This window comes from Elephas maximus, chromosome 3 (genome assembly GCF_024166365.1).
Source record: "Elephas maximus indicus isolate mEleMax1 chromosome 3, mEleMax1 primary haplotype, whole genome shotgun sequence".
In the NCBI taxonomy this organism is placed as follows: Eukaryota; Metazoa; Chordata; class Mammalia; order Proboscidea; family Elephantidae; genus Elephas; species Elephas maximus.
This window is the reverse complement of record NC_064821.1, coordinates 27,680,127-27,968,484: the sequence shown is the minus strand read 5'-3', so window position 1 is coordinate 27,968,484 and position 288,358 is coordinate 27,680,127. Positions and strand designations below refer to the sequence as shown.

General features: G+C 40.9%; 5 protein-coding genes and 2 pseudogenes across 20 annotated transcripts; 3 read left to right on the top strand and 4 right to left on the bottom strand.

The window, feature by feature from the left end:
- The first annotated feature begins 34,782 nt into the window (after positions 1 to 34,782).
- Positions 34,783 to 57,081, top strand: LOC126072110 (zinc finger protein 846-like). Of its 9 annotated transcripts, none has more exons than XM_049876785.1 (8): positions 34,783 to 34,849; positions 35,262 to 35,333; positions 37,878 to 38,107; positions 38,566 to 38,654; positions 39,280 to 39,406; positions 39,863 to 39,943; positions 49,735 to 49,820; positions 50,322 to 53,176. In XM_049876785.1, exons 3-8 carry the CDS (start codon positions 38,077 to 38,079, stop codon positions 51,513 to 51,515), a joined length of 1,608 nt encoding a protein of 535 aa, XP_049732742.1. In that variant the 5' UTR covers positions 34,783 to 34,849; positions 35,262 to 35,333; positions 37,878 to 38,076; the 3' UTR covers positions 51,516 to 53,176. The 9 variants fall into 9 exon arrangements, with proteins under 9 accessions (XP_049732742.1, XP_049732740.1, XP_049732739.1 ...); XM_049876787.1 differs by lacking the exon at positions 34,783 to 34,849 and adding an exon at positions 34,888 to 34,915 and having other exon boundaries at positions 38,020 to 38,107; XM_049876783.1 differs by having other exon boundaries at positions 35,262 to 38,107.
- A 13,033-nt stretch (positions 57,082 to 70,114) lies between these two features.
- LOC126072112 (zinc finger protein 846-like) lies at positions 70,115 to 92,454 on the top strand. The gene is given in 7 exon segments (XM_049876798.1): positions 70,115 to 70,522; positions 84,828 to 85,550; positions 86,215 to 86,299; positions 87,290 to 87,373; positions 88,269 to 88,351; positions 89,403 to 90,337; positions 90,339 to 92,454. Coding segments are annotated over 6 exon segments (1,473 nt in total). The 5' UTR covers positions 70,115 to 70,522; positions 84,828 to 85,370; the 3' UTR covers positions 90,445 to 92,454.
- Positions 74,884 to 162,264, bottom strand: LOC126072111 (zinc finger protein 14-like). Of its 7 annotated transcripts, none has more exons than XM_049876796.1 (7): positions 161,946 to 162,264; positions 159,019 to 159,485; positions 140,868 to 140,994; positions 139,748 to 139,877; positions 139,179 to 139,240; positions 124,427 to 124,492; positions 74,884 to 75,332 (listed from the first exon to the last, which is right to left on the bottom strand). In XM_049876796.1, exons 2-6 carry the CDS (start codon positions 159,019 to 159,021, stop codon positions 124,437 to 124,439), a joined length of 378 nt encoding a protein of 125 aa, XP_049732753.1. In that variant the 5' UTR covers positions 159,022 to 159,485; positions 161,946 to 162,264; the 3' UTR covers positions 74,884 to 75,332; positions 124,427 to 124,436. The 7 variants fall into 7 exon arrangements, with proteins under 7 accessions (XP_049732753.1, XP_049732752.1, XP_049732754.1 ...); XM_049876797.1 differs by lacking the exon at positions 74,884 to 75,332 and adding an exon at positions 122,299 to 122,317; XM_049876795.1 differs by lacking the exon at positions 74,884 to 75,332 and having other exon boundaries at positions 122,147 to 124,492.
- Positions 162,265 to 174,665: 12,401 nt separating this feature from the next.
- On the bottom strand, positions 174,666 to 194,360 carry LOC126072109 (zinc finger protein 177-like). The gene is given in 7 exon segments (XM_049876780.1): positions 174,666 to 175,047; positions 175,049 to 176,134; positions 176,651 to 176,733; positions 177,403 to 177,529; positions 178,156 to 178,232; positions 193,333 to 193,364; positions 193,988 to 194,360. Coding segments are annotated over 7 exon segments (1,683 nt in total). The 5' UTR covers positions 194,137 to 194,360; the 3' UTR covers positions 174,666 to 174,918.
- A 23,863-nt stretch (positions 194,361 to 218,223) lies between these two features.
- Positions 218,224 to 225,314, bottom strand: LOC126071202 (zinc finger protein 559-like; annotated as a pseudogene).
- Positions 225,315 to 246,004: 20,690 nt separating this feature from the next.
- LOC126072113 (craniofacial development protein 2-like) lies at positions 246,005 to 261,201 on the bottom strand. Of its 2 annotated transcripts, XR_007516459.1 has the most exons (4): positions 260,869 to 261,201; positions 260,192 to 260,255; positions 249,021 to 253,159; positions 246,005 to 248,447 (listed from the first exon to the last, which is right to left on the bottom strand). XR_007516459.1 is itself a non-coding variant. In XM_049876800.1 (3 exons), exons 1-3 carry the CDS (start codon positions 261,029 to 261,031, stop codon positions 252,220 to 252,222), a joined length of 1,167 nt encoding a protein of 388 aa, XP_049732757.1. In that variant the 5' UTR covers positions 261,032 to 261,201; the 3' UTR covers positions 248,484 to 252,219. The 2 variants fall into 2 exon arrangements, 1 of the variants encoding a protein (XP_049732757.1); XM_049876800.1 differs by lacking the exon at positions 246,005 to 248,447 and having other exon boundaries at positions 248,484 to 253,159.
- Positions 261,042 to 273,662, top strand: LOC126071201 (claudin-19-like; annotated as a pseudogene).
- Positions 273,663 to 288,358: the final 14,696 nt, after the last annotated feature.

Sequence of the window (288,358 nt, the reverse complement as noted above, 5' to 3'; positions counted from 1 at the left end):
GACTTACTTATGACCTATTACCAGCTGGTTTGGGCTGTTGCCAGATATATATGCCTGAGTCTATTCACTATTCTTGAGTAGAATCTGATTTTGGGTCATCAAGTGTGTGATGCACCCTAACACCTATCCACCTTGAGAAGTAGTGGTGATAGTTGTGTGCACCAGATTCTATTAGCAGCTGGGGTTCACACTCCGGGGGGGCAGGATGCTGACAGGCTTCCCCCAAGTGTCAGTGAGGTAGGTGTGTCTGTATTCCTAAAGCACCTTGGTGGGAGGGCTCTGCAGCTGTACCTTAGGCTCCCAATGCAAGTACCTCTACAGATGGGTAGGTGTCACCCTCTTAGACCCCTAAGGCAAGAGGCTAGGTGGTCTGGGGGGAGCTTCAGCCCTCAGTTCCCTGTTGTGGGTCAGTTAGGGCTCTGTTGAATAAGCAGAGATATCAGACCTGGGAAACTTGTTTTTCCAGTAAATCCGCTAAAAAAAAATGCAGTCAGATCCCTATCAGAAATGCCTTTGCATTATAATAGCCACCTTGTTCCCTGTGGGGATGAAAGCCCGAGATATGGATCATATATGCTTGGCTGGAGCTGGTTCTGTGTTTTTAGTCCAATTAGGGAAGGATTTTTGGTCCCTGGGTTTTTTGCGGTTGCTTCTCTCAGGCCGGAAGAATGGGTTAGGAAAAGACCAAAAGAAAAAAAAGGGAAAAGAAAAGCCGCGGAGCTGGAGCCGTTCTCCCTCTGGCTCAGGAAATTCCAATGTTAATGAAGCCGCCTGGGAAGGGGAGGGGAGGGTTCAGAAAAACAGGAGAGAGTAGCACCCCGGATTATAGCCAAAGTTGCTTATCTTGCTTGGGATGACTATTTTATCTGAGATTGCCAAGGGGCGTGTCGCCTACTTGTGCTGGCTGTGTAGAGATTGCCCCCAAGGGTCTGGCCCGCAGAAGCCGCGGTCAGTTCCTCCACTGCCTGTCCAAAGCCCCGCGTCAAGGTTCCCCGGCTGGGACGCTGCACTTCTGGCTCCAAAATCAGTCGCTGCCTCCCGGGGACTTGTCCTCCCGCCAGCCACGTTGCCACGCCCTCACGGACCGGCTGGGCCCCCTCCCGGGGTCAGTTCAGGGGGGTAGGGCTGCGCCCCGTGTTTGCGCCATCACAAGATGTTGTGTTCAGCTCCCCTGGGCCTAGTCCTAAGCCCGGCGCCAAGGTTACCTGACTGGGACGCTGGCTCCAGGCTCCGAAAACAGTCGCTGCTTCCCCGTAGTTGTTCATTCTCCATCTCTGTCACTCAGGTCAACTCTTTAAATCTGTGTTTGTTGTTCAGGGTTCATAGATTGTCATGTATGTGATCGATTTACTTGTTTTTCCGAGGCTTTGTTGCAAGAGGGATCCGAGGTAGCATCTAGCTAGTCAGCCATCTTGGCCCCTTTCCCCTTTAGTATTTCTTGTAGTTTTGGTTTGGTTTTTATGAATTCCATAAACTTCTGTTTATCTGGAATGTCCTAATTTCACCTTCATATTTGAGAGACCGTTTCGCTGGATATAAGATTCTTAGCTGGCAATTTTTTTCCTTCAGTTTTTTATATCAGCCATCCCATTGCCTTCTTGCCTGCATGGTTTCTGCTGAGTAGTCTGAGTTTATTCTTATTGACTCTCCGTTGTAGGTGACTTTTCGTTTATCCCTAGCTGCTCTGAAAATTCTCTCTTTATCTTTGGTTTTGGCAAGTTTGATTGTAATATGTTTTGGTGACTTTCTTCTAAAATCTACCTTATGACCAGTTTGATGAGTATCTTCTCATCTTTCATGATATCAGGGAAGTTTTTTGCCAACAAATCTTCCACAATTCTCTCTGTACTTTCTGTTATCCCTCCACATTCTGGTACTCCAATCACTCGTAGGTTATTTCTCTTGATAGAGTCCCACATGATTCTTAAGGTTTCTTTTTTTTTTTTTTTTAATTCTTTTATCTGATTTTTCTTCAAATATATTAGTGCCAAGTGCTTTAGCTTCAAGTTCAGAAATTCTGCCTTCTACTTGCTCAATTCTGCTTCTGTGACTTCCTATTCAGTTGTCTACTTCTGTAATTTTATTGTTAATCTTCTGAATTTCTGATTGCCATCTGTCTATGGATTTTTCCAATTTGTTAAATTTTTCATTATGTTCCTGAATAATCTTTTTAATTTCTTCAGTTGCTTTATCTGTGTGTTCCTTGGTTTGTTCTGTGTATTGCCTCATTTCCTTCCTGATGTCTTGAAGGATTCTGTATATTAATCTTTTGTATTTTGCCTCTGGTAATTCCAGGAAGGCACTTTCCTCTAGAAGATCCCTTGACTCTTTGTTTTGAGAGCTTGTTGAGGTGATCATGGTCTACTTATTTATTTGACTTGATGTTGACTGTTGTCTCTGAGCCATCTCTAAGTTATTTTATTAGTTTATTTTAGGTTTGCTGTGTCCTAGCTTCTTGCTTTGTTTTGTTTTGATATGCCTAAATGGTTTGCTTGAGTGAGCTCGCTTATTTTCATCTTTGGAGCTCTGACGTCCTGTCCCCAGATGGCTAGAGCTGTTATCAGGTATATCAGTGTAGGAGACCATTCACTTTTCTTGTATGAATTCAGCTCAGGTTTCCAGGTAGCTGATCATCAAGCGTGTGGTACAGGCTCTGTCCTACAGACTGAAAGGGGCAGGGGTGATTGGTGTAGGTACCGGTATCTCGTTGCAGTAGGGGGTCATGCTCTGAACAAGGCAGGGGGCTGAGAATCATCCCCCACGTGTCTCTGAGGAAAGCGTGTCCCTGTTCCCTAGAGCATACAGGTGGGTGGGTTCTGCAGATGGACCATGGGCACCCAAAGTTTTTGGTTGTAAGGACTTGGAGATACCAGTTATCCTTGGACTCCTGTTGCGGGTAGCTGGGTGACCTGAGTGGAGCCACCAGTCCTTAGGTCCCTGATGTGGGTAGGTGAAGACCCTGTTTAATAGGCAAAGCAATGTCAAAGATCAAACACTGAACTCTCAACCACACAGCTGAAACGGTTGGAGTCTGCTAACAAGGGCCTATTCTCCTGAAATGGGTCCAAACAGGTCCGTGCAGAGGGGAAAGGTATTCAAAGTCCATGGACCATTTATGCCTGGACAGGAGCTGCTTCTGTCCTGAGCTCCCTCAATTAGTGGAACTGGCAAATTATCTTTTTCCCCAATTGCAAATTTATTCCTTCTCCAAGGCTGGGAGGATGGCTCTAGGTGCTCAATAGGGCCTATATCAGGCTCAAGGAATACAGCTGCTGAAGCCAGCTTGGCGGGGGTGGCAGTAAACTATACGCAAGTACTTAGCTTTTGTCGAGAGCACTGTTATTCTCTGGTTCTGGAGGTGTGAGTAGGCTGTGTGGCTGGGTGCTTCTCCCTGAGGAAACTGCGACCGAACACTAGTACCAGCCCGCAGCCACTGCTCCCGGGCATAGTGCCTGAGGGCTCCCCACAATTCAGGTCCGGTAACTCCTCTCCGCTTCTGAACCATCTCTTCCTCCCCCTGCCCCTCAGTTCACTTTCTAAGCTTGCCTTTGATGTTCAGGGCTTCTAGCTTGTCATAAATATACTCGTTTCACTTGTTTTTTCGGGTCTTTGTTGTAAGAGGGCTCGCCAGAAGTGTCTGTCTATTCTGCCATCTTGGCTCTGCCTGCAGCAAAGAGATTTTTACTGTGACGTATCAGAAAGCAAAGATGGGAAATCAGCTGCAAGCACTCGGGCTATAAACAGACCAAAATCCAAAGTAAAGTACATTCTACAGGTTCTTGTTACACAGTTTTGACAGATAGTAATTCATTGTGAGTAAGGGTCTTTCAACATGCTCTTTACAATCATTGGAGCCTGTACCTATGAGGAAATTACAGACTATGATTGGTTAAAGTAAAGACAATGAACTAAGATCATGATTGGGTGACCTCATTTTTTCTTTTGTAACAGTTTGGTCTCCTGGCTCAGGGGTCCTGGGTCTGTCATATGTTCCTTTTTTTTTTGGTTATGTGGGCTATGTGTGCTATTGGGTAGATCTTTAACTTGCTTCCTAGGGGTGAACTGTTATTTAGTTTTTTGTATGCATGTCCACCATCCATTGAATGGGTTCGAGCACTTTGTTCTACCCTTTGATGTAGTTTCTTATTGTTTGAAGTCCTTTAGATTCTGGCAAAGAGGTTAGCCTTTTGTAGTGATAGCCTGCCGTGGTTAGGTTAACCTTCTTCAGGGTTAAGGTTAATTTCACATGAGGAGTCCCTGTGTTACACAAACAGTTAAGTGGTTGACTACTAACTGAAAGCTTGGTAGTTCCAAACCATCCAGAGGTGCCTTGGAAGACGGGCCTGGCGATCTGCTTCTGAAAAGTCACAGCCACGAAAACCCTATGGAGCAGTTCTTCTGTGCATGCATAGGGTCACCCAGAGTCAGAGCTGACTTGATGGCAACTAACAACAAAGTGTCACATGCTCAAGTCCCAAGTCCTGGGAACAGGTGGACAACAACCCCTGCCGCTGGGTACAGGTGTAGGGAGTGATCCTAGTGATGGGGTCCCCCCGCCACACACCTTCTTGAGTTGAGGGACAGCATAGTTCATGTGTTCAAGCCTGTTTTTTCCCTTAATTTATCCTCCTGGATCCTAACCAGTAAGAGCGGCATCCCCACCTCTGGGAAGTCAGGGTGCCTCGTAAGAGTCAATACAGAGGTCTGTGACCCCTCTGTTGCTACATACCTTGCTTGTGTTGCTTTTGGTTCCCTGGCCTCAAGGGATATTGCAGGTCTGATCCCTGAAATTTGGTGGCAAGGGGCCTCATGAGTCAATTTAAGGGCCAAGAACACTTAGTGTCATCCCCCTAAAAGTCCTGAGGAAGTCAGTAAATTGCTAGAAGAATGCAAAACCCCTGTATGATGTGCCTGAGTGCTTCTGTGTGCCTGCTACCTATTAGCTTGCAAAAGCGCTAGTCCTTGGTCCTCCAGGGCTGGGCGCCTTGTCCAAAGACGACCCCCTACCGTTGCATTAGTGGAGGCTGACACCATCCTAATAAGATCGATTGGGACACCCCAGAGGGAAAAAACAAGCAGCCGCCTACAAACAGGGCCATGAGGGACCACCAGGAATTTATCTGGTAAACACCTAGAGGGAAAAACAGTGGGGGACAAAAAAGATTAAAACCAAGATTAAAATTTTACTAGGCTGAAAATACAGACGATTTTAAACAGTTTTATTAAAAAATGGGTAATGAAAAGGAGAGCCTCCAGCTTAAACAGGCTGCCCCGGAAAAGAAAGGGTTACAAAGCCCATACTGGGGAAGAGGAAGAGCCACGACAAGAACCCAATCAGGACGGGAAAAAATTTAAAAAGCTCAGCCACACCAGGCTAATGAGGGAGCGTTTCTATCTTGATCTACCCTCTTTAGCCTTGCCACGCAGCTAATTATAGCTCTGTTACAACAAGAAAGCTTACTTCCCTGGGTTGTAGAGGAAAACACCCTGTGGCACAACAAATAATTAATTCAAACCCAACTTAAGCCCAGGGTCCTTAAACCATAAACCACTGCCATGGGAGCGATCCCAGCCATATATATATAGGGTAAAGAGAGAGGACCCCTCTATAGTACATCCAGTAACAAACGAATAAAAAAGAAAAGTCAAACAAACAAGGATACAGGGGAGGAAATAAAAATAAAATTTTAAAAATATTATTACATTAAAACAAAGGTTCATAAATTGGTCCAATTGGAAATCCAAAATTGATCAAAATAATTTTATTATTAAATTATTATTGTTAAAATAATTTATACGGCAAAAGATAAAAGGGCGCTGTTTGGCTTTTGTGCCTCTGTAATAGAAGTTGTAAATTAACTTTACCGTCTGCTAAAATACACCAATTGGCAGCCTTCATGAGATTAATCAATACTGGGACTCAAATTACACTTACTGTGGGGACCCCACTAGGTTACACATGGTACCCCTATAATTTTAGGGGAGTTATAAAAAACTTAAACCAAAGCCATTGCTATCAAGTCAGTTTCTGTTCATTGTGACCCCATGTGTTCCAGAGTAGAGCTGCTCCTTAAGGTTGTTGGTTTGTTTGTTTTTCCCCATAGGGTTTTCCTGATTGTAATTTTCACAGAAGCAGTTCACTAGGCCTGTCTTCCTGGAAGCCGATGGGTGGGTTTGAACTACCAACCTTTAGGTTAGCAGCTGATCACAAACCATTTGTGTCACCCAGGCACCTTACTGAATATAAAATGGAGAACAAATATGCCTCATCTTAACCATCAAAATTATTGCCTTGCCTAAATTTTCTATGATCATAGTACCCATTGCCCTAAAATATCCCATAGTTGGCATGATACTCTGACACAATGGATAATAAATTGACATTAAATTAAGTCCTTGGCACTTAACAAACTGGCCTGACAAGTTGGGATCCCACAGACCCCCAGTTAAAATAATACAGCCCAATATTACAACATAAGTTAAAACAGGGACTTCAAAGATTGTTGTTCTTGTTAGGTGCTACAGAGTCAGTTCCAACTCATAGCGACCCTATATACAACAGAACAAAATGCTGCCCAGTCCTGTGCCACCCTCACAGTCGTTGCTTATGCTTGAGCCCACTGTTGCAGCCACTGTGTTAATCCATCTCATTGAGGGTCTTCTCTTTTTCGCTGATGCTCTACTTTACCAAGCATGATGTCCTTCCCCAGAGACCGGTTCCTCCTGATAACGTGTCCAAAGTAAGTGAGGCAAAGTCTTGCCATCCTTGCTTCTGAAGAGAATTCTGGCTGTACTTCTTCCAAGACAGATTTGTTCATTCTTCTGACAGTCCGTGGTATATTCAATATTCTTTACTAACACCATAATTCAAAGGCATCAACTCTTCTATCTTACTTATTCATTGTCCAGCTTTCTCATGCACATGAGGCGATTTGAAAATGCCATGGCTCGAGTCAGGTGACCTTACTCCTTAAAGCGACATCTTTCTTTTAACCTTTAAAAGGTCTTTTGCAGCAGATTCGCCCAATGCAGTACGTCATTTGATTTCTTGACTGCTGCTTCCATGGGCATTGTGGATCCAAGTCAAATGAGATCCTTGACAACTTCAGTATTTTCTCTGTTTATCATGATGTTGCTTATTGGTCCAGTTGTGAAGATTTTTGTTTTCTGTATGTTGAGGTATAATCCATATTGAAGGCTGTAGTCTTTGGTCTTCATCAGTAAGTGCTCCAAGTCCTCTTCACTTTCAGCAAGCAAGGTTGTGTCACCTGCATATCACAGATCGTTAATTATTCTTCTTCCAATCCTGATGTCTTGTTATTCTTCATACAGTTCAGCTTCTTGGATTATTTGCTCAGCATACAGATTGAATAAATAGGATGAAAAGATACAACCCTGATGCATGCCTTTCCTAATTTTAAACTACACAGTATCTCCTTGTTCGGTTCAAACAACTTCTTCTTGGTCTATGTACAGGTTCCACATGAGCACAACTTAGTGTTCTGGAATTCCCATTCTTCTCAATGTTATCCATAATTTGTTATGATCCACACAGTCTAATGCTTTGCATAGTCAATAACACACAGGTAAACATCTTTATGGTATTCTCTGACAAGATCCATCTGACATCAGCCATGATGTCCCTCATTCCCCATCCTCTTCTGAATCCAGCTTGAATTTCCTGCAGTTGCCTGTGGATGTACTGCTGCAAACTATTTGAATTATCTTCAGTAAAATTTTACTTGTGTGTGATATTAATGATATCGTTTGAGAATTTCCGCATTCTGTTGGATCACCCTTCTTTGGAGTCAGCACATATATGGATCTTTTCCATTTGGTTGTCCAGGTAGTTGTTTTCCAAATTTTTTGGCATACCTGAGTGAGCGCTTCCAGGGTTACGTGTTTGTTGAAACATCTTAATTGGCATTCCAGCGATTCCTGTAGCCTTGTTTTTTGCCAGTGCTTTCAGTGTAGCTTAGACCTTTTCTTCAGTACCATTGGTTCTTGATCATATGCTACCTCCTGAAATTTTGGTATAGTGACTCTGTGAATTCCCTGCATGTTCTTTGCCTTTCGATATTTTGCCCATAAAATCCTCTAGTATTGCGACTTGAAGCTTAAATTTTTTTCTTCAGTTCTTTCAGCTTTTGAGAAATGCTGGGCATGTTCTTCCCTTTTGGTTTTTAAATTCCAGGTCTTTGTGCTTTTCATTACAATACTTTGTCTTCTGGAGCTGCCTTTTGAAATCTTCTGTTCAGCTCTTTTACTTAACGTTTCTTCCTTTTGCTTTAGCTACTTGACCTTCAAGAGCAAGTTTCAGAGTCTTCTGACATCCATTTTGGTCCTTTTTTTTCTTTCCTGTCTTTTTAATGACCTTTTGCTTTCTTCATGTGTGCCCTTGATTTCATCCCACAGATTAAGCCTTTTAAGACCTAGCTAGTGAACAGGTGATTTTCCTTACTGGTTCCCCATTTAACGACCCAAATTTTGCCTATTTAAACCTGCCAGAGATAAGTGACACCTCATGGTAGATTACTAAAACGTTAATGCTGTGGCCTCATACCCAACACCCAATAGATATTTTGCTATGATAAATTTGACTAACATATTCTATTCAGTGCCTATTCCAACAGCCTTTGCCTTCACCTTTGTGTGCTGCACCTGACACACCATCCAAAATGCCCACAGACCCTTTTCGGTCAAATTTAAGACAATCTGGTCATAAAATTAACATGTATTTGTACGGAGGTTTTTCTGTGTGGTATTTACCATGCAGAATATTTTGCACCTATCATCACATTTAATCGTCATAACCTTCTGAGGGATGCTATGTTGATTTGCCCCTAGGTAGTCTCCTCTCACTACTTTACATATCATTTCTGTACTCATGCCTACCAAATCTATATTTCTAGTTCCAGTTTCTCCTTTGAACCCCAGTTTCCACATCCAACAGCTTACTCCATATCTCCATTTGGGTGCCTAACAGTCATCTCAAACTTAATTTGGGCCAAACTCAACCCTTGACTCCCAACTTCCCAACTTTGTTCCAATCCTGTCCTTCTGCAGTGCTTTTCATTTCAGCAAATAGCATCTCCCACTGTTATGGATTGAATTATGCGCCCCCAAAATATGTGTCAACTTGCCTAGGTCATGATCCCTAGTATTGTGTAATTGTCCTCCAGTTTGTGATTTGATGTAATTATCCTCCATTTTGTGGTATTGTGTAATTATGCTCCATTTTATGTGTTCTGAATCCTAACCTCTGCCTGTGGTTATAATCCCATTGGCGAATGGATAATAAGGCAGGATTAGGTTATGTTAATGAAGATTAGGTTATGTTAATGAGGCAAGATTAGGCTTTGTTAATGAGGATTAGGTTATATTGGTTATGTTAACGAGGAAGTATTAGAGTGGTTCTTAAGTCAATCTCTTTCAAGATATTAAAGAGATTAAACAAGGAAGCAGAGACAGGGAACCTCACTACCACCAAGAAAGAAGAGCCGGGAGCAGAGTATGTCCTTTGGACCTGGGATCCCTGTGCTTAGAACCTCCTAGGCCCAGGAGACAGAGAGCTGGAACACTGGAGATGGTATGAGACAGCCAGAAGCAGTGGCAGAAAACCAGCAGCAACAGAAACAGGAAACCGGCAGGAGATGGTGTAGTGGGTGTGCTGACCTACAGACCAGGAGAGCTGAATGCCTTTGAGCAGGACGCTTGTTAGCAGAGCGGGGTGCCTCCAGGCACTTGTCTGTGGAGCTAGGCTTCCCAACTCATGGAGCTACAGAGCTGAGCACCTTTAGGCTGAAGCTTACTGGTGGAGTGAGGTGCCCTTGGGCACTTGTCACTGTTGCTGACAAGCTTTGTAGCCCTTGCCTGAGCAGGGCAGAGATGTGCCAAGGGGCCAAGGGCTGAAGGCTGAGACTTAGAGAGCAGGAGAGCAAAAGAGAGAGAGAGAGTGAGAGAAAAGCCTGCCTGCACACAGGGCTGAGAAGCTGTCCTGACCACAGAACTGTATCTTGAGTCATTTCTGATCCTGTTATGCCAACACAAATGGAGATCTCCAAGGAATGCTGGCCTACAGATGTTGAAAAGAGACAAAAACCTTCCTCCAGAGACAACAGAGAGAGAGATACTCACCCTAGAGCTAGTGCCCAGAACTCAGACTCCTAGCCTCCTAAACTGTGAGAGAATAAATTCCTGTTTGTTAAAGCCATCCACTTGTGGTATTTCTGTTATAGAAGCACTAGATAACTAAGATACCAATCAATCAGATTTTAAGGCTGAAATCATTAATCCCCAACCCCACTGCTGTCGAGTCGGTTCCGACTCATAGCGACCCTATATCATTGAAGTCATATAAAAAACAGGTTAATAGAGGAAGATGGTGATGGCAGCATAGTTTTTCAATCTCTCCAAGTCCCTCATAACAATAGATAGAGCAACTAGAATTAAAACCCACATTCAGAGACAGCACTTACAACAACACTAGGTGACAAGCTATTCCTGTAAGCCCCCAAATACAAGAAGATGGGGACAAATCCTCAACAGCCACAAAACTTGCAGGACATTGGTGTCTGTGCAAGAAGAAGAAGGAAGCCACAATGTGGTTTCTGCTGAACTTGATAACTAAAGAATCCCAAAATAGCCAACAGGCATTGGCCATTGTGGGCCAATTTGAGAACAGCAGCAGAAACCTGGAGAAGCCAGAAAATCCACAATAATAAGAACTGAAGAGGATGGAGCAGTTTACCTACTGTGAATTCTCAAAATGGAGCTGCCAGGATACCCTTCTGTGACAGGGTCCCACCCTGAGTAGAAACCCCTGCGATGGAATAAAAATTGAGCAGGGTAGGCAAGAGAAAGGAAAGAAGTCTAGATCCAACAGAATTTTCTACAATGATGGAAATCTTCTCTATCTGTGCTGTCCAATACAGTAGCAAGTAAGGAGCTAATTTTAAATTTTTATTTAATTAATTAAATACATAAGCACATGTGGCTAGTGGCTACCTACTGGATACGCAGAAGACCAATGTGTGAGAAGGGAATAGAGCCAGGAAAGTTCAGAAAGGAAATCACCAAATTTCTAAACACTATACATAAACCACAGGAGTTAGAAAAGCTACCATGAACCCTGTTTTATTCTAAAAGTTTAGGATAACTAATTTCATATAAAAATGAGTAATAGAAAACTACCAACACCAAATCCCATACGAGGTTAATAAAAAACAGAATAAGGGACAGAATAATGTCCCTATTAACAATGAAAGCATACTCCAAAGAAATACCCACAAAACAGTTCATAACTGTAATCTACTATTTCAAAGTTAGCTAAAAGACCTTAAGAAAATGATACAAGACATGAAATTATAACATAAATCAGAATTGGAAAAACTCAGAAATGAAATGACAACTCAGAAAAGATTTAGAAAATAAAATGAAAAATTCAGCTATGAAGCCTCAAGTAAGAGCGCAAGAGCAAGTAACCATAACAGATATAACCTTAAGAGAAATAGAAGGTGCAAAAGAAGAAAAATTTAGACATAAAAAACAAAAGAGACATTAAAATAATTTTAGAGACAGTGACAAACATCGAAGATAGGCAAAGAATACTGAACATACGGATACTAACAGTTCTTGAAGAAGAAAACCAAAGCAAGGGAACAACAACAACAAAAACCCAAAAATAATCCAAGTAAATTTTCCTGCAGTAAAACAATTTGAAACTACATTTTGAAGAGCATGTAGCATACCTGAGAACATCAACCCAGAACATCCAATATCAAGGTACCAAGACATATTCTAGAAAAATGCTGGACTTTAAAGAAAAAGAAACATCCTTTGAGCATCTAGAAAAAAACAGCACGTGAATTGTAAGGGAATGAAAATTAGATTATCAACAGACTGTAAAAATGCGTGGGGGTGTCTGACCTCCTCTAGCTTCATGAAGGGGAAGAATCACCAGGATAAACAGCCCAATGCCGATTCCTATGAGGTGGAGGTCAAACATACCTCCTCTCTCCAACCTTTTTACCAATTCTGACACCAGCCATCTTTCACACTGCACTCTCTGCTTCTCTACTGGGATAATTTGTTGCAGTGGCCACATAGAACTCACTGACCATACTCACAGTTATGGGGGTTATTAGGGAAGTAATAGCTTACAATTCAGGATCAGGAATGGCTCAGAATACAGTTCTTCAATCAGGACAACTTCTTGGACATGGCTGCAGGCATGCCTCTCTCTGGCCTTTGGTCCCTCCACCCAGTCTCTGCCCTGCTCAAGCAAGTGTTCCAAAGCTCTTCAGATCTGCTAATAAGTATCTGGGGGCACTCCACCCCACTAAGAAGCCTCCTGCCTGAAGATACTCAGCTCTCTCGCTCCATAGGTTGGCACACCCACTGTAGCTGTCTCTATACATGAGCCAGGAAGCCCACCACACCATCTCACACTAGTCTCCTGGTTCTGCTGCTGCCATTTCTCTGCTGCCACTTCTCATTGTCTCATGCCGTCTCTGATGTTACAGCTCTCTCTCTCTGCTCCTTCCTGGGTCTCATGGTTCTCAGTGCAGTGACCAGGAGTCTAAAGGATGTGCTCCACTCCTAGCTTTTCTTCTTGGTGGTAGTAAGGCCCCTCCTTTTCTGCTCCTGGGATGGTTCATTTTAAGCCTAGTGGGATGGTAAAACTGATCAATCCCATCGTTAGAGTTCCATACACCTTATTTGTATACTCCCACCCCCACAAGGAGTGGGATGCATTTGAATTATGCATTTGAATTATGGTATTGGCAAAGAATATTGAATATACCATGGACTGCCAGAAGAACGAACAAGTCTGTCTTGAAATAAGTACAGCCAGAAAGTACCTTAGAAGCGAGGATGGGGAGACTTTGTCTCGCGTACTTTGGACATGTTAACAAGAGCGACCAGTCCCTGGAGAAGGACATCATGCTTGGTAGAGGGTCAGTGAAAAAGAGAAAGACCCTTGACAAGATGGATTGACACAGGGGCTGCAACAATGGGCTCGAGCATAACAACGATTGTGAGTATGGTGCAGGACCGGGCAGTGTTTTGTTCTGCGGTACCTAGGGTCGCTGTGAGTCAGAACCAACTCGCTGGCACCTAACAACAACAACAACATGGTTTTGCCCATTTTAAAAACATTTGATGTCTCTTAAGTTCTTTACTTTTGTTTGTTTGTTTGTTTTGACATACTTTCAGATTTAAGCTGTATATATCTATATACTAGGAATACACATTTGGGTGATCAAACTCTAAAGCAATGCAAGGAAGTGCTTATTGTAAAACTCAGGATAGTGCTTACTTTTGGGGTGAAGAGGGAGGCTGTGACTGAGCCACAGGCCACGGAGGGGTTTCAGGAGTGGATGGCAAAGTTTTATTTCTTGACCCGGGTGATATTTGCTTTATAATAATCTATTAAGTCATACATTTGATTTGTGTGGCCTTCTGTATCTTGTGTCTTCTTTTACAAATAAAGATTCAAAACACCTAAGTTAACAAATATGCCCAAAGGTAAGAATATTTTTTTCTCTACAACCATTTGTGATAGATTTTTGTCCTTAAGAAATAATTGCATGAATTTTAAAAAATAATCTTAAAAAATGATCACATACAACTCTTATATTCTTAAACTTTTAAAAATTTGTAATGTTGTAGAGTTGAAAACACTGAATGAGAAATGTGATGTTTTGGTCATGAGTTTCTCTTGTTAGGTGTTAACACATAATGTCACGTTGACATGTAGAAAATACACAGAGACTAGCCAGCAAGTTAGAAGAGCTTCTCGATATAATTGAAAATGGCAGTTTTTAAACTAGGAATTAAATTGTATTTGTGAAAAACTCACCATAAAATGATCAGTTGTGTGCTGGCAATGTTTAACTTTACCTGAGTGCTGTGATCTTGGAAGACAGGGCCAGTTAAAGAAACCCTCCACCCTTTGTGTTCTGGGAAAGAGCTTGCTGCAAAAAAAAAAAAAAAAAAAGCCCTTCAGATTGAAATAAGACTTGTGGCTAACCCTCTTATTTCACTTGACATCACCATTTGCTACACATGCCAGTTTCACCAGTTGGCGTTTCAGTGTTGACTCATGGTGGCTCCACGTGTGTCAGAGTAGAACTGTGCTCCACAGGGTTTTCCATGGCTGATTTTTCAGCAGTAGATCACCAGGTCTGTCCTCTGAAGTGCTTCTGGGTGGATTCAAGCCTCCAACGTTTTGGTTGGCAGCCGAGCGCATTAAGCATTTGCACCACCCAGGGACTTGGTACACACAGTTCATCCTAAATTCATCTGGTAGTTGGGGTGGCCATCTGTATCAGCTAATTGCCTTTATCCAAAGGAAAAATTAAGCTTCTGATGTTTCCATAACTTGGAGCCAGGCACCTGGGCTGAGTCAGGGAGATAGGAGTGCTATCTTCCTTTATGTACATTTCAAAGAGATGACTCCTAGGGCTCTTAAGAAAGACACTCCACATTGGAAAACTGATAGGAGGCTTATTTAGCTTTTAAAATATTTACATATTTGTTAGCTGACTTGAGCAAACTTCCGTTAAACTTAACTTTAATATATCCTCAGCAGGAGCCAAGTCAACGTTCAGAACAGCCCTGCGTTAAACACAAAGACATTCCCTGAGCTTTGCTTACTCTTCCTACAAAGTACGTATTTCCTGCCTGAACTTTGAGATGCTTGCAGATCTTACAGTTGCTTGGAGCATTCTTCCTCTTGCCCCTCTTGCAAAAATCATTTTCAGTAAAGTCTCTCCTTATTAATGTATGGAGTTTGTTTTTATTTGACAGTGCAAAATAAACAAACAAAAATGCCACCCTGGTCCAAGCCACCTTTATGTCTTATCAGGATTATTGCTTCAGCTCTCTAATTGTCTTCCCTAATCCTACCCTGGTGGCATAGTGGTTAAGTGCTACAGCTGCTAACCAAAAGGTTGGCAGTTCGAATCCACAAGGCACTCCTTGGAAACTCCATGGGGCAGTTCTACTCTGTCCTATAGGGTCACTATGAGTTGGAATCAACTCGACAGCAACGTTTTTTTTTCCTTTTAATCTGACCCTTGGCTCCTAGAGTCACTCAAAAGACAGATACTTAAAAAAATGTACATCACATAATGTCACTCACATAGCTCAAAACTGTTCAGTGGCTCCCCATCACACTCCAGTAAAATCCAAAATTCTTTGAGTGTCCAGGTGGCTCTGTATGATCTGGCTTCTTACTTCTCCAAATTCACTTCCTGCTATTCTCCACTGGCCTTCTGCTGCTGGTCAAATTCTCCTGCCTCGTGACCTTTGAACTGGCTGTTCATTCTTCCTCCAGAAATTCAGACACTCCCTGAATTCCTTCTGCCCGTTTTGCTGGGGGTAGGGGTGAAGCTGAAATACTGTGTGTACATGACTGGGCCTCAATTTTCTCATCTGTAGTCCAACTGTCGGCCCGCCCACTCTCAGTCCGAACGTTATATAGATGTTAGAAACCAAAGGTATAGTGTGACGAGAAAATGCTTTTTAAATGCAGAACTTTCCAGTAGGGAAGGAAGATTTTATGGTTAAGAGCAGCTTCTTAGCATGGATTGTAATTCTCGTGGTTCCCAGCAGGTGGCAGCATGTTATCTGCTTTACCGTGCAAAGTACTACCTCCTCCTAACACCAGAATGAAGAGAGTTAACATTTTTCCTTTTTTTTTTTTTTAATGGGAAAGCTAAAGGAACTCATATTTGGTGGGCATCTACAGTATCAGCTGGATATTCTGATTTACATCCGTGATTGGATTCTCAGCCGAGCTGCCCAAATGATCCTATTAATACCTAAGTCAGATCATGTCCCTCATTGCTCAGAATTCTCCAATAATAATCAATTGTGAAACTAAAGGAAAAACTACAAGTATGTACATATGGTTTCTAGGAGTTAACCTAACTAAAAGGTGCAACCCATTTTAGCAGAAATTTTAAACTCTCCTCAAAAGCCTGAAGAAGCAATGGGATGAATGGAGGTGTAATCCATTTTGTGGACTGACAGATACTTTTGTAAACCTGGTGCCCTCGGCCGTGAAAAGGCAGAGAAAGGGAGCAGGAAAAGCTTCCATTGTGCCGCCTGAGACTGGCCATATATGAGACTAGGAGCAAGGCCCCACCCAAGCTCTGCCCCCACACCTAGTCCTCATCCCTAACTGTGCCCTCTTGGCCTGGAGCCTGACTTCATCCTGCCCTCCACCAGGTCTTGTCTTCACTCCCAGCCTCACTGTCCAGACAGGTCCCCAAACCCAGCCACACCCTCTTCCGGGCCCCAAGCACTGCCCACTAATCCTGGGACCTGCCCTAGACAAGACCGATTTCAGGACACCTGCCTGCCCCTGGCAGTTCCTGGGTGGTGCTCGGCTTACTAATGTCGGTTCTAGTCCACCCAGAGGTACCTGGAAGCATCTTGGAAGAAAGGCCTGCTTCTGAAAAATTAGCTACTGAAAAATCTATTTGTGGTTGTCGTTAGGTGCTGTTGAGTTGGTACAACAGAATGAAACACTGCCTGGTCCTGTGCCATCCTCACAGTTGTTGCTGTGCTTGAGCCCATTGCTGTAGCCACTGTGTCAATCCATCTTGTCGAGGGTCTTCCTCTTTTTTGCTGACCCTCTACCTTACCAAGCATGATGTCCTTCTCCAGGGACTGGTCCCTCCTGACAACATGTCTAAAGCATGTGAGACAAAGCCTTGCCATCTTTGCTTATGAGGAGCATTCTGGCTGACCTCTTCCTAATTAGATTTGTTTGTTCTTCTGATAGTCTATGGTATACTCTATATTTTTCACCAACACCACAATTCAAAGGAGTCAATCCTTCTTTGATCTTTCTTATTCATTGTCCAGCTTTCGCATGCATATGAGGTGATTGAAAATACATGGCTTGGGTCAGGCACGCCTTAGTCCCCCAAGTGACATCTTTGCTTCTTTAACACGTTAAAGAGGTCTTTTTTCAGAAGATTTGCCAATTCAATACATGCAATTGACTTCCTGACTGCTCCTTCCACCGGCCTTGATTGTGGATCTAAGTAAAATGAGATCCTTGACAACTTCAGTCTTTTTTCTGTTTATCATTATGTTGCTTATTAGCCCAGTTGTGAGGATTTTTTGTTTTCTTTATGTTGAGGCGTAATCCATATGGAAGGGTGGAGTCTTTGATCTTCATCAGTAAGTGCTCCAAGTCTTCTTCACTTTCAGCAAGCAAGGTTGTGTCATCTGCATATCACAGATTGTTAATTATTCTTCTTCCAATCCTGATGTCTTGTTCTTCTTCATACAGTTCAGCTTCTCGGATTATTTGCTCAGCATACAGATTGAATAACTAGGATGAAAGGATACAACCCTGATGCACGCCTTTCCTAATTTTAAACTACATAGTATCCCCTTGTTCTGTTCAAACGACTTCTTCTTGGTCTATGTACAGGTTCCACATGAGCACAACTTAGTGTTCTGGAATTCCCATTCTTCTCAATGTTATCCATTAATTTGTTATGATCCACACAGTCTAATGCTTTGCATAATCAATAAAACACAGGTAAACCTCTTTCTGGTATTCTCTGACAAGATCCATCAGATATCGGGAATGATATCTCTCGTTCTACATCCTCTTCTGAACCCAGTTTGAATTTCTGGCAGTTCCCTGTTGATGTACTGCTGCAACCGTTTTTGAATGATCTTCAGCAAAATTTTACTTGTGTGTGATATTAATGATATTGTTTGATAATTCCTGCATTCTGTTGGATCACCTTTCTTTGGAATGGGCACAAATATAGATCTATCCCATTTGGTTGGCCAGGTAGCTGTCTTCCAATTTCTTGACACATACGAGTGAGCACCTCCAGCTCTGCATTCATTTGTCGAAACATTTCACTGGTATTCTGTCAGTCCTGGAACCTTGTTTTTCACCAATGCCTTCAGTGCAGCTTGGACTTCTTCCTTCGGTACCATTGGTTCTTGATCATATGCTACCTCCTGAAATGGTTGAATGTTGACTGATTTTTTTTTGTTTTAGTGCAGTGAGTCTGTATAATCCTCCTTCTTCTTCCTGTGTCATTTAATATTCCCCCACAGAATCCTTCAATACTTCAGCTTGAGGCTTGAATTTTTTTTTTTTTTGTACATCAGATGAAGGTTTACAGAGCAAACTAGTTTCTCATTAAACAGTTAATACACATATCGTTTTGTGACATCAGTTGCCAATCCCATGACATGCCAACTCTCTCCCCTTCTTGACCTGGGGTTCCCCATTACCAGTTTTCCTGTCCACTCCTGCCTTCTGGTCCTTGCCCCTAGGCTGGTGTGCCCATTTAGTCTTGTTTTGTTTTACGGGCCTGTCTCATCTCTGTCTGAAGGGTGAACCTCAGGAGTGACTTCGTGACTGAGTTGTAAGGGTCTGTGGGCCATACTCTCAGGGTTTCTCCAGTTGTTGCCAGACCAGTAAATCTGGTCTTTTTTGAGTTATAATTTTGCTCTACATTTTTCTCCAGGTCTGCCCAGGAGCCTCTATTGTGATCCCTGTCAGAGCAGTTGTTGGTGGTAGCCGGGCACCATCTAGTTATGCTGGACTCAGTCTGGTGGAGGCTGTGACGTTGTGGTCCATTAGTTCGAGGTTTGAATTTTTTCTTCAGTTCTTTCAGCTTGAGAAGTGCCAAGTGTGTTCTACCCTTTTGGTTTTCTATCTCCAGGTCTTTGCACATTTCATTACCATACTTTACTTTGTCTTCTAGAGCTGCCCTTTGAAATCTTCTGTTCAGCTCTTTTACTTCATCATTTCTTCTATTCGCTTTACTTACTCAATGTTCCAAAGCAAGTTTCAGAGTCTCTTCTGACATCCATTTTGATCTTTTCTTCATTTCTTGTCTTTTTAATGACCTTTTACTTTCTTCATGTTTGATGTCATTCCACAGCTAGTCTTGTCTTTAGTCATTAGTCATTAGTGTGCAATCTGTCAAATCGATTCTTGAGATGGTCTCTAAATTCAGGTGGGATATACTCAAGGTTGTATTTTGGCTCTAGTGGACTTTCTCTAGTTTTCTTCATTTTTGATGACTTCCAATTTTCCTAGATTCATACTTCGCACATTCCATGTTTCGATTATTAATGAATGTTCTCAGCTGTTTCTTCTCATTTTGAGTTGTGCCACATCAAGAAATGAAGGTCTCGAAAGCTTTACTCCGTCAATGTCATTAAGTTCAACTCTACTTTGAGGAGGCAGCTCCTTCCAGTGGTATTCTGAGTGACTTCCAACCTGAGGGCTCATCTTCTGGCACTATACCAGACAATGGTCTACTGCTATTCGTAAAGTTTTTACTGGCTGGTTTTTTCAGAAGTAGGCTGCCAGGTCCTTCTTCCTAGTCTGTCTTAGTCTGGAAGCTTTGCTTAAACCTGTCCACCACGGGTGACCCTGCTGATATTTGAAATACCAGTGGCATAGCTTCCAGCATCACAGCAACTGGCAGAAGGCATGGAGGAAACTGGTTTTATCTATTTTTGCTGCTGCCCTTCTTGCTGCTTATGCCTCCTTCACCATGGCCCCTCTCCCAGCCTCATTCAGACCTGAAGTGAAAGTGGGCGTCAGAGGGATGGTGGCTGTTTTACTTCTGCAGGTGTCCTAGGGCACTTTTGCAATAAGTCACCTCCAGCAGGGTTTAGCCCTGGAGCAGCCACATGTCAGCATGGTCTGGCAGGGGAGTGGCAGAATCAAGGGGCAGGTTGCACCTGCAGCTGTGTTTCCTCCTCCTGGAATCCAGGCCATGCACCGCAGGTCCCTTGCTTCTCCCAGCAAGGTGGTGGGGGGGCCTGCTTCGGGTGTCTGTTGCCTGGGAGGACCTTTTCTCTCTATGCTGTGCTCCCTTCTTCTAAAGCCTCCAAAGCAACATTTATGTCCTTTCCCCAGAAAAGTATCTCTGCTGTTGGGGTCATCCAGACTCTGCTGCCAGCATCCCCATGTCTTTACAGACCTGGAAATTCCAGCGCGTTCCGGTGATATCTCAGTGATCAGCTGCTTCAAGAGGGCTGCTTCTTTTGCTATGCAAGATCATTTTTAACAAACAGGTTTATTGAGACGTAATTTACGTTCTTCACCTTCAAACTGACCTTGCATATGAGCAATTGATGGTCTGTTCTGCAGTCAGCCTCTGGCCTTGTTCTGACTGGTGATATTGAACTTCTCTGTAGTCTCTTTTCATAAATGTCATTGATTTGATTCCTGTGTAGCCAAACTGGTGAGGTCCATGTGTATAGTTGCCATTTATGTTGCTGAAAAAAGGTATTTCCAATGAATATGTTGTTGGTCTTGCAAAATTCTATTATGTGATCTCCAATGTCATTTCTATCACCAAGGCCATATTTTCCAACTACAGATCCTTCTGCTTTGTTTCCAACTTTTGCATTCTAATCACTAGTAATTACTAGTGCATCTCAATTGCATCTTTTATAAATTTCAGACTGCAGAAATTGGTAAAACTCTTCAGTTTCTTCATCTTTGACATTAGGATTGGTGTGTAAATTTGAGTAATAGTTGTATTAATTGGTTTTTGTAGGGCTATGAATATTATCCTATCACTGACAGCATTGTACGTCAGGATAGGTCTGGAAATGTTCTTTTTGATGAGGAATGCAATGCCATCCCTCTTCAGTTTGTCACTCCCAGCATAGCAGACCATATGATTGTTTGATTCAAAATGGCCGATACCTGTCTATTTCAGTTCACTAATGCCTAGGATATTGATCTTCAAGCATTCCATTTCATTTTTGATGAATTTCAAATTTCCTAGATTCGTACTTTGTACATCCCATGTTCTGATTATTAATTGGTGTTTGCAGCTGTCTCTTCCCATTTTGAGTCGTGCCACACCAGCAAATGAAGGTCCTGAAAGCTTTACTCCATTGATGTCATTAAAGTTGACTCTACTGTGAGGAGGCAACTCTTCCCCAGCCCTATTTTGAGTGTCTTCCAACCTGAGGGGCTCATTTTCCAGCACTATACCAGACAATTGTTGTTTTTGTTAGGTGCTGTCAAGTCGGTTCTGACTCATAGTGACCCTATGCACAACAGAACATAACAGTGCCTGGAACTGTGCCATCCTCATGCTTGTTGTTATGCTTGAGCCCGTTGTTGCAGCCACTGTGTCAACCCATCTCAATGAGGGTCTTCCCTTCCTTCGCTGACCCTCCACTTCAGCAAGCATGGTGTCCTTCTCCAGACAATATTCTGTTATTATTCATAAGGTTTTCACTGGTCAGCTTTTTTAGAAGTAGATTGCCAGGGTCTTCTTCCTAGTCTGCCTTAGTCTGGAAGCTCTGCTGAAACCTGTCCACCATGGGTGACTCTGCTGGTATTTGAAATACCAGTAGCATAGCCTCCAGCATCATAGCAACATGCAAACAACCACAGTATGAAAAACTGACACACAAGTGGTGAAAATTAAAACAAGTCCACAAGAGCCAAAGTACAATCATGAGTATATCCCACCTGAATTTAGAGACCACCTCAAGAATAGATTTGATGTATTGAACACTAATGACTGAAGACCGGACAAGCTGTGGAATGACATCAAAAACACCATGAAGACTAAGATGTCCCTGACCCAAGCCATGATATTTTCAATTACCTGATATACATGCGAAAGGGGAACAATGAATAAGGAAGACCGAAAAAGAATTGATGCCTTTGAATTATGGTGTTGGTGAAGAATATTGAATGTATCATTGTCATCTAGTGCTGCTAGAACAGAAATACCACAAGTGGATGACCTTAACAAAGAGAAGTTTATTGTCTCACAGTCCAGTAGGCTAGAAGTCCAAATTCAGTGCACTGGTTCCGGGAGAAATCTTTCTCTCTCTGTCGGCTCTGGAGGGAGGTCTTTGTCATCAGTTTTCCTTTGGTCTGGGAGTATCTCAGCACAGGAACCTCAGGTCCAAATGATGCGCTCTTCTCCCGGTGCTGCTTTCTTGGTAGTATGAAGTTCCCAACTCTCTGCTTGCTTCCCTTTCCTTTTTATCTCTCGAGAGATAAAAGGTGATGCAGGACACACTCCAGGGAAACTGCCTTTACATTGGATCAGGGATGTAGCCTGAGCAAGGGTGTTACATCCCACCCTAACCCTCTGTAACATAAAATTACAATCACAAAACGAAGGACAACCATACAATACTGGGAATCATGGCCTAACCAAGTTAATACACATATTTTTAGGGGGACATAACTCAATCCATCACAATCATGGACTGCCAGAAGAACAAACAAATCTGTTTTGGAAGAAGTACAGCCAGAATGCTTCTTATAAGCAAGGACGGTGAGACTTCGTCTCATGTACTTTGGACATGTTGTCAGGAGTGACCGACCAGTCCCTGGAGAAGGACATCATGCTTGGTAAGATAGAGGGTCAGTGAAAAAAAGAAAGTCCCTCAATAAGATGGATTGACACAGTGGCTGCAACAATGGGCTCAAACACAACAATGATTGTGAGGATGGCGTAGGACTACGCAGTGTTTAGTTCTGTTGTACATTGCGTCACTATGAGTTGGAACTAACTCAACAGCACCTAACAATAACAACAACAGCATGCAAATGTTTGACAAATGAGTCCAGAGTCATTGACACTTCTTCCTTACTAGGTCCAGTCAGCATAATGTCATTAATATATTGGGCCAGTATTACATTTTATAGAAGAGAAAAGCAATCAAGGTCCTGCAGACTAAATTATGACATAGGGCTGGAGAGTTTATATCCCCTTGAAGTAGGATAGTGAAGGTGTATTGCTGGCCTTGCCAGCTGAAGGCAAACTGCTTCCGATGTTCCCTTGAAACTGGAATCGAGAAAAAGGGATTGGCCAGATCAATAGCTGTATGCCAGGAGATGTGTTAATATGCTCAAGCAATGAAACCATGTCTGGAACAGCAAATGCAATTGGTGTCACTACCTCGTTATGTTTATGATAATCCACTGTCATTCTCCAAGATCCATGTGTTTTTTGCACAAGCCGAATAGGCTAATTGAATGGCAATGTGATGGGAATCAGCAACCTTGCATCCTTCAAGCCCTGATGGTTGTGGTAATCTCTGCAATCCCTTCAGAAATGTGGTATTGCTTTTAGTTTACTACTTCCCTAGGTAGTGGTAGTTCTAATGCCTTCCACTTGGCTTTCCCTAATGTAATAGCGCTTGCTCCATTGGTCAGGAATCCAATATGGGAGTTCTGCTCCCCTGAGTATATCAATTCGAATCATGCATTTTGGAACTGGGGAAATCACTACAGGATGGGTTTGGGGATCCACTGGACCAACCGTGAGATGTAACTGAGGTAAGACTCCATTAATAACCTGACCTCCATATGCCCCTACTTTGACTGTTGGGCCACAGTGACATTTTGGGTCTCCTGGAATTAGTGTCAATCCAGAGCCAGTATCCAGTAATACCCTCAAAATGTGATTATTTCCTTTTCCCCAATGAACAGTCACTCTTGTAAAAGGCTATAGATCCCTTTGCAGAAGGTTGGGAGAAAGATTAACAGTATAAATTTTTGGCAGTGTAATGAGATCCTTCCTGACAGGAGTTGTGGGTCTGTAAACCAGCTCAAGTCTGGGGATTGTTTGAAGGGCCATGATTCTCTATTCTGGTGATTTGAGTTAGATTGCTGTTCACTTGACCTAGAATTTTTCTGCTTGTACAGATCAAGTAAATATTTAGTAGATTTCCTATCTGTTTCACTCCTGGGGACACTATGTCTAAATAGACAATGCCATAAGTCTATAGGAGTCAGATTATTCTGATTACTGCATTTAGTCTGCTGTCCGTTACGGTAACCATCCCAACCTTGTTTTTGTTGATTGAGTGCCACCAGTTGGCCCCTACCACCACAGGGTCTAGTCAGCCCCATTGTAGTTAGGTGTCTTAATTCAGTTAGGGCACTTGCCACCGTTAAATTTGGCTTACCTAAAATAGCAATCACAGCAGTCTTCAAAGATGCTGAGACTGCCTTCACAAAATTGTTCCTCACCATTGTGGTAAAAGTTGTGTCCTTTGTGCACTTCATGTGTGGCTCTGTGGGTCTAACCTGATAAATCCATGCTAACATGCCCTTTTCCTTAAGCCTTTGGATACCTTCTTCTACAGTATACCAAGACAGGTCTGGTACTTCAACTTGATTTAATGTAGGCCACAGCATAATCCATGCTTCAGTGAACCAACCAAATAAACTATTAGATCCTTTTCTAACCTCTTGAGCTGAAACACTGAATGAAAAATCTGTGCTTAGTGGGCCCATATCAATAAACTCAGACCAATCCAGCTTTATTTTCCTTGCACCATTATCCCACATCCCTAGTAACCATTCCCACACATATTCCCCAGGTTTCTGTTTGTACGTATTAAAAAAGTAAAGTAGTTCTTTTGGAGTGTAGCGTACTTCCTTCTGGGTCACACTTTGTACTTTACCTTTTGGGACTTACTAGGATTTAAGTCTAGTTATAGGTCCAGAAGCAAAAATGAGTGGTGGGGGTGAGTCCTGGGAACATTCAGCAATGTCTTGTAAGTTATCTATTGCACTGTCCCAGGCAATGACTCAGTTGCTGCCCCGGGCGATATCTCAGACAAAGACTTTTCAGACACAGCTGGGTTAATCTCATCAGATGGTGGTGGAGGGGATGATGGTTTTACTGGGGAGGGTGGATCAGCAGACAAAGGTGGAGTAATCTCTTCAGATGGGAAGTAAGGGGGCTGGTTCTGTTGACAGGAATGGTTCAATGGAATTTTGGGGCTCAATGTCCCCAGCTTTCTGATTACCTGCCCATATGTCATCATCCAAGTTTCAGGGTCCCATTTCTTCCCAATCCATGCCCTCACTTTAACTTCAGACACCATTCGAGGTTGGAAATTCAGATGGCATTGTAATTCAGCCACTCTTATGATAAGACTCTGGGTTTGGTTTTCAGCAATATCAGCTCTGTTACTATAAGGAATAAGGCTTTCTTTCAGGCACAAGTGGCAACTTGGGGTATTTTATGTGGCACTTGAACTGTGATTCTGAAGCCCCAAGCTCATTTGTTTCTTTCACCACTTTGTCCTGTGAAAGTAGGACCAACCAAACAGCTTCCCTACACTTCTTATCTAAAAAAATTGTAGAAAAGTATCAAACATGTGATCACCCAGAGATTTTCTTCTCACCAATACTTGATCTATTGGTGATATTTTGCGTATTAATACTGTCAATCCATGCCATGGATTAGCAGCACCCTCTTTACTACTGGAGGCAGAGTCATCATTGCCTTCAAGACTAGTCAGACTTGAAAACCAATTTGGAAATCTCATTCTTACAATTGTTTCTCTAGAGCTATTCTTGGTGCCAAATGTCTTAGGCTGGGTTCCCTAGAGAATAAAAACCAGCATACAAATATATACATACATACATATGTATATACATATATACATACCCACACCCCATCCAGTAATACATACATATGTGTATACATACATACATACACATATGGAAACCCTGGTGGCATACTGGTTAAGTGCTATGGCTGCTAACCAAAAGGTTGGCAGTTTGAATCCACCAAGAGCCCCTGGAAGCTCTATGGGGCAGTTCTACTCTGTCCTATAGGGTCACTATGAGCCAAAATCAACTCGACAGCAATGGGTTTGGGTTATACATACACATATATGGAAACCCTGGTTGCATAGTGGTTAAGAGTTACAGCTGCTAACTAAAAGGTCGGCAGTCTGAATCTACCAGGTGCTCCTTGGAAACCCTGTGGGGCAGCTCTACTCTGTGCTATAGGGTCGCTATGATTTGGAATCAACTCGATGGCAATGGATTATATATATATATCCATATATATATCTCCATATAAAGAGAGACACAGAGAGAAAGATCTCAAAGAAATGGCTTATGCAGTTGTAGAGGCTGGAAGTCCCAAGCTCATGAGTCAGGTGTCAGGCTGAAGGCTTCTCCTGTCTCATATAGCTGCAGTGGCTGATGAATCCAAGATCATCAGGTTAGACAGCAGGCTGCTGGCTCAAGGGCTGCAGAGGTTGATGAATCCTAAGGTCACAGGCAATATGGCAGGCCACTGGCTCAAGTCCCAAGAACTGGAGGTCAGATGATGACAAGCTGGATGCAGGATCCAGAGCAAGCAACCGAGTTTTGCCATAACATGCGTATACATATTGGATGCAGGCCACACCCCCAAAGAAACTCCCCTTACAGTTGATTGGCTGATCATATCATATCACATCGTGGAGAATTACTACATCATTACATAACTGCCAAATGACATCATTAGATAACTGCCAAACTATATAACTGACAAATCACTGAGAATCATGGTCCAGCCAAGTTGACACACAACTTTAATCATCACAGCCAGAAGTTCCTGTACATGTTTTTGTTAATTTTCCTATTTATATTTGTCATTTCCCCATCAGTTTTTAGGAGTGTGTTGTCTTTGATACCAAATATTTTTTGGTTATAAGTGTTCCTTTCTCTTTATGTTGTCTTGTGAGCAAAGATTCTTAATTTTCATATAGTCAGATTCATTAGTTTTTCCCTTTATGGTGTGAGTTTTTGCAGTGCAATGGGTTTCTCTTACTTATGGCTCTTCTATCCTTGGGTTTATAATTCTTCTAAAAATAATTGGTTGGACTGCAGTCTGTCCTGTGATTGGCCTATTTTATGCACCATACAGGGATTGGTTGGTTTGCTATGCAAATTGAAAAAACTAAACTCATTGCCATCGAGTTGATTCTGACTCATAGCGATCCTATAGGACAGGGTAGAACTACCCCATAGAGTCTCCAAGGAGCACCTGCTGGATTTGAACTGCCAACCTTTTGGCTAGCAGCCATAGCACTTAACCACTGCGTCACCAGGGTTTCCAAATATGCAAATAAAAAATGGAAATAGTGGTGCTTAAATCCACCCAATAGTATTGACTGAGTTGTGGTCCATCTTGTAGTTTGGTCGGTTTTGCCATCCTGCTGGGCTTATATGAGGGACAGTCCTACAGAGGTTTGCAGGGGCAGGGGGACCACACTATCATCAAGAACAGCCTGGAGCAGAGTGTGTCCTTTGGACCTGGGATCCCGCACCAAGAACCTCCCAGACCCAGAAGAGTGAGCTGTAACACAGAAGACAGCATGAGACAGAGAGAAACAATGTTAAGCACAGCAGAGCCCAGTGGCAGTGAAATGGCAGCAGCAGAATGGAGTGGGAGGAACCAGGAGACCAGCATGAAATGGCTGTGGCTGTCTTGCCAGCTCTTAGAGAGAGAGCTGAGTGCCTTTGGGCAGGAGGCTTGCTGGAGCAGCAGGGTGCCTCTGGGCACTTGTTGGTGGAGTTAAAAGAGCTGTGATGCTTGCCCAAGCAGGACAGAGGCCAATAGGGGCCTGGCAGAGGAGTCCAAGATGAGGGATTGTCCTATGGGCTTGGCTGAGAGGATGGCCCAGCCTATGGCCTGGCTTAGAGGGAGCTGAATGCTGTCCTGGTTGGAAGCTGTCCTGATTGATGAAGTTGATTCTGTCTCCTGAGTTGTATCCTGTTACTTCCAAGTTGATCTTGGTCCCAAGTTGTAGCCTGTTACCTCCCTAATAAACTACATAACTCTGAGTATGGTCTGTCAGTTCTGTGTGGCCATTTCAATGAATTATCGAACCCAGCAGAGAAGTAGAGAGTGCTGGGGTGGCGGGGGGGGGGGGGGCGGGGAGCGGGGCAGCTGGTGTCAGAAATGGTGAGGAAATTGAAGAGTGGAGGCATGTATTACCTCCACCTGAGAGGAATCAGCTTTGTGCTTGTTATGGACTGAATTGCGTCCCCCCCAAAATATGTGTCAACTTGGTTAGGCCACGATTCCCAGTATTGTGTGGTTGTCCTCCATTTTGTGATTGTAATTTTATCTTAAGAGCATTAGGGTGGTATTGTTACATCACCCTTACTCAGGTCATCTCCCTGATCCAGTGTAAAAGGAGTTTCCCTGGGGTGTGGCCTGTACCACCTTTTATCTCTGAAGAGATAAAAGGAAGGGGAAGCAAGAAGAGAGTTGGGGACCTCACACCACCAAGAAAGAAGCACCGGGAGCAGAGCGCGTCCTTTAGACCTCAGGTTCCTGTGCAGAGAAGCTCCTAGTCCAGGGGAAGATTGATGAGAAAGACCTTTCTTCAGAGCTGACAGAGAGAGAAAGCCTTCCCCTGGAGCCGATGCCCTGAATTTGGACTTCTAGCCTACTAGACTAAGAAAGTAAATTTCTCTTTGTTAAAGCCATCCACTTCTGGTATTTCTGTTATAGCAGCACTAGGTAACTAAGACAGTGCTGATCTTGATTCTCATCTCTCTTGAATGTAGATGAGTTCAGAGAATGCTATATTAAAGTTTTTGCGTCTTGTTTAAGAAATTTTTCCCTAACCTCAGATTATAAATGTGCTTTGCTACATTGTCTTCTTAATATTTTGAAGTTTGGTTTCACATTTAAATTCTCAGTTGACCTGAAATTGATTTTTTGTTTGTGACAGAGTATGAAAGGTTCATTAATATGATTTCAGGAACACTGAAGTACTATTTTCATCCCATCAGAATGGCAGATAATTTACAATTTAATAAGAGGCAAGTACATGGGAAACTTATACTTTATTACACAGATACAAGTATACCCTGTGACTTAGCAATTCTACTTATTGATTTCTAGTCTAGAAATACATATACCACAAGTATCACAAAGATGTATAAACAAATTGATCAATCGATTGATCCACCTATGTATCGAATTAGTCAAGTGAATGCTAGCTGCTGTAAAAGCTAAGTCCTAGTAGCAGTGAAGGTGGTGATACATGGATGAATAATAGATGTATTTTATGTACTCTATATATATTACAAAAATAGAACTTATAAGATTTTTTTGTAGATTACATGTGGGCTGTGAAAGAAGTAAAAAATGAAAGATGACTCCAAGGATTTCAGTTTCAGTAGCTGCAATAATGGAATTGTCATTTATTGAGATGGGATAAGACTTTAACATAAAATTACAATAACAAAATGGAGGACAACCACACAATTCTGGGAATCATGGCCTAGCCAAGTAGACACATATTTTGGGGGGGACACAATTCAATCTATGACAGTTTCCAAGGCTATAATCTTTATGGAAGCAGACTGTCACATCTTTCTACTGCAGAGCAGCTGGTGGGTTTGAACCGTCAACCCTTTGGTTAGCAGCTGAGTGATTAACCACTGTGCCACCAGGGTTCCTTGAGTTCAGTCTTATGCATCTCAAATTTAACATGACTGTCACACATGGAGATGTCAAGTAGGCATTTGGACACATGCCAAGGGCTGGACACTATTTTGAAAAAATTTTAGACTCAGTAGAGACCACAAAATTAATACAAAGAATTTTCATATACCCTTTCCCAAGCTTCATCTAATGATAATATCTTACAAAACTATAGTACACTTACCAAAACCAAGAAACTGACATTGGTATAACGCTGTTATTAAATTACAGACCTTCTTTGGATTTCAATGGTAGAATTACTTTTATTTAATAATTTTGTTAAATAATTCATTTGATTCACGGTAGAGGGCCAAAATAATTTCTACTTTCCCAAGAACATTGCAGGATTGCCCATATAGTCCACACTCTTCCACACTGCTTTCTAGATTCTGTTGTCTAGAAGTAATCTGTACTAATAGTGGAATAGAAGAGACAAAATTATCTCTATCTTTTTATATGGTTATATGTATAGAAAGAAACTCAAGAGATTCTGATTAAAAGCTATGAGTCTTAATTTAATTTTCTAAAGTACACGAGACGTGATATACAAGCACATACAAACAAGCTTCATGTAGAAATGGAAATGGGAAAAACTTCCACTCTTAATAGGGAGAGCAGATTTCAAAAAATAAGAAATAAATACAAGAAATGTGCAAGATCTACCTGAAGAAAGTGTATTTAAAAGCAATGGAACAAGATCTGAACAAATGGAAAAAAATTACATTACTGGATAACCCAGAACCCAGTGCTGTCGAGTCAATATAAAGAAAAAAAAAATTACGTTACTGGATGTAAAGAAATAAAAACCAGTTCTCCCAAGATTAACATAAAAATATAAAACAATAAATAAATGAATTGATTTTAAAGCCTATATGAGGTATAAATGTCAGCAGACAGACGAGAATTTTGAAACAAAAGAAAATGGAGACTTGCCTTGCTGGTACCCTACAGCCCGACAGTAAAGCAAGATGACTCTGAAACCAGGCTGTCTGAGATTGAATCTCAGTTTAAACTCTCTGTGCATAACATTTCTTCATTTGTAAAATGAGGATGAGAATAGTACCTACCTTGTAGAGTAGCTCTGAGGGTAAGCGATTTAACAGAGTAATAAACTCTCAGAAAACATTAGCTATCCTTATTGTTACAAACAGATATTAAAACTATCAGTTCATTGCAATTGCAACAGTACTATATTAGCTATCCATCTGGAGAACCATCAAGTTGTACTTCCATGTCATGCCACGTAGCAAAATGCATACTATAAAGATCTAAAAGTTAAAAAGTAAATATTTTAGAAGAAAATCAGGAAAATATTGTTATTATTCAGAGTTTGGTGAGACTTTCAAAAGAACAATAGATCATCTAGAAGCTATAAAGGAAAGGACGACAAATTTGACTATAAAAAAAACTTTAAATATTTTATAGGGCTAAAGATCCCATAAACAAGGTTAAAGGAGAAAAAAATTATAAATTCAACGGAAACATTAAAAAACACGTGATATGGAAACAACTACACTGTCCATCAACAGATGAATGGATAAACAAAATGTGGTACATATACACACAATGAAATGTTATTTAGCCATAAAGAGAAATGAAATACTGAAATATGCTCTGGTATGGATAAGCCTTGAAAACTTCATGCTGAGTGAAATAAACCAGACACGAAAGGACAAACGTTGTATAATCCCACTTATGTGAAATACCAAGAACAGGCAAATGCAGAGAGACAAAAGTTTATTAGTGGTTACCAGCGGTGGGAGAGAGGAGAGAATGGGAGTCATTGCTGAAGGAGTTCTGAATTTCCGTTTGGGGTGGTAAGAAACTTTGGAAAATGGATAGTGGTACTGGTAGCACAACATAGTGAGTGCAATGCCACTAAATTGTACACTTAAAAATGATTAAAATGCACTCCTTGGAATATATCCTAGAGAAATAAGAGCCTTTACATGAACAGATATATGCAGATCCATGTTTACTGCAGCACTGTCTACAATAGCAAAAAGACAGAAGCAACCAAGTTGCCCATCAACAGATGAATGGATAAATAAATTATGGTATATTCACACAATGGAATACTATGCACGGATAAAGAACAGTGATGAATCTGTGAAACATGTCATAACATGGAGGAATCTGGAAGGCATTATGCTGAGTGAAATTAGTCAGTTGCAAAAGGACCAACAGTGTATAAGACCACTATTATAAGAACTCGAGAAATAGTTTAAAGAGAAAAAAATATTCTTTGATGGTTAGGAGGTGGGGAGGGAGGGAGGATGGGAGAGGGGTATTTACTAATTAGATAGTAGATAAGAACTACTTTAGGTGATGGGAAAGACAACACTCAATACAGGCGAGGTCAGTACAACTGGACTAAACCAAAAGCAAAGCAGTTTCTGGAATAAACTGAATGCTTCGAAAGCCAGCGTAACAGGGGCAGGGGTTTGGGGACCATGGTTTCAGGGGACATCTAAGTCAATTGGTGTAATAAAATCTATTAAGAAAACATACTGCACCCTACTTTGGAGAGTGGTGTCTAGCATCTTAAACGCTAGCAAGCGGCCATCTAAGACGCATCAATAGGTCTCGACCCACCTGGATCAAAGGAGACTGAAGAACATCAAGGACACAAGGTAATTATGAGACCAAGAGACAGAAAGGGCCACATAAATCAGAGACTACATCATCCTGAGACCACAACTAGATACTGCCTAGCTACAACCGATAACTGCCCTGACAGGAAACACAACAGAGAACCCCTGAGGGAGCAGGAGAGCAGTGGGATGCAGATTCCAAATTCTCGTAACAAGATCAGACTTAATGGTCTGACTGAGACTAGAAGGACCCCAGAGGTCATGGCCCCCAGACCTTCCGTTGGCCCAGGACAGGAACTTCGCAGTGTCTGGAGTGATATCTAACAACGCAAATTGTGCTGGGTTGGACAACAATAACCTGAGAATTTTGTTTAGCAAAACACACCATTAAGAGAATGCAAAGTAAAGTAAGACATGGGGAGAGGTTATTTGCTTCACATGTAACTGACGAAAGGGCTCGTATCCAGAATAGAACATACAACTCCTATAAATTAACACAAAAATTAAAAATAATCCAATAAAATAAACAAGAGTTTTGGATAGGTTCTTCAATAAGAGAATATCCAACTGGACAACAATTATGTGTGAAAAGGTGCTCAGTATCATTAGGAATGGGGAAATGTAAATTAAAACCACAAAGGGATATCACTATACACACAGTTGAATGGTTAAAATTTAAAAGACTAACAATACCAAGTGTTGGTTAGGATGTGCATGCTCTGATGGTGGAGGGACAAATTGGAAAAACATTAAAAAAAAACCTAGCAGCATCGACTGAATTTGAGCTGTTGATTCTCATCTTAATTGACACAGCAAAGGGAGGGAGTACCGTACAGGAGGATGAAGGCTAAATGGGGCTGGGCTTCTTTTGTAGTTATGAAAATGTTTTAAAATTGATTGTGATGGTGGATGCAAAGCTCTGTGCATATACTAAAAAACATTGAATTGTACACTTTAAATGGACGAATTTTTAAACAAGTAATTTCTTTTATAAGGATCAGCACAAAACTGGTTCCTATGAGGTGGAGGTTAAAGATGTCCCAGATATCCAACGTTTCCAAACTGCTGTACCACTCCATCATCTCTCACATCAGCTACTCCTTCTCCTCTCAGTGGTCTTCCTCCTGCCTTTGGGTTCCTTAATTTGTTGCAGTGACTCACACACAACTCACGAACCATATAAAGAAAATGGCTCATGAGGTTGTGGAGGCTGGCAAGTCCCAAATTCGTGGGTCAGGCGTAGGCTTCTCCTGACCCCTGTGGCTGTAGGGGCTGACAAACTCAAACCAGCAGTTCAGACCACAGGCTGCTGGCTTGAACATGTCAGATGATGGAGGCCTGCAAATTCCAGAATCGGCAGGTCAGACAGCAGGTCTCTGGCTGAAGTCCCAAGAACTGGACGTCAATTGATCATGAGCCAGATGCAGGATCCAGATGCAGAGAGAGAGAGCCTCACCAGAAAACACACATGTATCTTAGCTGCAGGCTACACCTCAGGGAAGGGCATAACTTGAGCAAGGGTGGGATTGAATTCCTCCAGCCTGCAAGGCTGCAAACCAAGACATACCCTACACCAATCCTGCCTCATCAACATGTAGAGGTCAGGATCATAAAATGGAGGACAACCATACAATATTTGGAATCATGGCCCAGCCAAAATGGACACATAACTCCCCAGCCATCACAGGTTCCAAATACCACTATTTGCATAGTCCCACTCAATCATTGTGTGTGGATCACAAAGACCACGGCTACAAGGGCCATATTAAGTAATTCACTGCACCACAATTGTATGGTGTATGAATTACATCTCCAAACAACCAAAAACTAAAGGCCTAAAGAGATTGAATGGGTTAAGGGGATAGACCATTTCATGGCTTGACTTTTTTTTTTTTTTTTCCAAATATGTGCATATCATTGCAAAGGACTGCAGAACCATGGAGGTAGGCAGGTAGAAACGAATTTGGAGGGAATTCTGTTGCCTGTCTAAAGAAGCCTTGGGTCTGATATTCACCGGAACCCCATCTTTCTGGGACAGGCCCCACACAAGGCACGCCCTCTGCGTCGGTCCCTGGGCCTTTGGGTCCGGTCGATATTCTTGAAACCGAGGCCTTGGCCTCAATCACCCCACTGTATTTCAGTTTCTTGTCTAACCTCCCCTATGCCCCTTTCTTAACCACCTTGTTAGCTTGCTTCGCAGAAAAATACCAGTTGTTTCAAGAAACCAAGGCCAGAGTGGTAAACAAGAACCAGCCCGAACCAGATCTGGCTCGCAGACCATGCGCACCCTGGACATGCGAGGTATGACCGTGCGCACACATTTTCTCTGCCTGGAATTACCTATGTGTGAGATTTCCCAGAAAACTGATGAATATGTATAGCTTCCTAGATTAAAATGCCAATAAAGGTTGCAGCCTGGCCCCTGCTCAGGGAGCCAGAGCTGGGCAATCCCCTGGCTCCTTGCATTGGTGCTCTGCAATCAAGTGATTTCTCTTTCCTCAAAGCTCCACGTGTCTCCTCTCTTGGTTTTACAGCGGACCAGGCAGGGACCAACTTGGTCTGGCAACATTCTCAATCAAGTGGGATGCGGATTTCCACAGTCTCTCAACGGAAAGAAGCTGGGAATTTTCTGCTCGTGTCTGAAAAAAGGAAAGCCTAAATTTTTTTTTTTTTTTTTAGTGGCGTAGTGGTTAAATGCTACGGCTGCCAACCAAACGGTCAGCAGTTCAAAACCGCCCGGCGCTCCTTGGAAACTCTACGGGACAGTTCTATTCTTTCCTATAAGGTCGCTATGAGTCGGAATCGACTCCACGGCAACGGGTTTGGTTTTTTTTTTTTTTTTTGGTCAGAAAAAAGCGACTGCTGCCACCTCCTCCCTACCTCACGTAACCTTAATCCCGGTGCTCCAGGGGCCCTGCCCCTTATGCTGTTCGCCTTGCGGTGACCGGAAGCGGCAGTGTAAGTCCGCAAGCCCTAGCGCTTCCGCAGGCGTCAGGGGTCGGTTTCCGCCTCCGTCCGCCTCAGGTGGGATCTGGAGGGAGGGAAGGAGGAAGGGAGGGAGGAGGGTGGGGGAGCGCCCTGGCTCGGAGTTGCTTTCCGGCCGCGCTGGGCGCCGGCGCCTGCGCCTGCTTGGGAGTCGCGGCGCTTCTTCTCGCCGGCCGCGCGCTGGGGGCCTCCCGGCGCAGCTAACGCGTTTCCGCCGAGCGGCCGGGCCTACGCCTATCGCGTCCGCCGAGGCTGGGCTCCGGGCGTCTGTTCCCGGGAGGAGGCAGGTGGGGAAATGCGGCAGGTGCGTTCGCGGGGCCTTTTTCCCCGCTGTAACTCCTTTTTCAAGAACATTTCAAGCACCTTTCTGACTTTTCTCCTGAAGGAATAGCATCCCCACCGTCACCCACGGCCCCAGCGTCCTCTTCTCACCGACGTGGCGATTAAGGCGGATCCGGTGAGTATGGGCAGAGTCCATCTGGCTGTGGGCGTCGGTTATTGAAGTTTGATCAATTATTCTGGTGTTAAAATGCTTTCCTACGTTTGTAGGCTTTGTCGGTTTCTAGAAATAAAACCACGTGTTGCCACAAGCTTTTTTACTAAAGCAGAGCAGGATTACTGAGCTGTTTTCGAGGTCAGTAGCAGCTGAACGTCCCCCCAAGAACTTCACAATGAAGGGATGTCCAAGAAGAAGGAGGGTGCAAACGTCATTGTGCTACTAACAGGAATTAAAATTGTCTTGACTGTAAGATGTGCTTGGACCAAGTGTCCCCCCCCTTACATTTTTAGTTTCAAAATTTCTAAATCAAAGAAAGTTCGAAAGTCCAGTACGGTAAACACCCACATGCCCTTGTTGGTAGCTTGACCATTTGTTAGCATTTGAACTATTGAGAACACAACGATAATGCATGCATGGGACCCTGCTGAAGTGGCCAGGGTTTGAAATGTATGTTGAGTTTTTCCTAAAATTATGATGTTCAAATTGTGTTTGGATCAAAAGTGTACATGAGGGATTAATTTCCGGAGTCCTCTGAAGTGGTTATTTCCCTCTTCTGCTATTTTCCTACCTCAAACCAGCCTTGTGTTTATAACAAATATATTCGTGTATGTAGTACTCCTTATACTTTCATGGAGTTGATTATTTTTTAACTATACTGCTGTGGTGAAATGAGTTCCTTTATGTGGCCTTTCACCTTGGTTCTCGGAAAGACAGCTTGAGTGATTTTTTTCCCCCTAAGTCCTGAGGAGTTACCTTTGCCCTAGTTTACTACTCCTGAGGGTTTGTTACTCTTGTCCAGGTTGATTGACGTTTCCTAGGCAAGCTGTAAACAACTTGGTTTGATACTTTTTGTCTGGTCCTGGGCGGCAGCCTGCCCTGTGATTGGTATGCACCTTGCAAGGATTGGTCAATAGACCATGAAGATGAAGTGAGTTGTAGCCTACTGTGCAAATGAAATATCTGTGGCCTACTGAGAGGGAGTTGGTCAGTTTGTGGCCCTGGTGGGAGTGCCATGCCTTGAAATTGACAAGGATTTTGTGTATTTAAGCAGTTAGCCCCACAGAGGTTTTTCAGACAGAGAAGCAACAAGAAACAGCAGCAGAAAGAGAGAGGGGAGGCAAGGAATCCCCTGAAATAGCTATAACATGGCTTAAGGGGTTGTAACACTGGTGGCAGAGACAGGCCCAGAAGGGACCCAGTGGCAGAGCCAGTGGTGACAGATGGCAGGGCCAAGGGGAGCCTTCCTGAGGGGGCAAAGAAGAGAGGGAGAGAGAGAGGGAGGGAGAGGGATGGGAGCGGGAGAGGGACAGAGGGAGGAGAGACAGACCTGCACGGCCACGAGGGGCTGAGAGAGCTGTCTTTCATTGAAGAAGGGAGGCTTTGCCTTCATGCTTCCTAATCCTGGTCCTGAGTCGTAGCCTGTTGATCCTGATCCCAAGCTGTACTCCGTTACTTCCTTAATAAGCCACTTAACGATAAGTACAGTTTGTGAGTTCTGTGAGATGTTGCATCAAATGCCAAACTCAAACAGGAGAGGAAAGAGTGCTGAGGGGAGGGTGAGTGGGCACTGTCAGGTGGAGTGGTACAGCACCTTGAAGTATGGAAATCTGGGATATATTTGATCTCTGCCTCATGGAATTTGACTTTCTGCTGATTCTTATATTTAAAGTTACTCATACAAGTGCTGATCACCAGCTGATAAATCAGTTATTTGTTGATTACTTCTAATTCCCCCATTAAAATGTGAGATCCTTAAAAGCTGGGACATTTTCTGTGTAGGTCACTGTTCCCTCCATATGACAAGTACATGGCCTGACACAGGGAAGGCCCTTAATAAATACTTGCTGTATGAATGAAGGAATAGGGCATAGTTAAATGACAAAAGGGAGACAAAGCTTCCAAACCCACGCAAACTCCTGGAGCAGGCACCTGGGGCAGTCTGAACTGGGTAAAATTTTCTGTTTTTCTTCTCTCCATTATGCCTAGCAGTGGCCTGGACTGAATTCTGTTCATGTCAGAAACAGCAACTGCTGTAAGAGGTCAAGCTTTTGACAGAGCATTCTGTTTTTACTCCTGAGTCCCACCAAAAAAAAACCGAACCCCCTGCTGTCGAGTTGATTCCGACTTTTAGTGACCCTATAGGACAGAGCAGAACTGCCTGATAGAGATACTAAGGAGTGCCTGGCGGATTCGAACTGCTGACCTCTTGGTTAGCAGCTGTAGCACTTAACCACTACGCCACCACAGTTTCCGCTCCCGACTTGCCACTTCCTAATTGGGTGACTTTGGGCCAGTTACTAATCCAGTCTGAACTCAGTTTTCTCAGCTATTGAATGACAGCATTAATACCCAATTTGGAAGGTTATTAGGACAATTAAAGGGGACTACATATGTAGAGCTCCTAATAGGTGCTCCATAAGTGACAATTGTTATTGATACTTGCATGGTGTAATAGTCAACAGTTTTTAATGGCTGGTCATATGTTTTTATCTATATGGTGAGAGGATAAATGTATGATGTTTGATGACTGAGAAGAAACATTTGTTGCTTAACAATTGATGTTGTGAGCCGGTTGCCCAGACACCAGTGTACTAAGAGAAATCAAGATCAACCTATCAGTTTAAATTTACCATCTTCTCTGAAGTGATCTTCTGAGCAAGAAGTAGAAGATTCAGGAAAATTTCACTACCAGTTTTACAGGATGGCAGCCGTTGATCTGACTCCTGTGTGTGGTAAGTCCTCGTTGGTGGTTCTTTTCAAATACTCTGTTTAGTTCCTTCACTGATAGTGGATCCATTGCTCAGGGGCTGAGCAGTCTTGCTGTGGGCCATTTAAGCTACTGAAATGGGCCAGAGTGTTTATGAGTCAGGTTCTTGGGATTTGTAATGCAAGGAGTGTGTGTGGAGGAGGATAAAATATTCATGAGTTTTACCATGTCTGTCAAATATACCACTACCTCTGTGTGCTTTAATTTCTGTAATTATAACATTTCTGTAGCTATAACCTCTTCGTCATAGCTAGCAAGATCCAGAGAACCCTATTCTGACTTCAGGTAAATCAGAGCTGCTTTGGCTCATTATGGAAGTAGTGTGTGTATGTTATATGCATGGTGTGGAACAGCTTCTAGGCATATAATTGTTGGTATTGTGGATTAGGCTTGGAATTTTATGTTATCATTCTTATTCTTGAGGTCTTCTTTCTTGGGACCCTTTCTGTCTTCATGAGAGGAAAACAGAGGAGAGAAGGATGGTGACTGGGTTGCTAACCGATTCTTATCAGGCAAGTGGAAAGTTGACTTTTCTGCACAACGTCATGCTTGTTTCCATCAGGTAGCCATGTCCCCTTGTAATGTCCCTGAGCTTCTCAAAGCAAATACTACCCTGCTCAGGGAATGAGTCACCTGTTGAAATTCCCCAGGGTCTGTGTTATCTCAGATTGTAGAGTTTACACTGGAAGTGATAATATTATCACAGTATTTGCTAATTCTTTCTGATACTCACTTTGCTTGTTGGCTTATTTTGTCAGATCAGAAGGAAGGAGATGAAGGTGTCTAATCTCAAATTTTTGTGTCACTTGAAATAATTCATCTGTCTTCAGATTTTAGAGTTCTGCAGTGTGCTCAGGACTAACTGCAGCCTGTAAATAGAGGAGGGATAAGATGAGAAGAGCCCACAGTAAAGTTGTGGTAAGATAAGTTCAGTCACGTGTGTGATGCTGGCAAAACCATGTGGCTGCATGAGATCACCAGGCAGTGTGGGTAGCTCGAGAGAAGAAGAAGTTTGAGGATTCAGCCCAGGAGTACTGTCTAGGCTCAGGTCTTCTTTTCTCAATCTGCCATTCATCTTCCTGAGAACAGTGAAGAAAATGGTACTTAGCTGAAGCCTGCCTGTGTGTGATGATTTAGGACTTAGTGACCTTTGAAGATGTGGCTATAGACTTTACCCAAGAGGAGTGGACCTTGCTGGGTGAAATGCAGAGAGATCTCTACAGAGATGTGATGCTGGAGAACTATAGGAACCTGGTCACAGTAGGTAAGGCTGGCATCATTTTTTCCTCTAAGTCTTTTATGGAATATTTCTTATAACTATGTTGTCAAATGGGAATGCAGTGGTAAACAAGATAGACATGGTCTCTGACCTCATTAGTCTTATAGTCCAGTGGCTTCCACGTGAAAATGAAGATTAGTCTAAATAAATAACTTTATGTCCTTTATGGGCTAAAAACCTTAAGTCTTTTTCAGTGTGCATGAGGTTGGGCATGGGTTTCAGGGCTTAGAAATCTCTAACCATTTTAGGGTAAAGAAAATGTGCTTGAAATTTTGCTCCTTTTAAAATAGTTTTACTATTTAATTTTTATAAAAATTTTGCATGACTATTTTGCTGTTCTTAAAGTGAGACTTGACAGACTTCAGAATCTCTGATTGGAAAAGGAAATGTTTGTTATGTATAGCACAATCCTCTTCTTTCACATATCTTTCCCTTGAGCAGGGTACAAATTATGCAAACCTAATCTGATCTCTCGATTGGAACAAGAAGAACTGAGGACCGGGGAGAGAGGAGTCCTGAAGGGTGAGTTTACATGCAGCTACGGTATTATGAAGAGCAGCTCTCGTGTGGGAGAGAGCAGTATGTTTGGAAATGTTACTGAGCAGTCAGTCTTTTTAAGACGTACTCATTTCTTAGAAGGCTGAGGCCATTCATATTCTGAGGTTCTTCAGGTGGTTTTACCTTGCCTTCATCTTGAAATTTCTATTCATCCTCTCAACCTTCTACTGGTCTCTCGGAAAGATCTGTCCAGTTTCCTTGAAAATTTCATTAATTTGCATGTAGCTCTTCTCCCAATACCTTCCTATCTTGTTTTCTTGATTCAGTCTTCTTTTTCTGTACTCTCAGCCTCAATTTTTCAGAATATTATTTTTTGGTAATTACCTATGGTTTTTTTTTTTTTTTTTGGTGGTAAAATATATAAAACAGAAGGTTGAAATTTCAACCATTTTTGCATACAATTTAATAACATTAATTACACTTACCTTGTTGTTCCCCACATTTGTTTTTGTTTGCTGCTGTTGAGTTGGCCCCAGACCAGGGCACCCCATAGTTTCAGAGTAAGAATTGCGCCATAAGATTTTCTTGGGTCCCTGTGAGTCAGAATCTACCCGATGGCGAAGGGTTAATCTTTATAGAAGCAGATCATCAGGTCTTTTCATCCATGGAGCTGCTGGGTGGGTTCAAACCACCAACCTTTGGGTTAGTACCCAATCTCAAACTGCTTGTGCCACCCGGGTTTGTTGCCCACATTTACTACTGTCCGTTTCCAAAGGCTTTACATCTCCTCCAAACAGAAACTCAGTACCCCTTCAGCAATAATTTCCACTGCCTTCGCCTCACTGACTCCTAATAAAGCATTTGTTTTTATGCATGTGTTTATTCTAGGTATTTCATATAAGTGGATCATAGAATAGTTGTCCTTTGTATCTGATAATGTTTCAGCATAATGTTTTCAAGGTTCATCCATATTGTAGTGTGTATCAGAATTTCATTTCTCTTTATGACTGAGTAATATTACATTGTGTATGTATTTTGTTTATCCATTCATTTGTTGATGGACACGCGAGTTTCCACCTTTTGGCTATTGCGAATAATGCTGCAATGAGCATTAGTATACAAGTATCTGTTTGGGTCTCTGCCTTTAGGTCTTTCATACCTAGGAATGGAATTGCTGGGTCATATGGTAATTCTGTTAACTTTCTGAGGAACCGTTAAACTGTTTTTTGTGGTGTGTGAGTCATTTTACAGTTCTGCAATTCGGGAGGGTTTCAATATCTCCATATCCTCACCAACACTTGTTATTTTCCATTTTCCTGAAAATAGCCATCCTAGTGTGAGGTGGTTTCTCATTGTAGTTTTGATTTTCATTTACCTAATGAATTATGCCCCCATGTGCCTGTCAGTTTGTCGTACAGTGGGGGATTGTGTGTTGCTGTGATGCTGAAGCTATGTCACTGGCATTCAGATACCAGCAGGGTCACCTGTGGAAGACAGGTTTCCACTGAGCTTCCAGGCTAAGACAGACTAGGAAGAAGAACCTGGCAGTCTACTTCTGAAAAGAATTAGCCAGTGAAAACCTTATGAATAGCAGTACAACGTTGCCAGAAGGTAAGCCCCTCAGGTTGCAAGGCACTCAAAATATGACTGGGGAAGAGCTGCCTCCTCGAAGTAGAGTTGACCTTAATGACTTGGATGGAATTAAGCTTTTGGGACTTTGATTTGCTGATGTGGTATGACTCAGAATGGGAAATAACAGCTGCAAACATTAATAATTGGAATGTGGAATGTACGAAGTATGAATCTAGGAAAAATGGAAATCGTCCGAAATGGAGCACAAAACATCGATATTCTAGGCATTAGTGAGCTGAAATGGACAGGTATTGGCCATTTTGAATCAGACGGTCATATGGTCTATTATGCCAGGAACAGCAACTTGAAAAGGAATGGTGTTGCATTCATTGTTACAAAGAACATTTCAAGATTTATCCTGAAGTGTAGTGCTGCCAGTGATAGGCCTACACATGCCTATAAGGAAGACCAGTTAATACGACTGGTATTCAAATTTATACATCAATCAATAAGGCCAAAGATGAAGAAATTGAAGGTTTTTACCAACTTCTACAGTCTGAAATTGATCGAACATGCAATCGATATGCATTGATAATTACTGATGATTGGAATGCGAAAGTTGGAAACAGAAAAATGATCGGTAATTGGAAGATACAGCCTTGATGATAGAAACAGTGCTGGAGATCACATGATAGGATTTTGCAAGACAGATGACTTTTTCATTGCAAATACCTTTTTCACCAACATAAATGGCAACTGTACACGTAGACCTTGCCAGATGGAAGAAAGGAATCAAATCAGCTACATCTGTGGAAAGAGATGATGGAAAAGCTCAGTATTATCCGTCAGAACAAGGCCAGAGGCTGACTATGGAACAGACCATCAATTGCTCATGGCAAGTTCAAGTTGAAACTGAAGAAAATTAGAACAGTTCTACGAGAGCCAAAGTATAACCTTGAGTATATCATACCTGAATTTAGAGACCATCTCAAGAATAGATTTGACACATTGAACACCAGTGACCAAAGACCAGATGAGTTGTGAAATGACATCAAAGGCATCATACATGAAAGAAAGCAAGAGATAGTTAAAAAGGTAAGACCAAAATGGATGTCAGAAGAGACTCTGAAACTTGCTCTTGAACGTCGAGTAGCTAAAGCAAAAGGAAGAAATGATGAAATGAAAGAGCTGAACAGAAGATTTCAAAGGGTGGTTCAAGAAGGCAAAGTATTATAATGACAAGTGCAAAGACCTGGCGATAGAAAACCAAAAGGGAAGAACACCCTTGGCATTTCTCAAGCTGAAAGAACGAAGAAAAATTCAAGCCTTGAGTTACAATATTGAAGGATTCTACAGAGAAGATATTAAATGACACGGAAGCATCAAAAGAAGGTGGAAGATACACACAGAGTCACTATACCAAAAGGAACTGGGTGACGTTCAACCATTTCAGGAGGTATCGTATAACCCGGAATTGATGGTACTGAAGGAAGAAGTCTAAGCTGCAGTGAAGGCATTGGCAAAAGGCAAGGATCTGGGAATTGACGGAATACCAGAGTTGTTCAACAAATGGGTGCACTGCTGGAAGTGCTCACTTGTCTATGCCAAGAAACTTGGAAGACAGCTATGTGGCCAAATGACTGGAAGAGATTCATATTTATGCCTATTCCCAAGAAAGGTGATTAAACTGAACGTGGAATTTATGGAACAGTGTCATTAATACCACATGCAAGTAAAATTTTGCTCTAGATCATTCAAAAGTGGTCAGCAGGGAACTGCCAGAAATTCAAGCTGGATTCAGAAGAGGATGTGGAACCAGGGATATCATTGCTGATGTCAGATGGATTCTGGCTGAAAGCAGAGAATACCTGAAAGATGTTTTACTGACCTTTGTTTTACTGACTATGCAAAGGCATATGACTCTGGATCATATCAAATTATGGATAACATTGTGAAGAGTGGGATTCCAGAACACTTAATTGGGTCCGTGAGGAACGTGTACATAGATCAAGAGGCAGTCATTGGATTAGAACGAGGGGATGCTGTGTCGTTTAAAGTCAGGAAAGGTGTGTGTTAGGGTTGTATTCTTTCACCATACTTACTCAGTATGTATGTTGAGCAAATAATCTGAGAGGCTGGTCTATATGAAGAAGAATGGGGCATCAGGATTCGAGGAAGACTCTTTAACAACCTGTGTTATGCAGATGACACAATGGTTGCTGGAGGTGAAGAGGATTTGAAGCGCTTACTGATGGAGATCAAAGACCACAGCCTTTAGTACGGGTTACACATCAGCATAAAGAAAACAAAAATCTTCACAGCTGGACCAATTAGCAACATCGTGATAAATGGAGAAAAGATTGAAGTTGGCTAGGATTTCATTTTACTTGGATCCGCAGTCAACACCCAGGAGCAGCCATCAAGAAATTAAATGGTGCCTTGCATTGGGCAAATATGCTGCAAAAGACCTCTTTCAAGTGTTGAAAAGCAAAGATGTCACCTTGAAGACTAAGGTGCACCTGACCCAAGCCGTGGTGTTTTCAGTTGCTTCATACGCATTCGGAAGCTGGCTATGATGAATAAGGAAGGCAGAAGAAGAACTGATGCCTTTGAATTGTGGTGTTGGCAAAGAATATTGAATATACCAATGACTGCCAAAAGAACGAACAAATCTGTCTTGGAAGAAGTACAACCAGGATACTTTTTAGAAGGAACATAATGAGACCCCGTCTCGCTTTGGACATGTCATCAGTAGGGATCAGTCACTGGAGAAGGACATCATGCCTGGTAAAGTAGAGGCTCAGCAAAAAAGAAAACCCTTAATGAGATGGATTGACACAGTGGCTGCAACAGTGGGCTCAAGCATAACAGGCATTGTGGGGATGGTGTGGCACTGGGCAGTGTTTCATTGTTTGTCCTAGGGTCTCTGTGAGTCAGAACTGACTCAACGGCACCTAATAACAGTGACTAATGACGTTGAGTATCAGTTCATGTGCTTATTGTCCATTTGTGTAAGTTCTTTGGAGAAATGTTCAAGTCTTTTGTTCATTTTTTAATTGGGTTGTCTTTTTGTTCAGTTGTAGAAGTTCATTATATATCTTGGATATTAAACCCTTAACAGGTATATGGCCCCTAAATATTTTCTGCCGTTCTGTAGGTTGTAGCTTCATTTTTTTTGATAATGTCCTTTAATGCACATTTTTCATTTTAATGAAGCCCAATTTGTATATATTTTTTTCCTTTGTTGCTCATGCTTTTGATGTGGCATCTAAGAATGCATTGTCAAAAACAGGATTTTGAAGTTTTACTTTATGATCTTTTGTAAGAGTTTTATGGTTTAGTTTTCTTATTTACTTTGTTGATTCAAACCCTGGTGGCGTAGTGATTAAGTACTACAGCTGCTAACCCAAGGGTTGGCAGTTCAGATCCGCCAGGCACTCCTTGGAAACTCTACGGGGCAGTTCTGCGCTGTCCTATAGGGTTGCTATGAGTCGGAATCGACTCGACGGCACTGGGTTTGGTTTTCGTTTGTTGATTCATTTTGAGTTAATTTTTGTATATCCTGTGAGGCATGGGTCCAGCTTCATTCTTTTGCATTTGGAGATCTCGTTGTCACAGCACCATTATTGAGGAGCCTGTTCTTTGCCCAGTGAATGGACTTAACATCTTTGTTGAAAATCAACTGAACAAGAATGTATAGGTTTATTTCTGGACTCTCAATTCTATTGGTCTGTATGTCTGTTGTTACACCAATTTCAGACTGTTTATTACTGTAGCTTTATAGTACGTTTCGAAATCAGAAAGTATGAGTCCTACTTTGTTCTTCATTTTCAAGACTGTTTAGGCTATTCAGGATTCTTTGCCTTTCCATATGAATTGAGGATTGAATTTTCCATTTATGCAAAAAAGACGGAATTTTATAGGGATTGCATTGAATCTGTAGATTCCATGGTATTGACATTTTAACAGGATTAAGCCTTCGAATCCATCAGGACAGAATGTCTTTCCATTTATTTTTGTGTTCTTTCATTCAGCAATGTTTTATACTTTACAGTGAGTAAGTCTTTCACCTCCCTGGTTGAATTTATTCCCAGGTATTTTATTCTTTTAGATGTTATTGTAAATGGGATTGTTTTCTTAATTTCTTTCTTCACATTGTTCATTGCTGGTGTATAGCAGCACAACTAATTTTTGTTTTGACCTTGTATCCTACCACTTTTCTAAATTTGTTTATTCTACTTGCTTTCTTGTGCATTCTTTGGGATTTTTTTCTATGTAGGATCATGTCTCCAAATAGCAATAGTTTTACTTCTTCTTTAACAATTTGGGTATTGGTCTGTAGTTTTTTAATTCTTGTGATATCTTTATTTGGCTTTCATATCGCATAATGCAGGGCTCATAGCATATATTAGGAAGTATTTCCTTCTGTTTTTTTTTTTTTCCAGAAGAATTTGTGTTAATTCTTTTAAGTGTCTTGTAGAATTTTTCAGTGAAATTTCCTGACCTTGGCCTTTTCTTTATTGGGAGGTTTCTGATAACTGGTTCAGTCTTTTTACTTGTTTTAGATCTATTCAGATTATTTCTTCTTGATGCAGTTTCAGTAGTTGGTGTCTGTATAGGAATGTGCCTAGTCCATCTAGGTTTTCTGGATTCTTGGCGTATAATTATTCATAGTATTCTCTTGTGATTCTTTTTATTTTTGTAAGTCCTGTTGTAATATTTGCACTTGCATTTATGATTTTAGTAATTTGCATATTTTTTTTCTTGGTCAATCTAGGTAAAAGTTTATCAATTTTTTTTAAAGAACCAACTTTTAGTTTCATTGATCCTGTTGTTTTTGTACTCTGTTTCATTTATCTTCACTGTAATATTTATTGTTTCCTCCCTTCTAGCTTTGGGCTTAGCTTGCTCTTGTTCAGTTTCTTAAGGTATAAAGTTAGGTTACTGATTTGGGATCTTTCTTACTTTGAATGTAGGCATTTACAGTTAGAAATTTCCCTCCGAGCACTGCATTTTCTTCATCCCATAAATTTTCATGTTATATACTCATTTGTGTTTACTGCAGTGTGTTTTATAATTTCACTTGTAATTTCCTTTTTCATCCTTTGGTTTTTTAAAGAATGTGTGTTGTTTAATTTCCACGTATTTGTGCATTTTCCAGTTTTTCTTCTCTTCCTGATTTCTTATTCCATTGTGGTAGAAGAAGATACTTTGTATGACTTCAGCCTTTTAAAATTTTTAGTCGCTTTTTGTGGCCTAACGTGTGGCCTATTCTAAAGAATGTTCCATGTGTGTTTAAGAAAAATGTGTATTCTGCTGTCTTTGGGTGGAATGTTCTATGTATGTACTTTAAGTTTAGTTTATAGTGTTGTTCAAGTGTTCAATTTCTTACTGATTTTCTTTCTAGTTCTGTCCATTATTGGAAGTGGGATATTGAGGTCTTCAACAAATACTGTAGAACTGCCTTCTCCCTTCAATAATGTCAATAATTAATATATTTTAGGGCTCTGTTAGGTGCACATGTATTTATAATCGTATATTTTTGATGGGTTGACACTTTTATCAATATATGTTATTTCTTGTAGCAATTTTTGACTTAAAATCTGTTTTGTCTGATATTAGTCTAGCCACTTACCTCTCTTATGCATGGTTTATCTTTTCCATCCTCTTACTTTCAGTACGTATGTGTTTTTGAAGCTAACATGAGTCTCTTGTAGACAGCATGTAGTTGGATCATTTTTTAAAAAATTTTATTCAGCCGATCTCTGCCTTTTGATTGGGGAGTCTGTTGTGTTTACATTTAATTGATGATAAGAGAGAACTTCGGACATTTTGATGATTTTCTTCTATGTGTTATATATCATGTTTGTTCCTCAATTTTTCCATTATATTCTTTTGCAATGATTTTCCTTAGAATACTGTTTTGATTCCCTTTCCTTTCTTTTTTTTTGTATATTTTTAAGCTTTTTTTCTTAGTGGTTATCTTGGGTACTATTAATTAACAACTTCATGACAATCAATTGTGAATTAATTCCATCTTAGTAGTATTCAAAAATTCTGCTTGTATAGCTCCATTCCGCCTTTCTGTTGTTGTCTCAGATTACTTCTTTCTACATTGTATGTCAATTAACATAGGCGTACAACTTTTGTTTTATGCCTTTGTCTTTTAAATCATATAGGAAATAAAAAGTTACAAACAAAAAATACAACTATACCGACCTTTATATTTATTTATGTAGTTATTTTTATTGATGTTTTTTAATTCTAGTGTCATTTCATTCTGAAAGGCTCCCTTTAGCATTTCTTGTAGGGCAGGTCTGTGAGCATCATACTTCCTCAGCATTTGTTTATCTGAGAATATTTTAATTTCGCCTTGTGTTTTTGAAGGATAATTTTGTCTAATACAGGTTTTTTAATTGACAGGTCTTTTCTTTCAGCAGTTTAAATAACGTTCCACTGCCCTCTGGCTTCTGTTGTTTCTGATGAGAAATCCACCATCACTACTACTGAGTATCCCTTGTACGTGATGAGTCACTTCTCTCTGGCTGCTTTCAGGATTGCCTTCTTGGTTTTGGCTTTTGACTAACTATGTCTCAGTATGGATCTCTTTGAGTTTATCCTGCTTGGATTTTGTTGCACTCTTGGATATGTAGATTTATGTGTTTTATGAAATTTGGAAAGTTTTTGGCTATTATTTCTTCAAATATTCTTTCTACCCCTTTCTGTCTCTATCTGGGACTCTATTATGCATATGTTAGTACACTTGATGGTAGGTAGCTCATAATTCTCTTAGGATCTGTTCATTTTTGTGCATTCTTCTACCTTTCTGCTGCCGAGACTGGATAAACTCAGTTGATCTCTCTTCAAGTTTACTGATTCCTTCTATTTTTCTATTGCCTGCTCAAATCTGCTTTTGAACCCTGTAGTGAATATTTCATTTCACTTGTTTTTAGCTCCAGAATTTCTATTTCGTTTCTTTTTGTAATTTCTATTTCTTTGTTTTGATGAGATGTCATTTTCCTGGGTTTTTTTTTTTTTTTAGTTCTTTGTCCTTATTTTCCTTTAGCTCTTTCATCATATTTAAGGAACTTGATTTCAAGTGTTGGTCTGCTAAGTCCAGTACCTTGACTTAACTCAGGGACAGTTTCTGTTAGTAATTTTTATGTGTTTATTTACACGACTCAACTTTTTTTTGAAAACTAGACATCTTGAATAATACAATATGGCAGTTCTTGAAATCTGTCTCTCCCTTCTCCCCAGGATTTGCGGTTGCTGGTTGAGTGGGTTGGTGTTTGTTTAGTGAATTTTCTATGCTGTTTTTGTAAAGTCTTTGTTCTTTGTGTGTGGCCTCTAAAACACGTGTTCCATTAGCTTAGTTTTCATGAATGCCTGGTGCCAAGAAAATAAAAATACTCTCAGTCTTTGCTCATTGGCTCTGTGTTGGAGCTCTGAGGCAGGCTGTTTACAACTTTCTCTTTAGTGTTCACTTCCTGCTTGCGTAGACCTTGAATGTCTACCAGACTGGAAAGCTTTAGATCTTAAAGGTCTTTTCTGATCATGAATATATCTTTGGGCATGCGTGTAATCTTGATCCCCTGGTATATGTTGGAGCTTTTAAAAGCCCTACTTCCTCACATATCAACATTCTCAACCTCTTGCTTCCCAGGCCTTTAGGTCTGTTGATTGTCCTGTTTTCCATTTCCCTGACTGCTTTTGCTAGTGTTTGCCTTTTAAATGCTTGGAAAAGCCACACGGGAAGCTGCCTCAGTCCTGGAATTCTTTGAGGTGGGTGAATCAAAGGCAGATCTTTGCACTGGTCCATGAGGAAGTTGCCAGTAGGGTTGCACCACACAACCCAATTCTTTGAGAACGAGGTTCATATTTCTCCTCCTGGCACTAACAGCCTGCACCAGGAACACAGTTTAGTATCTTTACAGCCACATTTGATACAGGAAGTGATGATAAACGGTCAATTTAAAATGCAACAGCACTCTCTTACCACAGTGTGCCCTTCTTTCTTCCTTTTGTGTTCCCTTGGTTGTTATAACTATTTTACTGGAGTCCAGAGTTACACAAAAGTTGACTCTGACAGCTTTTCCCACCTTGTTAGTTGTTTTATGGAAGGAGAGCATCCAGGAGTTTGCTACTCCACCATTTTTGATGACATTCCCTATGCCATATGTTTTTAAACAACTGCATCCCACAGTTTTTCTCTAAAGCTAAATTTTTCTATTTTGTTTCAGAATTGTATTTGCAGTTCAAAAGCAGGAAAGCATCCATACTTCATCGAGGTATTTCTGTGCAAAACACATCAAATGGGATAGAATTGGTAAGATTTACAAGGGATCATTCCTTTCTTCTGTATTAGGAATAGAAGCACAAAATCCATGAGAATTTTATGAGGCAAATGGCATTTATCCAGAAAAAAAGCAGAGCCTCTAGAAAGAGATTCTGAGTATCATATATTTGGGAAGTATGCTAAACTTACTTGAACCCTATTTTTTCTCAGAGATTCCAGAAGTACACCTCTCCATATATGTAACTCCAGTATTCAGATTTTGATACCTAATTTAATCAAAACAATTATCAGACATTCTAAGGAGCTCTGTGGAAATAAAAATACAACGCACACTCCCGCCCTTATAGTCAGCTTATTCAATGTAAAATAACCAAAAACGAAGATAGGAGGAACTCTGTACATACGGTGAAATGGTAAAAACTTCAATCATTATAATGTTTCATTTATATAACAGTTGTGATGGGGGAGAAATTTTATTACCATAGTGAACTTGAGAAAGTCTTTAGTCATCATTTTTCTCTTAATCAACAGGAGAGCAGCAGTGCTGGAGAGAAACTGTATGACTCTAACCAATGTGGAAAAGCCTTTAGTGAACACTCAGGTCTTAGGACTCATATGAAAACCCGTGTTAGAGAGAAAATATCTCTGGATAATCGGAGTGGAAAAGACTTCAGAAAGAATTTTATTCATATTCTGCACAAGAAAATCCATGTTGGGGAGAAACTTGAGTTTTTTCAACATGAAAAAGTCTTCACTCAGCTTCCAAATCTTACTGGGCACAAGAAAACTCATACACAAGAGGAAATGTGTGAAGGCAAAGACCGTGGGAGAACCTTTGCTAATCAGTCATACCTTAAGGTACTTCTGAAATCTCACATTGGAGAAAAAGTTTATGCATGTAAGGAATGTGGGAAAACCTTCACTAATTCCTCTGACCTTATAGAACATATAAGAATTCACAGTGGAAAGAAGCCCTACATATGTATGGAATGTGGGAAAGCCTTTACTCGTTCTACAGGACTTACCTTACACATACAAATTCACAATGGAGAAAAACCATTTCAGTGTAAGGAATGTGGGAAAGCTTTCATTCATTCTTCGTACCTTACAAAACACATAAGAATTCACAGTGGAGAGAAGCCTTATGTCTGTAGGAAATGTGGGAAAGCCTTTGCTCGGTCCTCAGGACTTAAGTTACACATCAGAACTCACACTGGAGAAAAACCATATGAATGTAAGGAATGTGGGAGAGCCTTCACTAGTTCCTCACACCTTACAGAACATACAAGAATTCACAGTGGAAAGAAGCCCTACATATGTCTGGAATGTGGGAAAGCCTTTACTCGATCCACAGGACTTATTTCACACATACAAATTCACAATGGAGAAAAACAATTTGAATGTAAAGAATGTGGGAAAACTTTCCTTCATTCCTCATACCTTACAAAACATATAAGAATTCACAGTGGAGAGAAGCCCTATTTATGTAAGGTATGTGGGAAGGCCTTCAATCGTTCCTCAGGACTTGTTTTACACACGCGAACACACACTGGAGAAAAACACTATGAATGTAAGGAATGTGGGAAAACCTTTAATAATTATTCAATGCTTAATGAACATGTAAGAACTCACACTGGAGAGAAGGCCTATGAATGTGAAGAACATGGGAAAGCATTTACTTGTTCCACACATCTTAACATGTACATGCGAACTCACACTGGGTAAAAGCATTGTAAGTGTAAGGAATGTTGAAAGCATTTAGATATTCCACATGTCTTAATATTTATATGTAAACCGAGATTGGAGAGAAACCCTATTAATGTAAGGAACGTGGGAAAACCACTCGATCTTCCACACTTGCTAAACATCTTAAGAACTAAGCCATGTGAAAAATTCTTGTAAGTATTCCTGAGACCTTAGTATACACATCTAAACTCATCTGAAAAAAGACCTTATGAAAGTAAAGGATGGCAGAAATCTTCACTCAGTTTTCACTTGTACATAATATGTAGGAACTTACCATGAACAGAAATGTTATTAATTCAAAGAATGTGGGAGAGCAGTACAGATGTGTAAGAACTTGAGAGAAACCTGGTTTTAAGACATGGGAAAGTCTGTTTTAAACATTTTACACCTAAAATTACAGCAAAAGCCTTACGAAGTTAAGAATGAGATAAAACCTTTATTTCATATACATTAATAGCACATGAGAACTAACACTAGAGAAATACCTCTGTACGTTACAAAAACAGTAAATCCTTTACGTAGTGCTCAGGATTAATATGCACATAAGGATACATACTGGTATAAAATTCTGTGAATGTGTGAAGGATAAAGGAAGACCTTTTTTAAGTATTCAACATTTAAGAACTCAAAATGTAAAGATGTCATATAAATGTAAGCAATTTAGGAAAACTTTCAGAAATTCCTTACAACTTAATGTACTTCAGAAAATGTATGAATGTAAAAAATACGAAAAATCCTTCAGGTGTTAGTGGATGAGAACTTGAAGTTGAGAGAATCTGTATGAAAGTAAGATATGGAAAAACTTTAGTTCTGCTTTATGTTGATATTCTTAGATGATCTCATGGAGAAAAATATTATGAATGTTAGCAATATGGAAATGCCCTTTTTTATCTTTAGTAATTTGCACTGGAGAGAAACTGGTTGTAGGGAATGTGGGAAATACTTCATCCATTGTTTAAATCTTAATGTACATGTGAAAGCCAATACTGGAAAGAAGCTGTATGAGTGTAATAATGTAGGAATGTTTTTAGTTAATTCACAGCCCTAAAAGGATGTGGACAGGGATGGATCATCCAATAGGCAAGGTAAGCACGGTGCTTACCTTACTTACCAGGTCATCTGTAGTGAACAATTTCACATTTTTTACCACGCCAGATACTCTGCTTTCTAGGTATAGCTGGCATCTCTCTCCCTCCCAACCCCACCGCACCTTCCTACAGAATCAAAGCCTCTCTTCAGATTTATGGTTCCTAACAGGGATGGATTACCTGGGAAGCAAAGTAAGCATGGGCTGACTGTATTTACTTATCTGTAGTGAACAACTTCGCATGGTTTTTACCATATGTGAAGTTGTTCACTACAGATTAGTAAGTAAGCACAAGTCAAGCCTGTGCTTACCCTGCTTATTGGATAATCCAGCCCTGAATGTGGAAAATACTCATTAGAAGGATGAACTATGAATGTTCAGGAATTTGGGGGAAGCTTTCAGGTACTGTTCTTTACTTACTGTACACAGAGAACTTGTATTGGAGGAGAAATCAAAAATAAATGACATGAAAATGAGAATGTCTTTCTGTGTGTCTTATCCTTAAGGGAAATATCTGGACTCTTAATTTCCTGTGGTAATTTTATGAAGTTTAATTGCTTTTAAAAGGCTTGAAGTAAACTTTTTAGTAAATTACATTTCATATAATGGTGTTTTCATTTTGGCTCAGCTCTAAACACTTTCTCATTTACATAATGTCTTAGATGAACTCTGGGTTATTAGGGAGTGTTTTATTTGGCAGTATGGTATCTTGTAAATGCTTTTTAGTACTGCTTTCTGATTTCTTTGTTAACAGGTCATGGAATGGTATGGTATTTTTTTGTTAACGGAAAAAATTTCTTTGGCCTTGTATGGAAAATAGTATACATAGAATCCAAGTTCATAGTTCTAAAAAATCCTGTGTGTCAGCTTTGCTTGGGTTTATGGGAGGTTATAGCCCAACGTACTGACTAGCGAGAAGTAGAGAGAAATCATTGCTGTGAGTTCCTGGAAAGCTGTTGGACGTGGGACAGCCTCATCAGGCAGTTATACTTGACACTTCCCTCTTCTCTCCTGGAAATCAGAAATAGTTCATGGAGTTGGGATGGTAAGTTTTGTGCTCTGAGGACAAAAGCCACAGACAATTACAGTTGAGCTTAAAAAAACAGTGATACTTCCGCCCGTGGTGTCTTTGCATCAGCCATTGGATTGTTTGTTTCTGAACTTTTTGCTGCTTGAGAAAAATGGTCTTTATTGGGCTGAGGATATACATTTGTTGTGAGTAATCAGTGTATAAATGGCACTTAAATCTGTGCGATCAGATGCTTTTCCCTGAAGATTAATTCTAGGACACATAACTTTGGTGGTTGGGGACATGGGAGGAGTAGCAAATAAATTGAGAAGTAACGAGTGGCTCATGAGATAGGAAGAGAATTATGATTGGTATGTATGAATGTAAGGAAAGGAGCAGACAGTGATCAAGTGTACCAAATGGTGATTTGGTGAGTTAAATGAGAATTTGTGATTTGGTCATGAAAGTCATTGGGGACTCTTTTTAAAGCTGATTCTGTGCAGCAGGGTGGGAAAAGTTCTCCAATTGTTATAGATTCTGGAGGAAAGAGGATAGGATTTGGAGATAATAAAGATAGCCACTCTTGTTTGACATTAAAGTCTATTCAACTTTGCATTGGTATTAGTTTTCTATTGCTGTTGTAACAAATTACCAGAAATATAATGGTGTAAAACAATAAACATATCTTAATGGTTCTTGAAGTCATAAATCTGAAATGGATTTCACTGGGCTAAAATCAAGGTGTTGGTAGAACTGCATTCCTTTCTGGAGGTTTTAGAGGAGAATCCATTTCCTTTTCCACCTTTTAGAAGTAGCCTACATTCCTTGGCTCATGGCCCCCTTCCTCCATACAACATCAATCCAAATCCTTGCCACCATCTCTTACTGTCTCCCTCTTTTAAGGATCCTTTTGATTTTGTTGGGCCCACCTGCATAATCCAGGTTAATCTCTCTATATTAAGGTCAGCTGATTATTGTTAGTGTGTGTTGCTGAGTTGATTTTGACTCACAGCAACCCCACAGGACAGAGTAGAGCTGCCCCGTACCGTTTTCTAGGCTGTAATCTTTACAAAAGCAGATTGCCATGTCTTTTTTCCTGTGGAGCAGCATGTGGGTTTGAACCGTGGATCTTTCCGTTAGCAGCCTAACCGTTATGTCAGCAGTGCTCCTTGGTCAGCTGATGAGCAATTTTAATCCCTTTTACAACCTTAATTCTTGGTGGTCATGTAATCTCACGTATTTGTGGGTTCCGGGTATTAGTATGTGGATATCTTTGGGGAGCTGCTATTCTGCCTACCATAATCATTCATATGTTTATGTACTTTTAAAATACTGTTATTTTCAACCTTTCTGGTTTTAGTTATTTTGAGTATGGACATTTAATAAGATTTTGAAGTCTAATTTGAAGTGTCAGTTTACATGTTAAATCACATGTGCTCTGATACTAATGAAGTGTTATTTCTGCCACCTTATTCTGCTCATTCTATGTTTTTTTCCTATGCTTAAGAAATTCGGTAATTATAGCATACATACAGGGATAGGGTCACTGTGAGACAATCAATTTGATGGCATTGGGATTTTTTTTTTTTGTATACAGGAAATTATATGAAAATACATGGAAAAAAAAAACCCCAAACCCATTGCTGTCGAATCTTTTTGGAAGCAGATCACAAGGGCTTCTGCAGCGATGTTCATTGGGTTTGAACTGCCAACCTTTAGATTAGTTGAGGGCAAACTGTATGTGCCACCCAGGGACCTTTATGAAAATGCGTAAGTACTGTTAACAAAGAACAAAATACTGAGCCCCTAGATAAACTTTGCAGACCAAGAAATAGATTACTTGATCCATGAGTTTCTGTCCCATTGCATCACATTTTTCTATCTAAAAGGAATCTCTTTTGAACTTTGTTAGCTGTTTACCTTTCTACATAGCTTTTATATGTATATATCCCATTTTATCTGTATCCCGTAATGAGGTATTACTCCTTATGTGATTTTAAAAACTATGAAAGTTACTGTTACTTACGTCTGCCTCTGTAATTTGTTTCATCTGTACATGTTCAACCTTATTATGTCATGACTATGTTTTTCCAAAGTGGTTGTGAGATAGTATCTCATGGTGGTTTTAATTTGCCTTTCCCTGATCAGTGATGTTTGTGAACACTTGGAAATGCTTTCGCTGTTTTTTTTTTTTTTTAAAAGAAATACCTGGTCATGTCTTTTTAACCTTTTTTTTAGGCTTTTTGTTAGATAATGTGATAGACATCATTTGTGAATTACATGATTGCAGTATTTTCCATTTTGTGTTTTTACTTTGGTTATGGTATTTTAAGGAAAAGGATTTCATTTTGGCATAGATGATGTGATGGTTCAGATTGTCCACTTGGTGGGGCCATGATTCTAGGTGTTTATATGTGATACTGCCATGATAGAGTGTGCTTTGAGTAGCCAATCAGTTTGAAGGGTGTTTCCTTGGAGGTGTGGCCTGCATCCAAATATAAGCAGATGTTCTGGCTTTTTTGCTCACTCTGGATCCTGCAGCTGCTTCCTCTTTGTCTGACCTCCAGCTCTTGGGACTTGAGCTACCAGCTTATCTGTAGACCTTAGGATTCGTCCATCTTCACAGCCTAAGGGCGGGAGCCCTGCTCACCGACCTGCTGATCTTGGGTTCGCCAGCCCTTGGCTAAGCAAATTGAGAGAAGCCTCTATCCCGATCCATGGACTTGGGACATCCCAGCCTCTACCATTGCATGAGCCGTTTTCTTGATATAAATCTCTCTATATATTTACATGCTTTACTGGTTTTGCTTCTCTGGAGAACCCAGCCTAAGACATTTCTGGTGTAGTAAGTAGAGGAGAGATACACCAAATCTTAACAGGGAAGATATTATTAGATCAATATGCTAAAGGTATTATACTAAAAGAAATAAATTGGTGTTACGGAAATATCAATCCTTTACCCTCATCCACTGTCATGTATTGAATTGTGTCCCCCCAAAATATCTGTCAGCTTGGCATGATTCCCTTGTATGGTTCTATGTCTACCATTTTACCATCTGATATGATTTCCCTGTGTGTTGCAAATCCTATAATAAGGTGGATTAGTGGCAGTTATACTGATGAGATCTACAAGATTAGATAGTGTCTTAAACCAATCTCTTTTCAGATGTAAAGGAGAGAAGTAAGCAGAGAGACAAAGGAACCTCATACCATAAAGAAAGCAGTGCCATGAGCAGAGCACATCCTTTGGACCTGAGGTTGAGATGCTCCCAGACCATGGGAAGACTGAAGATGAGGACTTTCCTCCAGAGCCAACAAAGACAGCCTTCCCCTGGAGCTGGTGCCCTGAATTAGGACTTCTAGCTTACTGGACTGTGAGAATAAACTTCTCTTTGTTAAAGCCATCCACTTGTGGTATTTCTGTTATAGCAGCACAGGATGACTAAAACACCTGGGTAGAGGTTACATTATGATTACTACTTTTTGCTGTTTGTTGTAATTTAATAAAGGAAGTTTATAAAAATGAACTTTATCAAGTTAAAAGAGAACAGCAAAATGAACATAATGAATAAAAATATAAGCAGAACTAATTAGAAAAAGAGAACTCAATACCAAAAGGTAGTTGTTACAGATTGAATTTTGTCGCCTCAAAAGATACACTCAAGTCCTAACCTTTACATCTGTGAATGTGAACTTGTTTGAAATAGAGTTTTTCTTTTGTTACCACTTTAGTTAATGAGGTCATACTGGAGTAGGGCAGGTCCTAATCCCTCCTGAGTGGTGGTTTATTAAGAGAAAGAACAGACATGGAGACAGTCCCACATAGGGAGAAGGTGTCTTGTGAACATACATCTACAAGCAGCAAAGGAATGCTATGGACTGAAGGCAACTCCTAGAAGCTAGGAGAGAGGCATGGAACCATGTCTTTTCACACCCCTCAGAAGGAATCAACATAGCGATACCCTGATTTGGACTTATAACCTCCAGAACTGAGAATAAATTTCTGTTCTTTAAAGCCACCCACTTTGTAGTATGTTGTTACTGCAGCCATAAGAAACCAAGACAATGGTTCTCTCGAGACCCATTACCATCGAGTCCATTCCAATTCATAGTGACCCTACAGAACAAAGTAGAACTGCCCCCACAGGGTTTCCAAGGCTGTAGTCTTTACAGAAGCAGACTGCCACATCTTTCTCCTGTTGGGTGGTTGGTGGGTTAGCAACCAAGCTGTTAACTACTGTGCCACCAGGGCTCTTTGGTTCTCTGAGAAAACCCACAAAATAATTAAATATTGGGCAGAGTCATACTTGGCACTGCCTCCTCCACTTTCTCTGCCCTTTACTAGGAGCAAGGAGCAGAGGCCCAGAACAATTAGTATTTCCAAACTGAGATCCTTTTGAGGATAACCAGTGTTTGAAATGTATTTTGAGTTTTTTTTGGTAAAACTATGACATTCTGGTTCTCATGCTTTGCAGTCAAAAGTAAAATATATTTTAAGCAAGCCAGTTATTTCTTAAGTTCTATGATATATATATATAATTTTTGCCATTATCCTGTCCCAGAATAAGTGTATCAGTCTGTCTGGCACTCATCTTTTCACCTGCCTAATGTTTTCTTTCCCCATAAAACTTACTTGGAACTGATATATCAATGTGGAATTCCTAATTCTGCTGCTCTGTCCTCAGCATATATCTCATTTCCTGACACGAAGCTCCTTCCTATTTGATAAATGAGTGAATGAAAGAGTCAGAGGTAAGCTCTGACTGGAGGCAAGCTTGCCTACATGGCTTCACAGCATAGAGAGCTCAAGGACACCTGAAATTAATAAAATATTTCATTTTTCTCACCTCCATAATGCCCAGCATAGCTCTACACTGGCTTCTGATCATGTTGGGGAATAACCATTGGCGACTGAGCTTTTGAGCCAGGCTGACATGCCTTCAGATCCTGGCTTATCACTTCCTAGCTAGTTAACTTTGGGTCATTTACTAATCCTATCAGAATCTAGGTTTCTTCAGCTACTAAATGATGGTAATAACATCCAAATTTAGAGGGTTACTAGGATAATTAAATGAACTTCTATGTGTAGAATTCCTAACTGATGCTCTAAATAACCACTGTTAATAATATTCATGTGGTGCAGTGCTATAGGTTTTAACGATCTTTGCATGTGTAACTTCTGCAATTCTTCAAAGGTGCCATCCTGTGGGTTCTGACTCATACCCCATGTATAACAGAATGAAATGTTGCTGGGTCCTACGCCATCCTCACAGTTGTTGCTATTTTTGAGCCCATTGTTGGAGCCACTGTGTCAATCCATCTTGTTGAGGGTCTTCCTCTATTTTGCTGACCCTCTACTTTGCCAAGCTTGATTTCCTTCTCTAAAGATTGGTCTCTCTTGACAACATGTTCAAAGTACAAAGTACAAAGACATCCTCATTTCTAAGGATCATTCTGGCTGTAATTCCTCCAAGACAAGTGTGTTCATTGTTCTTGCAGACCATGGTATATTCAGTATTTGTCAACACCATAATTCAAATGTTTCAATTCTCCTTAGGTCTTTTTTTTTTTCATTGTCCAGCTTTTGCTTGCATATGAGGTGATTGAGAATACCATAGCTTGGGTCAAGCACACTTAATCCTCAAAATGATATCTTTGTTTTTTAAGATTTTAAAGAGATCTTTTGCAGCAGATTTGCCCTATGTAGTATGTCATTTGATTTTTTAACTGCTGCTTCCATGGCCATTGATTGTTGATCTAAGTAAAATGAAATCCTTGACAACTTCAAGGTCTTCTGCAGAGACATGGGCAGTGAAGGATATCTGATGACTAAGGAGAAATGACTGCTGCTTAATGACTGCTGTTAGAAGACAGGATTCCAGACACCACGGTACCAAGAAAAATCAAGATCAACCTATCCACCTGTGTTTAGAAATTTCCCTGAAGGAGCCTTGAAAGCAAGAAAAGGACTGTTCAGGAAAATTTTCCTATCAGTCTCACAGGATTACACCCATATATTTGTCCCATGTGTGTGGCAGTTTCCTGCTCCTTTTCAGACTCTGCTTTAGGTAGCTCCTGAACAACAGGAAGGTCTAGTAGGACTGAGCAGTTATGCTGCTGGGCATTTAGGAGGGGCTGAAGTGGGCCAGAACATGCTGTGGTCAAAGTCAGTTTCCTAGGAGTTGGGTCAGAGCGGGAGTGTGCATGTTCAAGGGGTTAGATGCTGCATAATCATAATTAATGGGCATTATCATCTAAACAGCTACCAGTCTCTGGACTTTCATTTTCTTGTAAATAATCAGAGGTTTTTAATCTCTTCATTGTGTGTAGGAAAGCCTGTAGTTCCCTTTCCTAACTCCATTTAGAATGAGCTGCTGTAATAGTTTGTGGCAGCAGAGTTTGTGTGTGTTCCATGTATGTAAGTGTGGGAATTGTACATAAGCCTGGATTCTCATTCCTTCTTTCTTCTCCCTGTGGTCTTTCTTTTTGGGATTCCCAACTGTCCTCATGAATGGAAAGTGGGAGAAAAGAATCATGGCTAAGTTGTTGACAAATTGTGTTTTGGAAATCTTCGAATCGAAGCACACACTGGTTTCAACCAGGTAGACATGAGAGTAACGATCTTTGCATTTCACTACTTTGTTTTCTCTGTGGAAAAAAAGCTTTTGCATTTCTTAAATGTGGAATAATGTTTAGCATAGTTTCAGGGGTGAGACATCTCCAAAGCATTTTTGGGTACACCTGGAGACAGTCTGTATTTTTGACCCTTCAGAAAAAAAACCGTGTTTATTAGAAAGCAGGAATGATTATTTTGTTGTTTCTAGAGTTACATTCGCTCATCTTCAGCATCCCTGAAGACCAAAGTGCAGGTCCCTGTTTCATAGTTTGTTGTACCTTGCACATCCTCTTACATCATGTATCTTTCCCTCTGAGCAGGGCATCAAATACATCAAATATACAGACCCAGTTGGAATGAGAAGAACTGAACACGTTGGAGAGAGGCAGGTAGCAAACGTAAGAATGTATGAAAGGGTCAGTATGTTGGGAAATGTAAGTGAGAAAACTTTTAAAGCTCTACTACTGGTCACAGAGCATAGTGATTCAGGGTACAGATTCTGGGGCCATACTGCAAGAGTACAAGTCTTATTAGTTCTGCCACTTGCTGGCTGTGTAATATTCAACAAGTTGCATTGCCTCTCTATGCCTCCGTTTTTCCTTCTGTAAACTGGGGGTAATTTTTAGAACAGTAACAATAACCTATCTGATTTGAAATTGAAAGAATGAAATTAGTGCATGACAGAGCACTTAGAATATTCAGTGACATTTAGTAAGACTAAATACGTCCTAGCTAATGCTATTTTAAAAGAAAACTTATTTGGATGCAAATATTCTAAATAAAATATTACTAAAATTAGTCCAGCTATGAAGCAAAAGTACACTAGGATCAGGTTTATTCCATGATTACAAAGGTGGTTTATTATCAGGAACTCTCTAAAATCAATTGATTACATCAATAAATTAAGGGAGAAAGAAAAAAGGAAGCCAAAAAGGTATCTGATAAAATCCTGTTCATTCCTAATTTTATAAAGTAAATGAGCAAGAAAAACAAATAAAAGGCATCCAGATTGCCAGAGAAGAAATTAAACTGTCGCTATTAGCAGATGACATGATCTGGTACAGAAAATCCTAAGGAATCCACTAAAAAAACTATTAGAACTAATCAGTGAGTTCAGCAAGATTACAGATGCAAGATCAATATACGAAAATCAGTTGTATGTGTATACTAGCAATGAACAATCCAAAATGAAGTTAAGAAAGCAATTCTGTTTTCAGTAGTATCAAAAAGAATAAAATACTTGGGAATAAATTTAACAAAAGTGCAAGACTTAAACCTGAAAAATACAAAACACTAACCCAAATGAATGGTAAGACTTTCCTGGAAGACAATATTGTTAAGATGTCAATATCATCAAACTGAACTACAGCTTAAACACAATCCATATAAAATCTCACCCGGTTTCTTGGCAGAAATTGACAAGGTAATCATACAATTCATATAGAAGTGCCGGAGACATAGAATAACAAAAACAATCATAAAAAAGAAGAATAAAATTGGAGGACTTGCACTTTCCTATTTCAGAACTTACTGCAGAATTCTAGTGATAAAGACAATGTGATACTGGCTTACAGACAGATATACAGATCAATGGAATGGCACTGAAAGTCTAGAAATAAGCCGTCACATACATGGTCAAGCATTTCTAACAAGGGTGCCAGGAGAACTCACTGGGGAAAGAAAACAGTCTTTTCAACTAATGGGGCCAATCAGTTTGATCTCCAAATGTAAAAGAATGAAGGTGGACCCCTATCTCATGCCATATACGAAAATTAAATGGATCAAAGACCTAAATATAAGAGCTAAAATTATAAAACTCTTGGAAAAAAATATAGGGGTAAATCTTCATGACATTGGATTTGACATTGGTTTCTTATATATGGTAACTAAAGACAAACAACCAAAGGAAAAATAGTTAATTGGATGTTATCAATATTAAAAACTTTTATGCTTTGAAGGACACTGTCAAGAAAGTGAAAAGACAAACCAAAGAATGGGAAAAAGAATTTGCAAATTATGTATCTGATAAGCGACTTGTATCCAGAACATATAGAGGACACTTAAACCTCAATAACAAAAAAACAAAAGCCTAATTTAAAAATGAGCAAAGGATTTGAACAAACATTTCTCCAAAGAAGACATATACATGGCCAGTAAGCACATGAAAAGATGGTCAACATCATTAGTCTTTAAAACTACGAGATACTGCTTTCTCCCAAGAGCTGGTGGGTTCAAACCACTGACCTTCCGGTTAGCAGCTGAGTACTTAACCACTGGGGCACCAGGGCTCCTTTCACACCCACTAGGATAGCTAAAATCAAGAAGTCAGATAATAACAAGTGTTGACAAGGATGTGGAGAAACTGGAATCCGCATACATTGCCAATGGGATTATAAAATGTTGCAGCCACTTTGGAAAAACAGTCTTTTAGCTCCTTAAACGGTTGAATATATGGTTACCATGTAACTCAGCAATTCTATGCATATATATATACACACACACAAACACAAAAGGAGACATACGTCTTCACAAAAGCCTGTACATGTCTGTTCATAACAGCACTATTCAGAATACCCAGAAAGTTTGGAATCAACCCCAAATGTCCATCAACTGATAGATAAACAAAATGTAGTATACCCATACAACGGAATATCATTCGTCAATGAAAATCAGTGTTATATGCTATAACATGGATGAACCTTGAAAAACTTTACGCTAAGTGAAATAAGCCATTCACTAAAGGCCACATATTGTATAATTCCATTTTATACACAATGTCCAGAATAGGCAAATCTATAGAGACAGAAAGTAGATTTGTGGTAATGCAGTGTTTAAGGGAGGGGTGGGGAATGAGGGGGCTGACAGCTAAAGAGTTCTTTTGGGTGTGATGAAAATGTTATAAAATTGATTGTAGTGAAGGTCGCACAACTCTGGGAATGCACTAAAAACCACTGATTTATAAACTTTAAATGGATGAATTGTGTCATATGTGAATTATGTCTCAATATAACTCTTACCCCCCAAAAAAGAAAATGATGATGGCATGTACATCATTTGGTGGTTGTGACCATAAAAAATTTGTCTATGAAGTACTTAATAGTAAGATGCAACAAATATTAGCTGTCATTATATTTTTACTACTAGACAGAATATGAAACTGTCCTACAATAACTATTTGTATTACGATTAATGTAAAACTGAGAGATTGGAAGAAAAGAGACAACTTGAGCTGGGAATAGACTGAATGACATGTGGTCGAATCTAGTAATCCAATATGGCGACTAAGCAGTGATGTTTTATAAGGGGGAAACAAAGGACCTGAAGTACTTGATTGGTATTTATAAACTTAAATCATTGAAACACATCACTTGACTGGTAATTACAGGCTCAGATCATTGAAAGACATTAATTGATAGTAGATCTTTTTAAGGTGGGACTTCCTATGACAGGAACTCGTAAGGCAGGACTTCCTGTATTGCATCCTTTGAAGCTTAAGGGGATTGGCTTAAAAGAATATATATATCTTTCTTAGACTGGTTACAGTGTGGTAATTACAAGGGTGTGTGTGTGGGGGGGGTGTCCTCAGTGTAGTCACATCATCATTACCAGCATTCTTAGAAACAGCATGGAAAATTGTTGCTAGGGTGGAAACGGAACTAGTCACAGAAGAGTTGCACTCAAACCTCAAGTCGGCTACTTCAGATCTCAGGTACCTCAAGTTTTACAATTCCCTTACAGGAAGCCATCATAGTCAAAACAGTATGATACTGATATTGGCATAGGTAAACATATTTCTGGCACACAAGAGTCTAGAAACTGATAGGCGTATACGTAGGAGTTTATAATTTAATAAAGGTAGAATTTCAAATCAGTAGGTAAATCATAGTTTATGAATAAGTGGTGCTAAAACAATGGGCCATCTTTTTGGAGAAAAAAAAATTAGACCCACAACTCCACACCACATGCCAAAATACATTCCTGAGGATTAAAGATTTAAATGTTTTTAGAAAGTAATTTTAGAATAATATTAAATATTTATATAACTTAGAGCTTGAGGAGACTTTTAAAAGCAAGGTAGGAAACCCAGAAGCTATTTTTTAAAAAAAACTCATTTGCCTACATAAAAATTAAGGATTTTGTACAGGAAAAGACAAGTTAATGTGTTGTTTTTAGATGCCGTCAAGTTGGTTTTCCCTCGTAGCTACCCTATGTATTACAGAACGAAACACTGCCCAGTCCTGCGCCATCCTCATAATCTTTGTCATGCTTAAGCCCACTGTTGCAGCCACTGTTGTCAGTCCATCTCACTGAGGGTCTTCCTCTTTTTCACTGACCCTGAAGTTTACCAAGCATGATGTCCTTCTCCAGAGGCTGATCCCTCCTGACATGTCCAAATTATTTAAGACTTGTCTTACCATCCTTGCTTCTAAGGAGCATTCCGGTTGTGCTTGTTCCAAGACAGATTTGCTCATTCTTTTGGCAGTCCATGGCACATTCAATATTCTTCACCAACACTACAATTCAAAGGCATCAATTCTTCTTCAGTCTTCCTTATTCACTGTCCAGCTTTCGCACGCATAAGATACGACTGAAAACACCACGGCTTGAGTCAAGTGCACCTTAGTCTTCAGGGTGACATCTTTGCTTTTCAACGCTTTAAAGAGGTCTTTCGCAGGAGATTTCCCAATGCAATGCGTCTCTTGGTTTCTTGACTGCTGCTTTCAGGGGTGTTGACTGTGGATCCAAGTAGAATGAAATTCTTGACAACTTCAATCTTTTCTCAGTTTATCATGATGTTGGTAATTGGTCCAGTTGTGAGGATTTTTGTTTTATGTTGAGGTGTAATCCATACAGAAGGCTGTGGTCTTTGCTCTTCATCAGTAAGTGCTTCAAGACCTCTTCACTTTCAGCAAGCAAGGTCGTGTCACCTGCATAACACAGTTTGTTGATGAATCTTCCTCCAGTCCTGATGCCCCATTCTTTTTCATATAGTCCAGCCTCTCAGATTATCTGCTCAGCATACAGACTGAACAGGAATGGTGAATGAATACAACCCAGACACACATCTTTCCTGACTTTAAATCACTCAGTATCCCCATGTTCTGTCCAAATGACTGCTTCTTGATATATGTACAGGTTCCTCATGAGCACAATTAAGTGTTCTGGAATTTACATTTTTTGCAATGTTATCCATAATTTGTTATGATCCACACAGTTGAATGGCTTTGCACAGTCAATAAAACACAGGTAAACATCTTTCTAGTATTCTCTGCTTTCAGCCAGGATTGAACTGACATCAGCAACGATATCCCTGGTTCCACGTCCTCTTCTGAATCTGGCTTGAGTTTCTGGCAGTTCCCTGTCAATATACTGCTGCAGCCCCTTTTGAATGATCTTCAACAAAATTTTACTTGCATGTGATATTAATGATATTGTCTGATCATTTCCATATTCGGTTGGATCACCTTTCTTGGGAATAGGCATAAAGATGAACCTCTTCCAGTCAGCTCGCCAGGTAGCTGTCTTCCCAATCTCCTGGCATAGGCGAGTGAGCGCTTCTAGCGCTGCATCCCTTTGTTGAAATATCTCAATTGATATTCTGATATTGGTTTTTGCTAATGCCTTCAGTGCGGCTTGGACCTCTTCCTTCAATAACACTGATTCCTGATCCCATCCTACCTCCTGAAATGGCTGAACGTCGCCCAGTTCTTTTTGGTATAATGACTCTGTGTATTCCTTCCATGTTCTTTTGATGCTTCCTGCATCTTTTAATATTTCCCCCGTGGAATCCTTCACTATTGCAACTCGAGGCTTGAATTTTTTCTTCAGTTCTTTCAGCTTGAGAAATGCTGAGTGTGTTCTTGCCTTTTGGTTTTCTATCTCCAGCTCTTTGCACATGTCATTATAATACTTTACTTTGTCTTCTCAAGCTGCCCTTTGAAATCTTCTGTTCAGCTCTTTTACTTCATCATTTCTTTTTGTTTTAGCTGTTCAACGTTCAAGAGCAAGTTTCAGCATCTCTTCTGACAGCCATTTTGGTCTTTTCTGTCTTTCCTGTCTTGTCTTCTTGCTTTCTTTATGTATGATGTCCTGGATGTCATTACCCAACTCGTCTGGTATTCAGTCATTAGTGTTCAATGCATCAAATTTATTCCTGAGATAGTTTCTAAATTCAGGTGGGATATACTCATGGTCATACTTTGGCCCTCCTGGAATTGTTCTAATTTTGTTAAGCTTCAATTTGAACTTCCATATGAGCAATTGATGGTCTGTTCCGCGGTTGGCCCCTGGCCTTGTACAGACTGATGATATCAAGCCTTTCCATCATCTCTTTCCACAGATGTAGTCTATTTGATTCCTGTGTATTCCATCTTGCGAGGTCCACGTGAATAGTCACTATTTTTTGTTGGTGAAAAATGGTATTTGCAATGGAGAAGTCATTGGTCTTGCAAAATTCCCTCATGTGATCTCCATCATTGTGTCTATCACCAAGTCCATATTTTCCAACTACAGATCCTTCTTCTTTGTTGCTAACTTTTGCATTCCAATCACCAGTAATTATGAATGCATCTTGATTGCACGTTTGATCAATTTCAACTGTAGAAGTTGGTAAAAACTTCAATTTCATCATCTTTGGCCTTAGTGGTTGGTGTGTAAATTTGAAACATAGTTGTATTAGCTGGTCTTCCTTGTAGACATATGGATATTATTGTATCATTGACAGCGCTGTATTTCAGGAAAGATCTTGAAATGTTCTTTTTGACGATGAATACAATGCCATTCTTCTTCAAGTTGTTGTTTCTGTAGGCCATATGATTATCTAATTCAAAATGGCCAATACCAGTGCATTTCAGCTCACTAGGATATCGATGTTTATGTGTTCCATTTCATTTTTGATGATTTCCAATTTTCCAGATTCATACTTCATACATTCCATGTTCTGATAATTAGTGGATGTTTGCCCCGGTTTCTTCTCATTTTGGGTTGTGCCACCTCAGCAAATGAAGGTGCCGAAAGCTTGAGTCTGTCCACATCATCAAGGTTGACTCCACTTTGAGGAGGCAGCTTTTCCCCAGTTGTCTTTTGAGTGTCTTCCAATTTGAGGGGCTCAACTTTCTACACTATATCAGACAGTGTTCTGCTGCTATTCATAAAGTTTTCACTGGCTCATTCTTTTCAGACGTAGACTGCCAGGTCCTTCTTCGTAGTCTTAGTCTGGAAGCTCAGCCAAAACCTGTCCACCGTGGTGACTCTGCTGGTACTTGAATATATTGATGGCATTGCTTCCAGCATCATAGCAACAGGCAAGCCCCCACAGTATGACAAACTGATAGATGAGATCAATTCAGCAGATTCATAAAAAAAAATTGATTATATAAACAATTATTGAAATAATGTCTTAGTAAATCAGGACTAAAAATGAACTTTATTAACTCCATAAGGTCACCTGGTGAAACTACAGCAAACATGATTTCCTGGGAAACTTTAGAACCATTACTAAATAAATGAAGAATTCCTGGTATCACTGCTGTTTTACAATTGTACTAGCAAACTTCTAAAACTGAGGCACTTGTCATAATAAAACGGCTGGCATAAGGTCTGAATTAAAACTCCATTTTGTTATAAGCTTCTGCTTCTACATTCCTGAGAATGTAACTTTGACTTCTTCCCATTCATATGCATATGGCCTTGGGCTTGTGGCTGGGTGGAACTAGGGGACCCTGTCCCCTGATCGATCATCTGGCTTAAGGAGCTTGGCTTTTGTCCCATGCCACTCTTAGCAAATAAGTGTAGGGACCAGGAAGGCGGTTTAGCCAATCTTAGTAAATGAGGGTTGGGGTCAGGAATGTGACTCTAGGAGGAGATGTTTACTCAAGATGTTCCAGTAAGAAGGTAGATGAAAATAGGATTGTTGGTGATGTGCCTACCTTATGGGTACCACCACGAACTCCCCTTAGCCATCTGAGCTCTAAAAGCACACCTCTCCCTCCATACTTTGGAGCAACTTTGTATTATTTTCAGGGTTGCTGCCCAATTTGCAAATTGTTTTATTCCTCAATAAATCTCTTTACTCTTACTGTCTTAGTTTTAGTACTGCTATAACAGAAATACCACAAGTGGATGCCTTCAAGAAACAGAAGTTTATTCTCTCACAGTCTAGTAGGTTAGAAGCCTAAATTCAGGGCGTCAGCCCAGGGGAAGGCTTTCATTCTCTTTCAGCTCTGGAGGAAGGTCCTCATCATCAATCTTCCCCTGGACTAGGATATTCTCAGTATAGGGACCCCAGGTCCAAAGGACACACTCTGCTCCTCGCACTACTTTCTTGGTGGTATGAGGTCCCCCGTCTCTCTGCTTGTTCCTCTCTATATCTCAAAAGAGACTGACTTAAGGTATAATCTAATCCTGTAGATTGAGTTCTGCCTCATTAACATAACTGCATCTAATCCTGCCTCATTAACATGATAGAGATAGGATTTACAACACATAGGAAAATCACATCAGAGGACAAAATGGTGGACAGTTACACAATACTGGGAATCATGGCCTCGCCAAGTTGACACACCTTTTGGGGGGACACATTCAATCCATAATGCTTATTTTAACAGAGTATGTGTTCTTACTCTTCAACAGAATCTAGTATGGGAGGTCCTGGCCTATATAGTAAGATCAGTAATGAGGAATACATATTTGAAGGAAAAAAAATTCAACGAAGAAAATATTATTACATTGAAAACCCAAAGGGATCAGCTATTAAGAATTCAGCATGACTTCCAGATAAGTTTTAAATAGCAAAAAGCGATAAGAAAATAAAAAGGGAAACTAAAGGCCTAAAAATGTGATTGAAAGAATGGAGGTGTCACATCTTGCTGGGATTGGTAGGCTTGTCAACATTGGAGAATCTTTTTAAGGGCTCTGGGCAGGTGGAGGAGAGGTACGTTAAGAGAAACATTTGATGAGCATCTTCTGGGGCTGAACTCAAGTCTCCACCCTCAGCCTAGCCCATCATGTCCGTTCTGCCATCCGATTTAGAAAATAATATTGGAATCATTATTCCCTGTCCTTGAGTATAGCGGATGTGACCCAGCTGGAGCTGGGCCCACAAGGGCTCACAAGGACACATCAAACTGGGCCCTGAGGTATAAAGACAATAGCTAACATAATCTTGGAAATATCTTTTAGTGAACTTTTCACATAAATCATCAAACAGAGCACAAAAGACTTCCCACTCTTATCTCTATTAGCATTTAGTGAACAGAAAATTTTTTGGACCAGTGAAGGCCCTCTTGATTGTTGTTACTGAAAACTGTACCAGTGATTGTTAAGAAAGACGATTCAAAATGCAGGATCACTGTTTCTAGCCAATCTGTGAAAACGTGAAGCTTTCAGTGGTTTTGCCCATTTTATAATGTTGATATATACTTACGATTCTGTAACCTTCCTCTGCTGTGGCAGACATGGCTGTGGCAGCACGCTTGTCCACTTCCTACTTTTGCCTCTTTGAATATATATCAAATAAAACTTTATTTTTGCTTTACTAAACTTTGTGACATTTTTACTCTACAACACATCCATGGCATGCGCTGGACCACGTCACACCTCTAATCACCTCCCAAGGCTCATCCCGTTCTGCCCATAGTCGCACCTTTGCCTTACTCAGCCAAGGCCGGCTCTCAGCCACGTCCGGGTTTTTTCTACCACCAGCTCTGGCGCTGAGCTGACTCTAGGGCCCACCTCCGCTCCTGCGCGTGGGTAGAAGAGTTTCTCTGCCGGAGGCGGTTTAACGCCGCTGACTCACTGGCAGAGCCCCGCAGGTCTGCCCAACCCAGCCCGAAGTTGGAGGCGGAAGTGCGCGTTGGTGGTTGGGAGCCGTCTTCCGGTAGAGCCTCTTCGGATATGAGCGCCGTCGCTATTCCGTCATCGTCCAGCGAGGCCTGGCTCCGGAGAAGTCCGCGTGATGAGGAGGGCCAGTATGTGGAAGGGGCGGTGACGAAGGGCGGGTCCGGCCTCGGCCGCCGGGGGGTTTCCTTGGAGAGTCCCGCCTCAGTCTGCAGTTCCTACAGTCACCGCAAGCTCCCCGAGAGGAGGTGGCTCGGGAAATGCAGGCAGGGCGCGTTGGTCAGGGTTTTTCATTTATTGTCCTCCCTTCAAAAGCCTCTAAGGCAACTTTTGTGGCCTTTCTTGTAAAGGAAAAGCTGCTCCGCCGTTTGAGTCACGGTGACTCCGGCCCCAGCGTCCTCCTATCCCCAGGAACCTACCGATTCCGGCGTGTTCCGGTGAGCACTGGGTGAAAATTGTTTCAAGGGGCCTCTTTCATTTCTTATGCAGAAAGAATCTGAAAATTTGGCTTTGGGCATCATCATTCGTTCAGGTAGAAAAGATTTTTCAAAACGTGTTTAGAGAGTATATATTTTTGCGTATAAACATAGGTAGACCACAAGTCTTTCTACTAAAGGACGAAAGCCATCGGCTCTTCTCTTCATCTGAACGTCTTAGATCTGTACATCCCTACAGAGCCTCAAAACGGGGGCCTCCAAGAAGAAAGGATGGAGGCTTTATTATTCTAGTAGTAGAAATTAGAATTGAATTTACCATAAACAGGATATTTTGACTAAGTGTATTTTCTCTCACATTTTTCTTTTGGAAAAGTTCTGTCTCAAAGAAAATTTGACATCCATAGGGAGAACACCCATTGTAGTAGATTCATCAAATGTTAACATTTTGCACATTTTGTTCTTTCTCCCCAGATATATAAATACATTTTATGGTGAACAATTTCATAGTAAGTTGAAAATAAATTGCAGATGTAACACTTGACCTTTAAATGTTCCTCCTAAGGATTAGGACATTGACCGATTAAAGCAAAATACCATTATTTCACCCAAGAAAATAAAAAATAATTCAGTTATGCCATCTAATACCTAGTCCATCTAATAATTAAAATTCTCCCAAAAGAAGCCTTTTGAATGTTTTTGGATCCAGGATCCAATCAAGGTTCATATATTGCAATTGGTTATGTTTTTTAGTCTCTTTTAACCAAGAGCAATGTATATTATTCCTGTCAGTTATAATGGCTTTCTGAAAAGTCACATATTCTTTTCGGTTACATATCTGGTATTTCTGATCATATTCTCATTTGTGTTTACGTTGTTTCTCCATTTCTTGTGTTTCCTGTACACTGGTAATTGGGTCCCGAGGAGGGAGTTAGTAAACTTTTTTTTTCTGAAAAGGGCCAGATAGTAAATTCATAGACAAAAGTAAATAAATGGGCGTGGATGTGTTCCAATAAACTTTATTTACACAAACAGGTTCGGGAGCCAGAATTTGCCAACTCCTCGTTTAGAGAGTTCAAAAGATCTTTTGCAGAATATTTTGTAGGTGATGTTGTGTACTTCAAATTGCGTCCCACCAGGGGGGCATAAATTATATTGTCCCTCTATTGGTCACGCTAAGTTTGATTACTTGGTAAAGATAGTGGTTACCAGAACACTCTTTCTTAAAGATAGGCCATTCCTTTTGAGTTGGAAAGTAATTTGTGGGATGATATTTTGACACTCAGAATATCTTGTTTTCCAACAATCTTTTTACCAGTGGTTTTAACATTCATGAGTAGCCTGCAGTGAATAAACTTAGTACAGTAGTCCCCTCTTATCCACGGTTTCTCTTTCTGCAGTAGCAGTTACTTATGGTCCACAAATATTAAATGGAAAATTTTAGAAATAAACAATTCATAAATTTTAATTTGTACCCCGTTCTAAGTAGCATGATGAAATTTTCCGCTGTCCCACACCATACCTCCCAGGATGTGAGTTATTGGTACTATCCATGGTTACAAGGCATCTGCTGGGGGTCCTGGAACCCCTGTGGGTAAGGGGGCACTACTGTACATGTTTCACATTTGTGGAGGAAATTTTATGTGGAATTTCTAGTTCAAAGGGCAAATGTGTATGTAATTTTGCTGGATACTATACATCTCCTTTCATAGGTCTTGTACCAGTTATCACTTTCTGACTCTACTTTTTCTAAGCATATTTAAAAATTATTCTGGAGAAAAATAAGGAAGAAATTTTAGTTTTAACTGTAAGGCACTTGTGCTCAAAAAGAGTATCTTCTTCACTTTCATCCTGAGTAAGAATATTTGAATACATTTTCCGAAGTAGAGTGTTTTGATTTTCATTGTATAGTGGGCAGACATTTTATGCAAGTTTTATATTTAACTTTTATATTGTAATTCTATTTGTGTGCAGCTATACTGTAAAATTTTTGCAAGGAATGGTGATTGTCTGACAGTCCACAAATGATTATCAAAATCCTTCAATGAGCTAGGCTCCGTGCCAGGCGCAGAGAAACAATGGCCATCAAAAGAAATGTAATATTTCCATCATGGAGTTTACAGTTCATCTGTGAAGATATGTTTTAAAAGAATAATGGCAAAGTTTGGGGACACAAGAATTGCTTAATATGAGGGGGCAGGGAAGACCTCTTGAGAGGGGTTGATATTTTAAGTTGACAACGAAAGCATGAATAGGATTTAACCAGTCGGGATTGAGCCAGGGTGAGGAGTGTAAAGGAGCCCTGCCGATGCAGTGGCTAAGTGCTCAGCTGCTAACTGCAAGGTTGGTAGTTTGAACCTACCAGCTGCTCCATGGGAGAAAGATGTGACAGCCTGTTTCCGTAAAGGTTTCAGCCTTGGAAACCCTATGGGGCACTTCTGCTCTGCCCTATAGGGTCACTATGAGTCGGAATCAATTCGATTTCAGGTGAAGGAAACTTCATGAGCAAAATACCAGAGCAGTTCAGAACTTAATGTATTCTTGAACTGCGAAAAGTCAGGGTTGGCTGAAACAGAGCAGATAAAGAGAGAGTTGACTGGAATACAAGGCAGGACCAGGGAAACGACTTACTCTGGACCATATTCTAAGGCCATGGGAAACCTCTGAAATGTTTTAAGCAGGAGAGTGACTTAATCTATTTACAACTTAAAAAAAAAACCATTGCTGTCGAGTCGATTCTGGCTCATAGTGACCCTGTAGGACAGAGTAGACTAACTTAAGTAGAATCCACTAACTAACTTCTAGTTTGAGAATAGGCTTCAGGAAAGAAGAGTGAAGGCATGAAGTGAAGATCGAAGTTTATAGTAAGTAAGTTTCCACCATGATGGTGGTAGCCTACACTGGGATAATTGTTACAGAAAATAAAATAAGTGAAATGATTTGAGAGTTTTGTGGAAGGCAAAATTGAGAGAATTCAGTCATTCTTTCATCTTTTCATTAAAACCCAAACCTAACCCATTGCTGTTGAGTCAATTCCGACTCACAGCGATCCCATAGGATGGAGTAGAACTGCCCCAAGGGGTGCCTGGTCAATTCGAACTGCTGACCTTTTGGTTAGCAGCTGAACTCTTAACCACTGTGCCGCCAGGGTTTCCATCTTTTCATTTCCTAGAGTGTTAAATGACAGATTCTTGAGTTATAAAATGTTAACAAAGATTTTATTTGAGAGTACCTAATTGCTGCATCAAAGAAGCCTGGCACTCAAGAGGAATATCAAAGACTTCAATCTGAGAAAGATAGCAGTTTCTTTAAGAAGTTTTGAGGAAGTTGGGAAAAAAAGGAATAGGTTCTAGAAAGCTGTCATTTAAGCAAAGGTAGGTCCCTTTGGAAGTGGGGACAAAATTGTGATTGGGCCACATGTCCCTTCTTCCATTTGCAATAGGTGCAAATGTTCTTGGCTTTACTATGATGAAGTCTCAAGATAATGTGGGTTTGGGAAATACTAGTGAAGTAAGTGTTATATGTGGAAGCACCTGGGGCTGCCGTAAACTGGCTAGGGTGTTTTCTCCTTGACAAGAAGATAAAACCAGTTGTTGTCTAGTCGGTTCCGACTCATGCTGTCTCTCTGCATGTCAGAGTAGAATTGTGTTCCATAGGGTTTTTAGCGGCTGATTTTTCGAAAGTAGATCGCCTGGACTTTCTTCCAAGCTGCCTCTGGGTGGGCTTGAACCTCTAACTTCAGTTAGCAGCTGAGCATGTTAACCATTAACCCAGGGACTCCATTACTAGAGGATATATAGCACTTAATTAGTGCTTGAATGGTTGATTAGGGCCCAGTGAAAATGCAACCCGGGGCTGTCCTTATGGAATTTGTAAACTAGCAGAAGAGGCAAACATGTAACCAAATAAATAAATGTATTATTACAAATTGATGGGGGTTTTGAAGGTAGAGGACAGTGTTAGTGTTTCACAGTTATTTTCTCGATATGGAAGTAGGTGAAGCTGAGAAAAGGGCTTTCTAACAGAGTGACATTTAAGCTGAAATCAGAAAGACGAGGTGTAGGAGTTAGTCATGTTGGAAAATGAGGGAGTAGGAGGTGGCAAAGTGTTCTACGAATTGGTTGATTGCATTTCTGTGGTGAGAGAGGGGAGTTAATCTAGAGTTCCTCCCAGATATGACACTGGAGTCATTTTTCATGATTGGGGAAAAAGCTGAGGGAGGAATCTAATCTTCATTGTCAAACTGATGGGAAAAAAATAAGTGATATCTGTATGAGAGGATGTAAATCAAAAGAGATTAGGAGAAAGTATGAATATAATGTTTGAATTTTATTAGTTTGAAATCAGTTTAAAGAATTTAACCAAAGCCAGTGGCTGAGCTTTGAAACATAAATTATTCATGAAAATTTCCTTGTATTAATATCAATCTTAGCAAATGTTTGTGTTCATAAACAGAGGGTCAAAACTTCTTTGAGTGGTTCCACACTCCACCTCAGTGTTCCTCCTTAGTACCCAAACTGGGCCTCCAGTTTCCTGAAGAAATGTCCAGAGTGACAAGTTCTTTGTGACTCCCTACAAACACTGGTACGTCTAGGGGTGGGATCACTCCATAGGTAAATGACCAGGGGACACCCCTCTGAATGTAGGCTGCCAGATAGCTCTGAAGGGGCCATGAAGCCTGAAAATGTCCATGCTTCCCTCTCTATTTGCTGCTTAGAGTTCCAGTGAGCTGGCTGGACATAGCGAAACAATTGACGAGGGTTCTGAAAGTAGAGTTGTCAAGAATGTGCATATACTGGTGGTTGGGGGTTCACTGGAAAAACAATTTTAAAAATTACATAAATTTGTACATGTGCTGTAACATAACAGTAATGCATCACATGTATGTTAAGATAAATAATAATATAATTAAGATAGTCTTTAGTATTCATGCCATTATTATTTAAATAGCTCTAAATTGGAAACAACCCAAATGTGAATCAACAGAAGAATGGATATGTTGTGGTATATTTATTCTATTTATACTATTGCAGCAAAAAGGAAGAATAAATCAAGGGTAGATGCAACAGTATGGATGAACTTCAGAAATACAATGTTGAGTGAAAGAATCCAGACACAAAAGATTGCACATCCCTCCCCAAGGCTGGGTCAGGTCTCATTAGAGAAGGTGTGTGTATTAGGTATCTATTATTGACTCACAAATTACCACAAAGAACACACATTGATTGTCTCATAGTTTCTGGAGGTCAGGAGTCCAGACATGGCTTAACTGGGTCCTCTGCTCGGTGTCTCAGCAGGCTGCAGTCACTGGATAGCCACTGTGAGGGGTAAGCTGAGGGCAGCAAGAACTATGCTGTCAGAGACCACGAGGCATTCTGCATTCTTCTGTCACAGCTTTGTCATCCAGCTATTTAGTCTCCCCAGATAGTAGGAGAAAAAGTGAACCGACCATCAAATACACAGACCCCCAGGCAGGTGGTGGGTACTTACCTTCAGGTACCTTTCTGGAAGAACCCTGGCTGACGTCACCTATTAGCCCTCATGCCAAGCAGGCTGGGATTAGTTGTTGCAGCCTGGTGAGACACTAAGCCATGTTTGGACTCCTGACCCACAGAAACTATGCAGGTCTCTCTGCACAGTGTGGTTTCAGCCTACTGGATGGCAGAGAAGCTGGGTGACCTCGGCCAGAGCTGCTCCACCAGACAAGCAGAAAGCAATCCTCCAAGGTACTGCTGAGCTGTAGTTGGTAGGCCAATGTGAAGAGGGAGTTGGGGCACCACTGGGCACGAGGTCTGGGATGCATGGAGTCTGCATCAGGAGAGCTGTTACCTCTGGCGAGCATGTCAACTGATGTTGGTGGGCAGGTGTGCAGAGGAATTTGGGTGCCACTCCAGGCACAAGGCCTGGGACTCTCAGTGTCCTTATCTGAAGGGCTGTGGGAAACAAGCCGCTGGGGGTATAGGTTAATTGTGGGTGGTACACAGAAGAATTTGGGGTGGCCCTGCACCATGTAGCCTGGAATGTGCAGTGTCTGTGTCCTAAGGGCCATGGGAAACAAGCCTGTGAGATGCAAGTGCAGCTGGTCAGCGGGTATACAGAGGGACTCCCTCTGCAGGTGGGAGTCTTCTGAGTGTACAGTGTCCATGTTGGGAGGGCCATGGGAAGGTGGTAGCTGGGCTGAGGCTTCAAGATCATCACAGGACTGTGTGTTCTGGGCACGTGACTGGGGTGGACCACCACCAAATGTCCTCACTCCCACAGTGCTGTCCCCCCCAGGGAGCAGAGGGATCCAGAAATAGAAGTCCCCTTCCTTCTGCAGTGTCCCTCCAGTGCCCTCTGCTGATGAAGCTTAACACCATGCTCCGTGTAAAAGAGAAATACTTGAAGAATCCAGTCCTTTATCACATGGAAGGTATTGAAAATGAATTTTTAGCTCAGATGAATAAATTGATAACTGGCACAGTCCACTGTCTACTCAGCTTCCATATATGCACTCTACACACAAATCTGAATACCCTTACCGTAATGAAACAGTTATATTTCCACCTAAAAGGGTAAAAGTAAAATTCTAGCCTTTCCCAAAATGAGAAGATTCACAGTCGCAATAGTCATTGTGTTCCCATCACAGGCTATATTAATTACTCCTCAAACTTAGTCACAGTCTCACTAAATAGTCTGTTACCTAAAGACTACATCATGAAGTTCTAATAACATATATAAAACAATTGGAAGTAGGAGATGGAAGAAATGAATGGTTAGTTTCTATGAATAAACATATAAAGAAATACATGCATATAATGAGCAAAGAGAAAACGTAAAACTGTTACAGTTTTTGCTTCTGTAATTGGTTGCAAGCTTGTAGTTGGCTTCCGTCTTCAGTGACCAATTCCATATTTCCTTTGCCTTTAGCCTGGGTTCTGCACCTGATGGAGTGACCTAATCGTTCATCTCCAAAGGGTCAAAGTCCTCCATTGTCCTGCCTTTTAGGTATTGTCAGAGTACTCGGAGATTCTAAAGTTACTCTTTCTTCATTTGTGCAGCAACCCAGTTTCCCTTTGGTGATTAGGATCACTCACACCACCAGTAGATTAAGAACTCTCACCTCCCCCCCTCCTTTTTTTCTTTGCTTCTTGGTTGAATGGCATAAGAAGCCCAGAATAGCCAGGTGGCAATCTCGTCGTCCAATTTATTGGAACTATAATTGTGCCTCTTGGGGGAAACACCATCATTAGGGACAAACAACTCCAAACCTGCAGAACTCAAAGTTGGTGGAATTGGAAGCAAAAATTTTGGTCAGTCAGGCTATTCCCATGCTTACTCACTGATTCCTGGACCCATGTATTCTATTAGGAGACAACACCAGATAAGGGTCTTTGATTCAAATCACATACTGTGTCTTATAAGATGGAACCCCATCTCTTCATAGGGTTGTCTCCCAATTTGCACTGTAACTGAATTTGCAGTAAGCCATTCCACTTCTCAGTTAGGCCATCTACTTCTGGGTTTTGAGTATATGATAAGATCAGTTGATTCCATGGGCATTTTCCCATTGTTGCACGCCTTTGAAATGAAATGTGTTTCTTGATCAGAAATAATTCTGTGCAGAATGCCATGACTTCAGATAAATGATTTTGTGAGTTCATGGATGGTGGTACCAGCAGAAGCATTACAAGTAGGATAGGCAAATCCATATCCTGCAGGTGTGTCTATTCTAGTCAGGATGAATCTTTGCTACCTCCATGATAGAAGGGGCCCCATGTAATCAGCTTGACACCAGGTGGCTGGCTGATCCCCTCCGGGAAATGGTGCCATATTGGGAACTCAGTGTTGGGTTTAGCTTTTAACAGATTAGGCACACAATAGTAGAACCAGCTGGGTCAGACTTGGTAAGGGGAAACCCATACTGTTGAGCCTATGCATAGCCTTTTTGCTTGTCACCATGGCCATTTTATTCATGGCCCATTGAGCAAACCCTGCAGTGGCTAGGAAAAATAACTGACATCTAAAGAGTGCATCATTTCGTCCACCTGATTATTAACAGTCTCCTGTCCAGTGGGTCACCTTTGGTGGGCATTCACATGGGACACAAATATCTTCATCGTCTATGCCTTTTCAGAGAGGTTCATTCACAGACTTCCTTGTCACAAATCTTTCATTCTGTTCCTTTCACATCTTTGCCCATCCAGCCAAACCATTGGCAACTGCCCATAAGTGAATGTGGATCCATACTTCTGGCCATCTCTCACTCCAGACCCATTGGACAGCCAAATATACCTTTTGAACTTCTGCTACTGATGGTTTTCCTTTGCCAGTGTTCTTCAGGGTTACTCCTCAATGGGGTTATAGTGTTGTAGCTTCCCACTTTCCGATGATACTGGCATGTTGTGCAGAGTCATCTCTAAACCAGGCTTGGTCTCAGTCAGCTGGACATAAGAAATACCCCAGGAAACTATAGGCATGAAATTGAGGGAGAGGAGGCAGTGCAACCAGAATTGATGTTGAGACTTTGCCACCTGTTCATACAACTTGCACTTACTGGAACTTCCTGAGTTTGATCTCTTATACCGTATACCATTTCCATTTGATGATAGATTGCTGCCGTATGCCAAACTTATGGCTGCGTGGATCAGATAAAACCCAGTTCATTATTGGAAACTCAGGGCACATGGTCACCTGATCCTCCATGGTTAGTCTGCCAAGGCTCAGCACAAACCAGAAGCTGTTTCTTAAAAGAGGGCATAGGTTTGCTCCAAACTACTAGACGTCTGTGCTATTATTATCCAATTGGTGCTTGCCAGAGGCTTCCAGCAGGGACTAACAGCTCCAAACCTGCAGAGCTTAAAGTTGCTAGGATTGGATACTTCAGGTATCATTGAGTTTGCTGGATCATATGGACCAAATGCTCGAGCAGCTTGTACTGAAACCTGAACTTACTGCAGAGCCCTTTCTTTCTCTGGTACCCACTTGAGACTGGAAGACTTTCAGGTGACTAGATAGGTTAAAGCACACTCAAACGTGGTATATTTTGCCTTCAAAAATCCAAAAGGCCTACCAAGTGTGCTTTTTTTTTTTTTTTTTTTTTTTGGAAGCAGGTGTGTGAGGTTTAGTAACTTCTCTTCCATCTTGGAGGGAATATCTTGACATGATCCAGGCCACTGAACCCCCATAGACTTCTTTGAGTTGGCTGGCCTCTGAATCTCCTGCCTGCAATTTTGCATGTCTTATAAAAGTATCTAAAATATTTGCTACTTCCTGCTTGTCTAGTCATCTAGTGCTGCTATAACAGAAATACCATGAGTGGATAGCTTTAACAAAGAGAAATTTATTCTCTCACTGTCTAGTAGGCTACAAGTCCAAATTCAGGGTGTCAGCTCCAGGGGAAGGCTTTCGTTCTGTCAGCTCTGGAGGAAAGTCCTTGTCATCAATCTTCCCTTTGCCTGGGAGTATCTCAGTGCAGGAACCTCAGGTCCAAAGGACACATCTGCTTCCGGCACTGCTTTCTTGGCAGCATGAGGTCCCCCTGTCTCTCTGCTTCTCTCTTTTATATATCAAAAGAGATTGGCCTAAGACATTATCTAATCTTGTAGATCTCATCAATATAACTGCCGCCAATCCATCTTATTACATCATAGTGATAGGATTTACAACACATAGGGAAATCACATCAGGTGATACAATGGTAGACAATCATACAATACTGAGAATCATGATCTAGCCAAGTTGACAGATCTTTTTTGGGGACACAGTTAAATCCATAACACTGCTCATCAGATCCCACTGGCATAATGTCAACACAGTGGAACATGTGATGTTTTGTAGAATGTCAAGACCTCTGTAGAGAAATTATGGCAGAGAGCAGGATTATTGATATAACCCTGAGGCAATGCTGTGAAGGTACGCCGTTGGTTCTGCCAGGTTAAAGCAAACTGTTTCTGGTTGTGCCTTCAAATTAGTATGGAGAAAAAGGCATTAGCTAGGTCAGTAGCAGCACACCAAGTGCCAGGAACTGTGTTGATTTGCTCTAGTAAAAATACTAGGCCTTGGACAACAACTACAATTGGAGTGACCATGTGATTAAATTTGTCTTAGGCTGGATTCTCTAGAGAAGCAAAACCAGTAAAGCATATATATATATATATTACACAGAGAGAGAGAGATTTATATTAAGGAAATGGCTTATGTGGTTGTAGAGGCTGGAACGTCCCAAGTCCATGGATCAGGGTAGAGGGTTCTCCTGATTCATGTAGACGCAGGGACTGACAACCCAAGACTGGCAGGTCAGAGAGCAGGGCTCTTGCTCACAGGCTGTAAAGACCGATGAATCCCAAGATCATCAGGCAAGACCGCAAGGCTTCTCCTGATTCACATAGCCACAGGGGCTGGTGAGCCCAAGATCAGCAGGTAAGCTGCTAGCTCAAGTCCCAAGAACTGGAGGTCAGATGAACAGGAGCCAGCTGCAGGATCCAGCGCAGGCAAAAGTCAGAATGTTCGCTTATATTCAGATACAGGTGACATGCCTAAGGAAACTCCCTTTCAACTGATTGGCTGCTTACAGAAGATCCCATCACGGGGATGATCACATATCACATCTCAACAGGGAAGTCATCACAACATTATATGACTGCCAGAACACTGAGAATCATGGCCCAGCCAATGACACACAATCTTAACCGTCACAAAGTTTATGATAGTTCATAGTCTGAGATTCATGTGACTTCTCTTAGGCAAAAGTGGTGAGTTAAATGGAGATGTGATAAGTATCATGACCCCTGCTTTTTTCAAGTCTTTGATGGTGGCATTAATTTCTGCAGTTTCCTCAGGAATACGTTATTACTTCAGTTTATTACCCCTTTTTATCTTGATGGGTAAGGAGTTCCAGGAACTTCCATTTAGCTCTTCCTATGGATCAGAGAGCCATTTTTGGAATCCTGCCAATTGCCAAGAATATCTATTGTTTTTGTTGTTAGCTCCTGTTGACTTCGCCCCTAACTTATGGCAACCCGTGCACAACGGAACAAAGAGCTGCCTAGTCCTGCGCCATCCCCATGATTGGTTGCAGATCACACCATTGTGACCCATAGGATTTTCATAGGCTCATTTTCATAAGTAGCATTTCCTCCTAGTCCATCTTTGTCTGAAAGCTCTGCTGAAACCTGTTCAGCAGCACAGCAACACACAAGCCTCACTGACAGGTGGTGGCCATGCATGAGGTTCACTGGCTGGTAACTGAACCTAGGTCTCCCGCATAGAAGGTGAGAATTCTACCACTGAAACACCAACACCTCAATTATATATTTAGGAGTGGAAAAATTACCTCAGGGTGGGTACATGGTCCGACTGGACTCACCATGAAATTGTAATTAAAGTTAAGACTCTCTCACCTGATCACTTTAAGACTCCACTTTCACTGTGGGCCACAGTTGTATTTTAAGTTTCCAGGAATTAGTGTACCCAGTGTATAGTTACTCTAATAAAGGATTACAGGTTCCTTTAGGGGAAGGCTTGGAGAAATATTTATAGGGTGGACTTGTGGTAATGGTACAGTGTCCTTACTTCAATGAAGGTGATCTGGATCTGTGAATTAGGTTTGAAAATCGGGTAAGAAGCTGTGATTCTGCACCGTGGTGACTCAAGTCAGGTGTTTGGCTACCAGACTTTAGCCTTTCTTGTTATACAGATCAAACAGTATTAAAGCGCCGAGATTGGTAAACTATGGCCCATGGGCCAAATCTGGCCCTCTTTTTTTTCTTTTTTAAATAAAGTTTTTTTGGAATACACTCATTTGTTTACGTACTGTCTATGGCTTCTTTCATACTGCAGTGGCAGAAGTTGCAACAGAGACTATATGATTCACAATGCCTAACATATTTTCTGTGTGACCCTTTACAGAAAAAGTTTGCTGATCCTTGCTATAGTAAGCTGCCCAAGTATTTCATCTCTAGAGACACCATGATCAGATGGCCATCACTAAAGATCTGCCGCAGGCAAGGAATTCAGATTACTGGCACATTCTCAGTATTGTTGTCGGTGGTTAAATATCACCACTTGGTCTTTGCTACTCTGGGCTCCCATCATCCCCGCTAAAATCAGGGAACTCATCTCAATGGTAGTATCCCCCACAGTCATACCTGACCTGTAAAGGAGAGTAACCACAGAGCTCTTCAAGGATGCAGCTACTCCCCTCATGAAATTCATGAAGAGTGTCTTCTGGGTCCTCTCTTGGAATATACGTGCAGATCACACATGCTAAATCTAGTGCAACACTCCTCTCTAAGCCTTTGGATTCTCTCCTCCACATTATGTCAGGGAAGCATACTTAACTGTAGGCCACCGTTGAGTCTCAGTTTCAGTCATCCAACCAAGCAAATGGTTAGATCCAGCCCCAGCTGTATGAGATAATATATTAAATCTAAAACGTCTAGTAAGTGTTCCTATGTCAATGAATTTGGTTCAATCTACTGTTATTCCACCCTTCTTGACCTAACACCCTTACAGCCCACTCCCATACATGTTCCCCAGGTTATTAGCCAGATTTTATCACTAGCAAAGTCTTAGAATTATTTTGGTGTGTAAACTATTTCCTCCTGCATTATATTGTATACCTGTCCCCCTTCCCCTCCACGGAGCATGCTGATATTTTACACTAGTGGTAATGGGGTGGTTGTGATGGGTCTTGAGGAGAAAGAGCATTCCCTTTGAGGGCATCTGCCCCAAGTGAGATTATCACATAGTTGTCAAGTACAGAAAGGCTAGTCTCCTCAGGAACTAAAGGGAAAGGTACTTCCGCTGGTAAGGGAGGCTCAGAGTGACTTGGAAGTTCAAGATTGTGAGTTTCATCTGGGTTCAACTAGATATCCCCATCCCAAGTTTCAGGCTCTCGTTCTTTCACGTGAAAAACTTGATGAGATTGAATTTAACTGGTTGTAACTCAACATGTACAATTAAAATTTGCATTTGATTTTCAGCAGTATCAGCTTGCAGCTACAAGAAATAGTTTCTTAAGGGTTGTCATGGAAGCTCTTTGGTTCTCAGGCCTTGACTTGAGCTGCAAGTTAGCAGATCTGAGCTTGTAATTTTCTGTGCAAGTGCACTCAAAAGAATCCATCCCTCACCACAAACGTTATAGTCATTATTACTGCTATAATGGTCAAGTGCAGTAGCCACTTGGACTCCCAAAGGAAGTGCTTTAGTTAGCACTTCATCACAGTCAACCATAGGTGATAACTTGATTAATGTGATGCTGCTGAATACCTTTCCCATTGGCAAGGAGCTCAACATTTTGCTCAAGCCTAGAGGTGTGACCATCCAATCCTAAAATCTCATTTTTACAGATCTATCTCCTGGAATCACTCTGTTCCAATTCTACCTAAGACTGGGCCCAGTCAGGAGACAGAAGCCACACCTTGATTTAGACAGGAGAAATGTAATATGAGGATGTAAGGAGACCTCTAAAGGATACCTTCGGATTGATGGAGAGTACCCAAGGAAGGTCAAATTTGGAGGGGGTTTCCTTCACAAATTGTGATTTAGGCTTTGTCAGAAAAGATGTCATTACAGTCTACTGGGTGGTGAAGAAGCTCAGTGGGTTGTCTGGTCCAGAGTTAGCCCACATTTGCTGGGCAAGCAGGAAGCAATCCTCTGGGATGCAGACAAGCCACGGCTGGTGGGCAGATGTGCAGAGGGAATCAGGATGCCACTAAGGTACAAGACCTAGAGCATTAGGTGTCCACATCAAGAGGCCATGGGAAATAAGTCCCTAGGGTCCAGGCAAGTTGTGGCTGGTAGGTAGGTGTACAGAGGTAGTCAGTGTCCTGTTTTTGGGTGGAAATATTTTCTGAAGGAATAGCTAAAGGTAAGAACGTAGAGAGGCCAGTGTGCCAGATCCCTCCAAGTTCCAACAAAGGACATCAGGAATGTCTTAATTGAATATTTTTCTCATCTCTATAACGCCCAATAAAAGTTTAGACTTATGAGACAAGCTAACTAACATTCAAGTCTGAGTCAGCACTTCATAACTGGGTGACATTTTGCCAGTTTTTAGCTCTTTGAACCTGGGTTTCCTTGGCTATTAAGTGATGGATAGAATCATATCCAAGTCGGAGGATTAAGATAATTGAAAGAGATTATATATGTAAAACTTCTAACAGAATCTCTGGCACATACGAATGCTAATTTTTACTTTCAATATTCATATTGTATATAGTATTCTACATTTTTAAATGACCTTTACATATGTAACTATCTTCCGCAGTGAGACGGCCAAAGAATTATGTTTGCCTGTTGCTTACTGATTGATGTTTTGAGACAGGACTCCAGACACAACTGTAACAAGAGGAATTAAGACCAGTTTATCCATTTAAATTCATGAGCTGCTGAGAAAGAACCTTGGAAGCAAGAGAAGGTGTGTTTAGGCAAATTTCACTATCAGCCTCCCAGGATGGCAGCCATAGATATGTCACCTGCATGTGGTAAGTCCTTGTTGATGCTTCTTTTCAGGTATTCTACTTTAGGTTACTCCCACACAACACAGTAGGTTCATTGCTCAGTCATGCTGTGGGCCACCTGAGAGGTGCTAAAGTGGGCCACAAGGTGAATACATCAGGTTCCTGCTATTTGAGATGGAAGGAGTGGTTGTGTATGCTTTGGGAGGAAATGGTGTATATTCACATTCATGAGTTTTATCATCTTGGTTGAATTAACAGTTATCTCTCTTTGGATTTCAAATTCTGTACCTATAAAATGGAATTATTAACCCCTTCATGGGTCACAAGACCCAGAGTCCCCTTTTCTGGCTCTGGGTAAACCAGGCTGCTTTGGCATTTTAAGAAGTGGTGTGTTTGTGATATGTTATATGCATGGCATGGAACAGCTTCTAGACAAGCGAATGTCAGTATTGTGGACCAGCATAGAATCTCATATTATCTTTCTTCTCCCTGAGGTCATCTATCTCAGGACTCTTTCTGTCTTCATGAGGGGAAATCAGAGGAGGCAAGGATGGTGGCTGGGTTGCTGTCAGATTTTTCTCAGGCAAGTGAGAAGTTGACTTTGTTTCCGGAAGCTAGCCATGTCCCCTCGTAATGACCCCAAGCTTCTTAAGGAAATATGACCCTGCTCAGGGACTGAGTCTCAAGATGCATTTCCCCAAGACCAAGGGCATCTCATAGTTTCACAGGGATTACACTGGAAATGATCCTGTTTCCTCTGTATTTACTAATTCTTTCTGACCCTCAGTCATACTGGCGTGCATTTTGTTTTGCTGATTGCTCTGTCAGACATTAAGGAAGAAGATGAAGTGTCTCATCTCAAGGAATTTGTTCTGCCAATATGGAAAGAATTCATCCATTTTGCAGATTTTATAGAGTGCGCAATGTGCTCAGGACTGGCTGCAACTTATGGAAAGAGGGAACAGTCTAGTTGTGGAGATAAGTTCAGTTATGTGCTAGTGGTGCTGTAAAAACAAATGACTGCATGAGATTACCAGGCAGTGTCTATACATAGAAGAGGTCTGAGTACTCATTCCTGGAGTAGATAACGGGAGACAATAGAACCCCATCTAGGCGTCATATCTCCCTTCCTCAATCCCTCATCCATCTTCCTGTGGACACTAAAGGAGATGGTACTTGGCTGAAGTCTGCATGTGTGTGATGGTTTAGGGCTTGGTGACCTTTGAGGATGTGGCTGTGGACTTTACACAGGAGGAGTGGACTTTGCTGGATCAAACTCAGAGAAATCTCTACAGAGATGTGATGCTGGAGAACTACAGGAACCTGGTCACACTAGGTAAGGCTGGCATCATTAATACATTTAACCTATTATAGAATGGATATTTTTAAAAACCTGTGTGAGCAGATGGGAATATAATGGTGAATGAGACAGAAGTGGTTCCTGTCCTAAACAGGCATTTCCATCTCGTGGCTTCCCTGTGAAAATGAAGATCTCTCTAAATAAATGACTTTATTTCCCCAATGGATTGCAAATCTTTGGGCTTCCTAGATGTATAAAATTTCAAGTATGTGTTTCAATTTTTTTTTAATTGTGGTAAACACATATGTAACAAATTGTTTGCCATTTCCACATTCTTCATGTGTACAATTTAGTGACATTAGTTGTGTTTATCATGTTGTTGAACCATTACCATTATTCATTTCCAAATTTTCCCATCACCTTTAACAGAAGCTCAGTATCCCCTTAGTAGTGAGTTCTCCTTTTCCCCTCCCTCCCACTAGCCCCTGGTTAACCACTAATAAATTTTGTTCTCCATAATCCTAGACATTTCATATAAGTGGAATCATCCAATATTTGTCCATTTGTGGCTGAGTTATTTCACTCAGCATAATATTTTCAGGATTTATCCATCTTTTAGCATGTACCAGGACTTCATTTTTCTTTAAGGCTGAGTAATATTCCATTCCATGTATATACCACTTTTTGTTCATTCATTCATCTGCTGGTTGACATTTAGGTTGTTTCCACCTTTTGGCTATTGTGAATAATGCCACAATGAATGTTGGTGTACAAGTATCTGTTTGCACTCCTGCTTTCAATTCTTTGATCCCTAATCCTTTTAAGGCACAGAGAGAAAGTATGTTTGCATTTTTGATCCTTTCAAAAGAACTTATTAAAAATTTGGTGTTGTTATTTTGCTGTTTCTGAAGTTAGACTTTACCATCTTCAGAATCCCCGAAGACTAAAGTTTTGGTTCCTGATTTATGGAAAGTTTTGTTATTTATTGAACAGCTTTTTTTTTTTTCATGTATCTTTCCCCTTTAGCAAGGTACCACTTACGCAAACCTGGTCTGATCTCTCAACTAGAAGACGAAGAGCTGAGAACAGTGGAGAAAGGAGTTATCCAGAGTAAGTAAACAGACAGATATAAGTTATTATGAAGAGCAATCCTAGTCTGGAAGAGGGCAGTACATGTGGAAATGTCCATTGGGAAACATTTTAAGGTGTACTCTTTTCTAGAATGTTGAGTCCATTTTGTTTCCGAGATTCCTTATGTAGATTCAACTTCCTGTCATTTTGTCAGACTGTGGTGACTTACATGTTGGTAAGATGCTGGAAGCATGCCATTGGTATTCCAAATACCAGCAGGGTCACCTGTGGTGATCAGGCTTCGGCAGAACTTCCAAATTAAGACAAAGTAGGAAGAAAGGCATGGTGTTTTATTTCCAAAAATTAGCCCGTGAATACCCTATGAATCACAACAGAATATTGCCCAATATAATGCTGGCAAGATGACCCCACTAAGTTGAAAGGAACTCAAAATACAGTGGCTGCAACAATGGACTTGAGCATATCAACAATCGTGAAGTTGGTGCAGGACTGGGCAATGTTTCATTCTGTTGTACATGGGGTTGCCATGAGTCAGAGCCAACTTGTCAGCAACTAACACCATCCATCTTAAACATTTTCTTGGTCTCACAGAAAAATCTGTTGCATTTTTTCTTAATTTTTTTTATGCATGTGCTTGTCCAATTTTTTCCCACTATGATTATTGTCAGTGTTATTACTTAGTAAATGATCTTGAAACCATGTAAATAATTACCTCTGTTTTTTGACACCTTGTCCTTATCACTGCGAAACTTTTGACATAGCCAAACACTTCAAAGTCTATTTTTACTTTTTAACAATTTAAACTATGTTTCAGATTAGTACTTTAAATATATTTTAAATACATGATCTCTTAACACCTTTATCCTCCACAATTTATTTCTTCAAAACTTTTTTTTTTTCCATTTTATTTCAGAATTGGACTTGCAACTTAAAGCCATAGTGTCAGCACCTCAGCAAGATATTTCTGGGAAAAAAGTTTCCAGTGGAATACAGCTGGTAAGATTTTCAAGTTGTTATTTTTTTCCCTCACATTAGTAATAGATGGAATGCCATTACGATAGAACCAAAACAAAACCAAACCCATTGCCATCGAGTCAATTCTGACTCATAGCAACCCTGTGGGACAGAATAGAACTGTTCCCTAGGGTTTCAAAGGAGTGGCTGGTGAATTCGAACTGTCAACCCTTTTGGTTAGCAGCTGTAGCACGTCATAGCTCTTAACCACTGTGCCAGCAGGACTCCATAAGATAGAACCCAAAAAACAACTCATTGCTGTTGAGTCAATTCCAACTCATAGCGACCCTACAGTACAGAGTAGAACTGCCCCATAGGCTTTCCAAGGAGTGGCTGGTGGATTTGAACTGCCGACCTTTTGGTTAGCAACGAAGCTTTTAACCACTGCACCACCAGGGGTCCCTAAGATAGAACAGTAACCCTAGAACAGCAGCCCCAAAATAATGAAAAACATATGAAGCAAATGGCATTTGCCCAAGAGAAAAGAGAATCTTTAAAGAGATTCTTTGAATATTATGAATTTGGAGAACACACTACACTTAGCTCAAAACCTGTTTCTTCACAGTTACCACAAGTAAGCATCCTCATATATTTAACGTATTTGATATATAAATTAGTCTAAACAATTATTAGAGAAACTCTCTCTAAGAAGCCCTGTGGCAGTAGAGACTATAATACAGTCTCTTGGCTGTACAATCACATAATTCAACTTGAAATAACTAAAAACAGGATCGAAGCCCAAGCCCGTTGCCATAGAGTCGATTTTGACTCATAGTGACCCTATAGGTCAGAGTAGAACTGCCCCATAGAGTTTCCAAGGAGCGCCTGGTAGATTTGAACTGCTGACCTTTTGGTTAGCAGCTGTAGCACTTAACCACTATGCCACCAGCGTTTCCAACTATATATATGAAGGGAAAACAGTAAAATCTTCATTCATAGTAGTATTTCCTATACATAACGAGAATCGTGATGAGAATGTAACTGTAATGCATATGAAAAAGCTTTTAGTCATCATTTGTCTCTTCATTAACAGGAAAGAATCCACACTGGGGTGGAACATTATGACTGTAAACAGTGTCAAAAAGCCTTCAGTGAACATTCATGCCTTGAGACTCACATGAGAACTCATATTAGAGAGAAAGCACATAAGGGTAATCGACATGGAAAAGCCTTCAGTAAGAACTCTAGCCGTACTGTGATCAAAAGAACCCACGCTGGGCAGAAACCTTCTGAGGATTATCAACATGAAAAAGCTTTCAGTCAACCTCCAAATATTGTGCACAAAAAAACTCAACCACGAGAAAAATTATATAAGTGCAAAGACTGTGGGAGAGCCTTTGCTAATCAGTCATACCTTAAGGTACATGTGAGATCTCACATTGGAGAAAAACCCTATATATGTAAGGAATGTGGGAAAGCCTTCACTAATTCATCACACCTTACAGAACATGTAAGAATTCACAGTGGAGAAAAGCCTTATGTGTGTAAGGAATGTGGGAAAGCCTTCACTCAATCCTCAGGACTTATGTTACACATCAGAACTCATACTGGAGAAAAACCATATGAATGTAAGGAATGTGGGAAAGCTTTCACTGATTCCTCAAGTCTTAATCAGCATGTAAGAATTCACAGTGGAGAGAAGCCATATCAATGTAAGGAATGTGGGAAAGCCTTTACCCAATCCTCGGGCCTTACTGTACATTTAAGAACTCACACTGGAGAGAAGGCCTATGAATGTAAGGAATGTGGGAAAGCTTTTACTCGTTCCACAAGCCTTAATATGCACATGCGTACTCACACTGGAGAAAAACCCTATGAATGTAAGGAATGTGGGAAAGCCTTTACATATTCCACATGCCTTAATATTCACATGCGAACCCACACTGGAGAGAAACCCTACAAATGTAAGGAATGTGGAAAAGCCTTCATTCAGTCTTCAGCACTTTTAAAACATGTAAGAAATCACACGAGAGAAGCTCTATAAATGTAAAGTATGTGAAAAAGCCTTTAAATGTAAGTCAGACTTTAATAGTCATATCCAAACTCATCTGGTGAAAGACCAGTGCCGTCTATAACTTGGAAAAACTTAGAGTGGACAAAAACCCCATTAATATAAGGAATGTGGAAGAACCTTTATTAATTTTTCATATCTTAGAGAACAATTAAGAGCTGTCATTGGAGAGAAGCCTTTGGCTTGTAAGGCATGAAGGAAAGCATTTACTCATTCCACAATGCTTATTTTACACATCTAGAATTATGGCAAAACCCCTATGAAAGTAAGGAAAGTGGCACAACCTTAAACTATTTCACATACCATAATACTCACATAGGATCTCATATTGATGAAAGACTCTATGTATGGAACTCATGTGCTAAAGCCTTAATAGCCATATGAGAATTCACACTGGATTAAAACTCTGTGAATGTACAGGTTACAGGAAGACCTTCACTTGTTCCTTATATCTTACCATTTAAGAACTCAGTTGAGAAATATCCTGTGAATTTAAGGAATATGAAAAAGCCTTTGGAATCTCCTCACAACCTAGTATGTAAGAATTCACACTGAAGCTGTACAAGTGTAAGAAATGTGGAAAACCCTTCACTGATTCCTCAGGTCTTACTGAATTAATAAGATCTTGCAGTGGAGAGAAACCCTGTGAATGTAAGATATGTGGGAAAATAGTAGTTCTGCCAACTGCTTTAATATTCAACTGTGATCTCCTGTAATAGTGAAGAAAAACTTTGATTGTAAGAAATTTAGGAAAATCATCATTTTTTCATTGGATTGTCCATCATCCTTTCGTAAACATGGAGAAACTCGCACTCAATAGAAACTGTGAATATAGGGAATGTAGGAATGCTTCCCTGAGTCCTGAAATCTTATGGTCTGCTGACAAAGACATGACTTTCTTTCTAGGTGGTTACGCAGATCTATTTTGAACATTCTCAATTCTTCCTGATCATTCTTGTGCACAATGTGTCTTTTTTTCTCCTAAGTGCAACACTAGGCTAGTCTCCTAACTGACCTAACTCCACGGCAGGCTCCTGACAGCATCATCAAGTGGCAGCCTGGCCAAAAAGGGGCCTGTGAGAGTCACACTTAATCCTGTTTCAGCCACCTGGATTCGCTTGTTGGATTCACATGGTCTTAGGGGAGGGAGGGATGAGTTGTGCAAACAGTTAATATGCTTAGCTGTTAACCAAAAGGTTGGAGATTAGAGTCCATCCAAAGGCACCTCAGAAGAAAGGCCTGGTAATCTACTTCCAAAAATTCAGCCATAGAAAACCCTGTGGAGCACAGTTTTCCTCTGACACAAATGGGGTTGCCATGAGGGTGAATTCAGCAGGAACCAGTGGTGATATATAGTGAACACAATGATCACTTGATTGAGTACACTTCTCTCCAAGTCTTATCTGCAGTGGCTCTCACTGGATAAAGTGTGGAATATAGTATATCTCTGTAAATACACCTCTGTCTCCCTCTTGCACCTGATCCTTTTGAATGAAAGGTCCGAATGTGAGCAGGGAATGAGTGGAGAAAAGTTGAGGTTATAGCTACTAATGTGAGACTGATTTTTGTGGCCATGGAGGGATAGCAACAACCCCAGCACCTAAGGAGGCAACACCTTTGACCGTTGGAAAGTACAGGGAGGGGTGGTTACAATGAATGCTGCCTTTGACCACTACGTCCAGCTCCATAGCCTGGAAAAGCAATCATTTTTCTGCTAAGTCAAGCAACAGTTGTGTCTGGCAATCTGATCCTCTATTGGATTTGTCATTCCTGTCTATGTGCTATGAAAACAAAAATTCATGGACACGATTGCTTCTGATACTCAGTTGTGATTGATGCCATCACTGACAGCTCCTGATGCTATCACTGGCCCCTGGGTACTGACATGCTGACCAGCACAACCTTGTTTCAGTCTGAATGATGCAAATTCATAACTTCTGATGCCTAAGCAGGCTTGAGTTATGTATGGTGATAAAGGCTGCAACTGCTTGGTGACACTGTCTTTGGGACCTAATCAAACCAGTGTAATGGTGAGCCAAATCAAGTTTAACACCAACTTCTGAACGAGAGTGACCTGTGCCCTTTTGTCTTACATGTTTGTATGCATGAGGACAGCAGATCATAGAATGGCTCTCTCTTGGGGATGAGAGTTATTATATAGCCTATCTGTTGCACTCTTGGGAACCCTGGTGGCATAGTGGTTAAGTGCTATGGCTGCTAACCAAAAGGTAGGCAGTTCGAATCCACCAGGCGCTCCTTGGAAACTCTATGGGCAGTTCTACTCTGTCCTATTGGGTCACTAGGAGTTGGAATTGACTCGATGGCAGTGGGTTTGGTTTCTTTTGGTTTCGGTTGCACCCTTTAGTTATTGGTAATGACACCAAAGATCAGCAGATTAGTTTCACTCCCTTATATGGATTGCCACAGATAACAGATTGGCCTTAGATTATATCCTGACTGTATGAAATAAGACCTACTAGACCCTGCTAGGACTTACTCACATTTGAAGGGGGATGGTTGAGGTCAACACTACAGGTTGGTCTCATTTTGCTGCTTGGAGTCCTAGTCTTGTTAAGTGCCATCAAGTTGGTTCTGACTCATAGTGACCCTGTGTACAATGGAATGAAACACTGCCTGGTCCTCTGACATCCTCACAATAGTTATGCCTGAGCCCATTGTTGTAGCCACTGTGTCAGTCCATCTTGACAAGGGTTTTCCCCTTTTTCTCTGACCCTCTACCAAGCATGATGTCCTTCTCCAGGGACTGACCCCTCCTGGTATTATGTCCAAAGTACGTGAAACGAACTGTCACCATCCTCACTTCCAGGGAGCATTCTGGCTGTACTTCTTCCAAGACATTTGTTCGTTCTTTTAGCAGTGCATGGTATATTCAACATTCTTCACCAACACCATAATTCAAAGGGTCACTTTTTCTTCAGTCTTCCTTATTTTACATGCTTTCACATGCATATGAGGCGATTGAAAATACCATCCTTTGGGTCAGGTGCACCTTGGTCTTCAAGGTGACATCTTTGCTTTTTAACATTTGAAAGAGGTCTTTTGCAGCAGATTTGCGCAATGCAACGCAAGTTTTGATTTCTTGACTGCTGCTTCCCATGGGCATTGATTGCGGATGCGAGTAAAATGAAATCTTTGACAACTTCAATATTTTCTCCGTTCTTCATGAGGTTGCTTATTGGTCCAGTTGTGAGGATTTTTGTTTTCTTTATGTTGAGGTGTAATCCATGCTGAGGGCTGTGGTATTTTGATCTTCATCAGTAAGTGCTTCAAGTCATCTTCCACTTTCAGCAAGCAGGGTTATATCATCTGCATATCGTCGGTTGTTAATGAGTTTTCCTCCAATTCTGATGCCACATTCTTCATATAGTCCAGCTTCTCGGATTTGCTCAGCATACAGATTGAATAAATATGGTGAAAGGATACAGCCCTGATGCACACCTTTCCTTACTTTAAACTATGTATTATCCCTTTGTTCAGTTTGAACAACTGCCTCTTGGTCTATGCATAGGTCCTTTATGAGCACAATTAAGTGTTCTGGAATTCCCATTCTTCGCAATGTTATCCATAATTTGTTATGATTCACACAGTTGAATGCCTTTGCATAGTCAAAAAAACACAGGTGAATATCTTTCTGGTATTCTCTGCTTTCAGCAACGATCCATCTGACATCAGCAATGATATACCTTGTTCCACATCCTCTTCTGAATCCGGCTTGAATTTCTGGCAGTTCCCTGTCAATGCCCTGCTGCAACCAACTTTTTGAATGGTTTTCAGCATAGTTTTACTTGTGTATGATATTAATGATATTGTTGCATAACTTTTGCATTCCATGGATCACCTTTCTTCAAATGGGCTCCAATATGGATCTCTTCCAGTCTGTTGGCTGGGCAGCTGTCCTCCAAATTTCTTGGCACAGACGAGTGAGCACCTCTAGCATTGCATCTGTTTGTTGAAACATCTCATTGATACTCTGTCAGTTCCTGGAGCCTTGCTTTTTGCCATTTTCTTCAGTGCAGCTTGGACTTCTTCCTTCAGTATCAACAATTCTTGATCATATGCTACCTTCCTAAAATGACTGAAGGTCCATCAATTCTTTTTGGTACAGTGACTGTATATTCCTTCCATCTTCTTTTGATGCTTTCTGCATTCAATATTTTCCCCATAGAATCCTTCCTTATTCAAACTTGAGGCTTAAATTTTTTCTTCAGTTCTTTCAGCTTGAGGAATGCCAAATGTGTTCTTCTATTTTGGGTTTCTATCTCCAGGTCTTTCCATATTTCATTATAATACTTGACTTTGTCTTCTTGAGATGCGCTTTGAAATCTTCTGTTCAGCTCTTTTACTTCATCTTTTCTTCCTTTTGTTTTAGGTACTTGACATTCAAGAGCAAGTTTCAGAGTCTCTTCTGACGTCCATTTCGGTCTTTTCTGTCTTTTTTTAAAAAAATTGTCCTTTAAGTGAAAGTTTACAAATTAAGTCAGTCTCATACAAAAACTTATACATACCTTGCTGTGTTCTCCTAGGTGCTCGCCCCCTAATAAGACAGCACACTCCTCCTCTCCACCTGGTATTCCACATGTTCATTCAGCCACTTTCTGTCCCCCTCTGGCTTTTTATCTCCCCTCCAGACAGGAGCTGCCCACATAGTCTTATGTGTCTACTTGAGCCAAGAAGCTCACTCCTCACCAATATCATTTTCTGTCTTATAGTCCAGTCCAGTCCCTTTCTGAAGAGTTGGCTTCAGAAATGTTTCCAGTCTTGGGCTAACGGAGGGTCCAGGGACTGTGATCTCCTGGGTCCCTCCAGTCTCATTCAGACCTTTAAGTCTGGTCTTTTCACGAGAATTTGAGATCTGCACCCCACTGTTCTCCTCCATCAGGGATTCACTGTTGTGTTCCCTTTCAGGACAGTCATTGGTGGTAGCGAGGCACCATCTAGTTCTTCTGGTCTAAGTTTGATGTGGTCTCTGGTTTATTTTGCCCTTTCTGTCACTGGGGGTCATCTTTACCTTATGTCTTTGATATTTGTCATTCTCCTTTGCTCCAGGTGAGTTGAGACAAATTGAAGCATCTTAGATGGCCGCTTGCTAGTATTGAAGACCCTAGACGCCACTCACCAAACTGGGATGCAGAACATTTTCTTAATATATTTTCTTATGCCAGTTAACCTAGGTGTCCCCTGAAACCATGGTCCCCAGAGCCCCATCTCTACTACTTTGGTCTTCAAAGCATTCGATTGTATTCAGGACACTGCTTTTGATTTAGTCCAGTTCTGACCTCTCCTGTATTGTGTGTTGTTTTTCCCTTCGCCTAAAATAGTTCTTGTCTACTATCTAATTAATGAATACCCTTCTCCCTCCTTCCCCACCCTCGTAACCATCAAAGAATATTTTGTTCTGTGTTTAAACTTTTTCTTGGGTTCTTATAATAGTGGTCTCATACATTTGTCCTTTTGCAACTAATTTCACTCAGCATAATGCCTTCCAGATTCCTCCATGTTATATTTCACGGATTCATTGTTATTCTTAATTGTTGTGTAGTATTCCATTATGTGAACATACCATAATTTATCCATTCATCTGTTGATGGGCACCTTGGTTGCTTCCATCTTTTTGCTGTTATAAACAGTGCTGCAGTGAGCATATATCTGTTCAATGTAAAGGCTCTTATTTCCCTAGGATATATTCCAAGGAGTGGGATTGCTGGATCATATGGTAGTTCTATATCTGGCTTTTTAAGAAAGTGCCAAATCAATTTCCAAAGTGGTTACACCATTTTACATTCCCGCCAGCAGTGTATAAGTGTTCCAATCTCTCCACAACCTCTCCAATATTTATTATTTTGTGTTTTTTGGATTAATGCCAGCCTTGTTGGGGTGAGATGGTATCTCATTGTAGTTTTGATTTGCATTTCTCTAATGGCTAATGATAATGAGAATTCCCTCATGTATCTATTAGCCACCTGAAGGTCTTCTTTGATGAAGTCCCTGTTCATATCATTTGCCCATTTTTTAATTGGGTTATTTGTCTTTTTGTTGAGTTTTTGCAGTATCATGTAGAGTTTAGAGATCAGATGCTGATCAAGTTTGTTATAGCCAAAAACTTTTTCCCAGTCTGCAGGTAATTTTTTTCCTTTTTTGGTGAAGTCTTTGAATGAACATACATGTTTGATTTTTAGGAGCTCCCAGTTCTCTAGTTTCTCTTCTGGTGTTTCTGCATTGTTAGTAATGTTTTGTATACTGTTTATGCCATGTATTAGGGCTCCTAACATTGTCCCTATTTTTTCTTCCATGATCTTTATTGTTTTGTATTTTATATTTCAGTCTTTGATCCATTTTAAGTTAGTTTTTGTGCATGGTGTGAGGTATGTGTCTTGTTTCATTTTTTTTTTTTTTTGTAGATGGATATCCACTTACGCCATCACCATTTGTTAAAGAGACTGTCTTTTCCCCATTCAACAGACTTGGGCCCTTGTCAAATATCAGCTGCTCATATGTGGATGGATTTATGTCTGGATTCTCAATTCTGTTCCATTGGTCTATGTATCTGTTGTACCACTACCAGGCTGTTTTGACTACTGTGGTGGTATAATAGGTTCTAAAATCAGGTAGAGTGAGGCCTCCCACTTTGTTCTTTTTCAGTAATGCTTTACTTATCCGGGGCCTCTGTCCCTTCCTTATGAAGTTGATTTATTTCTTCATCACATTAAAAAATGTCATTGGTAGTTGGATCAGAATTGCATTGTATCTATAGATTGCTTTGGTTAAAACAGACATTTTTATAATGTTGAGTCTTCCTATCCATGAGCAAGGCATGTGTTTCCACTTCTGTAAGTCTCTTTTGGTTTCTTGCAGTAGTGTTTTGTAGTTTTCTTTGTATAGGTTTTTTGTTTTTTACCTCTCTGGTTAGATTTATTCCTAAGTATTTTAACTTCTTGGGGGCTATTGTAAATGGTATTGATTTGGTGATTTCGTCTTCGATGTTCTCTTTGTTGGTGTAGAGGAATCCAACTGATTTTTATATGTTTATCTTGTATCCTGATACTCTGCTGAACTCTTCTATTAGTTTCAATAGTTTTCTTGTGGATTCTGTAGGGTTTTCTGTGTATAAGATCATGTCATCTGCAAATAGATATTTTTACTTCTTCTTTGCCAATTTGGATGCCCTGTATTGCTTTATCTAGCCTAATTGCTCTGACTAGGACCTCCAACACAATGTTGATTAAGAGTGGTGGTAAAGGGTATCCTTGTCTGGCTCCCATGCTCAAGGGGAATGCTTTCAGACTCCATTTAGATGATGTTGGCCGTTGGCTTTGTATAAATGCCCTTTACTATGTTGAGGAATATTCCTTCTATTCCCATTTTGCTGAGAGTTTTTATCATGAATGAGTGTTGGACTTTGTCAAATGCCTTTCCTGCATCAATTGATAAGATCATGTAGTTCTTGTGTTTTATTTATACGACGGATTACATTGATTGGCTTTCTAATGTTGAACCATCCCTGCATACCTGGTATGAATCTCACTTGGTCTTGGTGAATTATTTTTTCGATGTGTTGTTGAACTCTCTTGGCTCGAACTTTGTTGAGGATTTTGGCATCTAAGTTCGTGAGGGATATTGGTCTCTAATTTTCTTTTTTTGTGGTATCTTTACCTGATTTTGGTATCATGGAAATGCTGGCTTCATAGAATGAGTTTGGGAGTATTCCATCCTTTTCTATGATCTGAAATAGCTTTAGTAGTAGTGGTGTTAAGTCTTCTCTGAAAGTTTGGTAGAATTCTCCATTGAAGCTGTCAGGGCCAGAGCTTTTTTTGTTTGGGAGTTTTTAAATCACCTTTTCAATCTCTTCTTTTGTTATGGGTGTATTTAGTTGTTCTACCTCTATTTGTGCTAGTTTAGGTAAGTAGTGTGTTTCTAGAAATTTGTCCATTTCTAGGTTTTCAAACTTGTTAGAGTACAATTTTTCATAGTAATCTGATATGATTCTTTTAATTTCAGTTGGTTCTGTTGTGATATCACCCGTCTCATTTCTTATTCAAGTTATTTGCTTCATCTCCTGTTTTTCTTTTGTCAGTCTGGCCAGTGTTTTATCATTTTTGTTAATCTTTTCAAAGAACCAGCTTTTGGGCTTGTTAACCCTTTAAATTGTTTTTCTGTTCTCTATTTCATTTAATTCTGGTGTAATTTTTATTATTTGCTTTCTTCTGTGCCTGAAGGTTTCTTTTGTTGCTCTCTTTCTATATGTTCAGGTTGTGGGGATAATTCTTTGATTTTGGCCCTTTCTTCTTCTTGGATGTGTGCATTTATTGCTATAAATTGACCTCTGAGGACTGCTTTAGCTGTGTCCCAAAGGTTCTGATAGGAAGTGTTTTCATTATCATTTGACTGTATGAATTTCTTTATTCCATCCTCAATTTCTTCTATTACCTGGTCGTTTTTGAGCAAGGGGTTCTGTTTGATTTTTTTCCCTGCATTTTCTGTTGTTGATTTCTACTTTTATGGCTTTATGGTCAGAGAGGATGTTTGTAATATTTCAGTGTTTTGTATTCTGTTAAGGGTTGGTTTATGACCTAATATGTGGTCTATTCTAGAGAATGTTCCATGTGAGTTGGAAAGGAAAGTATACCTGTCTGGTGTTGGATGGAGTGTTCTGTATATGTCTATGAGGTCAAGTTGGTTGACTGCGGCAGTTAGCTCTTCTGTGTCTTTACTGAGCTCTTTCTGGATGTTCTGTACTTCACTGAAAGTGGTGTGTTGAAGTCTCCTACTATTATTGTGGAGCTATCTCACTTTTCAGTGCTGTTAGAGTTTGTTTTCTGTATCTCGAAGCCCTGTCATTGGGTGTGTAAATATTTAATATGGTTATATCCTCCTGGTATATTGTCCCTTTAATCATTATATAGTGTCTTTTCTTATCCTCTGTGGTGGATTTAACTTTAATGTCTATTTTGTCAGAAATTAATGTTGTCACTCCTGTTCTTTTTTGGTTGTTGTTTGCTCGATATATTTTTTTCAATGCTTTGAGTTTTAGCTTTTTTGTATGTTTAAGTCTAAGGTGTGTCTCTTGTAGGCAGCATATAGACAGATATTTTTTAAATCCATTCTGCCGCTCTGTCTCTTTATTGGTGCATTTAGTCCATTTGCATTCAGTGTAATCATGGATAGGTGTGAATTTAGTGCTGTCATTTTATGTCTTTTTTTGTGTATTGTTGACAGTTTCTTTTTTCCACTTAATTTTTTGTGCTGAGTAGTTTTTATATATCGTCTTTTCCTCTTTTTCATTGTTGATTTTGTCTTGGCTGACTCTTTATGTTTTTCTTGTATTTTATTTTGTTGTATAGGATTGTTAGTCTTCTTTGTGGTTACCTTATTATCTACCCGTACTTTTCTAAGTTTAAACCAAACTTTTCTCTCTCTCTATCGCCTTGACTTCCTCTCCATATGAAATATCTATGACTACATTTTTAGTCCTTCTTTATTGATTTAATTTTGTCATCTTTTACATAATGTTATCACTGTTTCCCTGTTTTGAACATTTTTTAAAATCTTGATTTATTTTTGTGATTTCCCTATCTGGGTTGATACTCGGTTGCTCTGCCCTGTGTTCTAGTCTTGGGTTGTTATCTGGTGTTATTGATTTTGTAACCAGAGGATTCCTTTTAGTATTTCTTGTAGTTTTGGTTTAGTTTTTGCAAATTCCCTAAACTTCTGTTTATCTGGAAATGTCCTAATTTCGCCTTTGTATTTGAGAGACAGTTTTGCTGGATATATAATTCTTGGCTGGCAATTTTTTTTTCCTTCAAGGCTTTATATATGTCATCCCATTGCCTTCTTGCCTGCATGGTTTCAGCTGAGTAGTCCAAGCTTATTCTTATTGACTCTCCTTTGTAGGTGACTTTCTGTTTATCCCTAGCTGCTCTTTAAATTCTCTCTTTATGTTTGGTTTTGGCAAGTTTGATTATAATATGTCTTGGTGACTTTCTTTTGGGATCTACCTTGTGTGGGGTCTGATGAGCATCTTGGATAGATACCTTCTCCCCTTTCATGATATCAGGGAAGTTTTTGCCAACAAATCTTCAGCAATTCTCTCTGTATTTTCTGTTTTTTCTCCCTGTTCTGGTACTCCAATCACTCGTAGGTTATTTCTCTTGATAAAGTCTTGCATGATTCTTAGGGTTTCTTCATTTTCTTAAATTCTTTCATCTATTTTTTCTTTGAATATATTGGTACAAATTGTTTTACTTCTGTCTCACTAATTCTGACTTCCATTTCCTCAATTCTCCTCCTCTAACTTTCTATTGAGTTGGCTAATTCTGAAATTTTATTGTTAATTGTCTGGATTTTTGATTGCTGTCTCTCTGCAGATTCTTGCAGCCTACTACATTTTTCATTATGCTTTTGAATAACCTTCTTAATTTCCTTAACTCCTTTATCTGTGTGTTCCTTGGTTTGTTCTGCATTTTGCATGGTCTCCTTCTCTATCTCTTGAAGAGTTCTGTATATTAATCTTCTGTATTCTACCTCTGGTAAATCCTGGAATATCTCTTCATCTGGAAGATTCCTTGATTATTTGTTTTGGAACCCTGTTGAAGTGATCATGGTCTGCTTCTTTATGTGATTTGATATTGACCATTGTCTCCAATCCATCTATAATTTATTGTATTAGTTTATTTTATGTTTGCTTACTATGTCCTAGCTTCTTGTTTTATTTTGATATACCCAATTAGGCTGCTTGAGTGATCTAGCTTGATTATTAGCACCTCTGAAGCTCTAAAGTCCTGTCTCCAGATGGCTAGAGGTGTTACCAGGTATATGAGCCTAGGAGTCCATTCACTTCCCTTGTATGGATTCAGTTCATGTGTCCAGGTATTTGGTCACCAAGTGTGTGGTGCAGGCTCTCACCTACAGTCTTAGAGGAGCAGTAGTGATTGGTTCACTTACAGGTATCTGGTTGCAGCAGGGCGTCACACTCTGAGCCAGCAGGGGGCTGACAACTGACCCCTGAGTGTCTGTGAGGAACATGTGCCCCTGTTCCCTACAGCACACAGGTAGGTGAGCTCTGCAGCTGGGCCATGGACACCCAATGCTTTTAGCTGTAAGGACTGGGAGGCACCACTTATCCTTGGACCTCTTTCATGGGTGGCTACGTGGCATGGGTGGAGCCACGAGTCCTCAGGCCCCTGATGTGGATAGGTGAGGACCCTGCTTAATAGGCAGAGTGGTGTCAACTGTCAAAAACCTGCCTCTCCACTGCACAGCTGAGACAGTTAAAGTCAGACCTCAGGTGCATACACCCTTCCACTGTGCCAACAAGGGCCTAGCTGCTGAAATGGGTGCACAGAGGTCCATGCAGGGGTGAACGGCATTTAAAGTCCGTGGACTGTCTGTGCCTGGACAGGAGCTGCTTGTGCCCTGAGTTCTCAGCATAAGGGAAGTGGCAGATAGTTTTTCCCCCATTTGTTAATTTGTTCCTTCTCCAAGGCCAGAAGAATGGCTCAGGGCAAGCAGCAGGACTTATCTCGGGCCCAGGGAAATCAACTGCCACTGACGCTGGCTTGGGGCCTGGGGCAGAGGGAGGAGGGATCATATAAATTGGACAGAGTTCTTTCAAAAGCGGTGCTTTTAGATCCGTGTGGTAAATTAGATGCCAACACTTAACTTTTGCTGAAAGTGCTGTTCTTCGCTGATTCTGGAGGCGTGAGTAGACTCTGCTTCTTGCTCTCTGTTCTGAGAAAACCGTGTCCAGAGTGCTACCACCAGTCCTGCCACGGTTGCACCAGGGGATCAGTGCTGAGGGGCGCTGTTCTCACCGAGTTAGGTCTGGCAACTCCTTGCTGCTTCTGAACTGTCTCTCCCTTCCCCTACCACTTAGTCCAATGTCGTTAACTTTGCCTTTTCTGTTCAGGGCTCCTAACTTGTCATATATATAATAGATTCACTTGTTTTTTTTGGTCTTTGTTGTAAAAGGTACCACCAGAAGTGTCTGACTACTCTGCCATCTTGGCCCCACCTCCTTTCTTGTCTTTTTACCAACTTCTTGTTTCTTCATGTATAATATCCTTGAAGTCATTCCACAACTTAGATGGTCTTCAGTCATTAGTATTCAGTGCATCAAATCTATTCTTGAGATGGTCTCTAAATTCAGATGGGATATAGTCAACATCATATTTTAGCTTTTGTGGACCTGCTCTAGTTTTCTTCAGCTGGAGCCTGAGCTTGCATATATGAGTGGTTGACGGTCTGTCCCACAGTTGGCCCCCGGCCTTGTTCTGACTGATGATATTGAGCTTCCCCATCATCTTTTTTCCACAGATATAGTTGATTTGATTTCTTTGTATTTCATCAGGCGAGGTCCGTGTATATATCTGCAATTTACGTTGTTGAAAAAAGGTATTTGCAATAAATGAGTCATTGGTCTTGCAAAATTCTATCATCCGATCTTTGGCGTCATTTCTATCACCAAGGCCATATTTTCCAATTAGTGATCCTAGTTCTTTGTTTCCAACCTCGGCATTACAATCACCAATAATTATCAATTCATCTTAATTGCATATTTTGGTGGACTTCAGACTGCAGAAGTTGGTAAAAATCTTTTCTTTCTTCATCTTTGGCCTTAGAGGTGGGTGCATAAATTTGAATAACAGTCGTATTATCTGGTCTTCCCTGTAGGCATATGGATATTATCCTATCATGTATAGCATTGTACTTCAGGATAGATGTTGAAATGTTCTTTTTGACAAAGAATGTAGTGCCATTCCTCTTCAATTTGTCATTCCTGGCATAGTAGACCGTATGATCTTCTGATTCAGAATTGGCAACACCAGTCCATTTCAGCTCACTAATGTCTTGGATATTGATACTCATGTGTTCCATTTCATTTTTGATGACTTCCAGTTTTCCTAGATTCATACTTTGTACATCCCACGTTTGATTATTAATGGGTGTTTGTAGCTATTTGATTATTAATGGGTGTTTGTAGCTATTCTCATAGGTACATCAGCCATATCAGCAAACGAAGTTCCCTAAAGCTTGACTTTCTGTCATTAAGTTTGACTCCACTTTGAGGAGGCAGTTCTTCCCCACAGTACCTTTAATAAATGCTGTATGAGATTAGTTGAACTGATTTGGTCTGAGCCTCTGTCAGTCTGGTCAGATTAATCATTGACTGACAAAGTGACATATTCATGTGAAAATTCATCAGAAACCAAATAATATAGGACCCAGTGGTGGATCGTTGAGATACATTCCTCCATGGGTCTCATGCTCCTACACATCTTGCTGAGCATACAAAGAATGCAAGGCCCTTACCTCTCCTTACTCATGCCATTTCTCAGGGCTGTCTTTTCAGCGAGCAACCTGGAAAGATGAGATTCATTCTGTCTTTGGGATAAAGAGTAGGCTTGCCTACTGTCTGCTATAAAACAGTGAGTTTCCTAACCTCAGTGTCTCTCTCCTGTAACACAATCCAGTGCATATGAAAGCATCATCTAGGGATTGCCTCTGAGGAGCTGGGAGGCAAGGGAAATCAATGTAAAAATGCTGATACATGCTGCCGTAAAGTCCTACTGTTGTGGTAAAGTCCATGCTATAGTAATGTCTTTTGTCTCTGAATCCAGAGTTTCAGATCTTCTGCCAGCTTCCATTAAAGACTAACAGGCTAACTTACTAGCTTTCAAATAACTACAATCAAATCTCAGGTCCAACATTTTTGGCAATGAAGATGGCATGCTGACAGAAACATGGCTTTCTGGAAGAGGAAGGGCAAAGTTTACCTGTGCCAGGTTCAGAGATGTAGAAGACCGTGATAATCAGTAATGAACTCTTCCCACAAGAGGAGGGGAGTATGTGTCCTCTAGTTTCCTACCTATTCATGAGGCTGAGTACCAAAAGGTAAGATTGAAACAAGTCATCCAAATGACCCCTTGGTCATTGTTCAGTCCCTTCTGAGTGGGTATAGGAAGGAATGTTATCCTTATAATGGAGCTAAAAGTTCTGCAGCCCCAACCAAAAACAGTCAGAGGATCCCTGAAGCTGAAACAAATTGTGTTAACAATGAGAATCTTTCCATTTGATAGTTTTGTGGTTTTAGTTGCCACTGGGTTGGCTCCGACTCATGGTAACTGCCTTAGTTATCTAGTGCTGCTGTAACAGAAATACCACAAGAGGATGGCTTTAATAAAAAAAATTATTTTCTCACATTTTAGGAGGCTAGAGTTCCAAATTTAGGATGCCAGCTCCAGGGGAAAGCTTTCTCTCTGTTGGCTCAGGAGGAAGGTCCTTGTGTCTTTGAGCTTCTGCTCCTAGGAGATCTTCATGTGGCTTAGTATATCTCTTCCTCCCCCTCTACTTCTCTCCCTTGCTTGTTTTAATCTCTTCTATATCTCAAAAGAGATGGACTCATGACATACCCTACACTATTCCTGTCTCATTAACATAACAAAGACGACCCACTCCTAAATGGGATTATAACCACAGGTATAAAGGTTAGGATTTATGACACATTTTTGGGGGACACAATTCAACCTTAATAGTGACCTTATGTATAACAGAATAAAATACTGCCCAGCTCTGCTCCATTCTCATAATTATTAGTGTACTGGAGTCCTTTGTTGTGGCTACTGTGTCAGTCCATATCATTGAGGGTTTCCCACCTTTTTGCTTCAGGTGAACTGAAAGCATTAGACATTTGGTTGAGCTGTGAGTGAGCAGCATGTCAAAAATGAAAGTGAATGTGATCATTGGCCCAGGGCTACTCTCTCCTTCCATGCCTCTGATCCCTCTCTCTGTGTCTTTATGTGGGACCAAAAGGCATATGTACTTTCGGGTATTCTAGGAAACTTCAGGGAGAGGAGGGACCCAAACATTTGTGGTTCTGTTGAAGAATGAGAATTCCAGAACACTTAATTGTGCTTATGAACCTGTACATGGATCAAGAAGCAGTAGTCCATATGGCAAGGAGGTTACTACAAGATTTTAAACTAGAAAAGGTGTGTGGCAGGGTTGTGTCCTTTCACCTTACTTATTCAATCTATATGCCGAAGAAATAATTCAAGAAGCTGGGCTACATGAAGAAGTATGTGGCATCAGGATTAAAGGAAGACTCATTAACAACCTGAGATATGTAAATGACACAACCTTGCTTGCTGAAGTGAAAATGACTTGAAAGTCTTACTGATGAAGGTAAAAGACTACAGCCTTCAGTATAGATAATATCTGAACATAAATTAAAATCTTTACAAATGGACCAATAAACAACATTATGATAAATGGCAAAGTAATTGAAGTTCTCAAGGATTTCATTCTACTTGGATGCACAATCAATTCCTGTGGAAGGAGCAGTCAAGAAATCAAATGATTTTCTTACTCAGGGAAGCAACCGGGTCAGTTATGTTTAGTTCACCTGCTTTCCCAGGTGTTATTTCCACCTTGCTTTGAACAAAGGCTGAAGTTGATACAAAGAGTTGAAAGAGGTGGCTCTGGAAGATTCTTATTTTCCCTCCTCCTCTTCGTTATCATTCCTCCCACTGAAGGACACACTTTTGTGGCCATGGTATTTTGCAAAACATCAAGGAATCCTTACCATAATCCCTCCACCAAGCCAAGTGTCAACATTTCAAGATGGTTTAGACAGACCATTGTTTGACCCTTTGCCACAAATACAAGAAATACAAGGAAACAGAAGTTGGCTTTGAGGGACTCTGAATCAGGGAGCAGAGGAAAGCAGCGGGGAACCACAGACAGGCAAGAATCAATGAATTGAGTCACATATGGTAGAAAATCACTTCTCTCAATGTCCCTATCCCTCCTGCCAGCCACATGGGTCACCAGCTGCTGTGAACTGGCAAAGTGGCCCCAGAAAAAGAGCCTGTTTCCCCAATGACCACACCCCCTGCCCGTACAAAAAGACAGGTCTCCAAGCTTCTGCTCTAAAATCAACAAGGCAGACTTTCCTGGGGATCCGTTTGGAGTGTGCCAGCACCTCCCCCACATGGACACTTGTCAGCTGCAAGCCTACTGGGAATTGCTAGAGAAATGCCCCTGCAGTGGAGTCTGCTCCCATAGTCAACACTCTACCTGCCTCCCTGTGCACCCCATAGCTCAGGCCTCTGAAATCAACAGGACAGACCTCCCAGGGAGCCAGTTTGGGTCTGCCTGCTCACCCTTCTGGTCAGCACTGAGGACTACTGACCAATGCAGCTGTGTACTAAGAAAGAGGCATCTTGAGTGGAGGCTACACCCACAGCGAACATACCACAGATGGTCTTTGATAGCACCAAGACAGACCTCCCTGGGGGTCTATTTGGAGCATGACAACTCCTTCCCCACCTGGACACTGTCACCTACAAGCCTGCAGTGAATTGCTACAGAACATCCTGGAGTGGAGTCTACTCCCACAGTCAGCATTCTGCCTGCCTCTCTGGGCACCCCATAGCTTAGGCCTCTGAAACAAAAAAGACAAACCTCCCTGAGGGTCAGTTTGAGTTAGTCTTCCCCCAGTTCTGGTTGGCATTGAGAATTGGCATCTGAGGCTGTTCTGTGGTAGGAAGCAGGCATCTTGAGTGGAGGCTGCATTTACAGCCAACAATCTACTGGGGGGTTGGAGGTGGGTAATGATAGCAACAAGGCAGACCTATGTGGGGATCTAAGCAGAGCATGACACTCCCTCCCCACCTGGTAACTGTTGGTTGCCAGGGTGTTGCAAACTGCTACCGAAGGCCCCTAGAATGGAGTCTACTCCCATACTCAGCACTCTGCCTGCCTCCCTGTGCACCCCATAGCTCAGGTCTCTGAAACTAAAAGGACGGACCTCCTTGGGGTTCAGCTTGGATCTGTCTGCTTCCCCTTCCATTCGGCTCTGAGGGCTGAGGCTGCTGTGTGCTAGGAAGCAGGCATTGTGAGTGGAGGCTACACCCACAACCAACATAGTATGGGATGGGCTCTGGTGGCAGTAAGGCAGGCTTCCCTGGGGATCCATTTGGAGTGTGACTACCCGTTCCCCAGCCAGTAACTGTCATCTGCTGGACTAAGAACTCCTACATAGGGTTCCCTACAGTGAAGTCAGAAGGTGGGTCACCTAAGTGGAGAATGCACCCCAACCACCACACAGCCACTGAGGCTCTGAAACCAAGAAGACAGATCTCTCAGAGGTCCTCTAGGGAGTGCCAGCCCCTCCTCCTGAAAGGGAGGAAAGTCTGCCTGGGCTCCCCTGAATGCCTGCTCAGATATAAGCATCTCCAGAAGGAGATGAGAGAGAGAAAGGGACGGAAAGAATATTTGTAAAATAATAACAGAAAATGTCCCCAGTCTAACAAAGGACATGATGCGTATATTAGGCCCCTTGTTCTTGTCTTATAATTCCATTAAACTATGCTCAGCCTTCTTGAGCCTCCATTTTTGTTGCTCTTCAGCATCTGTAATTTTAACTATCCTACCCTTTAACTTGCTCTTTCTTCTGCCTGATTAAATCTGTTGGTAAGTCTTCCTATTGTGTTTTCGTTTTGGTTACGTTCAGTTGCAATATCTTTTTTTAGATCCTCGTTTTGTTCTTGCATTGTTTTCTTTATTTCTTTGATATCTTTGTGACTTCCCTTAGCTCTTTAATTATGGTTAATGTTGTTGTATTATACTCTGTCATTTTTCTTTGTTAAAGCCATCCACTTGTGATATTTCTGTTACAGCAGCACTAGATAACTAAGACACTAGCCACTGGCTTCTCTTCTCTAGCTATGAGACTTAGATGGCATTATGAGGCTGTTTCGCCTGTACTGAAACTCCATTGTGTAGCGTGGCCCCTTCATCAGTCATCCTCGCTAGATCTTCTGGATAGCTTGCTGTGGCTTCTACATCAGCACTTGCTGCTTCGTCTTACACTTTTACGTTATGGAGATGGCTACTTTCCTTAAACCTATGAACCAACTTCCACTAGCTTCAAACTTTCCTTCTGCAGCTTCCTCACTCTCCTCTTTTAGCCTTCATAGAATTGAAGAGAGTGAGGGCCTTGCTCTGAATTAGGCTTTGACTTAAGGGAACGAACATTGTACCTAGTTTGATTTTCTATCCGGCCCACTAAAGCTTTCTCCACATCAGCAATAAGGCTGTTTTGCTTTATCATTCGTGTGTTCACTGGAGTGTTGTTAGGTGCCACCGAGTCGGTTCTGACTCATAGCAACCCTGTGTACCACAGAACAAAACACTGCCTGGCCCTGCGCCATCCTTACAGTCCTTAGTATGCTTGAGCCCATTGTTGCAGCCACTGTGTCAATCCATCTCTTCGAGGGTCTTCTTCATTTTCACTGATCCTCTACTCTACCAAGCATGATGTCCTTCTCCAGGGACTGATCCTTTCTGACAACATGTCCAAAGTATGTAAGACGCAGTCTCACGCTCACTGTCCTTGTTTCTAAGGAGCATTCTGGTTGTACTTCTTGTAAGACAGATTTGTTCATTCTTTTGGCAGTACATGGTATATTCAATATTCTTTGCCAACACCACAATTCAAAGACATCAATTCTTTGATCTTCCTTATTCCTTGTCCAGCTTTCACATGCAAAAGAGGCAACTGAAAACACCACGGCTTGGGTCAGGTGCACCTTAGTCTTCAAGGTGACATCTTTGCTTTTCAATGCTTTAAAGAGGTCCTTTGCTGCAGATTTCCCCAATGCAATGTGTCTTTTGATTTCTTGAATGCTGCTTGCATGGTTGTTGCTTGTGGATCCAAGTAAAATGAAATCCTTGACAACTTCAGTCTTTTCTCCATTTATCTTGATGTGGCTTATTGGTCCAGTTATGAGGATTTTTGTTTTCTTTACGTTGAGGTATAATCCATACTGAAGGCTGTGGTCTTTGATCTTCATTAGTAAGTGCTTCAAGTTCTCTTCACTTTCAGCAAGCAAGGTTGTGTCATCTGCATAACGCAGGTTGTTAATGAGTCTTCCTCCAATCTTGATGCCCTGTTCTTCTTCATACAGTCCAGGCTTTTTGTATTATTTGCTCAGCATGCAGATTGAATAGGTATGGTCAAAGGATACAATCTTGATGCACACCTTTCCTGACTTTAAACCACTCAGTATCCCCTTGTTCTGTCCAAACAACTGCCTCTTGATTTGTATACAGTTTCCTCATGAGCACAATTAAGTGTTCTGGAATTCCCATTCTTTGCAATGTTATTCATAATTTGTTATGATCCACACAGTCGAATGCATTTGGATAGTTAAAAAAACACAAGTAAACATCCTTCTGGTATTCTCTGCTTTCAGCCAGGATCCATCTGACATCAGCAACGATATCCCCGGCTCCACGTCCTCTTCTGAATCCAGCCTGAAATTCTCTGTAGTAGTACTTTTAATTTCCTTTAAAAACTTTTCCTTTGCATTCACAACTGGGCCAACTGTTGGTGCAAGAGGCCTAGCTTTCAGCCTGTCTTGGCTTTTGACGTGACTTCCTCACTGGGCTTAATCATTTTCGCTTCTGATTTAAAGTGAGAGATGTGCAAATTTTCCTTTCAGTTGAACACTTAAGACACAAGTAGGGTTATTAATCAGTCTAATTTCAATATTGTTGTGTCTCAAGGAATAGGGAGGCTCAAGGAGAGGGGGAGAGAAGGGGAAACAGCTGGTTAGTGGAGCATTCAGAATACACGCAACATATATTATTAAGTTCTCCATCTAATACGGGTGTGGTTCATGGCACCCCGAAACAATTGCTATAGTAACATCAAAGATCTCTGATCACAGATCACCATAACAGATATAATAATAATGAAAAAGTCTGAAATAGTGTGAGAATTACCAAAATGTGACACAGAGACACGAAGTGAACATGTGCTGTTGGAAAAACGGCCCTGATAGGCTTGCTCGATGTAGAGTTGCCACAAACCTTTAATTTGTAAAAAATGCAATATTTGCAAAGCACAATAAAGTGAAGTGCAATAAAACGAGGTATACCTGTATCCAAGAAGAGTCTAATAGCCAAAATATATATAAAACTTTAACATGTTAACAACAAAGACAGCCCAATCGTAAAGGACTTGAATAAATATTTCACCAAAGAGGATATTCAAATGGCCACCAAACAAATGAAAAGATGTTCAGCATCATTAGCCATCAGAGAGATGCAAATCAAAAACACAATGACATATCATTTCACTCCCACTAGGAGGGCTAAGATCTAAAGCAAAACAAAACAGAAAATAACAAATGTTGGCGAGGATGTGGGGGAAATGGAACCCTTTTCCATTGCTGGTGGGAATGCAAAAGCCAAAAAGCCATTGTGGAAAACAGTGTGGTGGTCCCTCCAAAAACTAAAAATAGAACTACCATGTGACACAGGACTCCCACTTCTAGGTATATACCCAAAAGACTTGAAAACAGAGACTCAGAAAGAGACCTGTACACTAAAGTTCACTGCAGCACTATTCACAATAGCAAAACGGTTGAAATGACCTAAATGCCCATTAACAGATGAATGGATAAATAAAATGTGGTACATACATACAATGGAATACTATTCAACCAGTATGAAAAATAAAGTCTTGATACATGCTACAGTATGGATGAGACTTGAAGACATTATGCTGGGCAAAATAAGCCAATCACAAAAGGACAAATATTGTATGACCTCATTTATACAAAAAGACAACAAAAGGCACATATATAGAGAACAAAGTTTATTAGTGTTTACCAGGGGCAGGAGGGAGGAGGAAAAGGGGGGTTAACAGCGATGAAAAATTGCACTGATTAAGGGTAGGGTTGCACAGCCAATTATTGTAATTGCTGTCAATAAGTAGTACACCTGTAAAAAGTTGAATTGGCAAAAGCTGGGTGATAGGCACATTTACAACAATGACAAAGAAAACGAATAGTTGCTGAGGCTGCTTATGTACAACCAAACACCTCGTGGGATTGGGTTCCTTGGTTTGGAGGTTTGGGGTCATGGTTTTGTGGGATATTCCAGTTAATCGGCCTAATAACATGTTTGATACTTCTGTTCTACCTTCTAGTTTGTGGTGTAGTGCCTGGGGTCTTTAAAGCTTGCAAATGGCCATCCAAGGTACAACAATTTGTCTCAATTCACCTGGAGCAATAGAGGAAGTGGGAGAATCAGGAATAAGAAGAGGATATGGGATGTGTGGCTGATTGCCTCCATGAACAACTGCCTCCTTTGCCATGAGACTACTTCCATTACTGAACATTTTATCCAAGATTCCATAAAAGAATCCTGATCAAAAAGGGGGAAAATGCAGAACAGAATTTCATATTCTCATGGACTCTAGAGTTTCTGGAGCCATGGAGGGTGAATGAATCCCTGAAACTTGCCCTGAGATAATCTTAAACCTTAAACCAAAAATATCCCCTAAAGTCATCTTAAAGCCAAACAATAGTTTATCATAACTAGTCTAAAAGGTCTGCCTTGAGCATTGTCTTAGTTATCTAGTACTGCTATTAACAGAAATGCCACAAGTGGATGGCTTTAACAAAGAGAAATTTATTATCTTACAGTCTAGGAGATTAGAAGTCCAAATTCACGGAACCAGATCCAGGGGAATGCATTCTCTCTCTGTCAGCGTTGGAGGAAGGTCCTTGTCATCAATCTTCCGCTGGTCTGGGAACTTTTCAGCACAGAGACTCGAGTCCAAAAGATGCACTCTGTTCCTACTTTCTTGGTGGTATGAAGTCCTGTGGTGCGGTTGATTACTTTTGTGTGTGACCTTTCTAGCCATGGTCTTGTAACTCCCACCCAGGTGGTTGCGTGGGACTGTATGATAAGGTGATTGTGACCCACAAAGGGAATTGATCAGTTTTGCTTTAAAAGAGAGTCAATTCCAGAGCAGAGAGAAGGGTCCTACCACCACCAAGGAAGAACAGCCAGGGGCAGAGAGCGCATCCTTTGGGTCCGGGATCCCTGCTCTGAGAAGCTCCTGGAAGCAGGAGACCAAGAAAGAGCAAGTTGTAGCCCTGAAGATGGTGAGAAGCAGTGGCAGGAGAGCCATGGCAGCAGGAGACGGCTCAGTGGGTTTCCCAGCCCAGGGAGAGAGAAAGCTGAGTGCCTTTGGGGAGAAGCCAAAGGCCAGGAAGAAGCATGCTTGTGCTCATGGCTGGGAAGAGGCTGTCCTGATGGAAGAACTGTATCTTGAGTGTCCCTGAGCCTGAATTGTAACTGTTACTTCCCTAATAAACCCCCTAATTGTGAGTATGGTCTGTGAGTTCTGTGTGGCCATTGCAGTGAATTATCAGACTCAGCAGAGAAGTAGAGAGTGCTGTGCCAGGGACAGCTGGTGTCAGAATTAGTAAAGATGGTGGAGAGAAGAGGCTTATCTGACCTCCACTTCTTGGGAGTCAGCTATTGTGCTGTTGATCTTGGTTCTCCTTCCCCTGGTGGGGTTGGAGGAGGTCAGACACTGCCACCATTCCATTTTTACAGGTCCTCATTTCTGTCTGCTTGCTTCCCTCTTTTATATCTCAGAAGAGACTGACTGTACACACAATCTAATCTTGTAGTTTAAGTCGTGCTTCCTTAACATAGGCTATAACATAGCTGCCGTTAATCCTACCTCATTAACATCATGGAGGTAGGATTTACAACACATAGGAAAATCTCATGAGATCATAAAATGGTGGACAATCACACAATACTGGGAATCACGACCTAGCCAAGTTGACACACATTTTTGGGGGACACAATTCAATGTATAACAAGCATAATGCTTTTTAAAGAACTATATAAGAACAAACTGACGACAGCAACTCAAAAAATTAGATAGGAACTTTAGGGGGCAGTGAGTTTATGTTAATGAGGGAGAAACAACTCAGAAAAGGAGGGTGAGAATGGTTGCACAAATTGAAGAATGTTATCGATTTCACTAAATTGTACACGTAAAAACTGTTGAATTGGTGTATGTCTTGAGTGGATATTATCCATAACAACAACAACAAAGTAAATTTAGGAAAAAAAAATCAAATGATGTATTGCTTTGGGCAAATCTGTTGCAAAATACCTCTTTAAAGTGTTAAAAAGGAAAGACGTCACGTTGTTGACTGAGCTGTACCTAACCCAAGCCATGGTATTTTCTATCGACTCATGCACATGAAAGCTGGACAATGAAAAAGGAAGACTGAAGTACTGAGGCATTCAGATTGTGTTGGCGAGGAATATTGAATATACCATGGACTGCCAGAAGAATGAACAAATCAGTCTTGGAAGAAGTATAACCAGAATGCTCCTTAGAAGCGAGGATGGGAAGACTTCATTTCCCTTACTTTAGACACGTGATCAGGAGGGACCAATCTCTGGAGAAACACATCATGCTTAGTAGAGGGCTAGTGAAAAAGAGGAATCCTCATGAGATGGTTTGACACAGTGGCTGCAACAATGGTCTCAAACAGCAATAATTATGAGGATGGCACAGGACCAGGCAATATTTTGTTCTGTTATACATAAGATCGCTATGAGTCAGAGCTGACCGAGGGCACCAAACAACAAATGTTTGGAGTAGCTTTGGTTTGTGAATATACTTTTTCAACAGTAAATTTTATGAAATCTAAATACTAATCAAGAATTTCCAATGAAAATTTTGTATTCCATTGAGATGTGCTGTTTGAGTATTCTGGAAGACTCAGAACAAAGGGAAGGAAATAGAAAATGTCCCGTAAATAAATTTATATCGATTGCTTTATTCATTAATTTAATCAATACTTTTTATATTGGTAATAACTGTATATATTGGGTTCAATAAGATTTTCCATTAAAAATAAATTTAAATTTAACATTCTAATATGGCTACTAAAATATTTAAAATTACATCTACATAAATATTTTAAATTACATTTAAACTTACATTTTGCAGTACAACTCACTTTGATATATGTGTGTGTGTGCATGTATAAAGTGCAGGCAAATGTTCTATGTATAACAGATTAAAGAGATCTAAAAATAAAAAGGCAACACGCAAATCTTGTTTGCATGCTAGTTTCAAAAATCTTCCAACTATAATAGATACCTTTGAACAACCAGAGAAACTTTATTTTCTTGGGTCAGACAAGCAGATTTGTTGTTTTGTAGGAGACTGTCGTTATGCTTAGGAGGAGCATGCTAAAGATTAAAGGGTAAAGTCAAAGTCTGCAATTAAACATTATATGTTTCATTGTATTAATGGATATATATGGACAAATGAGGCAAAATCGTTACAATTGGTGAATCTAGGTCAAGGGTTTATGGGTGCTTGTAACTACAGACTTTCTTTAATAACCAGCACCCAAAGCCAGAGAAATTACATCCAGTGTTCACAGGAATGTGCCAGAATCATGTGGAGACGATAAGAACAGAGAGGTGGGAAGGTGAGGACTGGATCAATTTCCACAACTCCAGGACTGGGTTCATGCTGATCCTTACCAGCAATTGCCAACGAAGGTGGGGTACAACACCTACCTAACAGAAGGCTCCATCTGTATTAGTCACCAGGCCCTGCTGGATCTGGGTACAATCCCTTTCCCGGTGCTGAGTCCTAGTATTACTCAGCATTACTTACTGAGACTGCTCTAAGCTCAAGCAGCTCTAAAGCCTGATCATCTTTGCAGGCCGACTCCCATTCGTTGCCTTCCTCCTGGAAAAGAATTCCCTCTAATCTACTTATTCTAGTTAGTAATTCTTTTTCCTCTGAATGGAGCTCCTCATTAAAAGTGAGTTCAGTCTGTCCTGCGACGCCTAGACTAGCACCTGTCTCCGCTACAGCCCCTTTCTGTTTTGTGGGCCAGTGTTGTTGAATCCACCATGCATGTTGTTGCCGTCATATATTAATGATTTGAATGTAGCAAGGACGGTTTAAGCCTCAGCGTTTCTAGAGAAGAGAGAAGCCCTTTTAAGTATTGATATGATTATAAAAGGATTCAGTTAAATTGGACACAGGGAAAGGCTTCAGTCCCAAGCTCATCAGCCTGCCAAACATAAATTCAAAGAGAGATGCTGTCCTTGCTTGCAGGGGCTGCTCTAAATTTTAACAATGGTAGTGGTAAACCTCTAGGTCAATTTAACCCAGCAGATTGCTGAATTTTAGCCAATGAGGGTTTTAAAATCTGGTTCATCTACACTACTTCTGTGAAGGACTGAGGATATTAGGGTACAGTACAGATTACAGGAATCTGCCAATGCCAGCATAATTCCTCTATAACAGAAGAAATAAAACAACTTCCTGTCTGACTCAATATATTCTGGTATCCCAAAAGTCGGTATTATGTATATTGAGAGAGCCTTTACCTGTTCGTTGCAGCACTTTTTCACGATAGCTAAAAGGATGAATGGATAAACAAAATGTGGTATATACATGCAATATTAAGCAACCGTGAAGAGAAATGAAGTTTTGATGCATGCCACAACATGGATGAAGCTTGAAAACATTATGCTGACTGAAATAAGTCAGTTGCATAAGGGCAAATACTGTATGATCTCACGTATATAAACTAAGCAAATATACAGAAACCAGATTATTAATGGTTACTAGGGCTGGAGGGAGTGAGAAAGGAGGGAGTTTTATTTGGCGGCATTCAAGTTATGCTCATAGTGGTGGAATATTTTCAAATAGTATAGTGATAATGGCGGCACAACGTGAAAAAATGTAATCAATGTCAGTAAATTGTAAATGCGGAAGTGTTGTCAAAAACTTGGTGTGTATATTTGCACCATAATTTAAAAAAAGGAAGCGCCTTTACCACTGCCTGAGCATCAGCTTTTGAAGAACGAAAGACGTTAGGTCATTAAGTCATCATATACATGATAACTACCCAAAATCTCTTATCTTCTTCCAGCATTAATTCTGTGAAATCTAACTGCTACGAGGTTTCTGGCAGAGGTAGCTGGAGTAAACTTCCTGCACTTACATCGGAAGTAATATGTAAAAAAAATCTATTGAAAATAGCACATCTTTTTAACATGGTTTGAAAAATTTTCATCTTTCTGTTACGTGGAGTAAGCGTTCAACAACCCAAACTCAAACCTGCTGTTGTTGATTCTGACTCACGGCAACTCCATCGGTTACAGAATAGAAATGAGCTCCATTGGATTTTCTTGGTTGTCACCTTCATGATAGATCTCTAGGACTTTCTTCTGTGGCAATGCTGGGTGGGTTTGAGCCCCAGACCTTTTGAGTAGTATAGTAGCCAAGAGTAAACTGCTTATGCCACCCAGGGACCAAGTAAGAGTCTACTGACTTTAAAATTCCTCTTTTGCAAATGATTTCGTTGATGATAGAATAACACAAACCAAATATGGATTGCAATACAGGAGTTACTTTGTTACATAACTCCCATAGTTCAGTAGAATTTGTCTTTGTTTAAAAATCCAGTTGTTCGTTGCTTTTTGTGAAGCACACTTTTAGACATAAACAAAAGTTTCCTGTTGTACTGGAAGTGGGGCTTCTAAGTCTGGGATCTGCCATACTTACTGGTGGCCTTTGCAGCTCTGTCAGTAATTGTTTTTAGAAATTTTATAATTTTCAGATATGAGTAGTCAGTTGTAAAACCTCTAGCAATGCATCTATCAATATTCCAGGAGATATTCTAGAAGTCAAGAATCTTTTATGTTTTTCCAAAATTCCCCTGTTGCATGACAGATACCAAACACGTATTTACTATTAGTATATGTATATTCCCTTTAAGTTCAGTACCACAAATTCCAGCTGCAGTAACTGCTAGTAAGTTGTCTGCTCTTGAGGACTTAATTCCAGAAAAATTAACAAAATTTCATGTAACCACAGAATAGGAAGTCTTAAGTGGGCCACTTTTATCCTGAGTACATGAACCATCAATAAATATTGTCAAATCTACATTATGAACAAGAATAGGCCCATTTAATCTGCAAAATGGACTGACTCCTAGACCGTAACATTTTGCAATCTTCAGTTGATAACAGATGCCCTCAATATTTTATATCAATTTGGCAATATTGCAACTTGTTGAATAAGGCCTTATAGGCCTTCGAAGCAAGAACTAGTAATAAAACCAATGAGTTTTATATTGCTCTTTAGTCTGAGGCTACCAGCAATCATTTACATATCTAGTAATTAGACATCAATCTGGTGAGCCAAATTTCTCTAGGTTTTCCTGTAAGTAACCAGAGAAAATAGTAGGAGCTCTCAAAACCCTGCTAGTCACAAAACTAGACTTCTTAATCAAACATAAACAAGACTTTGGGCTCATCAGCTAGAAGGACAAAAAGAAAGAGAAAAACAGATCAAATACAGAGGAGAAAATGGCAGATGATGGTACTGAGGTCAGAAGCAGAGTAGTTGAGGGTTAGGAACTACAGGGGTTAATGGGACAATGAATTTATTTACTCCCCTAAGATCATGTACAAATCTACATATTGGATGACTATTAAATTTACCTCCCTTACTTACTGGATCCCACATGTGTCTGTCAGTTTGCTGTACTTTGCAGGCCTGTATGTTGCTGTGATGCTGAAAGCTATGCCACCAGTATTCAAACACCAGCAGGGTCACCCATGACGGACAGATTTCAGCTGAGCTTCCAGATTAAGACAGACTAGGAAGAAGGACCTGGTGGCCTACTTCTGAAAAGAATTAGCCAGTGAAAACCTGATGAATAGGAGTGGAACACTGACGATATAGTGCCGGAAGATGAGCCTCTCGGGTTGGAAGGCACTCCAAAAACGACTGAGGAAGAGCTGCTTCCTCAAAGTAGAGTTGACCTTAATGATGTGGATGGAATCAAGCATGTGAGACCTTCATTGGCTGGTATGGCATGACTCAAAATGAAAAGAAACAGCTGCAAACATCTATTAATAATTGGAACATGGAATGTATGAAGTATGAATCTAGGAAAATTGGAAATTGTCAAAAATGAAATGGAATGCATAAACATCAATATCCTAGCATTAGTGAGCTGAAATGGACTGGTATTGGCCATTTTGAATCAAACAATCATATGGTCTACTATGTCAGGAATGACAACTTGAAGAGGAATGGTGTTGCATTCACTGTCAAAAAGAACATTTCAAGATCTATCCTGAAGTACAACACTGTCATTGATAGGATAACATCCATACATCTACAAGGAAGACCAGTGAATATGACTATTCAAATTTACACACCAACCACTAAGACCAAAGATGAAAAAATTGAAGATTTTTACCAACTTCTGCAGTCTGAAATTCATCAAACATGCAACCGGGATTCATTGATAATTACTGGTGATTGGAATGGGAAAGTTGGAAACAAAGAAGAAGGATCAGTAGTTGGAAAATACAGCCTTGATGGCAGAAACGATGCTGGAGATTGCATGATAGAACTATGCAAGACCAACAACTTCTTCATTGCAAATATCTTTTTTCAACCACATAAATGGCAACTATACACATAAAAAAACAACTATACACATGGAGCTCGCCAAATGGAATACACATGGAATCAAATCGACTATATCTGTGGAAAGTGACAATGGAAAAGCTCAATATCACCAGTCAGGACGAGGCCAGGGGCCGACTGTGGAACAGACCATGAATTGCTCACATGCAAGTTCAAGCTGAAATGGAAGAAGATTGGAACAAGTCTACAAGAGCCAAAGTAAGACCTTAAGTATATCCCATCTGAATTCAGAAACCATCTCAAGAATACATTTGATACATTGAACACTAATGGCAGAACAGCAGAGAAGTTGTGGAATGACATCATACATGAAGAAAGCAAGAGGTCTTTAAAAAGACAGGAAAGAAAGAAAAGGCCAAATGAACGTCAGAAGAGACTCTGAAACTAGTTCTTGAATGTCGAGGAGCTAAAGGAAAAGGAAGAAATGATGAAGTGAAAGAGCTGAGCAGAAGATTTCAGAGGCTGGACTGAGAAGACAAAGTATTATAATGACACGTGCAAAGACTTGGGGATAGAAAACCACTTGGCATTTCTCAAGCTGAAAGAACTGAAGAAAAAATTTAAGCCTCGAACTGTGAAAGATTCTATTGGCAAAATACTGACTGACACAGGAAGCATCAAAAGAAGATGGAAGGAATACCAAAGAGAACTATACCAAAGAGAATTGGCTGACGTTCAACCATTTCAGGTGCTGGCATATGATCAAGAACTGATGGTACTGAAAGAAGAAGTCCAACCTGCACTGAAAAAAGACGCTGGTAAAAAATAAGGGTCCAGGAATTGAGGTAATACCAATTGAGATGTCTCAGCAAATGGATTCAACCCTGGAAGTGCTCATTTGTCTATGCCAAGAAATTTGGAAGATTGCTACCCGGCCAACTGACCACAAGAGATCCATACTTATGCCTATTACAAAAATAGGTGATCCAACAGAATGCAGAAATTATCTAACAATATCAGTAATATCACACATAAGTAAAATTTTGTGAACATCAATCAAGAGCTGTTACAGCAGTACATCAACAGGGAACTGCCAGAAATTCCAGGGATATCATTGCTAATGTCAGATGGATCTTGTCAGAGAATGCCAGAAGGATGTTTACCTGTGTTTTATTGACTATTTAAAGGCATTTGACTATGTGGATTCTAACAAGTTATGGTTAAAACTGCAAAGGATGGAAATTCCAGAATACTTAATTGTGCTCTTCAGAAACCTGTGCACAGATCAAGAGGCTGTCGTTTGAATAAAAGGAGGTCAGAAATGGTGCACATCAGGGTTATATCCTTTCAGTATATATATTCAATCTGTAAACTGAGCAAATAATCCATGAAGCTGGAGTATAAGAAGAATGGGGCATCAGGAGTGGAAGAAGACTCAACAACCTGTGTTATGCAGATGGCACAATCTTGCTTATTGTAAGTGAAGAGGGCTTGAAGCACTTAGTGAAGAAGATCAAAGGCTACAGCCTCGAGTATGGATTACACCTCAACAGAAAGAAAAAAAAAATCCTCACAACTGGACCAATAAGTAACATCATGATGAACAGAGAAAAGACTGAAGTTGTCAAGGACTTAATTTTACTCATATTCACAGCCAGTACCCGTGGAAGGAGCAGTCAAGCAATCAAACGATGCGTTGCATTGGGCAAATCTGCTGCAAGAGACTTCTTTATAGTGTTAAAAAGCAATGATATCACCTTGAAGACTAAGGTTTGCCTGACCCAAGCCATAATGTTAGTAATTGCCTCATGTGCATGTGAAAGCTGGGCAATGAATATGGAAGACCTAAGAAGAATTGATGCCTTTGAATTGTGGTGTTGACAAAGAAAATAGACTACACCGTGGACTGCCAAAAGAATGAACAAATCCGTGTTGCTCCTTCGAAGCAAGGATGGCCAGACTTCGTCTCACATACTTTGGACATGTTTTCAGGAGGGATCAGTAAAGTAGAGGGTCAGTGAAAAAGTGGAAGATCCTCAATGAGATTATTGACACGGTGGCCACAACAATGGGCTCAAGCATAACAATGACTGTGAGGATGGCACAGGACTTGACAGTGCTTTGTTCTGTTGTGTATAGGGTTGCTATGAGTCAGAACAGACTCAACGGCACCTAACAACAACATATTTGTCTAAACTCATACTACTGTACATTCGAAAAGAAAATATTTTTAAATTAAAAAAATTAAGGTAATGAATGATGACCGCGGAAAAGTTTTAATTCAGGTAGAAGCAAAAAGAGTAAAGAAATTACTTCATCTCACATTTGGGAGATCTCTGTGAATGTTCCAAGATGGAACTTCTCTAAATGGTTGTCCGCATCATATAAATTTTAAAAAATCTGCCATCATCATGTACATACTATTTTATACCCTATCACACATTAAGCTATGATTCCTTCTGGTGGACTAAATTTTCCTGAAGAAATTCATTTAGTAGCAGTACAATATTATGACATGTAATCAGGCATTTATCTAAAAACTCCCTTCTTGATGGACACTGACACTGTTTCCCCTCTTTCACTATTTCCACAATCTAGCACTATTATCAGTTTTTTTTCGTTTTTTTTTAGCACTATTATCAAGGTAGATCCCTATGCCTTCCAGGGATTTACATAGGATGATCCTGAAAGTGGAATTGCTAGTCCAATGGGAGGCCTAATTTGAAGAGTTTTGCTAACCATGGTCACCATTTCCCAAGCCCCTTATATAAGAAGTCACAGAAGAAGGTTCCAGTGCACCATGGGGCAGAGCAGCTCTGTATAAACCTGTAGGCCCTGTGGCAGGTGTGCACCCCAGGTGGAGCAGCAGCTACCAGTGCAGCCCAGTCCAGCAATTGCAGCCTCAATTCCTGACCCACTGTACTCTCTTTGAGCCACAAAATTACCAAAAGCAGGAATGCTTCAAAACACAGGTTCTGTGCCTGTTCTGGACATAAATCCCATTGCATACAGGTCAGGTTGTGGCTCTGTGGGGGCCCACTATCTCTTTTATCCCCAATGTGGGCCCTACTTCAGCAAAAGCCTACTTCTCATAGCACCATTTAAGAGGGAAATTTTTGTGAAATGGTGGGATGTGGGTTAAAATTTTCTGTGTAGTTTCTGCATTAGCAGCCCGGGGATCATAATAGTTGTGGAGGATAAACAAGTAAAAAAGCTATGAAAAAAATGTTCAGTACAACACTACAAACACTGTATATTTTAGATTCTTGAACAAAACACTGCTTTGCATACAAAGAAGGCTAAAAGGAAATACAATAATGAGAGTGGTGGAAATCTGAGTGATTTTTTGTTGAAATGCAATTTTTCTACAATAAAGCCATACTGCTTTATAATGTGGAAAAATATAAAAACTTAAAAAATATAGCTGATAAAAAAAAAAGACAGTTTAAGACACCAAAAGGTGATGAGATTTTGTAATAAAAGCAATTTTTATATAATGAAACCAAAATAACATTTTGGCACTTATTCAAAATCATGTGCTACAATTGAAAGGGTACTTTGCTTGCAGTCACAGAGTCTCTCCAGTGTGTGAGGTATCATAGAGGACCTAAGGAATGATGGATACTGAAGGCTTCTCATGTCTTTTACATTCATCAGATCTCTCTACAGTATAATGTGTCTCACATTGTCTGAGAATACAAAAAGACTTGGAAATATTTCCATGTTCCTTATATTTACACTCTTTCTGTAAAGTGTGAATTCTCATACATCCAACAGGCTTAAATCTTCACATCTTAGCTAATGGGGGGTGGGGTTAGAGAGGAAGTAAAAACTTCCTCACATTACATGTCCTTAGACTTACATGGTTTCCTCCCAAGTGTCCTCCTTCACGTGTTTGAAAAGACAAGGGATGACCGAGAGCTTCCCAACATTATGTCGTTTCCCTCCAGTGTACCTTCATTATATTGTCTCTCCAGTGTACCTTCTTAGATGCCTTCAAAAGGCTGAGAGAGAACAATACTTTCTCTCATTGCTTACATTGATAAGGACTCTCTCCACTGTGAGTTCTTACGTTTTCTGAGGGATTTTGGCCAACTAAATTGTTTCCCACATTCTTTACATCTATAAGGAATCTCTCCACTATGGGTTCTTGTATGTGTAGTGATCCTTGAGAAATCGCAAAAAGATTTCACGCATTCCTTACATTCATAAAGCCGCTCTCCACTGTGAGTTCTTCTTATATGGTTGATCAGATGTGAGGACTGGTTAAGGGCTTTCCCAAATTCCTTACATTTGTAATGCCTCTCTCCACTGTGAGTTCTTACATATGTAGTAAGGGATGAAGACCAAGTATAGACTTGCCCACATTCCTTACATTTATAAGGAAACTCTCCACTATGGATTCTCACATGTGTAGTGAGGCTTGAGAACTCGTGAAAAGATTTCCCACATTCTACTTTTGGAAAAATCAGCCACTGAACACCCTCTGGAGCCCAGCTCCACTCTGACACACGTCGGTTGGAATCAACTCCATGGCAACTGGTTTTTAGCAAGATAATTAGGAATTGATGGGTTCTTAGTATTTATTACCTTTGCTTTCCATATGGTTTATTTAATTGTAAGCTTATGTTATTTAGTTTTTAACAATGCTCATATTTAACAACTGGCTTGAAAATTTCTTGAAAATTTAACAGTCATTTCCTGTGAGCTGCTGCTAGCCGGTTCCACAACACTGCTGGGTGAGTGGCATTTAGATGTTGGTCTTTTATTTTTCAGTTGCTGTCAACTTGATTCTGACTCCGGTAAATTTATCTGTGTCAGAGTAGAACTGTGCCACATAGGGCTTTCAATGCCTGATTTTTCAGAAGCAGATTGCCAGGCCTTCCTTCCGAGGCATCTCTGGGTGGACTTGAGCCTCCAGTCTTTTAGTTAGCAGTTGAGCTGGCATTAACTATTTGCACCATCGAGGCATACTTACCTACATCTGTTGTGGGGTGCCATTGAGTCAATTCTGACTCATAGCGACCCCATGTAACAGAGTAAAACTGCCCTGTAGGCTTTCTTAGAAACAGATCTTTCTTCTGCCTAGCATACATTTCCCCAGAGAGTTGGTGCACTCACCTCTTTCTCAGGAACAGAAAAATACTCCCAATCACAACACTGACGAGAAAGACAAAGATGAGGGGGCCAATGGTGATTTTTGCAATATTTGATGGGATGTATGAAAGGGGCAGGATGAGACAGAGATTGTAGGGGGCTAACATCCTGGGTACTGTAGCATTGTTTCTCCATGGCTTGCATAGTTAGCTTTTGCATACCCCAGTGATTTTGTGATTTGTGGTTTGTTTCCTCCCTTCTCTCCCATTCTCCATGATTCTATAAAATTTAAAATTAAACCTATGTTCCTCTTGAACAAGCAGAGCAACGATCAATAAGATCTGGGACCAGACAACAAGACAATGGGGGCCCATCTTGTGACCAAAACCAGGGTGGCACTGGAGGACCTCTCAAGAATACCCAGAGAAGGTCAACATGTTTGAAATGTGGTCATCATGCCCCGCCCCCCAAAGGGGAGCTGCCATCCTCCAGATTCTTCAAGCCTAAGGCCTAACCCTATAAAACCCTCCGGTCGGTCTCCAGCAGACAGACTTTGGAGGAGCCCATTCCCCTCTGTCTCTTGTATACCAGTATACAACAAAGCCCTCTTGCTGCTTACCTCACCCTTCTCAGTATTGGCTTTGCATCAGGCAGCGTGAATCTGTGTTTTGTGGTAACACATCCACTGAAATAGAATAAGAAAAATAAAGGTTTCACTTCAATGTGTTCACGCTAGGAATCTCCAGCGCTAAAGTGTCTTGATGTCTGTAATGGTGGGTTATGCTTGTCCTTCCTCTCTTGTCCCTGGTCTTGTCTCTTCTGGTCTCCCAGACGCTTATTTTCTGGCAACCCTGAAATGGCTCACTGGGGCTGGCTGGCAGGCTGGGAGGTCTGTATTCCAGAGATGCCTACTCCTGCCGGACCACGGCCCATCACCAGCCTTCTTCCCACCTCCTCCCAGGGCCCGTGTTATGGACAGGTGACCTGGACAGTCACACAGGACCCCTCGTTTAGCTCAGCACTCCACTGCTGCCACCTGGAAATTCTTAATACTGTTTGAACAAGGAACCTCATGATTTTCTTCTGTGCTGGGCCCTGCAAATTCTGTGGCTGGTCCAATCCTAACCCAGCCCTGTCAATTCCCCAGTAAGTGCCCTGTGGGTGCCAGGATGTCCTGCCCATCCTCACTGGGCAACTGGCCCATTAACAGCTTTGTTCCAGGCACAAAAGGCCACATATCATACGATACCATTTATATGAAATGTCCAGAGTAAAAGACAGAAAGCACATTGGTAGTTGCCAGGGGCTGGGGCAAAGGGGGAATGGGGAGTGACTGCTTAATGAGTAAACCAAAACCAGACCCGCTCCGAGTTGTGCCGATTCTGACTCATGGCGACCCCATGTGTTACAGAGTAGAACTGTGCTTCATCGGGTTTTCTTGGGTGTAATCTTCATGGAAGCAGATCCTAGGCCTTTCTTCTGTGGCACCACTGGATGGATTCAAACTAGTAACCTTTTGATTAGTAGCCAAGTGCAAAGGGGCCTTGGCTTAATGGTTACTAGGTTTAATTAAAAAAAAATTTTTTTTGCCATGGAGTCAATTCTGAATCCGGGTGACCCCAAAGGTGTCAGAGTAGAACTGTGCTCCAGAGGGTTTTCAATGGCTGATTTTTCAGAAGTGGATAGCCAGGCCCATTTTCCAAGGCACCTCTGGGTGGACTCAAACTGCCAATCTTTTTTTGCTGAGTCTGCCTGAAGCTCAAGAAGCTGTAAAGCCTGATTATCTTTCCAGGCTGACTCTCATCTCTCGACATCCTCCTAGAAAAGAAATCCCTCTAATCTACAGATGTTGGACCACATCAGCAAATGAAAGTCCCTAAAGCTTGACTCTACCATGTCATTAAGGTCCACTCTACTTTGAGGAGGAAGCTCTTCCCCAGTTGTATTTTGAATGCTTTCCAACCTGAGGGGCTCATCTTCCGGCACTATATCAATGTTCTGCTGCTATTCATGAGGTTTTCACTGGTTATTTTTTTCAGAAGTAAACCACCAGGTCCTTCGTCCTAGTCTGTCTTTGTCTGGAAGCTCTGCTGAAACCTGTCCACCAAGGGTGAGCTGCTGATATTTGAAATACCGGTGGCAAAGCTTCCAGTATCACAGCAACATGCAAGCTACCACAGTACGACAAACTGACAGACACGTGGTGGAGGCATCTCATGGCGGATCCAAATTCCACTAGGAAACTGCCTCACGCTGAGATGAATTGTATGGTAGACCTTACGGCATACTCAGACTTAAATCACGTCTAGATGGTTCTAGCACCCACCTAACAGTAATATGGGGGACCCTAGTTTTTTGGGTACAAAGGCGGTGTCCTAACTCTAATCAGGTCATTCATACATACTAGCAAAACCTGCAAGATAGATTCAACAACCCTGGCCCAGAAGACAGAAGAGGGTTATGGAGGAGCTATAGGAAAAATAATTATTAGAGGCGAGACTGTGTCTTACATACTTTTGACATGTTGTCAGGAGGGATCAGTCCCTGGAGAAGGAGGACATCATGCTTGGTAAAGTAGAGGGTCAGTGAAAAAGAAGAAGACCCTCAACGAGATGGATTCACACAGTGGCTGCAACAATGGGCTCAAGCGTAACAATTGTGAGCATGGTGCAGGACCAGCGGTGTTTCGTTCCATGGTAAATAGGATCACTGAGTCAGAACCAACTCGATGGCACCTAACAACAACAACAGCACATGCGTCTAAAATCTTGTTTGTTTTTGATTGAGTCCACTATTTGTGCTAAAGGATTCCTCAAGGATTTTGAGTCCTGGTTGCACAATGGTTAAGCGCTCAGCTGCTAACCCAAAGCTTGGCAATTTGAACACATCAGCCGCTCCACAGGATAAAGATGTGGCACTCTGCTTCCATAAGGGTTTACAGCCTTGGAAACCCTATGAGGGTAATTCTCCTCTGTCCTATAGGGTCACTATGAGGTGGAATCGACTGAACGACAATGGGGTTGGTTTTTTTGGTACTATTTTCTCTGGTCATTTAGAGGAAAACCTAGAGGAAACTGTCTCAGTAGAGTGATGTCTAATTATTAAACATGTAAATGATTGCTGGTAGCCTCCCAAACTAAAGGTGAATGTAAAATTTATGCTTTGGCTTTATTACAATTCCTTGCTTCACAGGGTCATAAAGCAGAATCATAATCAAATTGCAATTGTCAAACTGAGGTAAAATATTGAGGGCATCTGTTAACTGAAGGTTACAGAATATTATTCTAGGAGTCTGACTTAGTCATTGAGTGCTGCTGTAACAGAAATACCACAAGTGGATGGCTTTAACAAAGAGAAATTTATTTTTTCAGTCTGTAGGCTAGAAGTCCAAATTCAAGACATCAGCTCCAGGGGAAGTCTTTCTCTGTCAGCTCTGGAGGAAGGTTCTTGTCATCAATCTTCCCTTGGTCTGGGAATTTCTCAGCACGGGAACCTCCAGTCGAAAGGACTCGCTCTGCTCCGGGCACTGCTTTCTTAACGGTATGAGGTCCCCCTGTCTTTCTGCTCGCTTCTTTTATATCTCAGAAGAGATTGGCTCAAGACACAATCCAATCTTGTAGATTGAGGCTTGCCTCATTAACATAACTGCCGCCTATCGCACCTCATTAACATCATAGAGGTAGGATTTACAACTCATAGGAAAATCACATCAGATGACAAAATGGTGGACAATCACACAAAGCTGGGAATCATGGCCTAGCCAAATTGATATACATATTTTGGGGGGATACAATTCAATCCATGACAGAGTCAGCCTATTTTGCAGATGAAAGGTTCTATTCCTGTTCATACTGCAGATTTAACATTTATTGACGGGTCATGTATTCAGGATAAAAGTGGCCACTTAAGGCTTCCTACGCTGTGTGACATGAAATTTTGGAAGCTTGTTTTGTCTAGAATTGTGTCTGCTGCAGTAGACAAATTACCAGCAGTTACTACAGTTTCAATTCTTGGTTCTGGACTTAAAGGAAATGTATATGGTTATATATATGGTTGTTAACCAAAAGGTCAGCAGTTCAAATCCACCAGGTGCTCCTTGGAAACCCTATCGGGCAGTTCTACTCTGTCCTATAGGGTTGCTATGAGTCTAAATCGACTCAAGGGCAAGAAGTTTGGGTTTTTTGGGTTATATATATGTATGTATTTGTTGAATGAATGAGAGAAAAAAAAAAAACTCCAATTGTCCATTTCCTTTTGAGAAGAACATGTTTGGGAATGAACAAAACTTTCCTGTTGTACTGAAAGTAGGCTTCTAAGTTTGCAGTCTGACATGACTTGACAGTGGCCTTTGCAGCTCTGTCAGCAATATCATTGTCTTTAGAAGATTTGTCATTCTGCCTTGTGTGAGCTGTACAAGGAATTACTGATGTCTGAGCAGGCACTCGTAGCCTCTGGCAAAGCAGCTATCAATATTCCAGGAGATATTCTAGTTCCCAATGAAGTCAAAAATCCCCCATTTTTTCCAAAATTGCCCTGTTGTATGACAGATACCAAACACATATTTAATGTCCCAAAACTAAGTAGCTGCTGCTAAGGTTTGACTAATAGTCTGTGTATTATGGACTGAAATGTGTCCCCCCAAAATATGCACAGGATTCCTAACCCCTATACCTGTGGATCTAATCCTATTTGGAAATAGGGTTTTCACTGTTATGTTAATGATGCAATACCAGTGTAGAGTGTCTTATTTCTAATCACTTTTGAGATATAAAAGGGGCAGATTAAGCACAGAGGCAAGCTAGCACAAATGGGGGAATGATAAGATGCCACAAGGAGATCTCCAAAGAAGTGAGGAATGCCGGGCCTGGAGAAGCTGAGAGAAGGATTTTCCTGCAGAGTGGACAGGGAGCCTTCCCCTAAGGCTGGTGCCCTGAATTGGGACTTCTAGCCTCCTAAACTCTGAGAAAATAAATTTCAGTTTTTTGAAACCACCCACTTCCGGTATTTCAGTTACAGCAGCATGAGGAAACTAAGACATTGTCCTTGCCATCCTGCCACCTTTTCCTGGAGTTTGGATTGTTGGCAAGAGAGCCAAGGCAAAGTGCCTAGGGCCAGAGGGGGATTTTGATCTGCTCTGATCCATGATAATAAATTGAGAAAGCCTGATCAAGCCACTGATGGAAATCAGTACGGGCCACACCCATTTTCCAGTAGTTCTGAGTAGAACTGCGCTCCATAGGGTTTTCGAGGCTGTGAACTTTCAGAAGCAGATCGCCAGGCCTTACTTCTGAGGCACCTGTGAGTGGATCTGAACTGCCAGTCTTTTGTAGTCCAGAGTTTAGCTATTTGCACCACTAATTTGTCATATTTGTTCACCATCTCTAGTCATGAGGGCAAGGACTTGACTTCTGGCACTTTTACACCGAGGGACTAGAGCTCCAGGCACTTGGGGCGGGGGTGGGGATGTTCAAAAATTAGCGCTAAGAAAGCTTGGTTCACTCTAGGTCTTGGTTTGAATCTTGATCTAGTTGTCACTCACTTTGGAAACCTCTCAGACTTAATTTCCTTATAAAATGAGACAACAGAAGTATTACGTATACTTCTCTAATGCTCTCAAACCGCTCTCAAAGTCACTCAATGTGTATGTCATGGATTGAATTACGTCCCCCCAAAAATGTGTGTATCAACGTGATTAGGCCATGAATCCCAGTATTGTGTGGTTGTCCTCCATTTTGTGATTATAATTTTATGTTAAGAGGATTAGGGTGGGATTGTAACACCACCCTTACTTAGGTCACCTCCCTGACTCAAGGTCAAGGGAGTTTCCCTGGGGTGTGGCCTGCACCACCTTTTATCTCTTATGAGATAAAAGAGAAGCAAGCAGAAAGTTGGGGACTTCATACCACTAAGAAAGCTGTGCCGGGAGCAGAGTGTGTTCTTTTGGACCCGGGGTCCCAGAATGAAGGAGCTCCTAGTCCAGGGGAACATTGATGAGAAGGCCGACAGAGAGAACTCCATTCCCTCGAGCTGACACCTTGAATTTGGATTTTTAGCCTACTTTACTGTGAGGAAATGAATTTCTCTTTGTTAAAACCATCCACTTGTGGTGTTTCTGTTATAGCAGCACTAGGTAACTAAGACAGTACATTTGGATAGACTAAGAAATAGATTATCAATGCATCTTGATTGCATGTTCTATCAATTTCAGATGGCAGCAGCTGATAAAAATCTTCTATTTCTTCATCTTTGGTGGTTGCTGCATAAATTTGAATAATAATCTTATTAACTGGTTTTCCTTGTAGATGTATGGATGTTATCCTATCACTGACAGCGTTGTACTTCAGGATAGATCTTGAAATGTTCTTTTTCACGATGAATGCAACACCATTCCTCTTCAAGTTGTCATTCTCAGCATAGCAGACTATATGATTGTCCAATTCAAAATGGCCAATACCAGTCCATTTCAGCTCACTAATGCCTAGGATACCGATGTTTATGCGTTCCATTTAATTTTTGACGATTTCCAATTTTCCTAGATTCATACTTCATACTTTCCAGGTTCCGATTATTAATTGATGTTTGCAGCTGTTTCTTCTCATTTTGAGTTGTGCCACATCAGCAAATGAAGGTCCCGAAAGCTTTACTCCATCCACGTTGTTAAGGTCAACTCTACTTTAAGGAGGCAGCTCTTCCCCAGTCATCTTTTGAGTGCCTTCCAACCCTCGGGGGCTCATCTTCCGGCACTATATCAGACAGTATTCCGCTGCTATTCATAAGGTTTTCACTGGATAATGCTTTTCAGAAGTAGACTGCCGGGTCCTTCTTCCTAGTCTGTCTCAATCTGGAAGTTCAGCTGAAATCTGTCCTGCATGGGTGACCCTGCTGGTATCTGAATACTGGTGGCATAGCTTCCAGCATCAGAGCAACACGCAAGCCCCCACAGTATGACAAACTGACAGACACGTGGGGCCTTGGTGATAGAAACAATGATGGATATTGAATGATAGAATTTTGCAAGACCAACGACTTCTTCATTGTGAATACCTTCTTTCACCAACATAAACGGCGGCTATACACGTGGACCTCACCAGATGGAACACACAGAAATCAAATTGACTACATCTGTGGGAAGAGACAATGGAAAAGCTCCATATCATCCGTCAGAACAAGGCCAGGGGCCAACTGTGGAACAGACCATCAATCACTCATATGCAAGTTCAAGCTGAAACTGAAGAAAATCAGAGCAAGTCCACGAGAGCCAAAATATGACCTTGAGCACATCCCACCTGAATTTAGAGACCATCTGAAGAATAGCTTTGGTGCACTGAACACTAGTGACCAAAGACCAGACGAGCTGTGGAATGACATCAAGGACATCATACATGAAGCAAGAGGTCATTGAAAAGACAGGAAAGAAAGAAAAGACCAAGATGGATGTCAGAGACTCTGAAACGTGCTCTTGAACGTCGAGCAGCTAAAGCAAAAGGAAGAATTGATGAAGTAAAAGAATTGAACAGAAGATTTCAAAGGGCGTCTTAAGAAGACAAACTAAAGTATTATAATGACACGTGCAAAGAGCTGGAGATGGAAAACCAAAAGGGAAGAACATGCTCGGCATTTCGCAAGCTGAGAGAACTGAAGAAAAAATTTAAGCCTCGAGTTGCGATAGCGAAGGATTCTATGGGGAAAATATTAAATGATGCAGGAAGCATCAAAAGAAGATGGAAGGAATACACAGAGTCATTATACCAAAAAGCATTACTTGATGTTCAACCATTTCAAGAGGTGGCATATGATCAGGAACCGATGGTACTGAAGGAAGAAGTCCAAGCTGCTCTGAAGGCATTGGCGAAAAACAAGGCTCCAGGAATTGACGGAATGTCAATTGAGGTGTTTCAACAAACAGATGCAGTGCTGGGGGTGCTCACTTGTCTATGCCAAGAAATATGGGAGACAGTTTCCTGGCCAACTGACTGGAAGACCATATTTATGCCTATTCCCAAGAAAGGCGATCCAACCAAACGTGGAAATTATAGAACAATATCATTAATATCACACGCAAGCAAAATTTTGCTGAAGATCATTCAAAAGCAGCTGCAGCAGTATATCGACAGGGAACTGCCAGAAATTCAGGCCGGTTTCACAAGAGGATGTGGAACCAGGGACATCATTGTTGATGTCAGATGGATCCTGGCTGAAAGCAGAGAATACTAGAAGGATGTTTACCTTCTGTGTTTTATGGACTATGCAAAGACATTTGACTGTGTGGATCATAGCAAATTATGGATACCATTGCAAAGAGTGGGAATTCCAGAACACTTAATTCTGCTCATGAGGAACCTTTACATAGATCAAGAGGCAGCTGTTCGGACAGAACAAGGGATACTGATTCATTTCAAGTCAGGAAAGATGTGCATCAGGATTATATTCTTTCACGATACCTATTCAACTTGTATGCTGAGAAAATAATACGAGAAGCTGGACTGTATGAAGAACAGGGCATCAGGACTGGAGGAAGACTCATTAACAAGCTGCGTTACACAGATGACACAACCTTACTTGCTGAAAGTGAAGAGGACTTGAAGCACTTACTAATGAAGATCAAAGACTACAGCCTTCAGTATGGATTGCACCTCAACATGAAGAAAACAAAAATCCCCATGACTGGACCAATGAGCAATATCATGATAAAAAGAGAAAAGATTGAAGTTGTCAAGGATTTCATTTTACTTGGATCCACAATCAACAGCCATGGAAGCAGCAGTCAAGAAATCAAAAGACTCATTGCACTGGGTACATCTGCTGCAGAGGACCTCTCTAAAGTGTTGAAAAGCAAAGATGTCACCTTGAAGATGAAGGTGGGCCTGACCCAAGCCATGGTATTTTCAGTTGCAGCATATGCATGTGAAAGCTGGACAGTGAATAAGGAAGACCAAAGAAGAACTGATGCCTGTGAATTGTGGTGTTGGCGAAGAATATTGAATATACCATGGACTGCCAAAAGAATGAAATCTGTCTTAGAAGAAGTACAACCGGAATTCTCCTTAGAAACAACGATGGCGAGACTGCGTCTTACATACTTTGGACAGGTTGTCAGGAGGGATCAGTCCCTGGAGAAGGACATCATGCTTGGCAGAGTACAGGGTCAGCGGACAAGAGGGAGACCCTCAACAAGGTGGACTGACACAGTGGCTGCAACAATGAGCTCAAGCATGACAACGATTGTAACGATGGCTCAGGACCAGGCAGTGTTTCGTTCTGTTGTGCACAGGGTCGCTATGAGTCGGAACCGACTTGATGGCACCTAACAACAAGAAATAAATGTTGGGAACAGCCTAAGATGGCCTTGCACCAGTATGCTGTGATAAAAGAAAATATAACATACTATATAGCTAAATCGTAAACAACCTCCCTAACATATGAACTTGAAGACGCAACAGACTATTCCGTTGAAGGTTACATCACCTGGTCCTTATTGTGTGACTCCAAATAAGAAAAACTTATATAAACTCCAGACGTGACACTACACGAGAAAAGAAAAGACAGAGGCAGAACACGTGTAATTTCTTACTCAGCTGACTGAGACCAAATCAGAAACAAAGACTGAGACTATGCCTGTAGCTGCTGACCTGGGACCCCAGTTACAAGGGACCTCTGCTGAGCATGAGCTGTGGTCAAGCCTCCCTCACAAGACCACTCATTAAAGGTAAATGCCTCAAATCTAAGGATGTGGACTTCAAAGATTGGACTTTTTTCTTTTTTGAGACTGTATCACCTTAAAACAGCACCCTTTTTTTTTTTTTAATAACAAGGCACTCCATGTCATCTAGATTCTAAAGAAACAAATGTGTACTTTATCAGGTTTTACAATAAGGACACTTTTAAGTTTGAGTGCAGAATATCACTTAAGTATCTACATATATGTATGTATATACACATACCTTTTTTTTTTTGGACTTTATCCTCATTCTCTGATCCTAAATGAATGTCTTATGGTCCTATCTGTGTGCCTTCCCATGACTACTTTGCAATACACTGAGCTTATCCATGATAAACTTAAGCATTCCTTTTATTTTAAAATAAAATCCTGTAAGAAGTTATCACCCTTATAGAGATTGCTGGGGGTTAACGGTGTTAATGGTAACTGAATTAATTCATGTAAAACACTGCCTGATAACGACACATGTTGTCGTTAGTTGACATCAAGTAAACTCTGACTCATGGTGACCTTTTTTATAACAAAATATCGCAGCTCTGCAACATATTCATAAGTGTTGTTTGAATCCATTTCGGTGGTTACTGCATTACTACATATCATTCAGGGTTTCCCTTGTTTTCTCTGACCCACTACCATACATGATGTTCTTTTGTAGCAACTGGTTTTTACTAATATGTCGTAAGCAATATTTTTCACCTTAAGAGAAAAGCAATCCTGTGTAGTGAAAAATTACTTTATACCCAGGATTTCCTGAATGATTGAAATGTCCCTGATGTTTAGAGGATGCCAGAGCACACCACAGAGCATAGTCCAAAGAGGTGATTCAGGGTGTGAGGCTCAAAAGACCTACCACGTGATATCAGCACTATCTCTACCTTAACTTCAGAAAGGGGACTGGGCTGGAGTTAAAACATATGACCAATGATTCAATCATGCCTACATAATGTAACCCCAATAAAAACTCTGGACAGTGAAGTTCTGGTGAACTTCTGGTTGGTGACAGACATATATGCACAGGAGGCAGGAAAGGAGTAAGGCATGCTTAGAACATGGGAACTCAGCATTTGATCCTGCCAAACCTCACCATGTGTGGCTCTGCTTTATGCTGGTCCTGATTTGTATCCTTTTTGCTATATTAAAACTATAAGTAGAGTACTTCCTTAGTTCTGCTTTGTTCTAGCAAATTATTGAACCTGGCGGGAGGGGGGGTGGTGGTGGAGGGTTGGTTGGTTGGGGCAATTTTAACTGGTTAGTCAGAAGTCTGGGTGATTCCAAGAGCCCCCAAATTTTTGGTTGGTGTCTGCAATCTTGGGCACACTTGGCATTCTAAAGCTGTGTCCATTCATGTGTTAGATCAGACCTTGCTCCGGTTGGTTAGAGTCAAAACAGTTACATCTGCAGTTGTTTGATGTCAGAGAAGATATTTAGAGTTGGCATGAGAGGCACAGAAGCTCCTACACTGAGGGGGAGCAAGTTGGCCACCAAGAGCTTACTAGGCATTACTAGGTGTTGGTTTATCAGCAACAGAAAACCAATAAAGTAAAAATTCACACTTTGACCACTGTTTGTTATTGCTTTATAGCTTCTGCTGCAGATATCCCATTTTTGCCTGTTGTGTGATAATGGAACAGGGCCTTACATTCCTCCTTTGCCAGGTATCAGTGTATGTAGAACAGTGAAGGACACTGCAGGAAGAAGGAGCTTTCATTTCCGGTTCCAGTGTGATCACTTGCCAGGCTCCTGGAGAGGGCAGTGAGTCCCACACTAGCTCTGTGTGGGCTGTTCAGTGCAGGATTCCTGCAGGCCCGGCATTTTGACACTGCAAGGTTTCTCCACCTTTCAATTTGGGCAGTAGTGGCACAGCCTGAGCTCCATACAATTGGGCCTGTGGACTAATTCAGGTGCTACATCCCACATGCTGTCTTCACCTGCCAGGTTAGCTGCCAACCCGTATCTCCCCACTAAAGCCAGAGGCAAAGAGAAGTATGCTATATTGCTCTCAAAGACAGTCTCTACAGATGCCAGTAGCAACTGGAATTAGACACTCCTGGTGGAATACAGGAAACCCTGGTGGTGTAGTGGTTAAAAGCTACATCTGCTAACCAAAAGGTTGGCAGTTGAAATCTGCCAGGTACTGCTTGGAAACTCTATGAGGCAGTTCTACTCTGTCCTATAGGGTCACTATGAGTTGGAATTGACTTAACAGCAACTGGTTTGGTTTTTTTGTTTCGGTGGAATATAAAATGGCACAGCCCCTTTGAGAAACAGATTGGAAGTTTCTTATAAGGGCAATCATACACCTACCATGACACAGCAATCCCACTCACAGGGATATACATGAGAAAAAATGGAGGCTTATGTTCACATAAAACCCTGTGCATGAATGTTCATACTAGTTTTATTTAAAAAGGCAAAAAACAGGAAACTCAAATATTCTTGGCCTGATAAATATGCAAAGTGCGGTATGTATATACAATGACATAGTACAGAGCAGTAAAAAGGAACAAACTGCAGATACATCCATCATCATGAGTGACTCTCAAATTCATTATACTAATTGACAAGATCCAGAATCTAGAACCTACAGATAGCATGACACGTACAGAGACAGATGCCAGGGATTCATGACAAAAAAAGTGGCAGTGTTAGGGAATTTTTTGGAGGAAAGAGCTGTTAGGTATTTTCACTGTGGTACTGGTTATATAACTTACTATATTTGTCAAAACTCATACCACTGTACAATTCAAAAGCAAATTAATATTTTTAAATTTAAAAAATTGTAAAAGTAAAGAACAATGGCTGCAGAAAACTTTTAAGGTAGGGAGAAACAAAAAGAGTAATCACTTAATCTCACCTTTGGGGCAGATCTTTACAGGCTGATTTGTCTGTACATGTTAATTTTAAATAAATCTGCCACCCTATGTACACATTATTTTATACCCTGCCTATCAATCATTAAGCTATGGTTGCCTCTTCTGTGGAGTAAATTTTCCCGAAAAATTCATTTAGTGGCAGTACAATACCAGGACATGTAAAAAACAAAACAGAGCATTGCCATCAAGTTGATTCCCACTCACAGCGACCTTATAGGACACAGCAGAACTGCCCCACAGGGTTTCCAAGGAGCGCCTAGTACATTTGAGCTGCCAACCTTTTGGTTAGCAGCCGTAGGTCTTAATCACTATGCCACCGAGGCTTCTGCTGGGACATGTAGCCAGGTATTTATCTAAAAACTTTCTTACTGTAGGATACTGATACCATTTCCCCGCTTTCACTATTTCCACAATCTAGCACTATTATGAAGGTACATCATTACAATGCCCAAGGTTTTCCACAGGATGATTCTCAAAGGGGAATTGCTGGGCCAATGGGACGCTTAATTTGAAAGCTTTTGCTACCTATAGCCTCCATTTCCCAAGCCCCTTACACGAGAAGTCATGAAGATCCTAGAGCACCATGGGGCAGAGGAGCTCTGTATAAGCCTCCAGGCCCTGCAGCAGGTGCACAGCCCAGGTGAAGCAGCAGCTACCTGTGCAGCCCAGTCCAACAACTGCAGCCTCAACTCTTGGGGTTCTGTACTCTCCTGGAACCACAAAATTACCAAAAGCAGAAATGTTTCAAAATACAGGTTTCATGCCTGTGCTGGACAGACGCTCCACTGCCTCTAGGTCAGGTTTTGGGTCTGTGCAGGCCCATCATCTCTACGTATCCTCAATGTGAGCCCTCCTTCAACAAAAATCCTGCTCACAAACCATTTGAGAGGGATATTTTTGTGAAATGGTGGGATATAGGTTAAAATTTTCTGTGCAGTTTCCTCATTAGTAAACCAGGGATAATAGTTGTGGAGAATAAATAAGAAAAGCAATGAAACAAATATACGGTAAAGCAGTACACACACTGTATAATCCAGATCCTCCAAGAAAGCACTGCTTTGCATACAAAGAAGGCTAAAGGAAAATACCCAAAATAATGACACTGGTGGAATTCTGAGGGATTTTTGTTTTTCCTTAAAATTTTCTGATAACATGTTACTATATTGAGAACATACTGCTTTAGAATATGAAAAAATATAAAAAATTTAAAAACATAGTTAATAAAAAACACCATACACAGTTTAAGACATCAAGGTGTGATGAGATTTTGTAATAAAGACAATTTTTACATAACAGAACCAAAATAACATTTTGATACTTATCCAAAGTCATGCACGACAACTGAAGCAGCTGTTTACAGTTGCTGAGTCTCTCCAGTGTGTGAGGTATCACAGATGTCCAGAGGAAGGACGGACACTGAAGGCTTCCCTTGGCTTTTATATTCATAGGATGTGTCAGATGCATTATATATATTTATATATATATATATATTATTTCTCTCCGTTGTAGCTCCTCACGTTTTCAAATGGTGGAGAGAGAAATAAAGATGTCCCCTCATTCCTTACATTCATAAGGCCTCTCTCCACTGTGGGTTCGTACATGCCTAGTGAGAGCTGAGGGCCAACTAAAGGCTTTCCTACATTCTTTACATTCATAAGGCCTGACTCCATTGTGAGTTCTTTTATGTTTAGTGAGGGATGAAGAAGAAATAAAGACTTTCCCACATTCCTTACATTCATAAGGTCTCTCCCCACTGTGAGTTCTTACATGTTTAGTGAGGGATGATGACTGGCTAAAGGCTTTCCCACATTCCTTACATTCATAAGGCCTCTCTCCACTGTGAGTTCTTATATGTGTAGTGAGGGCTGAGGGCCAACTAAAGGCTTTCCTACATTCTTTACATTTATAAGGCCTCTCTCCTCTGTGAGTTCTTATATGGAAAGTGAGATGTGAGGACCGGTTAAAGGCTTTCCCACATTCCTTACACTCGTAAGGCCTCTCTCCACTATGAGTTTTTATATGTCTATTGAGGGGTGAGATATCACAAAATGACTTCCCACATTGCTTACATTCATAAGGCTTCTCTCCACTGTGAATTCTCATATGTGTAGTGAAGGATGAGGAATAAAAAAATGCTTTCCCACATTCCTTACATTTATAAGGCCTCTCTCCACTGTGAGTTCTTGTATGTGTATTAAGGCTTGAAGACCTAGTAAATGCTTTCCCACATTCCTTACATTTATAAGGCCTCTCTCCACTGTGAGTCCTTTTATGTTTCCGGAGGGATGAGGAACAACTAAAGACCTTCCCACATTCCTTACATTCATAAGGCCTCTCTTGACTGTGAGTTCTTAAACGTTTACTAATAAGTGAAGAACTAAAGGCTTTTCCACTTTGAGTTTTTTTATGTTTAATGAGGACTGAGTCTTTTCTAAATTCTTCACATTTAAATGGCTTCTCTCTACTGTGAGTTCTTGCATGTGTAACGAGGGATGAGGAACAACTATAGACTATCCCACATTCCTTACATTTATAAAGTTTCTCTACAGTAAGAGTTTTCACATGAGTGCCTAGGTAAGAGGAACTACTGCAGGCTACTCCACATTCCTTACACTGATAGGTATTGCACCCAGTGTGATAACTGATGTGATGATTAAATGATGAATGATCCACAAAGGTTTTTTTACACCCATGACATTCAGAAGAATATACTCTAGCAAGAGTTTTTTTGAGCCTGGTAAGATTTGCAATCTGGCTGAAAGGTTTTCCACACTGATTACCTTCTTTACTTTTCTTTATCTTATCTTCTTTACTTTCATGGAGGATTTCTACCGTATGACTTCTGTTAAAAATAGGCAGCATGGTATTAGAATTAAATATATCATTTTACAGTTACACACACACACACACAAAAAAAAAACACACACAAAAAAAAACCCAAACCAAACCCATGCTGTTGAGCTGATTCTGACTCACTGCAACCCTGTAGGACAGAGTAAAACTGCCCCATGAAGTTTCCAAGGCTGTAATCTTTACAGAAGTAGATTGCCACATCTTTCTCCTGCAGAGTGGTTGACGGGTTCAAACCACTGATCTTTTGGTTAGCAGATCAGTGTTTAACCACTGCAGTACCACGACTCTTTTACTACTTGATAATGGCACTTTCTGATAATTGTGTACGAGTGAAATATGTTTCAAATCCTCAATATCTGACTCATTTACGGAACTGTGTAAAGTTATAGGAACATACTATTAAGAGCTGGTTTCTCGCTGTCTCTCACACAGACACATGTCATTAACTTAAAGACTCTCCTGAGGCAATACTCTCTCTCATGTGAATGATACTTACCTCACAGGGTTCCCCTGGTTGTTGTGCTGATCTTTAATGCCATGGAATTCACAGATCTCTCCTAACATGGAACACCAGGAGTCATTCTTCATGAATTGCAATACATGTTCATTATTACCCTGCTGAGAAACTAACCCAATAATTTTAAGTAGGGTTTCACAATATGAAACAAAAAAGTAAGGGAATTTAATGAGGAATAAGGCATCTGTGAATACAGACAGCTCTGAGACATTTGGGTGTTCCAGAATTTCTGGCAATGGTCAAAAAGAATAAGGAATTTGCCAATAATTCCATGACAAGTGAGAGTGATGGTGACATAAATAGCATGTAATAAGGAGAAGAAAATATAAGTTATTGGAAACAATGCATGTAAGCAAAGGTAATACTGAAAGATGAAATGGAGAAGGTCTTTTCCCATGAACACAGAAGGTGTGAAAAGATTAATGAAAAATCAAAAAAGCAAGCTCAGGCATGTATGGAAATTCAGCCTCCTCAAAGCGAAGAAACTTTTTTGTGCTGTTTTATTCAAATATAATTCCCTTCATGCAGGGCTTGTCTTTCAAAGGATTCTTGCTTTCTTGGTGCTCCCTGACACATGGCTCCAGGTAAGTCTTAACTCCGCTTTTCTTAGATCTTTCCCTAGGAGAACAAATGGGTGTGGCTGATCAGGTGCTCACAAGGAAAGGCAGATCATGAGGGAAGACAGTGGACAGCAACATTTCCCTAACATTGCGCCAATCCTTTGGTCTCCAGAGTCTCTACAGACGGACAGATGTGAACTTACTTACAGGAAAATAGTCACATCTAATTTGTAATAGACAGAGTAAAACTCTAACAAGGTCCTAAGCCACAAATCTCTGTGTCACAAAGTGAACCCTGAAGCCAACTTACAACACTTAATAAGCTTCCAGGCTTTTATCCAGAAGAGTGATACAAAGTCAGTTTAATACATAAATTCTGCTTTCAGGAGGAAGCCACTAGAGTCTAAGCTCCATGATAGCAGTGAACATACTTGTAATCGTATTCGCCAATGTATTCTCATTCCTCAACACAAATCCTGGAAAAACGTTGATGAGTATATTTAATCACTAACGTAAAAAAAAACAAATGTCCACTTTACCAATTGAGGCCAGGTTCCTGAAGGTTTCCACCATCACATCTCTGTAGAGTTTCCTCTGAGCAAAATCCAGCAAAGCCCACTCTTCCTGGGTAAAGTCCACGGCCACATCCTCAAACACCACTGAGTCCTGAAACAGCCCACATATTCTGGATCAGCAAGTACCACCTTCCCCAGTGTGTGCAAAGCATGAGTGAGGCTGTCAGTCCAGAGGAATGGTAAGTTCACAGGAAGGTTACACAATGTTCTGTGTTCTATTTTGAAGTTTGGCCATCAGACCCTTCCCTCTGCTGTCTACTTTTACATCCTGACTCTTGGTTTCCATCTTGCAGGTTTAACAGTACTTCTACCACACTGAACTTATCTCTTCATGGTTTGACTACGATCAATTCCAGTCTTATTCCTCTTCATCTCTGTGATCCTGAACAACCAGAACACATAGCCAAAGGCCAAAAAAATCCTCCACGAATGTAAAACTTATTTCTACATTCAGGTCATCATTTCCTTGTGGAAAAAAACAATTTCATTGCCTTCCATAAAACCCACCATAACATTCCACAAAATACGAAGCACAGGGTGAAAGCAGGATGAGATATTAATAATTAGGAAACACTGAGGGACTGGCAGCTTTTCCTCTTGCCCTTCACCTGCCATGGCAGGTCCAGGGGCCCACACAAAGAAACTGACAACCTAGATCTGAGCTGCTTGTATTTTCTTGAAGAACCCGAGTCATAAGGAAATGACAAGCATTTGCCAAAAACAGAGTCCGCTTTTTGAGAGTCATAAAGTTTTGCATGTTTGTCACTTATTTTTTTTTAATAACTCAGCACTTGGCTGACGTGCTTTCTGACCCTTGCATGGAGACAGGCAAGGGGATTGATAGTTAAACAGAACTCTGCTAACAGAGAATGTGAGAATCTATATCTTCACACAATTCTCACACTTTCTAGCCAATTATGAATGATCACTCCACTGAACAAAGATACACCCTAGACATACACACAAACACATTCTAATGTTTTAAGATGACAAAAATCCCTATTTCTTACAAAGGCCATAATAGCAGGCCCTTGTATTTCCTGAGCATGAAGAATAGGTCAAGATTTCTTTCTTGTAAGCAAGTTAATTGAAGAGCAGAAGGTTTAGGAGTTCATGTGCCTAGGAATCCTAGGAAACTTACACAGCAGGCCTCTGGAGGCTCTATTTCAAAATTTTCTCACATAAGCAGTCCTTGAAAGGTACATGACAACTCAAACCCTGACCAGTGGAAACTCCTGAGCTATAGTGTCCCCTCATGGAGTAAACCCTTTGAAATAGCTTGAATGAATTCATTCCAAACGCAGGGAGGAGAGATACGGCTGGTAAAGGACACTTCTAATGCTAATATTGGACTCAAAGCAGAGCAGCTATAGAAGAGAAGAGAGAAAAGCTCCTCTTGTCAGGGCATCGGTTGAAGGGAGCTGCCTAGGTCATCTGTCATCATTCCTGGTATGATGGTGTCAAAACAAACTTCCATCCTCAGGCAAAATTAAAGTCTCCTCCACTGCAGTGGACCAGCTTACATATTAAAGCCATCAAAAATCTTATATGGTGGATGGGAGGGTGGGAGAAGGAAGATATATGTATATATATATGCGCTTGACAGACACAGAGCCTCTGTTAAGGGTGAGGGAAAAAAATCAGGACAGTTAATTGTGATGGTTGAACAATGTGATGAACATAATTAATGTCACTGAATTAGACATGTGAAGATTATAGAAATGGCAAATATTTTGCTACCTACACATTTATCAGGAAAAAAAAAATTCTAACAGCCACTACCACAATGTATTAATGATAATATGTTCCATTTATTGACTGACTACAATGTGGGAAAAGTTTTGCAAAAGTATTTGACATGCTAGCTCATTTATTTCTCATAATGACTGTATTAAACACGTATTACTTGAAACAGTTCATAGCTGAGGAAACGATCAATCACATGTTCAACGCTGCCCAACTAAATGTGGCTGAGTCAAGGTCAGAATGCAGGCCAATTTGTTTTTGAAGCCTAAATTCCTCACAACTCCATTTCTGTTAATATGTAAACAGCTTTTTCGTTATTCTGGCTCTTATTCTCCAATAAAACCATGGGTGACCTAGAGCACGACTGGGCATTAGAGACTTGAGCCAAATGAAACATCTTATACAATTCAGACAACCTTGAGCTCTTTCAACTGGCAAAGCCCTTTGTCTCAGGCAGGATGCTTACCTCCAGGGACTTACCCTGGCTCCTTCATTTAATAAAGCTGATTTAGGTAATATTCCATAAAGCCTGCTTTATGTGAGCAAAGTACATAGAGTAATGGAAAAAAAAATATCTGGACACATAAATATCTGGACACATAAATAGAGATCATAAATTCTATGCGTATGGACAGTAAATAATAAAAAAAATATGCCGGGTGGCAGTGAAGTTCTATGGAAAATGAAGCACAGTAAAAGATAAGGAGGAACTTACCCAGCATATTTATCCTTAGTGTAGGGAAGACGGAAAAGCAAAATAACCACGTCAGAAAACACATAGTGAAACTTGGCTTGTTAAGAGAAAAGAAAATCATACTTTCAATTCTAAAAAATTAGAACCAGACAGTGATGATTTTAAAACAATATAGATTTCAGATGGTCAACTTCAAACAGAGGCACAGGAGTCAAAGGGCTCTACTGCCTTCCTCACTGCCCAGGAGAGGGTGGAAATATTGCTTACTTTAAGAGAAGAAGGAAAGCTTATTAGAAATAGGCTAAATACAAATTGGGACACTGGAAAAAGAAGGCAGGATACATTAATAATGTAAAGAAAAAAACACTGAAAATAAAGATAGTACTAATAACGGAAAAAGCAAATGAAGACTTTACATTTCCAGTCTGGCATGCAGCTTGGAAGTCGTCACACTCATCCTCACTACAGAAAAAAGCAAAACAGAACATCAACCACTCCTCTTAGATCTATCAAAAACTTGTGGTTACGGGGCAGTTCTTGAGCAAAAAATTAGAGACACAGACAGACAAATGCAGAAATTGACACTACAGTGGCAAAATCCCAAGAGGAGAAACTGCTGCTGGAGCCAGGAACGGGGCAGAAGAATTTACAACTGAACCGATGAATAAGATGAAGCTAAATCTAGATCTGCTTGAGAGTTTAACAGAAATGGGGGGGGGGGGGCTCAGTCATAGCAAAGTCCCTAAACATACCTGAGTTTTACCTCCAGGAGCTCTATTGGGTCCTTGTAGTGAAGATAACAGAAAAATCCCCTTATGCTTCCAGCAGAAGAAGGGGAAAAATAGCCACTTGGAAATATGCCCAAACCATTCTGTTCTTCTTAACGAGGCCTTTCCTCAAAGGAAACTAGTTTAGCAGAGTTTTAACCAACTGCAGAAAAGAGACTTGACCTACAGAAGAGTGAGATTAAGAAGTACAGCAGACTTGTCTTCACAGACAAAGTGACATGGGGGAAGAGAAATGCACAACTTCAACCGTATCTAGGATTCCTGTCTCACCTAAGAGCTAGGGGGAGCTAAGATGGTCAGAATCCAGGAGCAAAGAATCAGTAAAAGACTGAAATCTAATCCCAGGACTACAGAATGCTTCCTTTCCCCCACACCTTTATCACCACATCCATAGAGTTCCTGTATAGTAAAAGGGGATTAAAACTGAAAGAACTGCAGGTTTAAATCCTTATTTAAGAACTCTCTAGGGAACCCCAAAGACAAAAGAGGAGAGAAATACAAGGAAAGTGGAGGAAATTTTCCTCTCCTACCTATAGTTACAGAAAACACAGTCTAACTTCTAGCCAGATAAACATAAAACCACACACAAATGGCCTATTTACCACAGTCCCTTTTACCCACTACATCATACCCATTTTTCAACAAAAAATTACAAGGCACACTAAAAACACAGCTTGAATAGACCAAGCATCAGACCCAGACTCAGATGTGGCTGAGATTTTGAATTTATCAGACAAGAAATTAAAACAACTGTGAATCATATGATAAAGCCTGCAATAAAAAAAATAGGCCACACGTAAGAAGAGAAAGCTAATGGGCGCAGAGAGATGGAAACAGTATAAAAATCAACGAGAAATGCTAGAAATCAAAAACACTATAACAGAAATGAAGAATGTCTTTAATGGAATCAGAAACACATCAGACACAATCAAGGAAAAAAAAATCAGTGAGCTTCAAGATATGTCCACAGAACATCCAAAACTGAAATGCAAAGAGTCAAAAGACAGGGAAAAAGAGGAGGGTGGGGTGGGATAGAATATCCAAGAACCGTGAAACAAAACGTATAACCTAAGCATAATGAGAATACCCAAAGGAGAATAGAGAGAGAAACGAATAGAAATATTCAGAAGAATGGCTAAAATCTTACAAAATTAATGACAGACACCAAACCACAGATCCCTAAGCTCAGAGAATGCCAAGCAGAATAAACACAAAAAGTCTACACCTAGGCATACCATATTTAAACTGCAGAAAAACAAAGGCAGAAAATCCTGAAAGAAGTCAGAGGAGAAAACACACCCAACCTATGGGGAAGCAAGGTTAAAGTTTTCAGAAGCCATGCAAGCAAGAAGAGAGTGGAGTTAAATACTGAAAGTACTAAAACAAACAAACAAAAAAAACCCCACCAAACTGAATTCTGCATCCAGCAAAATTGTCCTTTAAAAGTGAAGGAATAATATAGATGTTGTCAGACAAACCAACATTTAGGGAATTTGTTGACAGTATATCTGTCTTGTAAGAACCGTTACAAGAAGTTCTCCATAGATAAGAAGGAAAATGATACAGATCAGAAACTAGGATACTTAGCATCAGAGAAGAAGAAAATGAAGGTAAAATAAAATCTTTTATTTTTCTCATATATAATTCATCTCACAGATAACATTTTATTAAAAATAATGCCAAAATAGATTCAGTCATTATAGTTTATATATAAGAGAAATGAAGAACAGAAATATTATAAGGGACAAGAGTGAGGGACTGGGAATACTGTTATTCCTGAAGTGGCATAGTGTATGTCTATAGCAGCTATCTGGTGCTGCTATAAAACAGAAATGCCACAGTGGATGGCTAGCAGTCCAAATTCAGGAAGCCAGCTTCAAGGGAAGGCTTTCTCTCTCTATTGGCTTTGGGGGAAGGTCCTTGTCATCAATCTTCCCCGGTTGAGGAGCTTCTCAGCCCAAGGACCCTGGTTCCAAAGGACGTGCTATTCTCCTGGCTCTTGTTTCTTCGTGGTAAGAGGTCCCCATGTCTCTCTGCTCGCTTCTCTCTTTCGTGTTTCAAAAGAGATTGACTTAAGACAAAACCTAACCTTGTAGATTGAGTCCTGCCTCATTAACATAACTGCCTCTAATCCTGCCTCCTTAACATCACAGGGGTAGGATTTAAAACATATGAAAATCACATCAGATGACAAAATGGTGGACAATTACATAATGCTGGGAATCATGGCCTAGCCAAGTTGACACACATTTTGGGGGGACACAATCCAATCCATAACATTCCACCCTTTGGCTCCCCAAAATTTATGTGCTTGCTACATGTAAAACACATTCACCTCATCATAGCATAGCGAAAGTCTTAATTCAACTCCAAGTCCAAAATCTAAAAGTTCCTCTTCATCTGTGAAATCCAGTTTACAAATTATGTGCTTTCAAAGTACAATGGTGGAACACGCACAAGCTAGACATTTCCATTACAAATGAGAGAAACCACAGGGGAAGAAGAGATAACAGGCACCAAGCAAGTCAACAGAACTCATTACATTAGCTCTCAAGATGTGAAAATCATCCTCCGTTCTCTGAGACCATTTAGGCAAGGGCCATGCCCTCCAGACTCTGGGTCTTGGCCACACGCTCTGGATTCTGCATGGAGGCTTCTTGGCCCTGAGCTTCAACTCTACCTTCCAGGCCACTGGAATGGTAACTCTGCTCCCTCGGCTTTGGGTGGCCCTATTGTCCATCTAAGTGGCGACTCCACCCTTTGAGACTGAGGCAGCTCTGCTTCCTGAGTTCCTTGACTCTTCAGGTTCTGCTTTCTGGTCCCTTGGCCTCCTGGCCCCTTGGGCTTCATTGCCCTTGTCTGCCCTGCTTGGGTAAGTGTTCCAAAGCTCTTTAGCTACACTGATAAGTGCCTGGAGGTACCCCGCTCTGCCAGTAAACTTGGACTGAAAGGCACTCAGCTCCCTTGCTCTGTGGATCAGCAAGCCTAGCTCTACTGATAAGTGCCTGGAGGCACCCCACTCCACCAGGAAGCCTCCTACCAAAGGCACTCTGTTCTCTCGCTCCAGTACTGTCTCGTGCTCGTTTCCTGGTTCTGATGCTGCTGGTTCTCTGCTGCTGCTGGTTCTCTGCTGCTGCTTCTTGCCATATATACAATCTCCAGAGTTAACAGTTCTCCTCAGTTCCTTCTGAGTCCTTACCAGAATTGTCTTTGATGTCTATAATCCCACCAGCAGTTTCTTCAAGGCAATCTAGGCTTTTACTATTAGGCACTTTAAAACCCTTCCAGCCTCTGTCCATTCAGAGTTTCAAAACAGCTTCCACATTTTAGGTATCTGTCAGAGCAGCACCCCACTCTCTTGGTATCAAATTCTGTCTTAGTTATCTAGTGCTGCTATAACAGAAGTACCACAATTGGATGACTTTAACAAAGAGAAATTTATTCTCTCACAGTCTAGTAGGCTAGAAGTCCAAATGCAGGACACCAGATCCAGGAGAAGGCTCTCTCTCTGACAGTTCTGGAGGAAGGTCCATGCCATCAATCTTTCCCTGGTCTAGGAGCTTCTCCGCACAGGAACCCTGGGTCTAAAGGATGTGCTCTACTCCTGGCACTGCTTTCTTGGTGGAATGAGGTACCCATGTCTCTCTGCTCGCTTTTCTCTTTTATATTTCAAAAGAAATTGACTTAAAACCTAATCTTGTAGATTGAGTCCTGCCTCGTCAACATAACTGCCTCTAATCCTGCCTCATTATCATAGAGGTATGATTTACAATGCATAGGAAAATCACATCAGATGACAAAATGGTGGACAATCACATAATGCTGGAAATCACGGCCTAGCCAAGTTGACACACATTTTTGGGGGACACAATTCAATCCATAACAGTATAACTGGAAAGTGGACTTGGATTTGTTATACAGTGTAATGCTAACTCTAGGGTGGTTACTAAAAAAACTTTAAAAAAAGGATACATGATATGCTACATGTAGAGAGAAAAATGGAATCACATAAAATTCTTAATTAAAACTAGAGAAGGCAGAAAAGAGTGGAAGACAAAAAAGAAACAAAGGGCAACAAATAGGAAACAACAACAAATAAGGTAGATATTAATGCAACCACATCAATAACACTTTGTCTACAACAACAATTAAAACACAAAACCTAATAGGTCAACAAGAAATTCAGTTTATATACAAAGTCATAGAAATATCAAAAATACGAATGGAGATAAAAGGGGCACAGGTCAAGGAGATGGTGATGCAAGTAGGTCCATGCTCCTGTGCCCCCAGAAAACAAAAAAAAAAAAAAGCAGAAAGTAGCAGAAGCAACTTTGTCAGAACTCTGGAACCACTGAAAGGTTTACAGCAACCAAGCAAACACAGAGTCAAGAAAAAGGTGACTTCAAAATGATAGGAAAGCTGTGTGGTATTTTCTACTTGTCCATGCCTCAACTGCTCACCATTTAGGTGGATCTTAAAGCAGTAGCAGCCCGCATTTTCAGAGAGGGCTAGAGAGAAAGAGCTAAAGGGAATTGTGGACAAAGAGTTAAAGGAAAACAATGTACAGCCAAAATGATGTCAATAAAGAGATCTATATTATAAAAAGGAACCAAACAAATTTTGGAGCTGAAAAGCAGAATAACTAAAATAAAAAATTCACTAGAGGAGTTGAGTAGCAGATCTGAGGAGGCAGAAAAAAGAATCAGTGAACTTGGGTATAGGATAATTGAAATTATTTAGTCCAAAGGGCAAAAAGAAAAAAGAATTTAAAAAAGTGAACAGAGCCGAAAGGATTCAAGGGATATCATGAAGGGAACCAACACATGCATTTACAGGCACACCCAAAGTGGAAGACAGAGAGAAAGGGGCAGAAAGAATATTTCTAGAAATAATGGCCCAAATCATCCCAAATTTGATAAAAGACATGAATCCACGTATTTAAAAATCTCAACAAACTCCTAGTAGGAATAACTAAAAGAGGTCCACAGAGAGACATATTATAATTAAAACCAAAGGCAAAGAGAGAATCTTGAAAGTGACAAGGGAAGTGACTGATCACACTCAAGGGATTCTCAGTAAAACTAACAGATATCATGGAGACCAGAAGGCTGTGGGATGAGATACAATGCTGCAAGAAGTTAAATAAGAACTCTATACCTGCCAAAATGGTCCTTCACAAATTTCAGTGAAATTAAAACATAACCAGATAAAGGAAAGCAGAGGGAGTTGGTTATCACTAAACTAGACTTACCTTACAAGAATTGCTGAAAGGATTCCTTCAGGCTGAAATGAAAGGACACTAGACAGTAGGGCAAAGCTGTATAAAGAAATAAAAATCAAACTTTATCAACAAAGTGAAGAGACAACCTACAGATGGGAGAAAATTTTTGGGAACCATATATCCATCAAGGGTCTAATACAGTAAAACCTGTGAAAGCTGGAACTTGTGTAAGTCAGAAACCTGTCAGAGAAGGAAAACTCAAATATTATTTCCCACTAAAACAATGAATTCGGCCTAATAAATGTTCTCTGAAACCTGGAACCTGTGAGACATAGACAGAATCAGAAAATGGTTAGTGCTGCAACCTGAATACAAGGAAGTGCAGACGTAAAAGCCAGAAATAGCTGCAAAACGTACAAGAGTCAGAGAAGAAGCCTCAGTCTTCCATTTCTTTTTGCATTGTTACTGTGAGTGCGAACCGTGCATTGCTACAGTTCTCTGATTATGTCTATTCTTTACATTTTTGCCTTTTTTGTTCTTTTTGCCTGTAAATGCTTTCTGGGCGTTCATGAGGTAGGATCTTAATAGAGCATGATAGAAAAGTGGCAAGACTGCACTCTGTCAAAGGCGGAAAACTTGTGAGACACAGAAAAACAAGGCAGTCCTGTTGAGTTTCATCTCTTAGAGGTTTCACTGTATCTAAATATACATAAAACATCTAAAATGTAACAACAAAAAGACAAAGCAATGAAAAAATGGGCAGAACACTTGAAGAGATATTTCAACCAAAGAGAATATTCAAATGGCCAACACACATATGAAAAGATGCTGAAAGTCATTAATCATTAGGGAGATGCAAATCAAAACCACAATGAGATACCCTCTCCCGACCATTAAATGGCAATGACCAAAAAACAGAAAACAACAGGTGTTGGCCATGTTGTGGAAAAAGTGGAACCCTCATGCACTGCTGGTGGGAATGTAAAATGGTACAGCTGGTGTGCAGAATAGTTTGGCTGTTCCTCAAAATGCTGAGCACAGAAATACCATAAAACTAAAAAAAACTAAACCTGTTGCCGTCAAGTAGATTCTGACTCACAGCGACTCTACAGAACTACCATATGATCCAGCAATCCCAGTTCTAGGTACATAAACAAAAGAAGTGAAAGCAGGAACTCAAACAGAAACCTGTACACCGATGTTCGTTCTGACACTTTCCACAATAGCCAAAAGGTGCAAACAACTAAAATGTCAATCAATAGATGAATGGATAAGCAAAATGTGGCAAAGAAATACAATGGAATATTACTCAGCCATAAGGAAAAGTGAAGTCCTGATGCATGTCACAAAACGGATGAATCTAGAAAACATTACGGTAAGCAAAATAAATCAGTTGCAAAAGGACATATACTGAATCGCCTCATTTATATGACGTAAGCAAATAAACAGAAACCAAAGATTACTGGTGGGTTCAAGGGGGTGAAAGGGAAGAGGAAAGAAAGCGTTTCTGCTGAGGGGGCACTGAATTTATGTTAATGGTGGTGAAATAATTTGAAAAAGGATAGCAAGAAAAGTTGTGCAACATGAAGAATGTACTCAATGTCAATGAATTGTATATGTGGAAATTGTTGAATTGGTGAAGGTTTTGTTGTGTATATTTTCATCACACACACAAAAAGATATTCAGTAAAGGCAAATACATTTGCAAATATAAAAGGCAATGTTACTGTATTATAGTTTTTCACTTCTACTTTTCATGTAATACATGATTTAAATGACAAATACATAAATACTTGGAAATTTATGCTATTGGGGACATAAGGCATAAAGATGTAATTTTTGGGAACAAAACTTAAGGCAGGGAGGTAGAGCTATATAGAACCAAAGCTTCTGTACACTGCTGAAGTCAAGTAGGTGACAATTTAATTTAGATTATTATAAATCCAGGATGTTAAATGTAATCCCCATGGTAACCACTAAGAAAACATACCCAAAGGAAATGAGAAGGAAAACAAAACGAACAATGACAGAATTGAAGGGAGAAATAGTTGGAGACTTCAATATATCACTTTTAATAATGGATAGAATATCTAGACAGAAGAAGAATAAGCAAATAAGAGGCTCTGAACAACAGTACGCAACAACTAGATCTCAGAGATATATATTGATCACTTCAACAACAGCAGAATACATATACTTCTCTAACGCATCTGGGTCATTAAAAAATCAAACAAGGTAATACACCACATCAATAACAAGAAGGGAAACACACACACACACACACGCGAGATCATCTCAACTAATGAAGAAAAAGGATTTCACAAATCCAAAATCCTTTGATGATAAAAACATTCAACATACTAGGAAGCAAAGGGAAAATCCTTAACATGATAATAAGTATTCATGAGAAACCCACAGCGAACATCATATTCAATGTTGAAAGACTGAGGACTTTACCCTTAAGATCTAAAACAAGACAAGGATGTTCATCTTCACCACTGCTATTCAACATTATACAGGATGACAAAGCCAAAGAAACTAGGCAGGAAAAATAAATAAAAGGTGCCCAAATCTGAGAGGAAGTGAAACTATCATTACTTGCAAATGCCACGGTCATATAGATAGAAAATCCAAAGAATCCATAAAAAAGCTACTAGGCCTAATAAATAATTTCAGCAAATTTAAAGTATAAACACATAAAAATCAATTGTTTCTCTTCACCATTAATCAACATCTGAAAAAAAAAATTAACAGAACAATTCCATTTACAACAACATCTAAAAGGATGTTAGGAATAAATTTAACCAAGGATGTGAAAGGCTTCTATACTGAACACTGTAAAACGCTGCTGAAAAAAAATGAACACTTAAATAAATTCAGAGACATTCCATTTTCACATATTGGAAGATTTAATATTGTTAAGATATCAGTGCTACTCAAAGCAGTATATAGTTTCAACATAATCCCCATCAAAGTTCCAATGGCCTTTTTTTTTTTTTTTTCCAGAAATGGGTAACAGGATCCTCAAATTCATACGGAATTGTAAAGGATCCTAAATACCCAAAACAATCCTGAAACAGAGAAACAAAAGTAGGGGGACTCACACTCCTTGCCTTCAAAACTTACTACCAAAGCTACACTGATCAAAACAGTGTCACAGTGGAATGAGGATATACATATAGATCAATGTAACAGGATTAACAGTCCATAAATAAACCTAATCTATGGTCTACTGATTTTTAATAAGGGTCCCAAAATCATTCAAGGGACAAAGAACAATCTCTTCAACAGAGAACTGGGACAACTGGATTTCCACACAAAAAAGAATGAAGTTGGATACCACCTCACATCATATCCAAAACACTAACTAGTGTGGTTGAGAAGATTCTAACTCATGGAGGCCCCATGTGTATCTGTGTAGAACTGTGCTCCATAGGGTTTTCAATGACTGTGATCTTTGAGAAGCAGATCGCCAGGCCTTTCTTTTGAGGCACTCCTGGGTGGATCAGAACCACAAACCTTTTGATTACTAGCCAAGTACTTAACTGTTTGTGCCACCCAGGATCTCTACCATATGCAAAAACTACTTCAAAATGGATCAATGATATAAATGTAAGAACTAAACCCATAAAACTCATAGAAGCAGTATAGGGGTAAATCTTGAATGTGGCAGCAGATTCTTAAATATGACATTAAAAGGACAAGCAACCAAATAAAAAATGATAAACTGCACTTCTTCAAAATTAAAAATTTTGCGCATCAATGGATACTATTGAGAAAGTGAAAATACAACCTCCAGGATGGGAGAAAAAATTTACAAATCATATACTTAAAGAGTTTAACATCCAGAGTATATAAAGAACTACTACAACTGAATAACATAAAGACAAACAATCCATTTAGGACTTAAATAGACATTTGCCCAGAGGAGATATACAAATGGCTAAATAGCACATGAGAAGATGTTCAACATCGTTAGTCATTAGGTAAAAAGAAGTTGAAACCACAATGAGGTATCACTTCACACCCACTAAGATGACTATTATCAAGAAAACAGAAAATGACAAGTGTCGAGAACGTGGGGAAGTAGAACCTTCGTCCATTGTTAGTGGGAATGTAAATGGTGCATCCACTGTGGAAAAAATTTGATGGTTCCTCAAAAGTTAAATACAGACTAAAAGCAGAGAGGTTTCCGGGATAAAATGAATGCTTCAAAGGTCAGCGGAGCAGGGGCGGGGGTCTGAGGAACATGGTTTGAGGGGACTTCTAAGTCAATTGGCAAAATAATTCTATTATGAAAACATTCTGCATCCCACTATGAAATGTGGTGTTTGGGGTCTTAAATGCTAACAAGCGGCCATCTAAGATGCCTCAATTGGTCTCAACCCACCTGGAGCAAAGGAAAATGAAGAACACCAAGGTCACACGACAACTAAGAGCCCAAGAGACAGAAAGGGCCACATGAACCAGAGACCTACATCATCCTGAGACCAGAAGAACTAGTGGTGCCCGGCCACAATCGATGACTGCCCTGTCAGGGAGCACAACAGAGAACTCCTGAGGGAACAGGAGATCAGTGGGATGCAGACCCCAAATTCTCATAAAAAGACCAGACTTAATGGTCTGACTGCGACTAGAGGAATCCCGGCGGCCATGCTCCCCAGACCTTCTGTTGGCACAGGACAGGAACCATCCCCGAAGACAACTCGTCAGACATGAAAGGGACTGGTCAGCGGGTGGGAGAGAGACGCTGATGAAGAGTGAGCTAATTAAATCAGGTGGACACTTGAGAGTGTGTTGGCAACTCTTGACTGGAGGGGGGATGGGAAGATAGAGAGAGAGGGAAGCTGGCAAAATTGTCACGAAACGAGAGACTGAAAGGGCTGACTCAATAGGGGAAGAGCAAGTGGGAGAAGGGAGTAAGATGTATGTAAACTTACATGTGACAGACTGATTGGATTTGTAAATGTTCACTTGAAGCTTAATAAAACTTAATTAAAAAAAAAAAGTTAAATACAGAATTACCACTGACCTAGGGAGGTGAAGGGGGGAGGCCCTGGGTGGCTCAAACAATTAAGCAGTCAGCTACTAACTGAAAGGTTGAAGGTTGGTGTTTTGGAAGACAGGCCTGGCTGTCTACCTTCTGAAAGGTAACAGCCAATAAGAACACCACAGGGTGTGGCTGTATGTGGAATGCACACAGGTCATCATGAGTTGGACCTGACTGGACGCAACTGATTTAACTGGTTAGGGATGTGAAGGAGGTACCCAAGGAGATACATGACAAAACGTTGTTTCAGGAACAGGAAACAGGCCAGAAGGTGAGTGTGCCTTGCATGTTGCAGGCAGAGTCAAAGGCCAGTGTGACCGTGGCAGGATGAGATATGAGAAAGTAGTAATAGAGGAAGGTGAAGGGGTGATTGAGGTAGGTGGGCGTATCATGTTCTAGGGCAATTGGTGGCAACGGTAAAGCCTCTAGCCTTTAATTTGAGTGAAATGCGGAGCAATTTTAGGCTTTTGAGCAGAGGAAGAAACTGATCTGATAGCTCCTAAAAGATTTTTGTGTAGAGGGAAATGTAGAAGCTGGCAGATCTGATAGAAGTTATGGCCACAATCACATTAAGAAATGTTGAGACTGGAGTGGTAGCAACAAAAATGAGTGTGTAAGGGATGGTCCCTAGACCTTTTTAAGGCACAGCCAACAGAAATGCCTGATGGACAGAAAGCATGTGTGTGAGAAAAAGAGGCAGCAAGAATGAGTCTGTCCAAGTGTTTTACCTGTAAAAACAGAAAAGATGGAGCACCATCAACACAGATGTGGAAGCCTTCAAGGGGAGCAGATTTTATAGGAAAGGATGCAGAGGTTACTCAGGGCTTGTTGAGACTGAAATGAGGATAAGGCATTAAAAGCGGAAAGATACAGAGAAAGAAACATTTTTTAAAGAATTGTTTGTAACAGGGAAAAACAGTCTTTACGGCAGATGATGCAAGGATGACCGGATTTCTACACGAAAATGAAGTGGGAGCCCTACAGCATACCACATACAAAAATTAACTCAAAATGGATCAACAACCTAAATATGAGAGCTAAAACCATGAAAGTGCTGTTTATAACAGTCCCTAAATGAAAACTTCTCAAATAGCCTCAAAAAATAGACTTGTTAAATTACTCCAGGACATTCCATCCAGAGAACACTACAGGGCAATTAAAGTGAATGTACAACCCACGGAGGTTCTCCTAACGCAAATCTGAACTAAAGGAATTGGCATATAAAGTATAGAGAGAGTTTTTCTATTCATTTGCTACAAAAAAACCCACCAATATTAAAATGTATTTATTTGGGGATACATAACCAAAACCAAAAAACCCATTGCCATGGAGTCGATTCTGATTCCTAACAACCCTATAGGACAGAGCAGAGTCGCCCTGTAGGGTTTTCAAGGAGCGGCTGGTGGATTCAAACTGCCGACCTTTTGGTTAGCAGCTGAACACTTAACCACTATGCCACCAGGGCTCCTTGGGGATCTATATATAGGTTAAAAACATTTATAAATAAAAATAAAGAAATGGTTTTCATAAATATTGAGATACTGGTTAAATCAAGAGGGCAGAAAGAGATGCTGCTTAGCAATCAACTCATGGTGGGGGGAGGAGGAGTCAAGAACAGTGTATGTCCATTAAATGGATGTTCACTTTATATTTCACTCAACTGTACATGTAGTATAAATTACCCTGCATGTACGTAAAAAAAAAGAATCAATTCAGAAATGCAAAGAAACATGCACAATCTGAAAATGGGCATATATAAAAAATGTACATCAAAGAATATACATAGTGAGAAGTTCAACACTTCCCCAGAAAAGCAGGTGAAAAACAAGATATTCATTATTATATTCCTACTTAACTTTATTCTAGAGATTTTAAACAGTACACTTCCCTCCGACACACACACACATACAAAAGGGGAAGGGGAGAAAGGTTAAGCATTTTAAGGTAAAAAACAGAATCCGTTCTATTTTATGGGTTAAATAGTTATATATGTACAACCCCAAAAGCATTTACATGGGATTACAGGACTAAGAGATTTTAGCACATTTCTCAGGTTGCAACATATCCAACTAAGGTTTATTTTATATATTATGTGCACTAGTACCAAGCAGCTGAAAAAATTAAAAGAACTAAGGACTGTAATTAATAAAAGATCACAATTAAAAATTATTAAATGTCATCTAAAACATATGAAATAAATGAAAGGATAGAGCATGCTTTTAGAATACTGTTCTACTCAGAATTTACACAAAATTTCAAAGAAGTATTTTTTTTTAAGAACTTTGCAAAAAATACTTTAAAAGTGTGTATGAAAGTGCAAATGTCTATAAATAGCCTAGATGTTCTAAGGAATACTGCACAGGGCCTTGTCCAAATGTATGGATGTGTGTGTACAGACACGTATATAGAGAGGTTTACTGACACATAATAGTGTGTGTGTGTGTGTGTGTGTGTGTGTGTGTAGCTATAACAAATTAGGATTCTGTAAGTATTGTATAGATGTTTCAACAAACTGATGCAATACTGGAAGTGCTCCCTCACCTATGCCATGAGATTTGGAAGGCAGCTACCCGGCCAACTGACTGGAAGAGATCCATATTTGTGCCCATTCCAAAGAAAGGTGAACCAAAGGAATGCAGAAATTATCAAACAATATTATTAATATTATACACAAGTAAAATTATGCTGAAAATTATTCAAAAGCAGTTGCAGCAGTACATTACAGGAAACTGCCAGAAATTCAAGCTGGATTCAGAAGAGGACATGGAACAGGGGATACCACCACTGATGTCAGACAGATCTTGGCTGAACGCAGAGCATACCAGGAAGATGTTTACCTGTGTTTTACTGACTACGCAAAGGCATTTGACTGTTTGGATCATAATAAATTATGGATAACATTCAGAAGAACGGGAATTTCAGAACACTTAATTGTGTTCATAAGGAACCTGTACATAGATTAAGAGGCAGTTGTTCGAATAGAACAAGGGGATACTGGGTGGTTTAAAATCAGGAAAGGTATGTGTCAGGGTTGTATCCTTTCACCATACTTATTTAATCTGTATGCTGAGCAAACAATCCGAGAAGCTGGACTGTATGAAGAAGAAAGTGGCATCAGGATTGGAGGAAGACCCATTAACCACCTGCATTATGCAGATGACACAACCTTCCTTGCTGAAAGTGAAGAGGACTCGAAGCACTTAGTGACAAAGAACAAAGACCACAGCCTTCAGTATGGATTGCACCTCAACATAAAGAAAACAAAAATCCTCACAACTGGACCAGTAAACATCATGATAAACGGAGAAAAGATTGCAGTTGTCAAGGATTTCATGTTACTTGGATCTACAATCACCGCCCATGGAAGCAGCAGTCAAGAAATCAAACAGCATGTTATTGCATCAGGCAAATCTGTTGCAAAAAACCTCTTTAAAGTGTTAAAAAGCAAAGATGTCACTTTGAGGACTAAGGTGCACCTGACCCAAGCCATGGTATTTTCAATAGCCTCATAAGCATGCAAAAGCTGGGCTATGAATAAGTAAGACTGAAGAAAATTTGATGCGTTTGAATTACGGTGTTGGCGAAGAATACTGAATATATCACGGACTGCCAGAAGAATGAACAAATCTGTCTTGGAAGTACAGCCAGAATGCTCCTTAGAAGCAAGGATGTCGAGGCTTTGCCTCACGTACCTTGGACATGTTATCAGGAAGGACCAGTCCCTGGAGAAAGACATCACACTTGGTAGAGGATTAGCAAAAAAGAGGATGACCCTTGACAAGATGGGACTGACACAGTGGCTGCAACAATGGGCTCAAACATAGCAACTACTGTGAGGACGGCGAAGCACTGGGTAGTGTTTCCTTCTGTTGTGCGTGGGACCACAATGAGTCAGAATTGACTTAATGGCACCTAACAACAACAAAACAACAGTTTATTTCTAGATTCTGTAAAGAAGCCCATCGAAGTCAGAGAAAGATGAATTAACATTGGGAGAATATGTACAGCCTTGTCAGTTCTGGAGTACTGTAAGATAATTGCAGAATAAAATTCAATTAAGATACCATTTACACCCATTCCAAAGCAAAAATTAATTCATTTGATAATCCCTGTGTTGCCAATCCCTCTCCCTTTCTTTACCAAACATAGTGTGAGGGGTGAAGTTGTTGTTCTAAGAACTGCACAGAAAAGGTTGCAGTGCCTGGGGAAAGCAAAGAACATTGTTTGCAGTGATGGGACAGTGTGGCTCTGGAGGGCCTGGGGCTCAGCCTCCTCAACTAGAGCTGCTCCATCTTCAGGCTCTGCTCAGGAGATTTTGTCATTCAACACAAAGCACCACGGTCCAGGATGGGGATGGTAATGCCCCATGGTGCCGGCTCTGAGAGTCATATCTGGAAGGTGACCCCAGGTATTCAAGGCTTTCAAAGTGTGTACAGGAAAGGCCCTGTGACAGTGGAGCAGGGCCTTAGGATGCCTCTTAGGATTTAGTCACTTGGCCTCTTCTACCACCTCTGACCTCAGAAGAAACAGCCCAGAGTACACAGCTGATCCCCCACTGTATCATATTTAGCCTCACTCTTTATACTAAGAATTAACCAGTTCTCTGTAGTACTCACCATTTCCTGGCTCCAGATTCTGGAGTTAGGTGAATGTCCTCTCTGAGCCCAAGAATCCAGTTAAGGTAAGAGGGATGGAAGTGAAAGCAGTGCCACTCGGCCGTCTGAAGGCAGTAAGTAATGTCTGGTCCAAATGGCCAGTCAACAGTTGAAATTCTTATTTGTGATTTATGGATGTGCAAGATAGGTTCCCCAGCTGCCTAGGCTTGGCCAGTTCTCCCTGTGCCACACCTGGGACCTAAAACGGAAGAAGACTGGGGGTGGGGGGACAGTGTTGAATAAGGAGGGGGTGACAGGTTCTTGGCCTTCAGCTCTATCCGTGGGCAGGATTTCCTTCCAGGCTCAAGGCAGGATTTCCTTCCAGGCTCAAGGCATTGTTGTATGTTGAGGGTATTTACATTCTTCATCCAGCTCCACAGGCTTCTTCATTCAGGCAACAAGATCACAGATGGGGCAATTTCTTTATCCTGGAACAGAGAAACACCCAGGCCCATCCATGCTGGAAACCTTGAACGTGATTTCCTGCATGGTGTCAGAGGCCCAACGTTGAGGCTGTGGGTTTGCCTGGGTACTTTGTCCCTTGTGTATCAACATAGATATTTATATTTGACATTAACATGGGTGAATTTTCAGGGAGAACATATTTTTCAAGTTTGGTCAAAGAATCCATTATGTTTTCTTGATTTTTTATTATATGTAGTTAAAATCTTGTTTTTTGTTTTCATTTTTATGATAGTAAAATGTGATCCTTAATTTTCCTACTAACATTTTTTCTGTCTCAAGGATTTTTTTTTCTTCTTCCCCTTCTTCCCCTTCATTTTGAGGCCCTGGCACCAATCCCCAACCTTTTCAGGAATCTGGTGGGGTTCCTCAACACTTTCTCTATCAATCTTATAATTCAGCCATCAACCAATTGACCACAAAATCATTTAGTTTTCTCTAAGTAGCAGTCTCCTGCCTGTTTGTTTCTTTCTACCACAATTCCTCATCCTGCTGACTCCTATTCTTTTATTTCTTGAACTCAGTGTGAATGTTCTCTCTGGCAAAGTCTTTATACCACTGTTTCCCCTTTAAGCATTATTCTTTCTTTTATTGTTTAATAGTACTCTCTAGTTTTAATATATATTCTTATTTCTATACTTATTATTTTCAGCAAAAATTGGGAGCTTGTTAGGTATACAGGCAGACCCCTGCTTACTGCGGGGTTCCATTCCCTGACTCCGTCTTAAGTTGGTTCTGACACAAGTTGAATACCTTGTTTTTTTTTTTAAAGTTTTCATTATCATTGCCTTTTACTATCAGTATCTTTATAAATCTGATATTTGTCTTTGGAGGTTAGAAACATTACTTATAAACATGTGAGTGAACATCTGAGAATAACATCACCAAATTAATGTGGAACAACACTGGATGTAGTACATATTACTAATGACAAGATATACAAATCGAAAAGGATGGTTTTAAGTGCAGTTCATACTAGCTCAAACATGTTGTAAGTCGAGGAGTACCTGTATAGAATCTCAGGCCTCCATGCCAGGCCTGCTGAATCAAAATCTACATTTTAACAAGATCCCTGGTTATCCACATCCAACTTTGAGAAGCATTAGTTACTCTATCTGCCAACTGGTGCCCTTTGAATCATCTTACGTTATATCATTCAATTCACTTACTGACCCAAAACCATGCTCCACATTGAGGCCACCCCAGAGTCTTCCCTAACTTGTTCATAACTCGTCCCTGCCTGATTTCATTCCTTTCTGGCTGTCACTTCCAAAATCTATTTGCAGTACGAGAACTGGAGTGCCCTGCTTTACATCATTAACATATTCACGCCCCATGCCTGTGTAATGCTCATCAGTGAAGTCTACTCTTGGCCTTTGAAAAAACCCAGAGTAGCTGGCCTGGTTCAGAACCATCTGCTGTCATCCCTTCATTCAGTCTAGCTCACACCACTCCTCCCCTTTACTTTCTCTGCTTCAATCACCTCCGACTTTCCTCAAGGAATGGATGATACTGGATTCTCTACTGCCTCAGGGCATGTTCACTCTTCCCACCTGAAATACTCTTTCAACCCCCACTCCTCCCATATACCTTCAGTCTTGCTCATCCATGTATGCAGCTAAATGGAACAACTTCTATGAACCTTACTGTTTCTTTTAAAGCAGTATAACCTATTAGATGTCCCTGCTTTTTCATTATTTACTTAAAATTGTCTTCCTTTTAATACTGTAATATCTAGGAGTATGCATCATGTCTTGTTTTTTTCTGTTCTAGCTTATGACACTGATAATTGGGGTCACGCACGGAATAATCGAATACACAGATTATAACATATTTTATATATGCACTATGTATATATATAAAACAAATATGTATGTATGTATACAGTCAGTCCCTGACTTAGGACGTATTCAAGTTATATCGGAAAGTCGCTCATCACCTGTATTAAACTTGTTCTGCCACATTATGTTGGCCATACTGTTTCTCACACAATCATGAACAAAATTTCTTACAGCCAAAAAAAGTCCTGGAAATGTGCCTCTTCCTAAGTCGTTTCCTCCTGAAATGGAAGTACTAGTTCCAATCCACGTTCCGTAATTCATGTTAATGACTACAACCATAAAAGTAGAGAATATGCTTCACAGTAATCTTACTTTTTTAATAACCACCAATAACTTAACAAATGTCCTTGCCTGCGAGGACCAGAAAAGCAATGAAGCATGGTGCCGGACAAACTGGGGGAGGTGGGGGCAGGGCATTTAGCGTCATGCTAACTATCCTGGGTTTCGCTAGGCTTGTGACTTTGTATTTCTCACAAACTTCCAGCTGAAGCTGATACTGACGGTGTCCACCTCGCTTGTGCGTGCCCACGATGTACAAGATCTTACCTATTAATTCACCGACAGACGCAGGGCTATCCCACCTACCTGGCCGTCCCGACACCGGCCGTGCAGGAGTACTGAGCAGGGGCTGTCAGAGCAGGCGCTTCGCTGCGCCGGCGGCCGAGTCGGAAGCTGCGGAAAACAGGCGGCGGCGGCGGGGGGAAGCTCCAGGCGAAGTCCGGCTAGTGGGGGTCCCGCGGCTCTGGACCATACAGGGAGCCTGGAGAAGCCAGAGCTGGGCAGGAGCAGAGCCAATTCCTTAGAACCGCAACTGGCCCTCCGTATCCGGCAGGCCGTACCTGGTACCCGGCCAGGCCGGACGTCCACGGCGGCGAAAACGTACGTCACACACCTGCCGACCGCGCATGCGCGCTTCCGCTTCTTGGCTCTGGGACACTCGGGACGGGAAGGGCGGGGTTCCGGGTGGAGACGCAGAGGGCTCCGCCCAGTGGCCAGGACGTTCCCGGCATCTCCCTGACTTTGGGACCGAGCCAGTGTTGTCCTTATTTCTAGTAGAGAGAAAACGCTTCGAGTTTCTTAAACGCAGATCTCGGCAGTCAAAGATTTGCAATCCCTTTGAGGAGTGGAGAAAGTAGGTCTTTGCGTATTTCCTATTTGAAAAGAGATGTACCATGTTCTTTAGAGAAATGATTTGTTTTTGCTGCTCCTAAATAGTTGCTCGTTTTTAGAATCCTGTAAGTCCGAAGTGTTAGCTTACATTTCATGGTTTGTCGTCTCTTGCATATCACATACCTTTCCACAGGAGCAGGGCAAAACCAAAACCAAACCCGTTGCGTCGAGTCGATTCCGACTTCTAGTGACCCTGTAGGATCCTATAGGACAGAGTAGAACTGCCCCGTAGGGTTTCTGAGGAGCGCCGAGTGGATTCACACTGCCAACCTTTTGGTTAGTAGCCGCAGCACTTAACCACTATGCCACCAAGGAGCAGGGCACCAACTAGGAAATCCCAGTCTGATCTCTCAATGAGTTGAAGAACATGGAGACAGGAGTTCTCCAGGGCAGATTCTAGTCCTTGTGAGGAACAGCATGTAAAACGTGAAGAAGAACTTTTCAAAATGACATTTATGAACAGTTTTTACTTTTTTTTCTCAGGTATAACACATATACAGAGCATAGCACGAGCTAATTTTAAGTGTGGAACTCGACTACTTTTTATATGCATTTATATAGCTTACTCTGAAATCAAGTTAGGGAACATTTCCACTATTTTCTGGTGCCCCTTTCCCCGTTGAGCTTCACCCTAGGAGTAACCAGAATTGTCACTGTTACAGCCAGACATAAGTTTTGCCTCTTCTTGAACTTAATATATTGGAATTATACTGCATGAACTACATTGTGTCTGACCTCATCTACTCAATATAACGTCTGTTTAATGAGCACTACAAAATAATGTGATTTCTGCTGTTTTGGGGTTGTTGTTGTTCTTAGGTGCCATCGAATTGGTTCCGACTCATAGCGACCCTATGCGCAACAGAACAAAATACTGCCCGGTCCTGAGCCATCCTTACAATTGTTGTTATGCTTGAGCTCATTGTTGCAGCCACTGTGTCAATCTACCTCTTTGAGGCTCTTCCTCTTTTCCACTGACCCTGTCCTCTGCCAAGCATGATGTCCTTCTCCAGGGACTGATCCCTCCTGACAACATGTCCAAAGTATGTAAGACGATGTTTCACCATCCTTGCTTCTAAGGAGCATTCTGGTTGTACTTAGAATTCTAAGAAAGACTTGTTCGTTCTTTCGTCAGTCCATGGTATATTCAATATTCTTCACCAACACCACAATTCAAAGGTGTCAATTCTTTGGTCTTCCTTATTCATTGTATAGCTTTCACATGCATATGATGTGATTGAAAATACCATGGCTTGGGTCAGGCACACTTTAGTCTTCAAGGTGACATCTTTGCTCTTCACCACATTGAAGAGGTCCTTTGCAGCAGATTTACCCAATGCAATCCGTCTTTTGATTTCTTGACTGCTGCTTCCATGGCTGTTGATTGTGGATCTAAGTAAAATGAAATCCTTGACAACTTCAATCTTTTCTCCGTTTATCAGGATGTTGTTTATTGGTCCAGTTGTGAGGATTTTTGTTTTTTTTATGCTGAGGTGCAATCCATACTGAAGGCTATGGTCTTTGATCTTCATTAGTAAGTGCTTCAAGTCCTCTTCACTTTCAGCAAGCAAGGTTGTGTCATCTGCTTAACGCAGGTTGTTAATAAGTCTTCCTCCAATCCTGATGCCCCGTTCTTCTTCATATAATCCACCTTCTTGTATTTTTTGCTCAGCATACAGATTGAATAGGTATGGTGCAAGAATACAACCCTGACGCACACCTTTCCTGACTTTAAACCACTCAGTATCCCCTTGTTCTGCCCAAACAACTGCCTCTTAATCTATGTAAAGGTTCCTCATGAGCACAATTAAGTGTTCTGGAATTCCCATTCTTTGCAATGTTATCCATAATTTGGTATGATCCACACAGCCAAATGCCTTTGCATAGTCAATAAAACACAGGTAAACATCCTTCTGGTATTCCCTGCTTTCAGCCAGGATCCATCTGACATCAGCAATGATATCCCTGGTTCCACATCCTCTTCTGAAACTGGCCTGAATTTCTGGCAGTTCCCCGTCAATATGCTGCTGCAGCCGTTTTTGAATGATCTTCAGCAAAATTTTGCTTTTGTGTGATATTAGTGATATTGTTCTATAATTTCCACATTCGGTTGGATCATCTTTCTTGGGAATAGGCATAAATATGGATCTCTTCCAGTCAGTTGGCCAGGAAGCTGTCTTCCATACTTCTTGGCATAGATGAGTAAGCACCTCCAGTGCTGCATCTGTTTGTTGAAACATCTCAATTGATATTCCATCAATTCCTGGAGCCTTGTTTTTCACCAGTGCCTTCAGAGCAGCTTGGACTTCTTCCTTCAGTACCATCGGTTCCTGATCATATAGCCACCTCTCGAAATGGTTGAATATCAACTAATTCTTTTTGGTATAATGACTCTGTGTACTCCTTCCATCTTCTTTTGATGCTTCCGGGGTCGTTTAATATTTTCCCCATAGAATCCTTCACTATGGTAACTCGAGGCTTGAAATTTTTTCCTCAGTTCTTTCAGCTTGAGAAATGCTGAGCGTGTTCTTCCCTTTTGGTTTTCCACCTCCAGCTCTTTGCATGTGTCATTATAATACTTTACTTTGTCTTCTCGAGAGGCCCTTTGAAATCTTCTGTGCAGTTCTTTTACTTCATCAATTCTTCCTTTTGTTTAGCTGCTTGACGTTCGAGAGCACGTTTCAGAGTCTCCTCTGACATCCATCTTGGTCTTTTCTTTCTTTCCTGTCTTTTCAATGACCTCTTGCTTTCTCCATGTATGATGTCCTTGATGTCATTCCACAACTCGTCTTCAGTCACTAGTGTTCAATGGGTCAAATCTATTCTTCAGATGGTTTCTAAATTCAGGTGGGATATACTAAAGGTCATATTTTGGCTCTCGTCGACTTGCTTTGATTTTTTCAGTTTCAGCTTGAACTTGCATATGAGCAATTGATGATTTGTTCCACAGTTGGCCCCTGGCCTTGTCCTGACTGATGATATTGAGCTTTTCCATGGTCTCTTCCCATAGATTTAGTCAATTTGATTTCTGTGTGTTCCATCTGGTGAGGTCCGTGTGTACAGTCGCTGTTTATGTTGGTGAAAGAAGGTATTTGCAATGAAGAAGTCATTGGTCTTGCAAAATTCTATCATTCGATCTCTGGCATTGTTTCTGTCACCAAGGCCATATTTTCAACTACTGATTCTTCTTCGTTTCCAACTTTCGCATTCCAATCACCTGTAATTATCAATGCATCTTGATTGCATGTTCGATCAATTTCAGACTGCAGCAGCTAATAAAAATCTTCTGTTTCTTCATCTTAGGCCATAGTGGTTGGTGCATAAATTTGAATAATAGTCGAATTAACTTGTCTTCCTTGTAGGCGTATGGATATCATCCTATCACTGACAGTGTTGTACTTCAGGATAGATCTTGAAACGTTCTTTTTTGACGATGAATGCAACACCATTCCTCTTGAAGTTGTCATTCCAAGCATAGTAGACTATATGATTGTCTGATTCAAAATGGCCAATACCAGTCCATTTTAGCTCACTAATGCCTACGATATCGATATTTATGTGTTCCATTTCATTTTTGACGATTTCCAATTTTCCTACATTCGTACTTAGTACATTCCAGGTCCCGATTATTAACGGATGTTTGCAGCAGTTTCTTCTCATTTTGAGTTGTGCCACATCAGCAAATGAAGGTCCTGAAAGCTTTACTCCATTCACGTCATTAAGGTCAACTCTAAGGAGGCAGCTCTTCCCCAGTCATCTTTTGAGTGCCTTCCAACCTGGGGGGCTTATCTTCTAGCACTGTATCAGACAATGTTCTGCTGCTATTCATAAGGTTTTCACTGGATAATGCTTTTCAGAAGTAGACTGCTGGGTCCTTCTTCCTAGTCTGTCTTAGTCTGGAAGCTCAGCTGAAACTTCTCCTTCATGGGTGACCCTGCTGATATCTGAATACCGGTGGCATAGCTTCCAGCATCACAGCAACATGCAAGCCCCCACAGTATGACAAACTAACAGACATGTGTTCAATAAATGTCACTTAGGCCAAAATGGTTGATGGCATCATTCAGGTCTTCTGTATGCTTGCTGCCCCAACATGAAGATTCTATGGGGAAAATACTAAACGACTCAGGAAACATCAAAAGAAGATGAAAGGAATACATAGAGCCACTATACCAAAAAAAAATCTGTCTACATTCAGCCATTTCAGGAGGTACCATATGATCAGGAACCAATGGTAGTGAAGGAAGAATTCCAAGCTGCACTGAAGGTATTGGTGAAAAACAAGGCTCCGGGAAATGACGGAATACCCATTAAGATGTCTCAACAAACAGATGCAGTGCTGGAAGTACTCACTCGTCTATACCAAGAAATTTGGAAGACAACTACCTCGCCAACTGACTGGAAGAGATCTATATTTATGCCTGTTCCAGGAAAGGTGATCCCACTGAATGCAGAAATTATCAAACAATATCATTAATATCACACACAAGTAAAATTTTGCTGAAGATCATTCAAAAGTGGTTGTAAGCAGTATATATAGACAGGGAACTGCCAGAAATTTAGGCCAAATTCAGAAGAGGACGTGGAACCAGGGATTGGTTCTGGCTGAAAACAGAGAATACCAGAAAGATGTTTACCTGTGTTTTATTGACTATGCAAAGGCATTTGTGTGGATCATAACAAATTATGGATAACATTGAGAAAAACGGAAATTCCAGAACACTTAATTGTGCTCATGAGGAACCTTTACATAGATCAAGAGGCAGGTGTTTGAACAGGACAAGGGGATACTGAGTGGTCTAAAGTCAGGAAAGGTGTACATTTGCCATACCTGTTCAATCTGTATGCTGAGCAGATAATCTGAGAGGCTGGACTGTATGAAGAACGGGGCATCAGGATTGGGGGAAGACTCCTTAACCACCTGCGTTATACAGATGACACAACCTTGCTTACTGAAAGTGAAAAGGACTTGAAGTACTTATTGATGGAGATCAAAGACTGCAGCCTCCTTCAGTATGATTACACCTCAACATAAAGAAAACAAAAATCCTCACAACTGGACCCATAAGCAACATCATGATAAATGGAGAAAAGACTGATGTTAAGAATTTCGTTTTACTTGGATCCACAATCAACACTCATGGAAGCAGTCTTCAGGACATTAAAAGATGCATTGCATTGGGCGAATCAGCTGCAAAAGACCTTTTTAAAGTGTTCAAAAGGAAGGCTAGCACCTTGAGGACTAATGTGCGCCTGACCCAAGTCATCGTGTTTTCAGTCACCTCATATGCATGTGAAAGCTATACAAGGAATAAAGAAGACCAAAGAAGAATTGATGCCTCTGAATTGTGGTGTTGGCAAAGACTATTGAATATATCATGGCCTGCCAAAAGAATGAACAAATATGTCTAGGAAGAAGTACAAGAAGTACAACCAGAATGCTCCTTAGAAACAGGGATGGTAAAACTACATCTCACACACTTTGGACATGTTACCAGGAGGGATCGGTCCCTGGAGAAGGACATCATGCTTGGTAAAGTAGAAGGTCAGCAAAAAATGGAAGACCTTCAATGACATGGATTGACACAGTGGCTGCAACAGCGGGTTCAAGCATAACAACAATTGTGAGGATGGTGCAGGACTGGGCAGTGTTTCCTTCTGTTGTGGATAGGGTCACTATGAGTTAGAATGGACTTGATGGCACCTAACAACAGCAACAACCTAATAAGAAAAGCACCAACAGCCAAAGAGAATAAATAAATAGGGTATCATAAAAATTACAAACTTTTGTTCATCAAAGGGCTTTACCAAGAAAGTGAAAGATAAGCTACCCACCTGGGAGAATGTCTTAAAAAAAACATGTATCTGATAAGAATCTAATCATCACAATATATATAAAACTTCAGTGTAACACCAAAAAGACAATCCACGGTAAAATGGGCAAAGGACTTGAATAGACATTACAACAAAGAGGACATTCAAATGGCCACCAAACACATGATAAGATGTTCAATGTCATTAGCCATCAGAGAGATGCAAATCAAAATTACAATGAGGCACCATTTCACTCCTACCAGGATAGCTAAGATTGAAAAAAAAAAAAAAACCCAGAAAATAACAAATGTTTGCAAGGATGTGGGGAAATTGGAACCCTTGTCCATTGCTGGTGGGAATGCAAAAACCAAAAGCCAATGGTAGTTCCTCAAAAAATTAAAAATAGAGCTGCTGTATGACCCAGCAATTTCACTGCTATATATACCCAAAAGACTTGAAAGCAGAGACTCAAATAGAGACTTGTACACCAGTGTTCATTGCAGCACTTATTCACAATAGACAAAAGGTGGAAACAACCCAAATACCCATCAATGGATGAATGGATAAACAAAATATGGTACATACATACAATGGACTACCATGAAGCCAGTAAGAAAAATGTAGTCTTGATACATGCTACAATATAGATGGATCTTAAAGACATTATGCTGAGTGAAATAAATCAATCACAAAAGGACAAATATTGTATGTCCTCACTTATATAAAAAGCAATAGGCAAATGTATAGAGATAAAAGTTTCTTAGTGGTTACGGCGGGGAGGGAGGGGAGTTGATTTATGGTGATGGAAAATTGCATTGATCAAGGGTAAGGTTGCATAACCAATTCAAGTAATTGCTGCCAATAAGTTGTACTTTTGTAAAAATTTGAATCGGCAATAGTTGTGTGATATATTTACAAGAACAAAAAATAGCAGCTGCTGAGGCTGCTTATGTACAACCAAACACTTGATGGGATTTGGTTTCTTGGTTTAGGAGTTTAGGGTCATGGTTTCATGGGACATCCCAGTTATTTGGCCTAATAACATAATCAGTGCTCTGTTCCACCTCCTAGTTCATTGCATAGTGCCTGGGGTCTTAAACGCTTGCAAAGGACCATCCAAGGTACAACAATTGATCTCTATTCACCTGGAGCAACAGAGGAAGAAGGAGAGTCAGGATTAGGAGGAGAAAATGGAATGTGTGGCTAATTGCCTCCATGAAAACTGCCTTCTTTGCCATGAGACCAGAAAACTGGATGGTGCCCAGCTACCATTACTAAACATTTTGATCAAAGATTCTGTAGATGAATTCTGGTCAAAACGGGGGAAAATGGAGAACAGAATTTCAAATTTTTGTGGAATCCAGATTTTCTGGAGGCTGGATGAACATATTTCCCTGAGATAATCTTTAAATCTTAAACCAGAAATATCCTCTGAAGTCTTCTTAAAACTAAACAATAGTTTAGCTTAACTAGTAACGAATGTCTGTCTTGAGCATTGTGATCTTTTAGCATTTATCTATATGGGATCAATTTGACAATAGAAACTCAAAAGTTGAGATAGTTTTTTTTTTTATGATCTGACATAATCAGATTTATTCAATAATGTATCTCAAGTACTTAGAAGAGTGTTTGGTAGTATGAGTAAGTAAGTAATAAACCATTGCCATTGAGTTCACTCTGAATCATGGCAACCCCATAATTATCAGAGTAGAACCCTCCATGTGGTTTTAAATGGCTGATTTTTTGGAAGTAAATCACCAGGCCTTTATTCCAAGGTGCCTCTGGGTGGATTTGAATTTCAGATCTTTTGTTTAGCAGCTGAGTTAACCATTTGCACTACCCATGGGCTCCAAATAAGTTATATTAATTAATTTCTAATGTAAAACCAGAGACCCTGGTGGTGTACATGGTTAAGTGCTAGACGACTAACCAAAAGGTTGGAAGTTCAAACCCGCCGAGAGGCACTTTGGAAGACACAGTCTGTTTCTGAAAAGCCACAGCCTTGAAAATGTTGTACAACCTACTTTGATGAGTAGTGTCTGGGGTTTTAAAACCTTGTGAGCGACCATCTAAGATACATCTATCGGTCCCATCCCATCTAGAGCGAAGGAGAATGAACAAAACCAAAGACACAAAGAAAATGTTAGTCCAGAGGACTAATGAACCATATGGACCACAGCCTCTACCATCCTGAGCCTAGAAGCGCTAGATGGTGCCCAGCTATCGCCACCAACTGCTCTGACAGGGATAACAATAGAGGGTACCCAGACAGAGCAGGGTAAAAATGTAGAACAAAATCCAAATTCACACACATACAAAAAAAGACCAGACATACTGGTCTGACAGAAACTTGAGGAGCCCCTGAGACTATGGCCCCTAGACACCTTGCTAACTTAGAACTGAAGCCGCTCCCAAAGCCCACCATTCAAACAAAGACTAGACAGGCTTATAAAACAAACACCAGAGGAACATGCTTCTTAGTTCAATACAAGACCAAATGGGCAGCACCTCCCCAAAAGCAAAGACGAGAAGGCAGGAAGGGGCAGGAAAACTGGACCAGTGGACAGGGGGAACCTAGGGTAGAAAGGGCAAGTGGGACACTGGTAGCACAATGCAGGGATTGCAACCAATGTGGTAAAACGATTTGTGTATAAATTTTTGAATGAGAAACTATTTTGCATTGTAAACTTCCACCTAGAGCACAATAAAATTAAAAGGAAAAGTCACAGTCTTTAAAACTCTATGGAATAGTCCTACTCTGCACACACGGGGTCGCCATGAGTCAGAATCAATTCAACAGCAACTAGCACCAACAACAATGTAAAACCAACCTTTCTTGTCTGTGTAAACTCAATTTGAACATAATGGAGTATCTTTATGCCTAGCTGCCTTCTATTTTCTAATATTTTGTAAGAGATTTTTGGAGGTTTTTGGTTTTTTATTTCCGTCCTTTTCTAGCTTTGGTGTTGAGGTTATGCTACCCTCATATATTGCCAGAATGTGTACCTTGATTTTCTAAATTCGCAACCTGTCTCCATATCGTTTGCTCCTTTTGTATATGTTAACCAGTTGCAGTCAAGTCAATTCTGACTCATAGAGACCCCGTGTGTGAGAGTAGAACTGTGCTTCATGGGGTTTTCAGTGCTGAACTTTTAGAAGTAGACCATCAGGCCTTCCTCCTGAGGCACCACTGGATGGATGTGAACTTCCAAACTTTCTGTTAGCAGCAGAGTGCGTTAACCGTTTGCACCATCCAGTGACTCCATTATATAGGGTAGAACTCACTTAAATTATCTGTAGATGGGTCAATGCAGCACACTCAAATGTGCCATATGGCACCTCCAAAAACCAAAAAAGGCTTACCAGCAAGCATTGTGCCCTTTACTTGTGGTAGGTGGTGTGAGTTGCAGCAACTTAACTTCTCACCTTAGAGAGGATACCTCTACATGCTCCAGACAACCAAGTATTCACTCACTTGAGGTGGTGAGCGCCTGAACAGTTGGGTTTATTTCCCATCCTCTCATCTGCAGAAGCTTGCTAAAGCATTTAAAGTACTTGTTGCTTCCTGTTTCCCTCTCATCAGGGCCAGTGGGCATAATGTTGTCAATATAGTGGACTAGTTGTAGAATGTGAAGATGATCAGTACTCGGGAGGTAATATTATTGCAATGAGCAGGAAAATCTACGTAGCTCTAAGGCAACACTGTGAAGATAAACTGCTTTTGGTTGTCTTTACCAATGGGTATGGATAAAATGTTATTAGCTAGGTGCCTTAGTTTCTTAGTGCTACTATAACAGAAATACCACAAGTGGGTGGCTTTAAAGAACAGACATGTATGTTCTCACAGTTTAGGGAGCTAAAGTCTGAATTCAGGGTACTGGCTCACAGGGAAGGCTCTCTCTGTGAGCTCTGGGAAAAGATTGTCTTTTTCAGCTTTTGCAGCTTGGGCATTCTTCGGTTCCTTGGTGATCTTCACATGGTATCTATTCCAATCCCCTTTGTGCTTGCTTGTGTCTATCTATGCTTATGCTGTTCCTAATAACTCAGTAGTGATTAGGTTTAGGACATGGATATAGCCTCATGAACGTAACAAAGAACACTATTCCCAAATGGGATTATATCCACAGGTAAAAGGGTTAGGATTCCATCACATACTTTGGAGGGGATACAATTCAATCCGTAACATGAAGTCAAAAATTGCATACCAAGTACCAGGAGATGTATTGATTCACTTCAGTTAGAAACATCTGGAACAGCAGCTGCAACTGCAGTCACCACCTATTAACAATAATCCAAAGTCATTCTCCAAGGTCCCTGTGATGTCTGCACAGGCCAAACAGGTGAATTGAAAGGGAATGTGATAGGTATAATCACCTCTGCATCTTTCAGTTTTTCGATAGCAGAATTAATCTCTGAAATTCCCCCAAGAATGATGTATTTCTTCTAGCTTACTATCTTGACAGGGAGGGCAAGTTCCAGGGGCTTCCATTTATCTCTTCCCATCATAGTGGGTTTCACCCCATGTATGAAAGAGCCAATGTGAGTATTATGCCAGTTTTCAAATATATTTATTTCAATCAAGAACTAATAACCACAGGGATGAGTCTGTGGACCAACTGGACCCACTTTGAGTTGAACTTAAATTAAAATTTCATCTATCACCAAACCACTGTAATTTGACAAGTGAGTCACAGTAGTGTTCAGGTCACCAGGAACCACCGTCAATTGAGGAACAGTGTCTAGGAATCTCCGAAAGGTCTGAGTATTTCCTTTTCCCCAGTGCACAGTCATTCTACTAAATAGCCAGAAATCCTTTTGGGGAAGGCTTGCAAGTAGGTCTACAGTATGCACTGTGGAAATATTGCAGAGTTCTTCCTGAAGGGGACCTAGTCTCCCCTTTAATCAAGGTGCTCTGGATCAGTGAACTGACTTTGCTGAGCCTGAGTGAACTGTTAGGTCAGGAGACTGAGTGAGATGCTGCCTTTCCACTGTGGTGACTCAAGTCAAATTTCTTGCTACCAGACTTAGAGCAATACTCTAATATTGCCCATCTGTTTTGTTCCTAGGGACATAGTGGTTGATCACCAAACATCTCTGCAAGCCAAAGCTCTGTTTTCTGGCAGGTCCCCACTGCCCTTTATTGTTGACATACCTACCTTGTTTTTGATGATTAAGTGCTGCCCACTTGGCCTCTGCTATTCCAGGATACTATCATTCCCATGGAAATCAGGGGGCCCATCTCAATGCTGGGATCCTCTACAGTCATACCTGGCCTACAAAAGAGAGCAACTACAGAGCTTTTCAGGGATGCAGGTGCTCCCCTCACTAATACATTTTTCAACACCATAGTGAATGGAGTGTCTTCTGGGCCTTTTTGTGGGTGTGTTCAGGTTACACGTTAAAAATTCTCTCCAATGTTTCTATCTCCCTGAGCCTTTGGATTCTTCTGGCATCTTAACCCCATTAAATGTAGGCCACTGTTGAGTCCAAAGGAGCCCTGGTGGCACAGTGGTTAAAGTACTTGGCTGCTAATTGAAAGATCTGTGGTTTGAACCCATCAGCCACTCCGTGGGAGAAAGATGTGGCAGTTTGCTTCCATAAAGATTTACAGCCTTGGAAACCCTATGGGGCAGATCTACTGTGTCCTGTAGGGTTGCTATAATTGGAATCAACTTTACGGCAGTGGGTTTTGTTTTGGCTAAGTCCAAGTTTTAGTGAACAAACCAAGCTGTGCAATCTATTATATCTGGAATCTCTAAGAAGTGCACCCATATCAATGATCTAGTGTTATATTTCTCCCTCTTTGATATAACACCCTTGGAATTCATGCTTCCATGAATTCTGCATACTCCCATTTCCATGAACTTCCTTGGAAGCCACACTCAGTGACCTCTGCCTACTTCTCATTGGCCAGCAATGTGATTACATGGCCATTCAAGGGAACCTGGAATATAAGTCTTCAAAAATTTTTCCACACTGGCAAATTGAACAACATTGTGATTTTATTACTTTAAGAAAGAAAGGAGGGATGCATATTGTAAAGCAATTAGTTTTACTTGCCAAACTAGGCCACATAACAAGTCTCAAACAATTTTTCTGTTTGAATCTGTATCATATAGAATCTATATTATGAAAACCATGCACTCTGTCCACAATGCAATTATATTACAAATCTACAACTAAAATATGCACAGGGTCTGCATATTAAAAAACACACTTCTAAATAACTTACGTGTCCAAGACATTTTGGTAAGACTCAAACAATACTTGTAAGTTGTAATGAAAATAATACATATCAAAATGTTTGTGATGTAGGTCAAGAAAACTTTAGAGTGATATATATATAACCTTTAACACTTATAAATTAATGAGTTGTGGCATTTTAAGGATGAAACACTCACTCATAAAGACAATCAGAGAACCACAACATTTATAAGGTTTGCCCAGTATAAGTGAAGAGTTGTGCTTGAAGACTTTTTCACGTTGATCACAATAGGATTTCTCTCCAGAGTGAGTCCTAAAATGACAAATAAGGTGGAAAGGATCACTGAAGCCTCTCCTGTAGTCATTTCATTCATAAACTTTTCTGCCCAGCATGTATTCGCTTGTGCATTATAAGGTTAGTGCTTGTGCTGAAGGCTTTTCCACACTGAGTACATTTATAGGGCTTCTCTCCAGTGTGAGTTCTCAGCATGTATTCGCTTGTGCATTATAAGGTTAGTGCTTGTGCTGAAGGCTTTTCCACACTGAGTACATTTATAGGGCTTCTCTCCAGTGTGAGTTCTCACATGTACCCTTAGGCAAGAGGAATTTCTAAAGGCCTTCCTACATTGTTTACACTCATAGGTTTTCTCTCCAGAGTGAGTTCGCTTGTGCACAATGAGATAAGAGCCCGTGCTGAAGGATTTTCCACATTGATTACACTCATAAGGTTTCTCTCCAGTGTGACAGCGTGTATGTTTCTTAAGGGATGACTGATCAATGAAGGCTTTCCCACAGTGACTGCATTCATAAGGCTTCTCTCCAGTGTGGGTTCTCACATGCTTCTGAAGGGATGAAGGAACAGTGAAAGCTTTCCCACATTCCTTACAGTCATAGGGTTTCTCTCCAGTGTGAGTTCTTCTGTGCACATTAAGATGAGAGCTCTGGCTGAAAGATTTTCCACAATGATTACACTCATAAGGTTTCTCTCCAGTGTGAGATCTCAAGTGTTTCTTAAGGGAAGATTGAAAAATGAAGGCTTTCCCACAGTCACTGCATTCATAGGGTTTCTCTCCAGTGTGAGTTCTCACACATTTCTGAAGGGACAGAGCGCCAGAGAAAGCTTTCCCATGTTCATTACATTCCAAGCTTTCCTCCACAGTATGTATTTTTTTGCTGACACTAATGGAAGACCTTGTACTAAACGCTTTTCTGTAGTCAGTGCATTTGCAAAGTTTCTCTCCAACAGATATTAGCTCATGTACCATAAAGGAAGACTGCAGGTTCAAGGACATACCACACTGACTACATTCATGCAATTTCTCTCCTGTGAGTGCTCTTATGTATTTCCTAAGGGATGACTCTTGATTGATGGCCTTTCCACAATCACTAAATTCAAGAGTTTTCACTCCAGAGTTACTTACATAACTCCTAAGAGTTGAGGGATGGCTGAAGACTTTCCCACATTCTTTGTATTTGTAGCACTTTTCTCCCTTACAATATGTTTTACAAATAAAGTGAAAGTTCTTTCTGATGAATTTTATACAATGATTACAGTCCAAGGGCTTCTTGATAGGTTGAGTTGGTGCCTGTTGAATAAGGAATAAGTGGTGACTAAAGGCTTTCTCACTTTCATTACACTCAAAAGAATTCTATTCTATGTAGATTTTGCCTTGTATAGGAAGCAAATTCTTATGATCGATATTTGTACCATTTGTGCATAGTTTTTGTCATATTACTTCTTTCAAGCTGAATAAGTGGAATGCCTTGCCCAAGGCTCCATCATATTCACTTCTTACATATAAAGATTTTCCAATCATGACTGAAGGATGAATTAATTATGTATAAAAGACTTAATATTTGAATCACATTTATGTAAATACTTATTTATGGATAGTCTCTGTGAGACAGCAAGTGTTGAGCTAGGTTTAGAAATGCCTCCAGTTTCATGAAATTCATACACTCTCTCCTGAAACACTGTTTTCTGGTGAGTGAATGCCACTTGCCTCAACTGTCTTCCCTGGTTCAATTGCTCTTGTTTTAACTCACTGAATTCCCACACTTCTCCTATTGTACAGACCAGGAATCATTCCTAGTAATCTTACCATTTTTATCCCATTAGATGTCTTTTTCCCAGGAACATTCTGCATAGCAATTACATCTTTTGATTTAAGTTGAGTTTCCCAGTCTGAAATTGAACAGGGAAAATTTTTTATAATTCTTGGAAGAAAAAATAGGGATGAAAGAGAAAAGAAGGCAGGCCCATATGCATTTGTTTCCAAATACTAACAGTAAATATAGGAAGAAAACATGAAAGAGAAGATGCAACCAGTGACCAAGGAAATATTTTTAGGAATCGACTCGATGGCACTGGGTTTCTGGGTTGGGCTCTTGGAAGAGATGCCAATGATAGGAACAAAAATTGGAAATGGGAGGCATTTTACTTTGAAAAGTCTGGGAGTTTGAGAAAATGAGAGGGTATTATCTGGAAAGCAAAGTAGGGAGAACTGAACAAAGAGCGTTAATGGCGATGTTACGTTTAAATTAATAAACTAGTTCTTTCTCTGAGACCAAAAGAAAGTGTGAATGAATGGGCAGATGGTGAAGGAGGAAGAAAAGCTCACACAAAGGCCTCAGTCTTCTTTTCCTGCGCTCATTGACATACGCAAATATACCACCCCTCACGGGCCAGGGCAGCTCTGCACAATGACACCTTTTCTGCCTGGGGGCTCACCTGCAGAGGTACCTTGGAGAATTCCTCTCTCCTCCAGCCATTTTGTGTTTACCACTATAAATGCCATTCTTTTCACAGATCTTGATGCATAAACAGTAAATAAAAGAATGAGGCAATCCTTACCCACTGAAGCTAGGTTTCTAAAGGTCTCCAGCATTACATCTCTGTACAGATTTTTCTGAGCAGGGTTCAGCAATGCCCACTCCTCCTGGGAGAACTCTACTGCCACTTCCTCGAAGGTCACCATGTTCTAAAACATTACACACACATTCTGGCTCAGCCAATGATCATCTCTAACAACGTACCGGGAGGATGATGGGTGAGTTTTGACAGGACTGTGGAAGGAGGCCTGGGGTACAGGAAGCTAATACATGTTTCCGAGTCTTCTCATTGTCTGTCCTAAGGCCCACTCCAGAGAATTCTCCTCTTTCACTCCCGCTCCCTGGACCATCTCATCCAGCCTTATGGCTTTAACAGCTTTTTTAACACATGCTTTGATCTGATGCTTCCAAAACTACATTGTTAGGGTTCTTCCAGTCTTATTAAAAATCCAGTACAGACTGGGCATACTGTAGGAATGAGAGAAATACTAGGGAAATGAATGAATGATTTTTTTCTAGTGAAAATCTTTCTTTTCTCTCACCCAGCAGAATATAAAACTTATGGCCAACCTGGAGGAATAGCTGAAAGAGATTAACAAATGTTGTGGCAGCAAAAGCCTTTCTTAGGCATTCCGTCTCCCATCCCAAGAGGCCCAGGGAACTTTGAAAGCATGAGGCCCGTCCAAGTTGGGCAGTGAAGCTCCAGGTCAGTGGCAAGAAATGTGTCCTTTGGGAACAGCAATGTTCTTTTGGAAACAGAATAATTTCTACATACCTGTGACCAGGTTGTCAGCAATCTTGTAGCCATTCTTTGTCCTGGGTCTTCTCCTCCTAACCAGGCAGGGTCCTGAGCTAGAGAAGAAAGAAGCCATGAGTGTCTAAACCTGTTGCCATCGAGTCAATTCTGACTCTAGGCCTGTCAAATATTCAGTACGCACAGGCCCAGAATCTTCATTATGCTAGTTTAAGAGTAACAGTAACAACAACACTATAGTTCACTGTTAAAATTTTTAGTCTCCCTATCCAAGAACATAGTATGTCCTTGAATTAGAAATACAGTATGTGCTATTTTTCTTTTTAATATTTTACTGTACTGAACCACCAAAAAGGTCTAGAGGATGACATCTCAGAAGCAATGCACCCCTCTAGTATCAAATTGTCTCTAAATGCCATTTGTCTATCAAAGAAAACAGGATTCCTTGGGGAAAATAGCTGAGTCCAGTGTAGAGCAAGAAATGTTCAAGATAAGCATGGGACATCTTATCCCAGAAAGCAAGGAACCTATCAAATAATGGGGTTATATCAAAAAGACACAGGGGACAACTTAAAAGGTTTTCACTGGCTTAAGATGGAATAATTTAAGAAATAATGACTGCAGTCAATTGAAACACATGAAATATAAAACAAAATCCTGAGTTTATAATGATATTAAAAAAACAAAACAACAAAAACAAACCCAAAACCTCAATGGTCACAAATGGGGGTAGCCAGTACATCAACTCATTACTCTGAAAATTCATCAGTGGAAAGAACCAAGCATTTTGAGCATCTAATTAAAAAAATTCTAAAGTCAAAGTTATAAGAATAATACGGATATGATGAACTCCCACATATAATACTTTTCACATAGATTCTTCACCAATTACAAAAGTCCTGTCACATTTGTTTTCTCCCTCATTTTCTGTATGTGTATATATAGATATCATTAGCCTTGGCTGAACCATTTAAGAGGAAGTTGCAGACATCATGACTCTTTTTTCCTACATAGTTCAGAGCACCAAAGAAACCTGGACATTCCCTAACATAACCCATGATAAAATGATCAAAATCAGAAATATTTAGCATTGATTTAATACTATTATCTAATGTATAGTCCATATGCAAGTTTCACCAATTATCCCAATAATGCCCTCTATGGGAACTGCTTTTTTTGCATTTTCCATCCAGGATCAGGCACTCAAACTAGCTTTCTTTAATCTGCAGTATTTCCTCAGGCTTTCCGTATTTTTCAAGATGTGAAGAGTCCAGGCCAATTTTTTACAGACTTTACCTCACTTTTGGTTTGTCAGATGTCTTCTCACGATTAGATTCAGAAAATTCATTTTGGGGAGCAGTATAAGTGACGTGTCTTTCTCAGTGCATCATTATCTGGAGGCATATGACGTCAGCGTGTCTCATTTTTGGTGATAACTCTGATCACTTGGTTAAGGTGGTATACAACAGGTTCCTCCATATAAGTAACCATTTTTTCCTGTCTGTAATTAATAAGGAATCTATAGTGGATACTTTCAGATCATGTAAATATGTTGGGGAACTTTATTAAGGAAGGAACAACCTAATACCTGAATTAACTGGTAAATCTTAACATCAAAAAAGATACATCAGGACATCATGTGAGTTGTGATGTGACATAACATGAAACACACAGCACCAACTATAAAATGTTTTTGCAAAAAAAATCTGATAAATCTTCTAAACTGATGAGCAGTTTATAGAAAATGGGGATGGGGAGACAGAGGGATTTGTTAAATGACATAGTAAAGAGACAATCCATTAAACCCAGTTTGGAGGGAAAAGGAGGGGAAACTGCTACAGATTAAAAGACTTAAGAAACCTGTCAACCCAATGGAATGTGTGAACCTTAGATCTTGATTTGAAAAAACTGACTTTAAAAACCCATTTTGAGACATTTGGGGTTAACTGAACACAGACTGGGTATTAGATGACATTGGGAAAGAGAAAAGCAGCCCCTGATACCCAGGAGGTGGCCTGGTATGAGCTAGGCCTAGGGGTTGAACATAAACAATTTCACAGAACATCAATAGCAGACCAATCATTCTGTGTCAGTGATCTATTAAAACAAAAACAAGACCACTCTGTACTCATGTCCTGAACATAGACAAAACATAAACATGATCCAAGCTACATAAATGACCAGACATCCACCTGTCCCAGCAGCAGCTTCCTTTCCAATTACAACTTTAGCGTCTGTTTAGTTTTCCCTCCTTCTAGGTAAGACTTATTAAGATACCCAGTCATAGAATTACACTCACTTCCTGATAACATCCAAAGCAGAGCAAAGCCCCGCTTCCTTAAACCCTCCCCAAAATCACCTCACATAAGCCTATATCCTTTAATGCGTTTTTTCTAACACCCTGTTACTGAGACCTCCACGGTTTCCCATGGTGTGTTTGCCTCAATGTAATGAGTAATCAGGTGTGTTCCTGGTGGTCTGTGGCTGGGGACCAGTGAAGATACTGAGGAATATTGTTAATTTAGGGGTAGGATTGTAGAAATGTTAAAAACACGAAAAGTCCCTTATTTTAGAGATGTGACTCAAATTATAGGTGAAATTATATGTCTGATTTTTAAAAAATGCTCCAGTAAAAAAAAAAAAGTCAGTTACAAAAATAAGCAAGGGGAACTAAGAAGAATGGCAAAATGGTGATAATCAATGAAGCTGGGGGATGGGAGGCTTCATCATAGTACAAAGAATTCCTGGGTAAGTTTGAAAATCCATAATTATAATTTTTACTTTTAAAAAATATTCTATTGTGGTAAATGTAACAAAAAATTTGCCCTTTTAACCACTTATAAAGTGTACAACCCAGTGACATTAATTACATTCACCATGTTGTACAATCATCACATAATTAAGTTTTTTAAGGAAAAACTTCCATATACAAGAAGAAGCAATGAAATATACCTATCTGAACCTTGGCACCTTGGCACCAGGTATAGTAGAAAAAGGAAATCTCTTCTGATGATTTTAAACACAAGTGTCTTTTTTATGTTTCAGTCCAATATTACATTACTTGTAGAGTACAGAAAACCTCAGGAGAATAGCTTAAAGAGTATCCTAGGTGGCACTGCTCCCAGGCAACCATTATAAGCAAAAAGACCTATGTCTAGAGAAACTCAACTTCAAGCCAAGCCTTAAAAAATTCTCACATACAGAAGGTGCAGCCAAGATGCTGGAATAGAGAGACACTTCCGGCGAGCCCTCGTTACAACAAAGAGCCGAAAAAACAAGTCAAACGACTATATTTGTGACAAGCTGGAAGCCCTGAGCTTCAAAGGCAAGCTTAGAAAACAATCTGACGGACGGGGGAGGAAGAGATGGTTCAGAAGCGGAGAGGAGTTACCAGACCTGAATCGCGGGGAGCCCCCAGGCACCATTGACGGAGTGCTGGCAGCGGTGGGCTGGTACTAGCATTTGGCTGCAGTTTCCTCAGGGAGAAGCAGCCAGCCACACAGCCCACTCACACCTCTGCAACAAGAGAAGAACGGCGCTCTTGACAAAAGCTAAGTACTTGCGTATATTTTACTGTGCCCCTCCACCCCCAAGCCGGCTTCAGTGGCTGAATTCCCTGGGCCTGATACAGGCACCACTGAGCACCTAGAGCCATCCTCCCGGCCTTGGGGAAGGAAAAAATTTGCATTTGGGGGAAAAGATAATTTGCTAGCTCCACTAACTGGGGGAGCTCACGACAAAAGCAGCTCCTGTCCAGGCATAAACCATCCGTGCACTTTGAGCACCTTTCCATTCTGCATGGACCTGTGTGAGCCTATTTTGGGAGAAAAGGCCCTTGTTGGCAGACTCCAACCGTTTCAGCTGTGCAGTGGAGAGGTAGGTGTTTGATGTTTGACATTGCTTTGCCTATTAAACAAGGTCCTCAGCTACCCACATCAGGGAGCTAAGGACTGGTAGCTCCACTCAGGTCATCCAGCCACCCATGACAGGGGTCCAAGGATAACTGGTACCTCGCAGTCCTTACAACCACAAACTTTCGGTGCCCGTGGTCCCTCTGCAAAACCCACCCACCAGCACACATTAGGGAACAGGGACGCGCTTTCCTCAGAGACACTCAGGGGTCGGTTCTCAGCCCCTTGCCTTCTTCAGAGCATGACCCCCTGCTGCAATCAGATACCGGTACATACGCCAATTACCCCTGCCCCTCTAAGACTGTAGGACAGAGCCTGTACCACACACTTGATATCAGCTACCTGGAAACCTGAGCTGAATTCATACAAGAAAACTGAATGGACTCCTAGACTGATATACCGGATAACAACTCTAGCCATCTGGGGACAGGACGTTGGAGCTCCAAAGGTGAAAATAAGCTAGCTCACTCAAACAACCCATAAGGATATACCAGAACAAAACAAAGCAAGCAGCTATGACACAGTAAGCCAGCGTAAACTAATACGATAACTTATAGATCTCCTAGGCTCAGAGACAACAGTCAATATCAAGTCACATAAAGAAGCAGACCATGATCACCTCAACAGGCTCTCAAAACAAAGAATCCAGGGATCTTCTAGCTGAAAATGACTTCCTGGAATTACCAGAGACAGAATACAAAATTTTAATATACAGAACCCTTCAAGACATCAGGACGGAAATGAGGCAATACGCACAACAAGCCAAGGAACACACAGATAAAGCAATTGAAGAAATTAAAAAGAATATTCAAGAACATAATGAAAAGTTTAATAAGCTGGAAAAATCCATAGACAGACAGCAACCAGAAATACAGAAGATTAACAATAAAATTACAGAAGTAGACAACTGAATAGAAAGTCAGAGGGGCAGAATTGAGCAAGCAGAAGCTAGAATTTCTGAACTTGAAGATAAATCACTTGGCACTAATATATTTGAGGAAAAATCTGATAAAAGAATTTAAAAGAATGAAGAAACCTTAAGAATCATGTGGGACTCTATCAAGAGAAATAACCTACAAGTGATTGGAATACCAGAACAGGGAGGGATAACAGAAAATACAGAGAGAATTGTTGAAGATTTATTGGCAGAAAACTTCCCTGATATCGTGAAAGATGAGAAGATATCTAATCAAGATGCTTATCGAACTCCACTTAAGGTAGATCTTAAAAGAAAGTCACCAAGACATATTATAATCAAACTTGCCAAAACCAAAGATAAAGAAAGAATTATAGGAGCAGCGAGGGATAAATGAAAAGTCACCTACGAAGGACAGCCAATAAGAATACACTCAGGTCTCATTAGGGGGAGAGTAATTGGGAGTGTGTTGCAAGGTGTGTATGGGTTTTTGTGTGAGAGACTGACTTGATTTGTAAACTTTCACTTAAAGCACAATAAAAATTAATAATAATAATAAAAAAAAAGAATAAGCTCGGACGACTTGGCAGAAACCATGCAGGCAAGAAGGCAATGGGATGACATATTTAAAAAATTGAAGGAAAAAAATTGCCTGCCAAGAATCATATATCCAGCAAAACTGTCTCTTAAATATGAAGGTGAAATTAAGACATTTCCAGATAAACACAAGTTTAGGGAATTTGTAAAAACCAAACCAAAACTACAAGAAATACTAAAGGTAGTTCTTTGGTTAGAAAATCAATAATATCAGGTATCTTTTACCCAAGAGTAGAACACTGGGCAGAGCAACCAGAAGTCAACGCAGACAGGGAAATAAAAAAAAAAAAAAAGCAAGATTCTAAATAAATAAATAAATAAGCTCAAAACAGGGTAACAGCAATGTTATTATATAAAAGACACCATTAAAATAATAAAGAGGGACTAAGAAATGTAATTATATACCTTCCATATGAAGAGGAAGATACGGCAATACAAAGAAATAAAAGTTAGTTTTAAATTTAGAAAAATAGGGGTAAATAATAAGGTAACCACAAAGGAGACAAACTATCCTACTCATCAAAATAAAATACAAGGGAAAAATACAGGCTCAGCAGAAACAAAATCAACAACAACAAATATGAGAAAAGGACAATATATAAAGATAATCTACTCAGCACATAAAATTAACTGGGAAAAAGAAACTGTCAACAACACACAAAAAAAGACATCAAAATGATAGCACTAAATTCATACCTATCCATAATTACCCTGAATGTAAATGAACTAAATGCACCAATAAAAAGACAGAGAGTGGCAGAATGGATTAAAAAACAAGATCTGTCTATATGCTGCCTACAAGAGACACACCTTAGAGACACAAACAAACTAAAACTCAAAGGATGGACAAAAATATATCAAGCAAACAACAATCAAAAAAGAGCAGGAGTGGCAATATAAATTTCTGACAAAATAGACTTTAAAGTTAAATCCATCATAACGAATAAGGAAGGATACTATATAATGATTAAAGGGACAATATACCAAGAAGATATAACCATATTAAATATTTATGCACCCAATGACAGGGCTGCAAGATACATAAAACAAACTCTACCAGCACTGAAAAGTGAGATAGACAGCTCCACAATAATGGTAGGAGACTTCAACACACCACTTTCAGTTAAGGACGGGACATCCAGAAAGAAGCTCAAAAAAGACACGAAAGATCTAAATGCCACAATCAACCAACTCGACCTCACAGACATACATAACACCCCACCCAACAGCAACCAAGTATACTTTCTTTTCTAGTGCACATTGAACATTCTCTAGAATAGACCATATATTAGGTCATAAAGCAAGACTTAGCAGAATCCAAAACACTGAAGTATTACATGCATCATCTCTCACCATAAGGCCATAAAAGTGGAAATCAATAACAAAAAAAGCAGGGAAAAGAAATCGAACACTTGGAAACTGAACAATACCCTGCTCAAAAAAGACTGGATTATAGAAGACATTAAGGATGGAATAAAGAAATTCACAGAATCCAATGAGAATGGAAACACTTCCTGTCAGAACCTTTGGGACACAGCAAAAGCGGTGCTCAGAGGCCAATTTATATAAATGCATACATCCAAAAAGAAGAAAGGGCCAAAATCAAAGAATTATCCCTACAACTTGAACAAAATAGAAAAAGAGCAACAAAAGAAACTCTCAGGCACTAGAAGAAAACAAATAATAAAAATTAGAGCTGAACTAAATGAAATAGAAAACAGAAAAACAAGAATTAACAAGACCAAAAGCTAGTTCTTTGAAAAAAATCCACAAAATTGATAAACCATTGGCCAAACTGACAGACGAAAAACAGGAGAGGAGGCAAATAACCCAACTAAGAAATGAGATGGGCGATATTACAACAGACCCAACTGAAATTAAAAAAATCATATCAGATTACTATGAAAAATTATACTTTTAACAAATTTGAAAACCTAGAAGAAATGGATGAATTCCTAGAAACACACTACGTACCTAAACTAACACAAACAGAGGTAGAACAACTAAATAGACCCATAACAAAAGAAGAGATTGAAAAGGTAATCAAAAAACTCCCAACAAAAAAAAACCCTGGTCCCGACGGCTTCACCCAGAGTTCTACCAAACTTTCAGAGAAGAGTTAACACCACTACTGTTAAAGGTATTTCAGAGCTTAGAAAAGGATGGAATACTACCAAACTCATTCTATGAAGCCACCATATCCCTGATACCAAAACCAGGTAAAGACACCGCCAAGAAAAGAAAATTGTAGACCTATATCCCTCATGAACTTAGATGCCAAAATCCTCAACAAAATTCTAGCCAATAGAATTCAACAACGTATCAAAAAAATAATTCACCATGACCAAATGGGATTCATACCAGGTATGCAGGGATGGTTCAACATTAGAAAAACAATTAATTTAATCCACCACATAAATAAAACAAAAAACAAGAATCACGTGATTTTATCAATTGACGCAGAAAAGGCATTTGACAAAGCTCAACACCCATTCATGATAAAAACTCTCAGCAAAATAGGAATAGAGGAAAATTCCTCATCATAATAAAAGGCACTTATACAAAGTCAACAGCCAACATCACCCTAAATGGAGAGAGCCTGAAAGAATTCCCATTGAGATTGGGAACCAGAAAAGCATGCCCTTTATTACCGCTCTTATTCATCATTGTGTTGGAGGTCCTAGCCAAAGCAATTAGGCTAGATAAGAAATAATGGGCATCCAGATTGGCAAGAAAACAGTCAAAGTATCTCTATTTGCAGATGACATGATCTTATACGCAGAAGGCCCTAAGGAATCCTCCAGAAAACTACTGAAACTAATAGAAGAGTTCAGCAGAGTATCAGGATACAAGATAAACATACAAAAATCAGTTGGATTCTTCTATGCCAACCAAAAGAACATTGAAGAGGAAATCACCAAATCAATACCATTTACAGTAGCCCCCAAGAAGATAAAACACTTAGGAATAAATCCTACCAGAGATGTAAAAGACTTATTCAAAGAAAACTACAGTACACTTCTGCAAGAAACCAAAAGAGACCTACATAAGTGGATAAACATACCTTGCTCATGGATAGGAAGACTTAACATTATAAAAATGTCTATTCTACCAAAAGTGATCTATATATACATTTAATGCAATTCTGATCCAAATCCCAATGATATTTTTTAATGAGATGTTGAAACAAATCACCAACTTTAAATGGAAGGGGAAAAGGCCCCGGATAAATAAGGCATTACTGAAAAAGAAGAACAAAATGTGAGGCCTTACTTTACTGATTTTAGAACCTATTATACCGCCGCAGTAGTCAAAACAGCCTGGTACTGGTACAACAGATACATAGACCAATGGAACAGAATTGAGAATCCAGACATAAATCCATCCACATATGAGCAGTTGATATTTGACAAAGGCCCTAAAACAGTTAAGTGGGGAAAAGACAGTCTTTTTAACAAATGGTGCTGGCGTAACTGGATACCCATCTGCAAAAAAATGAAACAAGACCCATACCTCACTGCATGCACAAAAGCGAGCTCAAAATGGATCAAAGACCTAAATGCAAAATCTAAAACAATAAAGATCATGGAAGAAAAAATAGGGACGTTAGGAGCCCTAATACATGGCATAAACAGTATACAAAACATTATTAAGAATGTAGGAAAAAAACTAGATAACTGGGAGCTGCTAAAAATCAAACACCTATGCTCATCCAAAGGACTTTTCCAAAGGAATGAAAAGACATCCTACAGACTGGGAAAAAGTTTTTAGCTATAACATCTCCGATCGGCACCTGATCTCTAAAATCTACGTGAGACTGCAAAAACTTGCCTACAAAAAAACAGCCCAATTAAAAAATGGGCAAAAGATATGAAGACACTTCACAAAGAAGACATTCAGGTAGCTAACAGATATATGAGGAAACATTCACAATCATTAGCCATTAGAGAAATGCAAATCAAAACTACAATGAGATTTCATCTCACTCCAACAAGGCTGACATTAATTCAAAAAACAGAAAATAATAAATGTTGGAGAGGCTGTGGAGAGACTGGAACACTTATACACTGCTGGTGGGAATGTAAAATGGTACAACCACTTTGGAAATCAAAAGCTAGAAACAGAAATATCATAAGATCCAGCAATCCCACTCCTTGCAATATATCCTAGAGAAATAAGAGCCTTTACACGAACAGATATATGCACACCCATGTTTATTGCAGCACTGTTTACAGTAGCAAGAAGGTGGAAGCAACCAAGGTGCCCATCAATGGATGAATGGATAAATAATGGTATATTCACACAATGGAATACTATGCATCGATAATTATCAGTGAGGAATCTGTGAAACATTTCATAACATGGAGGAACCTGGAAGGCATTATGCTGAGTGGAATCAGTCAGTTGCAAAAGGACAAATACTGTATAAGACCACTATCATAAGAACTTGAGAAATAAACTTTAACTGAGAAGAAAACATTCTTTCGTGGTTACGAGAGAGAGGGAGAGTGGGAGGAGGCATTCACTAATTAGATAGTAGATAAGAACTACTTTATGTGAAGGGAAAGACAACACACAATACAGGGGAGGTCAGCAGAACTGGACTAAACCAAAAACAAAGAAGTTTCCTGAATAAACTGAATGCTTCGAAGGCCAGTGTAGCAGGGGCAGTGGTCTGGGCACCGTGGTTTCAGGGGACATCGAAGTCAATTGGCATAATAAAATCTATTAAGAAAACATTCTGCATCCCACTTTGAAGAGTGGCATCTGAGGTCTTAAATGCTAGCAAGCAGCCATCTAAGATGCATGAATTGGTCTCAACCCACCTGGACCAAAGGAGAATGAAGAACACCAAGGATACAAGATAACTATGAGCCCAAGAGACAGAAAGGGCCACATGAGCCAGAGGCTACATCATCCTGAGACGAGAACAACTAGATGGTGCCCGGCTACAACTGATGACTGCCCTGACAGGGAACACAGCAAAGAACCCCTGAGGAAACAGGACAGCAGTGGGATGCAGACCCCAAATTCTCATAAAAAGACCAGACTTAATGGTCTGACTGAGACTAGAAGGACCCCAGTGGTCATGGGCCCCAGTCCTCCTGTTGGCCCAGGACAGGAACCCTTCCTGAAGCCAACTCTTCAGACAGGGATTGGACTGGACAATGGGTTGGAGAGGGATGCTGGTGAGTAGTGAACTTCTTGGATCAGGTGGACACTTGAGACTATGTTGGCATTTCCTGCCTGGAGGGGAGATGAGAGGGTAGAGGGGGTTAGAAGCTGGCGAAATGGACATGAAAAGAGACAGTGGAGGGAGAGAGCTGGCCGTCTCATTAGGGGGAGAGTAATTGGGAGTCTGTAGCAAGGTGTATGTAAGTTTTTGTGTGAGAGACTGACTTGATTTGTAAACTTTCACTTAAAACACAATAAAAAGTATGAAAAAAAATTCTCACATATAAAGTTCTAAGTCAGCTGAGAAAGTCACAGTTAAAACAAATTATAAAACACAAATATACATTGTACCATGAGTAAGAAGCAGCCAAAACACAGGCAGCAGAAGAAAAGTACACCAACACCTCAGATACTAGAATCTTTAGGTATGGACTTTAAAATCGATAGCCTTAAAGAAATGAAAAGAAACTTGAATGGATAGGAAATATAAAATATATGGCCAAGCAGTTTTTTAAAAGCAAATACAATTTTTAGAAACAGAAAATACACTCACTGAAATTAGAAACTCAATGCAAGGTATACAATGGCCTGGCTGTGGCATCTGACTTCCTCTAACTTCACAAGAGGAAAGGAGAATCAAGATCAACAGCCTAAGACTGACTCCTATGAGGCAGAAGTCAGACATCCCTCCTCTCTCCGCCATCTTTACCAATTCTGACACCAGCCACAATGGCCACACAGAACTCACAGACAATACTCATAGTTATTGGGTTTATTAGGCACATAACAGGTTACAACTCAGGTTCAGGGATGCTCAAGATATAGCTCTTCCATTAGGACAACCTCTTTTCAGCTGTGCACGCAGACAAAACTCTCTGGCCACTTGGCCTCTCAGCCTCTGCCCTGCTAAGGCAAGTGTTATGAAGCTCTTCTAGCTCCAATGATAAGTGCCTCAAGACACCCACTCCACCAGTAAGTCTTGGCCTGCAGTCACTCAGCTCTAGCTTCATGGGTTGGCAAACCTAGCTACAAAGCCTGGAGGCACCCTACTCCACCAGCAAGCCTCCTGCCCGAAGAGAGTCAGCTTTCTCACTCTGTGGGCCAGGAAGCCTCCCCGTGCCCTCTCCTGCCTCTGCTGTTGACATTTCTCTGCTGCTACTTCTTGCCACCTTCAGTGTTACAGCTTGCTCTTGCTCATGGGTGCACTCTGCCTCCCTCTACCACTCTCTCTTGGTCTCCCTGTTCAGCTGCTGTTTCTGTCGCTGCTTCTAGCTGTTTCCAGTGTTACAGCTCTCCCTCTGTCTTCCCTGTTACAGCTCCTCCTCTATCCTTCTGTGCCTCCCCTTAAGCCTAGTGGGATGTTAAAATCGACCAGTGCCTTCATTAGGGTTCCATACACCTCAGATGCATAGTCCCATCCAGTCATTTCTACCGCATGTCTGTCAGTTTGTTGTACTGTGGTGCCTTGCATGTTGCTGTGATACCAGAAGCCTTGCCACCAGTATTTCAAATACCAGCAGGGTCACTGTCGTGGACTGAATTATGTCCCCCCAAAAATGTGTGTATCAATTTGGCTGGGGCATGATTCCCAGTATTGTGTGGTTGTCCTCCATTCTGTGATTGTAATTTTATGTTAAAGAGGATTAGGGTGGGATTGTAACACCCTTACTAAGGTAACATCACTGATCCAATGTAAAGGGAGTTTCCCTGGAGTGTGGCCTGCACCACCTTTTATCTTACAAGATATAAAAAGGGGAAGCAAGCAGAGTTGGAGACCTCACGCCTCCGAGAAAGCAGTCCCAGGAGCACAGCATGTCCTTTGGACCTGGGGTCCCTGTGCAGAGAAGTTCCTAGTCTGGGGGAAGATTGATGAGAAGGCTGCCAGAGACAGAAAGCCTTCCCTCGGAGCTGATGTCCTGAATTTGGACTTTTAGCCTACTTTACTGTGAAGAAATAAACTTCTCTTTGTTAAAGCCATCCACTTGTCATATTTCTGTTATAGCAGCACTAGATGACTAAGATAGTCCACCCTGGGTGGAAAGGTTTTCAGCTGAGCTTCCAGACTAAGACAGACTAGGAAGAAGGACCTGGCAATCTACTTCTGAAAATTAGCCAGTGAAAACCTCATGAGTATTATTCAAATTTACACACCAACCACTATGGCCAAAGTTGCATACTTTAATAACATAGCTTCATAACATTTAAAAAGCAGAAGCTAACAGAATTAAAGGAGAAATAGACAATCGGCCATCACTGTAAGAGACTTCGACACACTATTCTCAGTAATGGAGAGATCAGAGGAAAAAAACAAGATATGAAGATTTGAATAGTACAATTAACAAGCTTCATCTAAAACACATAGAACTTCACTCAATACACAGAGAATATTCTTTTCAAGCACTCGTAGAACTTGGACAAAAATGGACCCTATTGCTATACTTTTTTTAAATTAATTAATTATTTTATTGCTATACTACATAAAACCAAAACAAATTCATCACTGTGGAGTCAATTCAGACTCATAGCAACCTTATATGACAGAGAAGAGCTGCCCCATAGGGCTTCCAAAGCTACAAATCTTTAAGGAAGTCGACTGCCGCATCTTTCTCCCACAGAGCAGCTACTAACCTTTCGGTTAGTAGCCAGGCACTTTAACCACTGTACCACTAGGGCTCCTGCTATACTATATAAACCAAAACCAAACTTATTGCTGTTGAGTCGATTCTGACTCATCGCAACCCTACAGGACAGGGTAGAACTGCCCCATAGGGTTTCCAAGGAGCAGCTGGGGGATTTGAACTGCTGGCCTTTTGGTTAGCAGCCGAGCTCTTAACCACTGCGCCACCAGGGCTCTGCTATACTATATAGCTAGTCCTAAACCTTTTTAAAGGAGCCCTAGTGGTGCAATGGATAAGCACTTGACTGTTAACCAAAACGTTGGTGGTTCGAACCCATCAGCGGCTCTGCAGGAGGAAGACTTGGCAATCAGCTCCCATAAAGGTTACAGCCTAGAAAACCCTATGGGTGGTTCTATTCTGTCACATGGGATTGCTGTGAGTTGAAATCGACTTGATGGCACTTAACAACAAACCTTTCAAAGAAGTGGTACGCAGACATCTTCTCTAACCACAATGCAATTAAATTATAAATCAATAACAAAACAACGTTGAATCAAAGGAAACTGCAGTTTTTGTAGGTAAAAAATGGTTGAATATTAGCAGTTTCATATGGTTCAATCTAATAGAAAAAAGCCATACATGTGGAATTTAGAAAGTATCTCATGGGTAAAAAACAATTTAGAAATCAAAAAATACATAATACTATGGTTATTTACCAGATGTAACTACCAAAACTTGTAGGATATAGTTAATGTGGTCCTTAGAGGGGGAAAAATAGTTTTATATGTTTATATTAGCAAAGAAAAGAAGTGAAGTTAAAAATTAATGATCTAAGTTTCCAACTTAAGAGGCTGGAGAAACAAAAGCAAAATAAATGAGGAAAAGTTGAAAGAAAGAAAAAAAGAATATGATGAACTAGAAAACAAGTAACAGAATCAATCAAGCTAAAACCTGGTTCTTTGGAAACTAAAAAAAAAAAAAAACAGGAAAAAACCAGGCAAAATCACTGAAGGAAAAAAAAAAAAAAAAAAAGGCTCCTAAAGGAAATTGAGAAGCACAGAAAGGAAGAAGATATTTACAAATCATATATCATCATAGCTCAATAATATAAAAACAAATAATCCAATTTAAAAATTAAACAAATGGCCAATAAGCACATGAAATGATGCTCAATATTATTAGCCATCAGAGAAATGCAAATCATAACCACAATGAGATACCACTGTGCACACCCACTAGGATGGCTATTATCAAAAAGACAAATAGCAAGTGTTGTTGAGGATGTAAAGAAATTGGAACTGTCCTACATCATGTGGGAAATTTGTAAAATGGTGCAACCACTTTGAAAAACAGACTGCAGTTCCTCAAAAGAATAAACTTAAGAGTTATCACATGACCCAGTCATTCCACTCTCAAGTATATACTCAAGAGAAATGAAAACACATGTCCACACAAAAACTGGTACATGAATATTCATAACAGCTTTACTCATAAAAGCCAAAATGTGGAAACAACCCATGTCCAAATAAAACATAGTATAGCCATACAATGAAACATTATATATCAATAAAAAGGAATGAAGAGCTGATACATGCTACAACAGGGGAGCACCTTGAAAGCATGCTGAGTTAAAGAAGCATGTTTCTACTTACATGAAATTTCCAGAATAGGCAAATCCAGAGGCAGAAGGCCATCAGTGGTTGCCTAAGGCTGCGGGTGGAGTATGTGGGGAGTGACTGTAATGGGTATGGGATTTCTTTCTGGCATGAGGAAAATCTTCTTTTAAAATTAGATTGTGGTTGTGGTTGCACAATTCTGTGAGTATATGAAAAATGACTGAACTGTACACTTTAAATGGATGAAGTATATGTGAACTATATTCCAATAAAGCTGTCACAAAAAATAATCTTAGCAAAGGGGGGAAAGAAAGGAAGGAATAAAAGGAAATGTATCAAAAACATACAGCAAACACAGAACTTACTAATGGCAAGCTGACAGCCTTTCTTCTGAGACCTGGAAAAAAGACAAGAACGTCCCTTTTACTAACCAGGTAAAACCAGGTAGTAGCAGCAAATTCTGGAAAGAAAAAAAAGATATAATAGGTAGGATTGTAAAGAAAGAATAAGCCTGTCATTATTCAGAGTTGATAAGAAGATGCATACAAACATCCAAGAGAATCTACAGGTAAATTATTTGGATAATGAAAGGAGTGCCGCTCGCTGGATACAAAATATACACCCTGAGAGTGAAAATAGCACAAGTCCCGTGGAGGGGGCATTTGGCAATATCTATTGATCCTTTGACTCAACAACTCCATTTCTAAAAATCTACCTTGAAAATCTAAGTCCGCAAAAACAAGCACAAGGTCATTTACTGCTGCACTGTTTGTAACAGCTAGAGATGGTCACGACACATCAATAGGGGACTATGGTGCGTTCATTTAATCCAGAAGTCTGCAGCCAGAAAAAAAATCTCCGTGAACTGATACCGAATGACTCCAAGAGATACTGTTAACGGAGGAAAGCGAGGTGCAGAAGGGCATTTTCTCATGGAAAAACAAAAGTGTGATTTGAGGGAGTACTTCTAAAGAAGGAAGCACAGTGGTGGGAGAAAAGCCCAGCCGAACCGTCCTCAACTCGTTTTCCGACCCGCCTCCTCCTGGGAACCGACCCTGGAGCGGCCCCGATCTCCGTCGCGCCGGGAGGAGCCATAGCCCCGGCGGACGCGGGTGGAGCGAACCGCGGCTCTCCGAGGAGACGTGGCCGTGGAGGGAGGCCACCGGCATCGGGTCCAGCAGGGAATGCGGCAGCGGCCCCACGGGAGGAGACGGCGCGGCTCGGGCACGGCCCGGACGTGCTCAGGGCTGGTGGCGGTTCCTTCTGACGCGGCCCTCCTTCTCCAGACCCTCCCCTCCCAGCAGGCCACACCTGGGCCGGGCCGGGCCGGGCCGGGCCAGAGGCCGATGGACGAGAAAACCTATCTCAAACGCGGGCGGCTGCTATAGCAGGGAAGACCCGGCGTCTTCCCGCGGACGCCCACTTCCGCTTCCGGCCTCGGGTATAGAGGGGTGGGTTGTGACTCCAGTTAGCGACTTCTGAGGCGAAAGCCGCGTCCTGCAATCTCAGGCGGATATGCTTTGGGGACCAACTCATGGCCAGTGGGTTTGACTCCGCGCAGTTGGAACCCTGGATTTAAAACTAAAATTCACAGTCTGATAGTAGAGAAGAGATGGATTATAAAGTGTTTGGGGGTTATTGACATTATTACAACATTTGGACGCCCCAAACTAGGGATTTAAAAATCTCAGTAGCCCTCTATATATGCTTTTTCCAGACACCCCCGTGAATAAAACACCTGCCTAGAAACAAGGATTTAAAAATTATTGAGAGGATCATTATTAACATTATTTAATGGAGCCACCCAACTGGAGATCTGTGGTGATAAGAAATCTCAGCCCTTCCGGACTGACTGTGCCTCTCACCAAGACTGCCTACATAAAACATCTGCCCTTAAAAGAACGGCCTTAAAGTGCTAGGGCTTTTATTACCAATATTGAAATAAATTATCAGAACCCTACATTTAAAATAAAAAAAATTCGAAAGTACATGCAAAAAGAAAAAATGAAAAGATTTTAAGGGGGTGAGGTTCTTTTCCTCACCACTTGAGGAGCAGAGCCTAACAAGGTCCTATTAGGTGAACTGTGAGGATATATACATATGTTTATTCACCACGGACTTGTGTAATTTTGAGACAGAAGTAAAAGGCCCATCAACCCTCCTGAGCTCCACACATACACAGACTTTGTCAAAACCTTTGCAATGCATGGCCCTAGAAACCCAGAGCCTCCTGTTCCCAGACGAAATGACAACACTGCACACATGCCAGCTGCTTGTTCCCTGAGATACAGCCTAGAAAGGAGAGATCACTGATGATTCAATTTTTTATTTTGTTTTTTTTTTGGGGGGGGGGCGGAAGGGATGAAAGAGGACGGAACAGGGAAATGAAGTTCCAGATGTCAGAGTCAAATGGCCCAGAAACTCAGTGCACTGTATGTCTCCTCTCCACAGTCTGATCTGCTCCTTGTTGCTGCCAATTAGCAACGCTGGGCTCTCACCTCAAGCCTTTCACTCACAGGACTACCAAGGGCTTCTCCTACATCCCATACCCGATGCCAAGTGGAGTCAATTTTTACTCATAGTGACCCTAGAGGGCGGTGTAGAACTGTTCCATAGTGTTTCCAAGGAGTGGCTGGTGGATACAAACTGCCAACCTTTTGTTGAGCAGCCAAGCTCTTAACCACTGTGCCCCCAGGGCTCCATCCCGTGGGTGCATATAATTTGGGGTGGGCAATATTTTATTTTCATTTTGAAGATACATAAAGCAAGAGCTATCACTTTATGCCCTGAACATAGATCCCTTTGAGGTACCAAGCGGAGCCTCAGGACAGGAATGGGGTTAGCCTAAAACCACTGCATCATATGTGAGTTTTTCATGTGGATGAATCTCATTTGAGAATTAACGGCACAGGCTTCTCCTGTGGGGGACCCTGTGGGCTCTGGCAGCTGAAGCACGGTGGAAACCATGAAAATTTCCTCACAGGCATTTGTAAAAGCCAGATTAGGGTGACAGTATAGGCTCAAACCACCATAAAAGAAAAGCAAAACAAAAAAACCCATCGCCCTCAAGTCAGTTCCCACTCACTCCAAGAATACTTGGTAATGCATTTTCCTAAAACCCTTGACCTCTTAAAGCAATTATTAAATACAAAAAATAAAGCCCAGCAGACCCCAAAATTGAAAACAGGTTTTTAAATCTAAATCAATGTTATTTCTTCTATTTGAAAACTTCCATTTCTGCATACTATATTATTATTACTGGCCAGAATTTCAGAATTTTTTTTTTTAAAGACTATTTTAGAATAAGAAACAAAGGTCCCCACCCCATCTGGAGCAAGGGAGAATGAAGAAAATCAAAGACACAAGGCAAAGATTACTCCAAAGGACTGTATGACCACAACTATCACAGCCTACAGTGGACTGAGTCCAGCACAACTTGATGGTACCGGCTGCCACCACCATCTGCACTGACTGGGATCACAACAGAGGGTCCCGGACAGAGCTGGAGGAAAATATAGAACAAAATTCTAACTCACAAGAAAAGGACCAGTCTTACTGGCCTGACAGAGACTGGAGACACTCCGAAAAGTATGGCCCCCAGACACCCTTTTAACTCAGTACTGAAGTCATTCCTGAAGTTCACCCTTCAGCCAAAGAGTAGACAGGCCCATAAAACAAACAATAATACCCTTAACTCAACCATATGTACGAGACTAAATGGGCACACCAGCCCAGGGGCAAGGACTAGAAGGCAGGATGGGATAGGAAAGCTGGACAAATGGAAATGGGAAACCCAAAGTCAGAAGGGGAGAGTGTTGATGCATCACAGGGTTGGCAACCAATGTCACAAAACAATATGTTTATTGTTTAATGAGAAACCAATTTTCTCTGTAAACCTTCATCTAAAGCACAGTTTAAAAAAAAAAAGGCTCCTCTCACCATTTATATAAGTATTAAAAAAACTGGCAAATTTATATCACATATGGGTTTTTTTTTTTTTTATGGGTTAAGCGCAGAGATGTCTTTTATCGTAAATTCCCAAGGATACCTAAACACAGGAGATTTCAGAGTTCAAAATCAAAACCTAGCCTCCATAAATGCTCATGTATTTTTTTTTTTTAAAGCATTTACTTTCCATTGTCAAATACTAGGATTCTTGGAACAGACAAGGGAATGAAGGTATAGTTCTTTTTATTCCCGATGACAGTGATAACTCTTAGATTTTCTTGTAATTTCTGAAAAATCAACATATATGAAATAAATGTAATAACCTGAAACTTAATCATATTGTCTACAGGCGGTAAAAAGTCGGGGCAAAATAAACAGCCCTATCTCTATTTTTCTGAATTTGAAGAAAGATGATTATTAAGTGGTAGAATAGTTGAGAAAAAGGGTCAACCTAACTGATACAATTTTACCCTGACTTAATAGGTCTCTGGGGTCAGCCATGGGGAAATTTTCAGGTTCATCTTGGGATCTGTAGAGTAAGTGGCTTAATAACAAAATCATGTGATTTATTACTGTCATGCTTATATTCTGAAAAATTTGATGTCTAACAAGAGTACATGATGTATATGTCCAATTACCTGTTGCCGTCCAGTCCATTCCGACTCATAGCTACCCTATAGGACAGAGTAGAACTGGCTCATAGAATTTCCAAGGTGGTGGATTCGAACTGCCAACCTTTTGGTTAACAGCTGTAGCTTTTACCACTGTGCCGCCAGGGTTCCATATGATGGATACAATTTCTGTGTGACTTCCCAAACAAGGGGAAAGAAATGGAGATAAAAATTAGAATTCCAGGATCACAGTGCCAGAACAATGGACCAGAATCTTCAGCCCCAGCAGGGATTAGCCTAGGGCTACCCACCTACCTTAACTATTTACTTTTGCCCGTACTTGCTCCAAGAAGATTTTCATATGCATTTTATATTCTTTACAACTAAGAATTGGGCACATTTTGAGAGTGAGGGCAGGATTCAGTTCTGTTGGCAGTTTTGGGTCAGCTGAAACTTTGCCACTGGGGTTTACATGTAGAGATATTTGTAGTCAAATTTAACTGTGAGTTCTCTGCCGAGAGGAACACAATAATTCTGAAAATCTGGCCAATAACAATACAGATCCCAGAGGAATACAAATTGGTTCCTGTTAATTCTCCATGAGGGCAGACAATCTTAAGTCTTCCTGAACAAGGTTCCTCCCTTAGCTCTAAAGACTGTATGAATTAAAGTGAAACACTGTGTGCTACAATCCCTCAGAGATGATGGTGGATATTTCATGTCACATAGATATCCCATAAGAGAATAATAAGAGTACCTTTCTGTTATGAGTTGAATTGTACCCCCCCGCCAAAATTGTTGAAATCCTTACCCCTACACCTGTAATCCCATTTGGGAATACGGTTTTCTTTGTTATGTTAATGTATCCTAAATCTAATCACTTCTAAGTGATCTAAAGAGCAGCATAGATACAGAGACAAGAAAGCACAAACAGGGAAAGATAAATGCCACATTAAGGTTGCCAAGGAACCAAGGAACAGAAGATAGAGATAAAGTTCTTCCCCCAGAGCCAAAACAGAGAGAGCCTTCTCCTATAGCTGGTGCCTGAATTATAAATATTTAAAAAATCTGTTTTAATTTCTAATATGTTAAATATTCAGGTATAACCCACATAGAGTAATATTTTGGGGAGTAGTCCATTTAAAGAGTCCGAAGGTGTCCTGAGATCAACCCATTGCCATTGAGTTGATTCCAACTCATAGCAACCTATACGACAGAGAACTGCCCCACAGGATGTCCAAGCAGTGGCTAGTGGATTTGAAATGCCAAACTTTTGGTTAGCAGCCTGAGCTCTTAACCAATGTGTCACTACGGTTCCTCCTGGGATAAAAAGAACTTGTGAAATGGTGGTGTACAATAACCATCATTTTGTTATGGTCACAAGTTCTGTGGGTCAGGAATTTGAACAGGACAGAGTGAGAATGAATAGCTTGTCTCTGCCTCAAAATAGCCAGAGCCTCTGGGTGGGAAGACTTACACAGCTGAAGGTTATTCCATAGGCTGAGGGCTGGAATTATCTGGACACTCCTTAATTCATGTGTCTGGTTCCTTACCTGAAGTGGTTAGAAGGCTCTACACAACTGGTGATAGTTAATAGGAGTACCTACATGCAACTTGTCCATGTCACAGCATGGCTGCTAGTTTCTAAGAGGATACATCCTGACAGGGAGCACCCCAGGAGAGCATTCCAAAAGGGAACTGAATAGTCTCTTACGACTCAGCTTTGGAAATCACATACTAGCACAAATCTCAACATAAATCACTTATGTTGTACTACTTTAGAAGAAGTAGTCAAAAGTTTTTCCAGATTCAAGGAGAGGGAAGAGTGTCAAGGAATTTTGGGGCCAGGTGTTAAAACTACACAGTCTGCCCTCTGGTCACAAATTATTTACATACCTCCCACATATAAAAAACACTCAATGCCTCTGAAGACCTTGCCAAAGTCTCATGGTTGTAGTTATCGGACTTGGTTCTACATCCAGGATCGTGTCATCTAAATCAAGTCCAGTTTGGTAAGACTTAGGTTTGGTTACTTGAATATGTTCTTCTAGATGTGAAGATCTGTGAGCTTCAAAAGAGAAAAGTAATCTACTCCCTACACACCTAACATACAATTGTGAGACAGGGATAGGATAATTGGAATAGACATCCCCACTAAGAAGAGGTGAAGTACGAGGAATGTGATGTCCTCAGCAGCAAATGACTCATAGCAATTCTCTAGTTTAGGCAGGCACATGTTCCTAATCACATGCTTAAGGACAAGTACTGCTCCCTAGGAATGATTCTCTGCATTGTCCTGCCCTCTGAGTCACACTTGCATTCCTATTAAAGGTAAAAACCAAAACCAAACCCACTGCCGTTGAGTCGATTCCAACTCATAGAGACCCTACAGGACAGGGTAGCACTGCTCCATAGTTCCCAAGGAGCGCCTGATGGATTTGAACTGCCTACTTTTGGTTAGCAGCCGTAGCTCTTAACCACTACGCCACCAGGGTTTCCCTATTAAAGGTAGACCATATATATATGTAGCTATATTTTATTGTGTTTTAGGTGAAAGTTTACAGCTCAAGTTAATTTCTCATGCAAAAATGTATACACATATTGTTATGTGACATTAGTTGCAATCCCTATAATGTGACAGTGCAATCCCCCTTTCCATTTTGAGTTCCTGTCCCTTCCTGCCTTCTCATTCTACCTGCAGACAGGAGTCCCCCATTTGGTCTCGTATATCTGCTTGAGCTAAGAAGCACAATCTTCACAAGTATTATTTTATGTTTTATAGTCCAGACTAATCTTTGTCTGAAGAGTGGGCTTCGGGAATGGTTTTAGTTCTGAGTTAACAGAGCATCCAGGAGCCATGGCTTCAGGAGTTCCTCCAGTCTGTCAGTTCATTAAGCCTGGTCTTTTTATGTGAATTTAAGTTCTGCTCCACACTTTTCTCCTGCTCCATCAGGGACTCTGTTGTATTCCCTGTCAGGTCAGTCACTGATGGTAGCTGGGCACCGTCTAGTTCTTCTGGTCTCAGGCTGATGGGGTCTCTGATTTATGTGGCCCTTCTCTTTCTTGGGCTAATATTTTCCTTGCTTTTTTGTGTTCTTCACTTTCCTTTGTTCCAAGTGGGTTGGGACAAATTGATGCATCTTAGCTGGCCATTCGCAGGTTTTTAAGACTCCAGATGCCACTCACCAAAGTGCAATACAGAACATTTTCTTAATAAACTTTGTTATGCCAATTGACATAGATGTCCCCTGAAACCATGGTCTGCAGATCCCAGCCCCTCTGTCCCTCAAAGTGTTTGGTTGTGCTCAGGAAGCTTCTTAGCTTTTGCTTTAAGTCCAGTTGTGCTGACTTCCTCTGTATTGTGTGTTGTCTTTCCCTTCACCTAAGATGATTCTTGTTTACTTATTTAGTTAATGAATTTCCCTTTCCTTCCCTCCCCACCCTTGTAACCATCAAAGAATGTTTTCTTCTGCATTTAAACCTTTTCTTGAGTTCTTACAATAGTGGTCTCATACAATATTTGTCCTTTTGTGACTGAGTAATTTCATTCAGCATAACGCCCTCCAGATTCATCCATGTTGTGAGATGTTTCGCGGATTCATCATTGTTCTTTACTGTTGAGTAGTATTCCATTGTGTGTATGCACCATAATTCGTTCATCCATTCATCTGTTGACGGGCACCTAAGTTGTTTCCATCTTTGCTATTGTGAACGGTGCTGCAATGAACATAGGTGTGCATATATCTATTTGTGTGAAGGCTCTTATCTCTCTAGGATATATTCCAAGGAGTGAGATTCCTGGATTGTATGGTAGCTCTATTTCTAGCTTTTTAAGGAAGTACCAAATCGATTTCCAAAGTAATGGTACCATTTTACATTCCCACCAGCGGTGCATAAGTGTTCCAGTCTCTCCACAACATCTCCAACATCTATTATTTTGTTTTTTTGATTAATGCCAGCCTTATTGGGGTGAGATGGTGTCTCATTGCAGTTTCAATTTGCATTTCTCTAATGGCTAAAGATCATGAGCATTTCCTCATGTATCTGTTGGCTGCCTGAATGTCTTCTTTGGTGAAATGTCTGTTAATATCTTTTGCCTATTTTTTAGTTGGGTTATTGGTCTTTTTGTTGTTGAAGTGTTGCAGTATCTTGTAGATTTTAGAGACTAGACCTTATCGTATATGTCATAGCCAAAAATTTTTTCCCAGTCTGTAGGTAGTCTTTTTACTCTTTTGGTGAAGTCTTTGGATGAGCATAAGTGTTTGACTTTTAGGAGCTCCCAGTTATCTAGTTTCTGTTCTGGTGTTTGTGCATTGTTAGTTATGGTTTGTATTCTGTGTACGCCATGTATTAGGGCTCCTAGTGTTGTTCCTATTTTTTCTTCCATGATCTTTATCATTTTAAATTTTCTATTTAGGTCTTTGATACATTTTGAGTTAGTTTTTATGCATGGTGTGAGGTATGGATCTTGTTTCACTTTTTTGCAGATCAGTATCTAGTTATGCCAGCACCATTCATTAAAGAGACTATCTTTTCCCCGTTTAATGGACTTTGGGCCTTTGTCAAATGTCTGCTGCTCATAGGGGGATGAATTTATGTCTGGGTTCTCAATCCTGTTCCATTGGTCTATGTATCTCTTGTTGTACCAATACCAGGCTGTTTTGACTACTGTGGCAGTATAACAGGTTCTAAAATCAGGCAGTGTGAGGCCTTCCACTTTGTGTGTCTTTGGTAATGCTTTACTAAGCTGGGGACTCTTCCCTTTCCATATGAAGTTGGTGATTTTTTTCTCCATCTTGTTAAAAAATGTCATTGGACAAGGATGCCCTTTATCACGGCTCTTATTCAACATTGTGCTAGCAGTCCTAGCCAGAGCAATTAGGCTAGACAAAGAAATAAAGGGCATCTGGATTGGCAAGGAGGAAGTAAAATTATCTGTATTTGCAGATGACATGATCTTATACACAGAAAACCCTAAGGAATCCTCCAGAAAACTACTGAAACTAATAGAAGAGTTTGGCAGAGTCTCAGGTTAGAAGATAAACATGCAAAAATCACTTGGATTCCTCTACATCAACAAAAAGAACATCGAAGAGGAAATCACCAAATCAATACCATTCACAGTAGCCCCCAAGAAGATAAAATACTTAGGAATAAATCTTCCCAAAGATGTAAAAGACCCATACAAAGAAAACTACAAAGTACTAGTGTAAGAAACTAAAAAGGACCTACATAAGTGGAAAAACATACCTTGCTCATGGATAGGAACACTTAACATAGTAAAAATATCTATTCTACCAAAAGCCATCTATAGATACATCACAATTCCGATCCAAATTCCAATGACATTTTATAATGTGATGGAGAAACAAATCACCAACTTCATATGGAAGGGAAAGAAGCCCCGGATAAGTAAAGCATTACTAAAAAAGAAAAAGAAAGTGGGAGGCCTCACTCTACCCGATTTTAGAACATATTATACAGCCTCTGTAGTCAAAACAGCCTGGTACTGGTACAACAACAGGCACATAGACCAATGGAACAGAATTGAGAACCCAGATATAAATCCATCCACATATGATCAGCTGATATTTGACAAAGGTCCAGTGTCAGTTAATTGGGGAAAAGATAGTGTTTTTAACAAATGGTGCCGGCATAACTGGATATCCATTTGCAAAAAAATGAAACAGGACCCATACCTCACACCATGCACAAAAACTAACTCAAAGTGGATCAAAGACCTAAACATAAAGACTAAAGTGATAAAGATCATGGAAGAAAAAATAGGGACAATGTTAGGAGCCCTAATAGAGGGCATAAACAGAATACAAAACATTACCAAAAATGACGAAGAGAAACCAGATAACTGGGAACTCCTAAAAATCAAACACCTATGCTCATCTAAAGACTTCACCAAAAGAGTAAAAAGACCACCTACAGATTGGGAAAATTTTTTCAGCTATGACATCTCTGACCAGCGCCTGATCTCTAAAATCTACATGATTCTGTTAAAACTCAACCACAAAAAGAGAAACAACCCAATCAAAAAGTGGGCAAAGGATATGAACACGCACTTCACTAAAGAAGATATTCAGGCAGCTAACAGATACATGAGAAGAGGCTCTCGATCATTAGCCATTACAGAAATGCAAATTAAAACTACAATGAGATTCCATCTCACTCCAACAAGGCTGGCATTAATCCAAAAAAACACAAAATAATAAATGTTGGAGAGGCTGCAGAGAGATTGGAACTCTTATACACTGCTGGTGGGAATGTAAAATGGTACAACCACTTTGGACACCTATCTGGCATTTTCTTAAAAAGTTAGAAATAAAACTACCATACAACCCAGAAATCCCACTCCTCGGAATATACCCTAGAGAAATAAGAGCCTTTACACGAACAGATATATGCACACCCATGTTTATTGCAGCTCTGTTTACCATAGCAAAAAGCTGGAAGCAACTAAGGTGTCCATAAATGGATGAATGGTTAAATAAATTATGGTATAGTCACACAATGGAATACTACGCATCGATAAAGAACAGTGATGAATCTGTGAAACATTTCATAATATGGAGGAATCTGGAAGGCATTATGCTGAGTGAAATTAGTCAGAGGCAAAAGGACAAATATCGTATAAGACCACTATTATAAGATCTTGAGAAATAGTATAAACTAAGAAGAACTCACACTTTTGTGTTTACGAGGGGGGAGGGAGGGAGGGTGGGACAGGGTTATTTACTGATTAGTTAGTAGATAAGAACTACTTTAGGTGAAGGGAAGGACAATACTCAATACACGGAAGATCAGTTCAACAGGACTGGACCAAAAGCAAAGAAGTTTCCGGGATAAACTGAATGCTTCAAAGGTCAGCGGAGCAAGGGCGGGGGTTTGGGGACTACGGCTTAAGGGGCCTTCTAAGTCAATTGGCAAAATAATTCTATTATGAAAACATTCTGCATCCCACTTTGAAGTGTGGCGTCTGGGGTCTTAAATGCTAACAAGCGGCCATCTAAGATGCATCAATTGGTCTCAACCCACCTGGATCAAAGGAGAATGAAGAACACCAAGGTCACACGATAACTATGAGCCCAAAAGACAGAAAGAGCCACATGAGCCAGAGACTTACATCATCCTGAGACCAGAAGAATTAGTTGGTGCCTGGCCACAACCGATGACTGCCCTGACAGGGAGCACAACAGAGAACCCCTGAGGGAGCAGAATAGTGGGATGCAGACCCCAAATTCTCATAAAAAGACCAGACTTAATGGTCTGACTGAGACTAGAAGAATCCTGGTGGTCATGGTCCCCAAACCTTCTGTTGGCCCAGGACAGGAACCATTCCCGAAGACAACTCATCAGACATGGAAGGGACTGGACGATGGGTTGGAGAGAGATGCTGATGAAGAGTGAGCTACTTGTGTCAGGTGGACACTTGAGACTGTGTTGACATCTCCTGTCTGGAGGGGAGATGGGAGGGTAGAGAGGGTTAGAAACTGGCAAAACCGTCACTAAAGGAGAGACTGGAAGGAGTGAGCGGGCTGACTCATTGGGGGAGAGTAAGTGGGAGTATGGAGCAAGGTGTATATAAGCTTATATGTGACAGACTGACTTGACTTGTAAACTTTCACTCAAAGCACAATAAAAATTATTTTAAAAAAAAGCCATTGGGATTTGGATGGGGATTGCCTTGTATCTGTAGATTGCTTTGGGTAGAACTGACATTTTCACAATGTTGAGTCTTCCTATCCATGAGCATGGTATGTTTTTCCACTTATGTAGGTCTCTTTTGGTTTCTTGCAGTAGCGTCTTGTAGTTTTCCTTGTAGAGGTCTTTTACGTCTCTGGTTAGGTTTATTCCTAAGTATTTTATCTTCTTAGGAGCTATTGTAAATGGAGTTGATTTGGTAATTTCCTCTTCAAAGTTCTCTTTGTTGGTGTAGAGGAATTCAACTTATTTTTGTATGTTTATCTTGTATCCTGATTCTTTGCTGAAATCTTCTATTAGTTCCAGTAGTTTTCTTGTGGATTCTTTGGGGCTTTCTGTGTATGAGATCATATCATCTGCAAATATGGATACTTTTAATTCTTCCTTAGGAATTTGGATGTGGTTTATTTCTTTTTTTAGCCTTATTGCTCTGGCTAGGACCTCCAGCACAATGATGAATCAGAGTGGTGATAAAAGACATCCTTGTCTGGTTCCTGTTCTCAAGGGGAATGCTTTCAGACTCTCTCTGTTTAGGATGATGTTGGCTATTGGCTTTGAATAAATGCCTTTTATTATGCTGAGGAATTTTCCTCATTTTCCTATTTGCTGAGAGTGCTTATCATAAATGAGCATTAGACTTCGTCAAATGCCTTTTCTGCATTGATTGATAAGATCATGTGGTTCTTATCTTTTGTTTTATTTATGTGATGGATTACATTGACAGTTGTTCTAATGTTGAACCATCCCTGCATATCCGGTATGAATTCCATTTGGTAAACCATATTTTAAATCGAGTAGTTCTACAGAACAATTTCATTGTGCTTGCTGCCTAGTTGTGGGGCAGGGAGCAGTCAAAAGTCTCTTTTCATTTTGTACTATTTCTGTCCATTTTAGTCCAAGCTGGTATTGTTTTTGCTAGCACAATATGTTTTAAAATTTGCTTTCCATGCATTTTACTGAGTTTACTTCATTAGACAAAAGCCACAGCCAAAATATCTTAGTTCCTTCTCTGTGTTGCACCCTTATCCTGTCAGACTACAGAGAAACAATGCCTATAAAATTTTTAGAAGCTTCAGTGTAGTGTATTGCTTTAATATGGCCTTCCGGCATGGTCTTCAAACTCCCACTAAATGATTGGGCGGGACTATGCAAGTAAGGTGCTTGTGGCCCACAAAGGGGATTACACAGTTTTGATAATGTAAATAAGATGCATGGAACCCCTGTGGGTGTAGGGCTATGCAAATAAGATGTATAAAGCCGTAATGAGGGGATTGGTCAGTTTTGCCATCCTGATAGGCTTAAAATGAGCAAATTCCAGAGGCTGAGTGTGGGTGGGGAACCTCACTACCATCAAGATGAGCCAGAAGTAAAGCATGTCTTTTGGACCCAGGGTCCCTGCACTGAGACCTAGGCCCAGGACACAGCTGTAACATGGGAGTTGGCATGAGACGGTAAGAAGCGACAACAAACATGAAAGAGTTCAGGGGTCAAGAAATGGCAGTAGCAGCAGAAGAATCAGGTGGCTACAGTGGGCGAGTTGAGCAACAGGAGTGGGTGGAGCTCAGGGCCTTTGAGCAGGAGTCTTGTTGGCAGAGTGGCATGTCTCCTGGAACTTGTTGGCCGACCTAGGCTCACCAACCCATGCAGTGAGACAGCCGATCATCTACAGGCAGGAAGCTTCCTGGTGGAGTGGGAGAGCCTTCAGGCACTTATTGCTGGAGCTAAAGAGCTTTGTAACACTTGCCCGAGCGGGGCAGAGGCCAGGCTGAGGGCTGAGGGCCAAGGGCCGAGGGCCAAAAGAGAGGCCTGCCTGTGGGCTTAGCTGAGAAGATGTCCCGATCAAAGAACTGTACCCTGAGTTGTTCCTGTTACTTCCAAGTTGATCCTGATCCTGAATGTTAACCTGTTACTTCCCTAATAAACTCCATAATCATGAGTATGGTCTACAGAGTTCTGTGTGACTGTTGCAATGAATTATCGAGCCCAGCAGAGTAGAGTGCCTTGGGAGTGACAGCTGTTGTCAGAACTGGTAAAAGGTTGGGGAGTGGATGTATGTCTGACCTCCACCTTATAGGAATAACATTTGGGCTAATGGCGATGGTGATTCTCTCTCTTTTCCCTGAAGTTAGATGAAGTCCGACACGATGTCATTTTTAAGAAGCGCTATTGTCTATAAGCCTATCAGCCTCTTTCTAAGATACTTGGAAGGTGTTATATCTAGTCATAAGGCACCTAGTTAGGTACTTATAAGGCACAAAACTAAAGTTCTCTGAGATCTTAAGAGAAGGTCCTATAGTAAGAGGTTTTCACAGTAAAAAAATTTCAGTGAGATGGGAATAGAAAGGACTACCCTAACCTGATAAAGATCATCTTTAAAAAACCTACAGCTAACATCAAACTTCATGATGAAAGACTGAATGTTTTCTGCCTAAGGTTGGGAATAAAGCAAGGATGTCTGTTCTCACCACTCCTATTCAGCATTGAACTGGGGGTCGTAGTAAGTGCAATAAGAAAATATAAATAAAAGGGATAGAAATTGGAAAGAATGTAAAACTGCCAAAATATGTAGAAGATACGCTTCTTTACGTAGAATATCCCAAAAACCTACAAGAACTAATAGGTAAGTATAGAAGGCTAAAAGGTCAATACATAAAAAACAATTGTAATTTTATACACTAGTAATGAGCAATTGGAAATTGAAAAATTAAAACCAGAATTTTCAGTAGCATCAAGAAAATATGACAAGATTTATATGCAGTAAACTACACAACATTGATAAGAGAACTCAAATGTGACATAAATTAACAAGGCATGCCATCTCTATGGATCACAACAGATAATATTTTAAGATGTCAGTTCTCTCCAAACTGATCTTTAGATTGAACACAATCCTAATAAAAATCTCAGCAGGCTTTTTCTTTTTATAGAAATTGATAAAAAATCATCTTAAAATTTAAATAGAAAATCAAAGAACCTAGAATATCCAAAATGATTCTAAAAAAGAAGATTAAATTAAAAATATTTACTGTCAACTTACAAAGATGCCAAGGCAATCCAATGGGAAAAGAATAGTTGTTTCAAGAAACGGTGCTGGTATAGTTGGTTATCCACATGCAAAAGAATGAAGTTGGACCTCTTCCTCACTCCATACACAAAAGTTAACTAAATGTAAAAGCTAAAACTATTAAACTTTTAGGAGACAACATAATAGTAAATCTTCATGACCATGGATTTTTTTAGATATGATTCCAAAAGCAAGCAAGAAAAGAAAAAAATAGATACATTAAAAACTTTTATGCTTTAAAGGACACCATCAAGAAAGTGGAAAGGCAATGCACAGAATGAAAGAAAATATTTGCAAATCATATATCTGATAAGAGACTTGCATCTAGAATATAAACAGAACTCTTAAATACAATAATAAGACAAATAACTCAATTTAAAAATGGGCAAAAGATCTAAATAGACATTTCTCCAAAGAAGATACACAAAAGGTCAACATGCACATGAAAAGATGCTTAGCATCATTAGCCATCTTGGAAATCTAAATCCAAAACCATAATGGGACACTATTTCACACTCACTAGATGTGTCAACATTGGACACGTTATCAGGAGGAATCAGTCCCTAGAGTAGGACATCATACTTGGTAAAGTAGAGGGTCAGCAAAAAAGGCAAAGACCCTCAATGAGATGGATTGCCACAGTGGCTGCAACAATGGGCTCAAGCATGGCAATGGTTGTGAGGATGGCACAGGACCAGGCAGTGTTTCGTACTGTTGTGCATAGGATTGCTATGAGTCGGAACTGACTGGACGGCACCTAATGACAACAAAAACAACAGGTGTGTAAAAAACAGATAATCTAAAAGGCAGATAATAACAACTGTTGGAAAGGATGTAGAGAAACTGAAACTCTCATACAACACTGGTAGGATCTCTAAAATCTATAGAATACTTCAACACCTCAATAAAAGACAAATAATCCAATTAAAAAATGGGCAAAGAATATGAACAGACACTTCACCAAAGAAGACATTCAAGAAGCTAACAGACACATGAGGTTATGTTCAGGATCATTAGCCATTAGAGAAATGCAAATCGAAACTACGATGAGATACCATCTCACCCTGACATTATTGGCACTAATAAAAAAAAAAAACCTAGGAAATAATAAATGTTGGAAAGGTTGCAGGGAGGTTGGAACTCTGATGCACTGCTGATGGAAATATAAAATGGTACAACCAGTATGGAAAATGATATGCCACCTCCTTAAAAGGCTAGAAATAGAAATACCATATGATCCAGCAATCTCACTCCTAGGAATATAGCCTAGAGAAATAAGAGCCATTACATGAATAGACATATGCACATCTGCGTTCACTCCAGCATTATTCACAATAGCAAAAAGGTGGAAACAACCTAAGTACCCATTAACAAATGAATGGATAAACAAAGTATGGTACATGCACACAATGGAATACTATGCAACAATAAAGAATAATGATAAATCCGTGAAACATCTCACAACATGGATGAATCTGGAAGGCATTATGTTGAGTAAAATAAGTTATTCACAAAAGGACAAATATTGTTTGAGACCACTACTATAAAAACCAAAAAAAGGTTTACACACAGAAAAAATCTTTGATGGTTAGGAGGGAGGGGAGGAGTGGTGAGGGGAAATCACTAATTAGATAGTAGCTAAGTGTTAACTTTGGTGAAGAGAAAGACAACACACAATATAGGGAAGTCAGCACAACTTGACAAAGGTAAAGCCATAGAAGCTTCCTAGACAGATTCAAACACCTTGAGGCACCGAGTTACTGGGGCCAAGGTCTGGGGACCATGGTCTTGAAGGACATCTAGGTCAATTGGCATAACATAGTTCATGAAGAAAATGTTCTTTATCCTACTTTGATGAGTAGCATCTGGAGTCTTAAAAGCTTACAAGCGGCCATCTAAAATACATCTATTTGTCCCATCACATTCAGAGCAAAGGAGAATGAAGAAAATCACAGACACAAGGAAAACATTTGCCCAAAGGTCTAATGGATCATATAAACCACAGCCTCCACCATCCTGAGCACAGAACTACATGGTGCCCAGCTACCACAACCAACTGCTCTGACAGGGATCACAATAGAGGGCACCGGACAAAGCAGGAGAAAAATGTAGAACAAAATCCAAATTCACAAAAAAAGATCAGACTTACTGGTCTGACAGAGACTGGAGGAACCCCTGAGACTATGGCCCCTAGATACCCTGCTAACTCAGAACCCACTTCTGAAGCCCACCTTTCAGTCAAAGATTAGACAAGCATATAAAATGATAGCACATGTGAGGAACATGCTTCTTAGTTCAATCAAGTATAAGAGACAAAATGGGCAACACCTGCCCAAAAGCAAAGACAAGAAGGCAGGATGGGACAGAAAGCCTGGATGAATGGACACAGTGAACCTGGGATGTACAGGGAAAGGTGAACATGCTGATACATTGTGGAGACTGAAACCAAAGTCATGGAACAATTTGTGTATAAATTTTCAAATGAGAAACTAATTTGCGCTGTAAACTTTCACCTAAAACATGACAAAAAAAAATACTGGTAGGAACGTAATAGAGTGTAGCTGCTTTGGAAACACTCTGGCAGTACTTCAAAAGGCTAAATGTAGAGTTACCATATGACTTAGCAATTTCACTCCTTGGTATATACCCAAGGTAATTGAAAACATCTGACCAAAATGAAACAGAGAGAAAAGAGAATCAAAAAGGTGAACAGAATATCAGTGAGCTGTGGGACAACTTAAGTGGCCTAATATAAGTGTAAGTGAAGTCCCTGAAGGAGGGGCTCAGGATAAAAACGAATAATGACCAAAAATAAAACTTGAGGAAAACTATACTTCATAGATCTAAAACCTCATAACTCCCAAGCACAAGAAACATAAATAAAACTACACCAAAGGCATAGCATAATAAAATTGCTTAAACTCAGTGAAAGAAACACTAAAAGCAGGCAGAGAAAAAAATGACATGACACATACAGGGAAACAAAGATGACAGCAGAATTGGAAACAATGTAAGCGACAGAAGAGTGAAGCACCATCTTTAAAATACTGATAGAAAAACAAGCTACTAATCAATACTAGCAAAATTACAAGTTATCACTAACAGACCTGCAGACCTGCTAAAGTCTTTTGGGCAGAAGGAAAATGATACCAGATGGAAACACTGATCTACAGAAAGGAATGAAGAGCACCAGAAACTGCAACTATGAAGATATAGGTATAAAGTATTTTACTTATTATTTAAACCTCTTTAAAATATAACTGACAGTTTAAACAAGAATAACAATAATTGTGAAATTTATAACATATGTAAAAGTAAAATATGAAAGAACAACAGCACAGAGGTTTAGAAGGGAGAAATAGTGTATTATTATAAGATTCTTATAGTATATGTGAAGTGATGTATTATCCCTTGAAGATGCACTGTGATAATTTAAGATGCGTGCTATAAACATTAAATCCAAAAAACCCACTGCCTTCAAGTCAATCTGAACTCATAGTGACTCTATAGGACAGAGTAGAACTGTCTCCTAGGTTTTCCAAGGAGCAGCTGGTGGATTGAACTGCCGACCTTTTGGCTAGCAGCCTGAGCTCTTAACCACTGTGCCATCAGAGCTCCTATAAACATTCAAGCTACCACAAAAATAACTAAGAGTCATAGCTAATAAGCCAACTAAGAAGATAAAATGTGTGAGATGTGAAATCAACTTGCAGAAAGCAGTTTGACCTTTGTGGTTCATTTGAGCTGGATCACAACTGAGGCTAATGACTGGGGCTGACCAGACCCAGAGGGTCAATCTAGGGACTGATGTTGACTAAGCCTCAGGAGGCATGATGTAGTTAATAATGGCCATGTGGAGAGGCCAGTAAGAGCCCTGAATCCTAAGACTCAGATGAGCTTCCTGGTTGGTGACAGTGCACAGGAGAGGATAGTATGTCCCTCTTTAGGACATGAAAGCCTTGTGCTTAGACCCCTATGAGACTTCATCCTACGTATTTCTTCATTAGTATCCCTTTTGGTTGTAATAAATCTGTGATTGTAAATATAGCCTACTCTCTGTAATATTCTGTGAGTTGCTCCAATGAATAATCGAACCCACAGAGGCAGTGAGAACCAGCAGGGGCTGGCATCTGTCTATTTGGCAGTCTGAAAGAAGGTGTCCTTCTAACTTGTGAGATCTGACCCAGCACTCAGTGGCTAGGGTACAAAAATTATGAATGGGCGTCTGGCCTGAAAAGTGTCCTTTCAATGTGTGTGCTCTGATTTGGCTCTGGGTGGCTAGTATTGGAGAGGGAGTGCTGCTTGAGCAGCTGGCCAGGAGGATAGAGAACTGGGAAGGGGAAGACTGGATCTATTCCTACATTTTGGGGATTGAGTTCATGCTGATCCTTACCATGCAGTTAGCAATGAAGGTGGGATTTATTACTTTGCCCCTTGTTTAGTGCAAAATGGAATCATAAAAAAATTAGATTAATCCAAGAGGGGGCAGAAAAAAAGAAAAAAAAAAAAGGAGAGAAAGTAAGAAACATATAAAACAAATATAAACAGTAAGATAACAGATTTAATTTTAATCATATCAATAATTGCATTAAATGTAAATAGTCCAAATATGCCCATTAAAGGGCAGAGATTATCAGACTGGATAAAAAAGCAAGATCCAGTTATAACGCTACACAGCAAACACACTTTATATATAAAAGTTAAAAGCATAAGAATGGAAAAAGATAACCCATGCTAACACTAATCAAAAGAATTCTGCAGTTGTTAGATTAATATCAGACAAAGCAGATTTCAGAGTAAAGAATATTATCAAACACAGAGCCATCTCATAATTTCAAAGGAATCAATTCACCCAGAAGCTGTAACAATCCTATTTATGTGCCCAGTAACAGAGCTTCAAAATACATGAAGAACAAAACTGGTATTACCTCAAGAGAAATATACAAATTTACAATTTTAGAAAAATACTTCAATACTGCTCTCTCAATAATTGATAAAGTAAACAAAAAATCAGAAAAAATCTAGATTTGAAAAACACTATCAACCAAGTTGAACTAATTGATATTAATCAAACATTCTACCCAACAACAGCAGAATACAGTTTCCTTTCGAGGGCATATACCAATGGACTATGTTGTTGTTGTTGCTAGGTGCTGTTGAGTCGGTTTCAACTCATAGTGACACTATGTATCACAGAACGAAGCACTGCCTAGTCCTGCACCATTCTCACATTGTTATGCTTGAGTCCATGGTTGCAGCCACTGCGTCAATCCATCTCATTGAGGGTCTTCCTCCTTTTTGCTGACCCTCCACTCTACCAAGCAAGATGTCCTTCTCCAGGGATTGGTCCCTCCTGATACCATGTCCAAAGTATGTGAGATGAAGTCTCACCATCTTTGCTTCTGAGGAGCATTCTGACTGTACTTCCAAGACAGATTTGTTCATTCTTCTGGCAGTCCATGGTGTATTCAATATTCTTTGTCAACACAACAATTCAAAGTTATACAAGACAATATTTAGAACTGAGTCACAACGTAAATACCATTTATTAAAACTTGTGGTATGCAGGTAAAATTCTACTTGGAGAATGTTTTACAACATTCAGATAAAAATAAATAAATAAAAAGTCCAAAGTAATCCATAAATTCAGTGCTATCTCTATAAAAAATTCCAGCAGCTTTCTTTACAAAAATAGAAAAGCTAATCCTCAAATCTAAATTCAAGGGCAAGAGACCCCAAAGAAAAAAGAAATCTTGAAGAATAAAAAAGGAGGACTCAAATTTCCTAATTTCAAAACATACTATCAAGCCACAGTGTCTTAGTCATCTAGAGCTGCAATAACAGAAGTACCACAAGTGAACGGCTTTAACAAAGAGAAGTTTATTCTCTCACAATGCAGTTGGCTAGAAGTCTGAATTCAGGGTGTCAACTCCAGGGGAAGGCTTTCTTCTTCTGTTAGCTCTGGAGGAAGGTCCTTGTCATCAGTCTTCCCTTGGTCTGGGAGCATTTCAATGCAGGAACCTCAGGTCCAAAGGACGTGCTCTGCTCCTGGTGCTGCTTACTTGGTGGTATGAGGTTCCTGTGTCTCTCTGCTCGCTTCTCTCTTTTATATCTCAGAAGAGATTGGCTTAAGACGCTATCTAATCTTGTAAACCTCATCAGTACAACTATCACTAATCCTTCTTATTATATCATAGTGATAGGATTTGCAACACATAAGGAAATCACATCAGAAGATAAAATAGTAGACAATCATACAATCATATAAGGGAATCATGACCTAGCCAAGTTGACAGGTACTTTTGGGGGACACAATTTAATCCATGACACACAATAATTAAAAAGCCTGGTATTGTATAATAACAGGCCTATAAATCAAAGGAATAGAATAGAGAATCCAAAAATAAATCCATTAATCTATGATCAGCTGATTCTCTGCAGGGACACAAAAACGTTGAAAGTGAAAGGATGGAAAAAATATTCCAAGCAATAACTAAAAGAGAGCTGGGGTTCCAATCTTAATATCAGATGAAGTAGACTTTAGGACAAAATTTGTTAGAAGGGATAAAGATGAACATTAAATGGTTATAAAAGGGTCAATTCATCAAAAAGATTTAACAATTATAAATATATATGCACTCAATATCAGAGGAACAAAATTTATAAAGCAAACACTGATAGAATCGAGGAGAGAAATAGACAACACTACAAAAATAGTTGGAGACTTCAATACACCATTTTCAATAGTGTACAGAACATCTAGAGAGAAGATCAACAAGGAAACAGAGGACCTGAATGACACTATAAACCAACTAGACTAACAGGCATATATAGAACACTTCTTCCAAGAACAGCACAATATACATTATACTCCAGTGCACATGGATTAGTCTCCAGGACAGACTACATGTTATATCACAAAGCAAGTCTCAATAAATTTACAAAGATTGAAACTATACAAAGTATAGTTTCTCTGACAACAATGGAGTGAAACTATAAATCAATAACAGAAAAAAAAAACCTGGAAAATACACAAACATATGGAAAATAAACAACACACTATTAAGCTATTAATGGGTTAAAGAAGACATCATTTCTTAGAGTCAAATTTCTTAGAGTCAAAAGAAAATAAAAGCACAACATACCAAAACTTGTGGGATGCAGTGAAGCTAGCATTCAGACAGAAACTTCGAGCAATAAATGCTTACAAGAAAAAAGAACAGCTCAAATCAACAGCCTAACACTACAACTTGAGGAACTAGCAATATAAGACCAAACAGCCTAAACCCAAGAAAGGAAATAACTAAAATCAGAGCAGAAAAAAATGAAATTGAAAACAGAAAAATAGTAGAGAGAATCAACAAAACCAGAAGTGGTTATTCAAAAAGATCAATAAAGTTGACAAACCTTTAGCTAGACTGACAAAAAAACAGAAAAGATGCAAATAACAAAAATAACAAATGAAAGGGGAGACATAACAACTGACCTGATAGAAATAGAATTATCACAGAATATTATGAGCTATACAGCAACAAACTGGATAAACTAGATGAATGGACAAATTCTTAGGTGCACACAATCTACCTAAACCGACTCAAGAAGAAACAGGAATTCTCAAGACAGCCATAAGAAGAGATTGAATCAGGGTAAATAAACTCCCAACAAAAAAAAGTCCTGGACCAGATGGCTTCTTTATGGAATTCTAACAAACATTTAGAGAAGAATTTACACCAATCCTATTTAAACTATTCCAAAAGATATAAAAGGAAGAAATACTCCCTAATTCATTCTATGAAGCAAACATAACTTTGACACCAAAACATTAAAAAGACATCACCAGAAAAGAGAACTACAGGCCAATATCCTTTATGAATACAGATGCAAAAACTTGGAAAAAAAATTACTAGCAAACAGAATTCCACACCCATGACCGAGTAGGATTTAATCCAGGAATGCAGGATTGGTTCAACATTAGAAAATCAATGTAATACACCATATCAATAGAACAATGGAAGTGAACCATATGATCATTTAAAAAAATAATAATAAATAAATAAATTTTTTTTATGGATGCAAAAAAAGCACTTGATAATATCCAACACCTTTCTTGATGAAAACCATCAAGAAGGTTGAAATAGAAGTTCCTCAATATGATTAAGGGCATATGTGAAAAACCAACATCATGGTAAATGGAGAAAATATTGAAGCTGTGAAGGGCTTTATTTTACTTGGATCCACTATCAATGCCCATGGAAGAAGCAGTTAAGGAATCAAATGATGAATTGAACTGGGCAAATAGGCTGCAAAAGACCTCTTTAAGTTCTTAAAAAGCAAAGATGTCACTTTGAGGACCAAGGTGCACCTAACTCAAGCCATGGTATTTTCAATCGCCTCATAGCCATGTGAAAGTTGGACAATGAATAAGGAAGAACAAAGAATCAATGCCTTTGAATTACGGTGTTGGGAAAGAATACTGAATAGACGACGGACTTCCAGAAGAACGAACAAATCAGCCTTGGAAGAAGTACAGCCAGAATGCTCTTTGGAAGTGAGGGTGGCGAGAATTCATCTCACTTACCTTGGACATGTTATCAGGAGGAACCAATCCCTGGAGAAGGACATCATGTTTGGTAGGGTAGAGGGACAGAGAAAAAGAGGAAGACCCTCAATGAGATGGATTGACACAGTGGCTGCAATGACGGGCTCAAGACTAACGTGAATTGTGAAGGTGGCACAGGACCAGAGAGTGCTTTGTTCTATTGTACATACGGTTGCTATGAGTTGGAACCAATTTGATGGTACCAACAACAACATGAAAAACCAACAGTGAACACTATACTTAATGAAGAGAGAGTTTTCCCTTTGCAATCGGGAACAAAAGAAGGATGCCTGCTGTTACCCTTCTATTCAGTATTAGAAGTCCTAGCCAGAGCCATAAGACAAGAAAAAGAAATGAAAAGTATCCAGATTAGAAAAGAAGAAAAATATCTCTATTCACAGATAAGGTCAACTAATTGTAGATAAGTGTGCTAAGTCCATTCAATGGGGGAAGGAAGAGCCTCTTCACTAAATGGTGTTGGGAAAATTGGACTGCCACATGCAAAAGAATGAATCAGGATTCATGCTTCAACACACACAAAAACCAATTAAAAATGAAGGACTTAAATTTGAAAACTAAAACACAAAATTCTTAGAAGAAAATATAAGAGACTATGGGGCCTGGTTTTTGCCAAGCAGCAAAAGACAAAATAGATCACTGGGGCCTCATAAAAATTAAATACTTTTGTTCATCAAAGGACTTTACTAAAAATATGAAAAGAGAACCTAGAGATTGGGAGAAAATTTTGGGGAACGATGTATCCAATAAGAGTCTAATAGTCAAAAAATATAAAAAATCTTGTACAATTTAACAGCAAAAAGACAACCAAATCAAAAAGGGGTAAAGGATTTTAACAGACATTTCAACAAAGAGGATAATAAAATGGCCAACAAGACATGAAAAGATGTTTGAAGTCATTAGTCATTATAGAAATGCAAATCAAAAATACAATGAGACATCTCCTCACCCCTATGAGAATGTCGATGCTCAATAAATAAATAAATGAAAAACAATAGGTGCTGGTGAGGTTGTGGAGAAACTGGGGCCCACATCCACTGTTGGTGGGAATGTAAAATGGTAAGGCCACTGTGGAAAACATTTTGGTGGCTCCTCAAAAAGTTGAACTGAGAACTACCCTATGACCCAGCAACCCCAATCCTAGGTATATACCCAGAAGAAGTGAAGGCAATAACACAAACAGAAACCCGTTCACCAATGTTCATTGAAGCACTTTTCACAATAGCCAAAATGTGGAAACAACCGATATGTACATTAGTACATGAATGGATAAACAAAAAGTGGTATAAACTCACATGGGATACTACTCAGCCATAAGGAGAAATGAAACCCCGATGCATGCGAGTACATGGACAAACCTTGAAAACATGGTGAGTGAAATAAGTCAGTCACAAAAGGACAAATATTGTATGGTCTCAGTTATATGAAATAAGCAAATATATAGAAATCAAAGATTATCAGTGGTTACCAGGTGTAGGAAGGAGGGGAAAAGGGAAAGTTTTTGCTCGAAGGCATTGAGTTTATGTTAAAATGTGGTAGACTGTTGTGGAAAAGGATAATAAGACCAGTTGCACAACTCAGAGAATGTAATCAATGTCACTGAATTGTTGAGATGGTGTATGTTTTGTTATGTATATTTTCATCACAGTAAAAATAATAAAAGGAAAAGGGGTATGGGTCTACCGTGAGAAAAAGACACAAAGAAAGGCAAACTCACATAAATAAACACTTATTTGGTTTTCTTTTCAAGTATGAATTTTCTTGCGTGCAGTAAGTGAAAAGTTGTACCCAAAAACTTCCAAGTTCCTTACACTTACAGGTTTTATAGCCAGTATGTATTTTCATATAAGATAGGTGTATTTATTGAAAGCAATCCAGTATTTTTTAACATTCATATAGCATCTCTCCAGTATGAATTTTTACATTTACAGTAAATCAATGCAGCCTTTTCCATGTTCCCAACATTCACTGTTCCTCTCCAGTGTGCATTATCATCATATTTCCTAATGATAAAAAACAAAGGCTTTCCTACATCTCTTTCAGTCAGGGGATTTCTGGGTAATGTGTGCTCTCACACTTTTCCAAAACAGTGATGATAAAAACAAAAATTTCCCCATATTTCTTACATTCTTAAGATTTTTTGCATCTGTCAAATCACTGCTGAATTTAATGTATAAGGAGTTAAAACCTTCAACATATTCCTCACATCAATAAGGCTTACATTTACATCCACTTTGGTGCAGTGGATAAGAGCTAGGCTATCAACTAAAAGGCCAGCAGTTTGAATCCACCAGCTGCTCCTTGGAAACCCTATGGGGCAATTCTACTCTGTCTGATAGGTTCCCTATGAGTTGGGATTGGCTCAACGACACTGGGTTTTTATTTTGTGGGTGCTTACACATTCAGTAAGGACTGAGAAAAGTGACAGCCTTTCCATATTCATCATTCGTAGTGTTTCTCTCTAGCTTGAATTCAAACATAATAAAATGTGAGGATTAAGTGAGGATTTTCCTACATTCCTCATTATTTAGTTTCCTAGGATTTGTACACACATGAATATTAAGTCATATGGAATAAGCCAAGGCTTTCCCACATTCCTTACATTCATATGCCTTCTCTATATAAGATATGTGAAACCAAGGATGTCTTCCCCACATTCTTTATAATCAGGTTACCTTCATTTTGAATTAGTGTATATTCAGTAAGTGTGATAAAGTAGTGAAGGATATCCCATGTTCCTTACAAGTATAACCCAAAACCAAATCCATTGCTGTCCAGTCCGTTTCAACTTATAGCAACCCCATAAGACAGAGCAGAACTACCCCTTAGGGTTTCAAAGGAGCAGCTGGTGGATTCGAACCGCTGACCTTTTGGTTAGCAGCTGCATGCTTAACCACGGTGCCACCAGGGCTCCCCTTACGAGTATATGAAACTAAAGCCATTGCCACTGAGTTGATTCCGACTCATAGTGACCCTATAGGACAGAGTAGAACTGCCCCATAGGGTTTCCGAGGAGCACCTGGTGGATTCGAACTGCCAATCTTTTGGTCAGCAGCTGTAGCTCTTAACCACAAGTATATATATATATATATATATATATAAAACCCAGTGCCGTCAAGTGGATTCCAACTCATAGCGGCCCTATAGGACAAAGTATAAAAAACTTTATTATTAAATGTTCAGCAAGACATAAGGAATTACTAAAGTTTTTCCCACAGTCCTTATATATGGCCTCTCTCCACTGTAAGTTCTTGAATGTCAAATGAGATATGTGGATCGAGTAAAGGCTTTCCCACATTCCTCACATTCAAAGTGTTGTTCCCCAGTGTGAGTTCTCATATGTACCTGAGGCGTGATGAAATAGTGAAGGCTCTTCCACATTTCTTACATTTATATGGCTTCTCTCTGGTGTGTGCTCTTTTATATTGATTAAGGTGTGAGGAATATCTAAAGGCTTTCCCACATTCCTTACACTCAAATGGCTTTTCTACACTGTGAATTCTTAAATGTTGAATAAGAAATGAGGATCAAATAAATGCTTTCCCACACTGCTTACAATCATAGAGTTTTACTCCAGGATGAGTTTGCATGTGACTTTTAAAGCAAGAGGAATTACTAAAGGCTTTCCCACACTCCTTACATTGATAAGGCATCTTGCCAGTATGAGTTCTCACACGTACCGTAAGGTGTGAAGAACTAGCAACGGCTTTCCCACATTTCTTACATTCATAAGACTTTTCGCCAGTGTGAGTTCTTCCATGTTTTATAAGACCTGAAGAATCATTGAAGGTTTTCCCACATTTATTACACTCATGGTTTTTCTCCAGTGTGAACTTGCATGTGAATAGTAAGCTTTGAGAAACAAGTAAACTCTTTGCCACATTCCTTACAAACATAATGTTTGTCTCTAGTATGAAATCTTACATGTTTAGCAAGATCTGGAAAATAAAGATAAGTTTCACCAAACTTCTTACATTCCACAGGCATCAGTCCATTGCCAGTTCTTATATGTTGAGTAAGATATGAAGACTCAATGAAGACCTTCCCATACTCTTTACTTTTACAGGGTTTTTCTCCACAGTGAGCTGCCATGCATTCAAAAAGGGTTGTAGAACGAGTAAAGACTTGCTTACATTCCTCACAAGTGTACGGCCTCTCTCCACCATGAATTCTTACACATCCTCTAAGCAGAGAAGAGGAAGTTAATTCTTTCCCACAGTCACTGTATTTATATGTTTTCTCTCGTAGGTGACCTTTCTTGTAAATCCAAAGATGTGGATTTTGTCTGAAGGCTGTTGCAAATTGATTACACTTACAAGGTTTTTCTCCAGTATGGGTTTTCTTGTGCAGACAAAGGTTAACATTCTTTCCGATGGCTTTTCCACATTGACTACATTCATAAGTTTTCTTTCTAATGCAACTTTTCCTGTGAGTCTTGAGGCATGAATGTTCACCCAAAACTTTTTCACATCAGTTACAGTTGTACAGTTCCTCTCCAGTGTGGCTTCTCTGCTGTTGATAAAGACATTAATGATTACTTATAAAGTTTTCCAGGCTTATTAAATTTACAGAGTATCCCCCCCACCCCAAATTTTGTTATGTATTGGAAACTAATTGGTATAACTGAAGTTTTTTCCCACCGTTTTCACTTTTTGCATATTGTTCCTGACCTGAGTGCTTTCTGGTAGAATGAAGGGACTATTTTCTCAGAAAGTTCTGTTATACTCACAAGGCTTCTTATAAAATTTAGCTGATAATTATCCAAGACAGAATCATTTATCAAAAAGATAAGAATTACATATCTGGTAATGTTTAGCTGTTTTTCTATTTTATAGAATTTCCAATCTTCCTTTAATGTAGAAGGCAAGGAATTAGACCTTTCGAGTCTTGCCATTTCTACAACATTGGATATTTTTCCCCATGAAATATTCTGCTGATATGCTGACCACTTGGTATTAAGATGAATCTCACATCGTGTTAAAAAAAAATTAAGTTCTTAGAGAAAAAGGTGATGGAATAAAGATATGAAAAATGCAAGGCCAATATTATTGACTTTCAAATAATGATTTGAATTGTAGTTAAAATAAATTAAGAAAAAAAAGAAACACTGAGATCAAAAAATTTGGCTGCATTGAGAGTACGGGCAATGATAAGGTCTTGGGTCAAACTGGTAGACTATTTACTAAGAAATGATTCTATACACATTGAGACTGATACTTATCGGAAAGAGGGATAACCAGGGAAAGAACGTTGGAAGGAAATACAAATGATAAATTTAAAGAAGAAATGGGATACATCTTACAGGCCAGAAAAAAGTTTCAAGACACCCAAGAAATCTCAGAAACCAAATGGGCTCAGCATTCTCAGAAATAAGTGCATATTATAAAATTTCCTACTTAATATTTCCAAGTGGACTACCCCTGTCATAGATTAGGGTCGTTTCTTATAAAGAATCATATCTGCCTTTAGTCAACTTGAAGAACTCTCTCCACTGCCTGAGTTCTTCTTCACTCTTGTTCCATATTAAAGATCAGACCAGATCTGCATAGCTGGTGCCCTGCACTCAGGTAAAGATGCATGATTTAAGAAGAACACGCAAATACTGCCAATCAAGGAGATCTACAAGAATCTGGGTGCAATTGGTAAGGCTGAAAGCTTAAATCAGGGGCCTAGACTCTGCTTTTCAAGAATTCTGAATATTGTCAAGTATAACTTAAGAAAAAAACAAAATGTTCATGCCAAAGCTAATGAAACAGTAAAGTTGCAAATGAATTAACCTAAAACACAAACACATTCTCTCCTTCTCACACTGTGCCCTAAAGGGATGGTGATCTTTGTCCTAAAGACCAAGGCTCAAGATTGTATACACATTTACAAATCCCAAAGCTTTTTAACACGGTATTGAAGGAAGAAGTCCAAGCTGCAGTGAAGGCATTGGTGAAAAACAAGGTTCCGGAATTGACAGAATACCAATTGAAATGTTTCAACAAATGGATGCAGCACTAGAGATGTTCACTTTTCTATGCCAAGAAATTTGGAAGACAGCTGGCCAAATGACTGGAAGAGATTCATTTTTGTGCCCATTCCAAAGAAAGGTGATCCAACCGAATGTGGACATTATCGAACAATATCATTAATATCATATGCAAGCAAAATTTTTATGCAAATCATTCAAAAGCGGCTGCAGCCATACATTGACAAGAAACTGGCAGAAATTCAAGCCAGATTCAGAAGAGGCCGTGGAACCAGGGATATCATTGCTGATGTCAGATGGACCTTGGCTGAAAGCAGAGAATGCCAGGAAGATGTTTACCTGTGTTTTATTGTTTATGCAAAGCATTTGACTGTGTGGATCATAACAAATTATGGATAACATTGCGAAGAATGGGAATTCCAGAATGCTTAATTGTACTCATGAAGAACCTATACACAGACTAAGAGGCAGTCATCGAACAGAGCAAGGGGATACTGCATGTTTTCAAATCAAGAAAAGTGTGTTTCAGGGTTACATCATTTCACCATACTTATTCACTTTGTATGCAGAACAAATAATCCAAGAAGCTGTACTATATGAAGAATGTGGCATCAGGATTTGTGGAAGACTCATTAACAACCTGCGTTATGCAGATGATACAACGTTGCTTGCTGAAAGTGAAGAGGACTTGAAGCACTTACTGACGAAGATCAAAGACTACAGCCTTTAGGATGGATTACACCTCAACATAAAGAAAATAAAAATCTTTACCACTGGACCAATAAGCAACGTCATGATAAACAGAGAAAAAATATTGAAGTTGTAAGGGTTTCTTTTTACTTGGATACACAATCAACACCCATGGAAGCAGCAATGAAGAAATCAAATGACGTATTGCATTGCGCAAATCTGCTGCAAAAGATCTCTTTAAAGTGTTAAAAAGCAAAGATGTCACTTTGAGGACTAAAATGCCCCTGATCCAAGCCATGATATTTTCAATTACTTCGTATGCGTGAGAAAGCTGGAGAATAACTAAGGAAGACTGAAAAAGAATGATGCCTTTGAATTATGGTGTTGGTGATGAATATTGAATATACCATGGACTGCCAGAAGAATGAACAAGTCTGTCTTGGAAGATATACAACCAGAGTGTTCTTCGGTGGCAAGGATGGTGAGACTTCATCTCACATACTTTGGACATGTTATCAGGAGGGACCAGTCCCTGGAGAACAACATCGTGTTTGGTAAAGTAGAGACTCAGTGGAAAAGAGGAAGATCCTCAACCGCATGGGTTGGCACAGTTGCTGCAACAATGGGCTCAAATATAACAATGATTGTGAGGCTGGTGCAGGACCAAGCAGTGTTTCATTCTGTTGTACATAGGGTCACTATGAGTCGGAAACAACTCGATGGCACCTAACAACAACAACAAAGAATGGATTTTTACTTTCATGAGGAAAGCACTACATGGTAAGGTCTGTGAGAGAAGAAGTAACATCTGCCCTTTTTATCATTGCATTGTCATTAATCAGCATAGATCCTAGAATACAGCCACTTAAGAAATGTTTCAGAAAAAACTGCATGAAGGAATGGTACCAGCCTTACCAACTGCAACCAGAATCTTGTAGTTCTCCAGCATCACATCTCTGTATAGATATCTCTGAGTTTGATTCAGCAAAGTCCAATCTCCCTGGGTGCAGTGCACAGCCACATCTTCAATGGTCACTGAGTCCTAAACCATCACACACATGCTGGTATCAGTCAAGTACCATCCTCATCAGTCTTCACTGAAGAATGAAGAAGGGAGACCCAGTGCCTAGACAGTGTTCCATGTCTCCTTTAATCTGCCCCAGGGCTCAGTGGTCCTCATTCCTCTTCTCCTCTCTATCTATACACAATCACTGATGATCTCATCCAGTCACATAGCTTAAAGAGCATCTTTTTCACCTGACCAAATTTATCTCACTACAATTAGATTGTGACCTTTTTTAGTCTTATTTTTCTCATTGGACAGGTATTGGTACAATCTGAGCACATTATTGACATTCAATGATAAATGAGTGAATCATTTCTCTAGTGACAGCAGAAATTCTGAGAGAAGCACACTTCATTCTTTCCCTTACTGCAAAATGAAAGCTTATAATCAGGTTGGTGAAAGTTGGATTGAATGAGCAAATACTGGAATAATAGGGTCATTTTCCTATGTAACTTCTCAATAACTTCAGAGGCCTCAGATCTGAGGAAATCTGACTATGGACTCAGTCCCTAAACTAGTTTTATCTTCTTGAAGAAGCTCCATTCTGTTGGAAGAAAACTTGTCTATTTACTAGGATGAAACATTGCTTGTATAGAAAAATCTTTTTATGACTTACCTGAGAATAATCTGTCAGCCATCCAGCCATCATACTTTCCTCCTCAGATTCTCCCTCATGGCAGGAGAAAAAATCTTGAGAGAGATGACCTCAAGAACAAGAAGTAAGACCTGAGAACCCAAGCTGCCCACTATTTCCACACTCACAACACTGGAAATCACTCCACACTTATTCTGAGTGGCCATGCAAACACCGAAGTGGGTGTGTGCATATACGCACAGACAGACACACAAGTGTTCCTGGCATAAAATTCCTGAGAAGGCTGTTTCACCCGAATGCAGAAAAGGGGTTTGGGCCTTGATAATCAGAGGGAAGAATTTAAATAATCCCATTTTACAGATAAAGAAATTAAAGTCCAGAGACATAAAGTTGTTTTATTTATTTATTTTGCCAAGAACAATAAAACTCATAATGTGATTGTGCTGTTCATGGACCACTTAAATCGAGTCTCTAAAAGAAGCATCAAAAAGGACTTACCACAAATGGAAAGATGAACAGCTGACATACTCTGAGTTTGATAGTTAAATCTGTGTGAACTCTTCTTGTTCCCAAGGTTTCTTGAATTTAAGTGGATAGGTCAATCTCAATTCCTGTTGATTAAGTAATAGCTGGAGTCTTGACTGATATCAATTAATAGAAGGCATTACTGCAGAAAATGAAGTTACATAAAAGCTGGCTACCAGTAACTGTAAAGTACTAATCCCCATAAATTTTAATAACAATTGCCACTTACTGAGTATGCATTATGTGCCAGAAACAGTGATAAGACAAGCTGATATGATTATCAAACTAGTTACTATTACTGTCATTCAACTGCTGAGAAAATCCAAGCTCAGACAGGAGTAGTAATTGGCTCAATATCAACAATTAGGAAGTAAAGCATCAGGGCTTGAATGTAGTTACTCTGTCTCAAAACCATGATCTCCTAAGGTTATTGTTATTTTCCAACATGACCAGGAGATGGTCACGAAATAGTATGCAGAAAAAGTTAGTTCAACATGCCTGGGTTGATTAAAACCTGCATATTTCTAAAAAACGCCTGTCTTCAGGACTGGTCCTTGTCTCAGTTAATGGAGATGATCTCTGAGTCCATGGAATACCTGCCTGACAAAAGTGTTTTTGTACACCTAAGGCCCTGGACCACACTGAACCAGTCTGAACAGATAGTTTTTCCTAACAATATGACTTATGAAGAATACCTCTTTTTGTATCTATGAGGCTTTGGGACATGACGTATCAATTTGACCTCTGGGGAGCTGAGATCTCAGCAGCTGAGGTCCGTCACATGCCTGTGTGACTGACCCCCTATAAAAACCTTGGACATCAGGGCTTGGGTGAGCTTCCTTGGTTGGCAGTATTTTGCATATGATGTCACTCATCATTACTGGGAGAATTAAGCTCTGTGTGACTGCACTAGAAGAGGACACCTGGAAGCTTGTGCTGGTTTCACCTGGGCTTTGTCCCATGTGCCTTTTCCCTTTGCTGGTTCTAATCTATATCACTTTGCTATAATAATTCATAACTGTGAATATAACAGCTTCTGAGACTTGAGTCCTTCTAGTGAATCGAGTCCGAAAGTGGTCCTAAGGACTTCTGATACAAATGGTTTACTTAATTCAGACATCTTTGAGCTCCTCCAGCCATGTAATGCAATGTTATCTCCCTTCAAGTCCTTACCTCTGGCTTATGCCTTCATTCATTCTCTAAATATTTACAAAGGGCCTTCTCTGTGCTAGGTAATACAGTAGGTATTGAGGAGAGAGCAGTGAAATACGCAGAAAATGTCTCACCCCTTAGATATCTCACCTTCCAAAGGGTTAAACAAATAAATATGTATTACATGCAGAACCAAAACCAAACCAAACCCACTGCCATCGAGTCGATTCTGACTCATGGCGAACCTATAGGACAGAGTAGAACTGCCCATTAGAGTTTCCAAGGAGTGCCTGGAGGATTCAAACTGCTGACCTCTTGATGAGCAGCCATAGCACTTAACTGCTACACCACCAGGGTTCAGCTGGTAATAAATGCTACAGAAAAATGTCAAGTAATGCGTTGGCAAGGATGCGGAGACGGTGCAAACCTCTGCCATTGCTGGGAAGGAGTCCTGGTGGTGCTGTGGTTAAGCACTCGGCTGCTAACCAAAAGACTGGTGATTTGAATCCACCAGCCACTCTATAGAAGAAAGATGTGGCAGTCTGCTTTTGTAAAGATTACAGCACTGGAAACCTTATGGGGCAGTTCTACTCTGTCCTATAGGGTCACGATAAGTCGGAATTGATTCCACAGCAATGGGTTTGGTTTTTTATTTTCCACTGCTGGTGGGAATGCAAAATGGTACAGCCATTGTAGAAAACGCTTTGGTGGTTCCTCAAAGAGTTAGAAAGTTAACATATGACGTAGCAACCCCACTCTTAGGTATAGTCATGGATTGAATTATGTCCCCCCAAAAATGTGTGTATCAGCTTGGTTAGGCCCTGATTCCCAGTATGGTGTGGCTGTTCTCCATTTTGTGATTGTAATTTTATGTTAAGAGGATTAGGGTGAGATTGTAACACCACCCTTACTCAGGTCACCTTCCTGATCCAATGTAAAGGGAGCTTCCCTGGGGTGTGGCCTGCACAACCTTTTAACTTTCAAGAGATGAAAGGGAATCAAGCAGAGAGTTGGGGACCATATAACACCAAGAAAGCAGCACCAGGATCAGATCATGTCCTTTGGACCCAGGGTCCCTGAGCCTGAGAAGCTCCTTGACCATGGGAAGACTGAGGACAAGGACCTTCTTCCAGAGCTGACAGGGAAAGAAAGCCTTCCCCTGGAGCTGACACCCTGAATTTGGACTTTTACCCTACATTACTGTGAATAAATAAATTTCTCTTTGTTAAAGCCATCCATTTGTTGTATTTTTGTTATAGCAGCACTAGATGATTAAGACAGGTATATACCTAAAAGACCTGAATGCAGTGACACTAACAGATACACATACACAAATGGTCGTTGCAACACTTCTCAATAGCCAAAGGGTAGAAGCAACTCAAATGCCCAACAGATGAATGAATAAACAAAATGAGTAAAAAAATATAATATTACTCTGCCATAAAGACAAATGAAGTACTGATGCATGCCACAACATGAATGAACCTGGAAAATATTATGCTGAGTAAACTAAGTCAATCACAATATATATATAGTATGATTTCACGAATATGCACACTTAGAACAGGCAAGTCTATAGACATGAGAGTTTAACAGTGGTTACCAGGGGTGGGAGGAAGGGGAAAGAGGGAAATTTTTGTTTAGCTAGCATTGAGTTTCTGTTTATGGGGATGGAAAATATGGCCATGGATGTTGGTGATGGCTGCACAATATGACTGATGTAATTGGTTTCACTGAATTGCCAAGCAAAAATGTTGAATTGGCAAATGTGTTATCTACATTTTTACAACAACAACAAAAGAATGAATGCTATTCTCCCTCTTGCTCCCCTGTCTTCACTTCAACAAATTTATATTTACAAACTCAGGAGTGGTTCTGGGCAAGAACAGAATAGGAAAATAACCATTTCAGAAGGCTCTGGAAAATTGGCACCTGGCTTGCTTTAGGAGCCCTGGTGGTACAGTGGTTGAGAGCTCAAGCTGCTAACCAAAACATCATCAGTTTGAATCCTTCAGCCACTCCTTGGGAACCCTATGGGGGCAGTTCTACTCTGTCCTATAGGGTTGCTATGAGTGGAAGTCAACACGATGGCAATGGGTTTGGTTTGGTTGGCTTAAAGAGTGATATTAGATATTAAGTCATCCAATCCATGATTACGGAACATCTTTTCATTTACTTAAGTCTTTTTAAATCTTTCAGCTGTGTTTTATAATTTTCACTGTATAAGTCTTTCACTTCTCTGGGTAAGTGTATTCCTAGGTATTTTATTCTCTTAGATGCTATTGCAAATGGAATAATTTCCCTCTTGAAAACCCAGCTGATTTTTGTTGTTGACCTTGTACCCTGCAACTTTGCCAAATTCTTCTGTTAGCTTTAGAAGTTTTCTTGTGGATTTCTTGAGATTTTCTATATATAGAATGATTTCCTGAATTGCTGTTGTTGGGTGCTGTCTAGTTGGTTCTAACTCATAGCGACCATATGTACAACAGAATGAAACACTGCCCAGTTCTGCACCATCCTTATGATCGCTGAGGCCATTGTTGCAGCCACTGTGTCAATCTGTTTTGTTGAGCGTCTTCTTTTTAGCTGGCCCTCTACTTTACCAAGCATGATGTCCTTCTCCAAGGACGGATCCCTGCATGATAACATGTCCAAAGTATGTGAGACGAAGTCTCACCGTCTTTACTTCTAAGGAACATTGTGGCTGTACTTTTTCCAAGACAGATTTGTTCGTTCTTTTAGCAGTCCATGGTATATTCAGTATTCTTCACCAACACCATAATTCATGAATTGGGAGACTTAATATTGTAAAGATGTCATTACTACCCAAAACTATCTATAGATTCAATGCAATTCAGATCAAAATTTCAACAGCCTTCTTCACAGAAATGAAAAAAAAAAATCAACTTTATATAGAATGGCAAGAGGCCCCAAATAGATACGCAATTTTGAAGAAGAAGAACAAAGTAGGAGGATTCACACTTTGTGGTGTGATACATCACTTTTGTGTGGCGTTTCTAGCCATGGTCTTATAACTTCCACGCAAGTGATTGGACAGGACTGTGTGATAGGGTGATTGTGGCCCAGCAAGGTATTGGTCAGTTTTGCCATCCCACTGAGCTTGAAATGAGCCATCGCAAAGGTGGAAAAGAGATGATCCCACCACCAAGGAAGAATGGCCAGGAACCAGCATGTCCCTTGGACCCAGGATCCCTGCTCTGAGAATCTCCTGGAACCAGGAGACAGAGAGAGAGAGAGCTGTAACACTGAAGGCAGCGAGAAGTGGCAGCAGAGACCCAGCAGAAGGAGATGAAGTGCTGGGCTTCCCAGCCCACAGACAGAGAAAGCTTAGTGCCTTTGAGCAGAGGCCAAGGGCCAGTGAGGAGCGTGCCTGTGAGCACAGCTGGGAAGAGGCTGTCTTGATGGAAGAACTATATGTCCTCAGTGTTTCTGAGCCTGAATTGTAACTGTAACTTCCCTAATAAACCCCATAATTGTGAGTATTGTCTGTGAGTTCCGTGTGCCCATTGCAATGAATTATCAAACTCAGGAGAGAAGTAGACAGTGATGTGGGGGGGAGGACTGATGTCAAAACTGGTAAAGATGGCAGAGAGAGGAGGTATGTCTGACCGTTGCCTCTTAGGAATCAGTCTTGATTCTCCTTTCCCCTTGTGAAGTTAGAGGAAATCAGAAACCAGCCCCACTCCATTTTTACACACTTCCTGATTTCAAAACATATTATACAAGTACAGTAATCAAAACAGCCTGGTACTGGTATAATGGACACATCGATCAATGGAGTAGAATTGAGAATCCAGAAATAAACCCACACATGTATGGTCAATTGATTTTTGACAACAGTGCTAAATCCATTTGATGGGGAAAGACAAGTCTCTTCAATATATGGTGTTGGGAAAATTGGAATTCCATATGCAGAAAAATGAAAAAAGATTAATGCCTCACACCATACACAAAAACAAATTCAAAGTGGATTAAGGACCTAAAGATGAAATATAAAACCATAAAATTCTTAGAATACAGGGTCATGGCTGTCGGGCTCAGCTTTTAAAAATGGATTATCTGATATAACAACAAAAGAACGAACAGCAAAAAGCCAAATAAATAAATGGAGCCTCATAAAAATTAAAAACTTTTGTTCATCAAAACACTTTGCCAAAAATGTGAAAAGACAAGCTACCAATTGGGATAATAACTTCAGAAACCATATATCCAACAAGAATCTAATAACCAAAATATATATAAAGCTTGGAATACTAACAACAAAAAGACAAATAACCCATCATAAAATGGGCAAAGGACTTGAACAGACATTTTTCCAAAAAGGATATTCAAATGGTCACCAAACACATGAAAACATGCTCAGCATCATTAGAGAGATGCAAATCAAAACCCCAAGGAGATACTAGTTCACTCCCACTAGGATGGCTAAGATAAAAACAATAACAAAACCCAGAGAATAACAAATGTTGGGGAGGATGTGGGTAAATTGGGACCCTTATCTATTGCTGGTGGGAATGTAAAATGGTTCACCCATCGTGGAAAACAGTGTAGCAGTTCCTCAAAAAGTTAAACGTAGAACTACCATATGACCCAGAAATTCCACTCACAGGTATACATCCAAAAGATCTGAAAGCAGCAAAGCAGATACATGTACACTAATGTTCACTGCAGCATTATTCAAGGCACCTAAAAGGTGGAAGCAACTCAAATGCCCATCAACAGAAGAATGGGTGAACACAATGTGGTACATACATATAATAGAACACTAGTCAGCCAGAAAGAGAAATGAAGAAGTCCTGATACATGCTTAAACATGGATGGAGCTTGAAGACATTATGATGCACAGAGTAAGTCAAGCACAGATGAGCAAATACTGTGTGGCCTCATTCATATAAATAGACAAGAACAGGTAAATGTATAGAGACTAAAGTTTAGAAAGGAAGATTATTGCTTACAAAGCACTGAGTTTTGGTTTACAGTGTATTTAATAAGGTTAAGGGTTGTACAACCCATTAATATAACTGCTATCAATAAGTTGTACACCTGTTAAAAGTTGAATTGACAAATATTGTGTGATATATTTAAGACAACAGCAACAAGAAGAGCAGCTACATGTCTGTCAGTTTGTCATACTGTGGGGGATTGCGTGTTGCTGTGATGCTGGAAGTTATGCCACCAGTATTCAGATACCAGCAGGGTCACCCAAGGAAGGCAGGTTTCAGCTGAGCTTCCAGACTAAGACAGATGAGGAAGGAGAAACTGGCAGTCTACTGCGGAAAAGAATTAGCCAGTGAAAACCTTATTAATAGCAGCAGAACATTGTCTGATATAGTGCCGGAAGATGAGTCCCCCAGGTTGGAAGGCACTCAAAAGACAACTGGGGAAGAGCTGCCTCCTCAAAGTAGAGTTGACCTTAATGACGTGAATGGAGTAAAGCTTTCAGGACCTTCATTTGATGATGCGGCACAACTCAAAATGAGAAGAAACAGCTGCAAACATCAATAATTGGAACCTGGAATGTACAAAGTATGAATCTAGGAAAATTGGAAATCATCAAAAATGAACATCAATATCCTAGGCATTAGTGAGCTGAAATGGACTGGTATTGGCCATTCTGAATCAGACAATCATATAATCTACTATGTCAGGAATGACAATTTGAAGAGGAATGGTGGTGCATTCATTGTCAAAAAGAACATTTCAAGATCTATCCTGAAGTAATACACTGTCAGCAACAGGAAAATATCCAAATGCCTACAAGGAAGACCAGTTAATGACTATTATTCAAATTTATGCACCAATCACTAAGGCCAAAGACAAAGAAATTGAAGATTTTTATCAGCTTCTGCAGTCTGAAATAGATCGAACTCACAATCTAGGCGCATTGATAATTTCTGGTGATTGGAATGCGAAAGCTGGAAACAAGAAGTTGGAAAATATGGCCTTGGTGATTGAAACAATGCCGGAGATCAAATACCAGAATTTTGCAAGACCAACGACTTCATTGCAAATACCTTCTTTCACCAACATAAACGGCGACTATACACATGGACCTCGCCAGATGGAACGCACAGAAATCAAATTGACTGCATCTATGGAAAGAGACGATGGAAAAGCTTAATATCATCAGTCAGAACAAGGCTGGGGCTGACTGTGGAACAGACCATCAATTGCTCATATGCAAGTGCAATTTGAAACTGAAGAAAATTACAGCAAGTCCATGAAAGCCAAAATACTACCTTGAGTGTATACCACCTGAATTTAGAGACCATCTCAAGAATAGATTTGACTGGTTGAACATTAATGACCAAAGACCAGAGGAGTTGTGGAATGACATCAAGGACATCATACATGCAAAAAGCAAGAGGTCATTGAAAAGACAGGATAGAATGAAAAGACCAAGATGGATGTCAGAGGAGACTCTGAAACTTGCTCTCGAATGTCGAGCAGCTAAAGCAAAAGGAAGAATTGATGAAGTAAAAGAACTGAACAGAAGATTTCAAAGGGCGACTCGAGAAGACAAAGTAAAGTATTATAATGACATGTGCGAAGAGCTGGAGATAGAAAACCAAAAAGGAAGAACACACTTGGCATTTCTCAAGCTGAAGGAACCGAAGAAAAAAATTCAAGCCTCGAGTTGCAATAGTGAAGGATTCTATGGGGAAAATGTTAAACAACGCGGGAAGCATTAAAAGGAGATGAAAGGAATACGCAGAGACATTATACCAAAAAGAATTAGTTGACGATCACCCATTTCAAGACGCAGCATATGATCAGAAACCAATGATACTGAAGGAAGAAGTACAAGGTACACTGAAGGCATTGGCGAAAACCAAGGCTCCAGGAATTGAAGGAACACAAATTGAGATGTTTCAACAAATGGATGCAGCGCTGGAAGTGCTCACTCATGTATGCCAAGAAATTTGGAAGACAGCTACCTGGCCAACCGACTGGAAGAGATCCACATTTATGCCTATTCCCAAGAAAGGTGATCCAACCGAATGCGGAAATTATTGAACAATGTCATTAATATCACATGCAAGCAAAATTTTGCTGAAGATCATTCAAAAGTGGCTGCAGCAGTATATCAACAGGGAACTGCCAGAAATTCAGGCTGGTTTCAGAAGAGGATGTGGAACCAGGGATATCATTGCTGATGTCAGATGGATCGTGACTGAAAGCAGCGAATACCAGAAAGAGGTTTACCTGTGTTTTATTGACTAGGCACACATTGGAATGTGTGGATCATAACAAATTTTAGATAACGTTGTGAAGAATGGGAATTCCAGAACACTTAATTGTGCTCATGAGGAACATGCACTTAGACCAACAGGCAGTTGTTAGGACAGAATGAGGAGATTGTGCGTGGTTTAAAGTCAGGAAAGGTGTGTGTCAGGGTTGTATCCTTTATCATACTTATGCAATCTGTATGCAGAGCAAATAATCGGAGAAGCTGGACTATATGAAGAAGAATGAGGCATCAGGATTAGAGGAAGACTCATTAAAAACCTGTGTTATGCAGATGACACAACCTTGCTTGCTGTAAGTGAAAAGGACTTGAAGCACTTACTAATGAAGATCAAAGACCACAGCATTCAGTATGGATTACACCTCAATATAAAAAAAGCAAAAATCCTCACAACTGGACCAATAAGCAACATCATGACAAATGGAGAAAGATTGAAGTTGTCAAGGATTTCATTTTACTTGGATCCACAATTAACGTTCATGGAAGCAGCAGTCAAGAAATCAAACAACGCATACATTGAGCAAACCTGCTGCAAAGGATCCCTTTAAAGTGTTAAAAAGGTAAGATGTCACTCTAAGGACTACAGTGCACCTGACCCAAGCCATAGTGTTTTCAATTGCCTCATATGCATGCGAAATCTGGACAATGAATAAAGAAGAATGAAAAAGAAATGTACTTTGTACTACCTTTGTACTACCAACTTTGACAACTTTGAATTATGATGCTGGTGTAGAATATTGAATATACCATGGACTGCCAAAAGAATGAACAAATTGTCCTGGAATAAGTATAGGCAGAATGCTTTTTGGAAGCAAAGATGGTGAGACTTTGTCTCACATTATTTGGACATTTTATCAGGAGGGACCAGTCCCCAAGGAGAAAATCATGCTTGCTAAAAGGGCAGGGAAAGAAAGGAAGACCCTCAATGAGATGGGTTGACACAGTGGATCCAACAATAAGCTCAAGCATAATGATTGTGAGAATGTCACAAGACCAGGTAGTGTTTTGTTCTGTTGTAAATAGGGTCAATGTGAGTTGGAAACCTCTCAACAGAACCTAAAAGAACAGCAACAGTGGCGTGGGGGATGTTGAGATATTCCTTCTAAATTGAAGCATAAATTATTGTTTCTGCCCTCCCCTCCCCCCACAACTAAGAAAGAGTTACAAGGCCTAGTGGATGTCCTTCGATTTTTGGAGGCCATATAATCCTTATTTGGGTGTGGTTGTTGTTGTTGTTAGGTGCTATCGAGTCGGTTCCAACTCATAGCGATCCTATGCACAACAGAATGAAACTCTGCCTGGTCCTTCTCCATGCTTACAGTTGTTATGCTTGAGCCCATTGTTGCAGCCACTGTGTCAATCCACCTTGTTGAGGGTCTTCCTCTTTTCCACTGACCCTGTACTCTGCCCAGCATGATGTCCTTCTCCACGGACTATTCCCTCCTGGCAACACGTCCAAAGTATGCAAGATGCAGTCTCGCCATCCTTGCCTCTAAGGAGCATTCTGGCTGCACTTCTTCCAAGACAGATTTGTTCGTTCTTTTGGCAGTCCATGGTATATCTGATATTCTTCGCCAACACCACAATTCAAAGGCGTCAACTCTTCTTCAGTCTTCCTTATTCATTGTCCAGCTTTCACATGCATATGATGTGATTGAAAATACCATGGCTTGGGTCAGGCGCACCTTAGTCTTCAGGGTGACATCTTTGCTCTTCAACACCTTGAAGAGGTCCTTTGCAGCAGATTTGCCCAATGCAATGCGTCTTTTGATTTCTTGACTGCTGCTTCCATGGCTGTTGATTGTGGATGAAGTAAAATGAAATCCTTGACAACTTCAATCTTTTCTCCATTTATCATGATGTTGCTCATTTGTCCAGTTGTGAGGATTTTTATTTTCTTTATGTTGAGGTGCAATCCATACTGAAGGCTGTGGTCTTTGATCTTCATTAGTAAGTGCTTCAAGTCCTCTTCACTTTCAGCAAGCAAGGTTGTATCATCTGCATAACGCAGGTTGTTAATCAGTCTTCCTCCAATCCTGATGCCCCATTCTTCTTCATATACTCCAGCTTCTTGTATTATTTGTTCAGCATACAGGTTAAATAGGTATGGTGAAAGAATACAACCCTGATGCACACCTTTCCTGACTTTAAACCAATCCGTGTCCCCTTGTTCTGTCCAAACAACTGCCTCTTGATCTATGTAAAGTTTCCTCATGAGCACAATTAAGTGTTCTGGAATTCCCATTCTTCACAGTGTTATCCATAATTGGTTATGATCCACACAGTTGAATGCCTTTGCATAGTCAATAAAACACAGGTAAACATTCTTCTGGTATTCTTTGCTTTCAGCCAGGATCCATCTGACATCAGCAATGATATCCCTGGTTCCACGTCTTCTTCTGAAATCGGGCTGAATTTCTGGAAATTCCCCGTCGATATACTGCTGCAGCCGTTTTTGAATGATCTTCAGCAAAATTTTACTTGTGTGTGATTTTAATGATATTGTTCTATAATTTCCAGATTCGGTTGGATCACCTTTCTTGGGAATAGGCATAAATATGGATCTCTTCCAGTCGGTTGACCAGGAAGCTGTCTTCCGTATTTCTTGGCATAGACGAGTGAGCACCTCCAGCGCTGCATCTATTTGTTGAAACATCTCAATTGATATTCCATCAATTCCTGGAGACTTGTTTTTTGCCAATGCCTTCAGAGCAGCTTGGACTTCTTCCTTCAGTACCATCGGTTCCTGATCATATGCCACCTCTTGAAATGGTTGAACATCGACTAATTCTTTTTGGTATAATGACCCTGTGTACTCTTTCCATCTTCTTTTGATGCTTCCTGCGTCGTTTAATATTTTCCCCATGGGATTCTTCACTATTGCAACTCGAGGTTTGAATTTTTTCTTCAGTTCTTTCAGCTTGAAAAACGCCAAGCGTGTTCTTCCCTTTTGGTTTTCCATCTCCAGCTCTTTGCACATGTCATTAGAATACTTTGTCTTCTCGAGAGACCCTTTGAAATCTTCTGTTCAGTTCTTTTACTTCGTCAATTCTTCCTTTTGTTTTAGCTGCTCGTCGCTCAAGAGCAAGTTTCAGAGTCTCCTCTGACATCCATCTTGGTCTTTTCTTTCTTTCCTGTCTTTTCAATGACCTCTTGCTTTTTTCATGTATGATGTCCTTGATGTTATTCCACAACACGTCTGGTCTTTGGTCACTAGTGTTCAACCAGTCAAATCTATTCTTGAGATGGTCTTTAAATTCAGGTGGGATACACTCAAGGTCATATTTTGGCTCTCATGGACTTGCTCTGATTTTCTTCAGTTTCAGATTGAACTTGCACATGAGCAATTGATGGTCTGTTCCACAGTTGGCCCCTGGCCTTGTTCTGACTGATGATATTGAGCTTTCCCATCATCTCTTTCCACAGATGTAGTCAATTTGATTTCTGTGTGTTCCATCTGGCGAGGTCCATGTGTATAGTCGCCGTTTATGTTGGTGAAAGAAGGTATTTGCAATGAAGAAGTCGTTGGTCTTGCAAAATTCTATCATTCGATCTCTGGTATTGTTTCTATCCCCAAAGCCACATTTTCCAACTACTGATCCTTCTTTGTTTCCAACTTTTGCATTCCAATCGCCAGTAATTATCAATGCATCTTGACTGCATGTTTGATCAATTTCAGACAGCAGCAGCTCATAAAAATCGTCTGTTTCTTCATCTCTGGCCCTAGTGGTTGATGTGTAAATTTGAATAATAGTTGTATTAACTGGTCTTCCTTCTATGCGTATGGATATTATCCTATCACTGACAGTGTTGTATTTCAGGATAGATCTTGAAACGTTCCTTTTGACAATGAATGCAACACCATTCCTCTTTGAGTTGTCATTCCCAGCATAGTAGACTATATGAGTGTCCGATTCAAAATGGCCAATACCAGTCCGTTTCAGCTCACTAATGCCTAGGATATTGATGTTTAGGCGTTCCATTTCATTTTTGACAAATTCCAATTTTCCTAGATTCATACTTCATAGTTCCAGGTTCCAATTGTTAATGGATGTTTGCAGCTGTTTCTTCTCATTTTGAGTCATGCCACATCAGCAAATGAAGGTCCCGAAAGTTTTACTCCGACCATGTCATTAAGGTCGACTCTACTTTGAGGTGTTAGCTCTTCCCCAGTCATCTTTTGAGTGCCTTCCAACCTGGGGGCTCATCTTCCAGTGCTATTATCAGACAGTGTTCTGCTGCTATTCATGAGGTTTTCACTGGCTAATGCTTTTCAGAAGTAGACTGTCGGGTCCTTCTTCCTAGTCTGTCTTAGTCTGGAAGGTCAGCTGAATCCTGTCCTCCATGGGTGACCCTGCTGGTATCTGAATACCAGTGGCATAGCTTCCAGCATCACAGCAACACACAAGCCCCCACAGTATGACAAACTGACAGATACATGGGGGTTGGTGGGGTACTCCGGCCTATTTACCAAGTGATATTTAAAAGCTGCTATAGTTTTGGGTGGAAACCCTGGTGGTGTAGTGGTTAAGTGCTACGGCTGCTAACCAAGAGGTCAGCAGTTCGAATCCGGCAGGCACTCCTTGCAGACTCTATTGGGCAGTTCTACTCTGTTCCACAGGGTCGCTTTGAGTGGGAATTAACTCAATGGCGGTGGGTTTGGTTTTTTTTTTATAGTTTTGAGTGGGGCCCAGAACAAGAAAAGGCTCTGTTTCAGTTTCAAACTGCTGTGCAAGTGGCTCTGTCACTTGGACCATATGACCCAGCTGATCCAATGGTTCTTGAAGTGTCAGTGGCAGATAGAAATGTTGTTTGGAGTCTTGGAAAGCCTCCTGTAGGTGAATCATAGCAGACTCAGGATTCTGGAGCAAAGCCCTGCTTTCCTTTGCAGGTAACTACTCTCCTTTTGAGAAACAGCCTTTGGTTTGTTGCTGGGCCTTAGTAGAGACCGAACACTTAACTGAGGGCCACCAAGACACCGTGAGGCCTGAGCTGCCCATCATGAACTGGGTGTTCTCTGACCCACAGAGCCATAAATTCGGATGTGCCCAGCAGCACTCCATCATTAAATAGAAATGGTATATAGGAGATTGGGCCTGAGCAAGACCTGAAGGCACAAGTAAGTTGCATGAAGAAGTGGGTCAAATGCCCACGATCTCCACTCCTGTCACATTACCTGCCATCTCCTAGTCTGCACCTGTGGCCTCATGGGGAGTTCCTTATGATCAGTTGATTAGGAGAAAATTTGTGCCTGGTTAACAGATGGTTCTGTATGTAGGCAATACTCGAAAGTGGACAGTAACGGCACTACAGCCCCTTCCTGGGAACTCCCTGAAGGATAATGGTGAAGGGATATCCTCCCAATGGGCAGTACTTTGAGCAGTGCACCTGGTTGCTTACTTTGCTTGGAAGGAGAAATGGCCAGATGTTCGACTGTATACTGATCTATGGGCTGTAGCCAATGGTTTGGGTGGATGGTCTGGAACTTTGAAGGAACATGATTGGAAAATTGGAGACAAGGAGGTATGGGGAAGAGGTATGTGAATAGGCCTCTCTGAATGGGCCAAAGTGAAGGTATTTGTGTGTCATGTGAATGCTCACCAAAGGGTCACCTCAGCAGAGGAGGATTTTAACAATCAAGTGGTAGGGTGATGCGTTCTGCTTTCTCTAGCCACTCCAATCCTCCAATCATTGCTCAAAGGGCTCATGAATGAAGTGGCCATGGTGACAGGAATGGAAGTTATGCATGGGCTCAGCAACATGGACTTCCACTCACCAAGGGCAACTCGGCTACAGCCACTGCTGAGTGCCCAATCTGCCAACAGCTGAGACCCACACTGAGTCTCCAATATGGCACCTTTCCTTGAGGCGATCAGCCAGCAACCTGGTGGCAGGTTGTTCACATTGGACTGCTTCCATCACGGGAGGGGCAGGGTTTTGTTCTTACTGGAATAGACACTTACCCTGGATATAGATTTGCCTTCCTTGGATGAAATGATTCTGCCAAAACTAACCATCTGTGGACTTACAGAATACCTTATCTACCGTAATCGTATCCCACACAGCATTGTCTCAGATCAAGGGACTCACTTCACAACAAATGAAATGCAACAGTGGGGCCATGCTCATGGAATTCACTGGTCTTACCACGTTCCCTATCATCCTGAAGCAGCTGGTTTGATAGAATGATGGAATGGCCTCCTGAAGACACAATTACAGCACCAACTAGGTGCAGGGTTGGGGCGATGTTCTCCAGGAGGTATAAGGTGTTGTTTCTCCCATAGCCAAGATTCATGGCTCCATGAGTCAAGGGGTGGAAATGAGAGTGGCACCAGTCACCATTACCCCGTGACCCACTCAGAAGATCTTTGCTTCCTGTCCCTGTACCCTTATGCTCTCTAGGTCTAGGGGTCTTAGTTCCAAAGGGAGGGATGCTTCCACCTAGAGACACATTGTTGATTCCATTGAGCTGGAAGAATGCCACCTGGGTACTTTGGGCTCCTTATGCCTCTGGATCAACAGGCAAGGAGGGTAGTTACCATACTGACTCGTGTGATTGATCCTGATTACCAAGAGGAAATTGGATTGCTATTACATAATGTAGGTAAAGAAGAGTATATCTGGAATGCAGGAGATCCCTTAGGGTGTCCCTTTGTACTACCATGTCCTGTGATTAAAGTCAACGGAAAACTACAGCATCCCAATTCCGTCATGACTACTAATGGCTCAGAACCTTCAGAAATGAAGGTTTGGATCAAAGAACCAAAACCAGCTGAGGTGCTTGTTGAGGGCAAAGGGAATACAGAATGGGTGTTAAGAAGGTAGTTCTAAATCTAAAACGATAAAGATCATGCAAGAAAAAATAGGGACAATGTTAGGAGCCCTAATATATGGCATAAAACAGTATACAACACATTACTAAGAATGCAGAAGAAAAACTAGATGACTGGGAGCTCCTAAAAATCAAACACCTATGCTCATCCAAAGACTTCACCAAAAGAGTAAAAAGATTACCTACAGACTGGAAAGAAATTTTTAGCTATGACATTTCCGATCAGCGCCTGATCTCTAAAACCTACATGGTACTGCAAAAACTTGACTACAAAAAGACAAATAACCCAATTAAAAAGTGGGCAAAAGGTATGAACAGATGCTTCACTAAAGAAGACATTCAGGTAGCTAACAGATACATGAGGAAATGCTCACCATCATTAGCCATTAGAGAAATGCAAACCAAACTACGAGTTTCCATCTCACTCCAACGAGGTTGGCATTAATCCAAAAAACACAAAATAATAAATGCTGAAGAGGCTGTGGAAAGATTAGAACACTTATACACTGCTGGTGAGAGTGTAAAATGGTACAGCCACTTTGGAAATCGATTTGGCGCTTTCTTAAAAAGTTAGAAATAGAACTACCATACCATTCAGCAATCCCACTCCTTGGAATATATTCTAGAGAAATAAGAGCCTTTACACGAACAGATATATACACACCCATGTTCACTGCAGCACTGTTTACAATAGCAAAAAGATGGAAGCAACCAAGGTGCCCATCGATGGATGAGTGGATAAATTATGGTATATTCATACAGTGGAATACTACCCATCCATACAGTGATGAATCTGCGAAACATTTCATAACGTGGAGGAATCTGGAAAGCATTATGCTGAGTGAAATTAGTCATTTGCAAAAGGACAAATATTGTATAACACCACTATCATAAGAACTCAAAAAATAGTTTAAACAGAGAAGAAAATATTCTTTGATGGTTACGAAAGGGGGGAGGTAGGAGGGTGGGAAAGGGGTGTCCACTAATTAGATAGTAGTATTTTTTTTTTTTAACTACTTTAGGTGATGGGAAAGACAACACGATACAGTCGAGGTCAGCACAATTGGACTAAGCCAAAAGCAAAGAAGTTTCCGGAATAAACTGCTTCAAAGGCTAGCATAGCAGAGGTGGGGTTTTGGGGACCATAGTTCCAGGGGACATATAAGTCAATTGGCATAATAAAATCTATTAAGGAAACATTCTGCATCCCACTTTGGAGAGTGGCGTCTGGGGTCCTAAACACTAGCAAGCGGCCATCTAAGATGCATCAGTTGGTCTCAACCCACCTGGATCAACGGAGAATGAAGAACACCAAGGACACAAGGTAATTACGAACCCAAGAGACAGAAAGGGACACATAAACCAGAGGGTACCTCAGCCTGAGACCAGAAGAACTAGATGGTGCTCGGCTACAACCAATGACTGCCCTAACAGGGAACACAACAGAGAACCCCTGAGGGGCAGGAGGGCAGTGGGATGCAGGCCCCAAATTCTCATAAAAAGATACGATTTAATGGTCTGAGACTAGAAGGACCCCGGTGGTCATGGTCCCCAGACTTTCTGTTGGCTCAGGACAGGAACCATTCCCAAAGCCAACTCTTCAGACAGGGATTGGGCTGGAGGATGTAATGGAGAGGGATGCTGGTGAGGAGTGAGCTTCTTGGATCAGGTGGACACTTGAGACTATGTTGTCATCTCCTGCCTGGAGGGGAGATGAGAGGATAGAGGGGGTTAGAAGCTGGTGAAACGGACATGAAGAGTGGAGGGAGGGAGCGGGCTGTCTCATTAGAAGAAGAGCAATTGGAGTGTGTAGCAAGGTGTATGTAAGTTTTTGTGTGAGAGACTGACTTGATTTGTAAACTTTCACTGAAAGCACACACACACACACAAAAGGTAGCCCTAAATGTTACAACCACGTCACCAGTTGCAGAAATGAGAGCTGTAATTGTTATATTTCTGCCTCGTGTGCATCAAATATTTTTGTCTTCACTTATAAGATGTAATCAGGGCTAGTTTTTTGTTGTGTTTTGGTATCATGTTAGTGCAAGTATGACTTTATATTTGTCTTTACTCAGATTATGTATGGTTTAAGGAAATCTGTACAGGTGCCAAGTTGACAAGGGGTGGACTGTGATTGTTAATATTGCGTGTCAACTTGTCTAGGCCATTATTCCAACTGGTTTGACAGTTATGATGTAGTTTGGCAGTCACATGATATGACTTCTTTAAGATTTGATATCATATGATCACAGGCTTGATGGGATCTGCTGCTGAGTAGCCAATCAGTTGAAAGGGAGTTTCCTTGTGGGTATAGTCTGCATCCAATATAAGTGGATTTTCTGGCAAGGCTTGAGGATTTTTACTTGCTGTGGATCCTGCAGCTGGCTCGTTTGTCTGGCATCCAGTTCTTGGGACTTGTGCTGCAGCTTTCCTGTCATTCTTAGGATTCTTTGTTCTCCGCAGCCTGTAAGCAAGAACCCTGCCGTCTGACCTGCTGATATTGGGTTCACCACCCCGTGGCTACGTTTCAGGGAAAGCCCCCAGCCTGACCCATGGACCTGGGACCTTCCAGCCTCTATAACCACAGGAGCCATTTCTTTGACACACCTCTCTCTAGTTTACAGGTTTTGCCTCTCTAGAGAACTCAGCCTGACAGTTACTAATGTAATGGGGGAAGGAATGGAACTACCCTGGCTTTTGTGGTATATATTCTGATAACCGAGAGGCATACTCTGTTTACCATACCATGAGGGTTGAGGATATGGATCGGGAAGACTAGTTTATGAATTCTTCCCTATTGAAGTCATTAAGAACAGAAACTGTGCCTCGTTCAGCACTCAGCAGAGATGCTAAGCGCTCAGTTTATTATTTACTGGGTGTCTACTACCTGCAAGAGAGAGTCTTCACAGTGCAATGATTAAGTGCTTGGCTGCTAACAGAAATGTTGGCAGTTTGAATCCAGCCGCTCCATGGGAGGAAAGATCTGTGACCTGCTTCCCTGAAGATTACAGCCTTGGAAAGCCTATGGTGCAATTCTACTCTCCTATAGAGTATGAGTCAAAATCAGCTTGACAGCGGTGTTTGGTTTGGTTTCAGTTCTAGGCACTGACTGGGAACAAACCAGTAAACTAAGACATAAATCCTCACCTTTAGGAGTTTACATTCTAATTGTTATGTAGATCCACCTTTACGGAGTTATACTGTAATTGTGATGTAAACTCAACTACCAGAAGTTTGCCATAGGTAAGAAGACTGTTGTAATTCAGACCAAGAAAGGGTTTAATAGTGAGGAAGGTATGAGGTAGGTGAAACTAGGGAGAGAATAGTCCCAGAATACAGTCCTGCTTACAGTAAGGAAAAATGGAAGCTGACATTCACTTTTAGGCACTGGGGACACATGATGGGTGAAATCAGTATTACACATCCTCATGGGGTTTACAACTTAATGGAAGCAAAGGGTGCAGTGCAGATACACTGATGTTGAGTGATTACAAACTAAGAATGCATCTACAGGCAACTATTCAAATAAAATTATAATTATTGTCACTTTTTTCCCCCTAATTTTACTACATCTTTAGTTCTTCCTCCAATCCTCCACAAATCGCTGAGCCTAGAAAGGATACCAAGCCAAAGGCCTCATCCAGCCCTTTAATAGAGCTACTGACTCTGCTAACTAGCTAGGCATTGTGCTAAGTGTCAGCAACGTGGCTGAATCCTCAAGGATTTCAATCTAGCAGGCCACCATTCAATCCGATGCAGTAGCTGAATTATCAAATATGGTTTTCTTCATGTTGTTATACACCTGAATATTATGTACACTGTCATACTAAATTTTGCTAAGAGAATTCTATGGAAGGGAAAAAGGACCGATGCACTCTTGAGGTACCTCTAGCTCTTCTGTGGCCTAAGAAACTAGTGCCATAATATCCATTTATAATTAAAAGGAGAGTGAGGTGAGATGTGCAGACAGCACAGAGCTTGAGTTCCATTACTGGAGCCAAAGAGCCTAGGTTCAAATTCTAGCTAACCCACTTTGCTATTGTTGGGTGCCATCGAGTCAATTCTGACTCATAGCAACCCCATGGAAACCCTGGTGGCATAGTAGTTAAGCACTATGGCTGCTAACCAAAGGGTAGGCAGTTCGAATCTACCAGGCACTCCTTGGAAACTGTACAGGGCAGTTGTACGTTGTCCTATGGGGTCGCTATGAGTTCGAATCGACTCCATAGCGCTGGGCTGTTTTTTTTCTGGGAGCAACCCCATGTGACAGAAAACTGTCCCAGAGGGTATCCTAGGCTGTAATCTTTAGGAGAACGAATCACCAGGTCTTTCTCCCGCAGAGCTGCTGGATACATTCAAACTGCCAACTTTCTGGTTAGCAGCCTAGTGTTTAACCATCGCTCCTGTGGCTATACCATTATTAATTATGTAACCTTGGTCAAGTTTCCTTATCTGTAAAATGAGGTAACAGCACTTACTATTGATTTTTCGCAAGGGCTCAACGAATTTATACCAGGGCTTCAAACTTAATTTTTTTCTTCTCTGGTTCACCAAAATTTAAAAAATTTGGTTCTGTTCCTCTTTCCCTTCTTCCACCGTACCTGAACCTGTTTTTTACTCTTTGATCTCAAAGTTACATTCTGCAAATGGTTACCTGGCACAATTTCATCTGAATAAATATGACTACGAAATTCATTCCTTATACTGCAAATATTACATTTTTATATTAACCTGAATTTTGTTCATCTCAAAATTTTGTAACCAGTTTTGAAAATAGCAATATTAAACTATTTCTTTCTACACATTCATTAATAATTAAATCTAAAGGGACAATAATGTTCAGTTTTAATCACTGTCTCAAAACATTTCAACACAATGGAAAATACAATGTACATTATTTTTAAATTCTATTTTTAAAATATACTAGAATTCACTGCGCAACAGTCACTTTAAAAATAATAGTACTGTGATAAAAAACATTCCTAACATACTGTATGAATATTAAATGGAAGATCTGAAATACTTTAGTAGAAAATTCTCAACTTAATTCTATAAAATACACTGAAAACAAACAATTTTGATGCAGTTGACATTTCACTAACACTTAAAAGTCACCTAAAATGGTTAAGAATTTATTTACAAAATACTAGAAATACAAAGTATACTATCATACTTAATACATCAATACATAAGACAAAGCACAATATTTAATACTTTAATACTCACCCCAGTTCTAAGCTGATGAATTGTCATAACATTACATAAAATAAACATTTTATTACAAATATAGATTTATTTCACACACAGTTATACAGTGCATTAAGAAAAACATCATTGCAATAAACTATAAATTACCCCTAATTAAAGGAATGTCCTCTAATATTTTTTTCATTTAAACTATCCGAGTGGTTGAGAGCTGTGGCTACTAACCAAAAGGTAAATGGTTCAAATCCACCAGCTGCTCCTTGGAAACCCTACGAGGCAGTTTGACCCTGTCCTATAGGGTCATTATGAGTTGTAATCGACTCAACTGCAACATGTTTTTTGGTTTGGTTGTCTTGAAAGATGAATTTCAAACCTGAGAAAGCTCTCTCAACACTGACGTGAATTGCTGGTGTACCTAAAACTACCATAGCAATTTTATGTAACTGGGGATATTGTGAATGGTTTTTGTTCCAAAATTCAATACTTTTTTTTTTTCTCTCAACTCTGTATACCATCAAAGCTTCTTAATATGGCCAATATTAACAGTAGTTGTTTGAGCTCAATTAAACTTTTTTTCCCTTTCATTTTGGGAAATTATTCCATCTGATCAACATCATTTGAAATGAGAGTATTTCCTGAATTGCTTTTCTTTGTTACACTTTCAGTATTGCTCCTTTTCAGGTTTTCTATCATTTTTAACAGTAATATGGCCTTTACCTTAAGTTCAGAACTAATTAGAATTTGATAACGAGAATCTAAACTGTTCCTAATATGCTATCATTTTCAATAACTTTCCCTCTGACATTAAATTTTTCAATGTCTTTCTAAACGTATTGAGAGTTCTTAATTTTAGGTTAGTTTCCAACCACATCCCAAAAACATCACTCATAGTTAAACTGTTCACTTTGAAATCTTACTGTAACTTTCTTTAAACGTTTTAAAGTTTCCAAAATTAATCTGAAATATGCCCATTTGTCATTAGAAAAATAATACTTCATATTATTCTCAGCTAACACACTGCAAAGATTTTTCCATCCTAGTAAGGTTTCTGCATCCCTGGTGGTGCAGTGGTTAAGAGCTTGACTGCTAACCAAAAGGCTGGAAGTTCGAATCCACCAGCCGCTCTCCTTGGAAACCCTATGGGGCAGTTCTACTCTGCCCTATAGGGTTGTTATGAGTTGGTAGTTTTTTTTTGATAAGGTATCTAACATGGTGTATATACTGTTCCATCTTCTTGAGCAATCCAGTACAGGTTTATTTCCTAAAAATTTGGTAGGCAATGTCGGAATACAAAATTATTTGTATGAGTTCATGACATTCTCCCAAAAATCCTTCCAGTACAGCATTCTTTATTGTGTCTTTAATAACTAATTGAAGTATGTGTGCAGCACTTTATACCAACCTTTTCTTGTAAACCTTGTCACTTTCACCACATTCTGCAATGGTTAATGTCTGCCAAGTCAGAGTGCACTAAATCAGTCTTCAAAACTGTCATTTTGCCCTGACACTTGCCATTTGATTTCACTATCATTTCTGAGCAAATCAATAAATTCAATTGTATTAGAGCCATTTTTCATGGTGACAGAATAAATCTGTTGTAAATCAATGTACTTCTCTAAAATTTGGTAGTTTATTATTTATGGATCTGTGTCTTTCATTCCCAGTGTCAACAAATGTACCCTACCATCTTGTGGGAATTGAGCGTTAATTCCTAGAACTGACTAACTCAATGTACCGGCAACATCAACTTTCGAAGAGAACATTCATTTTTCTAGATTATTACTAATTTTGGAGCTAAGTTTTAAGGGCAAGTGAGGTATCATTTCCCTAATATTCTCTGAGTTGACTGAAAATTTTTGACCAATTGAAGCAATAACTGGATTTAAAATTTTACAGAATCCTAAATATTCAGTTAACTCAAATGAACAAACATTAACTCAACATATGCATCGACAACTGTTTATCTAATTTCACCTGAATGCATTCTGGTACAACAAATTCATCTATGCTTTTTGTTGCCTATTTGGAACACTTCTGACATTTTCTTCAACCTTTGTCTTCTTGCTTGTACTGCATAATGGTGATGCTTCGGCTGCCTCTCTAAATTTGCTGCATGGTCTCCAACCATATCTGTGTTGCAATTTTACACATGCTTTTATTTTCAATCTTTTCATACTTTAAAAATTCTCAACATGGATTTTCTCTGGTTCATCCCATACTAGAATTCAAGGGATAAGAAATAATATTAACATTAGAGCATATTTTATAGTCACTATTTATATTATAGCATAAACAAGTCTTTAGACTTTGATCTACAAAAAGAGAATGCATAAATACACCTGTAGAAATGAATTAAAGCCACTATGTATTAAAATGCTTCTAGCCACGTATTGTCAGTATATTAGAAAAACCGGTATAACTTTGATTTTATATGCACAAGGTTTGACAATTTCTTCTATTTGAAGTTCCACTTTACAACATTCTTAAATTAACATTTATCCAGCACCTTTTGAAGAAAAATTCCACTTCATAATGATTACATCAAGTTGTTTTCAGTGAAATATTGATATAGCTCAACTGAAACATTCATTTTCCCAATAGCTGACATTTGCTAACATTTCAATTTGTGAAATATCAAATTTACACATTAAGTATGAAATGTAACAGTGCATTTAAATCGAGACTGACTACAACTGGATCATCAAAAAATTACTCTTATTTTCTACTTCTTGAATTTAAGTATCACGCTTTAAAAATGTGAATTACGTATGTTTAAAACATTTGCACTCACCTGACAAATTTCCATTCACGTGCAACTCTGTTCAGAACTCAATGCAGCTTGATCAGCTCTTTCAGATTTCTGACTACCAGTGTTCTCAATTGCTGAGTGTTTTTCACATCTTCCATAGGCACAGCTCGTGTTACTGTGAGAGATGTCAGGTCAAGCACGGAGCAGAAATAGCGAATTTTGACTGGCCTGTGAATCTCCTCTTGTAAGAGCAGTCATCACCTATAGCCTGCTGAAACAATCAACTATGCCCTTACCAGCTATGTGCCAGAGAAGCATTTGGCATTCATGGGCACCAGATGTAAATCAAACATAAATGGTCCAATGGTCTTGCTTATAACTTAAAGACTGTTGTTGAACCAAAAGTAGCAGAGTCAAAAAATAATGGTTTATTTCAGTTCAGGTTCAGAAAAATTTTTCAAATCAGATTTCTGTTTCGCTCCAGCAAAAATTTCAGAGTCTTTTTGGTTCCGTTCCAGTTTGAAGCCCTGATTTATACATGAAGTACTTAAAAAAGTACCTGGTTAATTATCTGACAGTTATCTCATTTGCATTTTTTTTTTTTTATATCTAGTGGATGTCACACTGTGATACTACTAAAGGGGCAAGGTGGGCAAACCTCACCTTTACCACTGAGTAGCAAGGGTCACCATAAATTCAATTCTCATGTGGAAGTGGACCCAGGCTTCACCTTCCCACATCTCTAATCGTCCCTTGCCACTTTCATGGCACTTTTTGTCCGACTCTAACCACCTGGAGTTAAGTCACGCTCCCATCTCCAGCCACCCAGAGCTAGGTCACCTGGTACAAGCAATGGAATCACAAGTCTGCAGAACTTCATACTAGTCAGCTTCCCCCTCCCCCACCCTGCTCCCTTGGGATAGGTCACAAGCTAGGACTCCCCTTTTTCATCGGCCGCCTACGCAGGTTTTCCCTGGCCACCAGCCATCAAGAACTGCGGTCTTCACAAGTTAGGACTCCGTCCTGCCAGCTCCTGTGGGTTTGTTAATTCTCTATAATAGCTCCCACGGCTTATGGAGACCATTACCTATACTTACAGTTAACAATCTATTATAACCAGAAATGATACAAGCAGAGAAACGGAGCAGGCAAGGGTCTGGGAGAGGCCACAGCACCATATCTGACTTCCATTATCCACAGGGATATGCCATGGTCCCCTATGCATAGATGTTCTTGCCACTCCAGGAAACTGTCCACCTCCACCCCAAGAAGTTCCAAGGTCCAGGGTCTCTTATAGTTACCGGAGCCTCAATCAATGCATACACATGAATCAATTCCTATGCTAAACTGAACACATTGTGCCCCACTCCTTTCCAGAGGCTTGTTGTCAGGGCATGGCCTTTGGATTTCCACCTCATTTGCACAGGCTTAATTGAGTTCTTTATCCCAGAGGCACACAATTACCAAACCTAAGCTCACCTATACTGCTGCCACTTGAAACACTGCCCTCTAGGACACTGCTGTCCAAATGAAATATGTTGTTGGGTGCCGTGGAGTCTATCTCCCACTCATAGTGACCCCATGTGGGTAGCAGAGCTGCCCAACAGGGTTTTCTACGCTTCTGTAATCTTTAGAGAAGCAGGTTACTGGGTGGGTTAAAACTGCCAACCTTTCGGTTAGCATCAGAATGTTTAACCATTGTGCAACCAGGTCTCCTAACAGAAATATAACATAAGCTAAAGATATAAGGTTGTTTTCTAATAGCCATGTTAAAAAAAGTAAAAACAAGTGAAACTAATTTTAGTAGTACATTTAACCCAAAACACTATCATTTCAACATGTACAATCAACATAAAAAATTGAAGTATTTTGCATTTCTTTTTTACATACTGTCTTCTAAATATGTGTATTTTACACTTAGAAAACATAAAACAACTGAATTGACTATTGGTTTTAAAATGAAAAAATTCAGTTTCCTCAGCAGCACTAGCCATATTTCAAGTGCTGAATAGCCACATTTGGCTAATGACTATATTAGACAGCACAGGTCTAGAATATTCCAACAGTATTATCCGATATATTACAAATCAGCCCTTCTCCCATTCTTCTGCAGTCAAGTTTACTCTTTCCACTATATTCTGCTGCTCTACATGGAGAAAACTAAGCCTGACACAAACGGTGGTAAGTAAAACAATGTCTGCTCCTTCTAAAGGTGGTAATAATACTTACAACCAGATGATTTTGAATTTATATAAAAGTGAAAGCCCAGCGCCAACTGAAGTTCACATTTAAAAAGATGATAATCTAGTTATTTTTGATGTATCTCCTAAGCTTTAAATGTTGAATTCAAATTTCTGAAATCTTACAAAGGCCGAACAAGAGAGATTTAGCTATTAGGTCACCAATTTGTGACCTCTGCCCTATTTGATTCCCTTGGCCCTAAATTCTTTGCTCACCCCAAAAGAATGATTTCAACTCTTTTAGTAATTTGGAGAACATAAAAGTATTCCTATTCAGGTCACTATAAATGATGCATGTCCCAGTGAAAAACCGTTACTTATTTGTGATATCCTTTCGTATGTTTGGAGAATGTGGGTAAATTCTCAACAGCTGGAGGAAAAAGATAAAAATCTTTATGGATTTAAAAAGCAGACTCAAACTCTGAACTACTAACCCCCATGGCATCCTTCTAATTATATCTTACTTCAATAGCTTTAAATGAAGCTTTTTCATAATAAAATAATAATTTTGGGGGGGAAGGGTAATAAACTCCTTCAGCCATATAACCCAATTCTCTTTTGCGGACACAACACACAAAGGAATAACTCAATGAATTTGTCAGAATTCCTAGATTACATAGTCTAATTAAAGCCAAAAATTAAAAAAAAATTTATTGTAATTAAGTATATATGTAACAAAACATTTGCCATTTCAACAATCTTGACATGTACAGTTCAGTGAATTATGTTCACCGTGTTGTTCAACCACCACTCTTACCTGTTCCCAAATTTTTCCATCACCAATAACAGGTGCTCAGTGTCCTCTAAGCCTGTGTTCTCTTTTCCTCCTCCCTCCCACCCCCAACCAATAAAAGACAAAGGTTTTGCTATTTTAAAATTTCTATGCCCGTTTCCTTCTTTCTTGTCTTTTAAATGACCTTTTACCTTCTTCATGTATGACATCCTTGATGTCTTCCCACATCTCTTCTGGTCTTCAGTTATTAGCGTTCAGTGGGCCAAATCTATTCTTGAGATGGTGTCAATTCAGGCGGGATGCGCCCAGGGTCGTACTTTGGCCGTTGTGGATTTGCTTTGATTCTCTTTAGCATTAAACCAAACTTGCACATGAGCAATCGATGATCTGTTCCACAGCTGGCCCCTGGCCTTGTCTTAACTGATGACATTAAACATTTCCATCGAATCTTTCCACAGAGGTAGGCGATTTGATCCCTACGTAGTCCATCTGGTGATGCCCAGGTGTATAGTCGTCGCTTATGTTGTTGAAAAAAAGTATTTCCGATGAATAAGTCATTGGTCTTACAGAATTCTATCATGCGATCTCCAGCTTCATCTCTATCACCAAGACCAAATTTTCCAGCTACTGGTTTTTCTTCTTTTTCTCCAACTTTTGCATTCCAGTCACCAGTAATTAGCAATGCATCTTTCTTGCATGTTTGATCAATTTCAGACTGCAGCAGTTTGTAAAAGTCTTCAATTTCTTCATCTGTGGCATTAGCGGTTGGTGCATAAATTTGAATAATAGTAGTATTAACTGGTTTTCCTTGTAGGCGTATGGATATTAGCCTATCATTGACAGCGTTGTAGTTCAGAATAGACCTTGAAATAATCTTTTTGATGATGAATCCAACACCGTTCCTCTTCAATGTGTTGTATCCAGAATAGTAGACCATATGACTACCAGATTCAAAATGGCCACTACCAGCCCATTCCAGCTCACTAATGCCTAGGATATCAACATTGATGGATTCCATTTCATTTTTGACGACTTCCAATTTTCCTACATTCATACTCTGTACATTCCATGTTGCGATTACTAATGGATATCCTGGAGGCGTTACTTCAACCGCATCTTTAAAATTGACTCTAATTTGAGGAGGCAGCTTTTCCCTGGTCGTATTTTGAGTACCTTCCAACCTAGGAGGCTCATCTTCCAGCACAGCACTGGCAACACAGGAAAGAAGGAAAAGAACAAATTGGATATCAGAAGAGACTCTCAAACTTGCTCTAAAGTGCAGAGTAGCTAAAACTAACAGAAGAAATGATGAAGTAAAAGAGCTGAACAGATTTCAAAAGAGGAGCTTGAGAAGACAAGGTACAGTATTACAAGGAAGTAAAAGAGAAGACTAAAGTATTATAATGAGAAGTTCAAATACCTAGAGTTAGAAAACCAAAAGGGGAGGACACAATTAGCATTTTTCAAGCTGAAGTACAGAAGAGAAAATTCAACACTCAAGTTGCATTGAAATAAAAAACTACTAAAGAATTCTATGGGCAAAAAATTTAATGACGCACGAAGCATCAAAAGAAGATGGAAGGAATACACAGAATCACCATACCAAAAAAAACTGGCTGATGTTCAACCATTTCAGAAGGTAGCATATGATCAAGAACTGCTGGTGCTAAAGGAAGAAATTGAAGCTGCACTGAAGGCACTGGTGAAAAACAAAGCCCCAGGAACTGAGGAACTACTAACTAAGATGCTTCAACAATGTAATGCTGGAAGCACTTAACTCATCATCCACGTCAAATCTGGAAGACATACACTGAGTCAACCGACTGAAGGAGATACATATCTGTGTCCCATCTGTGTCCCATTCCAAAGAACAGCTATCAAAATGGGATGCGGAAATTACCAAACAGTATCATTAGTATCAAACCCTAGCAAAATTTTGTCCAAGATAATTAAAAAATGACTGCAACACTTAAAGCACAATAAAAATTATATATATTAAAAAAAAAAAATTACTGCAGTTATCCAACAGGAACTGCCAGAAATTCAAGCTGGATTCGGAAGAGGATGTCGAACGAGGGGTATTGTTGGTATCAGATGGATCTGGCTGAAAGGAGAGAATACCAAGATGATATTTACCTGTTGTGTTTTTTTTAAAATAATTTTTATTGTGCTTTAAGTGAAAGTTTACAAATCAAGTCAGTCTCTCACACAAAAACCCATATACACCTTGCTACACACTCCCAATTACTCTCCCCCTAATGAGACAACCCGCTCTCTCCCTCCACTCTCTCTTTTTGTGTCCATTTCGCCAGCTCACCTGTGTGGATCACAACAAATTATGGATAACGTTACAAAGAACGGGAATTCCAGACACTTTATTGTGCTCAGGTGGAATCTGTACATGGATCAAGAGGCAACTGCTTGAAAAGAACAAAGGGATATTGCTACAAAAGACCTCTTCAATGTTTAAAACTTTGAAACAAAGAGGTCACCCTGATGACACAAGCTCTGTTCTTTTTGATTGCTTCATATGCATGTGAAAGCTGGATACTGAAAAAAGAATTGATGCATTCGAATTGTGATGCTGGTGAAAAATATGGAATATTCTGTGGACTGCCAGAAGAACGAATAAATCAGTCTTGCGAGAAATACGAGAAGGTTCCTTAAAAGTGAGGATGGCAAGACTCTGACACGCTTACTTTGGACGCACCATCAGGATAAGACCAATCACTAGAAAAAGACATCATGTCTGAAAGAAGACCACCAATGAAAATGAAGAAACCATCAATTGATGGAGTCAAACATGCAACATGAAGATGGCACAGGACTCAGCAATTTTTAATTGTTATACATAAGGTCACCATGCATCAGAGCTTACTTGACAGCAACTGACAACAAAATGCCCTTATTTAGCACCTTTTATGCAATAAAAATATCAGAGGAAAATGTTTCACCCTTTGAAGACATAATTCTAACAAAGTTGTAAAAATTATCATTGTTAGTTGCTGTAAGTCAGCTCCGATTCATGGCAACCTTATGCGTAACAGAATGAAAAGTTGCCTGGTCCTGTGCCATCTTCATGATCATTGGTACGTTTGAGTCCATTGCTGTGGCTATCGTGTCAATCCATCTCACTGCGACTTTTTCCCTTGTTTTTGCTGACCCTCTATTTTACCAAATAGGATGTCCTTTTCTAGTAAGGTGTCCAAAGTTGTGAGTTAAGTCTTGCCATCTCGTTTCTAAGGAATATTCTGGTTGTATTTCTTTTAAGGCTGATTTTTTTTTTCTTCTGGCAGTCCACAGTAAATTCAATATTTTTTGTCAACACCACAGTTTGAGTACATTGATTCTTCTGTCTTCCTTTTTCATTACCGAACTTTCACAAGCATGAGGCTACTGAAAAGACCTGACAAAATATGATACGCTGTTGCTGGTATGCACATCAGAGGTGACAGATTTGCAGTCTTTTCTGTAGCTAGATTGTAGTTTTTGACTGCATTTAAAATTGTGGCGTGTGGCTTCTGTTTTACAGCAGTTTGTTAAATGGACACAGATGATATTTTAAGTAAACCACTTATACTCAATATATTTATAAAGGTAGTAATTTACATATCACATTTATTCCGTAAGATAGCATTCCTTGAATATCTCTGTTGAGCTAGTGAGCTAGTAATCAACCTGACTGGTCATCCTCCAGGGCAAATTAAACGCATGCTGGCTTTTGAAAATCCATTTGGACTGTCTTAATGTTAACAATTTTGTAAAAAACTAACTGGTTAAATGTCCATTGTTTCTGAACTGGTCATTATAATGATACTGAGACTTTTGACCAAGATACTGTAAAATTTGACTTCAATTAAATACAGGGATGTTTGTCACGATCAAGAAAAATGTATGTCTTAAATATACAGTTTTGGAAGCTACCAGTTCGTTCAGTGGAGCCCTGGTGGCACAGAGGTTACAAATTCGGCTGCTAACCAAAATGTCGGCAGTTCGGATCTACCACCACTCCTTGGAAACCTTATAGGGTAGTTCTATTCTGTCCTACAGAGTCACAATGAATTGGAATCGACTCAATGGCAATGGGTTTGGTTTTTTTTTTTTTTCTTTTTTTAAGTTGATTCAATATGTAATCATACAATGGGATGATTATTAGACTGGCCAGGTTCTCCTGGTGTGTATGTGGGTATGAGAGAGAGAGAGAGAGAGATAAGAGAGAAAGACAGAGACAGATAGACATGTGCTGCAGTGTCTGGGATGACTACTATGACTCTGGTTTCAAACTTGCAATTCTACATTCATCACTTAAGGTTAATACTTAAAGTTACACTGGATCAAGGGTTGAAGATCTGGAGGAATTTGGAAATTTTTTTTTTTTTAACATCCTTCCAAGATACGCTTAATTTTGAAAGCCACTAGTTTAAAAGTCAGGCTAATTAGGAGAATCAAGATGGAAATACTGAAACACTAATAAATTCAGAGAGCTAAAAAAAGGTCAGTAAATCAACCACATATAAGCACCAATTCCCGTCCCACCTCACTAGTTTAACTTATATCGAAAAACTAATAAGAAAATGTACCTTCTGGACTGTCAGGAAGACAATGTAGTAACAAATGGAAAATCTGTAAAGATTGTGCAAGAATTATTTCCCCACAATCGCAAATGTGGAAAACAAACCACCAAATGCCTGTAATCTCTTTTGCTTTGCGTATTTCTTCAGTACCTTATGGCTGGCTATGTGAATGGTTTTTCATCAATTATGTCCGTTTTTGTTTGATTTTGCCCATTTGGTTTCCTGCAGTACATTCACTGCCAATTCATATTCTGTGTTACTTACTCTTACGTTTTCTTTTACACATCCAGCTGTTTAGCACCTTTTAAAGTAGAGCTATATGAAACAAAATGGTGAGCTGGCATTAAGTATCATACCTGTATGGCCAAGATTCCTATTATCATACATATATGCTTGACACCCAGGTAACTACATTACTAGCCTTGGAAGCCATCTTGAAAATGATGCCCGGCTCATAAGGGAGATCCACAGACAGCATTGTGAGTAACTGCAAGTTCCCGACACTATTGTTAAAAAAAATTTGAGAAATTTTACAGTAGTAGTTTGTAGCTTTGCCTTCAAATCCAAGAACAATGTATTAATTTATCATGAACTAAGACCATGCTTGAAGATTTTTACCAACTTCTGCAGTATGAAATTAATCAAACACAATCAAGATGCACTGATAATTACTAATAATTGGAATGTGAAAGTTGGAAACAAATAAGGATCAACAGCAGGAAAATACAGTCTTGGTGACAGAAATGACGCTGGAAGTCACGTGACAGAATTTTCCAAGACCAACTACTTCTTCACTGCAAATACCTTTTTTCAGCAACATAAACTATACAAGTGGATCTTGCCAGACAGAATAAACAGGTATCAAATCAACTACATCTGTGGAAAGAGATGATAGAAAAGCTCAATATCCTCAGTCAAAACAAGGCCAGGGGCTGACTTTCAGAACAGACCGTCAACTGCTCATATGCAAGTTCAAGTTGAGCTGAAGAAAATTAGAACAAGTCCACAAAAGCCAAAGTACAACTTTGGGTATATCCTCCCTGAGTTTAGAGACCATCTCAAAAATAGATCTGATGAACACTAATGACTGAAGACCAGATGATTTGTGGAATGACATCCGACATCATACATGAAGAAAGAGATCGTTAAAAAGACAGGAAAGAAAGAAAAGACCAAAATGGCTGTCAGAAGAGACTCTGAAACTTGCTCTCGAATGTAGAGCAGCTAAAACGAAAGGAATAACGAAGTAAAAGAGCTGAACAGAAGATTTCAAAGGGCGGCTCAAGAAGACTAAGTATCATAACGAAATGTGCAAAAGCCTGGAGTTAGAAAATCAAAAAGGGAAGAACATGCCCAGCATTTCTCAAGCTGAAGGAACTGAAGAAATAATTAAACACTCAAGTTGCAATACTGAAGGATTCTATGGGAAAAATACTGAACAATGCAGGAAGCATCAAAAGATGGAAGGAATACGCAGTCACTGTACCAAAAAGAACCGGTCGACATTCAACTATGTTAGGAGGTAATAGACGATCAAGAACAGATGGTACTGAATGAAGAGGTCCCAGCTGCACTGAAGGCACTGGCAAAAATCAAGGCTCCAAGAAATGAAGAATACCAACTGAGATGTTTCAACAAATGGATGCAGCACTGGAGGTGCTTGCTCATCTATGACAAGAAATTTGGAAGGCAGCTTCCTGGCCAACCGATTGGAAGAGATCCATATCTGTGCCTACTCCAAAAAAAGGTATTCACACATAATGGAGAAATTATCAAACAATATCATTAATATCACACACAAGTAAAATTTTGTTGAAATCATTCAAAAGCGGTTGCAGCAGTACATCTACAGGTAACTGCCAGGAGTTCAAGCTGGATTCAGAAGAGGACATGGAACAAGAGATATCACTGCTGATGTCAAATGGCTCTTGGCAGAAAGCAGACAATACCAGGCAGATGTTTACCTCGGTGTTTTGACCATGCAAAGACATTCAACTGTGTGGATTGTGACAAATTATGGATAACATTGCAAAGGACGGGGATCCTAGAACACTTAATTGTACTCATTAGCAATCGGTACACAGACCAAGAGGCAGTTGTTTAAACAGAATAAGGGGATGCTGTGCAGTGTAAAATCAACAAAGGTGTGCATCAGGGTTGTATCCTTTCACCTTACTTGTTCAATTTGTATGCTGAGCAAATAATCCGAGAAACTGGACTATATGAAGAAGAATGTGTCATCAGGATTAGAAAAAGACTTATTAACCACCTTTATTATGCATTAATGTGCTGATGACACAACCTTGCTTGCTGAAAGTGAAGATGGCTTGAAGTACTTACTGATGAAGATCAAAGACCTCAGCCTTCAGTGCAGCTTACACCTCAACATAAAACAAAAATCCTCACAACTGGGCCAATAAGCAGCATCATAATAAACAGAGAAAAGATTTAAATTATCGAGAATTTCATTTTACTTGTATCCACTATCAATTCCCATGGAAGCTGCAGTCAAGAAATCAAACAGTGCATTGCATTGGACAAATCTGCTGCAAAAGACCTCTTGAAAGTGTTAAAAAGCAAAGATGTGACTTTGAAGACTAAGGTTCATCTGACCCAAGGCATGGTATTTTTCAATCACCTTATATGCATGCAAAAGCTGAACAATGAATAAGCAAGACCAAGTAAGAACTGACACCTTTGAATTATGGTGTTGGTGAATAATATTGAATATAGGATGGACTGCCAGAAAAATGAACAGATCTGTCTTGGAAGAAGTACAGCCACAACACTCCCTAGAAGCGAAGATGGGGATACGTCGTCTCATGTGCTTTGGACATGTTATCAGGAGGGAGCAGTCCCTAGAGAAGGACGTCATGCTTGGTAGAGGGTAGGAGAAAAAGAGGAAGACACTCAATGAGATGAGTGACACGATGGCTGCAACAATGGGTTCAAGTATAACAAAGTCTGTGAGGATGGCACAGGACCGGGTAGTATTCTGTTCTTTTCTACATGGGGTCACTAAGAGTTGGAACCTAACAACAAGATCACTCTACTAAGCTACAACCCAGTACCACTTGTAGCTACTAAGCTACAACCAAACGTTTAATACAAATTGATTTAACTATTATGATTTTGGAACCAAAAAGAAAAACAAAGATCAAGCAACAAAAAAAAGTGCCATTTTCTTCCAAATATTATTCTACGAACAAATAAAAGTAACTCTTCTTGTCAAAGCATCCTAGTGCAAATTTTATCCCAGTTCTTCCGTAATCAATATATATTGAAACGTTCAACAGTGGCAGTATAACCTTACTATAAAGATGACAAAAAAACCTCATGTGCTTGAGGTACTACTTCAGTTTGCCTTAACTACTAAAGTACAGCTCGTTTATTCCGCTTGCCTTTTAAATTGCCTTGTGCCCTAATTAAGCCTTTGAAGTTAGTTTTAGATTAGTATTTACCTGAAAGACAAAGAAACATCTCTGGATTCACAAATCCTGTCAGTCATCAAGCAAAACAAAAAATCACACTAACAATACACCAACGGGATCAGTCACCTTTCAGATTATGCTAGACATTCTTAAACCAATCCCAAGCCACACAAAGCCTACAGATTGAGAAAACATGGGAGAGACAGGATAGGGGCTTCGTTGAGGGTCATCTCACCTGTTGACAAAACCATCTCCGCTTCCTACATTGAAGCATTTTACTGTTTCCTGAACCTTCGTGGCTGTGGGGGGGAAAAAAAAAACCGACCATTACCAGGCAGCCTTTTTGAAAACTGCCACGCTTCAGAATCCGGTCCCTCACATGCTTCCCAGCCGCCCAGGCGGCTACCTGACAGCCCTTCCTCTTCAAAGTACATTTCGTGGGCCGTGCTTTCAGCACAACGACGCCTTAACGGTACACGTGGGTGAAATGGGAACAGTGGGGCACACCAGGGGCAGGCCTGGGGGGCGGGCCAAAATGGGTCTGCGCGAAGACAGCGCGAGTGGGCGCGGCTGCACAGCAGTGAGAGAGGAGGAACGCGCCCGAGCCTCCTCCGGCCTGCGTAGGAGAGAGCGTAGCGAGGAAAAGAGGAACAACAGCCTGCGGCCGGGGGCTCAGAAGGCGGACTGGCGGTGAGCAGGCCCAGCCACCCACGCGGCCGCGGAGCGCAGACCCATAGGGGGCGCCGGAGGCAGGGCGCGCGGCGCCCTGACACACTGCCCAGCTCCCGTGAGTGCGCGAAAGGGGGCGTGGGGGAGGGGCAGCCGCACTCGCCTGCCCAGCCCCGCTTCGGGTAACGGTTCCGCAGCCAGGCTTCGCCCACGGCCCCACCCTCGTCCCCATTCGGCCCTCACCGATGACTTCGTCACCGCCAGCAGGCGCCACCGGTGTGAGGCCGCCTGGGCCGCCGCTTCCTGCGCCGCTGCCCGTGGTGCCGGGCTTGGAGTCCGCAGCGCTGAGAGCAGGGGCGGCGGAAGGGGCGGCGGGCGGCTGCTGGATCTCGGCCTCGCTGCTCATGGTTGCGGTGATGGTGACCAGGGCCGGCTGCGGCAGCTGCGGCTCCTGCCGGGGTGCGATGGTAACTAGGCCAGCGGCGGCGTTGGGCCCGCTCAGAGATCTCTCAGGTCGGCTCTCCTCCCGCTACTGATCGAACTAGCGATAATGGCGGGACAGGCGGGATAAGCCCGACGATCCACTCGCCCTAAACGCCGTTCACTGGTCCGCATTGTTGTCAATCTCACCACTTGACCCCTCCCCCCAGTTCGCGGCCTCTATTGGCTAAGACTTTCTCATTCTTCCACTCTCATTGGCTCCTAGGCGGATAACCGATCTCCACAACCGTTCCTGCCTCAGCCGCCGCCATAGAGACCGGAACTAGAGTCACCACGAGAACCCCAGTGTACCGGAGAAAGGGACGGAGAATACTTGATTTTAACTAGGCTGCATCCTGGGCGAGCCGGCCCCACGGCAAAGGTTGTGCCCCGGCCAAAGGAAAGGCATGGCCAAACTCCTGGGCCGGGATTAGCCAGGCTGACGCGGCGCTTGGCAGGGAGCCCGACACCTTAGCCCCTTGTGGAAAGAAGGCCTCCCTTCTTTCCTGTTCCAAAAACGGTCCTTGTGACCACAGACTGCTATCTCTGGGATAGCGCAGTCTTTTCTGTCGTGACCGTGTACTCGCTGCACAGCCGAAAATTTCTGGAACAGACCTTAAGCGTTCGCGTTAGAGGAGCGTCCATTTTTGGTGAAGCAGTCACCTTGGAGGGACAGCGGGGGATCTGAGACCGCTCCTACTCAGCGTTTGGACGCCGAGGGGGGCGGGGTGTACTCCTTGGGGACCCGCCTTCGGACCCGTTTTACCAGGCGTATAAGGAATGTCTTGTTAAGGAATCTTGTATTGGCCACAAATCAGATTTAATCTCAACTCACGTTTATTGAGCAAACTAGGCATTTTTTCACGCATTTTATCCTTACAACCACTATGTGAAATAGGGGTTGCTGTTCATGTTTTAGGCTTAAGTCCACCTTCATTTGTTCTTTATTAAGCGTCTACTATCTGCTGAGGGAGTCAGTTGCCCCCTTCAGGAATTCAGTCTCAAGATGGAGGCAGAAATTTAAACACCCAGTTCCACTCCAGAGCTGTGAAAGCACAAAGCATTTTGGGAGTGCAGGTGGGAAAAGGAAGGTGGAATGCTGCCTTTCCAGGCCCAGAGGTTTATAGAAAGGTCTAGAGGCAAGAAGAGATGGCGTCTCATAGGAAATGCAAATAAAGCAGTTCAATTTGACTAGAATGAGGACATGGGGTTCCAGAGGTAGGCAGGATCAAATTAGGAATTCTATGTGTGAAATTTATCATAAGGGCAATGATGAGAAAGGTAATTTTGGAATTGTAAGCTAGGGAGTGGCATGATCTTTTTTAAACGGCTGCTGAGTGGAGAATGGGTTGTAGAGGGGCAAGAATTGAAGTAGGGAAACCAGTTAGGCTAGTGCAGTACTAGTCCTTACCCCTATCAGTATCATCTAGGCCTGTCAGTTTCACTTCTTGAAGCCTCCCAGATCAGTCGTAAAAATCTCTGAATGTCAGCCCAGACTCTGCTAGTGCAAATAGGAAATGCAAATAAAGTGTATTTGAAAGTGTAGGCCATCATCGTCTATTACTTAGAGCAAGGGTATGCAATTTTTTTCTGAACGGACCAGATAGTTTAAATATTTTAAGCTTTGTGGGCTTTAGGGTTCTATCTTAACTGCTCACCTTTCCCTTTATAGCCTGAAAGCAGTCATAGTCAATATGTAAACAAGTGCAGTGGTGTTCCAATAAAACTTCATTTATGGACACTGAAATTTTAATTTCATGTAGTTTTTAGATGTCACAAACTATTCTTCTTTTGATTTTTTTCCGACTATTTAAAAATTTGAAAAACCATTCTTAGCTCATGAGCCACAGTAAAACAGAGTGGAATCTGCGCTGCCAGCCGTAATTTGCTGACTCTTGGCGTAGAGTACTGTTGTGGGCTCCTAATGGACTCTCTACTTCTTTATTTTAATATTCCCCACCACAACTGCCAGAATGCATTTTTGAAAACACCTGATCTGATCGTGACACTGTTTTATTGAAAATCCTCTAGTTACTGCCATTACCCTTTGTTGTTGTTAGGTGCTGCCCAGCCAGTTCCCCCTCATAGCGACCTTGTGTACAACAGAACGAAACACTGTACTGTCCTGTGCCATCTCCGCAGTTGTTGCTGTGTTTGAGCCCATTGTTACAGCCGCTGTGCTAATCCATCTCCCTGAGGGTCTTCCTCTTTTTCACTGACCCTCTACTTTACCAAGCATGGTGTCCTTCTCCAGAGACTGGTCCCTCCTGATGACATGTCCAAAGTCCATGAGATGAAGCCTGGCCATCCTTGCTTCTAAGGAGCGTTCTGGCTATACTTCTTCCAAGACAGATTTGCTCGTTCTTCTGGCAGTCTGTGATACATGCGATTTTCTTCTCCAACACCATAATTCTAATGCATCAGCTCTTCTGTCTTCCTTATTCACTGTGCAGCTTTCACATGCATTTGAGGCTATTGAAAACACCGTGGCTTGTGCCAGGCACACCTTAGTCCGTAAAGTGACATCTTTGCTTTTTAACACTTTAAAGAGGTCTTTTGCAGCAGATTTGCCCAATGCAATGCACTGTTTGATTTCTTGACTGCTGCTTCCATGGGCATTGATTGTGGATCCAAGTAAAATGAAATCTTTGACAACTTCAATCTTTTCTCTGTTTACTATGATGTTGCTAATTGGTCCAGTTGTGAGGATTTTTGTTTTCTTCATGTTGAGGTGTAATCCATACTGAAGGCGATGGTCTTTGATCTTCATTAATAAGTGCTTCAAGTCCTCTTTCAGCACGCAAGGTTCTGTCATCTGCAGGTTGTTAATGTCTTCCTCCAATCCTGACGTGACATTCTCCTTCATATAGTCCAGCTTCTCAGAATATTTGCTCAGCATACAGATTGAATAAGTATGGTAAAAGGATACAACCCTGATGTACACCTTTCCTGACTTCAAACCGTGTAGTATCCCCTCGTTCTGCTTCTTGGCCTATGTACAGCTTCCTCAGAGCACAATTAAGTGTTCTGGAATCCCCATTCTTCACAATGTTACCCATAATTTGTTATGAATGTTTGTCTTAGTACATAGTATGTATTTTACCTTTCTATGTATATAAAACACTTAAGAAACACTTCCAAACACACTAAAATATCTTAAATATAATAATACAGTATGTAATAATAATAGTAATAATAATACAGTGATAATAAAAACTGATTATATACGATACTATACTGGAGAGAGAAGTACGTTTCTGTATGTAGGTAGGTATATAGTACTGTCAAAAAAAAATTAAACAGTTCCTAAAACAGTTTAGATATGAAAAAAAAAAAAGGTCATCATTAAAGGTTAACATTCTCCTTCCATTATGTCTTGCATACCGGAAGGGTCATTTGTGAGGTAACTTTATGCTAACGTTAATAATACAATAGTTTCTATGGCAGTCCATTCTTAAGTACAAGTTGTCCATAAGTAAGACATTTTTAACGCAGGGACTTGCTGCGTACAAAACAAAACAGTTATTGAGCCCAATAACACCATGTAGATTCAGGACGCACATTTAAAGTGGCGTTTCAGAAAATAGGGCCAGTGCCACAACCTGTATTGATACTGACAAAGAAATTGCTGCAGAAATGGACAATGTAAACCTGAAAGAAATTGTGGACTCACAATCTAAAGATAATAATGATAAAGATCTACAATTAGAAGAGCCCAAGCCTTTAAGTCAAACACTGTTTTCAGCTAGGTATATGGATGTCCTGGCAAAGCTTGCTCTCTCACTTTGGGTCCTGCATCCAGCTTATCATCATCTGACCTCCAGTTTTTGGAACTTGAGCCAGTGGCCTGACGTCTTACCCATTGATTTTGGGTTTGTCAGCCCCTGCAGCTACCTGAGTCAGGTGAAACCTTGAGCCTGACCCACGGACTTGGGATTTGTCAGCCTCTACAACTGCGTGAGCCATTTCCTTGAGGTAAATCACTCTTTGTGTCTCTCTCTTCCTCCCTCTCTCTCTCTATTTTATTATTATGTTTAAGATGTTTTAGTGTGTTTGGAAGGGCTCCTTAAGTGTTTTTTAAGGATAGGAAAGTAGAATATATACTATGTACTAAGACAAATATTCATAACAAATTATGGATAACATTGCAAACAATGGGAATTCCAGAATGCTTAATTGTGCTCATAAGGAACTTGTACATAAACTGAGAGGCAGTAGTTCAAACACAAAAAGGGGATACTGAGTGGTTTAAAGTCAAGAAAGGTGTGTGCAAGGGTTGTATCCTTCTACCATACTTATCCAATCTGTATGCTGAGCAAATAATCTGAGAAGCTGGACTATATGAAGAGAGAGAGAGGTTTTGCTTCTCTAGTGGCCCAGCCTAAGACATTTGGTACCAAGAGTAGTTCTAGAGAAACAAAATTTTAAGGACGAGTGTTCTAAATTGGTTCTCAAGTCTGACGAGTCTTAAAGGCATTGGTAACTCTGCCTCCAACAGTAAAGAGATTGTGAGGATGGCGCAGCACTGGGCAGTGTTTCGTTCTGCTGTACACAGGGTCACTATGAATTGGAACTGATGGAATGGCACCTAACAACAACATGTCTGGAATACGGGAGATCCCTAAGGATGTCTGTTAGTACTACCATGCCCTGTGATTTAAGGCAATGGAAAACTATAGCAACCCGATTCCAACATGACTATTAATGGCCCAGACCCTTCAGGAATGAGGGTTTGGGTCAACCCACCAGGCTAAGGACCACAACCAGCTGAGGCGCTTTCTCAGGGCAAAGGGAATACGAAATGGGTGGTGGAAGAAGGTATTTCTAAATGCCAGTTATGACTGTCACCAGTTGCAGAAATGAGGACTATAATTATGAGTATTTCTTCCTTGTATGTGTGCATCGAATATTTTTACTTTCTTCACTTATAAAATATCAGATGTAAACGGGGCTAAGTGCGTTTTTGGTTGTATGCATGTTAGCTGTATAATGTTAGGTGCAAGTATGACTTTGTAATTGTCTTTATTCAGAGAATGTTTATGGTTTAAGGAGATGTTTACAGGTGTGAATTTGACCAAGGTGAACTCTGGTGGTTAAGGTTGTGTGTTAGCTTGGCTGGGCCATGATTCTCAGTGGTTTGGCAGTTTTGTAATGATGCAATTGTCCTCCATTTTGTGATGTAATGTAATCACCTCCATGATGTGATCTGATGTGACCAGCCAATCAGTTGTAAGGGAAATTTCCTTGGGGGTGTGATCTGCATCCCATATATATATAGACGTTCTGGCAGAGCTCACTGGCTTTTGCTTGCTCTGGATCCTGCATCTGGTGCGTCGTTATCTGACCTCCAGTTCTTGGATCTTGAGCCAGCAGCCTGGCATCTGACTGATCTTGGGTTTGTCAATGCCTGAAGCTACCTGAATCATAAGTGACCTCCAGCCTGATGTCTGACCCACAGACTTAGGATTTGTGAGCCTCTACAACCACGTGAGACATTTCCTTGAGATAAATCCCTCTCTCTCTACATTTCACTGGTTTTTCTTCTCTAGAGAACCCAGCCTAAGACAGCTCCTATAGTGGTTCTTTTTGAAGAGTAGATATCTCCTTTAATAATTTCAGGAGCACAATAGACTTTCTTCAGGTGGGAGAATGTACATACTGCCTGAAGCCTAGCCCAAGCCCTCAGGATAACATTTGAACTCCTTAGCGTGGCTCTCACAACTGGCCCTTAACCTCTCTCCAAGCTCATCTTGTACCTTTTCATACCTTTCTCCTTTGGCCATGTAGAGTTATTTGCAGTTCCTCTTACGCTTTATGCTGTTTCTTGCCTTTGTGTACGATATTCCCTCTGCCTGGAATACCCTCCCCAGATTTAGCTAACTGACAAGGCCTATTCTTATACTGAGCTGAAGCATCATCTCTTCTGCAGTCTTTCCAAACTACCCCAGGCAAATACAGGCATTCACTCTTTCCTGCGCCTTGTCCTAAAACCTCTAATCCAGCGCTTTATTGTACTGTAATTGTCAGTTTTCCCATGAGACTGTTAGCTCCTTGAAGGCAGGAACTGGGATTTCCAAATTTGTATCCCTATACGTAGCACAGAACCTGTCTTAAGTAATTTGTGTCCAGTTGTGGAATGAAAGAAGAAACAGCCCAAGTGTCCCTAACATGTCCTTCATAATCATCCCCTGCAGGAAGGAATGGGGTAGTTCCAGAATGGGGGCTATATCTGCCATTCATAAGAACAATTAATTTTTTAACCTAATCACTATTCGAAGTTTGCCTTTTTCTAAGCTATATCTGTACAATCATGTCTTGTGCTAGTTATATATTTTTTCTAAGATGCAAATATTAAAGATATTTATCCCAGCACTACCTAAAACACACTGCTCTGACAAGAAGCATCTGAGATGCTTGTTATGAACATAGTTTCCTAGGTTCCACCCAAAACCCTCAAACTCCCCAGGGAAGGGACCTTGAAACTTGTAGGTTTAACAAGTCCCCCCGTATGATTTTTATCTTTAAGAGAATTTGGGAAACAATGAACAGAAGAAAGCTCCCTACCATATTGGACAGTACAGATACAGAACATTTCCATCATCACAGAAAGGATTGTCTCTTGGACAGTCTAGAGGGTTCTCTGGAATGCAAAATGGCCACCTGAGGAATTTGTTCTGTTGGGGTTCAAGCTGAGAAGAAGGGCTTTCATGAGGACGAAGGTTCACTTGACATTTGCTAATATTGGGTGAAAAGGAGGGAAGGGTTGATTATCCCCAGGCTCTGAAATATAACTTCCAACAAGGATTTCCAGTAACTTACTGTGAGGGACTCAGAAAAATACAAAAAAGAAGCCCCAAATATAAAGAATTTCTGATAAACTTTATTCTTTTTGTTATATTCTGTCCTCTAGTAGTGATCAGTGGTTAATTTTTAGAAGGAAAAAGACCTGTAAGCTCAACTTTAGTTACACCAAAGAAAGGAGAAGGAGAGGGAAGGAGTGGCTGCCAGTTACTGAAGGGGGAGAGCAGGTTGAGTCCTAGAGACCACCAGTATTGGCTGAAAGGAGAGCTCAGAGTGTCAGTTTGGGCCTGAGAAGGGACCCTGTGGCTTGACGAGAGGCCCACGTACAGTTTCCAGCATACACATGCATTCCTGTCTCAGTTCCCTGCTGAAAATGCCTGATATTCTCCCTTCCTGTTAATTCATGTAATAACTTTCTGCTGAATGCCCGTAAGTGCCAGGTGCTCTGAACACAGAGTAAGTCACAGACAGAGGTATGTACAGTCATTAAAATGATATGGTATTTGACTAGCTCTCCATTGTAGGGGTTGGGAGGAGAAGAGGGGAGGCAGAGTCCTATTTTATACAGAAAAATAAATCCTAGATAATTTTATAAGTATTAAAAAACCTAGAAATATTAGAAAAATATAAAAGACATAATGATCTGAGGTAGGTAGTAAGACCTTCTTAAATAAGATGAAAGAAAAGCCATAAAAGACTAATACTTTTGACCTCATCAGAATTTTAAATTTCTGTTTGACAAAGGATATCACCAAAGTTAGTAACCACTCACACCCCCTCCCCCCTTTTCCTCACCTTTCCATGACCCCGGCCCTCCCTGGGACCCCTTGGCCCCCTCCCCTGGGTCGTGGCAAACTTAGGCCTGAACTCCTGGGCTACAACTCTTGGTGGCTGCATGGGCATCATCACCAGCACAGCCCTGCCACAGTGGAAGCAGCCCTTCTATGGAGGTGACGCCATCATCACTGTTGTGGGCCTCTACAAAGGGCTTTGGATATCCTCACCTCCCAGAGCACAGAGCAGGTCTAGCGCAAGCTCTATGATTCACTGTTTGCCCTGGACGGTAGGCCTCAACCAGCTGTGTGGGAGGCCACCCTGTATGGTAGCATCCACTGGCTTGGAGGGGAGGGGTGAGCTGCTCTGGACAGTGGGCCTTGGCCAACTGGGTGGGGAAATAGAATATGGGGTACAGGGAGGTCTGGAATCAGCTTTCCCCACAGTCTGCATCAACTCTGGGCTCTGCTTTCTAGTCTCTCTCTCCATACTTACCTCCCCACCACCACCCCTGTGTACATTAAAAAACCCAGGCCAGCCTAGTGCCCCACCGTGGGCAGGGGCTCTAGGGCCTGGCAGCCATGGGCCCAGATTCTTGCTCTGCCACTTTAATCTTGAAGAAGTCACTAAGCCCCCTTGTGTCCCCTGTCCCCATCTGTAACAGGGGTGGGTACTAAGACCCGCACAGGGCTATGGGAGGATTGAGTGAGAAGAGTGCCTGGAACTCATGCTCGGTAAAGGCCCTGCCCTCCACCTCTCTCATCCTCTGTATATAGACACACATTTATGTACACACAACCACTTACCAGTCCTGCCACCCAGGTAACATGTACATACACGCACACACATGCACACACGCACACACGCACACACACATGCACTTGGGTACACAGGCCTCTCTCCCAGGCTGTGGAGTTGAGACTGACAGTTGGCTTGTAAACAGACCCCACTGTAGCCTCTAACCGTGGTGTGGGGAGGCTGATCCAACCTCATCCTACCCAGGGCCCCGCAGGCAGCCTGAGCTGGGGCTGCTGTCACATGCCCCAGCTGCACTGGTCACAGGCAGGCCCTCAGGCCTCCCTCAGGGACTCACAGGGCCCAGGGATGACTCAAACACCCACAGAGAGGTAGGCACATGGCAGGTAGGTATGGGTAACTCAAGGGGGAGATGGGAAGGTGATAAGAGTCAGATGGCTGCAGGGAGCGGTCCCTCAAAGAGGGCCAAACTGGGCTGAGCTGGGCCTCAGACATCCTCAGCTCTTCCTTCTACTGAGTCCACAGGAGTAGCTGCCCCCAGCTGCTTGGGAGGGGCAGGCTAGGCCCAAGAGGGAGCCCCTGGACTAGAAAGCATCAGAAGAGAGAACTTAAATTGCCTCCCCCCACCACCCAAGTTGTTGTGAAAAATGGGGTTAATTGTGAAGGGGACTCTCACCCCCATCTCCCCCCCCACAGCCTTATCCTCAACCTTGTTGTCACACAAAGGTCCCCTCACTATCTCCTCACACTTACCTGCAGAGGTCTGACCTGTAGTCCGGCTCCCTCTCAAACTCTTTCCCTGGTGGGGCTGCTCCCACCTCAGGCCAGACCCTGAGGTGCCCTCCCCCACTTCTATAAAGCGGGCAGCTCACTTGGTGCCCTCCCACTGGTGCCAGGTCACATCCAGTCAGCACAAGCTCTGATGGTGGTGGCTGTGTCCCTGGGCTTCTTGGCCATGGGCCTCAGTGTAGTTTACATGAAGCGCACTGGCTCGGAGACAGCAACCCCATTGCCAAGGGCCTCGTGGCCATCTCCCAGGTCGCCCTCTAATTCCTGGCAGGTGAGTGTCCCTGACTCCTTTTCTACCAACTTGGCCATGGCAGGCAGCCCCCACCCTGAGTGACCAGGACCAGAGCAGAACTGAATACCCCCTCCTTTGTCCTTAGGCCTCTGCACATTGATGGCTGTCTTGTGATATGCCACCCTGGTGAACAAGGAGTTCCTTAACCCGAGCACACCTGTCAATGCCAGGTGAATGCCAGGGCACAGCTTGGGCTGGGGGACAGCCTAGGCCTCCTTGCTCTACCTCCTCTGGAGCTACTGGCCTTTGTCCAGCTACCATCTAAGAGCCACACCTGCGCATGGTGCTTGGTGGAGGGAAATGGGGGGGCAGGACCCAGGTGTTGTCATTGAGAAACCATCTGGAGCAGGGAGCCAGGTGGGATGTGGCTGGGCCCTGGGGAGGGGCGAGAGACTAGCAGTGGGCATCCAGGAGTATCGGGAACTTCCCAAGGAGTGAGAGTGGTAAGGGCTTGGGGCTAGGGATGTGGGGGTGGAGACAAGGAAGAACTGGCTGAGAGATATTTAGGAGATTAGAATGGGCAGGACTTATAAGATCAAGGGCAGGACAGGGGGCTCGGGAAGGGCCTGGGCCCTTTCAGCCCCGCCAGAAGGGGATGGAATGGTCTCAACCTGGCATCCCAATGGGCCTCAGGCCTAGGGTGGAGGGAGGATGGGAAAAGGTGCTGGGCTGTTGCAGTCAGGAGGGCTTCCTGGAGGCGACAGTTGTAGAGTGGGAGGAAAGGAGGAACCCTCAACTGTATGAGGCTTAATCCTTGTGCTGGGGACACAGGAATCAGAAGCCCCTCTGCCCTCAAGGTGCTCCCCAGGGAACCAAACAAGCCAGGCAATGAAAGAGTGAACACGAGCAGAGTCAGTGGTCAGGGCAGGAGGCCAGGCCAGCCTAGAGGAGGGATTCTTGGGGGAGGGGGGAGTTATCACAGAAAATTTTCAAGAGGAGGTGACATGTGAACTAGGCGCTGAAGGTGGGGGAACTTGGTAGGCGTAGAAGAAAGGGGATGCCCCCAGGAGGAGGGGGGCCTTGGGCAAAGGCGCAGAGACAGGAGAGCCAGGGAAGGCCAGCAGGGTCCCCTTTGGAAGAGCCTAGAGTGCACGCTGAGGAGACTGGCTTTTCCCGGAGGGCTGTGGGGAGCCCTGGGGGGAATTTTGTGGGCCGGATAAGAACTGAGAGGAAGAGGATACAGGGACTTGCTCTGCTCCTCTCTGACCAGGCCTCGTGCCCCTCCTGTGCCCCCTTCACCAGCCTGATGAGGAAATGGGCCCAGAGAAGGGCAGGGACCTACTCAAGGTGGCACAGAGCAGGGACTTGGGCCTGTCCTGGGCTTGGGTCACTGTGTGGTATTGGTATGCTGGGGCTTGGGGGAGGAGGAAGGCTGAGTCTTCACCATGACTTATCTAGAAAGACTGGGGAGGCTTGTGAAGCCCCCAACCTCAGCTCCCCTTACCCTGCCCTCCCTCTGCTAGTGAAAATGCTGGGGAGGTCCTGGGCAAGGAATGGGACCCTGAGGGGGTGGGGGTGACGGAAGTCCTAGGGTGTCCCCCTTGAGTGCAGCCACACCTGACAGTTTCCTCTCTACCCTTACAGGTATGAATTCGGCTCAGCCCTGTTCCCTGTTCATGGGCTGGGCCTCCGTGGGCTTTGACTTGTTGGGGGGCTCCTTTCTCTGCAGCATGTGCCCAGAGCCTGAGTGTTCTAGCAGTAGCCCGTAACCCTAGAAGCCCAGGCCCTCAGCTGCTGCCTGAGAGTATATTTGAGCCCTACCTGCCCTGGCAGCCAGCCTGCCCAGTGGCCCCCTTGCCCAGCACTCCAGCTGGGCCAGTGGGGCACAGCATGTCCCCCAAGCATAGTCTGGGGCTCTGAGCAGCTTGTTCCCCACATAAACACCCACCCTGAGATCCAAGACCCAGGCCCAGACACTCAGACACTGAGAGGTAGGGGCCTGGCCATGGCTCAGGCACAAGTCCAGGCCCTCAGACCTGCCTGCACAGCCTTGTGGGCACGAGGTGGACGAGCTCATGTGCATCAGCCCAGGTGCCATCCCTTTTACCTGTCTACTTACTGACTGAACAGTATGTGTCTGCTATGTGCCAGGTCCTGGGGATACACCTGAGGACAGGAGTAACTTTAGTGCCCAGCAGCACCTTGTGGTGGGCAGAGTCCTTGGCCTCCCTGACCCCCACTGAGTCCTCACAAAAACCCATGGAGAAGGCAGTGAGCGATGGTAAACGTCCCCATGCTATATACAAGTTAACAGATGTTCACAGAGACAATGAGACTTGCCCTGATCCCTCTGACTTCAGGGTTAGAGGTCTTTCCAGTATGCCCTGTGCTGCCATGAACACCCACACATGGGCTAGGACAGACCATGTCACCCCTGGGAATAGGTCCCAGGCAAGACAGGGCCAAGTTGGGACTAAGCTGGCCAGTCCCTTTGTCTGGGCCTGAGTGCTACAGCCTCTGCCCCCCCACCCCCCACCCCACCCCAGCCACTGCTGCTCACCCCACTAACCAGTTGTGATGGTTAATGTTATGTGTCAACTTGGCTAGGCCATGATTCTCAGTATTATATGATTATCCTTCATTTTGTGATCTCCCGTAAGTAATACATTGTAATAACCTCCATGATATGATCTGATGTGATCAACCAATCAGTTGTAAGGAGAGTTCCCTCAGGGGTGTGGCCTGTACCCAGTATAAATATGGAGTTTTTGGCAAAGCTCACTTGCCTGTTTTGGATCCTGTTTCTGGATTGTCATCATCTGACCTTTGGTTGTTGAGACTTGAGCCAGCAGCTTGCCGTCTGACCTGCTGATTCTGGGTTGGTCAGCATCTGCAGCAAATGTGAGTGTGGAGAAGCCTCCAGGCAATGCCTGACCCATGGACTTTGGGACTTGCCAGCCTCCACAACCTCGTGAGCCATTTCCTTGTGATAAATCTCTCTTTTTCTGTCTGTGTGTGTATATATATATATATATATATATTTTTCTGTCTGTGTGTGTGTGTGTGTATATATATATATATATTTATGCGTTTCCCTGGTTTTGCTTCTCTAGAGAACCAAGCCGAAGATACCAGCTCTGTCTCTTTGACTTTCAGACCAATTGGTAAATTGTCCACCTTTGCCAAGAGTCCCTTGGGTATGTAATGTCCAGCCACACATAGACTGTTTGGTCTTTTGTGGCGAGAGAAGTCAGCACCCAGCCCCAAGTGTGTTGTTGTTTCGCCTGTGTGTGGTGTGGCTGGGGTGGGGCTACCTCAGAGAGGTCAGAGCTGGCCACTAGAGCCCTTGGGCATAAACATGTGGAGACCACGTTTTGTTGGGTGGGCTTCATGGCACATTCAAAACTGAGCAGGAAAGAACTCAGGGCTCTTGTCCCCTGCCCAGGTAAGCTCCATAGCCTGGCCTTGGGCTTGGCACTAGGGCCTTCCTGATGGAGATCCCACCGTTCCTGGAGGCTTCCCGGAGGCCCAGCCTAGCACTGGGAGCAGGCTGAAGGGAGACACAGCCCTGCCCCAGCTACTCTGGTTCGCCCTTGGGAGTCCTGCTGAAGGAAGAGAGTGTCCTTGGGGCACCCTCTAGCTAGGTGCTGGGGATCATAGTTGCGTGCAGGGGGATTGTGTAGCAGCTCACTAAGGGGAGAAAGGAACAAATGAAGGACATTAGGACCTTCGGACATTAGGCCTGCCCTGAGCAAGGTCTGAGCCACCTAACTCTGTCCCTGTTGCTGCCCCCACCATTCCTCCTCCCCAGGATGGCTGAGGCCCAGTTACATCTGGCCCTGGAACCCGAGTGGGGAGTGGTGCCAGCTCCAGTGGAAGGCTTTCTTCCTCTGTTGCTTCTGAGGGAAGTTCATTGTTATCAATCTTTCCCTGGTCTAGGAACTTCTTAGTGCAAGGACCCCGGGTCCAAAGGACACACTCCACTCCTGGCTCTTCTTTTTTGGTGGTAAGAAGTCCCTATCCTCTTTGCTCGGTTCTTTTATATCTCAAAAGAGACTGACTCAAGATCCCACCTAATTCTGTAGGTTGAGCCCCACCTCATTAACATAGTTGCCTCTAATCCTGCTTCATTAACATCGTAGAGGTTATGATTTATAGCACATAGGATAATCACATTAGATTACAAAATGATGGACAGCCACACAATACTGGGAATCAGGGCTTAGCCAAGTTGACATGTATTTTTGGATGGCACAATTCAATCTCTGACAGTATAGAAGGGGGAAAGGCCACAGAGGAATGCAGGGAAATGAATGCAGTCAGCCCCAAGGCCAGGGTCCTTCATCTTCAGTTTCCCCTAACTAGAGCGTGCCATCCTCTCTCCATATGTCCAGGCCTCTCCCATCCCAAATGTCCTCTCTGGAAACTGTCTCTCTCTGGTGACTGCCCTATCTCTCTCCCATTTGCACAGCAACCTCCTGTAAAGAGTTGTCCATAACTGTTCCTCCTTCCTTGACCCCCATGTGCTCCTCTGCCGGCTCCATCTGGTCTCTTCCACCACCTCTCTGGTGAACACTTCACAAACCAAGTCACCAAATCCCCAGGACACAGCTGGGCCTTCTCCCACAGGTTGACTCTGAAAGACAAAGTGACAGATAAAGTCAGACAAGAAGTCTGTCTACAGCCTTCAACCAAGGGTCGGGATGGGAGAAGAGAAGCAAACAGTGGGGAGCTGATGTGGGATCTTCCTCTTGGCACCTTGGGCTGGCAGCCATCGTATATCCTCAGGGGCACCTGGGCAACTGCCATTTTGAACAGCCCATCCAGCCTCTGGCCATAGGGCTTCATCCAAGATAGGTTTATCAGAGTTTTGCCCCTAGAATCATGAATGAGAACTAAAACTAAAGTCTCTCTAGGTGCCTGAAGCTATCGTGTTGTAGTTCTTGACCTTGAGTGCCCATTAGAATCACCTGGGGAACTGACGCCTGACCCCGTCCTCCCAAGATTCTACCTTAGTTTGTCTGGGGTGGACCTGGGCATCTGGGATTCTGTAAGCTCCCTAGGTGACTATAATGTGTGGTCAGCAGTAAGGGGTGCCTCTATGAGGCCTAAAGCTCAGGGCTATTGGGGACCACATTCCTTGCTACTCCAAGGAGGTCTACAGAGAGAGAAACGTGCTACAAAAAGAGGCGTGAGGAAAGACTGAAGAGGAAGCCCAGTCTCATCCTGCCTTTCCCTAGACCAGGCTGCTCTGTAAGATGCCCACATCCACCCTGCCAATAGATGCCCCATTTTGCTTAAATATTTTTTAGTTTGATTCCTGTCACACACAGCCAACAGAAGCCTAACAAACACAGAGTTTGGAACCTAGGAACTGAACGTTGCAGTGACACCTTCTGCTATGTGGTACTGGCTGAGTAGGGGTGGGACACGGGGCTGAGAGGATCTTTCTCTCAGCCCAGGCTGGGTACTTGGCAATCCCTGCTATTACATCATGAAGCAGTTGGCCAGGAAACCATGTATTGTCTGTCTGCTGGGGTTCAGGCTCCACCAGAGGCTTGGGACTTGGTAGAAAAATGTCAGGATGGAACGTGTTGACTTCTTCTTGTGGGCTCCAGTGAGGGACTGAGAGGGAGACAGACAAGCTTCACCCAAGGTGGCCGCCTGCCAGCATAGTGGGACCAAGCTTTGTCTGTGCCTTTGTTAAGGGAAATCCTTCTGTTGTACCTAGAGATTGGAGATGTTGAGTCAGAGGATCATACTCCTTGTTGAACTGCACAGTGCAGTTGATAAGCTGATTTAAAAAGTGGTGAGCCACAACATGAACGAACCTGGAAAACATATGCTGAGCAAAATTGCTCAGTTGCAAAGAGCAAATGCTGTGTGAACTCACTTACATGAGATAAGCAAAGAATACAAACCAAAAACTATTAGTGGTTACCAGGGGGCGAGGGAGGAGGAAGGCGGGAATTTTTGTTCAGGGGAGAATGAGTTTATGTTAATGGTGGTGGAAGAATTTGGAAAAAGATCGTGAGAGCGGTTGCACAACTTAAAGAATGTATTTAGTGTCGCTGAATTGTACGTACAGAAATTGTTGAACTGGTGTATGTTTTGTTGTGTATGTTTCACCACAACGGAAAAAAAAAGTAGTGGGATCCTGGAATTGGGAAGGAGATGTCTAGAGAAGCCAGAGGAGTTTGGGAAGCCTGATCCTCTACATCTCCCCCTGAAGTAACTCTGGTTGTGCCTAAATTTCTCAGTCACTCTCTCTTGCTCACATCCTCTTCCCCCACCCCTCCCCAACACGAGACACCCTTTAAATGTCTACATCAAGGTTACCTGGTCTACCAACCAGAGGTAAGGCCAATTTTCCAGGCCCCCTGGCCAGGCCGTTGTTTACTGTGCTGACCTAAATACTGAAGCCTTGGAAAGAGATGCAGGACGGTGGGGCTCAAACTCGAAAGGTATGCTTTTAAAGCTTTACCCATTGCCATCAAGTCGATTCCAACTCATAATGACCCTAAAGTACAAAGTAGAACTGCCCTGTAGGGTTTCTAAGGAGCACCTTGTGGATTCAAACTGCCGACCTTTTTTATTAGCAGCTGAGCTCTTAACCACTCTGCACTACGAGGGCTCCTTTAAAACTTTGGTCTTTGTTTATTACCAAAAAGTTCCCCAAGAATGAAATTGGCAGGCCGTAACATACGTTTTAGGAAGAATCCACCTATGTGCTCAGTCCCTAAGGAAAGCTTCAGACCCAAGTAGCACAGCAACAGGAGGTGTTCTATGAAGGGGACCAAATCTGGGGCACTGGAGCAGCTGAGCAGGGAACTCAGGTATTGCCTGGGATGAGGGTCAAAACACGTGTATCTGAGAAATGGGTATATGGATCGAGTATTAGTTGATATTGAGGAATTTCTGTTAATTTTGTGTAATAATGACACTGTAGGTGTTTTCTAAAAAATCCTAATCTGTTAAAGGAGCATACTAAAATGGTATAATGGGTTTGCTTGAAAATACTCTAGGAACAGAAAGTTCTCCAACATGGAAAGTTATAAAATAAGATTGGCAAAATGCCAGTGGCACTTAGGGGATTTGTTCTACTCCTCACTCTGTTTGTATGTTTGAAAATGAAAAAATGAAAAGGTTTAAAAATGCCTCTAAGATCTACAAGTTGTATCATTTAATATACTCCCTTTGACCAGTGATATAAGAATGATAAATACTGTACAGACTTTTACTGCTTGTCTTAGGGTTTTCTAGAAACCTAAAGGCAAGTAGAAATAGAAAGATATCTATCTATCTATTGAGAGATTTCCCCCACATGTCTGTCAGTTTGTCGTACTGTGGATGCCTGTGTGTCGCTGTGATGCTGGAAGCTATGCTATTCAAATACCAGCAGAGTCACCCATGGTGGAGAGGTTTCAGCTGAGCTTCCAGACTAAGACTAGGAAGAAGGACCTGGTGGTCTTCTGAAAAGAATTAGCCAGTGAAAACCTTATTAATAGCAGCAGAACATTGTCTGATATAGTGCCGGAAGATGAGCCCCCCAGGTTGGAAGACACTCAAAATACAACTGGGAAGAGCTGCCTCCTCAAAGTAGAGTGGATGGAGTCAAGCTTTTAGGAACTTCATTTGTTAATATGGCACATCTCAAAATGAGAAGAAACAGCTGCAAACATTCATTCATAGTCAGAATGTGCAATTTATGAAGTACGAATCTAGGAAAACCAGAAATAGTCAAAAATAAAATGGAACGCATAAAGATCAATATCCTAGGCATTTGTGAGCTAAAATGGACTGGTATTGGTCATTTTGAATTGGACAATCGCATGGTCTACTATGCCAGGAACGACAGTTTGAAGAGGAATGGTTATCATATTCATCGTCAAAAAGAACATTTCAAGATCTGTCCTGAAGTACAACGCTGTCAGTGATAGGATAATATCCATATGCCTACACGAAGACCAGTTAATAAGACTATTATTCAAATTTATGCACCAACCACTAAGGCCAAAGATGAAGAAATAGAAGATTTTTACCAACTTCTGCAGTCTGAAATTGATGGAACATGCAATCAGGATGCACTGATAGTTACTGGTGATTGCAATGTGAAAGTTGGAAACAAAGAAGGATTGGTAGTTGGAAAACATGGCCTTGGTGATAGAAATAATGCCAGAGATCGCATGATTGAATTTTGTAAGACCAACGACTTCTTCATTGCAAACACCTTTTTTCACCAACATAAACAGTGACTGTACACATGGACCTCACCAGATGGAATACACAGGAATCAAATTGACTACATCTGTGAAAAGAGACATGGAAAAGCTCAATATCATCAGTCAGAACACGGACAGGGGCCAACTGTGGCCCAGGCTATCAATTGCTCGTGTGAAAGTTCAAGTTGAAACGGAAGAAAATTAGAACAAGTCCACGAGAGCCAAAGTACGACCTTGAGTATATCCCACCTGAATTTAGAGACCATCTCAAGAATAGATTTGACGTGTTGAACACTAATGACCGAAGACCAGATGAGTTGTGCAATGACATCAAGGACATCACACATGAAGCAAGAGGTCATTAAAAAGACAAGAGGAAAGAAAAGACCTAAATAGATGTCAGAAGAGACATTGCTCTGGAATGTTGAACGGCTAAACAAAGGAAAAAATGACGAAGTACAAGAGCTGAACAGAAGATTTCAAAGGGCGGCTTGAGAACACAGAGTAAAATATTATGATGACATGTGTAAAGAGCTGGAGATAGAAAACCAAAAGGGAAGAACACGCTCGGCATTTCTTAAGCTGAAAGAACTGAAGAAAAAATTTAAGCCTTGAGTTGCGATACTGAAGGATTCTATGGGGAAGATATTAAACAATGCAGGAAGGAAGCATCAAAAGAAGATGGAAGGAATACACAGGCTCACTATACCAAAAAGAATTGGTTGACGTTCACCATTTCAGAAGGTAACATACGAGCAGGAACCTATGGTACTGAAAGAAGAAGTCCAAGCTGCACTGAAGGCATTGGAGAAAAACAAGGCTTTGGGAATTGATGGAATATCAGTTGATATGTTTCGACAAACCGATGCAGTACTGTAAGTGCTCACACATTTATGCCAAGAAATTTGGAAGACAGCTACCTGGTCAACCAACTGGAAGAGATCCATATTTATGTCTATCCCCAAGAAAGGTATCTAACCGAATGTGGAAAGTATCGAACAATATCATTAATATCACACGAAAGCAAAATTTTACTGAAGATCATTCAAAAGAGCTGCAGCACTGTATTGACAGGGAACTGTCAGAAATTCAGGCCAGATTTAGAAGAGGATGTGGAACCAGGGATATCATTGCTGATGTTAGATGGATCCTGGCTGAAAGCAGAGAATACCAGAAAGATGTTTACTTGTGTTTTATTGACAGTGTGGATCATAACAAATTATGAGTAACATTGCGGAGAATGAGAATTCCCAAACACTTAATTGTGCTCATGAGGAATCTGTACATGGATCAAGAGGCCCGTGTTCGGACTGAACAAGGGGATACTGCATGGTTTAAAGTCAGGAAAGGTGTGTGTTAGGGTTGTATTCTTTCACCATACCTATTCAATCTGTATGTTGAGCGAATAATCCAAGAAGCTGGACTATATGAAGAAGAAAGAGGCATTAGGATTGGAGGAAGACTCGTTAACAACCTGCGTTATGCAGATGACATAACCTTGCTTGCTGAAAGTGAAGTAGACTTGAAGCACTTCCTGATGAAAATCAAAGACCACAGCCTTCAGTATGGCTTATACCGCAACATAAAGAAAACAAAAATCCTCATAACTGGACCAATAAGCAACATCATGATAAATGGAGAAAAGATTGAGGTTGTCAAGGACCTCATTTTCCTTGGATCCAAAATCAACACCCATGGAAGCAGCAGTCAAGAAATCAAAAGATCCATTGCATTGCGCAGATTGGCTGCAAAGTACCTCTTTAAAGTGCTGAAAAGCGAAGATGTCATCCTGAGGACTAAGGTGTGCCTGACCGAAGCATGGTGTTTTCAATTGCCTCATATGCAAGTGAAAGCTGGACAATGAATAAGAAAGACCAAAGAAGAATTGATGCTTTTGAATTGTGGTGTTGGCAAAGAATATTGAATATACCATGGACTGCCAAAAGAGCAAGCAAATCTGTCTTGGAAGAAGTACAACTGGAATGCTCTTTAGAATGGATTGGCACAGTGACTGCAACAATGGGTTCAAGCATAGCAATAATGGTTAGGATGGCACAGGACCAGGCAGTGTTTCATTCTGTTGTGCATAGGGTCACTATAAATCGGACCTGACTCGACAGCACCTAACAACAGCAACGAGAGATTTATTTTAAGGAACTGGCTCAAACAGTTGTGGTCGGGGGGAGCCTGGAAAGTCCAAAATTTGTAAATCAGGTGACAGGCTGGAGATTGCTGTGGTCTTGTGTTCCAAAATCCACAGGCCAGCCAATGAGAAGAGTGAAGAGTGGGGGAGTTCTTGCAAAATGTCAACTTATAGTCTGGAGGCAGAATACACCCTAGGGAAAACTCTCTTTTTGCTCTTAAGACCTTCAAATGATTGGATGAGGCCACCGACATTATGGTTGGCAATCTGCTTTACTTAAGTCCAACTGATTTAGTCATACATAACTACTTCATAGTAGAGTCCCTGGGTGGCACAAACGGCTAAGCACCAAAAGGTCCCAGAAGTGCCTCAGAAGAAAGGCCTGGCAATCTATTTCTGAAAGATCACAGCTATTGAAAACCCTATGGTTTTCACTCTGAAACACATGGGTTCACCATGAGTTGGAATTGACTCTACGGTAACTGGTTTTTTTTTTTTAACTACTTTATAACAGTATTTGGACTGATGTTTGACAACACAACTGGGCACCATAGCCTTCCCAAGTTGACACATAAAATTTAACAATCACGCTACTCAGAGTGCAGTCCTCAGAGGCATCATCGCATCACTAGGAACCTTATAGAAATGTAGAATCCCAGGCCCCATCTTGAACCTAGTGAATCAGATTTTGCATTTTAATGAGCTGTCCAGGTGACTCATATGAACATTTTGAGAAACACTGGCAATCCTTCATACATTCATTTTTCCCCACTTTCGAAGACAACTATTTTACAACTTTTTCTCTTTTCAAACTTCTAACATCTCTTTTCCCTGTTTGCTTTTCAAGATGCACCAAAAAAAGTCCTGTTGGGGTTTTTTACTGAAATTACACTGAATTAGCTTTGGAGAGAATTGACATTATTGTATTAAGCCTTAATAGCCACACATATGAAAAACTCTCTTTAACGTCTTTCAATAAAATTTTGCAAACTTTCTCCATAAAGACCTTGAAAATGTTTTGTTAGATTTATTCCTAAATACATTTGCTTGGTATTACCATGAAAGATATAGTTTAAAAATTACCTTTCCCATTATTATTATACATAAATACAGTTATTAATTAGCCAATTATTACAACAATTATTTCTTCTTTTCCAATCCTTATGCCTTTATTTTATTTTTTTATCTTATTGCACTGCCCAGGCCTTCCAGTAGAGTGTTCAATAGAAACCATGATACCAAAATCCTCTTGTTTTTCATTGTGAAGGGAACACAAAGGTCTGATGTGATAGAGTACCTTATTCCTTACCACCCTGCCTCGCTCAGTCTGCTTTAACCACACGGGTCTTCTTATAAGGAATGAGGTACTTCATAATTAAGACCAAAGAACCAGATTCAAGGCTAAGCATCAAAAACTAAGAGGTAGTGTTACCAGATGAAGAAACCATCCCTTCTGCTGCTCCTGCAGCCCCAAAGCACTGTGTCCACCTTGCCCCCAAAATGGGTTGTGTGGAACCTCCTACCATATAGTGTTGACTTCTCCAACAGTGGTACATCTGATTGGCAAACCAGGCTTTAAGCCTGTACCCTGGCCACAAGAATTTTCTGGGTCGTCTTATAGACTCACAAGCTACCTAATCCTTACACATAACAAAGCTATTCAAAAAATGCTGAGCAACAGAACATGAAAAACATTAAAAAAAAAAAAAAAAAAAGTGTATACGTAATTTGCTTGCAACCATGGCAGCTAGACATTTGGGGGGCATGGTCTACCATGGCCCCATGCCTCCCATCTGGATTGCCTAATTAGAAGTTTTGGCCCAGAACTTTCTCTGATAGTGGAGGCTGATAATTGAGTTTCTCTTTCTAACCCAGCTTCTCCTTATCAGGGAGCTTCCCTCCCTATTCTGGGTACACAGTAACTTTAACTGTTCTGCTTATGCTCGGGAACCATATGGCATCTTGCCAAACCCATTTCTGTATCTGTTTCTGGCAGGGAAAGAATGGAGTCTTTCACCCGTGGCACATGAGAGGTGTGTGCAGAACACTTGCCTTATATTGGCTGCCGGAAGTGACTTGCTGGCCATGGGGGACTGGCACCTGCTAGTGAAGCTGCCCTTGAGTAAAGCGTTGTTCCATACAGTACCTGTGTGTGATGCGTGTCTGTTGTTGGTGACCTCAGACCCTGGCTTGACAGTTTGGTGCAGCAAGCAGGGTCACCAACAAACAGGGCATGCCATGGCCTGGTGGAAACACAGGGGCTTATCAGTCCAGTCATCTCAGAATGGGAAACGATAGTCTCTTAACAGTGCTGGCCTCCTTCTGGTCAGATGGGGATAAATGGGATATGGATAACCTCCCTGTTAGCAGGAATGAACTGGTGCTGTGGATGAAGACAGAGACACAAGTGGGTCCTGTTGTAGAAAAAGACTCTCCAGCTCTGTTAATGTAAAACCAAAAGAGGTTTATTGAAGCCAAGACATTGTAATGGGAGACCATGAAGCCTCAGGCTGAAGCTCATGGATCTGAAGAGAAAAATACAAGTTACAAGTAATTATGGTGCTGAAGTCTGCTTTAACAGACTTTTACAATTTTTCTCATTAGTTTACAGTAATTAAGCCAATGAAAGGCAGGACAAGTAAAACAATCTTTAACGTTATTGGTCACATGAGTACATTGATTGGCTAAAAGACATAACTGAAGGACATGGGGTCAAGGGGGTTTCATGTTGGTTACAAAGCAGTGACATGATGGACATTCTCAGGGATGGCTGATTAACAATCACCTTGCTCAGAACAGAGCCCTGGTGGCCCAGTGGTTAAGAGCTCTGGTGCTAACCAAAAAAGGTCACCAGTTTGAATCTGCCAGCCACTCCTTGGAAACCCCATGGGGCAGTTCTACTCTGTCCTATAGGGTCTCTATGAGACAGAATTGACTCGATGGCAACTGAGTTTTGTTTTTTTGGTTTGCTCAGAATGTTAGGTCTCCAGAGAATGGGAACAAAGACTTTCCATGATCTATCACTTTGTCCAGTACTCAGAAACCAGAGACTGAGAACAAAAGCTTCCATTAAGTGTTCACATTATTTAGCCTGCGGGCAAAGAAACTCATTTCCTTAATGATAAAAGGTTGGTTCCTAGGCCACAAAGGTAGAATCCCGGGGAAAGATTACCTGGAGTTGCTAGACAGTAAATGTAAAACCTAAAGTGAAAGATTACACTGAGCTCTTAGAATTAGTTTAGTCACTCTACAGATAGATCAGATGTCTTTTTTAAAAATTTTATTTTATATCCCTTATAGGGTTGCTATGAGTTGGAATTGACTGGACAGCAATAGGTTTTTATCAGACCTAAGACGAGTAAGGAAACTACACCCTGGCTACTGGCCGCTCTCATGTTCCCCCACCTCCTCCCATGGTATCCAACAAGGACAATGCAGAAGACAATTCTGATGGTTAGCTCGCTTGATCTGACAAAAAAGATGACCCTCCTCGCATGTACCCTGACTTACTCCCTTAAAAAAAAAAGAACAATTAGGGGTAGAGTCAAGGTCTTTGGGTCCCTGCCAGAGATTGAAGGACTTACACCTTTGAATTGTGGTGTTGGCGAAGAATATTGAATATACCATGTACCGCCAAAAGAACGAACAAATTTGTCTTGGAAGAAGTACAACCAAAATGTTCCTTAGAAGCAAGGACAGTGAGACTGGGCCTTATATATTTTGGACATGTTGTCAGGAGGGATTAGTCCCTGGAGAAGAACATCATGCTTGGTAAAGTACAGGGTCAGCAAAAAAGAGGAAGACCCTCAACGAAGTGGATTGACAAAGTGGCTGCAACAATGGGCTCAAGCATAACAGTGGTTGTAAGGATGGCACAGGACCGGGTAGTGTTTTGATCTATCGTACGTGTAGGGTCACTATTAGTTGGAACCGACTTGAGGGCCCCTAACAACAATAACAACGCTGCTGTATAGGTAGAGGGAGAGTCAGGGGAAATTCAGACATATACCAGACTACTAGATACTGGGGCCCAAGTGACCATCATCCCCAGCCCTTCCCGAAGCAAGGGCAAGCTGGTGGTTTTGAGACAGATGCAATGACCAACTGACAGAGAGGTTATGTACACTTGTAGGTGGGGTCTTTTGGGCTATTTCAAACTCCGGTGATCATGGTTCCCACCACTGAATGCATTCATAGGCATAGACATTTTAGCTACATACAACACAAAACATCACTGCTGCCTGAGGAGCTATGCTCCCTCACAACAAAAAAGCAGAGACATAACAGTGGGGTGCGTCCACTCCCGATCACTACCCGAACTACCTAGGCCCTGCTGGGTTATTCAACAAAAACAGTACCACATTCCAGGAAGAGAAAAAACAAATTGCTACAGTCAGGGATGTTGTGTACCACCCTGTCACAGCTTAACAGTCCAATCTGGCCTGTGAAAAAGGCCTTGAGAGCTTAAAGGCTGACAATAGCCTGTGAAAAAGGCCTTGAGAGCTTAAAGGCTGACAATAGACTACTACGGGCTAAATGCTGAGGGGCTACCCTTGGCCTCTGTGGTGCCTGACATTATCGATGTCACTGAGGCAGTGGTAGCTCACACAGGAGACTGATACACTTTATTAACTAACCTTTTTCTCTATTCCTTTAGGATAGAGATAAGGATCAGAACTTGTGTTCATGTGGAACAACCTGCAGTTCACCTTTACTCTGCTTTTGCAGAGATATCTTAATTCCCCTGTAATATATCACCAGTGGGTAGGGCTAGACTTACAACAAGCCCAATTACTCCCAGAAGTACTTGTCATCCACTAATATTGATGATATCCTCATTACAGGCCCAACTAAGGAATAAGTTGAACAGGCCCTGTGTAAGGTCATTATGACAAATGCAGGCTGGGCCATCAATCCTGATAAAGTCCAGAGACCTGCTTGACAAGTGCAGTTTCGGGAGCCACCTAGGCTGGCAGTGAAAAAAATCACTGTCCTTGGCAGCCCCTACCGATAAAAAAAAGAGGCTCAACAGTTGGTGGGCCTGTTTGGCTACTGGAGACATGTGCCACGTCTGGTTGTTCTTTTGGCCACACTAGTCAAGGTTACCCACAAGGCTGACTGGCAGACTAATGATGAGAATGTTAAGAGCTCCCCAGTGTGAGGACAAAGACTGTGACAACAGCTCATGAGCTAAAAAAGAGACACTTTGTCACTCGCATTGATGCCCGTGACAAAGGACCATTTGAAACAAGACATGAATAGAATTCTTGTGCCAACCAGGCTCGTGCCCAGCAAGTTCCCATGATTGCCATTGGGTCCATCACTGGACAGGATACAGAAGCCCACCCCAATACAAAAATGAACAAATTTGCAAAGGGTTGCTTTAAAGAAAAAAAAAAGCCAGAGACTCCTTACTGTCTTATGACTTCTGTCAAACAAGCCAGAGCTATGCCACACTGAAAACTAGGTCACATTAGCGGAAAAATTGGCCCTGCGCACATATGGCGGATTGAACATATCTAGTTTGTAGTCATGAATTTTGGTCCTCCCTCACTGCTGTGGACTCATGGCTGGTAAGGAAAGGGGTGGGGGGTTGTTAATGTTGTCTCTTTCTCTTCCCAGATTATCTCAGTGATGGACAAGCCCCTTACCCGTGAGCCCCAATGATACAGTGTTTTGCTAGAGCTGCTAATCAGACCAACTGGGGCTCTGTCAACATTTGAACAGAGATGACAAGCCATTTCTTCACATCATTTCCTGCAGATCTGTAAACACGGCACACCATGTCAATTACCTAGTGGCATTATCCTTCAAAACCAATGTTCTGTTGATTCTAACAGCAGTTCAAGGCTGCATGTGCCATGTTGGGAGAAAAATGTCATTTTCCCCCTTTAACCCCATTCGGTTGGTTTGGATTAAGCAATTACTGGAGTATTTGGTTGCGAACTCTCCTTCAAGCAGACCTGATCACCCTGTTGGGGATAGCCCTACAAATGTTAGGTGCCATCATGATCCAATTTTCTACTCATGGTGACCCCATGAGACAGAGTAGAGTGGCCCCATAGGGGTTTCTTGGCTATAATCTTTATGAAAGTAGACCACCAGGTCTTTCTCCCATGAAGCCACTGGGTAGGTTTGAACCAAACTTTCGGTTAGCACCTGAGAACTCCACTGTTGTGCCACCAGGGCTCAATGCTGCCTAAAGATATTATGTAAATAAATGGTGCTCAAACAACATGCATCACAGTTGTGCACCATTTACTTAATATTGTTAAGTGAAGTTGTGCAGATAGGGTGGGAGGCTGGGAACCGAGTTTCCCTCTCAATTTCTTCTCCTTATCTGGGAGCCTCCCACCGTGTTCTGAGTATACAGTAACTTTCTCTGTTCTGCTCGTGCAAGGGCAGCATATGGCACCTGGCCAACCTTGTTCTTATATCTGCTCCTGGTGGGGAGGGAATGGAGTCCTTACCTCCAGCACGAGAGGGGCACTTGCAGAAGACCTGCCCTGCATCAGCTGCAGGAAATGACTTGCTGGCCGTGGAGAAGCAGTGCCTGCTAGTGAAGCTGACCTTGCTGGGTTTTCTCGATGTGAGAAAAGTATACCATACGCCACCTGTGTGTGATTCATGTTTTTTGTTGGCAACCTCAGTTGGTCCCTGGCTCGACAAAGACCATGTCACAAAAGTGTTCCTCCTTGCCATTTGTTTTCCTAGCCATGATTTTTTAACATTGGATATTTAACCAATATTGTTGGCCTCGTCATTTCCGTAATACACGTACCCTAAGACATGCATTTATAAATAACCCTGAATTTTATGTTGCACTAGCAATGTTCAACTGTCTGTTCCATTGCACTCTTGCCAACACTGGCTATTTGCATTAAAGAAAAATCTTAATTTTGGAGTCCCTGGATGGTGCAAATGGTTAACAAGCTCAGCTGCTAACCAAAAGGTTGGTGGTTTGAGTCCATCCAGAAGAAGCACCTTGGAAGAAAGGCATAGCAATCTACTTCTGAAAAATCAGCCACTGAAAACCCTATGGAGCACGGTTTAGCTCTGACACACATGCGGTTGCCATGAGTCGAAACAGACTTGATGGCAGCTATCAATCCTTAACACATTCTGGAAAGGGAATCACTGTCTGGACATAAATAGATCTGTGAGACTCCTAAAAGAGTCCCTGCGTGGTATAAATCGCTAAGCACTTGACTACTAGCTTATAGGATGGTGGTTCAAACCCACCCACGGGTGCCTCAAAAATGAGGCCTGGTGATCTGCTTCTAAAAGGTCACAGCCTTGAAAACCGTATGGAGCAGTTCTACTCTGTACACATGGGGTCACCATGAATTGGAATCAACTCAACGGCAACTAACAACAATAACAACAAGACTCCTGGATGTGCCAACCTAGCTACTTTACATCCCCACACTACATCACACGGGCTGTCTGAAAGCTAGCCAGTATAACCTAGAATGAGTTTTGGGACAGCATTCACTTTCAACACACGTGGCCCATGTATTCCATAAAGGAGGCCAA

What these genes read in the sequence shown, in the direction of transcription:
- LOC126072110 (XM_049876785.1), top strand. Translation starts at nt 38,077, where the DNA reads ATGGCAGCCGTTGATCTGACTCCTGTGTGTG. An exon ending in TGCTAACCGATTCTTATCAG is followed by an intron (nt 38,655 to 39,279) that starts GCAAGTGGAAAG and finishes GTGATGATTTAG; the next exon opens with GACTTAGTGACCTTTGAAGA. An exon ending in CATCAAATGGGATAGAATTG is followed by an intron (nt 49,821 to 50,321) that starts GTAAGATTTACA and finishes CTTAATCAACAG; the next exon opens with GAGAGCAGCAGTGCTGGAGA.
- LOC126072111 (XM_049876792.1), bottom strand. An exon ending in CAGGAACCTGGCCTCAATTG is followed by an intron (nt 139,878 to 140,867) that starts GTAAAGTGGACA and finishes TTATTGGGTTAG; the next exon opens with TTTCTCAGCAGGGTAATAAT. An exon ending in AACCAGGGGAACCCTGTGAG is followed by an intron (nt 139,241 to 139,747) that starts GTAAGTATCATT and finishes TATTTTTAACAG; the next exon opens with AAGTCATACGGTAGAAATCC.
- LOC126072113 (XM_049876800.1), bottom strand. Translation starts at nt 261,031, where the DNA reads ATGAGCAGCGAGGCCGAGATCCAGCAGCCGCCCGCCGCCCCTTCCGCC. An exon ending in TGGCGGTGACGAAGTCATCG is followed by an intron (nt 260,256 to 260,868) that starts GTGAGGGCCGAA and finishes TCCCCCCCACAG; the next exon opens with CCACGAAGGTTCAGGAAACA. An exon ending in GGAGATGGTTTTGTCAACAG is followed by an intron (nt 253,160 to 260,191) that starts GTGAGATGACCC and finishes CTGTGTTGCCAG; the next exon opens with TGCTGTGCTGGAAGATGAGC.